We start from the raw sequence: 241926 nt of genomic DNA, 5'->3' as shown, positions 1-241926 counted from the left end.
CTGTGAAGGGATGGCAGGGCTTTGAGGGCATGGCGGGGCTGTGAGGGCATGACGGGGGTGTGAGGGGATGGCAGGGCTGTCAGGGCATGGCGGGGGTGTGAGGGCTGTGACGGCATGGCGGGGCTGTGAGGGCACGGCGGGACTGTGAGGGGATGCGGGGCTGTCAGGGCTGTGAGGGTATGGCGGGGCTGTGAGGGTATGGCGGGGCTGTGAGGGCATGGCGGCGCTGTCAGGGCATGGCGGGGCTGTGAGGGCATGGCGGGGCTGTGAGGCCCTGGCCGGGCTGTGCGGGCTGTCAGGGCATGGCGGGGCTGTGAGGGGATGGCGGGGCTGTCAGGGCTGTGCGGGCATGGCGGGGCTGTGAGGCCCTGGCCGGGCTGTGCGGGCATGGCGGGGCTGTCAGGGCATGGTGGGGCTGTCAGGGCTGTGAGGGTCACCCGGGGAAGGGAAGGAGTTGTTCTCCATGCAGGTGGATGTGCAGGTTCCCGGGTCAGTCTGTCCGTACTCTACAGGTCCGTGTGCTGCTGTGACGCCTTCACCCTGCTTCCTGCAGCACCATCCACCTTTAGGACTGGTCAGAGTATCCCAATCCTTATTTTTGGTTATTGTTTAAGAGCAGGAATTCCCATCTGATTCCTGAGGTGTTTTCTGTGGTATCTGTGGGACTTCATCTGTAATGTCAAGAAAATAGAACTAAGCATTTGAGAAAGCAAAAAACTAGCCTCAATACCAAGTTAGGAAGAATTTAAGCTAAGATTTGGTATCAACATTGTTAAGATGAAGGTGAGTAATTATAAACTTCAGTGCAGCCTGCTCTGCCTGATGCACTGCAGGGCAGTGGTCAAGCAAACCCTATGACAGGACCTTTTGATTTTTTGGCCTTTCTTTCTATGGGATGCAGCTTTAGGGAGCTTTGGTTCTCAGAGTTGCAGTTTCTAGAAAGGCAGAACAAGGCAAACATTGGGTTCCATCCGCAGCCAAGTTCCGACAGGGTGACAGTTCCCTGTCCTGATGATTTAGGCATGGCTTTGCTGTAAGTGTGAGGTAATTTGAGAGATAAAAGATATTTTTGTTTGCAAAGCGTCAGTCTGTTCCAAATGTCTTGCAACATGGAACTTTCTGTTAAACATCCAGGAACAACTCATGTCAAGCAACTGTTCCTCCTAGCTTGGCATCCTGTGCTTTCTTGTTGATATGCTAAAACTAGACAATCATAATTTCCCTATCCAAAAGAAAAATATAAACAAGGGAATTCTCAGATGTCTGGTCATTCTCTGTTAATATATGGTAAAAATACTGATTGAAATAAAAATGTTTACTTTCTGCTCTTTCTGAGAAGGAAATAATCAGTCCTAAATGTTAACTCTTAATAGATTTTCAGGACCAAGTTGTATTTATTTAGTGAATTTTAATGATTTAATGTGAACTTGCAGAATGATGAGTTAGTTCCCATTGTAGAATCATGCAATGGTTTGGCATGGAGGGAACCTTAAAGCCCATCCAGTTCCACCCCTCTACCATGGGCAGGGACACCTTCCACTAGACCAGCTTGCTCCAAGCCCCATCTAACTTGGCCTATCAGAGGACAGAAAGAGGTAAATATGAGGCTGTTTTTAAAAATTCATTTAAAACTCCAGGATGAGAAAGCCTAGCTGCTGGATGAACTGTTTTGGTGTAAACTATCCTGAAATTCGCACTTGGCATGTGACATCTCTGCAGAAAAGGCACGAATGGAGCTGTGTTTGTAGGAATGCAGCAAGCACAGGGATCCTGGGTGTTGCTGTCAGTGACTGAACAAATTTACTACAGCCTCTTATAGGAATCAAAGTGTCACAGCTTATGAGCTAATTTAATTAAACAATCAGCAAGAGAGGAAGTTAAGAGAAAAATAAAGAGAGTATCTACAAAATTGCAAAATTTTGGATATTTTTGTCTAAACTGAACTAGTTGAGCTGACTGGAAAAAAAGTGGACTTTGAATTTTTATTCTTGAGAAACTGCTTTGTCATAAAGTGCTGTCAGGGTCACCTAGAGGATTTGGCCATTGCTCTTCCCAAAGTTGTCCAGGAGCTGCTAGCCCTGGAGTTCTGGTGAAGCCTGGCTTTGTGATTTCAATGGGTTTTTACCACGTTGTCAGGTTTAACACACATCACTTTGTGAATGACTGCTTTGCTTTAGTGGCTCCTACGCCGTGGGGTGTCCGTGCATTTCCGAGCACTGCTGACTTGTTCCTGAGGTTGGAGGAGACTGAGTGCTGCCCAGAGATGGGCTGGCACTGCCTCCTGCCCCTGCAGCAGCGCCGTGTGCTCGGGGTGGGGACACAGCCTGCTCCTGGGCCGGTGCAGCACAGGTGGTCCTGCTCCCCCAGAGCTTGTGCAGCCTCAGCCCCTCTTGGTGCCTTTCACTGCCTGGGAAAAGTCTCTCCCCAGCACTCGTTTCACTGGCTCATGTACCCCTTGCAGCACTGTGGACTCAGAGCGCTTTTATTGCTTTCTTTCCATGCTTTTACATAACAACCTCATCCCAGAGACAGGAACATTCCCAAACTTTCCCAGATAAAGGAGTTTCCACTCTGGCTGCACTTCAGCAATGGGCTCAGCCCACCTCCACTTCTGTTCTCCAGCTCTGCACATCCTCAGGGCAGGACTCAGGTCCATCAGGTATGAAAAGAATTTCTGTACTTGCTTGTTAAAAAGAGAGTTAAAAGTGGTATTTTTGCATATATTTCTGCAGTGTTCTGTCATGTGTATATCTCAAGTGAGAATTGGACAGAAAGTGGAAAGTCTAAGCAGAAGAGAAATCTTTGAAGCCAAAAGGTTCTCTGTTTGGTGTTCCTGTCCTTCCTCCAGATTTTGATCATTCCCTGGTGATTTCCAGACAGTCCTTGCTGAGGATTAAGGGCAAGGAGAAAAACATTTGTCCACAACTAGTCACTGTTAGGCTAACATTGATATTTTTTTAATTAAGCAAAATTAGGACAATAAAGAACTGATGACATGTTGAACAGTTCTTGGTCTCATGTTTTCCCAGGTTATGTTTTTAAAGGCAAAGATTAGTCAAAAATATTATGTAGAACAGTTCATTCTGCTAATATTTCTTTTTCTTGTCTAACTTTTTTATGTTGTATTTTTTATGCACTGAAGCGCAGAAAGTACAAAAATAATGACTTCTTGCTTTCATCCAAAATGGTTCTGCTAAAATTTTCAGTCTCACTGAAATATTTTTATTCTTCAGAAGAGAAGCTGAAACAAGTTACTAAAAAAAATTCTGTGAGGGTGGGCAGGCCCTGGCACAGGGTGCCCAGAGCAGCTGTGGCTGCCCCTGGATCCCTGGCAGTGCCCAAGGCCAGGCTGGGCAGGGCTGGGAGCAGCCTGGGACAGTGGGAGGTGTCCCTGCCATGGCAGGGGTGGCACTGGGTGGGCTTTAAGGTCCCTTCCAACCCAAACCATTCTTTAATTCTGTGATTTCGTGTATCCCTTAATCTCTCAGCTCTCCTTCCTTCTCTGCAGTGTTACATACAGAATGCTGAAAGCTTATTAATTCTTGTGTTCACATAAAAACATATTCCCTTCATCTTAAGGGCACAGCACCAAAATTAGCTTATTTGCAAAGTGATACTTCAAATATGTATTTCCTAAGTGAGGGGATTAAAGGATATATTTTCAATCTTATTCTCGACTCTTTTCATATCACCGTTGAAGTCTCAGTAAATTAATTCAAAGTAGAACTTTGTGAAAAGGTTTCTTTTTATGTGTGTTCAAACTCCTTTGTTGACTTCAGCAACAAGAAGATTTCTCTGGGTTTTTCACTGTGAGAGCAGTAAAGGAAAAGATGCCCACCTGGGTCTTTTAGAACATAATTATTTGAAGTTTAGTTCTGTTTGCTTTCTACTATTGGCAAAACCTTTGCTAGAGGTAGGGCTGGATCAGAGAAATGCAGTGAGGCTTTATTATCAGAGAATAACGAAAAATCAGTCAAGGGGCTATGTGAGAAATTGGAGTTATTGGTTCCCCCTGACCTTGCAAGTCCAGTCATGCCTTCAAATGCATCAGTGGCCAAGGGCTCTTTTGCCCATGATCACCTTTGTGGTGAGTGCTAACCTCAGAGCAGTCGTGGTGCTCTGATTGATACACCCCTGCTAAGATAAATAATTGTCTTTGTATGCAGGGCTTAAAATTCACATGGCCAAAAGGGGATTCTTAAAATAAGAAGCAGCTGAAAACATCTGCTTTAACACAGCGTGAAGAGCACCACATTTTCCCTTGAGAAAAGCAGAATAGCTGCATTAGTAATGCACTTGCAAAACTCGTTGTAGGATTCATCTTACCTAAGATTCATCTGAATGTGTAATAGTCAGTTGGATGTGCCTGGGCTTGCACAGAGATTGCACAGAGAGTCAATGGAGAGAAACAGGCACCTCCCAGAGCTTGAATCACTCCAACTTTCTTAGATGGATGCCTTTGGAAGACAGTTAATTTCTTTCTGATGAGCCTATTAATTCATCAAGTGTGCAGGGAGCTGACAGCTACCAGACCGCTGGGGCTGTGGCAGGAAGGCATTAATCCCACCTGGCTGTCGAGGTGCAGACAACACTGTCTCTCCCATTTTCTCTCCTTGAAGAGACTTTCTTCATTTCAGTGAAGAGATCATTTTCATTTTCATCAGTCCTTTGGTTGGTACAGAACCAGAACTTGCAGATTTTGTATCCAGACCCATTCCGAGTGTTCATTGATCAGGCAGGAACAGGCACAGCTGCATTCCCTAATTTCCTGCACAGCTTTGAGTTCTGTTAATCCCAGATGAGTAACTACCTCCCCTTAAGCATAACTTTTGGGCCTGACTTTATAAGTTCCCAGTGAAAGGATGGTCTTAAATTGCTTCCTCAGTATTTCCCATGTAGTGTGTGCTCGAGTGGGATGGGGGATGCTGGAGAGAGTCAGTCTTGTGTCCTTTGGCCCAGCTGAGCTGGTGATAATCCCTTTTTATGCCTGTTCCCACCCACAATGCCTGGAAATGATCTGGACATTCCTTCAATTTCCAGCAGATCTTTGGAGAAATGAGGTAGCACGTGCTATTTCGAGCTTGGAACACATCTGATGCTGGTCATGTTGGATTTGCATTTATAATTTAAAACCATAAAAACATGGAATGGGTTGATTTGGGAAGGACCTTAAAGCTCATCCCATTCCACCCCTGTCATGAGCAGGGACACCTTCCACTAGCCCAGAGTGCTGCAAGCCCTGTCCAGCCTGGCCTTGGACACCTCCAGGGATAGGGCAGCCACAGCTTCTCTGAGCAGCCTGTGCCAGGGCCTGCCCACTCTCACAGCCAAGAGTTTCTTCCCAAAATCTCATCTATCCCTGCCCTCTGGCAGTGGGAAGCCATTATCCCCTCTTCTGTGACTCCAGGCCCTTGTAAATAGTCTTTCTCCATCTTTTTTGTTTGCTCCTTCAGGCACTGGAAGGTCACAATGAGGTCACCCCAAAGCCTTCTCTTCTCCAGGCTGAACAATCCCAACTCTCCCAGCCTTTCCTCCCAGCAGAGCTGCTCCATCCCTCTGATCATCTTGGTGCCTCATCTGGACTTGCTCAAACAGGTCCATGTCCTTGCTGTGCTGGGACCCCAAGGCTGGATTTCTGGGCTTTCAGGTTTCCTAAGCTTGCAGGTAGCCCTGGGACCTGTGAAAAGCCCTCAGTAGGATGTGGGCCCCTCCTGAGTGCAGACCCCCCTAGGAGAAGTGCCTGGGGGTCCTGCTCAGCCTCATCACTGCACCATTGGACTGGTGAGAGCTCTCCCCTACAGTGCTGGGCTTAGTGTAGTGCTTGGCACGGGGCCATTCCCATCAGGCTGTTTGGATGTGGCAGCTCTGAAATGGAAGAGGGAGAGATTTTCCCAGTATTAACAGCCTCTGTGCCAGAGAGGGGAACTGGATACAGTCACTGGTAAAGCTGCAGCCTTTGTGTCTTCAGCTGAAGTGATGATTGATTTGTTCTTTACTGGAACACTGAGAGGCACAAAATAATATTGTCTCAAGAGGAAGGTGTCTGTAAGAATGTGGTGTTAGTGTTATCGCCCTCCAGCTAGATTTCACATCCTTATTTCTATCCAATTAATCCAGCTTTTTCCAGTTTTGAGAAAGCAGAATTTAGTGAATGTCTGAATAATTCTCCATTGAACAGATCTCTGCTTTGAAGATAAGAACACTGGCGTTGGTCAGACCAAACTCCCATCCTAAAGCTCACTGTGTCTTTGGACAGCAATGCCCCAGGAGGAGGCAGGAGCACAGCAAGCAGGAACTGATGCATTCCCACAATGCCTCCAGCAGAGTGTATTTCCTCACTGGCAGGGGGCTCAGGCACTGGAAGAGGCTGCTCAGGGAGGTCTGGAGTTCCCGTTCCTGGAGGTGCCCAAGGAAGGCCTGGACATGACATTCAGCACTCTGGGCTGGGGAGAAGGTGGGGATTGGGTGCAGTTTTGACTCCATGGTCTGGGAGGGCTTTCCCAATCCAAATGATTCTGTGATTCCATGTGGGCTGAGGGAATTAATAAACCATAAGGTGTCTGTAATAGCCCTTGGTGTATTTAATTTCCAGGAGTTTGTTTGCCCCAATTGATGCAGACAGTGGCACATGCATGGCTGTGCCAAGGGCTTCACCATGGGGCTGTTGTGCCCAGAGCCACCTTCCCCTGTCCCTTGAGCCTCCTGCATTCAGTTGCCACTTGGCTTTGGTGTGACTGGGTCTCCATCCATGTCTGTCTCATGGCCCATGGTTTTAGACACTTCTGCCTCAGTTCCCTCAGTTGCATTTTCTCTGGAATGGAGATCCTGCCCTACTTTGCTGTTCTTCAGGACAGTGGTCTGTCCATCCATGTGCCTTCCCTGGTATGTTCTTGCTAAGATGCAGGGTCCATCCAGAGCTTCTGTGGGCCCAAGTACATCTCCTTTCTGGCCCAAACCAAATTTGTTTGAAGGATGATCTGTTTTGTCTGGAAGAAGGAAGGAGCTGTGGTTTTTTTGTAACTTATCAGTAAATATTGATTTATTCCCTAAAATGCCATTCATCCCTGTTACCATAGTACTCAAAGGAGATCATTGTTCCCAGTCAGGTATTTCATGACAGCTGGTGAGAGAATGGGCTGTAGCTGGTAATTTCTCCTGGGTAGGTCTGGATCAACCACAAGCTCTTAGACAAAAGAGCTTAGAAGCTTCTCTCGAATTAAGAGGGCAGGATGAGAACATGAGAGTGAAGTCTCCTGGCTCTCTTTGTTGACTCTTGCTTCAATCTTGAAGTCTTAGAAATGAATTGCCACCTTCCCCTTTGATATCTCTGCCCTCAGCAAACACTTCCTTCAGTGGTTTTGACTTTTTACTTATAGCTTTTAAGAGCATATGATCTGGATTTGATGTCTAACACTTATCTCCTATTCCACAAGCACCTTTTCCCTTCAGATATTTCCTTTTCTTTTCTTAGAAGACTGGGTTTTTCTGTAGTATTTGTTTGTTTTCCCTTGGAATCATTCCAACAAGCTACAAGAAATTTCTCTCGCTATTGCTCACTCACTTTGACCTCACTGGAGCCCTTCAAAGGTTTCTTTTGTTGGTTTCTCAGGTTTGCTGGTACAAACACACTTTGGAGCTTGCAGTGAGAGATTCACAGATATCGTTTAGGGGTTTTGGCAGTATCCAGAATTGTGTTCTGTTCACAGGTCACAGAATGTTCTCAAAGATGCCCAGATTTCATCATAAAGCTGCTCAGAATTAGCTTTTGGGTAATGTGAGTCATTCCCACATCTGCTGCTTTGGAATGATGGCCACCAACTCTTTCTGTGTTGTTCAGCTCCCTGGTTTGTTGCTCCAAACAGCACAAAATTACAGCAACATTCTGTTAAAAAGGGCAATAGGCAGAGATATTAAAAACCTTCTTGGTAATCATAACAACGATCTCGTGTAAAATCACATGGAAGTGTCAGGCATTGCAAGTTAATTATCTGAGCTGTTTGCCATCTTAAGTTATACCTGTTACATTTACTGATTATTAACATTGGACTAAATTTGATTTCATCAAGGATTTCTCTCTTGCTCAGAACAATTGCAGAGTATAAAGACTGTCTGCCCTGCAAATAATGCCTTTGCCTTTAAATTATCTCTGTGTATCTCCAAGTATACCTGCAGAAAAGTGCCTCATCTACAAAGTTGATTTTTAGAATAAAATCAGTGTTTCATTTCACTGTGAATTCCCATTCCTATGTGAATCCACTTTCTGTGGCTTGCTGTGATGATAAAATCAAGCAGCTAAATCAAAGAGCTGATAGTAAAACACTAAAGACTGTGGACTGTGGTTATGGAGTTTCTATATGTGTGTAGATCAATTTTCCAATTTCATTTTTATTAGAATAGATATAAAATAAATATTACATATATATATACATACAATAAATAGAATATATAACATATATTAGAATAAATGTTTTTGAAGACAAAGAAATCAGTCTTCAAATCACTTGGGTAAGAACACATTTCTGGAATTTATTTTACTGTGTGACTTTTGAAATGTTAAATCAAAGTCAGCCATAGCACTCTGCAAACTGAGCACAGGTTTTAGGAGTCTGGTGGCTGTATTCAGATCCCTGAGCCCCCCCATGGGGTTGTTCAGCCCCAGCCCTGTCAGTGACCGTGCTGGTTCTGCAGCTCCCCTGCCATGGCAGCAGCACCTTCAGGGAGCCCAGGGAGCAGGGGAGACAGGGGAGGCTGCAGGAGAGACCTGGAGGCTTCTGCACTTCCAGAATAGATATAAATTTGAAAATGGATCTGCTTGAGAAAAGGGAAAGCATTGTGGGTCACAAATATCTATTTCAAAGAAGCCCTGAACATGAAACAGCAGTTCTGTAATTCAAGTGAGGTTCCAGGGCAGCAGCATAGTGGGTGTCCTCATCAGTGCAGTGGTTTATTCTTCAAAAGTTTTTTGCTTGACTTCACCAGAATTTATCTTAGTTAACGAGTCTATGTTTATCTTTGAAGAATGTCCTTGCCTGGACAAAAAGAGATTCTTTATTATTATGAAAAGACTGGGAAATAGCTCCACTTTTTTTCCCAGACAGCTTTTTGCAGCCCTGAGTTTCACTTGATGAATGGGAAAAATTATGGTGACTTTTGGAATCGGCCCCACCTCCAAGGTGCCTTATTAAAGAGAACAACAGGACTTACTCTAAATGCTTTATATCATTCCAAGTAAGGAAAGTGCTCCTTACTTGGAGGGCCTGGCTTATCAGATATCAAAAGATCTGAAGTGAAAATGCAAGGGCTTCCTTTTCTACTACAGCATAAAGCTTATCCTTTCTTTTCCCCTCACAAAGGACAAGCAAAGCAAGTTATGCTTATGTGTTTGAAAAAGGCTTGACCTACCCAAGCTTGATCATCCAGTTTCCTGCCTTGCAAATATCAACCTTTGTCTTTTATTCATGATTACTTTTTAAAATATAAGCTTATCCAAGTTTATCCAACCATATCCAACTTGGCCAGGGTATGGCTAGGATAATGTGTTGGTGTAAGGATGGGAATACCCAGCAGCCAGTCAAGCCATTGATATTCCAATATTTATTTTTCACCCAGTCCACCTTTGTCCTCTCACTTTCATCATGAGCTTCTTTTTCATCCAGAACTTCAGGATCAGAATGGTGGGAGTCACAATCACAGATCACAAACCTCAGAATGGATGTTTGAGATAGAAAATTATTCCAAAGCTTTTGGTTTAGTCATGGCAGTCCCCGAAAAGGTCTGGTTGTCAATGAAACTCCCATCTTCCCTTTCACCACTTTGGCTAAATTTGACCATTTTTACTCTTGAGCTCAAGTGAATAGCAAACCATCAGTCTTTTGAGTCCTGACTTCTGAGTCCTGACTTCTCCATCTTTTGTCACTTTTCATTGTTTTACTGCTGCCCCTGTCTCTTCTTGTCTGTCCTAGCTAGAGAAACTGAAAGAATTTAAATTGCACTTGGAGCACTTTTCAGTTTGAGATGCATGTGAGATCCTGTATTGCATCCCAGAAGATGACCTGTCCTACTGCAAGTGTGAGCTGAATGCCCTGAGAAGAGGCAGAAGAAGTCACAGTATGATGGGTTTGGTTTTGGCAGGGTGAGCTCATCCATCCCTGGACAGCTGAATTGGGAGCCAGGATCTTACCTAAAATTCTGCTGCTTCAGACAATAATCAGCCAATGAAGCAAAAGAGAAACCTTGTTTGTGGTTTAAAAAATACAGCTGAAAAAAATTAAATGAAAGGAACTACATTTAAACCCAGACCTCAAAAATATAAAAGTGGTTTGCCTTTAATGGAAGGACTTTGCTTAACTTCACCTCTAAACTTCTCCAATTCCAGCTTATCTCTTCCCCTCCCTTTCCCCCCTCCACAGGTGATGGCTGTCTGCAGGCTTGCTCATCTGCATGGGTCACAGCAGGACTTGACTTCCCTCATAGGTGATCCTGTGGCCTCCTGTTTTCATTAATTCATCTATGGAATTAGCTTTTTATTAACCATTAACTCAGCCAGAAAGTCTGAGGATAATCAGGCACTAAGGACTAATCCTTCATCCCTAAATCTCTTCCAAAATAAACCTGTATCTTAAGTATACCTGAGTTTCTCTTTATCATATTTATATGACTCATCTTTGTCAAAAGGAATTACCTTTCCAGTGTCCTTTAACTCTGATTTATCTCCAGAAGAAGGAGCAGGACAGAGACTGGTTTTAAAAATGGGGTTCATTGTTTCCCTTGGGTAGGACTTGCTGGTTTTGAAACTTCTCCTTGTCTTCTTTCTGCTTTGAAGGTTGCTCTATCTATATGAATTCTGCTAAAGAAAAAGGCCATTGGAGGTGACTGTGCCCTGTTAGCTTGTGATCACAGGAGAACATTTCAGCAGCTTTCAGACCTACTCTGTAATGACAAAAGCATCCTTGGGAGTCATCCCCCTGTAAACATGGACAAACCCTCAAAGAGGAAGAAAATGTTTTTGGCAGGTAACTGAGTGCAGGTGAATTCATGGTGATGAAGTGGAAGCTTTTAGAAGTTGTATTAATATTATATAGAAGAGTATTTTGAGATTTGCCACTGAAGGCAAAAATTTTCATTGAAAATTTACATAAATGGTGAGATTATTTCTGCGAAACAGATATTAAGTTTCTGTTTTCTGTGGAAATGATAATTTAATAACATTTGATTGTTACAAAGCATCCTCACAGGCTTATATTTAGTGGTGCCTGACAAGTTGCAATTGCATTTTGTGTACCTGTGCCTGCTGTTCCTGTACACCAGGTTTGCAGTGCCCTGTGCAGTGAGGCAGTGCTGGGTGTCCCTGGCATGGCACCAAACGCAGGCTCCAGGAGAGTGCTGGTCCTGTGCTGGTGCTGGAGCTGCTGGCATCTCCCTCAGCCTCATTCCCTGAGTGCAGTGCTGGCCAGCCCCAAACTGCCAGCTCAGATAGCCCCTGAGCTGCAGCTACAGAACTACATCACAGCATCATGGAATGGCTGAGCTGGAGGGGGCCCTAAAGTTCATCTCATCCCACCCCTGCCATGGCAGGAACACCTTTCACTGTCCCAGGCTGCTCCAAGCCCTGTTCAACCTGGCCTTGGGCACTGCAAGGGATCCAGGGGCAGCCCCAGCTGCTCTGGGCACCCTGTGCCAGGGCCTGCCCACCTTCACAGCCAAGGATTTGTTCCTAATATCCCATCTATTCCTGCCCTCTGGCAGTGGGAAGCCATTCCCTTGTCCTGTCCCTCCATCCCTCAGCAATACCCTTGCTCCATCTTTCCTATTGGCTCCTTCAGATACTGGGCATTTTCTCTGTTGCTGGAACGTGTTTGGAGTTTGGGGCCCAAATTTCCTTGCTAGGAACTGAAGGATCAGGTATGTGAGCCCCCTGTTTTGGGGAGAGATGGTTTGGTTTTGAGGGCCTATGTCTTGGGTAACTACTGAGAAGGCTGATAGTGGTCCTAGACATGAGCTGGCTCAATGACTGGAGTTTATTCTGTGTTGGGGGGCAATTCCGGGACTCTCTGCCCTTTTGTTTGACAGATTCTCTCTTTTTTCAGAAAAACCCTTTCTCTAACTCTTCTCCTCTTCCCAAACTGGAGTATTCAGTTATTATATTTGTACAGGTCTTCAGGAATATTTTTATATAACACTGTAAAATAATGCAAATGTAATTCTATTATTATGATACACATATTATCAATATATATATATTTAACACCGAGCAGACTCACAGAATGACAGAATTAGTAAAGTTGGAAGGAACTTGGGACATTGGTTTCATCTGGTGGGACTTATGAGTGGGACACATCTGGTGGCACCTCCGTGCTGAGGCAGGGCCATCCCCGAGCACAGGGCACAGCATTGTGTGCACAGGGCTCTGCAGGATCCCCAGTGCTGAGGGAGACTCCAGCCCCTCCCTGGGCAGCCTGCTCAGGGCTGGGCACTGCCCAGGGCACAAGTTGTGCCTCCTGGGCAGGGGCAGTGCTGGGCTCAGGCCCTGCCCGTGGCTCTGGTGCCGCTGCTGGGCCTGGAGCAGAGCCTGGGCCCTGCTCTGCCCCTCCCTGCACACAGGGACAGGGGATCCTGCAGAGCCCTGTGCACACAATGCTGTGCCCTGTGCTCTGGGATGGCCCTGCCTCAGCAGGGAGGTGCCACCAGGGACCCTCTGTTGTCCCTTTCAGCCTGTGCCATTCTGGGATTCTGGTTTATTTCTTCTGGCCAGTTTGAGGGCTGAGGCCACAGTTCAGACTGTGAGGACATGTACTCTAACTTTGTGGATTCTACTTTTCTGAGTTTGTGTTGTGCTTAATTTTGTAAGAGCTTGAGTTTCAATCTGGCACCCTCAGTCCTGAGTTACTAATGTATTACTACTAATTATTAATGTGTTATGTAACATGTTCAGGTAGTACTCACCTCAGCTTAGATGCCCTTTTGGGGTGGAGAAGAATAGTTATTATTTTATGCTGAAGTGATTACAGGGAAATATTGAGTGATGTTTGGCCTTCCTTCCTTCCTTCCTTCCTTCCTTCCTTCCTTCCTTCCTTCCTTCCTTCCTTCCTTCCTTCCTTCCTTCCTTCCTTCCTTCCTTCCTTCCTTCCTTCCTTCCTTCCTTCCTTCCTTCCTTCCTTCCTTCCTTCCTTCCTTCCTTCCTTCCTTCCTTCCTTCCTTCCTTCCTTCCTTCCTTCCTTCCTTCCTTCCTTCCTTCCTTCCTTCCTTCCTTCCTTCCTTCCTTCCTTCCTTCCTTCCTTCCTTCCTTCCTTCCTTCCTTCCTTCCTTCCTTCCTTCCTTCCTTCCTTCCTTCCTTCCTTCCTTCCTTCCTTCCTTCCTTCCTTCCTTCCTTCCTTCCTTCCTTCCTTCCTTCCTTCCTTCCTTCCTTCCTTCCTTCCTTCCTTCCTTCCTTCCTTCCTTCCTTCCTTCCTTCCTTCCTTCCTTCCTTCCTTCCTTCCTTCCTTCCTTCCTTCCTTCCTTCCTTCCTTCCTTCCTTCCTTCCTTCCTTCCTTCCTTCCTTCCTTCCTTCCTTCCTTCCTTCCTTCCTTCCTTCCTTCCTTCCTTCCTTCCTTCCTTCCTTCCTTCCTTCCTTCCTTCCTTCCTTCCTTCCTTCCTTCCTTCCTTCCTTCCTTCCTTCCTTCCTTCCTTCCTTCCTTCCTTCCTTCCTTCCTTCCTTCCTTCCTTCCTTCCTTCCTTTTTTTTTTTTTTTAAAGGACAACATCAGTGTGATCTGGGAATATTCAGACACTCAGCATCTGACTGAATCTCTAGAAGGGACAGATTCAGCAGGAAAACCTAGTGGAAACAATTTCCTCTCCCTTGGTAAAAAAGAAATTTTACTTTTTCAAGAGATTGCCACGAAAAATAATTTGAGACTATTAAAGAAAGGGGAGATAGGAATAGTTTAGTTATTGATGGCAGTGTGAATCCTAAAATATTACAGTTAAGATATTACATTTGTATACAGCCTCTTAGTGTTCTTACCAACACACTTCTCCAGAGATGCTAACATTAATTCCTCTTCCATGGAAAAGGTATTAATTAAATTAGTACTTAAAACCTGAAGTTCTGGGAGTTGTCAGAAACCTGGATGTCACAATTTGGAGCCAATGTCCACAGATGTGTTTGCTGAAGGCAGCAGTGCTCTAAGGGAAACACTGAGTAATGAGATGACTCTGGAAATAACTGGGAAAAAACCCACCAAACTGATGAAGTTGATGTAGAAGTCCCTGATGAAGTTGATGTAGAAGTCCAAATATTAATCTCAAATCACAAAATAAATGTTGCTGATATCTATGCTGAAGTACATGAGAAAAACCAGCAGCAGAATATCTGAGGGCAAACAATCCTCTAATCTAGTAATGAAAAGAGAAACCTAAATGTCCACAGATTAGTGAGACATAAGAGGACGCCAGGAGCCCTCTGGATACATTTTAGAGCCAAAGCCCCCTTCGGCCTTGTAGGAAGCTGTTTCCTTCCCAGCTGTGCATCCAGGAGCTGGTGGTGGAGTTGGAAGAGCTGTTGCTCACTTCAAAGGGGAGTTTGTAGATTCCAGATAATGGTGCTAGTTAATAATTCAGCTCATAACGCCCATCAGTTTGAAACATTTAAGGAAGAATGAAGTGTCTTTGTCAGTACAGAGAAAGAACAAGGGCTGCAGTTCTTTGCCTCAGATGTGAATGTCTCTGCTGAGAGATTAAAGCTCTCCTGGGTGCCATTCCCAGGGCTGCTGTGGGGACTTAAGGGTGTGTGCTCACTTTCTTGACCAGACATTGGAAATATCCCTATATTGCCCTGAATTAGGATAATTTACAAAAAAAAGGAGCCTCTTGTTTGTGCTGTCTGTCACACCCCAAGCTTTCTGTAGGATCTTAGCACCAGCCTGGGCAATGCTGAGGCAGTGAAGGCCTTCATGGATTGGGGAAGATGTGTCCCACATGGGACATTCCTGCAGGTCCTGCCAGCCTTTAGATTAATTAACAGTGGGCAGCTGGTACCCATGGAAGGGAAGGCAAAGATCTTGGAGAACGGAAGAACTTTGCTGATAAATTTTTTTGTTGCTGTTGTTTTACATTTAAAGCTTGAAGAACTAGAAGGATTCCTGTGCTTTGAACTGCAGGCCTCAAATTCCCAAGTTGGAGCTGTATTTTTTAGTCCCTGATAGGAGCACACCCGCCATGTGTGTGCCAGGGGACATACACAAGGCCCCAGATTTACTCAGCATTCCTGCTTCTTCCTAGTGGGGGTGCTTTGGAAAAGAAGGAACAAGAAAGAGCATGTGAAAATGTGCAGCAGCTGCCAGCTGGGCTCCCTATGTATATAGTTATATTTATATGTGTGCACAGCTATATTTATATATGTGTATGTAGCTATAGTTGTATATATGTCTATAGTTATAGGATATATTTTTATACATAGTTACATTGATATATGTGTATAATTATATTGTGTATATAGTTAGATTTACATATATGGTTATATGTATATAGTTGTAGGTATATTGACATTTCATAGGTGTATTGATATTTAGATAAGTATATAGATATTTAAAGAGATAACATGACATTTTATACTGAATCTGCAGTAAGTTTTTTAATAGAAATGGTGTTGAATTGCATTTTCTCTGTGTTTTAAATTGCAGATGATGGAGTGTTGTAGTTGAAAACATGCATCGTGTTTCAGTACTTGTGGCTGTCACGACAAACAACCCTCAGCACAGCGACAAGTTTACAAAAGAGGGGACCGACGTCTCGTTGGCATACTTGACTAATTTCCGTGAGTGACTCCAGGGGTGCCACAACCCCGCTTGCTGACCAGTTGCTTTCCTGGGGCCCCTTTTCCAGGAGCAGCGGGCGCGGGTCCCGGCCCGCCGCGGGTCCTGGCCGCGGTGCTGCCCGTGGGTTCCCGGTGCCCTCCCGATCCCCGCTCCGGCCCGAGCCCGCGGCTCCGGCCCGCAGCATCCTGCACCTCCCCGCGGAGCCCGAGCGGCGGAATTCCAGACCTCTGACATCAGCCCGACCTGGAACCTCCCCGAGCCCGAGCCGGAGCGCGGGGGCGATGGGCAGAGCCCCGCGGGGCAGCGCGGCCGGCCCGGAGCCGCGGCGGGCCGAGCCCGGCCGGGTGTCCCCCGCCCCCGCGGGCCCGGGCGCTGCAGGCGGGCGGCGGGGCGGGAGGGGGAGCCCGCGGCCCGGCCGGGGGCGGTGGCTCGGCTGCTCCACCCGCCCGTGTCCGCAGGTACGAGCGCCCGGCCGGCCGGGGCTCCCCGCGCGCCCGCCGGGACCTTCCGCCGCTGCCGCCGGAGCCGCGCTCCGAACCCGCCCCGCCGCCCGCGCCCCCGGCAGCGGCTCCGCCGCCGGGTCGCTGCCCATGTCCCAGCTCTGCTCGCCGTCCGCGTTCGCTGCCGGCACGGCCGGTGCCCGCCTCCGCTGCGGGGACGCCGCGCTTTGGAAACCTTCCCGGAGCGCGCGGGGGTGCTGGCGCAGGTCGGGCGATTACATGCGGACACTTCACTTTCAGCCATGCCTGCCTCGGGAGCTCTCTGTCTGCTATAATTTTCTCTCTTTGATCTCCCTGGATCCTTTTTCGGGCTGTGGAGCTCCGGTTGCACCTACCTGCCTGCTGCGTGTGTGTAAGGGAGAGTTTTCCTCTTTTTAAAAATATTTTTTTAGTTAGAAATTCCAATTCTATTTTTTTTTAAGACCGAACCCAAACATCATCAGAGAGAGCCACACGGTTTTGTTAAGCTACTGGAAATAACTTTTGCCTGGGATTTACAGCCGGATTCCCTCCCGGCCCGGCCCCTGCGGACTCCAGCAGGCTCACTGCCTAACAGGTTTGCAAAGTTGTTTTTTTTTCTTGTATATCCCCTTTTCTCTCCAGAGCCGTGCGATCACTGTAACTTCAGTTTAATCAAAAACACTTTCTGTCTTAATTCTCCCAGTTATGAAGACTCGTCGATGCGTTTCATGTGACCTTTGGGCAGACCGTGGAGCTTTCTATTTTATTTTGTGGGGCCTTGAGTCAGGATCTTCTTAACGTGTGCTTGGAAGTGGTCATACCGGAACTGGGGCGCGCACAGAAATAGTGCGAGAGAAACCAGATACGCCGTAACTTTCTGCCTGATACCTGTTGGGCTTCGTGTCTAAACTTTGGCAGTGTTTGGGGGCCTTTTTATTTCCTGGGAACTTCCAGCCATGAAGAGGAGCTCTGTGCTTTATTAATTATCTTTGAGAAGTCTACTCGGAGTCAGACTGTGAGCATGGATTTCTGAGGGAGAAGTAAAGCTGATCTCCAAACTTGAATGAAACACTTCTGGCATGAGGAAGATGGAAGGGATCATCTTCGTTTGGAAGGGAACAGTAGTGGAGCAAGCCTTCTTGACACCATAAATTCAAGGAATACCACCTGCCTAATTTCTGGGAAGGATACCAATCGGTGCAGATAACATTCAAGGTTGTGCTTATGCTGTGGGAAATGCTAGCAAGAAGGTGAGGTGTCTCTGGAGGGTTTTTGGGATGGATGTTTTGAACTTGTGGGTCTTCACAACTCTTGGCCAGGAGACAGGAGGCCTCCGCATCCGCGGGGAGACCTCCCCGTGCCTCATCTCGGTGGGACCGAGGAGTTCCTAATGCTCCCTGTGCACCCAAACTGACTTCTTGCCTCCAACCTGTTTCGCTGATCCTTCTGGATTTATCTGCCGGAGGACAGACTCACAATTTAGGATTTTGAATTGGTTTTTTTTGGTTGTTTTTTTTTTTTTTTTTTTTTTTTTTTTTTTTTTTAGTTTGTTTGTTTAAAATATGCCTCTGAGCTCCCGGCGGCCTCTGAGCACGTGGCACGGGGCAAGAGGAGCGGCGATGGCGAGAGCCGGCGTCGCCGGGGAGCCGCGCTGGCGGTGACCGAGCCCCGCTCTGCGGCCCTGCCTCTGTCCGCAGCCGGCTCGGAGCCCGGAGCGGTGCCGCCGGCCGGGCCCGCCGCGGTGAGGACGCGTTCCCGAGCGGTATGAGCGGCCGGAGCCCGCTGCTGGTAGCATGAGTGCTGGCCCCCAGGTGCAGCTGGCTGTCCTCTGGCCTTGGCTGCTCATGGCGACCCTGCAGGCAGGACTGGGCCACACCGGGCTGGCGCTGGCGGCGGCCGTGGAGTCGGAGCGGGCGGCGGCGCAGAAAGCCGTCATCAGGGTCATCCCGCTCAAAGTGGAGCCCATCATCCTGGAAGGGGAGTTCGCCAACGTCGCCGAGGTGACTCCGGCCGAAGGGAAACTGCTCCAGGTAAAAGCAGCGGTGCTTGGTCGCGTTCCAGCGGCCTCGCCGCCCGCCCCAGCCTGTCCCCTTTCCCTGCTGGCTGCCTTGGGTTCCGTGTCCCGGCGCTGTCCCCGCGGGTTCGGTCCCAGGGGCCCAGGGGACGGCATCGTGCTAAGGGCTGAGCCTTCCTTCGGGGCCGAGCTGTGGCTGCGCCTGATTACTGCTGAATTGTGGATGTGGTCGGCTGATTCCATAGAGATTATTTCGTATCTTAATTGATGTTATAAAGCTGAGTGTGTCAAGTCACATGTCGGCAAGTGAAACATCTGACAGAAGACAGGATTAGCATTATTTCTCTGAAATTCATGAGGTTTTTACACACATTCTGCCGAGGTCGGGGTTCTGTTTCAGCCCCGAATCCCATGCTGGCTGTGCCTACCAGAATCCCTGGCCCTGCTTGTTGTTGCTTGTACCTAAAGGGTGAATTTATCTACACAGGAGCTCCAGTGGTGTCACCACCAGGTACTTTTATAGATGAATTAATGCTGTTCTCTGACCTTTATTAAGGGTAATCTATTAAGGCCACAGGTATCTCCACACCTGGGCAGGAAGTGCATGTGCTGCACAGCCAGAGCTGAGCCATTCACTGAACAGATCCATCTCCTGCACACACTGCCTTTGGAGCTCAGTTTCCTGAGACCTGGTGTGCATTCTCTCCATTCTGTGGCTCATCTGCTCGGCAGTTGTGTGCTTTATTCTGGAGAACAAAAAAAAAAAAAATTACAAAATAGCCTGCATTAATATTAAGTCTTAATTTTCTCCTGGACTTTTCCAAGCCTTTCCAAATGGGGTATGTTGAAATCTTAATTACATTTGAAGTCTGGAAAATTAAATGAAAGTAATAAATTTTGTGTAGTTTAAGAAGAGAAGGATAGTTGAGCCAGCTTTAGAACATGGTCACCTGTCTGAAAGTGAGCATGGACAATTTGTGACATGAATAAAGCCTGCTTTTCCATGCCTTTTGAACTCCTCAGGATGAAATCTCTGCTATAAAATTATATTACCTGGCTGAAAAAAAATCTGAGACAAATGCACTCAAGGTCCTCTTCTGTTGTGAGGCAATGTCCAGGAAAGTCAATATTTATTCCTTACTAAAGCTACAGTGGTGTTGCAACTGAGCACAAAGTATAGAGTAGGACCTTTTGGAAATGGGAGGATGATAACCTCTCCTGAGGGATGTGTGGAGGTTTCTAACCAAATGCAGCAATACCAAGTGGGAATTTTGTGCCATCACAGCAGCACCAACCAGGTGTTTGGAATAAAAAGCTGTGAATAGTGTCCAGTTTCATCCTTTAAAAGTCATCCTCCAAATGGAGAGGGCTGGGGAAGCTCATCCAGCCTGTTGAGTTCGGGCACAGCAGACACTGAGCTGCCCTGGGTGTGTTTCAGGCCTTGGCTCTGCTGCTCTGTGTGCTCAGGTGAGCTCCTGCTCCACATCCCGCTGGATCCAGTGTGGCAGTGCTGGTTTTAGCTGGCAGCCCTGAGAGGGGGTCAGGCTGTGCCTCCTGCAGCAGGATGTTTGCCTGGTGCCAGGCACTGTGCTCTAGGAGGACTTAGCCAGGTGTACGTGTGACCTCTCCTTCAGATCTCATGCTGTGGTTTCAAATTCTGCTGCTAGGTATTGAAACTTGGCCTATGAAATGGCAACTTTAGAGTTGTTTGGGTCCTGATCCTGCAGTGGGTTCTTACCTCTGGAAAGAAAAATGGGAAATGGGGATGTAATTCTCCAGGTACAAAAGAAGTAAGAAATTAGTGGGATGTATACTTTTCAGTTTGCTTTTAAATAGTGGGATATTAAACAGACCAGAATCAGGCTTTATTGGGATATCTCATTTTGCCCATGGTTGTCAACATCCCAATCTTGCAAAAACTTTAGTCATGTGCTTAACTTTGATGTCACTGGAACTCCTACTTAATAAATAAACTTACGGCTATGCATGCCTACCTGCACAATTGCTTCTTCAAATGTAGTTTAGGGACATAACATGGTACATTTAGAGTTATTGAGTCAGGAAGTGGGATTTTTACAGCATTTTTGCATAGGTCTTGGTTATGTCAGACTCTGTAAGGTGCTGCAGTCAGCCTGTCCAGGAGAACACAAACTGTAGAACTTAGCTTGGAAGAGAGGCATGGATGGCCCAGTCCCATTTCCAAAGCAATGCTCTCTTCTTTCAGAGGCAGAATAGGATCGCCCAGGGATCAGTGGTACAGAGTTGGCCCTGTAGGCAAGTCAGGTTTTCTTCATTATGACTTATAATTATCTTCATAGTGCTCTGGTCAATATATTTTTAGAAATGCATTCTTAATTTAATACAGAAAATCCTGCACGCAAGTGATGGAACATCACCAATGGTACTTGTACCAGAATGTTTTCCTGGTTTCGTTTCTCCTTGCCCTATTTTCCAGGATCATCTACAGAAATGGACTTTGATTGTGGTGTGTTACATCTTAGAAGCCAACTTTAGCAATATTCTCTTTACCTACAATAAAAGAGCCCCAGTGTTGAATTCCCCCTCCCAGCCTTTGCCCTTGTGAGTGGTTTTGTGGGAAATCTCTGTGTTTCTGTTGATGCCCAGTGGGCAAGCAGGAAGATGCCAGGGAGCTGCCAGCCCTGCCAGTGTAACCCCAGCAGTGTTCCTCTGGCACTCCAGTGCTGCTGCTGCTGTGTGATGCAAAGGGAGAGGAATTTCTCAAGCAGGCAGAGCCACTTAAGCCTTTATAGGTCAAAAAACCAACACCTCAGACTTCTTGCAGAAATCATCTCCAGGCTTGTGCAGTGCTCCAGCTTGTTCAGGGAGCTCTGAGCATTAACTCTTGCTGGACATGAGAAGAACCTGGGGAACTCACTGGCAGTTTCCAAACTGGAAATTTGGGTTTGGAAGTTTAAATTGGGAAGGAATCCTTCCATGTGAGGGTGGGCAGGCCCTGGCACAGGGTGCCCAGAGCAGCTGGGGCTGCCCCTGGATCCCTGGCAGTGCCCAAGGCCAGGCTGGGCAGGGCTGGGAGCAGCCTGGGACAGTGGGAGGTGTCCCTGCCATGGCAGGGGGTGGAACTGGATGAGTTTTAAGAACCCTTCCAACCCAAAACAGTCTAGGATTCTGTGGTCTCTGCTGGGCCACTGTAGGAGCCTGAACTGCTGTTAAAAGTTCCATGGAAATCAAAACCCGGCCCTTTATTACAGATGGAGGAACCACAGCTTTTAGACAGGTAGGTTGGAAGGAACATATTTGGAACTTACCAACAATGGACAATCCATGAGCAGCTCAGGATTTGACATGCCCTTGGAATTGCAATTCCTGTGCCTGCCAATTAACTCCCTTTCACAGGATTGTTACAGAGATTTTTCAACTTTTTTTTTATACTTCTGCTGCTCTATTGACTGATTTTTGCAGAATAAGTCTCATTTCCTTCTTGCCCTTGACTCAGTCTCCACTTGATACTGGAGCCAGTTGATGTTGGTTTGAAGGTATATAGGACAATAAGGAATGTCTTGTAAAGAAAAGGAGACAGTCACTGGAGGGAGTTGCAAGAAGATTTTTCTAATTTGAATTGCAACATGTGCAAATCTAATTGTGGAAGAAAAAACCCTTTTTTATTTGAGATATAGTTCATCACTTACAGTCTTGTTTAGGACAGTTCAAGGATGATCAGGATTCAAGGATGCATTATTAAAACTGAGCATTAATATCTCTTTGAGTGTGTATAACCCCCATCTTCTACACAGGGGAAAAGATGATTCCTTTAGTCTGTGCAGAGTGGCAGGGGTTGGTACAGTCTCTAGTTCTAGGGTATTTGAGAAAAAGTGTTAAAAGTTTGGGAAAAGTCCCTATAAACGATATTTAAAAAGAGATGGATAACCTCCCATTACTACAGGGAGGGCAAAGTGATCAGCAGTCCCAATCCCTTCACAAGCTGACACACAGAAAATTCCAGTGCATGTGTGGGACAGTGGCATAGTCTCACTGAGCAGGCAGTGTGTAGAACTAGTTTTCCCAACATCCATTATTTCATTGCAAATCTCACGGTACTTTATTCCATTTCTGTACAAACTCAGCAGTTTCATAATGAGGGGATTGTAGGAGAAAGTCAGCTTTCACTTACCCATGGAGTGCATTGTTTTAACTTATCACTGCAGGAAAACAGCTGAAGAAAATAAAAATAAAATTGAAGAAACCCACAGAAAAAGCTCTCTAAAGGCTCTGAACCCCCAAACCAAGGATCATCCTCCTTCCTCGTCTTCTCCCTGAAAAGTAAATTATTTAAAAAACATTCAGATTGATCTGTTTAGGATGTATTGAGTGAGAATTGGAGGAGGAGCCTGAATCGCCTGGTTTTTTAGGCGGCATGTACCATTCAGAAGGAGAAAATCAATCACAGATCCAGTTAGAGGAGTGTGCTGTTCAGAACAGCAGTGATAATTATCCCATGGAATTGCTGCAATGAACCTTAAAGGATCACCCTGGACAATGGAGAGTGTTCCCAGTGTTGCAAGTCACATGCATTTGGAATTGAAATCTCCTCACAGAGGTTTACACTCCCAACCCATCCCAAAGTAAATACCTTAGTATCTTCTATACTCCCAGCTCCTGCATCAACAAAAGCATGTTGAGTGCATAATGTTGACAGAGAAGTGGGAAAGTTGAACCAAATGATTATGGGGACTTAAATTACGTGTGAATAAACTGGTCAGATAGCACAATGTGAGGCAGTTCAAAGGAGCAGTTTCTGCCCTTGGAACAGCTCGTACTCGTGTACACAGGCTTGACTTAGCGTTAAGTAATGTGCAAGAACTGCCTCAGAAGCAGAGTAATGGAGCCACTTGGCCTCACTGCTGCACAATAAAAATGGGTGCCTAAGTACCAAAAAGTGTTACTCTGACACAAACCATTAACAGGAAATTGCACTGAAACACTGAGATTAATGGCTCCTACAGAGGGAAAAAACCACACTTTTTTATTTTACACTGCTCAGGAAAGGCTAAGACATTTGGAATTGTTTAGCCTGGAAAAAAGAAGTTCCAGGGTTACCAGATCATGGCCTTCCAGTACCTGAAGGAGCTGGAGAGAGACTATTTACAAGGGCTGGAGAGACGGGACAAGGGGGAATGGATTCAATCCAAAAGACAGTAGATTAGATATTAGAAGAAAGTTCTTCCCTGGCAGGGCGGGCAGGTCCTGGCACAGGGTGCCCAGAGCAGCTGGGGCTGCCCCTGGATCCCTGGCAGTGCCCAAGGCCAGGCTGGACAGGGCTGGGAGCAGCCTGGGACAGTGGGAGGTGTCTCTGCCATGGCAGGGGTGGAACGAGCTGAGTGTCAAGGTCCCTCCCAGCCCAAACTGTCCTGAGATTCCATGGAAGTAAAAGCTGTCTTGGCGAGCACACAAAGCAGTGACTCAAAAAGCCACCCAACACAGGGACATTGGTAGTGTTGAAGGAAACCAATTGGCCCAAACAAATCTCTTAGAAATTGGCTGTAGAGTATGCGTGCCATGTTGGTAGTGGCCAGTGTAACCCGCAGTGTGGATTGGCTCAGTGGTGGTGCAGGATTTAGGTGTAACTGGAAGGTGAGCCGATAAAATCCAGATGCAGAGTAGGAGTCTCAGAGTTGGCTGCTGGAAGAGGTTGATGTTAGGGGCTGTTTCTGAACCTCCACCACTCTCTTGAACATAAACAGAGGCTGAACTGGAGCTTTCCATGGTGTGTCTTCTCCTTTCCTCACGCAGAAAACATGTGACAGGAAACTGTTCCCTGCTTAAGGACTTTAAACCTAAATCTCCCAGCTTCCAGTGCACCATCTGGTGCTGGTTGCAGTTTCAGTTGAATTATTTATGATGGTGGGCGCAGATCCATCTTGAACTGAAGATTTTCACTACTAAAAAGGTGACAGTTCTGGAGACTCAGGACTGGAGCAGACATCTGTGGTCAGGAGACTGAACCCACAGGGCTGGAATGAGTGACAGTCAATAGAGGACATCTGGCCATGCACAGGCCCTGGAATACATCCAGGGAACAAGTGGACATTTCCCAAAGATAAGCTGGCAGAAGGGTGAGATTACAGGAGAAGGGAAACAGGCCCCTGTGATGCTTGCAGGCTGCAGCCAGGCTGAATTTGTGCTAGAATGATCTTGAACCATCAGAGGAATTTTTTCCTGTGCCTTCATCAAGTGAAAGCTTTGGTGGGCATTTCCTGTTGAGGAAGGCTGTTCTGAACTGCATGTGAATTTATTATTTTTAAACTAAAACCTTCAGAATTGTCAAAGTAATACAGCACCAACTCAGTATGATCAAAGAGGGCTCTGTTGAATCAAACTGGATTTTGGACAAAAATTAACATGCATTTTTATTTAATATATCTCAGTGGCTTTCCATGCAGTGAAACATACCTAAAACATGCCTAAAATGTTCACAACCTTGCCTAAAAGCTTTCTGTGGACTTTGCCCAAAAGTCATAGTATGAAAACAAGCAAGTTTTAACCTAAACTGAGAAAAGTAATAAATATAATGGGAAATGTGCAGTGTAGTTTGATCTTCAAGTCTATCATTTTCAGTATAATCAACAGTCTATGTTGCAGGGATTGCCTAGGGTCAAATAAGTGAAATTTTCGATTATAAACAAAGCAGAAATATAAAATAAATCTCAGTACAAGGGAATATATCACATTTCAGTAATGCACATTCATATTTTATTACCCTTTTGGTCTTTCCTCCATTCAAGGTCTCGCTCTTGGCTAGAGCAGCACAGGTGTAATGTAGACAGAAGTGGTGTGGATGGTCATGGTGGTCTGTTTTGTCTTTGAGTTCTGTGATTTATGACTTAGTTTTAATATCTGTTTATTTTCCCCCTTATTTCCCTGCTGTAAAGAGCAGGAAGCGCTGCACAGCCTTTCATTTGCCCACACCACTTCAGGCTGCATTAAGGAATTGTAATCACATCTCATGCTTCGGAGCTTTGGGCCTGCTGCCAGCGCGGCTCAGGCGGGACTTGGCCAAGAGTTGTCTTGGGACCTTTTCATCTTGTTTTTAGGAGCATCAGGGATTGGCCTTACTTCAGAACAAGGCACTTAAACATGTAGGTCAGTGTTCAAAGGTAGTCGAGAGAAGATTGGTTTGAATGTGCTTAGGTTGTATGGGTTACTCCTGCGCTGCCAGATTTCTGTGGAAGACTCTCTTCCCCCCTGCAGCCACCCCATTCAAATTATCTACAATTTTGGGTGTGTATTCTCTTTCTGTGCATGTTGAGATCTGAATCATCTGCCTAAATCAACGGATGTATTCTCACCTCGTCACTTCCCCATCCCTGAAGGGTCTGGTTAAGGGCATTAGTGGCCCTTTGATCTCTCTTTTGTTCTCCATCTCAGTAATTTGATCTCCAGTGATCAAATGGGTTAATCTAATGCTTATTACTGTGCTTAGCATCAGGGTAGTGGCAGAGATGTACTGGATTGTCAAACACAGCAGTTCTGACTGGGGAGTTGAATAAATTCCTCTGGCCATAAACTCTGTGAAACAAATCAAAAGCTTTTGACTGAGTTGGGTTATGACATGTTACTTCTGAATGTAAGTAAAGCAGTTTGAGGATTATATTTGCTTTGTTTTGGTAAAAGGTATGTGAATTCTAGTTCAAAGTTACATGAAAGGATAGATTTCAACTTCCTACTTGCAGAGCCCCTCAGCAGCTGTATTTCCATGGGGTGTGCAGTGGACAGCACTGTTGGTGCCAGACTGTAGGAAGGACATGTCCATTGCAGAAACTCAGAGAGAATGACCCTGGGATTGAGTTGATCCAGATGTAAAAAATGAACAGCACTCCAGTCCTGTTAGAGATATGAAACAGTTCTCCTTACAAAGGCCAAAAAGACAAAAAACAGAGCAGGGCAGGCACAGTGTCTAGAAAGGGTATGGAGTGATGGCCACATGGCAGAGCAGAAGAGATGAGTTCTAGGGAGTGAGTGGAGAACACTGGCTCTTTCATTAGTTGAATTTTGTGCAGGATCCTGCACCAAAATGTTACTTTCAGATTGTTTAAATATAGGGAACATCTCTAAGGATATGAAAGTCAAATAAGAGAGTGAATTGTGATAATTCCTGTAGCTTCCTGTGTGTCAGTTTGAATCAGACGTTAAATCTTGGCAAGTTGGTCTCTTTACACAACTATCCAGTGTAGAGATACATACAGCTCCAGAAACCCATCTATGACTACTTGTTATAGAGTAGTAAGAGAGATAGTGTTTGTGTTTGTGTTACTGCTCCAGTCCTGAGTCCTGTTCCTTGCAAATTGATCTGAATAACTTTTTATTTACTAAGACAATTCTATTCTAAAATAAGTGGAACCTCCCCAAGACCATGAAGAGATAAGAGTTCCCCTTCTGCTTGTGATGCTGTATCTCTGCTGCTAAGTGTCCTGTTGGATGGTACTCCTGCAGCCATGCTATGGGTGCACATTGTCCCTGAATGTCAGTGCTGGACACTTCTCTCCAAACATTTCCCTGGGGCCACCAAAATGCCACTATCCTCCCCATTGCCCTCTGTTTCACCTGGCCTCATTCACATAACATGCCTCAGGCCATATAGTCCCATTCAGTTTTTTTTTTTCCTCATCTGCTCTCTCAAATGTCTTTTTTTAATCTTCTGTAATTTTCATCTTGCTTAGAATAATAGTTACTCTGGTTGCTTTTCTGTGTGTGTTGTTCTTGTTCAGTTCACAGAAGGGTTTAGGCTGCTGCCTGTCAGCATTTCCCTCCAACACTTTGCTCTCCTCAGAGGGATAATCTGGTCTTTCCATTGCCTCCTTAAGAGGACCTCTGACCTCTCTTTTGTCACTCCAGGGGACCCAAAGCTGCTGTTTGTAAACTCTGCCCAACTTCTCCATGAGCAAAGCCCGTCAGATTTAAGTGATGGACAAACCCTGCGTGCTTGTACAACATGCAGCCCTTATGTTAAAAAAGATCATTAAACAACTTGTGTTGGTTTTTGGTTGAGAAACCACCATTTCATCATTTCTGGCACTTGCACCTGGTTGTGGCCTGAGTTGGTGGCAGCTTTTTTCTTTGTGCTCCTTCTCTGGCTGCCTCTGTCGTGGTTGCTTTCTCCCACAGAACAAATTGGGGAATGCCATGCTGGCATTGGCCTTTTCCACACCCTCATTCAAAATCCTGAAAATTCTAAAAAGCCACTCTGGGACAATGACAGTCATTTACTTTACTCCTGCTGAGATGTTAAGAGGCCAAAAATCATCCACAGTTGTGTTTTAATTTGGAAAAGGGTGACATGAAATCAAATAAGATCATTCAGAAGAATTTGAGAGGGCAGCCAGGAGTTACATCCTTTGCATCAAAGTGTTTGAGGACACTACAGTAAGAATGAAGATAAAATGTACCTCTCAAGAAATACTTGAAAAATGAAAAAAGCCTATCAGGATACCTAAACATAAGAAAGTATATAAAAGCATCCTGGAAAAGCAAGAAATTTGGTAAAATTAGAAAAAAGAGGAACAGCCTAAAAATACATGAAGACAGTGACGAGAGAAGAAATAACTTGAAAATGGTAATGCTAGATTCTCTTCAGTCACAAGCAGAACACTCACCTGACAATTGGTAGGATCTATAAAAAATTAAAGTCTAAAAGCTGTGCTTAGGGCAGCTAAACTCCTAGCAGAAAAAATGAATGTAGTTCTCCTTGTTCTTTCATCTGTCTCAGGCTGAAATGTCTGGAGATGAGATGGTGATGGAGATAGACATAATTACCACTATCAGTCACTGGGATCAGGTGGGATTCACCCAAGGACTGGGGAGGATGAAATCATTGAACTATTAACTTCTCTATGAACTCTTGTTTAAAATCCCTGGAAGGTGGCTGATGGGGTTCCAGCTTTTCTCTGAGCTCCAATCCACAAAAGCTCAGAGCAGTGTGTTGTAGAATGATAAGTTGATAGAAATTATAACACAGAGTGCTACGAGTGGATGTGAAGGAGTCAACAGTGGCATCAGTTGGGCAGGTCTGGCTGAATTTCCCAAATGCAGAGACTTCCAGGGAAACTGAGATGTGGGTTAAGAAGAAGGCTTCTGGATGAATAATTATTGGAAGGTAGGAAGCAGGGGGAAGGAGTAACTAGCAGACTTTGCCTTTGGAAGGAGCTGGTGGCTACAGCTGTGTGTGCTGGAGCAGTGCTATCCCAAGTGTTGATGGGCACATGGAAACAGGAATGCATGGGAATATTCTAGAGCTTTCCAATACGTGATTTAATTAGAAGTAATGAAGACAAGGTTCATCTGTGAATCATTACATGACCTTATGACACCAAATACTTCAGGGAAACATGGAGAATCAGTCATTTTTTTACATTCTGGTGATGGGCTCTAATTTGCCCATTGCCACAAGTGTGTCTTGTGATTTTAACAGACTGGTCTGTGCAAGTGTCAGCTTGGTATGTGGTGGTTGTCATGAAGACAGAGGGAACATTAGCAATGAAAATGAGAGAATAAACCAGAGAATCTCTTTTGATCTCCTGTGGAAATCCCAGGTACATCTAGATGTTGAATCCTGTGTGAAGTTTTGTTCCCTACAGCTCTAAAAAAGCAGCAGCTGTATTGGAAGATGTTTGGAGAAAAAGATAAGGATAAAAGAAAGCATAAGGTGTGTTTTATCCAAAGAAAAACAAACTGGACTAACTCTCTGCTGGCTGGAAAAGAGGCAGCTGAAGGGTGACACAGGGAAGATCCATAGAGTTGTGAATAGGGATTGACTGTTAGTTTCTCTTCATGTGAAAATAATGGGGCATCACATGAGGCTACAAAGAGTCATGTTCAAAGGGAAGTGCTCTTCACTCACTGTACAATTAATGTGTACAATCCCTTGCTGCAGGAACTGCTTTGGATGCTGAAAGTTTACAGAGGTTCAAAAACCACTGGAACTAATGAATGGGAGAAGGCTCCATCAATGGCTGTGAAATAACAGGTCCCAGCTTTGCCTCTGGGAGTCTATAAAATAATGGAGGCTTGGAGAATGCCTGGGACAGAAGCCCTACAAGCTTGTCCTGTTCTTACTTCTCCTTCAGAAATCCACTGCTGGCAACTATAAGGCAAAGATGTTGGGCTGCACATCTTTGGTCCAAATCCACCCCTGCATTCTTCTTTCCTGCAGAAACCTTCCAGCCCAAGCCCCACTGCCCTCAGCACCAGCCCTTCCAGCCCCCTTCTGCTCTTTTGGGCAAATCTGGGGAAAACTGCCTGAGTACCTCCTTCATTCTCCATCACTGAGATGAAGGTCAGCGCTTTGTTAACATAGAAAGCACTGGAAGGTTCCTTAGGTCCCAATATTGAAAATCTGACAACATGGCTTTCAGTTTCAATCGGTGTTTGTATCCATGGACACTTTGGCCTTCATATCATGGAATCTTGGAAAAACCTGGGTCAGAAGAACTTTAAATATCATCTTGTTCCAAATCGCTGCCATGGACAGAGACAGCTTCCTCTAGACCAGGTTGCTCCCAGTCCTATCCAGTTTACTGAACATAGCATTTTTATTCTTTGTCACCCTCATCATTCATGATTCCCTCACTATGTTCCACTGATGGGATAATAACTCTGTGTGTGTATCTCAAGCAACAAAACCTAGATCTTTGGTACCTTCCAGAGAGTTTGAGTACAGCACATGCTCTCAGCAGTTATCTTGTGAGAGCTGTATCTCAATAACAGTCAGATATTCCTGCATTTGAAATAAGAGTTTCTCTACTTATTTGAGAATATATATTTTTTGAAGATCTGTTGGCATATTCCCCTTTCCTTGCCTAGGGAATGAATCAAGGTGACCTGCAACATCAGATACTTCATCACCAAGAAAATCAGTTGATGTGGAATCATAGAATCTTTTAAGTTGGAAAAGATCTTTACAATCATCAATTGCGACCATAAACATTTATCTTGAAACAAATAGGACTGAGACATCATACTATGGGGAAAAAAACCTAGCCATAGTCCTATGGCCATCAGCTGAATTACTCTACACTGCTAGTTGAAGGAAGCCCCTAAATTTGCCCTGAATGGCCATAAATACTTTGTGCATTTTAGAAAGATATGTTTTATTTAGAGGTATCAGATAAATAAATCAGATAACTACTTCTGGGACATAAATTCTTACCCCAGCTGGGAGGTCAAAAATAAGCTTCAAGCCCTTGCCGACCATGCCATTTTAGAGTGGATTTTGGGGCAAATGTGTTCATTGAAGCATTGGTCAGGCCTGGCAGGGGCTGCTCAGGGCAGTGACGGTGTCCCCACCCCTGGAGGGGTTTAACAGCCCTGCAGATGTGGCACTTGGGGACATGGGGCAGTGCTGGCCTTGGCAGTGCTGGAAGAATGGTGGCACTCGATGGCTTTCCCAACCTAAGCACTTCTATGTTTCTATGATTTGTGTTTTTAGGTCTGCTTGTTCAGCTAATGTCAAAGAAGGTATTTCGAGGTGCTGTAGTTTCTGTCTCAGGTCATGGAGCAGGGAATTCAGCGTGCTTGGTGGTGCCCAGCACTGGAAGTTTTGGCTGCTCCAGGGGCAGAAAGATGCTTTAACTGGCAGGCCAGAAGTGGGAAATGTGGGATAATGTACCAAAGGGCAGTTTGCAGAAACAAGGGGCTTTGCAAAGTCCATTTCTCCAGGTGCCAACAAGTCCTGTCCCCGTTGTCTACAGGCCAGCCTGTTCCTTGGAATCCTGGTAGCACATTCTTGATTTTGCAGCCTGAAGGATTAATTGGCATCTGTCTAATCTTTCTTCCCCAAAAGCTGAGTTCAAGACAAGCAAGTTGGTGATTCTGCAGGCTTTGGTCTGGCTAGGACAGGCTAAGGGAAAGTTAAAGCCAGAGGGACTGGAGCCTGTTCTCCCAGCCTGACTAGAACAGAACACAAGACATTTGCTCCAGTCCCTCTTCTGAGCTCTCCCCTCCAGATTCTGGTGGTTATTAGAAGCAGCTTCTCTTTCCTTAACCTCTCATCCCTGTGTTTCAGTGGTCCTGGATAGTTCACTGGGCCTGGTGAGCTGTGATGTACAGATCACACCAGTGCAGACACCTGGGCAACTATTTCTGTCCATATGAGGGATTTTCAATTTTAACTCCATGGTCCTAAAATTGTGTAGAAAGCTTTGGTGAAAGAGTGGTGACTTCTACCCCAGCATGAGATCTCAAGCAGAATCTCAGCATCCAGACACCACAGGGCTGTGGCAGCTTGTTTGTTACTGTAACTCTGTTCCTAAATGTGACTTCCCTGGCAGCACGAGGTTCTGCCGGAGGGTAAGAAGGACCCTCTGCTAAATATTTGACATCAAGCATCTTTGTTTCCCCTTCCCAGATAAGGATTCTTACATCTTTTCCTGAGGTCATACCTGAGTTTTGCTGGAGCCAGAAAATAGCCCTTCTTTTCCCCCCAGTGACCCCCAGACCTTCATGGACAGAGAACTTTGTTCCCTCAGACACTGATGTCAGGCAGAACATCCCCTTCTGTGTTGCCCAGGACCATCCCCTGAAGGAGGCCCCTGTCCATTTGTATCATGAGCTGGGAGATAAAGACATGCAGTGATATTGATAATTGCATAGCATACTGTATCAGGAGATGTTGTGGTACTGCCCAAGTGTTGTGCCTCCAGCCATCAGTAAATTCCATCAAAGGTCAAGTTGTTCAATGGCCTCTCCAGAGGATGGCTTCATTCCTGGTGGCTGCATGGCTGTGGAGTTCCATGAAACTCTACACCATTGCTGATGCTTTCAGGAATGCTGCTCAGTTAGGCAGCCTGTGGCTTGCAGACTACTCTAAAAGTGCTTGAGATGCCCCCTCTGTGGGGAGAGAATTGGTGCATGGAGTTGCCTCCTGAATGTGTATGTGGACTGTCATTTAAAGGAGAGCAGGAGATAAAGGGATAGTAATTGGGTTGTTTGAAGATGTACAAATCCACAAGAACTACTGTCCCTGCTTCCACTGCAGTCTTGTTCTTGGGGTGAATTGTCAGCCCACAACGGGGAGTCTGTCCCTGCTTCCCATTCTGAGCACATACTCGTGGAAGTCTGCATCCCAAAGAACACTGCTTAATGCTGGGAACATTTCCCTTCTTCCATGGCAGGACTGGGACCCTTGTGCCATGACTTCTGAAGTCAGGGGGAAAGAAGGTGGGATGAAACTGGTGATGTTTTTGGGTGGCCATAGTGCTTTAAGCAAACAAGATGAATGCAGGGAGTAAGGCTGATGTTTCCATGAAGACAAATTTCCTTGTGTTTGTTTAATTCTGTTGATGTGTTGAGAACTTCAAGAGATTTTTAAACCTTCTAAACTCCAGCTAAGCATCTGTGTGAGCGTGGGCTTAAGCAGGTAGGCTGGAGAACTCTGTCTGTTTTGGGAGTATTCCTTTGCTTCCCTGAAAAATCCTGTGGGACCCAGGTGAAAGCTGCTGAATTTTAGAACCTTTGAGGATTTTTTTTTTGATGTGTGTATGTTAGCACAGATTTGAAGGACGATTTTGTATTGAATTGTAGCTTGTCTGTGTCCTGGTGGAGAGGTCACATTGCCTGGAGAGGTCAGTGATGGTTTGGCTGCCTCATGGACATGCAAACCAGTCCAGAGTTTGGGTGTTTGTTACGGATTTCCTTTAATCCAGTCTGGCAATTCCTGTGATCTTCGATCTCCTCCATCTGAATTGTACCCAGAGGTTTGCATCTGATCTTTTGACCATGATATCAGTCTGGCAGCCTATGTTAATTTGTTATTTCATCATGATATTGTCCTTTCATTGACCTTTGGTTGTTTTCAGAGTCAGTGCTTTCACGAGTGCAAGTCTCTCATCCTCTGTATTTTGAGCTATTTGTTCTTGGATTGTATTGGTGTCTGAGACTGTGTCTGGTCACACTAAAATGTGCATTTCTCATGTAGAAGATATCAGAGCTGGTGGCAAGCCTTATTTTTGACATTATTTATGATGGTCCAGGACTTAGTGTTTGTTATCTGCAGTGAGAGTGCCACAAAGAACTAATCTAAGTTCCTCCATTTGATTGACTTTTCCAGTTAAATAGGTAGTTATTAAATGATTAAACTTAATTGATTAAAGAGGACAGAACAATGTATGAGCATCTCAAGTGCATTTCTGATTTATTCTTCACCTGTGGAAATTTCAGTGTGTAGAGTCTTGCCCACAGAAATGTTTGAAACCTGACACTTGAAGCTGAATTATTCATTTAGCAAATCTCTACCAAACTCCCTTCTCTCTCTCCAGCTGAGAAAAGAAACATCTTGGGGTAGAAAATGAACTGAAACATCCTGTCTATCAAATGTTTCTGTAGAATTTTTTCTCTTACGCCAAGCCCAGTTCAGTGATCACCCAATGAGCACTGGTGGAGGGGGAGAGCTCTGAGTTTCAAAGTAATTTCTTTTTTATCTTTAAATTTGGATATTTGGTTTTTTGTTGGAATTCAGAGGAACTTCAGAAATTGAACTGTCTTTCAGATATGTTTGCAGGGAAAATGTATCTGCCATTTCCACTCAGACTGTACCTGTAAGCTGATATCTTTGGGGTTTCTTTGAGCTTCACTGGTTTGTTTTGCTTTGTTTCCAACCATGTTTTAGCAAGATAAGCATCTCAGTATTTTCCCTTCATTTCAGTAATTGCCTTCTCTAGTGACCCATTTCCTGTGCTCTTCTATTCAGGTATCAAGACCTCTGTGCACAGCCCACGTACCCCAGTGCACAGAGCCTTCACTTAATCATATTATCATCTCAGGTAATTCATTACAAGCTCCTCAGAGCAGCAAATGGAACAAAAAAACCCACTTATTTCTCTCAACTCCCTCCCCAAAGACACAACCCTTGTAAACAGAGCTGCTGACCAGATGCCTGGAAATTTGACATCATCAGCCACCGAGGTGGGAACTGAGCTTCTTTCAGGTTTTCAGAGTTCTTTCACTGAAATAATTTAGCCCCCCAAACTTCAATGCAGTTGTTATCAACTCAGTGTTTGCCACTGTTCTGATGTGCTGCAAAGCAATAAAGAAAAAGTCATGAGTTTGAGTTTATGTGAGATTTAAACCATAAAGTGATTTGTAATAAAAACACAATAATTGAGGTTCTACATCAAAGAAATAAGGAAACGACTTTGTCTCTTGAAGCCAGATGTGATGTGTTCTCTTAAAAGGAGCTGACCAAGTGTCCAGGTCTATTCTGCATCCTCAGAGCTCACATTTGTGATGTTGCTCGATAAAAATCCTGGATAACTGATGCAATCTCCTCAGGAAACAGGGGATGGCTGCCTTGCAGGAACATGGCAATGCAATGTACTTTTACCTGCCATTGACTGGAAGTTCAGGCTCAAATGAGAAATCAAGGTTGTAAATTCAGGTAACTGAACAAAAGTCAAGCTGATAATGCTTTTTCTCCTTCTTGCCTGGCAATACTGTTTTGATCTTACTGGGACAGTGCTGGGTCAGTGTTTGTAACTGTGTGATCCTGCCTGGAGCCGAGCAGACACACATTGTTGTGTTCCTCCTCACACCCTGAGGTGCGCAGGGGCCTCAGGGCCGTGCTGCAGGGGGAGGTGAGCAGGGCTGAGCTGGGCCAGTCCAAGGGCAGCAGGAGAGCGACTCTCGGGGAGCCTCCCCAGAGATACCCACAATAAACCCAGCCTTGCCAAACTGCCTGATCAGTTCAGCTACTTGACATCAAGCCTGGAGCCAGGTTTAAAGGAAGTATGGAACCTTGAGCCAAGAGTTTAATTCTGTGTCAACTCTGCTGCTTTTTTTCCCCCCAGCAATAACAAACCAACAGTAATCAGTTGGGATATTTCAGCCATGAGAAAAGAAGGCTTCGGTGTGACCTAACTGTGGCCTTCCAGCACGTGAAGGTAGCTGCCAAGAAAGATGGGAGAGACTATTTACAAAGGCCTGGAGTGACAGGACACAGGGAATGGCTGCCCAGTGCCAGAGGGCAGGGCTGGATGGGGGTATGGGGAAGGAATTGTTCCCTGATGGTCGTGAGGCCCTGGCACAGGTGCCCAGAGAAGCTGTGGCTGCCCCTGGATCCCTGCAAGTGTCCAAGGCCAGGTTGGAAGGGGCTTGGAGCACCCTGGGACAATGTCCCTGCCCATGGCATGGGGTTGGAACTGGAAACTAGATGAGCTTTAAGATCCTTTCCAATCCCAACCATTGTGGGGTTCTGAGAGTCCATGATATTAGATAGTGTTGAACCTCTCCCAGCAGTGCTCTGAGGTCACTGCTTCCATAAGTTGTTCTATCCTCATCTCTTTACAGTCAGGATTTTTGTATAGACGAGACTTGCTTTGCTGGTTTTAAAATGATAGTTTTCTTGCTTTTACTGGAGAACGTGAAGCCAAAGGTGCCTTTACTTAGAAGTAAGAAAAAGTTTTACCTAGAAGTGAAAAATAAGATTTGCGATGGTGCTTCTTTCTTCAGGAAATCCAGTCCCTGCTGTTAGACTGAACCCCTCCAGAAGGTTGTTTTCTGTGCAGAGGAGTTTTAGCTCTTTGGTGGAAAGTCATTGGAAAGGACTGGGACTTCTTGAGTGTGGGTGTGTGTCACAGGGCAGATGAACCATGCAGGGGCCCAGGGGCTCTGGGGCTGTCTCTGAAGGGAGATGGGACAAAGCAGCTCAGCAGGTGTGGGCTGCACATGGGCACAGTGAACAGGGCAGGGACTTGGAGTCAGGAGACAAAGGACAAGGTGGGTCCATCCTCCCAAAATCCCAGCCTCAGGAGCTTTGGGGTCATCCAGGCTGGAAATGACAGACAGGATACTTGAATTGTTATCTGGAATGGATCTTGTCCCATGGTTTATCTGGATCTTTTATATCTTCACACCATCCCTCAGCAGGGAGTGTCACTCAGAGCCTATGAGAAGAATTCTTGTTTATTTTACACCTTTTCCTTGGTTTGAAGTGACACCTTCCTCTGTGCATTATGAAGAATAGTGAATAATTAATCTGTATTTGCTTCATTTCCAATGTTCACAACTTTACAAGGTACCATCCTCTTCTGGGTGGAGCATCCTGGGCTCCCCTTAGCCACAGATTTCCCACCTTTTTGCTACTTGTCTATTTTTTCTACCTGTGCCCTTTTTCAGATTTTTCCATGTTGACATAGATTCAGCATTACCAAATGGCCTGTTGAGCTGTAAGTGTCCATGGACAGCATTTCCCAGTCGTTTTTCCCCATAAATTCCTAACTTTATCTGTTTTATTGGCTAGGGCAGGAATATATTTATTTATTTGTTTGTTTGTTTGTTTAAAATAGATAAAGTGCCCATCAACAATGTGATGCTTTCAGAAAGTGTTCTAGAATAATTCCAGGATCTCTCCTGAGTTTAATGAGCTATTTTAAAGTCTATGTCCTTGTCTTTACAGCTCCAGTGATTGTTCCAGGCACATCCCTTTGTCCTCACTGGTACTAAATTTCCCCTCTCCCAGCACAGAGCCATTTCAGCAGTTACACACAGGGCTGATCCCAGCTCCTTGCTGGAGAGGACTTGCTCTTCTTTTTCCCTCACTACTGCTTTCCCCTCTCCTACTTTCTGTGCCACAATTCATCCCTCACTTGCTGTGACCCCAGGCCTTGTGAGACCCTTTCCCAAACCTGTCCAATTCATTACAACTGCAGCAAATGCTCAATTTTACTTGCTGGGTTCATTTTCTGATGTTTTCATGAGCTAAATGAGCTCATGGAGGAGCCAGGGATGGGGTGAGCAGTGGGGAATGTGTGGCCAGGAGCATGGGAGGAGGTGGGAGCTGTTGGTATCATGTTGCTCAATAAACCATCCAATGGGTAGCCTGAGATCCTTCATGCAAGTCTTCCCAATCAGTCTGAGATTGGATAATTTGGATTTTGAGATGTGGATAACTCAAAATAAAAAAAAATTTCATCTGCAAATTTTGTCACCTCATTAATTTACCCTTTCCCAAGTAATTTATGACCAGGCTGAAATGCTCTGCATGGGAACTTCCTGACTTCCTCTGTGGTGCCCTATGATGCAAACAATTAATGTAGGTTTTTTTGTAAATATTTTTTGAGTGCATCTTTCATTCCCTGAGTTATTTGTTGGCCACAGAGACTCACTAATAGACATCCTGCTTCTAATGTGTTGAAAAAGACTTTATTGTTTGTATGGGAGCCCCTGGCATGTTTTTCTCTTTTGACCAGTCTCCTTAACTTGCCAGAATTACAGTCTTTGCTGTTCTCATCCTTTGGAGTTAAGTTCCTCTTTTCAAAGGTTTCCTTTTCTTTCTAGTCTTCTCCTTTCCTGTATTATTCACTGTTGGAGTTTTGGGCTCAATGGTGTAAATTTACTCCAAGCCTCCAGCAGGAAATCTTTCAATATTTTCTGTATAACCCAAAAACATTTTGCCTTTTAATTTTGCGTTCTAAAATGTTTTCCCAACTACTTTTCTTATTCTTAGACTTCTAGTGCTTGAGAATGTTTTAGTTATTTATTTTTCTTTCCTACGAATAGTAGGAAAGAAAAATAAATAAATATTTCTCACTATTAGAGAAATAACCTATCTTCAACCAACCTCCCTGTGCACTATCCAGAATTGCATCTACTTTGGAGGTTGCTCCAAACTTTTCTGTAACGAAGTTGATAAAGATACCAAAATCTGTCTTATGATCAGATTTCAACACATTTGCCCTGCTGGTATGGAGATAACTGAAGTCACCCATTAATGATGAGCTGGAGCCCATTAATGATGAGCTGGAGCCCATTAATGATGAGCTGGACGTGGCACTCAGTGCTCTGGGCTGAGGACAGGGTGGAGACTGGGCACAGCTTGGACTCAGTGGTCTTGCAGATCTTTTCCAACCCCAGTGATTCTGGGATTCTGTGGTTGATACCGTGCTTTTCTACTTTTGTCACCTCCTTCACTTGCTTTTGCCTTTCCTGCTTTCTGGGATCACCACAGAGAGATCATCAGTTGGTAGCTTTGGTATTTTTTTTCCATACTGGCATGGAATTTCAACCTATAGATTTTTGAAACTGTTTCATGCAATTAAATATATTTTAATGCAGCCCACTGTATTATTCCTGTATCTCTGTTATCACAACAACATCTGAATTAACTTCTTTACTTTGAATTTCCCAGGTGCTAATGAAATTAATTTTGTAATTTGAAAGTAATCAATTTGGCTTACCCATCTTAACTTCAGGCTTGGGTTTTATGTTTGCAGTACAAGCAAATACTTCTATATATTTATACATAGAGATGTATATCTGTATATATGTACACATATAGATATATATACAGACGCATAGGTACATATGTGTTTATACATACATTATATGTATTTATTAATCAAACCAGAAAGGTTTGGTTTAGGAGGGACCTTAAAGATCATCCAGTTCCAACCCCTGCCATGGGCAGGCACATCTTCCACTACCCAGGTTGCTCCAAGCCCCATCCAGCCTGGCCTGGAACACTTGCAGGGATTGTTAATACCCAGAGCATTCTTGCATGTGGTGTTAGTGCAATATTCAATTTTTTATGTGCAGGAATTAAGAGACAAGTTTTATCCCCAGATACCAGCTATGAATACATAAAACCTGACTTGCAGAATGACTTTAGGCACCCGAGGGATCAGTGGGGCACTGTGGGAGCTCCAGTGCCTCGGGAAGTGCAGTGGATTGGGAAAGGCTTCCTGGAGGGCCTGGTCTGGAGCTGAAACCAGGCACAGAGGGAGGCAGCGATGAAACATCTGCACTGCTTGATCTCTGCAAATGTTCATCAAAGTCTGAGCAAGCAACAAGTTTCCTCTTGTTGTGTCCTGGTTGGATCTCGCTCGCAGACAGCACGCCACGATCCTCATCTTCCCTCGCCATCCCTCACTCCAGCAGCAGCTTTCCCGAGCCTCAGGCAGCACAAGCTCTGACTCATTTACTTAATATTCCTCTAATGAAACTGCCCAGAGCTCTGGACCTATTCTCCGCCAAAACAATTCTTCTCCTCCCTATTTTTCCACACCCTTCACTTTCTTCTCAGCTCCCGTCACAGTCCTAATCAGACTTTAGCTGTGCTCCCCTGAGCAGACTTTCCCTTCCATTCCCTGCTGGATCCCTCATGTCCTGACAGCCCAAGGAGGGTGTGAGTGGCAGTGGAGGAGCCAGGTGACCTTTAAAGCAAAGCCAAGAGGGCAAGAATCAGCCGCGGTGCCATGGGCAGAGGGGGACAGACATCCCAGTGTCCTCCCCACCCTGGGTTTGGAGCAGGATCCCAGCTGGAAGCTGCACTGGTTCCAGGGCATCTGTGGCAGGAGAGCTGGGACAAGCACAGGTGCTTCTTCCAGAAAGGATGGGAATGGCAGAAAAGGCTGAGGATGAAAAGTCTCCGTCAGAGCTGTGTGTATTGGTCAGGCAGGCTGGAGGGCACTGGGATGAGCAGAGCTCCAAGCCAGGGACTGCCACCCCAATCAGCCAGATAGCAGCTGTGGAAATTCTTGCCCAGTCTTGTTGAAGACCATGTTACCACCATAATTCAAAGATGACAAGGTGGTAGCATTCCTGGAGTTCTGATCTCTTGATTGCAGGACCTGAAATCCCAGGTAGCAACCCCAGACTGCTCAAGGGAAGCTGGCCGAGATGATTTTTCTCTTTTTGTGGAATCTGCATCTTCCAGGATCTACCTGAGACACCTCCCAGGCATCTCCTGGAGCCTTTTCATATCTCCTCCAGGCAGCTGATATCCCAGGTACCATCTCCCAGAGTCTTTTCATCTCTGATTTCGGCACTGGCTATCCTCAGTAGCAGTCCCAGACTCCTCCAAGGAAGTAATCTGAAATTATTTTTCTCCTTTCATGGAAACCTCATCTTCCAGGATGCACCAGGCATCTCCAGGAGTCTCTTTACATCTCCTCCTGGGAGCTGAGATCCCAGGTAGCAGCCTCATACTCCTACAAGGAGGTGCCCAAGGGGCTCTTTCTCTTTTGAAGGAAAATGTATGTTCTGGGATCCACCTGAGCTGAGCCCGTTCCCAAGCATTTCATGAAGCCTTGATCTCTGATTTCAGGGACTGAGATCCCAGGTAGCAGCTCCACACCACTCCAGGGAAGCTTCCCAAAAACTTTTTGCTCTTTTGGTAGAAGTTCTCTGTTCTAGGCTCCAGTTGAAACTCCTTGGATCTCGGCAGGGAGGGGCAGAGCAGGGCCCAGGCTCTGCTCCAGGCCCAGCAGTGGCACCAGAGCCACGGGCAGGGCCTGAGCCCAGCACTGCCCCTGCCCAGGAGGCACCACTTGTGCCCTGGGCAGTGCCCAGCCCTGAGCAGGCTGCCCAGGGAGGGGCTGGAGTCTCCCTCAGCACTGGGGATCCTGCAGAGCCCTGTGCGCACAATGCTGTGCCCTGTGCTCGGGGATGGCCCTGCCTGAGCACGGAGGTGCCACCAGGGACCCTCTGGGCCCATTCCAGCCTGGCCCATTCAGGGATTCTGTGGGATAAAGGGAACTGCAGCCATTGACAATGCTGAGGTCCAGAAATAGGGAGTCTCACCTCCTTCCTTACCCAGGTCCACTGAATTTGCCTTCTCCCTGCTCAGATGATGGCATTAAGCACTGGGAGCAGCCCTTTGTATATTTTATATAAATATCAGTGGTGGAAGTACTGCATGAGAAGTTGTGCAGTGGGAGCAGAGGGAAAAAGGAAATAGGGGTAACCAGCACACCCACAGGCTTTCCTGGGTGCGGGACACAAATGGGACTGGAATGGATCCGCCCCGGTTGGACTGCTCAGGATGGCACAGCTGAGTCTGGAGATGGTGGTGGGCCTGTGGTATTACCTGTACTAGGATGCAGAGACTGTCAGGAGGATTTCAAACCATTCTGCATTGTTTGGGGGGGGGTTGTTTGCTTTATTTTTCTTTTTTTAATGTATTTGTTATTTTACTGAATCTAAAGGACTTTGAAGGACCTTGGTCTTCTTGGGAAACAGATGGGGCTGATCCAGAGGAGGACTAGGTGCCCAAGGAAGGATGTTTCTTCCTAGGTCTGGAAAATCTGTGCACATGGCTTCTCAAACTCAGTGTTGATAAGCAGATTCCTTGCTCCTAAGGAACATGTTGTGTCCCTCCTCAGGATGTCTTTTTTAAATTGTTGCTACAGCATCTGCAGAATGGCTGCATCCAGGGCAGAGGATTTGTTGGGATATTGATAAATATAAAATAATAGGTGGGTGGACGTTCCTGCCAAGATCTGGCATTGTTGCATGGAGGATTTCTTCCTCCTGAGCAGCTTTGAAGGATGCCCAGGGTGGTTCTGAGCAGCAGGAGGGAAGGATTTGGGTTTGGGTGGATGATGGGGCTGCTGAAGAGCACATGGGGCAGGTGGGTGATGGGGAAGAGGTTTGTCTCTGGAGGAGGGGATTAGTGGGGTGAGGAGGACAAGGTCTGTCCAAGGGTGCTAATTGGAGGAGCAGAGCCATTTCCCGTGCAAGGCAAGGCAGGGGCTGGTGAGCGTTGTTGGAGCTGCACACACAGAGCTCTCCTGCTCCCCAGCCTGTACAGACAGGCCCGTGCTCCTCAAAGGAGGGATCAGATTCTTGCCCTCCGGGGCTTTCCAGCCAGCTCGCAGTTCAGAGGAGTCCTTTCTTTCTCCTGCTGTTCACGCCCCACAAAGAATTTTCTATCAACAAAAGAAATTGTTTTGTAATCAACTTGATGTTCATCCCCAGTTCTGGGCTATGAAAGGGGTTTTGAAGGACCAGGGAAATGGAGCCTGGAGATTGTGGAAGAGGACAGCAGACAGTGCCACAGCCCAGCTGGGATGGGGTAGTGGCATTCTGGGGACACTCCAGAGCCACTGAAACTCTTGGGTGCATCTCTGAGAGTGGGAGCAATTGGACAAAATGCAAAGCACAGGAAAGGAATGATCCCTGAAAAGAAAGCATTGGGGGATCCCTTGTGTGTGCCATGGTAAGCTGAGAAGGCTTCTGCAACTTTTCTGGCTGGATTTAAGGTCTGTTGGGTGCTCCGTGGCATGAAGGTCCTTGAAATGTTGGTTGTGGCTCAGGCTGTGCCTCAGCCAGTGTGACCATGTCAAACTCAGAAGGATTTTCTTTGAGCATGGTTTGTTATCATTCCAGGGAAAAGCCAGTCCTGTTAAACCTTACTTGATGTCAGTCCTGTTGTGAACCTTCTCAGGTCAGGCTAGGCAGAAGAACTGTTTTGAATTATCTGACCTCAGGCTTTTGGAATTGAATTATCTGACCTCAGGCTTTTGGAAAGCAGCTGTTGTGTTCCTTTGCAGTACAACTGTCCTTGCCTGGGTCTGCAATTGTGGAGTCAATATTTTTTAGAGAAAGATGGAAACATGGGCTGCCTCAGGAGCTGGACTCCATTACCTAACTAGTTTTCTTGGCTTCCATGAATGTGTCCAGAAGCCAGTGAGTTTGGAAAGAAATTTTTTTGTGCTTACAAAAGGCAATTTTTAAATGTCGAAGTTGAAAGTACTTTTTCTTAGTTAAAAAAGAAAAAACATCATCACTGAACCATCCCAAACTGGCTGGGCACAAAACTGCCTGAGCAGCTGAGCTGAATCTGTGGCACCTTCTGGAAGATTTTTTAGGGCTTTGAAAGGAGCCCCATGTTTGTGTTGTATCTCCCAGGCAGGAGCTCACACTGACCAACACACCGCAGCCTTTAAGCTGTTCGTGTCCAGATTGTTTGGTTAGTTAATTCTAAACTGACCGAATCCCCGTATTCAGAGGAATTGCCACATCATGGCACTCTGGAAGTGTCCTGTGGCACTTGATTTATAGCAACTAAACAGCAGTGGGGTCGGTGGTCAGCTGGCCACTGAGCAGGAAGCTGGATGACAACAAGAATGAATAGTTTTCCATGGAAGCTGGAGTGCCTGATGGCACTGGGAGGTGTGAGGATGGATCAGCCTCCAGGTTATTAACCATGGAGATGCTCTCAGCATTTGCTGCCAGTGCTGATAGCCCAGGGAGCAGATGGAACATGGGTTCATCTGCCCCATTGCCCACCAAGCCGATCAGTTTGGCTGGGGATGAGGGAATTTGATACAGTTGTACAGAAGCAGCATCTCTGCACGTTTCCAAAGCATGAGAAACAGCCATCCCTAGACAGATCTCTGGGAGAAGCAGCAGTGTTTGGGAATTCCCCACTCCCAGTAGCAGAAGAGATTGGTGGGAGCAGGGAGATGCTGGGGTTTGTGCACAGCAGTGGTGTTTGGGCTGTCGGGCTGCCCACGCTGCAGCACTGTCAGAGCGGTGGGGATTGATCACAGAGCTGGGAGAGAGCTCAGGCTCAGAGGAGTGGGGAGGAGGGGCTGTGCCGCTCCTTAGCTGGATTAGATCCAGCAAGGAAGGTCACTTTCAGCCTATTTTTTGGTATTAGAGAAGGATTTGAATGCTCCTGCAGGAAAAGTGCCACCCCCACTACCACACAGCAGTTTGTCCAAGTTGACCTCGGTGGTTTCCTGCCAAAAATACCTGTGAACAATAATGACTTGTTAATGATTTATCCCTGTGTTCTCAAGTGCTGCACTGATTCCGAATACCACAGAAACCATTGGGACTCTTAAGGTTTTGGGCACAATGGCTTTTTGTCCTTCCCCTGTGACAGAGATGCCAGTTGCGTGAGGGAACCAAGGGCTCCGTGTACTGGGCAGTGTAAATGCACATTGTTCAGCGTGACTTTAGGGAATATTGGTGGGAAAAGCAACTGCATTGGGCCAGGGCAGAAATCAGCTGGGCTGTAACGCATGATTGTCCCTTGCAGGGTTTGCAGAGTCGTGAGCAGTCACCAGCAAGTTCCCCGTGGTGCCAGCACGGCACAGCTGGACAGAGAGTGTGCTCTCTGCAAAGAGCTGCAAATCCACGTTGTGTGGACCTGGTGTGGCTCTGGACATGGGATCCAGCACAATAAACTCTCTCCTTCCCTGGGAGATGGGCACCTGCCATTTTCCCAGGCCATCAGGGCAAGAGCGTGGAGGTTTTATGGCATAGAGGGGTGAGGTACAACACCAAAAAAGATCTTCCCTGTGCTTCCAGCATGGCTGTGCAGTAAACCTGCCTCTGCCATCCTGCCTTGGGAGCGGGAGCACCACAAGATGAAAAGCAGCAGATAGAGAGGGAGAATCTGTGATTGCAACAACCACCTCCACCCTGCAAAACCAGGAGAAAAGGCAGTGGAGCCAAGGAACCAGAGTCTGCATGAGTGAACTCAAGGTGTTCATGGCTCATTTTACACAACAAAGTAGAGTTTCAGTGCTGAGCAGCCAAAGCAGAAGCTTCAGGCAATGCTTGACTCTCCCAGTGGTCTTTGTATGGCAGGGGCCAGTGTCATTGGTGAGAAAAAAGCAGAAAAAAGCAGAATTGGCAGGAGCCAATGGAGACTCCATCCATCATGTCTCCTCTGCAGGAACCAGGGATGCGAGCAGGAGACCTCCCTCCAGTAACCAGGAGGACTTTCTCCTTTCTAAAATTTTTTAGTCTGATGTACTGTGGCTCCAGATGTCCTCATTATGCCAGCACTCATCCTGCTCTCCAGGATGGCAAGGACTGGATGCTCCAGTGGAGGCTGTGTCACAGCTCACCTCCTTTCACTGCCCCAAACAAATGGGCTGTGAGTGGCTCCCTTCCCATTCCTTGCAGTAAAACAGCTGGTATAGCTCAGTGATTTCAAAGGAATATTTGATGAAATTATTGGGATCCTTGAATGAAGACAGTGGGTAGGGCATCCACTGGATCTCACTCTGTTGAGCAGGGAAATTATTTTACTTCTTGCCCCGTTTGTCCTTCCTCCTGTGTTCACTGCTCTGTGCTGCTCTGGACACAGCAGCAGAGATGCCTGAAAATGGAAATTTCTCCACATTTTTGGTCTCAGTCTCTTGAGTCCTGGGGCAAGACTTCCGTCATCCCTGCCCCTAAGAACCTCCACATGGAGATTTGGCCTTTGGTGATGAATGCTGGAGTTTCCAGAGGCTCCCAACAGGCTGAAACTAAAGGAGGAGTTTCATGCTTACCTGCTTCAAGCTCCTTCCAGTATGCCAGCTCAGCTCTTTGAATGTCTGTGACACCTGGTCTAGTGGAAGGTGTCCCTGCCCTTGGCAAGGGGTGGAATGAGATGGTCTCCAAGGTCCCTTCCAACCCAAACCATTCTGGGATTCTGTGATCTTCATTGGCTGGAGTCCCCCAGGATGCAGCAAGGATGGTAACAGAGTTCCCTCTTGGAAGTCTCCTTCACCCTCTTCAGTCCAAGAAAGAGTATTTTATTGACTTCTCTGAAATCCTTTATTGAGATCAATTGCAGGGAATGTTGTGGAACAAGTATAAACGGGCTAAAAGGAAATAAGGTGTGTTTTTGAAATCCTTCAGGCTGTTCACCAGCTGGCTCTGGGTACACTTCCAGATCAGTAAGTCTGGTAATGCTGGGAAGGTATCCCAAGTGGAACACCAAGTGGAAAACCGCTCTTTGAGAGGTCTCTGTTGGCCTGTGATGGGTCACAGATTCCCAGAATCCCAGAATGGTGAGGCTGGAAGGGGCCACCATGGGTCAACTGGTCCCAACCCCTGCTCAGCAGGATCATCCCAGAGCACAGGGCACAGGATTGTGTCCAGGTGGGTCTGAAATATCTCCACCCCATCCCTTGCAGCCTATTCAGGACTCAGGCACTGCCCAGGGAAGAAGTTCTGTATCATATTCAGGTGGAACTTCTTGGGCATCAGCTCCTGCCCAGGTCACAGACTTCTGTCAATTCTGGGTCTGATCCCTTGGGCCTATACTGAAATTCTTGTTTCTGCCCAGCATCTGAAGACATCAACGAAAGAAATTTTCAAGCAATTTCACTTCTGCTGTTTAAAGTGATGCAGCCCAGTTTGTTGTGTGGCCTCAGGAAGAGCAGTGAGTGTAGGTTGGAAGTGAGGCAGGAGTGCAGCCCAGGCACACCACCTTTGGTGCCTCCTGCAGCAGCAGATGAGCTCAGCATCCCCAGGAGCCCGGAGCTGCATTCTTGGCATTCCTGCAGCTCCTTAGATGTCAGTGATGTCATCTATAGCAGCCAGGGAATTGCAGATCCCAGAGGGCCTGAACTCATGTCTTAGCAGGCAAGCGTAGGAGGAACCAATTTCTGTCGTGTACTGCACTGTACCAGCAAGTTTCATTGAATCAAATCACAGCAAATGTATTTGCATCTACATTTCTGTCTTCTGGGAATACAGCAATGTCCAACAAGAGACGCTCGTGTCCTCCACCAGCCACTTGCTCATCCATGCTACAGAAAACTACATCTGAGCAATAAAACAGCGGGAAGCCAGTGCAGAGTGAGATTGAAAAGCAGATAACTTATTCCTTTAGCTGTTCAATCTTTGTTCTTGTGCCCAGGACCTGCTGATATAAAACATATTTCAAGACAGAACTGGTATGGAGTGAAGGCATCAGCCCTTCTCTGGAAAGCATCCCTTGATAACTCCATCTCTTGTCAGCCTGTGAAAGAGATGAGTTTGCATTTTTTTGTGCAGGACAAAATAGCTTGTTTTAGGAACACAGAAGCAAAATTTTAATTGAAGTTTTGTAATTTTATCACCTGGCATTTTGTACCACGAGCTTTGGGATGATGGCAGACCAGTAGTGTGCAGGCTCTTGGTAGGCACAAGATGCATCAGTTCCTGCTGCTGGTGTAGCTGGGAGTTTGGAACTCTGGGATGGACTAAAACAGCACTTTTTTAAACAATGGTTTGATGGTACCTCAAAGCAACAGTGGCACAGTCTGCACATGATCAGCATTAAATAGCATTTCACAGGCTGAAATTTGGTGGTGAGGGAGACTGATGGGCCATGACACACGTTTCTATCTGAAATGGAAATCTTAATTTTTTTTCTAGTTGTATTTGGGAAGTTACCTCTGGCAGGACCTTCCAGGGCAGAGCATGGTGCAGAGATTCACTTCTACACCCACTGAGCCTCCCCAGGTGTATGTGGGTGCAGGACCATGGGTAGGACAGACCCTCCTCTGCAGCTGCGGAATTTCCTGCTCAGAAGCAGAGTTTGCTCTGCAGCCTTGGTGCTGCTTGAATGTGGCTCTGTGTTACTCAGCTGTAATTAGAGCAGCTTGCCAGTTCTTTATTTCATCCCTTCATTTCAGTGGGATTTCTAGATCTGGTGCAATTTGCGCCAGAGAGCTGGGGTTTGTTTTCAGGCCCAAATCTTGCCAGACCTTATACCTACGCCTGCATTTCTCCATCTACAAATAACAATGGAAGTGATTTTATCTAATCTCCCACCACCTGGTTTGCTCTTGTGCTCACTCTTAGGCATGAGGGCATTAAAAATGTTTTTGGCAGGAGGCACTTTAAGCTGTGTAACCACCTGCATTAACCCAACTACCCAGGCTATGTGTAAAGAACCAGGTATGGATGGCAGTGACCTCATGCAGGGAGGGAAACCTGGACAGCCAGAGCTCGTGGATTGTGTGGTGTCCTCTGTGAGGGAAACCTGGACAGCCGGAGCTCGAGGATTGTGTGGTGTCCTCTGTGAAGGGCTGGAAGGAGAGCAGCAAAGCCATGGCTGGAGTCGGGCAGGGAGCGGCCCACCCGCCTGCAGCCCTGGGCACGGGGGGCTCCAGGAGCCCTCGGGCCTTCCTGTGTCTCTGCGTGACTTGTCCAGACCCCAGGACACCTCTCCCGAGCAGATCTGTGACTTTCTAGCTTTGGTTTCATGACGGAGCACCCAAGGCCCCTCCTCTACGCCGGCATTTCGGCGCTGCGCTTTGGAAGGACTCCAGACCAGCAGTGAAGGGCTCTTTGATAATATCTGACGGGTGGGTAAGAATTTTGGGCAGCAGCCAAGGTACACATTGCCTGTAATCGTTAACTCGGTCTGTAAACAGTTCAAACGGCACTGAAGAGGCCGTCAGTTATTACATTAGAGAGAAGCCTTTCATGTGCCCGCGCAGGAGCCGGAGCCCACAGCGCCGGCCCCTGCGGAGCAGCTCTGGCTGCAGGGCTGCAGCGCGGCCTGGCCGTACCGCGGCTGCTGCACGCCTGACCTTCAAACCCTCGGCGCTGCAGCAATAACTGAATCATTGCTTTCCTTTTGTTCTGCACCTGGCTCAGCGCTGGAGCCCAGCGAGATGGAGGGGGAAGGGATCAGGCAATGTTCCCCCCGGCGCCGGCCGAGAAGGTTCAGCAGGGCTGGCTCCTCCACCCCAAGGCCATCTCCTGGCTGCGGCTTTTCCCTGGGGCGATTCCTCCATTCCAAGCCCATGTCCTGCCGGCAGCTTTTCCCTGGGGTGACTCCTCCACCCCAAAGATTCCTCCATTCCAAGCCCATCTCCTGTCTGCGGCTTTTCTCTGGTGAGAACAGCTCCATATGCAATCCTAACAAACGTTTCACTTGTGAACTGTCAAAGCTTCCCTGGACCATTCCTGATTTCTCCCAACATGGCCGCAGTGCTGGTTCCGGGCCATGTCAGGGTCCTGACATTTCCAGGCAATGATGCTTCATCTTCAGAAGAGTTTTAGAGAATTTCCCAGTCCACATCAACCTGTGGAGAGCTCTTTGGTCTCTTTCCAGGAGCAGTTCAGCCCTCCTGGAGATGTGTGATGCTTCAGAAGAAGTTATTGCTTAATTTGCCCCAAATTTCTTGTCAATCTTTGCTCTTCTAGATCCACCTTCTCCTTTCTAGAGGATCAAGAATAGCATCAGTTGCCAAGGTTTTAACTTTGAAACCCATTGTAAAAAGCTGGTGGTTGAGGAAAAGTACCCAGTGGCTGCAGTAAAGTGATCTGGGCTCAGGTGAATCTCTCTATGTGGCCAATCACTGCAGGGCTGCTTGCAGGATTAGAGCTGTCTCAGGTGTTTCAGTTGTGGGAGTCCTCATGTGTTTGTGCCACCTCCGAGCTGTTCCCAAGGGACCTCTGTGCTTGGAGAGGTGAGAGAGCTGCCAGCACAGCTTGGGCTTTGCCAGTGCTTCAAGGGCTGCAGAGGGACAAGACTTGTGTGAGTTCTGTGGGACGGCTTTAACCTCCCTGCCGCTGCCAGCACAGTACAGAGGGGCATGTCAAAGAGGGCCTTCAAGGATGGAGATGGCTCCAGAGTGGGACCAGGCTAGGCCCTCCAAGGTACTTGAGGTGAGCAGGTCACTGTGGGTTGGATGCTCTCCATGGGGTTTGGGATCCAGACTGCCTGCAGAGTGCTTGAGGCAGAGAAGCATGAGCTGTTCTCCCGTGACTTGGGCCAGCTTGCCTTTACTTCCATTTAGTGCTGTGAGTCAGGGCTGACCAGACTCCCTTTGCCTTTGATACTCCAGCATGGATGTGTGGAGCAGAGACAGTTTAACCAGACATTGTTATGAAACTTTGCCAGAGGTTTCCTTGCCAGTCCATATAATCCTCATGGTGCCTGGGCCAACGGAAGTGTTACTTGCTTCCCTCATGTGGGATTTCTCTGTCCACAGGAGAACAAAATTCAGCAGAGCAGTCAGTGAGGGGCGTTTGAGAGTTTCCTCCAGCCCCATGGGAATCATTTAGGTTGGAAAAGCCCTCCAGCACCATCAGACCTAGCCTGTGCCTGATCCCCACCTCGTCACCAGCCCAGAGCACTCAGTGCCACGTCCAGGCCTTCCTTGAGCACCTCCAGGGGTGAGGGCTCCATCATCTCCCTGGGCAGCCCCTTCTGAGGCCTGACCACCCTTTCTGGGAAGAAAGTCCTCCTGATGTCCAACCTGACCTTCCCCTGGCACAGTTTAAGGTCATTTTGTCTTGTCCTGTCCCTTGTTCCCCAGGAGCAGGGCCTGACCCTGACTTAGCTTTGAAGTCCTTTCAGGGAGTTGTAGAGAGCGACAGAAAAGATCCAGACCACCTAAACTGTCTCATCCTGCATGTGTGATTATCAAATAAACATCCCTCTTGGGTTCCGCACTGCTCTTCATTGCTCACCAGCTTGGGAATGAAAAGGAGAGGGAAAACCAGTAATTTCTTGATTAGGGCCTGATTTGTTGTATCAAACCCTCAGGCCTTGCTGACCCTTGACTCGGGCCAAAGGTAGTGAAGTTCATGAGCATGAGTAAGGGCACGAGCACAGGAGTATTGCACAGGCACCTTGTAGGTCCTTTGTCTCCTCTCCCACCTCTGGCCATTCCTTCAGGGGACTTGGATGGTTGTCTGAGCTGTTCACACATTGAGGTAGGACCTGAGTCTCTCTAAGAATAATGTATCTGTTATCAGTGAATGTGTTTGTCTGTGACTCACATGTGGGTAAGGTGTGTTTGCTATTATAACAGCTCTTGAAACTTTATGCAGGTAAATTAAAACAGCCCCATATCCTGATGGCTGAGCTTCATGCCCAGGAGTCATGGAAATGGCACTTTTCCCTTGGGCCTCTTGAAACCCTCTGCTGTTCTTTTCCAGCCAGCCATTTCCATCTTCTTCCTGGCTAAAATCCACTTCATCTCCCTGCCCTGTCCCTCCTCATCCTCCCATGTCCTAGCAGTGTCCCACAGCACTTTCCAGCTCTGCTGTCAGTGTGTTTCAGCCTCCTGGCAGCATCTCCTGTGCCTGTGGTAATGTCCTGTCATTCCTGCTGCTGTCTCTGTGAGTAGAGTGGAATGATCTTGGGGTAAGAGTGGCTTCTGTTCAGCTGGTAAAGCTGGAGAGTTCAGGTAAACTGGGAAGAGCCTTTCTTACAGCAATAAAGACATTCACACATTTCTCACAGCAATAAAGACATTCACACATTTCTTACAGCAATAAAGACATGCACACAGTATTTTTCACGGAGTCACAGAATCACTGAGGTTGAAAAAGACCTCGAAGAGCATCAAGTCCAACCTGTGACCAATCCCCACCTTGTCACCCATCCCTGAGTCCTGAGTGCCGTTCCTTGGACACCTCCAGGGATAGGAACTCCACCGCTTCCCTGGGCAGCCCCTTCCAATACCTGACATGAAGAAATTCTTACTAATGTCCAACCTGAACTCCCCTGGACACAACCTGTAGGTGTTTCCTCTTGTCCTGTCACTTGTTTGGGAGAAGAGTCCGATCCCCACCTGGGTCCACTCTTACCAGGTTGAGCTTTGGGGCAGGCTGGGAGAGGCAGATCTGGTGTCTGGGCTGTCCCAACAGGGCAGTGTTGCTGTCAGGAGCATTCTGCAGTGACTGAGAAGTGCACATGGTCTGTTCCATCCCAGCTGTGCACAGTCCCTGGAGATGTCCCTCGTGCCAGCAGCTGGGACACTGCCTATGCTCTGACACCTCTGGGAGATGCACTGTGCAGGTGCAGATCTGGCTTTTAGAGCTGAGACATCTGCTGTGCTCCTTCCCACAGGAATCCTGTCTCAGGTGCCCTGTTTCCATTTCCTCATAGATCCAGCGGGGGATCTTGCCCAGTAATTCTTACATCCAGGCTAGTGTTGGCAGCAAAGATGGAGAGGGTGGTAGGAGAGCACTTCCACTTGCCTTTTGAAGCCTACAAAAGAATACAAACCTTAATTACCTCAGAGGCTCACTGCCAGAATTCCAGCAGGGAAGAGGTGTCTTGAGCCATACACATCCACAAATCCAGTAATATCCAGATCCTGCCTCAGAAGCTCATGCTGGGTGACAGTGACATGAGAGCTGGGTGAGGCCAGAAGTGGGTGTCTGCTGTGGATGCATGGACATGGCACTGGGATGTCCAAGATGCTCTGTGTCACCAGCGGTGCTGTTGTGGTGCCCTAGGCTCCTTCATCCCCTCACTGCTGCTTTGGCTGTAGCTCATCTTTGGAGGAGACTTTCCACAAGACATTTCATCCACTCGAGGCTGTGGTGCCAATGGCATGTGGAGAATGGTCCTGGCATGAGATGGAGTGGTCCTGGCATGAGCTGTGGTAGGGGAGGCCCTGCTGTCCTGAACAAAGTCCTTGCACCTTCTCCTGGCCCTGCATGTGTGAGCATTCCCTCAAGGTCTTGCATGGGATTCTGCCTGCTGGAACACTGGCAAGAGGAGGGGAAGGAGAGCTGGTGCTGGGACACAGCCAGAAGTCACAGTACTGTCCCACAGATAAGGCAGCAGCTGGCTCTGCTGGTGTTCTGGGCACAGATGCTGCCCTGGCTCTCTGGCACCAATGACCACAAATCCCAGCAGTATTCTGGAGTTTGGTGCCTCGATGAAATATTCATGGCAAAAGTCTTCTAGTGGGGAGGTGAGTGTGCAGCCCATGGTGCTGCCTGGTGAGTGCAGAACCTTATAAGTGCCCCAAAATGGGCAGAGCACAGGCAAATCCCAATGAATAATCCTCTGCAGCCCCCTGACTGCAGCAGGCTGTGCCCACAACCAGGCTGGTGTCCCCACCTTTGCATTTAACAGCTCTTCCTGGTGTTTTGATCCAGGAATTCTTCATATTTTTAATGAGTTTCTGTATCTTTAACATATCCCACCTGTAGTAAGCTGAAGAATTCTTGTTCACTTAATCACTTGTACAGAAATCTCTGTTTGAGATGGAGTGAGCAGAACTCCTTGTAACAGTCAAAATTTTGACACACTGCAGCTTTATCTAGTGGATTTTCATTTTTCATTTGTTTTTTACAGTAATGCCTGTTTGCTTTTTGACTGCTTTGGGTGATTCAACAACAGTTTCCATAAAACTCCACTGTGACTTCAAGCTCTTTCCTGTTCATTAACTGCTCACCTAGAGCTCATCTCTGTGTAAAATACCTGGATATATTTTTTCATATTTGCATTTCTTAATATCCTGTATCACTCCATCACTCATTAGCATGAGATCCTTTGCTAGACAGTTTTAATATTTACCAGCTTGGATTTTTATGTGTTACTGAAGAGTTCGGTCATTTCACCATCCCTCTCATTTTCCATGTGGTTTGTGAATATTTGAACAACACTGTTTGCCTTGGGACTGTGCTGGTGAGTTCATTGTAAGGGCTGCCCTGCTTTCTTCTCTTTTTAGTCCTGAAGATCATAGAACCATGGAATGGTTTGGATTGGAAAGGATCTTAAAGCCCATCTCGTCCCACTCCCTGCCATGGGCAGGGACATCTCAGGCTGCTCCCAGCCCTGTCCAGCCTGGCCTTGGGCACTGCCAGGGATCCAGGGGCAGCCACAGCTGCTCTGGGCACCCTGTGCCAGGGCCTGCCCACCCTCACAGGGAACAATTCCTCATTCCCAATATCCCATCCAGCCCTGCCCTCTGGCACTGGGAGCCATTCCCCCTTGTTCTGTTGCTTCAGGCCCATGTCCAAAGTCCTTTCCCTGGGCAGTACTGCACAATATTCCATCATCTTTCATACCCTTGACCTTGCAGAAGAACAGAAGAGACACTAGAGTCTGGCATTCATGGAACTACCTTTAGTCCCACACTCACTGACTGCTTTGAGGAGCCCTGTGGCTCTGTGAACCATCCTTTTCCAAAGCTCTGTTAGTTCTTCCCTTCTCTTCATTAACCTGTTTTTGTAACCTGGCTTTTCTTTTGGCAGGGAAGTCAGCATTATCAATCTGCCATTCCCTGCATTGCTCTTGACTCCTTCAAATGCATTTTGGTATTTGCTGCCTGCAGTTCTTCAGGGATTGTAGTCAATGTAGTGAAGAATTCAGTCCAGGATTTTTCTCAAGCCCTTTGGTGAACACTCTCCTGTCCTGTTCTCTTCCTGTCTTTTCCATGTCAATCCTATCTGTTGGTTATACCATTTCTCCTGCCACTGCAGATCAGATCAAATTTTGATTCCTCCCCCATGAAGAAAGCGTGGGAAGTGCTCTGAGTTCCCCTTACAGGGAAAATGAGGATTTTCTCCAAGCCCTTTTTCAGCCCTTGTCCCTCAGGACTCCTTGGTGAACAGAAATGTTTAAAGTCTCCCTGGGGAGGAAAAAAAAAAAATAGCACAAATAATTTCTTTTCTATGGGCATGGTTGATTCAGTGAGAACTAATAGGCTCAGGCTGGAGCAAAACCAGTGAGGTACTGCAGTACACTTTGTGATGTGGAGGAGAAGGCAGTTCTGCAGTGAGTGAGGAGTCTTCCTTTTTGGAGGTCTTGAAAACAGGTTGAGCAAGTGTCTCAGAGGAATGCTTTAGGTCTGGCTGATCCTGCCTTCAGGCAGCAAAGTGGGCTAGATGACCTCTCAGGGTCACCTCTTTTCCTCCTGTTTTGTACATGAAGTTCCCAAGTGGGAATTGTGCACCTCTCCATGCCTGATTCCCCAAGACCTTTCCCCATGTTTCTGCTGCTCAGTGCAACCTGTGATGCATGCTGGTGTGAACTTCAGTATCTTAGGAATAGTACTCTGGACAGAAAAGGTAAAAAATAAAGAGAAGCCATAAGGTAAAGAAAGAAGAAACCAAAAAGGTGATATCAAGAAGATGGGGATGAGGAGGAGCTCTGTGTCTTCTCAGAAGATGTGACAGGTGGGATGTGGTGACAGAGACAGATGGAGTGACAAAGCCAGGGGTCACAGGTTGGCCGTGTCTTACCAGGGCCAGGGTGAGGACAGAGCTGCCGGGCTGAATTATCTAAAAGTGTGTCCAAACCCTGCCAGCTGATCCCAGCCCATCACTAGGATCCCGGGAGCACAGAGGCAGGCAGGGATTGTCCTGGGAGAAGGATCTGCCAGAACAGCAATGTATCTTCCACCAGGGAGCCCTAGCTGGAACAGCATCATAATCCCAGAGGTCCCTCTGCTGCCTGGGAGCCCCTGGGCAGTGCTGGAACAGGAGTGTGGTGGGATTTAGGCAGCATGTATGAAACCTCTCTGATTTTGGGTATGAACATACCCCCTCTGTCCAGCAATGGGATTTGTTGTCTCCTAGATCAGATAAGGGTTTGTAAGGAGCTGTTGCCCCGTGGCTGTGACAGTCGGTGCTGCAGAAGTGCCCGGCCTGGCAGAGAGGGGGATGCCATGCCTGGGAGCCCACCTGCAGCCACAGACCCAGGAGGGAGCAGGGGATCCTGACTCTGCAGCTGCAGCCACACATGGGGCATGAGTCCTCTGCGCTGAGAAATCTCATAATATTTGGTTTTCCACATCATCCTTAGGCTGTTTTTCGAGTCTGCTCTTGTCCTGCGAGCGCAGTGTTCAGCCAGGATCCCTCACTCATAATACCAGGGACAGGGCAGTGGGAATGCCAAGAAATGCTGTTGAAGGATGTAGAAAGTAAGAGTCATGTCTTGCTGCTGTGCTGCTGGTGGGGTTGAATGTACAGTAACAAACAGAAGGAGCTGAGGGGAGGAGAGGAAAGAGGTGGAACAGAGATGAGTGGAGTGTGTGGCTGTGGCAGATAGTGCCTGTGTCCCCAAGCTGGCCCTGGGCGTTGCAGGGTGCTGAGAAGGCTCCTGGGCCCAGCCTCCAGCCTGATTGTGTCTGTGAGGGACCCAGCACAGAATAATGAGGGCCCACTACTCTGCCTCAGCTCCATGGACAGCTGCCCTTGTGGGAAGGGTCTCAGGTGCAGGTACCAGCAGGTCTTCTCCAGATTTATCATCTGGGTCTTGCTCCAGAGCAGCTGCCAGCATTTTCCATATGTTCCCCATGCACATTTGGAGGTGCAGCAGCTTGGCCCGTTGCTCATATTCCTGGTGTTCATCATTAATCATGGAATGGCCTGGGTTGGAACAGACCTTAAAGCTCATCTTGTTCCACCCCCTGCCATGGGCAGGGACACCTTTCACTATCTCAGGTTGTTCCAAGCCCCATCCAGCCTGGCCTTGGACTCTTCTGGGATCCAGGGGCAGCCACAGCTGCTCTGGGCACCCTGTGCTAGGCCCCCTCACCCTAATGCTGGCATGAGGCCCAGCAGTCCTGGTCACAGAGAGGCTGCTCTGAGCTCAGCACACAGGGCTGTCACTGCCCTGTGAGTGTCACAGCCAGGGTCAGACGCAGCTCCAAGGTCCTTCTCAGCTCCCCCAGCTCCGGGAGCGGCCCGGGGAAGGCTCCAGTGGGGTCCCTCCAAGCTGTTGGAGCTATCCTGAGACACACTCTGCATTTCCTGCTGGGTGTTTTGCTGTGGCAAGCACATATGAACCCAAAGCCATGATCACATCCTAAGCCCACCTCCCAGGCAGGCAAGCAGGGCACAAAGCGAAAGCACAAAGTTCTGGGTGAATCCAGCGGGATCAGGGCACTTGGATGCCATGTCGGTGTCGGTCAAGGCAGCCACCTGTTGGTGCTCCAAGGGAGCAGGGGCTTTTTGGGAGCTTCCCTGACTGCTCCAAGCCATAACAGATCTGATTGCTTCCCTAAAAACCTGGATTTATAGAGTTTGTGGTGCTTGGCTTGGTACAATCGCACTCTATCTGATGTCCTGTGGTGAAGTCTAAGTTGTAGCATCCCAGAATGGTTTGGGTTGGAAGGGACCTTAAAGATCATCCAGTTGTCCCCACTGCTATGGGCAGGGACATCTTCTACTAGACCTGTGTTTTGACAAAAGGATACAAACTTTTAAATATTTCAAATTTCAGTGAAACCCTTTGCTTTTACTTTGGATTTTTTTAATCCAGAAATGATTAGGAGTTGGATTCAAACTCACAGCCACAGACATTTGCACTAGGCATTAGCATAAGTTGGTCTCGATGCTATCACCCTAGGATTTGATAATTTTAACTTACTTTCATAGTTTTGTTAGACCTGTTCTTGTTTTGATGCCCAAGACTTGGTGCTACCAAAAGCAACTCTGTGGCTTTGTGGTGCCTCCCAGCCCTGCAGTGCTGGGTGGTTGTGGATGTGGGATTGGTGCTGAGTTATGTCACTGCACAGGCAGCAGAAAGCATCCCCGTGGCTGGCAGCAACATTCCTGTCACTTTTCTAGTGGGTATAACCCTGGTATGGAGGGGGTTGTGTGCCAGCCACCTTCCTGGGAATCCCAGTGCTGGGGTTCAGGGGAGCACAGCAGGAGCCCATCGAATGTGTCTCCAGCTCCAGAGTCCAGCCAGGCTCTGGGGGGTGGTTGGAGTGGCTGGGGTGACACCCAGCTTGGGCAATGAGTGTTCTTTTGTGTCTTTCAAGGCCTCACTGGCTCGGGCAGGGCCATGGCATGTAGCAGTGTTATGGTGACACCCTGCAGGTGGGGGTCCTGCACCTCTGGGCAGGTCTAGAGGGTTTTGCAGGGTGGGCTTGAGCCCCCTTTGCCGTGCTGGGCCCTGGGATCTGAGTTTCTCCTTGCTTTTGTCCTGCAGTCCCACCCACTATCCCTGTGCAACACCAGCGAGGATGAACACACGGAGTCGGGATTCATCACCATCGTCAAGCTGGAGCAGCCGGACCGGGATCCCAACCCCTGCCTGTCCCTGGCCAACAAGGTAGGTTCAAAATGCCTGAAATGGCATCAGCCTGGGAAGTGAAACCTGTGGTGCAGCAAACAAAATGGGAGGAGGAGGCAGCAAGGAAAGAGCTGTTGGGAAGTAGAGAAAAGGACAAGGACAGATCAGGGTCCTTGGCAGAGGCAGTCCTGGTAGAAGGGGTCCTTTGGGAGAGATGCTGTGCCAGCCGTCCCAAACACCCATCCCTTGACCTTTTGGACTGCCTGACTTTGTAAAAGGTGTGGAGTTCCCCCTAGCCTGGCAGCTCTGGGATGGTCAGACCTTACCCAGCATCCCACACTCTTGGCTGCCCAGTAGCCTTGTGCCTCTCCTGTTTTACAGCCTTACGTTGCTTTCTGGTCTGTGTGATTTGTGTTTCTCTGTGTTCTCTGGCCTGTGGGAAAACATGGACACAGAGAACATCTTCCATGGCTCTGTTTCAAAAAATAATGCTGCAGTACTTCACTGGATGAGGCATGGGAAGAGTCAGTGCTGAGCAGTGAGATAAATGCAGACCAGCTGAACTAGAGGTGGGTCACAACTTGTTAACAGTTCATGCCCTGGGAGATCTCAGAGGTCTTTGGATCAGGCACCTCAGTGAAACAGCACTTCCTGTGCCAAAAGCTGAGGTCAGTGGTCCAATTCTCTGGTAATAAGGAAGTCAGGTAGGAACAAGGGTCATTTTAAGGCTTAAAATCTTTGTGATTCTGATCAAGTTGCATGGATAAGGATGACATTGGTTTTTTCTTTTGATTGTCTCTCTGCCAAATGTTGACTATTTTCATGCTTGTGCAGGTGTTGTACAAGCATGAAAATCCCCTTGTTCTGCTCTTCTTGGCTTTACTTGGATTGCCTTCAGGTCATTTCACCCTGTTGCCTTCCTGCTGGTGGTGACGTGGTGGGGATGGGGACAGGGTCCTTTTCCATGTTCCCTACAACTGAGCTGAAGAAGGCAGGCAAAACTTGTACCCAGTGTTTGCTCCTGCACAACAGGGTTTTTTCATGGAGGCTGTGGCATCAAAAGTAAGGAAAGGGACATGATGCCATGGTGGATTTGCCATCCCAGGGCTGGTTCCCCCTGGCTGCACAGGCAGACAGGCAGCAGTACCTGTCCTTTCCTGGGTTGCCCCAGGATGTTTGGGCAGTGCAGCTGCTGTGGAGGATCATGAACAAGAGGACGAAGCAGCTGCAAAGGTCCATCTTCCATTTCACAACGTTCAAAGGTTTCAAAACTTAGGCCATGTTGGATGGCGCTTGGAGCAATCTGGTCTAGTGGAAGATGTTCCTGGCTGTAATGGGGTGGAATGAGATGAGCTTTAAGGTCCCTTGCAGCCCAGACCATTCTGGGATTCTGTTTTGCTAGTTTTGTCCTTCATCTGTGAGACTCTGGTCGCAGCACTGGAAGTACCAGTGTGTTACTGAGTCCAAGGATCAGCTGAGGAAGGTTGGCACGGGGTGGGACAAGACATGGGGCATTGCTGCACTCTGCTCTTCCACCTGGATCCCTTCTCCAGGACTCATAACCCCCCAAAGCAAACAAACCCTCAGTTCACCTGTACACTGTGTTCACTGGCCATCAGTCATCACTACTCTGTTACCAGAGCCAGATCCAGCACGGGATTTTGATACCCAGCAGTTGCAGTCGTGCAGGTGTTCGTGCTCTAAAATCTCGCCAAGGGAGGCTCACAGTTCTTCTCCCATGAACAGGAGTACTTTAGCCATGAAATTGAGCAGATGCTCCTTAAGCTGGCAGCATCCCTGGGCCCTGCCTTGTATCATGGATCCTCCATCCCCTGCAATTCCTCCCTGTCTGCTTCTCCAAACTGCTGAAGCCTCTGCCAAACTCCCTCCCTCTAACATCGTACAGACCAGAGAATCACAAACTGGTAGGGACTGGAAGGGACCTTAAAAGATCATTGCATGCTGAGCTGCTGCCATGGGCAGGGATGCTGAGGTCTCTTCCTCAAAATCCCAGGACCACACTCCTCCTCTGGATTAGGGGTGTAGCTGTGGGGTTTGGCTGGTGCTGAGTGGAGCTGGAACCTTGTTTTCCTGGCAAGTGTGTCTTGGGGCAGAGCTTTGCATGTGGCATTGCAGGGCTGTATCAACGATGATAAAAATAGCCATGTGCAGAGTGTTATCACAACCTCTGCTTCAGCTGTCACCCAGCCAAGCCCTGCACACGGACAGCCCTGGCCAGCCCAGCACAAGGAGAACTCCACCAGTCACCTGAGGCACTTCCCTGCTTCCTAAATTCTGTCACTGCTTCAGCTTCCAAAGCTAAAACCAACAGGGAAAGCATTAGAGGAGAGGAAGGCATGGGAAGGACCTCTGGAATCAATCAAAAGTGATTTATTGTTATTTCTGATCATAATTTGTAAATTTTTTTGGGGGGGGGGCTTTATTTTTATTTCTGAATGAACCTGTGATCGCAAGCCTGGTTGTCAGACTGCTGAGACCTCCAAAATCATCTATAAATACCTGTTTGCACCAGAGGGAGCTCAGCTGTGCCACATGGCTGAAGAGATACAGTGCAAACACAGCTAACACTGGGAAAATTACTGTATCAAGCAAATTGTGAAAGGGTTGAACAGAATTACAGAGTATCTTGAGTTGGAAAGGAGCCCCAAGGATCACCCAGTCCAGCCCCTGGCCCTGCACAGACACCCCAGCAATGCCTGGGCATTCCTGGGTGCTCCTGGAGCTCTGGCAGCCTCAGGGCTGTGCCCATTCCCTGGGCAGCCTGGGCAGTGCCAGCACCCTCTGGGGGAAGAACCTTTCCTGAAATCCACCCTAAACTTCCCTGGCACAGCCCCAGCTGTTCCCTGGGCCCTGTCCCTGGTCACCAGAAGTTGTATCCATTGCAACAGGAGTCAGAAAGATGTTGGGAAAAGTCACTTGTCCAGTCTCAGTTGTTCATTGCCCCATAGTCAGTGTCTCTAGCAGGATAAAATCAATGTAGAGCTGTTTGTTGTTCATCAAGGCCTGACTATGGGATGGAATTCACTCCCTGAAAGTCCTCTTCCCCTGAAAGTGCTGGCAAATACTGAGGTTCCGTCGATCCTAGGCAGGACCCAGTTCTGATCCCTGTCTCGAGCCTTGATCCCACTTTTCCAGCTTCCCTATGAGTGTTAAATCCTGTCAGCAGCTCAGAGCCTCCACCTCTGCCTGTTGCTGACCACCTGCAGCTCCATTCCCATCCCTGTACCCAGACCCAGGCCCGCAGTGCTCCTGGCCGAGGTGACCCGGGAGCAGGGATGGATCTGCTGCCCCCGGGCCGTTTCGGGAATGCATCCCCGGGATGGAGCTGCTGCCCCCGGGCCGTTTCGGGAATGCATCCCCGGGATGGAGCTGCTGCCCCCGGGCCGTTTCGGGAATGCCGCATCCTCGGCCCAGCCGGCTCCCGGGGCGGGCAGTGCCCCACGGCCCCGCCGCCTTTGGCAATGCTGCTCCTATTTGCCTGGGATCAAAGGGCTTCGCCTGAGCTACCGGCCCAGCCCAGCCCTGCTCACCTTCCACCTCCTGGGGCTGCCTCTGCCTGCCTGGAGGGCTCCAGGGGCTGCCTGGAAGGAGATGGGTGACCCTTACCTCATCAGGGTGGCATGTGTGCTCGCCTGGGTGGGTCTCTGAGCTGTCCCTTCCCGAACTGCTAATCCTAGAGCAGACCCGGCTCCACCTGAGCTTCTCCCTAACGAGCAGGGGGAACCAGGGAGAGCAGCATGAGTGGGAGTCAGGCCCTCTGACAGCCCTGGTGGTGACAGGGGACCTGTGGGAGTTTCTGCTGTCCGTGGAGGTCAGGAGGGTTAACGGGGCTGCACATCGCTCCCCAGCAAATCCAGCTCTGAAACAAGGGAGCAGCTGGCATGTGGACAGCTGAGGAATTGTTGGGTTTCTGTTTTGCTGTGGCTGCAACATCACCAAGTAGTTCACTTCAACAGCTTTAGGAAGAAACCACCCATGAGCTGCAGGGCTCTGGCAAGTGTAGGTACTGCAGCCCACCACAAGTCAAAAACTGAGGTAGGAATGGTTTCCTCAGTCCAAACAGGTGCTTCTTTCTCCTGGGAAGAGCCCAGGAGGCAGACATGGATCCAGTGGCAGGTGTGGACACAGGGTACAGTACAGAATTTCCACTGAAGCTTCTGTTGTTTTGGACAGGCAAAGCTGGCAGGGGAGCGTGGAGCCCGTGCAATCCTTTTTGACATCACCGATGATGAAAGTGCTGCTGATCAGGTACAGACCCCAGTGATACCCTCAGCTAAAACACAGTGCTCCTGTCTCATCCCAAAATGTGCTCAGGGCAGGACCCCCTAGCCACCAGTGGGAGGTCCCAGGATGCTGCTGGTGTTGGGTGTTGGCTCTTACCCTACACAGACACTTTCCATGGCACATCCATGCTCTTTAAAGACATTGTCTGGACAATCAAACTTTTCTGTGAGGAGCTGGATGTTTCCTCTTGGGAAATCATAAATTTCCCCATCTCACATAGTCCAGACAGCCCAGTGTACCTCAAGAAAGGTGATTTCTCAAGTTTCCAAGCCAACCTGCTTTTCTGTTGGTGCAGGTTTAACCTTGGTTAGGACACCTCCAAAGGTCCTTTTCCCGAGCACTGTTGTCATCTCTGGAAGGGAATCAATTCCCCATCCAGATAATCCAGGGATGTCCAGCTTTAGGTCGGGAACAGACAGGGGAGCTGGTGCCTGACCTCATGCAAGCTCTGGGCTGACTCCTTGCTAGATCCATCCCTTGTGGCTCTTTCATGCACTTAGATCCTAATTTCTGGTGCCAGAGAAACACGGCAGCAAATGCAGGTCCCTGAGGTGATGCTGAGGTTGCTCAGATCCCAGTCTCTGATCCCTACCTCAAGCCTTGGCTTCCACTTTTCCAGGTTTCCCATTTGGTACACAATAGCCAAGAGCATCAAATCCTATCAACAACTCAGAGCCTTTGGCCTTGCCTTCATGGTCTTCTTGACCATCTGCACCTCCATTCACATCTTCATCCCTGTCCATCGACCTTTGGATTCCCCCAGGATATGGGAAGGGGTTACTGGGTCTGATGGCCACCCTGATCCAGGTCAGGTGGAGGAGAGCAGACTCAGACACTTGCTGAGCCAGCCTGGACCACAGTGTGACAAGCAGAACAAGCAGAATGTCCTTACGTAGGAGGGGAATGGGATGTGTCCAGAGCAGAGGAAGCATTTCTCTGGTGAAGGCAGCACTTGGCAGTGCTGTTGGCACTTTCACAGAGAAGAGGAGGGACCAAGAGCTTTTGTACAGGGGCTTGAAAGGAGCTCAAGAGACACCAAGAAATGGGTGGTTGTGCATGAGGAGTCACCAGCAAGGAAAATACAGAAATCCATGCTGGAAAATTGATAAAAGAGAGATTTCCATCTGATTAATCATAGAGGGATAGTGTAAACTTGGGGGAGCACTCAGTCTCTGAAGTGTTGCACAAAACATCATGAGGAATGGACTTGCCTGGGAGGCCGGGATCATCCTTGTTTCAGGCTGTGCTGGATCAGCCCTTACTGTGTTTGTTTCTTTGCAGCTGAGGAAGCCCAGAGGCCTGAGCCAGCCTGTGGTCCTGATCAGGGGCCATGATGCTGAGCTCCTCATGGGCGTTGTGAACAAGAACAGAGAGGCCCACGTGAAGATAGAGGTCAAGGAGCCACCAGCTTGGGTGAGAGACACATGATTCCCACTGCCTCCTGTATCCTCCCTCCCAGCCTGCTAGGCTTTCCCAGAGAGGCTGAGCTTTCTTCCCTAAGGATGGAGATCATGGCCTGTTGCAGGAGTCTTTAGCATTCAGACCTGCTGCAAGTAAAGGCTCAAAAGCACTTTCAGCTTACTTAGTTTCTTTTGCTTTAATGTCATGAATGAGGCAAGGGGATTCTCTGTCTCTTCAAGTAAAACCAAACCTTGATTTTCTCATTTTGTGCTGCCTTAGACTATGGTCTCAAGGCAGCTGAGATGCTTCAAGACTGAGATATTCTGTTCTTGTGTGGATGTGCAGAAAAGACTGAACTGTTTAATTTTACCTGTAAAGAACAAAGAGGAGGAGCTTGGCCAAGGATGATATTTCCCAAGACTGATGGTCCAGAAAAGATGGAGATTCCCCTAGCTTTTAACTCCCACCAAGAGTAATTTCCACACAAGAGTAATTTCTCTCCTATTTTATCCAACAGCCAGACTACGATGTGTGGATCCTTCTCACAGTGGTCAGCACTGTGGTCGTCATCATTTTGATTTTTGTTGTCCGCACAAAGTGCCAGCTGAACAGGACGCAGGTAGGGATCTCATGGAGCAGACGTGTCTGAGCAAACAGGAAGAGAAGGAAAGCAGGAACAGACACCTTTTGGGAGGGGAAATGGGCAGATAGTGATTGGACAGGGAGAACAGTTTTAAACTAAGAGGAAAGATTTAGATTAGATGTGGGAAGAAATTCTTTCCTGTGAGGGTGGGGAGGCCGTGGCACAGGGTGCTGTGGCTGCCCCTGGATCCCTAGAAGTGTCCAGGGCCAGGTTGGATGGGGCTTGGAGCAACCTGGGATAGTGGAAGATGTCCCTGCCCATGACAGGAGAGTGGAATAAGATGAGCTTTAAGGTCCCTTCTAATCAAAGCCATTCCTTGATTCTATCATTGTATGATTTAGTATTCTTAATAGAAATTAACAAATGAAATAATAATCTTCTCAGAGTCAGATGTATTTCCATATTTGAGACTATCCCATTTGTCCCATAGAGAGACAATCATTTGGGGATCAAAAATTCAGCACTGCTGAGTTACTTGAATATCTAGGGCCAGATGTCTCCCACTGGTGACAAAGCCTGCTTTGGCTGAGTCAGCTTAGACAGAAAGTCACCTCTGAAGATAGGTATCATCCCCAAATTTCTGATAATCCCATTGTGAATATGGGAGGGCAGAGTAAGGCTGATCCTCTCCTCAAGCCCCGTGTGTCTCTGCAGGACTCGGTGCAGCAGCAGACCCTGCAGGCCATCGGGCAGCTGGCCACGCGCCGCTACCAGCCCCGGGCGCGGCCGGCCCCGCGCTGGGACTCGGCCAGCAGCTGCAGCTCCGCCCCGGTCTGTGCCATCTGCCTCGAGGAGTTCAGCGAGGGCCAGGTAGGGATCTGAGGGATTTGGGCAGGATGCTGCACTCACGGCCCTGGCTTCCCTGGTGGGGGGGGCAGCAGTGGGAGCTGACAATGGCAGGAGTCGGAGGCCTGTGAGATGCTTCCTTCTGAACTCCTGAGTGCTGGAAAGGGATTGCATCCCTGGAGGTGTGCCTGCCCCTGGGCTATAAAGCCTCTGCTGAAGTCATGTCTCCAGGCAGGTCTCCAGCCGTGGCTGTGGGGTAAAATGCCTCTGTTGAAATAGGGTAAAATTGGGTTTGCTGCTCCATAGCACCCAGCCTGAAATCTTCCTATTCCCAAGGCCTTGAACCACTCTGGATGTTCACAGGGCAGGACTGGAGGTGCTCCACAGGCTCCTCCATGCGCAGTTGGGCTGCAGATCCCTCACTGTTAGACGTCTGTCTGTCCTTCAAGGCTCACTTCCATCAGGAAGGACCCATCCAGGTCTTGGAACATGGTTCGCCTTGCTCATGCTCCTCCTCTCCACTTCTTTCTAGGAACTGCGGATCATCTCATGCTCCCACGAGTTCCATCGGGAGTGTGTTGACCCTTGGCTGCAGCAACACCACACGTGTCCACTTTGCATGTTCAATATTCTTGGTAGGGCTCACACACGGCATTTCCTGGCTGAAGACAGGGTTAGGTGCAGGATTGTGCCCAGTAGCTCCAGTTACTCTTGGGAGATGGTCCTTGTGTCCCTGTGCACAGAGTGGACAGGGGACTGTGTGCATGGAGAGGAGTCCCTTGCCTGTCAGCCCACCAGGGTACAGCAAGGTGCTGGGCTTCAGCTGGGACCTGCACCAAGAAGAGGGATTCCAATCCTGAAATCTGTGGGGAAGGGAAGGTGGGATCTGGGGGTTGCAGGGGCCACGGGGAGAGTGTGCAGGACCATCAGGGTGGTTTGGTGGTGGCAGCAAGGAGTTGCAGAGTATGGGTGGGACGTGGGGCCATGCATGGTGGGAGGGCAGTGGAGCATCAGTGCTGGGGTTGCTGCAGCTGGCCTGTGGGACATGTGCTGTATACTCCCTTCTGGGCTGTGGAGTTTGTGCTGTATACTCCCTTCTGAGCTGTGGGATATGTGCTGCATACTTCCTTCTTTCTCCACAGCCAGAGGCTCAGGGGACCAGGCCATGGCTGCCAGCTCCAGGCTGGTCCCTCAGGACATGGAGCCGGGGCGGCGACTCCACCTTTTCCGCCAGCATCCAGGACATGCCCTTTACCACCTCCCACAAGCATATCCTCAGAGGAACCTCAGGAGCTTTCCCCCAGAATCAGCCCATGGCAACTCCTTCTTCCACTCTCCAGAGCTCTCCCAGTTGGATTTTGGCACCATCCACTACATGCCCTACAGACCAGCCACCTCCCTGCTGGCCTGTGGCCACGTGGCCCCGCTGGCCCCAGGCTTGCTGGGGCAGCAGCACCCCAACCCCTCTGCATGCGGGCAGGTGCTGGCACCCCACAGGACATGTCCCCTTCAGCCTCAGCCCCCCTGTGTGGCACCCAAGGCAGCCGTGGCACAGAAGCAGCACCGTGTGCCCACCCTGCGCCGAGGGCTTGGCCACGGGCACCAGCACAACAGCAGTGGCTCTGGGGAGAGCTATCTCACGGAGCACAGCGGGTACCTGGCCGACGGGCCGGGCAGCGACTCCAGCTCGGGGCCCTGCCACGGCTCCTCCAGTGACTCCATGTTGAACTGCACAGACGTCAGCCTGCAGGGCATCCATGGCAGCTGCTCCACGTTCCGCAGCTCCCTCAGCAGCGACTATGACCCCTTCGTGTACTGCAGCTCCGAGGGCCCCACCACGGACCACGGGCAGGAGCAGCTGCGGCTGCCCAGGGACAGGCGGCCCCGGTCCTTGGACCTGATGGTGCCCCAGGGGGCTGCTCTGGCCAAGCCCCAGGTGCTCAGCCACGTCCACTACCACCACCACCAGCACCTCCACTACAGGCAGGACTCAGAGTGTCCCCCTGGGCGAGCCGGGCAGGGGCCCGGGCCACGCAAATCCCGGTATTCCGGGGCCAAGGTTGCCCTCCACAGTGCTCGGACACAAAAGAGAACTGAGAAAAGCCATCATTCTCAGCAGCCTCTGGAAAGCAGTGCCGTGCTGCACGAGGCAGCTCCAGCAGGCCAGCCAGCCTGTCCCCAGGAAGGCCAGGAGCCCCGTCACACCCCCTCGTTTTCTCCAAACAGGCTGGACTACAGTGTAGATGCCAACAGACAACTGGGAGCTGTCCCGCTGTCCCCCAGACACAGCTTACAGAGCAGGCATCACCGAAGGAAAAGAAAGTGTCCCCTGGAGCTGGACCCCGCTCTCCTGCCCAAGGACTCGGCCGAGCCCGGAGCCTGCGGCGCTCCCCTTCCTCCTGGCCATCCCACTGGCTCCTGCTGCTCTCCCGAAGCCCAGCCCCTGATCCCAAGCGCTGCCCTGCCCAGCAGCTCCCAGCCCCTCTGGAAGTGTTTAGTGCCACAGCCCAGCTCCGAGCTGAGGAAGCAGGAGGAGAGGTTGTCAGGACGGGAGAGAAACCGCTCGGTTCCTGCGGATGTCTCAGGGATGTGCACCCCCAGGCACAGTCTGAGTGTCCGCCTTCACTGCCCATCTCAGCAGGGTGGTCAGGGTAAGTCTGCTCTTCGCCTCTACTGGCAGCAAGCAAGTGAAGGAGGAGGGGGTTTGCTGAAGGAAATCCAACTGCCAGGACACCTGGTACCTTCCTGATGGGTTTTCCTACAGGAGCACTGACTGCAGGAGCATTCCAGAGCTCACCTGTGAGGGTGATGGCCTGAATGATGAGCAAGTGTGTTAAAGAGTGCACCAAACCCTGAAATACTACAACTGAGAAATAAGGTGGCTAATTTTAATTAAACATCGCTAGCAGCTGGAATATCTCCCAAAGGAAGGGGTGGGACCACATTTTTCAGTGTCCTTGCACCAGTCTTGGGTGTCTTACTGGCACAGTCGTTATCATTAGGGCTTTTTGGGCTCCAGTTGTTTTAGCCAAGCCTAGCTAACTGGAATCAGTGAGAAAGGAAGTGTGTGTGGCCCGGGGTAGTAGAACAGACTAATTGAGTTGCTCGATTTGCACATCCCTCATTTCTCACCTGCCTCTGTTGCGTGGGAGTTGCTTTTTAGTGTCTTTTGGAAATCAGATGTAATTAAAGTTTGGCCTTCTGCCTAACTGCTGCGCTCTCTCACAAAGAGAGGGAAAATGCCTTTGAGACGAGTGTCTTTGAAAGAACCTGAGTTTAGCTCCCAGGTCTTGCTCTCTCAGGTCCTCTGAAGGCAGCAACCTGCAAGTCAGCAGGGACAGGTGCTGGCTGGGAGCAGAGCCTGGCTCCCTTCCTCGCCCTGCCACTGACTCATTGCAGGTCCTCGGGCAAATCCTTTTGATTTAGGTACCAAACACAGATCTGGCTGTCTAATTTCTGTTATAACACTGGCCTTAAACTTGTGACTCACTGTGCCCATTGTGCCACAGAGATAATAACTTCCTCCCAGTGCTTGTCTATCCAGCCCCACCCCACGCCCAGGCTCCTGGTTCTGCGGAGGCAGTGGGGCAGGGGAGGCTGGATGGGCATGGTCCTGGCTCCCTGCAGCTTTCTGGCCTCCCAGACTCCCAGGAACAGATATTTTTCCCAGGTGCAGAAGTGCCTGACACTGCAGATAGATGATAGGGAGGTTCTCCCAAGGCCTGGAGGGATGCTGGTGTTTGGAGAGATAAGGAGGCATCAGGGCAGAGATGTCTCTGGTTGCAGGGAGCTCTGAGTGCCGATGCCCTCCCAGGGTACCCCACTTGGAGAGAGCCCTCCTGGCTCAGGGCAGGTTGCTCAGGGCTTGCTTTGAGCTCCCAATGGACCTGGGAGGCTTCAAGAGCAGGAGTCTGTACACCTCACACAGGGTGCTGGGCATTCCAAGGTCCGTGCCGGGATGTTCTGTGTCCTTGGAAATGTCCCAGTGGCCCCAGTTTGTGCCATCACCTCCTGATGACCCTCTGAACCCCACCCAGAGCCAGTGCCAGCTGCTTTGCCAGGCACACCAAGCCTTCATTCCCTCTTCACTCCCCATTCCAGCAGGCAGAAGGACCAATGTATCTGCAAGTGTTGTGTATCTATGTCTGTTTACTGCAGTAGCTTCTATGGATGCTTTCAGGATCCCCCAGAGAGTCAGAATTCCCTTGCAAGATTGAGAGACTACACAGATTCAGGATTTAACTTTATTAAAAGCAGAGGACAGAGCACAGAGCTTGTGCAGGGCTTATGCAGAAAAGCCACCAAGCTGAAAACATTGGCTGACATAACACAACCTCTGAATTATAATCACATTGGTTCTTTATCTTGAGAAAAGTATAAATCAATAGAGAAGTAAAAAAGAGCAAAGAACAATCTCAGTAGACAGGTTCATGCAAGCAGGACACAAAACACAGACAAGGAGACCAAGGGAAAATGCATCTCTGCCTCCAGATAAATGGCATAAGGCTAAAAATATAAGTGGATGAATTAGAAAGCCCAGCTTTAAATTAAAGTTTTGACATAAACTTCTCAGAAACCCAGTTTAAAAGAAAAGCAAACAGTGGGACCCTGTAATTCCTAGATGAAATTACAGAGAGGGAAGCGTGTGTCTCTTATGGTGGCATGGCAGAGACACTGCACTGAGAGTGTCAAGTCCAGTGACGAGTGACACAAAAATCCTCAGCTGCCCCTGAGCAGAAGGAGGGTGGCATTAGGGTTTATAACACTGTATCATAGGCTGCAAAGAGGAGCCTACATAGACAGGAGAGTCTTATGATAATATTGCTAAAATCAGCAGTCAAATGATGCTTTTGGGCACAGGGATCATGCACAGCCCCAGAAAAGGGCTGGTCAAGCAGCAGGGCAGAGAGGGCACTTGGAAACTGCTGTTCCAAAGCAAAGGTGTGGCTGGAGAAGGAAATCAGAACAGAGCTGGATGCCAAGTGAAGTACAGAGCCATGGAGAGACAGTCCAGGGAATATTGCTGTGAACAGCTTGTGTGAAGCAGACTATTAATGCAAACGTTTTCTGCTGCATTGGGAGGGAGAAGGCTGCCTAAGGTTCTTCAGATCTAGGGAGTGCCACAAGTCTGAGGGATGTTCAGGGGCTGTAAGTGCAAAGCACTAGAGCAAACTGCCTTTATTGCATTAGTGATCATCAGGGGAGTGCTCAGGGAGGTTCTCACCTGGCACAGCTCTATTCAGGGCAGGGGGGGCAGAATCCCTCATGAATCAAATCACCAGTCTGAGCACTTCTGAAATACAGTGGAGAGTAACAAATTGCCAGGGGTACAGATTACCCCCTGGGCATCCTGCAGGGCTCCAGCACTCAGCTGATAAATCCTGAATGTGGACTGCAATCTCTTATCCATGCCCAGACCGAGGAGGAAGAGCTGAGGGCAATATCAGCTGGAAATAGCTGAAGCTACAGAATGATGAGCCTGACTTTCCAGCCAAGCAAATTGTTAAAAATTCAAATACAGGGTCTGACTTGTAGGCACCTGGCTGAATGTGAAAACCAGGGGAGGAGGCAACCCAGTTTTTGTAGGGAGAGATAACACCTGACAGATCTTTTAGGGGAAGGAAGCTCTGAAAGGATAAAAGGGAAGGTGCTCAGGTAAATAACTGACTGAAAAAGGAGACAAGAGTGCAGATCAGACTTAATGGAGGGGAATTACTCAGAGAGGAGAGAAGTGGAGTTCTGCAACTGTATGATCCTTCCAGCAAGCTCATAAATATCCTGGACAAGGAGAGGAGATAGCCAAGTGTATAACATATAAAATCCATCAGGATGTCAAGCATTAAAACTGGATACAGAGTGTTACAGGAGGATCTCCTGCTGCTGAGCTGTTGAGTGAGGGAGTGGTGGATTAAATCCCCTGTGAGTAGCACAAAATGCCACACATGAGCAGACCCACTTTTAAGTAAAAATCACAACATTATTGTTATCATTATTGTTGTTATCATCATCATTAGCTGGTTGGGAACTATGTGGAACAAGCAGAAAGTGCCTTTATGCAGCTGTGTAAGCCTGTGGTGATCTCACAGCTCCTGATCACCAAAAAGGGTGGAAAAAGAAAGGGAAATAATTTCTGCCCCCTTGGAAGCAGGGCAGAAATGTATCTGGTACAATCCCAGTGATGTTTTTTCCTGAGAAAATAGAAAGAATAGTGAGACTTTCATGTGGGTAAAAAGGTGATCAGCAGAGGATAGGGAAGAGAAGATATGAAATAAGGAGAGCAGAGGAGAAGGCAGACAAGAGAGTACTTCGAACAAAGTAATTGATGACATCAAATGGAAACCAGAAGCTTTAAAACACCCAAAAGGCAACACAAGGTGTGTAATGAAACCTGGTGCTGGTTGCCCCCGGGATGTAGATGCCAGAAGTAAAATGGTTTTGAGAGCCCAGATCAAGAGGTAGCAAATGCAGAGATGCAAATCTGCCCTCTGGCTCAGGAAGTTCCTAAACCAGGGCTTCCAGAAGCTGCTGGTGGTGCTCCTGTGGGATGCAGCACCCTCCAGGTGTATGCTAACCTCACCCAGCTGCCAGGTGAGGCTGAATTTTGGTCCACAGCCCCTGGAGAAATTCCACTTGTGCAAGCAGTGCCATGCACTGGCATCCCAGGGAATAACGCTGTGGATGACCCCAAAGAGCCTTGCATGATCTTGGAGTTGATGCCTCTTCCTTGAGCACCTCCACCAGCCCTTCTTGGTGGGCTTTGCATAAAGGTGGATCCCTTACTCTTGTGTTGCCTGGAGACACCACACCTGGGAGTCTTGTCCCTGGAGAATCAATCCTGGAGCAATGCTGATGGATCCTCCTAAGGGAAGACAGACAGCTGGCAGTGAATTCCAGCTGGATGGCTTCCTAAACTGCACTGACACACCCGGGAAGCGTCCCAGAACAGCCACACTGCTCCAGCACAGGCTAATGAAATCTCTTCATTTCTCTCCCTGTGAAAGCTCACCTCCTGCAGTCCTCTCAATATCCTCCCCATCTCCTCCCTCCTGCTCATCCTGAGTCCCTTTTCCTGCCACATCTTTTAACCTTACTAGGGAGGGGGAAAGGGATGAGAGGGCAAGAAAAGACCACCCTTAAAACCCAACACCCAAAGAACATGATTTCTGTGGTGTAGGATGGTGTGCTCCAGGTCGTTGCCCTGCCATGGCCAGTCCACCAGCCAGGGTTCTCTGACCTGTCCCAGTTCATGATCTTTTCTCAGCCCAAGCAGGAGACACTTATGCAGGCACAGCTTTCAGAAAATATTTTAGTAATGCTATTTGAGACTGAAGGCATGTGAAGGTAGAGGGCTTGAAGCTGGACAGTCTCTTTTTGGTTTGCACGAAGCTGGTCACAAGGAAAGTATGTGGAAATGGCTTACTCCACATACTTGTGACTCAAGGCACAAATGCAAGAGATGCTTAAACTCTGTCTTCAGGTACTGTGGCCATGCTTGCACATGTGTGTATGTGTATAACATCATGTGCATTCATTTTCCCACATTGATTAGCTACACTTTTCCAAGCAGAATCTCATTTGTTTGTTTTCTTCCCACATATTTAATTTTCAAGGCTCTGCTCCTACAGCTGGAGCAGATACATAGGTGATATATAACCAACAAGAATTTGTTGTGACTGTTCTGAAAAGCTGTTTTGAATTGCCCTCGATGAATCTCTAAGAGGGCATTTCTTTCCTTTGATCTCAGAAACATTCAGGAAAAGGGAGATAGGAAAAATAATGCCTGTGTGCCTTTGCTGGGCTATGCTGACCTTGTCTAAGAGTTCTGGGCAGGCTTGAGAGACATCTGGGAAGGGACTGTGGTGTGTGTGACAACAGGCAGTGAGTCAGAGAGAAAGGGGCTGTCTGGAGCAGTGACTTGGGTGCACCTTTTTAGGCAGCCCTTTTGTTGGATGTTTCCAAGTAAACTGCTCAGCACCTGCCTGTCAATTCTCCAGGCAGAAGGGGCTGGCAAGAGCCTGGGCCTGAGCTGGGCTCAGAAGCAATTTGTGCAACCTCTGGCACACTGTGGAACATGTGTCATTCCTGTCTTGCATCACTGCTCTCTGCTCTTACTGCCTGGAGTTTCTGTTGTCCCCTGGCTCTATGAGATATGAATTGGTGTAATTTTCTGTTCCTAATAATTTTTGAATCAGCAGTACAGATTTTCACAAAGAGCAAACATAAAAAAGCCTCAAAACAAACACCTAGCAGTGATGTGAATCCTAGGATGCCCTTAGCCTGCCTCCTCTGAAATATACAAGGAGCAGCTTGATGTCTTGAGATTTTATTGTACTTCACCTTAGAGGAATAAACTGGCCAGAAAATTCCCTCTGAAAAACTGAGAGAAACTTCCTAGAATCATGCAATATTCTGAATTGGAAGAGACCCACAAGGATCATCCAGTCCAGTCCCTGGCCCTGCCCAGGACACTACAACAATCCCAGCCTGTGCATCCCTGGGAGCATTGTTCAAACACTCCTGCTGTGGCAGCCTCGGGGCTGGGACCATTCCCTGGGGAGCCTGTTTCAGGGCTTAGTGGCTTTTTTAGTAGCTTCCACTTAGTGGTTTTTCCTGCAGCATCTGTTCTCTGGATTGCAGGGTCAAGGCCCCAGCCGCTGCAGAGCCTGGGAATGTTCAGCCAGGTGTAGCTGACACTTTTCTTTCTCCTTTTCTTTGAATGCAGAATCTGAAGAGGAGGTCCAGGATGTCCATGAACACTCAGTTTAATAAAACACTGGCCTGTTTGCTCGCTGGGAGTTGGAGTGGACACAGATGTTGATGGAGCTGCTCACATGTGGCTCTGCCCAGCCCTGCCCTGCTGAGACAAAGACTGGCGAGAGCAACGGGCCACTCATGGTGTCCTGCCATGTCCCCACGGCCCCACGGTGACACAGACAGAGCTGCTCCCTGGGCTGTCTGCTCTGGAGGCACAGCAGCCCCTCCTCATCCCATGGCACCGCTCCGAGCTGGGCAGGGCTCCCGGGGAGAGCTCACCGAGTGAGTGCAAGCTGCTATTTTGGCGTCTTCATGCCACAGAAGGTTTTGCTAAACACTGCAAAAATAAACAAGTCTTCAGGACCAAAAGCTGCAGAAATTACTTTCTGTGGCCTGGTAGCTCCTGACTTCATTTCCTCACTTAGGTCAAAAGCCAGATTTCTTCAATTAACTTTTCCATGCTTATTTCAGACACAGGAACAAGCTATTCTCCATCTCACCGCTCACAGGGCTGCCCTGCAAAGTGCTGCTTCTGACTTCAGTGGAAACCAAGAGCTCTCATCATTTTTCGTCACCTCAATGTCCCTCAGCTGACACCATCTCAGCCACTGACTGTTTGCCAGCAGCAGGAGAGGGGAAGACACAGGGATGTCAGCATTTCTGGGAAGGAGCTGGGTCAGACTCTTTTCATTGCAAAGAATCTACCCTCTCATCTGGGAATGTGAACAAAGTCTCTCATTCACCCCCTAACTCCTCCACCTACCCTCAAATAGCTGTCATGGCCTGTTAAGAGCATATTTCAAACATATCTTAGATGTCTCCATCACAGGAGTCATACAAAATCCTGGAGTTCATGTGGTTCCTGCTTCTCTCCTTCCTCTCCTTCCAAGACACAGCAAAAATTCCCAGCAAAAGCCTCTGTAACAGATGCAGAGCAGAGCCCTATCCATCACCCAGCCTTAACTTCATATTCTGAGACTCCTGAAATCCTTCAAAAGGATTTTTCTATCTTTTCCAACATTTGATGATGCAGGGATAAAACTTGAGAAGTCATCAGGCTCTAGTTTATTACATTCCCCCTCCCCCCCATTTATGAATATTTTGGGTTTTTCTGAATATCACTAGTTCTTATTTCCTACATCTCATAATTTGCAGACATTCAAGCAAAATGAAACCTGCCAAATTCAAAACTTACAGAACCCATGCAGCTTTCAAACAGCAGAGAATTCCTGTCAGGTTCATTGCACTAAATGATCAGTCAGGCCAGATCCCCATGTGAAGTGCACGTGTCTGTGGCACCAAGTGCTTCCAAGCACAAGGAAGCATTGGTGAGGGTACAACACTGGAGCTAAAGACAACTCTTAACAATTTGAAACTTGATGTAGGGACAGACTTTCCCATCTGCTCAGTAAAGCTTCCCATGTCTTCCTTTGAAGCAGCAGCTTCTCAAGAGAGTGCTCTGGTGATGCAGTCCCAGTTCAGGATAATCCTCTGCCTCCCTTTGTTGGTGGGAAAGGTTTTTACAGGGTTTGCTGCCCTTAATCCTCAAAAAAGGCATCTTTGTCCCAGCTGCTAATCAGTCCCTGACAGTCAAGTGATCAGCCAATAGCACTGTTTTAAACCCAACATTATTCCCTTGTAGAGCTCATTCCTTGTCTCCTTGTGACCAGGCCCCTGTGGAACCTTTCAGTCTAGGGAAGAGCTGAATTTCCTTCACCAAAGAACCCAGCAGAATTACATTCAGACCTTTCCAGGCTCTTGTTTGTCCTACAGCACAAGCAGAAGACACAAGCTCAGAATTCTCCTGTGCAGAGAAGTCAGTCTTAAACTGGAGGAAAAATCCAGGAGTGGGTCTGGATTCACCTCATTTGGCTTCTTGTGCTCCTGGTCTGTGGCTTGTCTGAACCAGCTCCCTGTAGCCTTGACCATTCTGGAGGGCTCAGAGGCTTAACAGAGGGGGAAGGTCTTGAAGTCAGGGTGCTCCCACTGCTTTTTTTAGGAGTCAGGAAGGCAGAGAGCCTCCAGGGATGCATTTCTCTGCTCAAAAGAACAAGTGCAGCTCTAAAGTCCTCTTTTTCCCTCCTTATCCCTAACAGAAGAGGAGATTCCTGAATTTGTGAGCCACAAGCTTCTTTGGGAAAGCTGCACCCCCTCCACTCCCCACTGCAGTATTACCAGGCTGCCAGGGCAGCGCCTGCTCCCAGGGTCTCCCTTGCCCGACCTTCTGCTGCTGCTCCTGTTCCCATAGGAACTGCTGGAGTGCAGGTCTGTCTCCGTGGGGCTCAGGGGAGGAGAGAGAGGAACTGTCTGGGAACTTGGGTTTGAAAGATCCTCTTCAGCAGATGTGTGACTGTCCTTGGCTGCCTGGAGGGGAAGAAGCAGTATCTGAGAAAACAGGGAGTGGTTCCTCACAGTTCTTTACCTCTTGCTTCTGGGTGATGCTTTTGAGGGCTGTGGGCTCCACTGTGGAGTTTCTCCAGCATTCCTGCAGTGATGCGGAGCTTATTTTCCTTCTTTGCATCCCAAGTCACAGCCAAAAACTGATGGAAGCCAGAGCATCCCAAACTCCCTCTATGGAAACTGAAGGCCCACTCCTTCTGCTGGGACCCCCTTCCCAAGAGGTCCCACCCCTGAACTGGGCATGGTCGGGCTGGCTGGATATCTCCCCTCCTGCACAAATCCTTCAGATCCTTTGGAAATGTGAATATCGGTTCATTTTGTTGTTGCTTTTTGTTTCATTTGGGTTTTTTTTTTTTTTTTTTTGCTGAGTCTATCTTGGCTCTCGGGGTTTGGGAATAAATTATGACCCAGAAAAAAAAAAAAAAAAAAGACCAAACACGGGGGAAAAAAATACATTTTATATATATGCAAAACTGTGTATTTATGTCCGATAAACACAAAGATGTGTGAATATGCTGATGTGCTCAGAAATATATTTATTTACTAATATATTTATCCATGTACTGGTCTGCTGCCTGCGTTTGTTCTTTGTGCGTGGGGCTGCGCTCGGGCCCGGCCCGGCCGTGACAGAAACCCCGTCCGGGCCCGGGGCGGACCCAGCGCTGGGGCGAGCTCGGAGCCGCTCCCGTTCCCGTCCCCCGTTCCCGTCCCCCGTTCCCCGTTCCCGTCCCCGTGCCCGTTCCTGTCCCCGTCCCCAGTCCCCGTGCCCGTTCCTGTCCCCGTGCCCGTTCCTGTCCCCGTCCCCGTTCCCGTCCCCGTGCCCGTTCCTGTCCCCGTCCCCGTTCCCGTCCCCGTGCCCGTTCCTGTCCCCGTCCCCAGTCCCCGTGCCCGTTCCTGTCCCCGTTCCCCGTCCCCAGTCCCCGTGCCCGTTCCTGTCCCCGTCCCCGTTCCCGTCCCCGTCCCCGTTCCCGTTCCGGGGCGGCGCCGGGGCCGCTGCGCAGCCGCAGAAGGGGAGCGGGCAGCGATGGCCGCGATCTCGCTGGAGACCGTCCCCAAGGACCTGCGGCACCTGCGGGCCTGCCTGCTCTGCTCCCTCGTCAAGGTGGGACCGGGGAGGGGACAGGGACAGGGGCCGGCACAGGGATTGCTCCCCGCCGGCTCCGGACCTTCCTCTGCCCGGCTTAAGCCTTGCAGCCCCTACCGGGCCCCTTTTCCCGGCCCCGGCACTCCCGGTCCCAGCCCCGCCACGTCGGCTCCGGCCCCGACCCTTCCCTGCGCCAGCTCTGTTTCCTCTCGGTCCCGGCCCGAATCTTTCTGCCCTTCTCGGCCCTTTCCATGCCTGTTCTGGCCCTCCTTGTCCCGGCCCAGGCCCCCCTCCCCGGCCTGGTGCTTCCCTCGCCTGGTCTGTCCTTCCTGCCCCGGCCCGGCCTCCCCGCTCCTGCCCCGGCCCTGCCCCGCCCGGGCCTCTCCGCAGCCCCGGGGCAATTTCCGTCCGCCCCGGCCGTGGCCCTGAGCCCTCCTTCCCGGCCTTCCCTCCCTTTCCCCGGCCCCGTCGCTACCCGGCTCCCGGCTGGTCCCGGTCTCCCACACCCGTGTTCCCTTAGACCATCGACCAGTTCGAGTATGACGGCTGTGACAACTGCGAGACGTATCTGCAGATGAAGGGCAACCGCGAGATGGTCTATGACTGCACCAGCTCCTCCTTCGATGGGTGAGTGGGGCTGGGCCCGGCCGCGGTCCCCCGGGAGCCTGGGGACACCCAGGTGGCACTGTGGGGTCACCCAGCCAGGAGACATCCCCTTACTGCCATCCCTCCTGCAGGATCATCACCATGATGAGCCCTGAGGACAGCTGGGTCTCCAAGTGGCAGCGGATCAGTGAGTAATTTGGGAGCTGGAGATCCCTTCTCTACAAACCCTTCTCAGGGGCAGTGGGAACTGCTGCTTGGGGTGGAACTTGGGTTTGGGCACTTGGAACTGCTGGAAGGAGTTCTGCCCTCCCTGTAAAGGGACATCTGCACAGGTTGAGGATTCCCATGTGGCTGCTCCATGTGGGGTAACTTGGGGTTTTATTTCCTGCAGGTACCTTCAAGCCAGGTGTCTATGCAGTGTCTGTGACCGGCCGCCTGCCCCAAGGTACCTGTGTGGTGGAGTCAGGCTTTGGGGCTCTGAACACTGCATTAGGGAACATGCCATGTGGGTGATGGGATCAGCAAGGGTGTGACAGGATCAGCAAAGGTGACTGCGAGGAGGTGCTGGACTAGAGAGGGAGTTTTAGAGTTCAGCACTGTACCTGCCAAAAGGTTATATTGTAAGCTGCTGACTGAAGCCTGGCTATCAGAGGCATCAAGTGGGTTTAATTAGTGATTCTGGAAAGTGGGCATGTCTCAAACCATTCAGCTCCAGGATAACATGGAGTTTTGTTTATAAAAAAGGGTTTTGCAGAATGGGGTGCTGTTGTGGCAATCCCAACAGACCCCTCCTCCTGCACTAAGGGCTTATGCCATGGTGGACTTGTTTACAAATGGAGTAGAGGGTGCAGAGGATTTGCTTCATCTCTGGAATGCAGAAAGGGCATCATCCATCCAGCTGAGTTTCTGCCCAATATGTAGTCCCAGAGTAGACTCCTAACCCAGGGGTGAATCCCAAACCCCTGGGGTGGAAGCTATGCCTGTGTCTGACTGGGGTCTGCATTGGGAAGGAGCTGGAAACATCATGAGGCCGGGAGCTGAGGCCTTCTGACACAGCCCAGGCACATCTGAAATACCTAGGGTTTAAATGGGATATCAGGGAAAGGTTCTTTCCCCAGAGGTGGTGGGGCACTGCACAGGCTCCCCAGGGATGGTCCCAGCCCTAAGGCTGCCAGAGCTCCAGAAGCGTTTGCACACTGCTCCCAGGCATGAACAGGGTGGGATTGTTGGGGTGTCTGTGCAGGGCCAGGGACTGGACTCCCGTGATCCTTATCCCTCTTCCAACTCAGGATATTCCATGATTCTGTGAAATGAAGGTTATTGTCCAGTTCTACATGACAGAACCACCAGATGTTCCCAGGGCTCCTCATTCCAGAAGACTGAGATGTGTTTGTCTCCTTGCTGCAGGGATCGTCCGAGAGCTGAAGAGCCGTGGCGTGGCCTACAAGTCTCGGGACACAGCCATAAAAACCTGAAGGGCCCTTGTGCTGCCCGGAGATCCCAGTGCTGCATGGAAGAAGCAGTGGGCACTGCTCCAAAACCTCTGAGCTTTATCCTGTAGGGAAGTGGGGCTGGACTTGGGGTGTCCAGCTTGGCTTGGAGCTGGCTCAGCTCCCCTCGCTCAGTCCCTCCAGACTCCTCCACACCACAGACCACAGACATTTATCTGAGCCTTGACAGGGGGGAGGGTGTGAGTAGAGCTGGGAAAAGATGTTTAATCATTATGCCCAAGCTTTTTTACAGTTGGTGTGGGAAAGACGGGATTTGGGAAATAGCTGTGTAAATAGTTCAATAAAACCCACTGGCTGGTCAGGGCTGGGTCCAGCTGTCACTGTGTCACTGGTTTCACCCTGTGATTGTCACTGCTTGTGCCATGGGCCACCCTCCTGCCTTGAGAGCAAGATCCTGCCCTGGCTACACGAGGTGTCCTTCCACGTGGGAAACCTGCAGCTGCCAGCTGGATGGAGCACAGACGGTGATGGCCAAGCTTCCTGTGGAGCTGCTTACATGGAGGTCATGGAGCCCTGGGCCTGCAGGTCCTGTACAAGGGACAGGTGGCAGGATGGAGCTCCCAGGACATCACTGGCTGTTGCTGGGCTCCAGGGCAGGCAGAGCAGGACGAGCCCGTGTGGTGTGGGAGGCAGCACCAGGCCGTGCACGCAGGCGGGGTGGACAAGCAAGGGTGGAAACACCCAGCCAGCCTTTTCTGCAGATCTGACTGTTACAAGTGTCAGCTTAGTGTCTGTAACACTTGCACTCCTGAGGGATTTGGCCTTCTTGAATTACTTTGTTTCACTTCTGCAGCATCCATTGATCACGAAGAGCCGAGTCCTCAATCAGTAGCCCTGTGAAATAAGATTTATTTTTTTTTCCATGAGATAATCCTGGAGCTGGAAAGCTCAAGTTTTGTTTTCTGGAGACAAGTAACGGAAAACCAGTAGAGTCTGAGAATTACACTTGGTCTGGGATGAGAGCAGCTGCAGCACAGGGAATGCAGGACTGGCTGAGAGTCACACTGCCAGGTGTGCAGAGGTGATGCCCTCCCTGCACCGCTCTAGTATGTAGAGTTGGCCATGAGAAATGAGTCCTAGGTGCCCCAGGTCAGACAGAGCATGGCCTCCTGTAGAGATCTGGAGCAGAAATGTGGTGAGAGAAGCCTGGAGAGCAGGGAAGCTGGAGGGGAAGGTGTCTTAGGCCACCTTTTGCATGGGCCCTTGCAGATGTGGTGCTGAAGTAATGAGTATTTGCTCAGTGCAGACCAGGGTCAAGTCAAGTCCTTGCTGGGCTCTCAGCTCCAGCAAACATCTCCAGGTGCAGGTCACTTTGTGGAAAGAGGTGAGAGCACATCAGCCCCTGGTGTGGGGGTTGGACTCTCCTCTTGGGTACAGGGAGCAGCAGGTTCAGTTCTGCAGTCAGAAGGGGAGTTGATCATGATTTTTGCACATCTCTGGTGAAATCAAATCCCTCGAGCTGACTGGTGAATCATCCTTCAGGCTTGCTGGGTTGCACTCTGGGCAGAAGATGGACCTTGGGAATTCCCAGCAGACCAGTAGGACAAGAGGTGTGACTGTCCCAGCTGCCCAGGGCCTGCCTCTGCAGGATGCTCTGGTTCAGGCATTCTGGGCACGCACCTCTGAGCTCTGGAGGGCAATTTTGACCCAGCTGTGCCATGAGTGGCACAGGGAAACCTGGGATCCCCCCAGATGCATTCATCCCCTGTGGAATGGTCTGGAAAAGCTGCAGCCCTGGGCTGGCTGGGCTGTCTGGACTGTCTGACACGTTCAGGATGGAAGGGGGCAAGGAGGATGAGGTGGGTGGCTCTTTGTCAGCTGGCTGGAAACGGGTTTGGGGAGCAAGGGTTTGGCTCCAGCCAGGCTGGGAGGATGCTGGATGACAGATCCACCCCCCTGCCATGCCCAGCCCGGGGAGCCTCACGCTGGCAGTGCCACGGGGTGGCAGCACGACCTTGTGCTGGGGCTGGGGAGCTGCTGGAGGCCGACTGTTGCACAAGCTCCATTTTCTGCTGTTTCACAGCACCTTTCAATCCAACTGCTTTCCCCTGGCTGCAGGGAATGGCCATGCTGGAGCCACATCAGGACCCAAGACCCTTGTCCCCTGGCCCATGATGCAAAGGAGGTGACGAGAGGGCTCTGCACAGGACCCTGAGCAGGATGGGCTTGTTTGGCCGGGGTTGCTGTGGGGCTGAGGCTCTGTGGCTCTCATCTCCCTTCCTGGGAAGTTGCAGTCACTGCTCAGGGCTGGGAACTTTGCTGAAGGAAATTGTCCCCAGGGCGCAGTGTGCACTGTCACTGTGCCTCTCGGGGAGACTGAGGGGGTTTGGGAACCCTGCAGAGACCTCACCCCTTGCTAGAAGTCCAAGTGCTCCAGGATATGTGGAGGTTAAGATTGGCCGGAGCTGCAGTGCAAATGCAAAAGAGCCACCCCAGTGAGGAAAATGAAGGTGGTGGTCCTTGAAAGCTGCACCTCCTGTGCCTGGTGAATGCGGTGCCTCTCACCAGGCTGGCCCCGAGCCCATTCCCTGCGAGCTCCCTCTGCTCCCGCAAGGCTCCCAACAGAGCCCTTCAGTGAGAGCCCAGCCCCGGAGCTGCCTGAGATATGTACGAGCAAAAAAGCAAACGATGCGGAGCTTTATTGGCTGCAAAAAGTAGGGCAGGGAGCTCTCACGTTGAAGAAACTGGAGAGAAAATGTGCGGCAGCAGCCGGAGTGGGAATCGGGAGCGAGAAGCGTCAGCGGGCCGGGAGCTGAGATGAGTCAGGAGCGCTCCTCCCCCTGCACCAAATGACGCTCGAATGTTTCAGCCAGGCCCGAAAACGCTGCAGGTTTGGCACCCGAGCAGCCTGGCAGCGCTGGGCGGCACGGCCAGGGCAGGAAACACGAGCCAGTGGAACTTCGTGCGGGTTTTGAGAAGCGATACCCCGGCTCTCCCTGCGGACGAGAAAAGCGACTTTCCAAACCGCAGCGCCCTCGGTGCCTGTGCAGAGGCAGCTGCCGGGAAATGCCGTCCCCACCTGCGGGGCCCCTCCGGCTCTCCGGGGACAGCGAGCGGCCCAGCCCGGGCCAAGGCGGCCCCGGCCCCTCTCCGTGTACGGGAGCACATTGCACCCTGCCCAGGGGCCGAGGCTGGGCCGCCCCCCTTCTGCCCCTGTGCCTGCTACGCTGAGGTGTTGCCGGGGCTGGCAACAGCATCATGGAATCATGGAATGCTTTGGGCTGGAAGGAACTTTAAAGACCGTCTTGTTCCCTACCTTGCCATGGCAGGGACACCTCCCACTGTCCCAGGCTGCTCCCAGCCCTGTCCAGCCTGGCCTTGGGCACTGCCAGGGATCCAGGGGCAGCCCCAGCTGCTCTGGGCACCCTGTGCCAGGGCCTGCCCACCCTCACAGGGAACAATTCCATTCCAATACCCCACCTAACCCGGGCCTTTGTAAATTGTTTCTCTTCATCTTTTCTGTAATTTCTCTTCAGGTACTGGAAAGCCATAGTTAGGTCACCCTGGAGCTTATTTTTCCATGCTGAACAATTCCAGTTCTCTTGCCTTTCCTGACAGGACAGGCGCTCCTGCTCTCTGAGAATCAGTCCTGCTTCACCCTAAATGCCCTTTCACCTTCTCCACTGGCTCCCAGTGTGGACTTGGACTTTCCCAGGTGCCTTCTGGCCACCCTGTGTGCCTGGGGGGACCAGATACCTCAGGGATGTGGAAACCCCTGGAGACAGGTGGTAGGAGTAGGAGAAAAGCCCCAGACAGACCCTGTTTAAGACTGTTTTCCTTGGAAACTGGCTGAGGAGACCTTGGCAGGTGGAGGTGATAGGGAAGATGACCTGAGTTGTCCAGGCAGCTGGAGTGAAATGGTGCTGTAGTGAGGATGGCAAAGCCTGGGCATGCCAGGAATGGGTGCCCCTGTCACCTCCGTGTCGGGGCACATGGGCAGAAGCCACCGAGGCCCCTGTGTCTGCTGTGGGGAGAGGAGGCGCCCAGGCCAGACCCGAGCAGCAGCAGGAGGGGGGCAGTTCTTTAGGGGGCGAGGTGGGGAGGGGGCAAGCTGCAAGAGCTCTCAAAGCATGGCAGGAACAGGGCCCAGCTGCCACGTGCCTGTGCCAAGGGGACCCTGGTGCACTGGGATGGAGGCAGGTGGGCAAGGAATGGGGATGTGCTCCCTGCTGAGGGGATCTGTGAGCAAACAGGGAGCTCCCATGCATGATGGGTCCTCTGGGTGCTTTCCCCTCAGGAACTGTGAAGGAAGGAGGAGGCGCTGCCTTGTGAAGGGGAGAGACTGATGGGTTCCTGACAGAGGCCTGCAAAGGGCACCTGGAAGTGGAACATCCACCCCTTGTGAGCTCAGGGCTGTCAGCAAAGAGACCTAAACTGCTTCATGGTGGATACACCTCCAAACCCACAGGTCTGCCCACAGAGTTGGGGTTCTGGAGTCTGGTGGGTGGTCCCAACCCATCTCTAGCCCGAGATCTTTCACCTCCCTGGCCTACTCCATCATGGGAAGGGAGATGCAGAGGCTTGGGAGGGGCAGAGTGGAGTCTCAGCTTAGGAGTGGAGGTGGCTGGGGATGCTGAGGACCCATTTCCTGAGGCCACATGGCAAAGTGAGACCACAGCTGAAGTCCAAGGATGGTATCTCTGCATCACCAGCTCTCCCAGACCTCCTGCTGCATCCCAGGTGGCACTTATCCTTCCCTCCTCCTGGCCAGCTGCACATCACCCAGGCTGGTGCTGCTGCTGGGTGGAAGGGGCCTATTCCCTCCAAGGAAACTGGAAGGGGCTTTTCCCCTCCAACAGGCAGTTGCAGAAGAACCACTGAGTGCCCAAACAGAGCCGTGGGACTTGGTTTGGGAAAGGACATTGCAGCTCTGGTGCCCAAACAGCCCAGGTGTGTGGTACAGGGCAGCAGTGGCTGCAGGATCCATCCCCTTGGCCAGGCGGGGGCTTTGGAACAGCACAGCTGGCCTGGAGAGGCGCTGGGAAGGTGCCACCAATGCCAGCTTCGGGGAGAGGCTTCCTGGCAGCCCCGACTGCCTGTCCCCCCTCCTCAGCTATTCCTGCCCCTTGTCTTGGAGGCTCAGGGGACAGCAGGGTTTGTCAGCACAGAGCTCAGCCCTGCATCTCTGAGCCCATCCTGCCCTGGGAAAGCCACAGCCCAGCCTCGTGGTTCTCGTGGCTCCTTGCCGGTGTCCCTGCCGGGCTCTGTCCCACAGAGGGGACACAGGAGCTGCCCACGTGCAGCAGCGGATGCTGCGGGCCCGCAGCGCCCCCGGCCCATGGGGTCCCTCCCCCCAGCAGGTGCCCCGGAAAGCGCCGGAGCAGCCCCGGCCCGGCCCGGCCCGGCCCAACCGCCCCGCGCCGCCATTGGCGCAGCCGGGCCGCGATTTTCTCCATATTTGGGCAAACCCAGCGCCGCGTCCCCCGCCCGCCGCGTCACTTCGCCTTTTTGAGGTTTCCCTTGTGTTCTCATTTGCCTCCCGCCCGCCTCCTCCCCGGGCCGGCAGTTTCTGGTTGAGTCACGTTTAACGGCCCCGCTCCCGCCCGGCCTCCGGGACACCGGCGAGCCTGGGAGCAACGGGGAGCGCCCCGCACATCCCGCCCAGGGCCTCTTCCCGGGCCCGGGGGCGAAATGGGCCCGCGCCGGGACCACAGCTCCTCTCTGGGGTGCAGGGGTGGCCTCTCAGCCGTGCCACAGGGACTGTTGCTCTTCCTTGAAGGGTTGCCATGATGGTGGCAGACAATGCTCCATGATGGTGGCAGACAATGCTCTTCCCATCCAAAAAGCTCTTGGGGGCAGTGCTTGGCACTCCTGGCTTTTTGGTGCTGCAGATGTCCCTAGCATCTGTTCTCCTGAAGAGAGAGGGCTCAGAGCCCTCTGTCCCAGGGGTTTTAGGAGGTCACTCTTTGCACTGTCAAGTGGAGAGAGCCATCCCCCTCCCGCCTCTGTCCTGTGTTCTCAGAGGGATGTGGTGTCATTAGGCTTCAGTGTGAATGGTGGCCTGACTGAGACACTGTGGCTCCTTTAGGGCCTGGCCAGGAGATGCTACAGCTTGGCTGTGCGTCCAATGGCTCACCTGGCCACTTTCCTGCTGGCCCCAGGGCAGTGGAGATGGCTCAGGGAGGGTTTGGGTAAGACCCTCCTGTTCCTTCTCCTCCTCATGTTCCTCCTTCTCCTCTTCCTCTTCCTTCTCAAGGCACCAGTTGGATGGAAGCCATGGGGTGCTGGATGGATGGATGGATGGATGGATGGATGGATGGATGATGGATGGATGGATGGATGGATGGATGGATGGATGGATGGATGGATGGATGCAGTCATGGGGTGCTGGATGAAGGGATGCAGCCATGGGGTGCTGGAGGGATAGATGGATGGATGGATGGATGGATGGATGGATGGATGGATGGATGCAGCCATGGGGTGCTGGATGGATGGATGGATGGGTGGATGGATGGATGGATGGATGGATGGATGGATGAATAGATGCAGCCATGGGGTGCTGGAGGGATGGGAATCACACGAGTGTGGCGGGGCAGCTGCCTGTCCCCACCACAGAGCAGGTTCACAGGCCGGGCTGAGGCGCCGGCAGGAGCTCAGCTCGTCTCCCTGCCCCGGGCTGAGGGCTGCACTTCCCCTGCCGGCAGCGAGCGCCGCGACCGCAGGCGAGGAGGGGAAGTTGCTGCGAGGCCGATAAGAACTATCAGCGCTTTCGCAGCGCCCGGGCTGCGCAGCCCGACAAGGGCCCTTCCCCCTGCCCGGCACCGCTGCCCCGGCCCCGCGCTCCTGCTCCCCTGCCCTCCCCGATACTGGGGGAGTTACTGGAAAAGGAACAGCCCTGGGGAGCTCGGCGCTGCTGGGTGGCAGCGAGGTACCCGCGGGGCTCCATGCACAGGAAATTTCGGGGTGCATGGCAATGTCTGAGCTGCCTCCGGGTGCCACAGACGAGGGCAGGGGAAGGCAGAGTGGGGGAGTGGTGCCTGGGGGGTCAGGATTTGTCTCAGGGAGCCCCTGGGAGACACTGAGCAGGTGGGCAGAGTGTGGAGAGGGGCCTTGGGAAAGCTGGGGACCAGATCTTGTCATGAGGTTCCCAGGGAAGGAAATGCAGCTGTTTCAGCCTCCCCCAACCCCAAAAAGCTCCTGGAGCTCCTTCAGACAGACATGAGTGGAGCAGGACCAAATGGTGCAGAGCCAAGGGCTGGAGTAGGAATTCCCACAGCCTTGTTTGCCAGCCAGTAAAATTAACCAATGACTGGGGAATGTGGTAAGTTCATCATCAGCTGGAGACTTTCAGAGACCTCGTCAGAGCCCAAGGAACCAGATCTGCTGATTTCTTCCTTTCTGACACTCAAGCAGGAGAAGGAAACCAGCCCAGGACCCAAAATGTCATATCCCCCATCTGTGCTGGGCTGGGGAAAGAGGAAGCGTCGCCTCCCCCCACTTCTCTGCTGGGAAAGTGCCTGTGGCCCCTCTCTGTGGCCCCTCAGCAGCACAGGCAGGTGCTGGGCAGGGCTCTGCTTGTAGGGACCCCATTTTGGGAAGGCACAGCTTCCTCCCTGCTGTCATCCTGCACATCCCCAGCTCTGGCCACGTGCTTCACTCTCCCCTGACATTTTGTCCTTGGGTACATTCTCCTCCAGCCGCCTCTGTTCAGAAATATCTTCATCTCACTTTGCCCCATGGTCAGCTCAAACTCAGGTTTCTTCACTGGCCCAAACTTCTCAGCCTGTGCTCTGCTCCCAGCCTGCAGTATTTACCAGGGACCAGTTTGTCACCAGCCAGAAGCATGGCCTTGACCCTGGGTCACAGGGGGAAAGTCCCTCAGCAGCACCAGGGGCCAAATCTCTCTGGTTGCCCCCCAAAAGGCTCCTTTCTCTGCTCTGAGAGTGTGGTTGCCTGTACCCTGTGCAGTTTTCACCCCTTGTGATGGCACCCACCACTTCTGGGGAGTGTCCCATGGCACTGAGGTGGCTGATGGCACTGGGGGATGTCTCCAGGATGGTCTCTGGGTTGGCCACAATCTGCTCTCAGGCACAGGGTGGGATTGTTTTGGTGTCCTGTGCAGGGCTGGATGATCTTTGTGGATCCCTTCCAAATGAGGATATTTTGTGGTTCAAACCAAAAATTATATTTACATGCTTCAGGTCCCCATGAGGGCCATTCTGGGAGGCATCTGAAGTCACCTGGCATCAGGAGGCTGCCCATGGACCCAGCCTGTACGTGATGGCCTCTGCCATGGATGAATGCTTGCCCAGCACAGGCCCTGGAGAGGCAGCACAATGCTCCTGGGCTCAGAGCTGCCAGAAGGGCCCTGGGAGACATCACCAACAGCACTTACATTCCTTGCTGCATTTCTCTGCAGCACAGGGAACACAGTGTCCCCAGCCCCATGACCATAAGGGATGGAGATGGGCACAGGGCCAGGGGAGGGTGGGAGACAGGGCAGCTGTTGGTAGCCCAAGGCACGAGGTTCTGATTGGTTTTTTTCCACTGAAACTCCCACCAGCCTTGGTTTGGAAAGGGCTTCCCAACCAATTCCCTCTCTCCTAAAGCCTCCTTTACCTGCTGCCATCAGCACACATGCAGCTCAAGTCAAAACACTTCTGCCTGTGCTGCTGCCTGGTTCTTTTTGGCTTTGCTCTTTCCCTGCCTCTTGCAAACCTGACCAGCACAGTTTTAAAATACATTTCTGTCCAGATTATCAATGTTGAGAGTGAATTGCATTGGCCTAAAAAGAAGCCTTTGGCAGAGGCACATGAAAACCAGTGCAGGGACAGACATAGCCCCATTTATGGTCACTTTTGGGGATTTAGCCTGTAGGTTTCAATCTAGTTTAGTGGTGGGCTTACCCTGGTGCTGAGATGGGGTGGTGCTAGCTGTGCAAAATCCACCTGCTCTGTGTCCCAGCACCATCCCAGTGCCGTCACCGGGGCCATTGGGACCTGGATGTGCCAACCTCCAAACCCAGCTTTCAGTTTTCTTCCCGGGCCTCACATCCCTGTTGGTCGCTGCAGCTGCCCGGGCCGGGGGAAGTTTGGTGCTGCCGAGCCCCGGGGGTGGGAGGCTGCAGGAAGCCGCTTGCGCCACGCGTTTCCTAAAGCAAGGCTTGGGGATGTGACTCGCTGGCCTCTGTGTCCCCACTGCTTCACCCCACTGACCAGGCAGCCCCTGAATCCTGCAGCCCCTGCACGGGGACCCTCCATGGGCAGGAACTGCCCCCGTGCAGGTCCCACCACTGGGATGGGGCGAGGGGCCACAGCGCAGCCGAGCAGCCGTGGGAGGTGGATTCAGTTACTGTCACCCTGTGCAAACACCTCTTTTTTTTCCCCCCTTTCTTTCTTTTTTTTCTTTTTTTTTTTTTTTTTTTTTTTTTTTTTTTTTTTTTTTGTACAAACATGTTTGTCGCTGTCAGCAGCAAAGCCCACGAGAGCGTAACCGGCTGGTGCTTCCTGGCCCGGTGCTGGGCCGGCTGCGGTTGGGCTGCGGGGCGGCGCTGGGTGGGAGCGGCACCGTTATCTGCTCTGCAGCCGCGGCTCTTCCTGTGCGGGGCCACGTGGGCAGGATGGGGTTAAAAGCAGCCCCGCGCCCCACGGGGGCCCATTGCTCCCCAGGCAGCGCCCCATGAGCACCCCGCGACCCCGGCAGCGGCACCCGGCACGGGCCACCAGCGTCTGCCCTGGGCCACCAACACCTGCCCTGGGCCACCAGCGCCTGGCGCTCACCTCCGCGCCCGGTGCGGGCCACCGGCACCCGCGGGGGTCACCCACGCCCGGCGAGAGCCGCCCGCACCCAGCCGGTAACGGAGCCGGGCCCGGGGGCGGCACGGGGTGCCCGGAGGCCCTGGTGCCACCGCCAGCGGGGCACGGGGGGCCGGGGCCCATGACAGGTAAGGGGGCACAGTGGGTGGCAGGGGAGGAGGTGCCATGCTGGGCAGAGGCGGGCAGAGCGGGAAGTGTCCAAAGCAGAAGTGGCAGCCACGGGGATTTTGGTGGCAGCCAGGACAGGACTGGGTGGACGCGGAGGCTGGTATGGCAGGTGAGGCTCTTGGGGCTGGGTGGTCTCAATGGTGGGGACATGGGGGTGACCCCAGAGGGCAGCGGGGACATCCGAAGGATCTCCGTGTGTCCGGCAGATGGGGTGAGGGGGGCCCAGGCAGAGCAGCAGGACAGTGAGCTCCTGTGACCTCTGGGCAGGGATGGGACAAAGGGGACTTCAGTAAAGGATGGGAGAGCAAGGAGGGTCCCCATGACGACATTTCAAGAGGGACCCATTGCCATGGATCTCTGCCATAGGGACGAGGCACTGCAGGCAGTCTCTGTCACGCAGATGGCGTTTGCCGTGGGCTCACCACCACGGGGACAAGGTCAGGGAGCCCTCTGTGGCCAGGATGCCATTTAGGTGGGGTCCCCTCATGGGGACATGGCACGGTTGGGCCCTCTGTGATGCAGGTGGGATTTGAGGGACAAGGATGGAGTTTGAGATGGGATCTCACCCTTGGTGTCCCCACATGGGGGGTCCTCTGAGACTGGGGTGGGGTCTGAAGGGCAGCAATGGAGCTCAAGGTGGAATCTCCCCTATGGGACAAGGCAAGGGGTCCTCTGGGAATGCGATGGGAGCTGGAGGTGTCCCCCTGGGATCAAAGCAAACGCACCCTCTGTGCCTAGGATGAGGTTTGAGAGGGGGTGATGGTGTTTGCAATGTGGACCAGGCATTAAAAGCAGGGACAGGGCATTTGGGTTCTCTGTGACCAAGATGGGGTCTGATGTGGGGTCCTTCCTTTGAGAATGAGTAAAAACTGTCCCCTTCGACCAGGATGAGATATTAACTGACCTCCCTGCCTTGGGGAAAAACTTAGGGTGTCCCCTGTGCCCAGGACAGGGCTCGAGGTGGGGCTGTGGAGTATGAGGTAGGGTCTCACCCATGTGTAAAAGGTGAGGCTCTTCCCTGTGCTTGGGCGGGGGGGTTTGGGGGGACAAGGGAGGCCAAGGCAGGATCTCCCCCCAGGATAAGGATGTCCCCCATGCTCGGCATGGCTCCCAGAAGGTGACACTGCCATAGGGTCTCTGTCCCGGGGCCGGAGCAGAGCTGCCATTCGTGTCTGTGGCCGAGGTGCCCATGGCCACGTGGGGTGTGGCACGGCCACGTGTGGGGAAGGAGCTGCACGCCGGAGGAGAGCGGCCGCCGACAGCGACTGAGAGACAGTGCAGTCACCCATAAAGTAGAAAGCACTACTAAACAGCACTGCAGGGTGTAGTGTTTCCTACTTTATGGATGAGTGTACTGTGGGCTACGGAGAAGAGAGCGCAGAGCAGCACGGAGCCACAAGCCCATCGAGCGCCGCCGGGCCCTGCCTGGCCCACAGCACCCACCCAGAGCTCCAGCACCCGCCGGGGCTGCTCTGCTTGTCCCCACTTGTCCCCCTGACACTGGCATGGCCACGTGGGCGGGAGAGGCCAACGCAGTGTCCCGTGGGTGGCACTGGAAGGAGCCATCCCATTGGCATGAGCCTCGCACTGAGAGGCCAGGTAGGCAGCAAAGCCTCCCGAGCACGTTTTTCCCCCCACCTTCATTTTCCAGGAGGTGAAGCCCTGGGGAGAGCTGGGCAGTGGCTGGAGCATGGGAGGCAGAGTGGGGTTCCTGGTGATTGCTGGGTTCAGCAGGGTGAGGGGCTGCTAAATAAAACTCTTTTGGTATTGACTTGTGGATTTTTTAATGCAATTCCTGAGAACTGGGGAGAAGCTCTTTGCTGTGCCCAGGGCCACGTGCGGTGGGGTCATTCCGGATTTGGAGCTTTGGGGAGCCTGGGAGACACCGTGGCTGGGGGTGGTGGCTGGCCAATCTCAGCCCATTGGCACAAGATGGTCTCCTTCAGTCCCCTGAGGGTCACCAGCACAGCTGCTGTGTCCCATGGCAGCCCCAGCCGTGGTCACAAGGCCATGTGGAGCCAAAACCTCCAAAACTCCTACAATCCCAGTCTCCTTCCATCCACATGTCCCTGCCCCTGTTTCCTGGGGGTCTAAAACCAACCCACCTTCCACAGAGGAGGTTTGGGCCTTCTTCCCAAATGTCAGCTCCCAATGTTCCTTCAAGCATTGTCCCTTTGTCTTTGACTCCCCGTGTCCTGCCTGTGGAAGACGGCATTTAAAAATAGTAGGAAAAAATATTAAAAATACTTTTTTTTTTTTTTTAAATGCAAATGCCACTGGAAAGTTTTTACATTTTGTAAAACTTGCTATGCTGGTCTCGGGATCATTTGGTGGGGTTTACTGAGTTTGTGGTATTTTTCTTTCACTGAGCTGTCCAGAAATGACTGGGGTGTTTTACTTCTTGCTGTCCCAGCTTTCCCAGGTTCCCTGGCTTTGTGGCTGTTCAAAGGGGATGTGGAAGAAAAAAAAAAATCAAATCAAAACTGTCGTCATGGTCACAAGGAGACAACTTTTTAAACAGTAAAAACGAAAAAGGGCTAAAAAAAACCCCAAGCAGCCACTGCGGACTGCCCTGAACAGCTTTCAGTTTGTGAGCACTGGGAGGGAAAAGCAAATTCACATTTTTAACATGCAAAAGCTTTGAAAATTTTCCTCCTAATAATGTGCATTCAAGTATTAGGAAGGATAAATATCCAATCTTCATGCCCAAGGTCTGTTGGGGTTGCAGATACTACTCAGTGGTCACTGCTAGGAGAGACAATTGGAAAGGTGGTTCGTGCTGAGAGCAGCAAAACAGAAACTGCTACTTTTTTCCTGCTTTTTTAAATAAAACCCTCAATTTTTTCAAGGCCTCCCTCCATCCTGAAGGCATTTTAGCAGGTTTCTGCAAGGAAACGGGTCCTGTCCCTGTTGGGGTGAGCTCCCAGTCCTCACACGACCTCGCTGCCCCAGGAATGCCCCAAGCAGGGCAGGGTTTGGGGCTGAGACCCCTCTGGGGGCAGGGGGGTGTGGGTGTCCATCCCAGAGCTCTCAGGATGGCTCTGGAAGGGCTGTGGGGACCAACAGAGCCCAGCCAGGCTCTTGCCAGGCTCCCTGTGCCAGCCTGAGCTGGTGTTGCCACACCACAGCACGCTGCAGCTGCCAGGGCTGGGGCTCACTGTGGACCCTGGCAGGGCCAGCCCAGCACATTCCTTTTCTAGGTTATTTTTAACAAGGGTTCCATCCCAGTGCTGCTCCAGTTCCCTGCCAGTGTCCGTGTGCTGCTGGGCATGGCAGGATCGGGGGAATGGGGCCATGTGCATCCTCCTTGGAGCTGCTCCAGGACGCATCAGACCTCAGGCTCAGGAAGTGTTGTGGGAGCTGGAGGGCTCTGCTGGCACAGCAGGTGCCCACTTGTGTCCCTGCATGTCCCTGCAGCCACCAGCATGGCTCATGAACAGAGACAGGATGATCATGTGCTGCAGCCATTCCCAGGGCACTGCCAGAAGGAGGGTGGGAATGGGTTGGCACCTGCCAATCCCCTCAGCTCCCTGAGAGCTGACACACGTCACTGTCCCCACACCCTGGGGACCTCCCTCAGGGCTGCCTTGGCCTCTCATGCTCATTCTTGTGCTTCTTTCCCAGCCAAAACCACAGCAGAGCTCACACTGTCCACTCCAGTCCCTGCTAGAATGCCCAAAACCAGGGCAGGACCCATCAGGCACTCACTGGACAGAACTGCCTGTAGGGCCTGCAGGTGCTGGGCCAGGAGCCTCAGTGAGGCTCAGCCCTGGCTCTTCAGGCCTTGGCTGGGCTTTTGTAAGTAAAGCTCTGTTGGCTCTGATCTCCTCAGCAGGCTCTGGATCATCACTGTAAGAATCCTGTCTCCAGTCACATGTGCTGGCTGGAGCCCAAACCAACCAGTTTGTGTCTGGCCCTGCACCTGGCTGGACGCACCTTTGCTGGAGCCTTATTTCCAGCTCTAGCTCTGTCTCCTCCTGATCCTGGCTGGGGTCCCTGTCCTGGCTCATCTGATCTTGTCTGGGGCTGTCCAGGGACCCCATTAGCACTGTCCTGCTCAGTTCTGGGATGGCCCCTGGGGTTTGAGGATGCTGAGTGTTCTGGATCACACCCGGGTTCCCCTTTGCTGCTCACTGTGGAGCAGCCCTGTCCTTGCTGCTGTCTGCTGGAGAGCACAGGGACACCATGCACTGGATCCCTGTCCCTGCAGGGCCAGGCACAGACCCGGCTCCCTGGAGGCCTTTGGAGAGCAGTGGGAACTGCTGGAGGGCTCTCCTGGGACCCTTTGTCATCTCCCCACATTTGAGCTGTTGATCTTGAGCTCTCCAGTGTCACTGTTGCTCTTAATTTCCTCTATATTATCACCTCCTTTCCCTGAGCCTGTGGTTTCCCCTGTCCTGGAGAGTTTCAAGGATCTTTCTGGGTCTCCTCTGCAGGGAGCACAGCCCCACAGCAGGTACCTGGGCAACCTGGAGGACCAAGGGGACCTGGAGCACCCCATCCCTGTAGCCCTCATGAGAACTTTGTGACTCGGAGCTCAGGGACCTCATAACCCACCGAGTTTTCAATAGCCCAGATAAATTTTTCCTCTAACCTTTTAAAGTAGACTTAATAAGGACTTACCCAGCTGTAGGCTGGCCAAGATGTGAAAGATCATCTCCAGCTTCCCAAGCTCAGGGCCTCAGGAGATATCCTCTCCCCAGGAATGGTGTGGGGTTGGGGTTAGAGTTAGTTTGGGTTAGGACACCCTGTCCTTCATGTCACCTAACTGGGGCTTTCCCTGAAGGCTGTGGTGGGTCCAGACTTGTGCCTGGGGGTCCCTGGTCCCTCTTTCTCCAGAGCAGCCCCAGCAGTGCCGTGGAGCCAGGTGGGTCTGGCACACATCTGTGGGACAGGGGAAAGGTGCTCAGGGTCAGTGGGGGCAGCATGCTCCAGCTGAGCCAGGCAGAGCCTGAGCAGCACAGGGCAGTGGAAGCACAAAGCAAGTGGGGGTTCTGAGAAGGCTGACAGTCACAGGAAATCTTATCAGGGTGCATTTCTCCTCCCACTGCTGCTGCCTCCGCCTAATGAAACCTGCTCGTTCTGTCTCACTGGGGAGCTGAGCTGTGCCTGGCTGTTCTTCCACACTGGTTCAGCACCTGCAGAGCCTGCCTGGTACCTTGCCAAGGGGAACATCTATGGGCAGGAACTGAGGGGATCTGAGTGGTGGGAGATGGTGAGATCTACCCTGACCTGTTCCTGCAGCACAAGGAGCCACATGAGCTGGTGGTTTCAGGGTACATGATTACCAGAAGACAGAGGAAGGTGGGATCAGTTTTCTGGAATCTTCCCTTTAGTCTGTTAGCTGCATTTTCTCCTCATTACAAGCTTGGGGCTTCCCTCCACCATACACAAACACCCCTTACGAACGGGCTTGGAGATAGAGGATTCAGGTGGGATGGCAGAGTCCTGCACGCTGTGAGAGGTGCCTTGTAGCCACACCCAGATGTGAGAGAGACCCTGCCAGACCCAGTGATAACTCCCTACACACAGGACCCATCCAAGTGGGTCCTACACCCGTGGCAGTCTGCAGTGAATTTACTGTCTCGATGTGCCTGGGCTCAGGCAGATGTGACACACAGCTGGTGGCGTTGGGCTCAAGAGGTGACTCGTGCTCATCTGGATGGGCTGGAGAGGCTGCTCAAAGGAGGTGCCTACAGAGTGGTGTCTGACAGGGGCACAGAAGGCCCCCCCCCCCCGGTACCTCTTCTGGAGAAGGTGGCCCCAGGCAGGTTCCTCTGATGGCTCCACTGCCACAAAGGGAGCAGCACGTGTGAGATGCCAAACACCACCCACGCTGCAGCAGGGAGCCACCAGCAGTGGCACTGAGAGCTGTTACCACATACAAGGACATGGGGAGGCAGGACCTCTCCCAGCTGCTCAGGGGTTTGGGGATCACCAATCCCTCTTGGGTTTTGGGATCAGCAAACCTCGCTCTGCAGTGGGTCAGGCATTGAGTGGGGCTGGGGACAGGGCCAAACAGATGTCCCCCAGGGTGGCCCAGTGGTTTTCCCCTGAGCATCACTGGCACTGTGCAGCCTGATGTATGATGTGATCTCCATCAAAGACACAGCACGGCAGGGAGGAGGCAGGGAGAGACAGAGCAGACGCCTGCCTGCTCCGTGTGTGGGGGGATGGCGGTGCCCGCTTGGCTGTGGCGTTATGCTGTGAACTCCTGTCACCAGGGATCACATCACCCACCCTCTCCCTGCCTGCTCACACACTGCTCTGCCACTTGTCCCAGCTCTTTTCAGAAGAGGGTTGTTTCCAGAACGGTGTGTCCGGGAGGTTCTGAGGTTTAGCTCACCCTGTAGAAAGGTGTGCAAGCCAAGCCTGGGAAAGAACCAGGCATCCTGGGCAGAGCTGAGGGCATCCCCAGGGCAAAGTTGGGCATCAGCCGGGGGCAGAGGTGGGCATCCTTGCAGGAAATCAGGCACCCTGGGGCAGAGCTGAGCATTCTCGAGGCAGAGATGGGCATCCCTGGGGAAGGACAGGGCATCCTGGGGTAGAGCTGAGCATTCCCGGGTCAGAGCTGAGCATCTCTGGGGCACAGCTAGGTATCCTGGCCAGAGCCGGGTGTCCAGGGCCAGAGCTGAGCAGCCCTGGGGCAGAGCCGAGCAGGGGCTCGGGCCGTTGCTGTCCCCAAGCCCCCATGGCGGCGGCTCCCCGGCCCCGGTGCAGGGGATGCGGTGCAGGGGATGCGGTGCAGGGGATGCGGTGCAGGGGATGCGGTGCGGGGGATGCGGGGCAGGGGATGCGGTGCAGGGGATGCGGTGCGGGGGATGCGGGGCAGGGGATGCGGTGCAGGGGATGCGGTGTGGGGGGAGATGCGGTGCAGGGGATGCGGTGCGGGGATGCGGTGCAGGGGGAGATGCGGTGCGGGGGATGCGGTGCAGGGGATGCGGTGCAGGGGATGCGGTGCAGGGGATGCGGTGCGGGGGGATGCGGTGCGGGGGATGCGGTGCAGGGGATGCGGTGCAGGGGATGCGGTGCGGGGGATGCGGTGCGGGGGATGCGGGGCAGGGGGATGCGGGGCAGGGGGGATGCGGTGCGGGGGGATGCGGGGCAGGGGATGCGGTGCGGGGGATGCGGTGCGGGGGGATGCGGGGCAGGGGGAGATGCGGTGCGGGAGATGCGGGGCAGGGGGAGATGCGGTGCAGGGGATGCGGGGCAGGGGATGCGGTGCAGGGGATGCGGTGCGGGGATGCGGTGCGGGGATGCGGTGCGGGGGGATGCGGTGCAGGGGATGCGGTGCAGGGGATGCGGTGCGGGGATGCGGTGCGGGGGGATGCGGTGCAGGGGATGCGGTGCGGGGATGCGGTGCGGGGATGCGGTGCGGGGGGATGCGGGGCAGGGGATGCGGTGCAGGGGATGCGGTGCGGGGATGCGGTGCGGGGGGATGCGGTGCAGGGGATGCGGTGCGGGGGATGCGGTGCGGGGGATGCGGTGCGGGGGGATGCGGGGCAGGGGGAGATGCGGTGCGGGGGATGCGGGGCAGGGGGATGCGGGGCAGGGGGAGATGCGGTGCAGGGGATGCGGGGCAGGGGATGCGGTGCAGGGGATGCGGTGCGGGGATGCGGTGCGGGGGGATGCGGCTCAGCACCGCTGCCCCCCCGCCGCCGCCTCATCAATAGGCACCAGACCCCGCTCCGCAGCGTTGCCGTGGAAACGGGCGGAGCCGCCGCCATTGGCGGCCCGGGGCGCGGCGCGGCCCTCCCGGTGCCCGGCCCGGCTCCGTATTGATGACTCGGCAGCGGCTGCGCCGGGGGCTGCCCGGGGCCGCGGCGAGGGGCTGGCAGCACCCCCGGCCCCTCCGCTACGTCATGGGGCCGCGGGCGGCGGGGGCCTGAGGGCGGCGGGAGCAGCCTCCGCACGGGGAGCCGCGGATCCGGGCGGGGACGGAGCCATTCCCGGTGCGGGACGGAGCCAGCCCCGGTGCGGGGATGTTGCTGCCGCGGCCGCCCCCGACCCCGGTCTCGCCGCGGAGGAGCGCGGCCCGGGCTGCTCCCGCCGCCGCTCTGATGCCTTCGGCTTTCCCTCGGCTTATCCCATGCCGTGTCCCGACGTGCCGGGCAGCGGAGTGAGCCCAGCGCTGCCCCAGCCATGCAGGAGCCGGAGCGCGGCGTGCCCAGCGCGGCCCCGGGGCACAGCGGGGTCCCCGCCGCCTCCGCCCGCCCGGACCTGGACACGCGTGAAGGCGCGGGGGGTGACACGGCCGGCTGCCGGCTGTCCCTGGGCTCGGAGCAGGACGGAGCACCCCAGCCCCAGGAGGAGTCCTCGGGAACCCCCCGCGTCCCTCCGCCGGACGCCCAGCGGGTTCACTCCGCACCGGAGCTCGTCAGGCCGCTGCGAGCGATGGAGCGGACAGACAGAGCCCCCAAGGTAAGGCGGGGGTCGGGCTGTGTTTGCTCATCCTGGGGGAGACGCGGAAGGATGTCACCTCGGTACGAGACGGGGAACTGGGAGAGCGGGGCTGCGGCTGAGCCATCCCCAAACCCATCCCCGTGGGGCCGGCACCTGCCACAGCCGCTGCCACACACCCGCGGGAGAGAAAGGAGCCTTTGCTGTCCTTCAGCAGGGATTTCCAGCTGCGTCTGCCCTGGAGGACGCTGGAGCTGGTGCGGGGTCTTGCCGGAGCCCACCTGGAACAGGCACAGCCCTGTACCAGCCGAGGCTGAGCCATCCTTGCAGCATGTACCCGTTCCGGCAGCATCAATGGCTCTGCAGACAGTGTCAGGGACATGATTCAGTGCCGCCCTCTTCCAGAGCATCCCCTCTCCTCTCTGGGGAGCCCTGGAGGACTTGGGGCACCTCCACTGCAGAAGGAACCAGCCCCTGCAGGAGCACTCAGGCACCTCGGGCAGTGCAATGCCCGGCCCTGCAGCATCTCCCTAAAAACAGCCCAAAAGGCCTCCTCAGGATCTCACCGCCTTGATCTGGGTCACAGAAGTTCATCAGCTCACCCTGTTTAGGACAGTTTGCCACCCTTTCCCATGGGGAACATCAGCCATCTTCTTGGGGTCTCCTGGAATCTGGGGGAGCTCTGTGGTGCTTTTAAAATAGGGGAGAAAATGGCTCTTGACTTTTTCTTATTGAGCGCAGGGGAGAAGAGCTGCCCAGTGCTGCTCGGGGTTTAGCAGGGGTGTTTTGAGCAAGGCTGGGCTGTGCTGCTGAGCCCAGCTGGAGAGCAGCCTGGAGCAGCCTTGGGAGGAACGGCACCCCTGGAAACCCTCCGGGGGAGAACATGATTTCACTGCAGCCCAGTTTGTAAAGGGTCTCTTCTGAAAGGCTGTTTATTGTGATAATAGGGAAAAACCACATTGAACCTTGGTCGGACTCTGACCCCAGCCCTGCTGTGCCAAAAGCGCCACAGTCAAAATATGGGGCAGCAGAATGGGATGGATTTCTGTTCCCACCCCTCTTTTGTATCCCAGGAGTCCAGTCAGTTGTGCCAGACTTACTGTCTTCGGAGAATCCTGGAATGGTTTGGGTTGGAAGGGACCTTACAGGCCATCTCGTTCCAGCCCACCTTCCACTAGACCAGCTTGGCACAAGCCCTGCCCAGTGTGTCCTGGAACACTTTCCTTTGGGAGAGCCGGCTGGCAAGGGAGGGAGTGGGTGCTCTGTCCTGGTGGGAGCCCGAGTGGAAGGCTGGGGTTGGAAGGAGGGCAGGTGGCTGGTGCAGAGGGGTGTTTGTGGGTGCTCCAGCAGCTGAACTGCACCTGTGTGGTGGGAGCAGTGCACTGGTTCTTGCTGATCCCTGCAGTGGGTCCCCCCTATTGGTCTCTATGGAGGTGACTGCTGAGCACCTGCCATCCAGTTTGCCTTTGTCCTTGGGCTGCATCGAGTGTTTTCCTGCCATCCTGGAGGCTCCCGGCTGAGTGGGAGCCTTGCCATGGCATTCTGGCAGCACCACAGTAGTACCATCAGGTAACCATGTACTGTGGTGGGATTGGTGGTGCTGGTGGTGGTGGGATGTGCTCTGGTGCCAGACTGATGGTGCTGTGGGACCGGTGTTACTCTGCTGCATCATGGCAGTGCCACAGTGGCACTGTGATGTCATTGGGGTGGTGCTGGTGGTGCCATGGCAGTACCATCTTTAATATTGATGTTGATATCCAGAAAGGTTACCTCGTGTTTTCCTTGGAAAAAAAAATCCAGCAGTTTCTCCTGGAGTCAGGTGGCTTTAGGGATGTGAAAGGCTTCCAGTTCAGCCCCAGGAGGGAGCTCAGTGCTGCTGTCCCCAGTGCTGGTGCTGCTGGGCTGTGGAGCAGCAACCCTCCAACTGCAGGACAAGGTGCTCTGTTAGAGCTCGGGCCAACTCAGGCTTGCACAGTTCCCTTCCAAAGCTTGGCTGCTCCTGGCCGGGCTGGGACACACCCTGTGTGTTGCGCTGCCAGAGCTGAGCTTCCTCTAGGACGTGTGTCCTTGGGATGTCAGAGCTGCACTGTGTCAACAGGACAGCTGCCTCCAGGGAGTCCTCTCCTGGTGTGGGGAAGAGCCTCCTGAGGGCTCATCGCTGACAGAGTTGATTAAAGATGTTGATTTTATGATGAAGCTCTTGCTGTGTGTCCCAGCTTCTGGCACCACTGCTCAGCCATTCCCTGGGGGCCAGGCTGTGGAAAGGCATTCAGAGAGGCATTAAGACTGTCTGTAGGTCAAGCTAATCTTGGTGTCCTTGCCTGCATCTCTCCTGAGTGCAGAGTGTGGAGAGCTGTTGCCCTTCTCCCGTCTGGGAGATGGCAGAGGAACTCTGGAGTTTGGGAGGTGGGATGAGGGGACACACCTGGAGCCTCCCATCCAGCCCCTAGAAGGCTCCAGAGATGGAAGAGGCTGATCATGCCCTGACCAGGCAAGTGTTGAATATCTCCAGGGGCTGGGATCCCACAGAGAAATATTCTTCACAGCCTGGGGGGAATTTTCCTTGTTGAGGTTTGTGCTCACATCTCTCCATCCATTTGTCACATGTCCCTACATCCTGCAAGGCACTGCAGGCTCCTCAGCAGAGCAGTGTGTCCCACCACAGCCCCACTGGATAATGCTGTCTGGGGGGTTGTCACAAGTGTATCCTTCCTCCTGGGCCTTTGGAATTGCTCTGGTCCTGCTTCCCAAAATTTCTGTGTGGACATGAGACATAAGAAATTACTTTGCTGCTGAGAATCTCCAGGCACTGCAGGGGTGGGATCCCAATCCAAATAATGAATATCAGAGGAGAAAAACATTGTCTGTGTAGGAAGAATGGGGTTAAAGTGGCACAGATACAGTCTGTCTGGAAATTGGAAAGCTCCCAGAATGCTGTCAGATGGATTTTAGAGCACTTCCCACAAGAGCTCAGTTGCCTGCATCTCCCAGGGGTTGCTGCTCCAGCAGGATCTGCTTTGGCCCTGGAAAATTCAGAGTTTGGAATTTGGGAGTGGGTTGCTGAAGGGAAGGCCCTCTCCTGGTGCCCTACACTGGACAAGGGAAGAGGATCAAACTGTTCACTTTCTGCATATTCCCTGCATCCTTCCCTTCCAGATTACTCATCTCCCCAAGCTCCCCAGATCACTCATGGAAGGGATGAGCTCAGCAGCTGACCATTCCCTGTTCCCATCCCAGAGCCACACAGGCAAGGGGCACAGTTAGGGTGCTCTGAGCTGGTTCCTGTGATTTCTTCTCAATCACAAGAGGTTGCTTTGGATTTGAATTTCTTAAAATCCTAGCCTCAGCTTCCCTTGAGGTCATGTGGAGCTGAGAATATTCAATAAATCTGTAAGCCCAACTGAAAATGCTTAACTCAAGGAGCCTTCCAGTGAGTAAGAATTTAAATAGCTAAAAACAAAAACAAAAACAAAAACAAAAACAAAAACAAAAACAGAAAAAAAAACAACACCAAAACGTGTTGGTCCCAGTGGGGCCTAATAAAACAATGCAGAGACACAGGAAGAATTGTAAAATGCTGGTAAATATCCTCCACATCAAGTGCTCAGGCCAAGCTGCATTTAATGATAAGCTCAGTGCCTTTTGCAGGAATTTGTGGTCTTTCAAGAACTTCAAATTTTCCATTGGCAAAGCTGGAAAGCTGTTCATTTAGTGTCTGAGGGTGTGTAGAGCTGCACCCTTGACTGGGAAGGGGAGGTCAGCAGGATGAAAGATGGCAGTAGGACAGGGAGAACTTGGGCCATGGAGCCGGTTCTTGCCACCTCTTGCAATCCCAATTAAAAGGCTGTACTCCATCATGCTCAAAATCTGAGTAAATTAATTTTCCTTGGCTTGGCAGTGCACAGCCTCATGCAAATGCCTTAGTGCTGTTTGCTGCAGCACTATGGATGCATGGCCATCTCAGGCAGCTGCCTGCCAGGAAGAGCCAGTGCCTCTCTATTTGTAGGAATGAATGGAAAACAAGGCAAAGTGACACTATGCTCATTTTAGCTCTTTTTTTTTGATTAAACTCATGCCTTCTGTCAGACATGTCCAAGTGGTTTGGCCAGGTCACTTGTGTGGGATGTGGAGGGTGAGTGACACCAAGCAGTGCCTCCTTGCTGTGTCCTTGGCTCCTCTGGGCTGGTGGAGATCAACTGGATTTGGGACAGGGCTGTGACACTGTCTTGCTGTTGGCCATTGCCAGACCATGACCAAGGTGAGCAAGAACACTGATCCCAACCTCGAATCACAAAATCCCAAAGTGGTTGGGTTGACCCTTAAAGCTTATCCAGTCCCACCCCACTGTCCCAGGCTGCTCCCAATGTCCAGCCTGGCCTTGGGCACTGCCAGGGATCCAGGGGCAGCCCCAGCTGCTCTGGGCACCCTGTGCCGGGGCCTGCCCACCCTCACAGGGAACAATTCCTTCCTATCTAATCATGCCATAGCGTGGGCAACTGCAGCAGGATTTTAGCCAATGTGACCCAAAATAAAATGTGTTCTTGGCCCCTGGGAAGCTTCCAGTGATTTGGAAAATGGGAAGAAGTGGGTGAGAAACTGCAGTGCAGATTTCTGGGCAAAAACTGACTTGTACATACAAAATCTGCCCCTCGGCTCCCTGATGTACTCTGTGAGGTGGAAGAGCAAATACACCTCTTCAGAGCTGCATATGTTGAGGAATCAAGTATTTCCACTTAACCAAAGCACACCTGTGATCAGGATGTTGCTGCCGAGGCTCTGTGGTGAGGAGAGTTGGTGTTGACTTTGCAAGCCATGATCGTCTTAGAGGTCTGTGGCTCTTCTGTATGGGCAGGGGATTGACTGAGCTGCAGCTCAGTGGCTTCCCAGGGTGAAGGCAGAAGTCTCCTCATGCCTTTCTTGGGAGTGTTTCTCTGGATTAGAGTTTCTGTTACAGGAAAGATGAGATATCAGAGAACAATCTTCCCTACTCCAGCCATCAAACACCAAACCTGGAAAGAATAAAATTTTATCATTCTTCACCAGGGGCTTTAGGGTATTTTGCATGTTCACAAAATAGAATTATCTGACCCATGTCATCCAGAAAGAGTCCAGATGCTCAGCAAAGACCTCAGGGTGGTCTGGGCCTGAGCCTGCAGTGCTGGGAGCTGCAGACTGACCTCTGCTTAGAGCTAAGCAACAAAAATGTCTTATAGTAAGCCGGTACCCATGTTTTAGCTCAAATAATTTGCAATGTGCATGAGTACACAGCAGCGGAGGTTGTGAAGTCTTTCTGTGTTTTCACTGAAGTTTTTCACACATTGCTTCCCACATCTTCTACATTTTGAGTTTTTTTTAATATAATGGAAATAGTGTTGCATGAGCTACTTCTCTGCAGATTCAATGATTTGTTCAGCAGCACCCAGAAAATTCTGCAGTGGGGGAAAAAGACAGCTTGGCTGTCTTGGCTTCAGAATGTTGTAGCCTGACCAGGTTTTATGGTGCACAGCCTGTCTTCCACACGTTCCCCAGACAGGCAGTGAAACACCAACGTCCCCTGAGTGCAGTGGGGATGAGCACAGTCCTGCTTTACCAAGAGTGGAGCTTGGCCAAATCTTTCTGGAAGCTGGTAAGAGAAAAGGGAGACACTTGTACACCAGTGTTTAAAGGGTAGTTGGGAGAACAGGCTTTGTACCTCTTTTTCACCTTACAAAATGCAGATATCTTTCTTACAAGGTGTGTAAGGGGCAAAGACCCTGCAGGGGACCACAGGGATGGCCAGGGGTTGCACAGTGGCCCAAGAGCAGGAGGGTGATGTTCCTGTACTTGAGAAGTGTTGCACAACCCGGTGCTGCTGCAGGTTATCTGATGGATCAGCTGCAGTTTGTGGCTGCACACAGCCTGGGGTTGCAAAACACTGTGCTTAACACAGAGAGAGCTGGGTCACAGCTGGGGAAAGCCTGTCCAGGGCCACACAGACCTCGTCATGCCTCTGCTTCAGGTGGGTCGTGGCCATCTGGAAGCAGGGACACGTCTCCATAGCCACTGGAGAGCAGGACCAGGAGTAACTGGCCACACAAAAGAACTGGCAACACCAGCAGTGTCCAGCCAGATGAGAACCTGCACCCTGAGCAGCACCTGTCCCTTGCCAGTGCTGCCCATGGCTTCTCCAAACCCTCATTCCTCACAATTCCCTGCCCTTTTTTCTGTCTGATGGTGAAGGATGAAGAATGACATGTGCAGCACCTCAGGAGCATTTCAGAATCACCTTCCCAGCAGCCATGAGGTATTTCAGTGTCATTTTCTCTCATCTCCTTGCAAATCCTCATGCCTTTTGAATTTGCTGTCAAACGTGAGGAATTGTCGCATTGCACTCTGAACCCAGCTGCAGCCTTGGATTTTGGAGAGCTGATCCTCTGCCTTGGGAGTTTATTTTCCATTCACACTCTTCCCTGTCTCAGTTTTGCAGGAACATTAATTTCTCCATGGTTGGGAGGCTGGAGAAGCTGAGCTCATCAAAGGATGGTGAGCCAGGTCCATCAGGCCTATTGAGCTGATTATTCTCCTGGAATAGCTCAATTTGTGTTCCTGGGATTCATATTGGTGCTTCCAGAGAGGGTTTTAAGATAGAGAAAATCTGTTTTTTCAAGACTCCAATTTCAGCTGCATCTCATTTTAAACATCCAGTCAGGAGCATATGAAGAGCTGGCAGTGGTCAGAGGGTGTGCAGGAGAGGACGCCTGGGGAAATGCAGAGAAACAGCAAATGTATAGTGACTGCTCCCCTGAATATTCCCTCAATATCTTCCAATTCATGGGTCCAGCACTCCTCATGCTGGAGGCAGGATTTTGGACGTTAATAGCCTTGGATGGATTTTTTCTTCCATGAATTTGTTACATGGGGTGATAAAAATCAGATAAATGAGGAAATCACATAAATAAGGGCAAGTAGTAGTCTGGAAGAGGGATGGGCAGCAGGAGAAAATGCTGACTGATGGAAAGGGAGTTGGCAGCACACAGGGCTGTGGGGAAGTGCCCTAAAGGCAAAGGCACAACAGAGATGTTTGTGTCTGAACCCAGGAACGGTGCAAAATGCAGGAAGGAAGCAGGACAAGCACAGTGGGACACACTGCCTGCCAGAGTGGCAGGATGATCAAGCTTCATCCCAGGCATGTCTCTTACTTCTCCCATAGCTTTGCAGCACTGTCCCTGTTCCCTGGGTGGGGATGTGCTGGCTGCTCGCTGTGCTGCAGCTCTGGGGCTGGCTCTGCTCGCTGACCCAACAGGAGGTGAGGCTATTTTTGTCTTGCTTTTAACATGCAGTGAGGGCACTGCAAAAGAGCAGCCTATGGAAAATAATTTTATCCTGTGCGGTGGCTGATTCCCTTGAAACTGTCTGGAAGAGAAGAAAATGGATTGGCAATGACAGGCTTCATTTCCAAGTGAAGAGGATTGAGAATTAAAGGGAACTAATTACTAAAGTCAGGTGGAATGAACAGCTAAAGGGCTTTGGCATGGTGGAGGCTTGGGGACAATGATTTCAAATGAAGGAGAGGTGGTTGATTTAATATATCCGAGATAGCAGGAGAGCTGGGATAGCTTCACCTGGGTCACTCTGCAAGGTGTCTGCAGAGGGGGGTTGTATTCAGAGATGGCTCCTGCAAAGCAAACCTAGGAACTGGACCCTGGATCAGCTGCAGATGGAGAAATCAGGACATCTTGAAATTGTCAGTGGTTTGTACACCTTTAAATTGTGCGTGGTTTCTACACCCTCAAATTAGGTATGTTTTCAAATCAGCTGTGTGCCTGACTGTTTCCTAAGGCCACCTGAGACCTCCTGTTCATGGGGCTACCTGGTAAATTCCTCCTCCCTGTCTGGCTTTCAGCAGGGATTTCAGAGCCTGGCTGGGTTTAGACTCTGGCTGTTCCCCGGGGCTGGCTGGGCAGCCCTGGGCAGGTGGGTGCCAGGCCGTGCTGCGGTGCCAGCGCTGCCCCAGCCGCATTGCAGAGCGTGGCTGCAGGCAGTGCATGCCTGATTTACTGTCCCCCAATGGCCTCCTGCAAGTTTTCTGCAGGACTTTAAGGGCTGTGCTGAATGCTAGGTGCTCCAGAGGGATTTTGCCTGCATGACCCATTTAACAGCCTGCTGGGCACCTCTCCCTGCAAAAGCTGCTGCAGCTCTCCAATCCATTTGAAGCTTTCAGGTGAAAAAGCAGCAGTTTTCTGGCAGCTGCCATGCTGAGGCTTTTCTTTCTTTGCTGTTTTCAATGTATCTTGTAGAAACTTTGGGCTCTACCTGCCAAAAGAGATGACAGATGAAACGCAGGCTTCAAAGCCACGTGCCTGCTGCTCTCCTCCCTCAGCATCCCTGCTGTTCTGCTCCTGCCTTCCTCTCATTTCAGAAACTTTCCCTGTGGCAAAAGACCGTGTCACTTGTGTTAATTTTTAGGTTAATTTTTTAGTGGCCAAGGATGCTTCTGATCTGGGGAATGTGGCTGCCCAGAGACCCTCTCTGCTGCCCCATGGTGTCAGCTCTGCCTTGGCTCACAAAAAACCTCCTTGACCAAGGAATGCATTTGGACTCCAGCTCCTGCTGACACTTCTGTATGTCTTCATCTGGATGAGTCACTTTAAGGGGAGCCTCTGTGTCTCTCCTACCTAATGATTTCTTCCAGCCCCCCATGAGAGGCACCATGGGAGCCCTGAGTGCAGGCAGCAGCAAGGCTGCACCATGCAGCGCGGGATCCTTAAGGAACTGCAGAGCGGTTGATAAATTAAAAGCCATTTCATTATAGGAAATGAATGTTTAATGAGCGTGGGATGACAGCCCTTCGGTTCCAGACTCTCCGTGGTCTTGGAGGAGGGCTCAGCTGACACAGCCAGCACTGGCTCAGAGCCAGCAGGAAGGTTTGGCACAGCTTTTGTGGAAGTGAGGTCCCCGCGCGGGACAGACGTCCTGGCACAGCAAGGATCTCCTGCCTCCACATCTTCTTGCTGCTGCTGTCCCTTGTGCCTCTCTGGGCAAAGCCCCAAGGAGCTGCGGCCGCAGAGGGACGTGCTGGCACAGGGGACACTTGGCCCCGTGCCTGGCCCCAGCCTGGAGCACACAACCACACTGCTCCGTGGCACTTTGCCTGGGGAGGCTGCCACATCCACAGAATGGGAAGGTACATGACAGCCTTTGCCATGTCATGGGCTCTGGAGTCGTGACATGAAACCTGGGCTGAGCTGGGGACAGCCTGGCATGGTGGGGGTGAGGGGTTATGTGCCTTTGTATCTTGCCCTAATGAAATGGTTTATGGTTTATGGCTGCAGAAATGGGATTTCAAATGCTGGAGGTGCTGATTGTCTCCTACTGAAAGCCCATGCTGCTGATGTCAGAAGTCCTGGCCAGCTGCTGGGGGAGGCAGCAGCACATCAGCTGCTCCTCAAAAGCTCTCCTGCTCCCATCCCAGCACACAGGCTGCTGGCTCATGGTGCTCGCCCTGTCTCAGGGCAACCACAGACAAGAATTTTGAGGTCTCTTGGCTGTGGCAAAGAGATGGAAATCATGCACTTTGACTTCATTGCAGGGCTGCCTGCTTGGCTCTGGGGGTGGCAGCAGGGGACATGCCTGAGGTGCTGCCATGCACAGGACAGGAGATCCTGCAGGGATCTCTCTCTCCATGAACCTGCCCTGTTTTGTCCCCTTTGTCATCTGCAGTGCCCCCTGTGTGGATTCCCAGGCTGAGGAAGTGCTTTGTTGTTCATGGAGCTGGTGATGGAGGAAATGGTCTCTGGGACACCTCACTGTACCTGTAAAGCTACAGGGATAGGACTGATGTTGCAGGAGCTGGTACTGGGCACAGTGCTGTTGCACATGGCTCCCAGGGGAAGTTTCTGGCATCCCTGTGATGCTGGGTTCAGGGATTTCCTTTGTTCCTGGGTCTCATCATCTCTGGAAGTGGCCCAAAGTTGTTGGAGAGCAGGAGAGGGCACCCAAGTGCTGCAGTGTGGTGTCTCCAGGAACAGATACAGGAAGATGTATTCTTCCTTTGCAACCTGTGGGTAGCAGTACAGTCTCCTTCTATGGGGCATTTCACTCCAGTTTTCACAAACCTGGGATATCTGTGGGGAGGGTGGGCATCTACAAACCACTCTGTCAAAAGTCTGTCAGCCTGTGGCACGTCATATCCTGGTGTCTCAAGTGGTTGATGGGACTGGGGACACCATGTGAGGCTGATGGGAAGGGCTGGGTGTTGTCTTCTGATTTTTTTTTTTTTTTTTTTTTTTTTTTTTTTTTTTTTTTTGTAGTTGTTGTTTTCAGCCTCTTTCAGCTGTGTTTTCCCTCCCTGCTTTGTCAAGGCATTTCCATACAGGTGTGAGAGGTTGGGAGAGCCATGAACATGGCACCACGCTGGGGAATTCAGTGGGAAGGACTTTGTGGCACTGGTCTCCTGCCCTATCTCTACAATGGACACAATGGAGAAACCAGAATTGTTCCAAAGTGTAATGTGTTTTAGCCAGTCTCAGACCTCCTAGAGCTGAACTCCTGTCTGAGCTCTTGCTACCAAGAAAGCTTGGGCAGCATTCCTTTGGGAGTGAGAGATGTTTCCCCAGTAGCTTTGGCTGGAAAACTGCAGGGCAGAGCTATGTGCACTGAGAAGGTCACGGCCATTCAGCAGAGACTTGTTGGGCTCTTGGAGTGGGTCCTGCAAGACCTGCCTGGCTGCTGGGAAAACCTGCTGGACCTTCCTAAGGCACTGCCATGTGGCAGCTGTGAAGCAGCAGCTCAGCTTTGAGCTTTGCTAAGGCCCAGAAATCTTTGCTGGGAGCTGACTCTGGTAGAGAGCGTGTGGCGAGCTGCTCTGGGCAGGAAGCAGCAACCACAAAATTCTATATACGGGTCCTGGCAGAGCTGCTGCTGCTGCTGCTTTTGAGGTGGCAAAATGAAAGTGATGTTTGCAAAGAATCTTGCATGTCACCTTCTTTTGGAGCCAAGGCTGACACAGAGAGGATGATCTGGGCTCTGGTTCCTGGGCCAAACACAAGTGCTGGTGTGGAGAAGAGGGTGAGGAAGCCTGGTTGCCTCCAAAGCCATGTGGTGCTGGAGGCCACTGCATCCTTTAGCCATGGGGAGAAGCACACATTCCTGGGGTGCCAGGGGTTGCATTCTGCCTGCCTGGGTCTTGCTGGCTCTGCTCGTGTTTCACCTGAGCCAGTTTGGATGGTGCCATGGCTCAGGACAACAGAAGGGTCTGGGCTTTTTTCCAGGGTGGAAGTTGAAAGAATTCTTAAAGCTATGGAGATGGCAGCTGTCACCCTCCAGGTGGCCTCAAAGGCCAGTTGTCCCCCCAGTGGACATGCAGCTCCTTGCCTCCTCTTAAAATCAGCCCCCACATCCCACCCTTTGGCACCAGCACCCTGACCCTGCCAGCCACTGGCACAGCCAGGCCAGGCTCACCACAGGGCTGGGGCTGGTGTGAGGCTGCAGCCCCTCTGCCACTGCCCCTGGTGAAGCCCTGTGGCCCTGCAGGAGCTGCCCCAGGCAGTGAAGCCCTGTGGCCTTGCAGGATGTGCCCCAGGCAGTGAAGCCCTGCCTTGCCTTTCCATACTGTTTTGCAGAGTGGGGCTGACTACAGCTTCCTTGTGAGCCAGAACACAAAGCTCCTGAGTGCGCTGGAGGACCTGCGGCACCGCTGCTCCAGCCTGGCCGAGGAGAACAGCTTGCTGGTGAGCAGGAGATGCTGGCATGGGATGCTCTGTGGGGAGGGAGTCCTGCTGGACACAGAGAGCTGCTGTCTGCTGCCAACTCTAAGAGATCACAGAATCACAGAACATGCTGAATGGGAAGGCACCCACAAGAATCATCGAGTCCAGCTCCTGGCCCTGCACAGAGCCATCCCCAAGAGTCACACCATGTGCAGGACTATTGTCCAAATGCTTCTTGAGCTCATGGGATAATCTGGCCAGGGCCAGAGGACAAAGAAGGTCTGGTGCTATGAGTCCCCTGGATGCCTTCATGCTGCAGCCATTAGCTGCAGCTGGAGCTTTCCCTGCAGTGCTAAGCAGGGCTGGGCTGAGGAGGGGAAGTCACTCTTGTTTCCTCTTTAACTGGAAAAGCAGAAATACTGATTCACTCAGCCTTGTCTGTGGGTGACAGTGCAGCACTGCCTCCTGCTCCCATGAGAGCCCAGCACCAAGGTCCTCCCCAGCTGCACCCCAAAGCCAAGCCAGGCTGCCACAGCCTGGGCCGTCTGCCTTCTGCCCCCTCCCTCATCCCTGACTCCCCAGGTGGGCTAGCCAGGACTCTCAGGAAAGAGGGGATATTCCTCTCCTGCATCCTCCCTGGAGAGCATCACCCCTTACCCAGCCCTGCAGTGTGGGGGTGCCGCCCAGCCATGCTGGGTAAATTTGATTGCTCAGCATTTCAGATTCATATCACCCCATTCAAAATGCTTATTTGAGATAATTTTCTTACACTAAAAGCATAAATTCAGCATGACCTGCACCCCGAGGAGTTACCCCTTATCAATCATCTGTATTTTAGTGAAGCACAAGCCTGTGTGTCAAATTTTGACTCTCAAAAATCAGCCTCAGCCTTCCAGCCCAGGCACCCATGGTGCACTCTCACAGGGGCAGGGAGGGAAATAATCATGAGGATCAGTCAACCTGACGTTTCTGCTGATGTGAAAAGACAGCATAACACATGTGGGTTTGACCTTGGGAGAAGGAGCCATTGGCAAGAGGCAGCTTATTGGAACAGACAGATAACAAATAAAAGGGGATTAAGAGTGAACAGAATCAATAGGAAGAAAAGGGAAATTTGCTTTGCAAATATCATAAAGTCCTTTGTTGCCTTCTCCTGCTCGTGCTTTGGTGTCAAGACAGAAAGGACACAGATAAGCTTGTTGTGGTGGTGCAGTACAAATCCTCAGGAATGTGTTGAGTCCAATAATCCTGAGGAAATAAACTGAGAAGACTCTGGAAGAGAAAGCCCAAAGGGTGGGTGGCCAGGATACCCTGATGCTGGAGACATGTTGAGTCCTAGCAGGGCCTGCAACAGAGATGTGGATGGAGAGGGACCAAGTGGGATGGTCTGGGGTGGGGTGAAGCGCATCTTATGGAGACTGAGAGGTTACATTAACAAAAATACCAGGAAAACACAGTTTTCAGGGACTGGAGAGGCAACAGAGATTGGTGTTCAATGGTTGGGATAGTTCCAGGAGAACAGGCCAAGCCCTGGCCAGGAAAAGGTCTCTGTGCTCTCCACAGGTCAGGTAGAGGCCAAGATGTTGGCTCCTGAGCAAAGGCTTCACCTCCAACCTGTCCTTCTGCTCTCCAGCGTAGGAGCTGCTTCCCCCAGACAGAGGAGAAGGTGAAGCACCTGAAGAGGAAGAACGCGGAGCTGGCAGTGATCGCCAAGCGCCTGGAGGAGAGGGCCCGGAAGCTCCAGGAGGCAAACCTCAAAGTGGTGGGTGCTGGGACCTGGGCTGGGAGAGCACCTCACCACCAGGACCTTTGGCTTTCTGCTTCCATTGAGCTAGAAAGGCCTTTCCTTTCCCTTTTTCTTAAACCTACAGCAAACATGCTTTGCATGTCATAGCAGAGCAAGAATCACCAACCCCAGCTATCGCCAGCTTCTCTACTCCTCTTGGGGGCTGGTTTGAGGAATTTCTTCCTGCTTTGTTTCTTACTGTAAGGTCATAGTTTAAGGTAATTAACTCAGCTTTCTTTGGGCAAGTCATGAAAAATATTTCATCTGACTTCATCAAAAAGAAACAGGAAGGATTTGAATTAGAAAAGGAGTGCGGTGAAGCAAAACAGGAAGGGGTGAGAGGCAGCTCTGTCCCATCCACACCTCGATGGAAATGCTGTGCAAGCCACAGGGCTTCTGCCTTTTCCAACCCAACAGCAGCTTGTTGTGATCCCTGGAGTGTGACATGGTGCAGCAGCAGTGGGAGGTGGCTGTGGGAGGGTATGGGATCTTGGCCACACCTTCCTGAAGGAAAGCAGGGATTGTGATAGGGAATTCAAGCCATTTGGGGTAGAAAGGAGGAAGTGAAAGCTGTGCTGGAGAAAAGGTAGGGGGATTTCCTGGCACTGCTGCCCTCTCTGTCCCCAGGCACTGTGTGGCTCGTCTGTCACAGGGTTTTGGTACTTGCAGGGCAACAGATGGAGTTGTCAGATACTATGTTGAGAGAAACCATTTGACATACTATGCAGATCCTCCAGCACCTATACAAATACTGTTTTATTTGTTTCCCCAGTGAAACTTTGGGGTGGGGGCAGTTTAGGGCCTGTGCAAGTCCTGGAGAGCTGACTACTGGGCTCCTGTGCTGGCCCACGTGTTCTGACGGCAGCAAGTGCTGGGGTGGCTGTGCCTTTTGGAGAGGGGGCTGGAGGTACAGCCAGAGAAGGGGCCTGAGGAGCTGGGGTTAATTTGGCACCAGATCCCTCCTGTGCTTGGTACCCAGGTCCTGTGGAGCCATGGTCACACAGCTTCTGCACATGCATGAGATGCTTGGGAAGACCTGGGGAAGAAAGCTTTGCACAGAGGATTCTGTATGGCTGATCTGGCAGCAGAGGATCCCCTTCCCAGACTGTCAGGCTTTGTGCAGATGAAAATAGCTGGGCAGAGAAAGGCAGGGTTGGATAAACTCAGGAACTGGATGTATCCTCACTGCCCATAGGGCTAGGATGAACAGAGGACTTGAGCTGCCCCTTCCTCCAAGTCTGTGGTGCTGGTACCCAGTGGGAAAGCCAACTCCAGGGATGCGACATACCAGGGAGTCTGCCTGGGCAGAGCCTATACTCAGCCATCTGCCTGTCCCTGCCTGCCCCACTCTCCCTAAACACACTGCCATCCCCATCTTATGCTTTTCTCCCTCCCAGGGAACATGTGAACCTGAACTACTTTTTCTCCAGTCCTGCTTTTCTCCCAGTCCTCCCTGGCTGCACTGGCCCTGGCTGGGCTCTCCTTAGCCTCTGCCTCTCCCTCTATCTTCTGCCCACCCATGCAGAAGCTCTTTCCTACTAGAAACCCATGGAATCTCTGTTTCTCTTCCTGGTTTGGCCACCTCTGCCCTTGATCCCATGCTATATTTGATCCCATGCTCATCTTTCTTACCATTCTCCCCACCTCTCTGCTGTCTTCTCTTGTCTTTTTTACCTCATCCTGGTTTTCTCTCCTTCCCCTACCCACTTCTGCCCTGCCTGCAGCCCCCCTGCTGGCTGTACCTATTGAGTACCTTGTCCTTCCCACCTATTCATTGAGCCACTTCTCCATCCAGCCTTTCCTTTTCTACTTTTCCATAGGTCTGTCCTGCTGCTCTCTTTGTCTGTCCTATGGGGCCAGGCTGCATTTTTTGACAGTGCTCCCTGTGCTGGGTGATGGGGTGGTGGTTAAGGAACACCAAAGGGTGATGGGATGGTGGTTGTTGAATACCAAGGGGTGCTGAGGTGGTGGTTATCACACACAAACACACCTCACTGCTCTCTGGTGCAGGTGACTGCTCCGATGCCTCTGAAGGGCTCCAGCCTGGAACTGTGCAAAAAGGCATTTGCCCGCCAGCGTGCCAAGGACCTGACAGAGCAAGCCAGTGCTCTCCTGGCAAAAGACAAGCAGATTGAAGCTCTGCAGCAGGAATGCTGGGAACTGCAGGCGAAACTCCTGGCAGGGAAGGTGAGACACTTGGTGGGACATCACTCCACTGGGGACAAGCGCAACAGCAGTGATAGAAACCAAGCTCTGGGAAGTGGTGGGGGGGAATTAGTCTCAAGTGGAGGCTGAAAACAGGGGAGTGTAAGCTGAGTGGGGACACTTGAGGGAGTGTGTGGCAAAGACTGTCCATATCTCTCCAGAAGAGTGCGTTGGGGGACACCCTGCTTGTCTCTCCATCAGTTCATGGGTCTGAGCTGCCATTTCCAGCAGTGACTAAAACTCCTTCCCTGGAAACCCCCAAGAAGCCACAGACACAGGGTGACTTTTCAAAGGGCTGAGCTGCAAGCAAGCTGTAGAAGCAGGGCCTCCTTTCAAAGCGGTTCTTTGAGAAGCACATTCCCAAAAACCAGTCTAGATCTCAAGCTTCGAGCTGCATCTTTCTGAGGAGTCACAGCCACCATGGGACTGGGGATAATTCAGAGCGTCCTGACATGTTTATTGTGATGGCTACAAATCACCAGGCAGGGCTGGGTGTTCATGAAACCATCTGCAGTGCTAGTGTCTGCTCCTGAGCTGGTGATCTGCATTCCCCTCAGTACCAGCACAGGCCATGCCAATATAAATGGTGGGATAAAGTGGTAATTTAGTGGCATAAATGGTGGGATAAAGTGGCAATTCAGCTCGTCCCAAGATTAGGACTGGTCAGAGCTCTTCTCTGTGACAGTTCTGAAAGGAGCCTCTGCAGAGAGCTGGAGCTGGGTGAGGTGGTTCCCACTCAAGGTGACTAAAGCAACCTGTTCTAAGTTGCATCTGAGTTGCATCTTTGAATTCCAAAATGCATGCTTGCAGTTTAGGTCAGTTCAATTCTCCAAAGGATCTCAGTAACGTTTGGGCCTGTGCTGGTTTCCCCCTGTTTTGCTAATGCAAATGTGGTCAAGTGACACCCTATTTCTCTGCCCCCAGCTGAGCTGAACCCTTGCACTTCTACCTGTCCTACTTAAGTGGTATTTAGGTGACAAATACTTCCTCACTGAAAATAGCTTTATTTTTGTCCCTGACCTCCCCATATGTTCAGTTTAACTACAGATGTGAAGGTGGATTCTCAGTCTTTCCCTAATGTAGATCTAGTCAGGATTAGAGCAATGGGGTGTATTTGGTGTTTGTACAGAGCTGCCCTATTGATCTTTCCTGGCATTAAACCAAAGGACAAACCTGTCCAGGTCTTTCTGTGCTCTACAGTGTCAGCAAGAAGTTTCCTTCCTATTCCTTTGATTTCTCAGCTCAGGCCCCCACAGAAAGGGGAACAGACCCTTTCCAAAGCACTCTGATTTTCCTAGCAGAGTGTGCTGGGCAACCTGAACCTGCTAGGGACAGGTGTGACAGATTGCAAAGGAATGTGACAGAAGTGGGTGAGCAAGATTCATTCCTGGCCAAGGCAAAGCACATGGATGCAACTCCCAGGGCTGACAAATTCAGTCATTGCCTTCCTAGGCTGACCTGGGTGAACACCCTGTCCCTGCTGACCCTGTCTGTGGCACCAGCAACCAGGACATTGATGCCTGAGCAGGGAATCCACAGGAAAGAGAGCAATATAGATCATTCTGTCTGATCTTGTTTTTCTCATTTCTCTTCCAGGCAAACCGCTCATTAAATTTTAATTTCCAGCTACTTAAAATTCCAAATTCCCCTAATCTGTCTGCAGCATGCAAAATGCATTATGCCAATGAAGGGTGTTTTATGCAGAGATATGATGTGCACACTCAAGAGTTTGTAACCAAATCAATTTTAATCTTGGGTATTTAAATCAGTAGAAAATTTTCAGTAGCAATGAAATGGATGCACTCAGTTCCCTGGCAGCAGCAGAACTCACAACCTGCACCCTGGGCTGCAAATGCATTGGCCTTGTTTTGCAAAGCCAGGGATCTTAGGATGGAATAAAATAATTTCCTGAGATCATACTCCGTGATCTGCTTCCAACCAAACCCAGCTCCAGCTAAATCCAGGCTGCAATTTCTTGCAGCATGGGTTCTTGGAAGTGCAGGACTGGGGGGAACAGCTGCAGGGGATTGGTACAATAGAAACTGAGGGGAGGACTCATCTTTTTTCTACTCCCTTATTCCCCCAGGCTTCAGAGGCCGTCTGTTGGGAATAGCTGCCTTTTTGTGGTGGGGAAGGGAGATTTTATACATAGCCCCAGCCAATTTTGTTTAAAGAACTACTACCCTGATAGCCTGAACATGGAGCTGGCAGAGAGGGGGCCCAGCTGCTCACTTCTTGAATCTATAATCGGTTCCCATTAATGCTGCCTCAGTTTCCCCATTGCAGCGTGAGAGTAACCATGGTTCTCTCCACAAATTGAATTTATAAAGCACACACTATTTTTAGAGCAAAGAAGAATCAAACAGGGAAGCAGATTAAATTTGTTCTGGATACCAGTTATGTCTGGAACTCTCTGGTTTAGGAGCTTACCAGGGGAATGAACAATGTCTCCTCAGCAGCAGATTTTTAAAGACAGGTTTTTCATAACCTGATTTTGTACGTATGGACATGCAGGGACACGTTTCTTCAGCTTCCTGAAATCAGGAAACCTTTGAAGAATCAAACAAGCTGGTGACATATTCTCTCCAGTTTTATGAGAGTCAGATTGTGCTGGTTCCTTTCAAAAGCTGCTGTGTTTGGGTTGTGTGTGGATGGGACTGACCCTTTGTGCTATAGACAGGTGTCCATCACACGTACTATCTTGAGAAAAGAGAGATCAAGAATGTTAGGAAACCAAATATTATCCTGAGAAAGAACTGACCAAATCCCAGATGTTCTTCATTCCTGCAACCTCTCAAAGCCAAGTGCTTGCCAGCACCCACACCAAGGAGTAAAGAAAACAGCAAGAGCTCTGGTTTGGCTGGGCTGTGAAATTACATTGTCCTGCCACGCTCCCTGCTGGCATGTGATGAGATGGCCCATGCTTGGAAAAGCCCTGCACATCATGCTGGGAGAGCTACAGGAGCATTACAGGCCGGGTTTCATCTTGACAAGGAATAATGCTTTTGCATAAAGGATGTAAAGCAAGTTTTGAGGCTTTGGAGACCCAGGAATCAGCCATGCATGTGTGCCACACTACCTGGGTGGGTTGAGGCTGGGTTTTCCCAGTCTCTCATCTTTTGGAGTTTGCATGTTAAATGTGAGATGTCCCACCTTTTGGAGCTTGTCAGTGCCATGGTGCCATGGTTGGTTTCCTACAGGATGACCCTCGCTGCCTGAACATCATCGAGTTCGACCGCCTGCTGCGGGAATCCCAGCGAGAGGTGCTGCGGCTCCAGAGGCAGATCGCGCTCAAGAATTTCAAGGAGTGTCTGCGTTCCTCCAAAATGAGCTCAGGCAGTGCCCTGACCAGTGCTGCTGCACATCCAGGACCAACCAATTCCTGCCTCAAAGATGCACTTCAACCAAAGGAGGCCTTGGGAGACTCCGTGCTGGGAGGGAGAGCTCACAGGGAGGTGAGACGAGTGGGTCAGCGATCGGAAAGTCTGGCTATTTAATGACTCAGTTAATTGCTGTTCTTAGGGAACTTCACTTGGAGAAGGTGAGGGCTGTGGTTCATATCCACGGCAAATAGGTGCAGTGCTGGTTTCCAAAGGGACACATTCCAGCACCAGGTCTCAGGGTGAGGAGGAATGTGGATGTTGCTGGTAGCCCACACCAGCACCGGGACGCTGAGCCATGCCAGGAGCACAGTCCTGCTCGTTTTCCCTAGCACAGGGCTCCCATGCTGTGTTTTTCAGCCTAGGAAAGCAGGTAATGTTTCTTCTTTAGATAATCATAGAATGGTTTGGATTGGAGGGATCTTAAAAGTGCATCTCATTCCACCCCCTGCCATGGGCAGCGACACCTTCCACTATCCCAGGTTGCTCCAAGCCCTGTCCAACCTGGCCTTGGACGCCTTCTGGGAAGGGGCAGCCACAGCTTCACTGGGCAACCTGTGCCAGGGCCTCCCAACCCTCCCAGGCAGGAATTCCTTTCCAACATCCCATCCATCCCTGCCCTCTGGCAGTGGGAGCCATTCCCTGTGTCCTGTCCTTCCATCCCTTGTCTCCCTGGAGCCTTCTCCAGGTGAGCACCCCCAGCTTTCCCAGCCTGGCTCCAGAGCAGAGGGGCTCCAGCCCTTGGAGCAGCTCCGGGGCCTCCTCTGGGCTCGGTCGAGCATCGCGCCCCCCGCCGGAGGCAGCTCCGGAGGGTGTCACCACCGCACAGGGCCTGGCCCGGCGTCGCGGCCCCTCCGCCCGCAGTGGTTCAGCCCGGCAGATCCGGGGCCGCCTCAGGGCGCCGCCCCCGCCGCGGCCGCGCAGCCGCCAGGTAAGGCCGGGCCGGGCCCCCGCGGGGCTGCGCTGGGCCGGGGGTGCCGCGGGGCCTCGGACGGGGCTGCGCCGCCGCCAGGTAAGGCCGGGCTGCGCCGGGCGGCTCCGGGGCACCGCCGGGGGGCGGCTTCGCCGAGCGCGGCCGGTCGGGCCGGGCCCTCCGCGGGGCCGGGCCGCGGGTGCTGTTGTGCCCCGCAGTCCCCGGGGCGGCGCGTCAGGGGTGTCCGAGCCCGGGCTCCGGAGGATGTGGCTCCCAGGGGCTCTGCCGGTTTCCTGCCGTGTTTTCAGTGTGATACAATCCCATATCCCCCGGTGGGAGATCGGGCTGCGCATCTTCCTCCCACCTTCCCGCCAGCCGCTCTCGTTTATTGCCCCCCGGCTCTTACAGCAGATGCACTGAATATTAATTCCTTGTCCGTCTTTTCCAAGTCACTCCTGGATTTATAAATCCCTCTTCTTCAGCTGTTGTTGTGTTGGGGTTTTTTCTTTTGTTTTGTTTTTTATTTTTTGGGGTTTTTTGTTTGTTTTTTGTTTGTTTGTTTCTTTCCAGCCTCTTCCATTATTCAGTGTTCATCATCTTTGTCTCCCTCCTTTGTGTGTTTTCTCTGTCAGTTTTGTGTTGGGGAAGCAGCGTGCAGCAGCATCCCGGACTGTGGCATTGATTTATATGACAGCATAATGAAGTTTTCTTTCCCTTTCCCAGAAGATCTCTTTACCTTTTTGTCTAAGCACTCTTTATTAAACCGTCATTAGTCTCTGTAATCACTCAGTGTCATGAGGCCCTCATCACTGTCTCTGCTGCATCAGTGCTTGCAGAGCAGTTCCTGCTCTCTCTTATTCCTCCCTCTTATTTTTACTGAATATTTAGCCAAGAGTAAACCCCCCCTCGCCCTGCGCTGGCTCAGTGTCTGCAGACACCTGCTAAAGGACTGCAGCTGAATGTCTTCTGAGCGCCCAAGCACGTTCCTACTGGGTCTCCCTCACCCACTTACTTGCTCACATCTTAAAAAAAACCTCTTTATACATCTATGAATATGTTTCCCCCTGCCGCAGTGACATTTGTTTGGATTGTTTAAAGTATTTGCGTTTTTTAGCAGTTTCTATCAGTTTGCCCAGAAATGGTGTCAAATGTAATGGCCTGTCTTTGTACAGATGTCTACTGGAATATGCTTAAGACTCTGGAATACTCTTGAAGCATGGCATTTGCCATCTTCCAGGTATTTTGTCTTGAGGCAATGTTGGAGAAGTGACTTGCTGCATGGACTGATTCAGTTCCTGCTGAACTCAGGGATTCAGTTCATGCCAAAGGGGGTTTTAAACCCTGGGGTCAATGCTACATAATCTTGGTGGTTTGTTACTTTTTATTTTCTTAGCTTCCATAGTTCTTATAGACAGTTCAGTTTCAGAGAGGTTCTCAGCCTTGTTCTTCATAGTTTGAGATTTCAGCCCACATTTCCCCCCAGATTTGGCTGTGATGAGGAGGGATGCACAGGTATTTGCTTTCCTTCTGCCCTGCCCTTACCTTCCTTGAATGACCCTTCTGTACCTTGATTTTCACCTGATCCTGCAGGTTTTGTCAGACAAGATGGCTTTTGTCGTGCATGTGTTTTGTTTCTCTGACTCAGAAGAGCCTGTCCTCACTGCCAGAAGATTTTCTGGCTGAAAAATAAGTCAGCAAGGCTAAATCTGACAGCACTGGTGAAGAGAGGAGGCTATTGGCAGTCCCTTGGCTGAACCCTATAATATGGAGCACCCCAGGCTGGAGCCCCAGGAGCAGCTGAGGGAGCTGGGCAGGGGCTCAGCCTGGAGCAAAGGAGGCTCAGGGGGCCCTTGTGGCTCTGCACAGCTCCTGACAGGAGGGCACAGCCGGGGGGTCGGGCTGTGCTCCAGGGAACAGGGACAGGAGCAGAGGGAACGGCCTCAGGCTGGGCCAGGGCAGCCTCAGGGGGGACAGCAGCAGGAATTTCCCCATGGAAAGGGGGCTCAGGCCTTGGCAGGCCTGCCTGGGAAGGTTTGGAGTCCCCATCCTCAGAGAAGTCCAAGGAAGGGCTGGAGGTGGCACTCAGTGCTCTGGGCTGGGGACAAGGTGGGGATTGGGCACAGCTTGGACTGGATGGGCTTGGAGGTCCTTTCCAAACTCAGTGATTCTGGGATTCTCTGAAATACAAGTTTGGTACTTAGTATGAGAAAGGTGATTGAAAAGCAAAAAAAACTCAGAAATATTTCCACAGGGCTATTGCACAGTTAAATATGGGTTTCACAGCAGACCTGAAAGCTTCCAAGCACTGGGGCCCTTGAGGTGCCGTGGGTTGGGTGGAAGATCCCAGGATTTCCACGTGCTGGTTGATGCACAGACTGTTGGGCTCTGCAGTGAACCTTATTTCATGGATAGGGAACAAGGTTCACATGGAAGGTGATTTCAGATTTGGGTTTTTTTCAGCAAAAAATGAGGAATCCTTGGTAGCCTGGGCTTGAGTGTCATGAGCTCTTGGGGCTCTCAGTTTTTCAGCATAAGAGCCATGAAATATAGATGGAGATAAAACCTGTGTTTTTCAAGTAAAAAACAGGTTAAAAACCACATCCTAGGTATAGTGCTTAGACACTGCCCTAATGGCTGGCTGTACAGGGAGCTCAGACCTCATCCCATGGATCCCTCAGCACTGAAGGTGTTCAGAGTGAAATGAGGAATCCCATGTCTGAGGAGAGGTCAGCTAAAGCTAAGACTGAGATGGATTCATAAAGTCCTCCTGCTTCCTCACAGTACAGGTTTGCTTTGATGATCTTAAAGATCTGTCCCTAAAATCTGTTTATCAAAAATAACTTCACAGTTAATGTTTAAAACCTTATCAAGACCCTTTTTCATGTGTGTGTCTCAGTCCTTGCCCTCAGTCAGGGCTTATTCTAGGCAGACAATGGCAACTCAAGTATCAGCCAAGAGGAAGAATTCAGAGGATTAATGTGTGTTTGCCTGTGACCCAAATGAAAAGGCATTTTGTTAGAAACTGGTGTACAAATGTGTATTGAAAGTGTCTCCTTTCATCTGGTTTGGTGGTGCACAAAAGCCATGGCACTGCTGCCATTTTAGCCCTTCCCAGCTACAGCAGAGGTGGGATGCTGCATTTGTTGATAGTGTTTGTCTGCTCTTCCCTGCCCTTAGATTCTGACATCTCCACTTATTTCTGCCCTTTATGGGCTGTGTCCTCCCTTCTCCCCTCTGTGTTGCTTTGGGGAGGGCCATGAAAGGTGTTGCTGCTGCCTCTCATTGGGTCGTTAGGTGAGGCACAAATGGGAGCTTGGATCTGAGAGCTTCCAGGAGCCCACTGTTCCTCAGAGATGCTCCAGTCAAACTGGGCTGGTTGGCACTGGGCTCTAGGAAATTGCCAGCACAGAGATCCCTGGTGGGCTGTCCAGCTTTCTCCATGTCAAGTGGTGCAGCTCAGAGATCAGGAGTTCCCTGTGGAGTGCTGTTCTCCTGGGTGGTACTGCCAGGAAAGTCCCTCTTCCCTTAGCATGCTCTATAGTCTCAGGATGTCCCTGAGCTCTCTGGCATCTCTTCGGCTTTCAGGTGGAACCAGGTGTGCAACCACTGGGACCTGCATCTGAAGGACATGAAAATTTTCCTCCCAAAAATGCAGTAACAAACCAGGAGAGCAGCAAACAGATACAGCAGCTGGTGAGTTGTGAACCTGGTTTGGGGAAAGGAGTGTGCTGCTTCCTTATTTTTGTTGGGGGTTTCATATGTGCAGTCCAGGCAGAGATTTTGGGGACTGAAGTCCTTTTAGGTGCAGCTGCCCTGCAAAAGTTGGAAGCTTGGGGAACTGGAAGAAGAACACAGGCCATGTGCATGCAGAGTGTTGCTGGGTGCCAGGTCCAGGTGCTTGGCTGGCAGGGGAGTATGTCACACTCAGATGAGAGGGAAACATGCCTGTAGGTTCTGTGCTGTGTTTGGTTTAGACTTATCTGAACTGGGGACAGATGTGGATGAGGAATGTGCCCCTTGTGAATTATTCCAGCAATTAAGACAGTGCACAGGGAGGTTTAGCAGCTCCTGTCCATCTGTAGTGAGTAGCTACAGATCAAGAGGATGTCTGTGCTCTGTTAGGTGTCAGTGGAATTAGAATAGGAACTAAAATAGCACAGCTGGTGTTTAAAGATGAAAATTTTATACAGCAAACCTGTTGTTTTGTCCCCCACACCTTGTCCTCTCTACTGTTGTGTATAAATAGGAACAGTCCATGCATGTGGGAGCAGAATTATTTCCAGATGGAAGGTTTGGGGAACAATGGAATAGTGGGGTTTTCTTTTTGATTTTCCTGACTTTCAGAAAAATCTCCCTTGGGTTCTACATTGTTTAACTTTGTCACAAAGAGATTTTCATAAGAAAATAAAGATAACTAATGCAGCACTGGGTCTGAGAGGCTGGGCTTGTATTTCATATGCATTGTAAGAGTGTGGGCTTCCTGATCTACTTCTGCTTGTTTTGTGCAGGAAGCTGAACTCAAGAAAAAGCGCAAAAAATGTGAAAACCTTGAGCATGAAGTGAGGAAAAAGCATAAAAGATGCAAAGAACTAGTAAGTGTTCTTATTGCCTAGTTTATGAGCATAATGAGAGAAGAGGAGCTAAGTTGTTGTGTTCCTCTCTTGGATTCTCTTCATTTATTCTTAATAAGGAATCACCAATGTTTCTGTTCATTTGAACAGTGTCACAAATTTGGGGCTCCAGCCCTTAAGACTGGGATTGTTTATTTAGTCTTTCAGCTAAATAAAATACTTTGTGTAGCTGAATACAGCTGCACAAATCACTGGATGAAATTTCATGGCCTTTGCTAATTTGGGGAAATACTTAACTGTTTTCACAGGCACTCCAGATAGGTATTGAAATGGTAACAACACCATCCCACTGTCTTTTTCTTGTGCTTTTTGTTGGCTGAAATCCTGTTTAATTCCAGGAAAGTTTTGCAGCTCATAGCAGAACATGTGGATTTCTCCCTTGTGTTTCTGCTTTGCTTTGCTCAAGAGATCAAAGACTGGTTTGAGTTGAAAGAGACCTTAAAGGTCATCCAGATCCAACCCTAGCATCCAGCCCTGGGTTCTGTTTGTGCAGTGCTGCTCACTGTTGCTTCCCAGACCTTGAGCAGCATCCCACCAGCATCCTGCACCATCAGAAAACAGGAGCAATGGAGCTGCTCTGCAGGAGAATCTGGGGGAATAAGTCAGAGGTCCTTGGTGTAATTCCTGCTCTTTCTGGACAGGAGATCCAGCTGCAGGAGGTACAGAGTGAAAATGCACGACTGGCTGAAGAGAACTTGCAGCTGAATGAGAAGGCTGGGTGGGCAGGACAGGTAAAAGCAGTATTTTTGTCAGGTTGGCAGCATTGGCTTCTGCAAAACTGCTGAGAAGAACATGCTTGTTCTTAAGTTTCCAGCTCAGTAATGGTTGTGTGCTGATCTGGCTTCTGTTCTCAGCTTCTTCTCTGAACAAATCTAATGCACAGGAGTTAGAAAGTCATTTGTCAGTCCCATGTGTCAATTTGCCAGCATGAATAAGGATTCCTACATATTTAATAACACCTGTAAGTGGAAATGTTTGTTTTTGCTTGCATTGCTGGTAGTTGTCAAGCCCTAGTACACCCTGGAACCAAAAGTTCCTTGTGGTAAGTGAAGGAGGCAAAGATGATTTCAGCAGGCTACTGAGTTTTCTGTCCTGTTGTCTGTGTCTAATCCTACAGTGTGGGATTAAAAATGCTTATAGACCTTGTGCTTGTTTTTTTATCTCTTCATTATGATGTCTGTTCCTATCCCAGTCGCTTCCTCCTTGCAAAAGGAGGGTGAATCTAGGGAGAGAAGCAGTGTGCAAATAAATTGTTACACATTGAGGCCTGGTACAAATGCTCATATATTTAAGTGAAAACCTGAGGCAGAGGAGGTTCCTGATTTTGGTATCATTGCCAGCAGAAAGCACAGAAATAAACTGGTCTCTGTTATTTTTACAAGGAGCACCTATGGCTGCTTGTGCTCACTGAAAATCCTTTCTCTTCAGGTTGAATCTGAGAATGCTGACCTGAAACTTCAGGTTGTTTTAGTGACTAAGGAACGGGATTCAGTAATTCAGACGAATCAAGGACTCCAAACCAAGCTGGAGAATCTAGAGCAGGTGCTGAAGGTCAGTAGCATACACATGGCTGGAAGGACTGTCCAAATACCTGCTGCTTCCTTTGAATGGCACAGGTTGTCTGTTTGCCTTTTCTGACCATTCTTTTGTCTCTCTGCTTTCACTGGGAATTCTGCTTCCACAGGATCCTGAAACATGGCTTTCCAAAGTGGACAGAGGTGCTTTGGAAAGGCAGCTTCAGGGATTTGGGTGGGAGATAAGGTGGACATCACTGATTTGAGGGTTTTCTCTGACAGTGTTGCTCTGCCTTGTGATGGGAATTTCTTTCTTTGTGCGGTGATGACATGAAATACAGGCTCTGTATTTCACTGGTTTGGCTCTGTGCCATTGGTAGAACACAGGGCAGGGTTTCAGTAGTGTCACCCCTCAGGTGTGTATGTCTTCTCCTGCAGCACATGAGAAATGTGGCAGAGCGGAGGCAGCAGCTGGAGGTGGAGCACAAGGAAGCTCTGCTAGTCCTGCAGGAGAAGCAGGAGGAGGTCCGGCGGTTGCAGCAGGTGTGTGCTGTGGGATGGGGACAATTTTCTCTCTGAATGGACTCCTGCACCTTGTTTCCTTTGGAGGTGTGCATGGGGGAGGTAGATGTGAGTTTACAGGGTAAGAGTGTCTGAGTCCAGGTGAACTCTGGTACCTGAGCAAAATGGAGGGCTGTTGCAGTGTGTTGCAATTTCCTGTTTTAAACTTCCCAGGTGTGGCAATACCTCTCTTCCCCTTCCCCCTCTCGCCCCCTGCTGGGCTGTCAATCAGTCTTAAACATTCCAGCAAGGCCATCGTGTGGTTGGTCAAGTTCAAAGGATGCAATTCAGGCCTCGGGTCGTTGGCCTGTCTATGTGTCCCTCGTCCCCTGAGACCCTCCTCCTCCTACCTGGTTGGTGCTCACCTGTCCCTTCCTCTCCCCCTGTCCCTGGGCTTAAATTGAGCCAGGACCGTGGGGTCAGTATTCTGTTGGAGCTGTTACCAAGATTCAGATGTCTGTGACCATGGAATAAACTCTGGATTAAACCCTCCGGCAGAATCCGTCTCCTTTTCCTCTTCACCCTAGCCTGAAGCCTTTCCACCAGAGGTAAACTGAGTTTCTACAAGTTTGGACTTGTTCAGTGCCCAGCTGCAACCTCCAGCCAGCCAAAAGTGTCTCTGAGGTGAAACACCACAGCTGCCCCCTTTGGCCCAGCAGCAAGGGTCAGACGAGCCCAGGCACAATCTGCCTGGTAATATTGGGATCTTATTCCAATAGAGGGCTTTGCTTATGAATGTCAGTTCTGACCTCTCACTGCTGTATGTCCAGAGCCCTGATTTTATGATTTAAATCACTGTACAGTCTGGAAACATCTCTGGGCAAAGCCCTCCAGGACTGAGTCCATCTCTTCCCCCAGCACTGAAAGGCAGCTACTGACTCCTGTTCCCAAGAGCCACATCTACACAGCTGTTAAAACTGCCCCAGGGATAGTGACTTCACCAGTGTGCTGGTTGGTCTGTGCCAGGGACTGTGAAGAAATTTTCTCAGTATTCAACCTGACCCTGCCCTGGCACAACTTGATGCCATTTCCTCTTGTGCTGTCCCTTGCTCTCTGGGAGCAGAGCCCAGCTGCCACCCCCCAGCTGTCCCCTCCTGTCAGGGAGTTTTGCCAAGCCAGAAGGTCCCCCCTGAGCCTCCTTTTCTCCAGGCTGAGCCCCTTCCCAGCTCCCTCAGCTGCTCCTGGGGCACGAGACCTGTGCTCCAGTCTACAATGGACTGCCAAGATAGGATGACAGTAGAAGTGAACTCAAGTTGGCTGCTCTCTGATTTACTGCTTTCCTTATTTTTCCTTAGGCGCAGGCAGAGGCAAGAAGGGAACATGAGGGAGCAGTACAGCTTCTAGAGGTAAGACAAAAGAAACAGGAGGGATTAGTGGTTGATTATTTATGGATACCCTGGGTTTTGTTCTGCAAAATACTGTAGTGCTTTGATTGGATGCAACATGTTGCTGCAGTGAAAGTAATATTTTGGTTAAAGTTCAGGGAATTATATCCTAGCCTGCTCAGTCATTAGATTGGTTACTTCATTCAGATTGTGCCTAAAAACTCTAGGGGTACATTTAGTAATCAAACTCAGATCTGCCTGTTCCATTTTCCAGCATCATGTGAAAGGAGAGTACTTGTGTCCGTGAGATTCAAAATTTCTCTTGTGTATGTGTGCTCTATTTGTTTTATTAAGGAAAAATAAGAAAAGTTTATTAGGTAAAAGCAGGAAAACCTGAGCATTAAGAGTGGTGAAGCCTTGTTCCATTTGCTCTGATTGCACACTGAGAATGTGCTTTGCCTGGTGGCTGACAGTGTACTGGTGCAGCCTGGAGATGTGCTGAGCACTGCTTTGGGGTTGATGGGCATGAGTTCATTGTCTGTCAGGGTGACTTTGGAGAAAACATTGGATTCCTGGAGCTGCAAAGGCACAGTGCCAAACCCTGGAGCTTGATGTGACAATTTAGTGACTGTTGGAGGGTTGGGTTGAGTGTATGGCCAGGGGAGCATCTTCTGCTCTCTCAGAGGTTTTCTGAGCACTGAAACATCTGAGGTGAGCAGGTTGTCTTGCTGTACCCCCAGGCAGTAGGATCTCTTGGGGCGGTGCTCCTGTCTCCAGTGGTGACAAACAGTCAGGGCTGTCAGAGTGAGCTCCCTGTGCCCGCTGCTGTGCAGCTCTGTGGCTTTTGGAAGCCCAGGACTGTTGATGCAGGTGGGAATAATCCTTGATGGACATTGCTCCATGACTGCAAATAGCACCAGCTTTGGATGGGGCCTGGCCAGTAGATCCCAGGAGTGCTGGGCTTCTGCTGAGCAGGATTGAAATGTTATAGGTTGGGTGAGTATTGGGGGATGTGACATTATATCTTGTGCCCTTGCCACACCCCTTTGGGGACCTCTGCATTTGGCTGCAAGGATAGGATCAGCTGATACAGGTGCTGCTCTGCATGACCTGGTGTTTAGCTGGGTTCTGAGCAGCTTTTTAGGGAGAGGGAGGGTTGCTGTGGTTCTGTTTCAAAGGCTGTTGGAACAACCTGGTATAGTGAAAAGTGTCCCTGCCCATGTAACAAGATGAGCTTTAAGGTCCCTTCCAGTCCAAGCCGTTCTGGGATTTGATGATTCTATGATGTTTGCCAAATGTTTTCTAAACTAACTCAATGAAGGGTTGGAGAAGCTTCTTAGGTTTAAACCAGACATCTTCTTTTGCAAAGGAAGAAAGAGACAGTCCTCTTGTTCTGGGTTTGAAGGTAATGTTCATCTGCAAAGGCCTTACCAGTTAAATATTCTTGCTTTCATGTTACTAGTACAGAGATCACATAATTATCAAATGGTTTGGGTTGGAAGGGACCTTGAAGTTCATCCAGTTCTACCTCCTGCCATAGGCAGGGACACTTTCAACTAGATCAGGTTTCTCAGAGCCCGATTCAACCTGATCTTGAATTTTATAAAGTAGAACAAAGAAAGAGGAACTGTCATTAAAAGCCAGTTTAATGCAGAGCAACAGTCATTTAAATTACATAACTATAATCATAGTTATTCCAGAACATCAGTGTATGGCATAATTAGGGGGTTTGAGACGTCTTTGGTGTGTATTGTCATTTTCACATGTGCTTGAATTGCTTTTTGATGTGATATAAATGAAGAATGAGTGTAGTCCATTTTCCTGTTTGAAGAGTTCTGTCCCATGATTGTCATTAGTGGAGTCTCTGCCCCTGGAGATGTTCAGAACTGGACAGAGCTCTCAGCAGCCAACCCTGCTCTGAGCTGAGGGCTTGTATCAGGTGATGCCAGTGCTCCAGGTGATCTCCTTCAGCCTTAGGTGTTCCGTAGTTCTGGGATAAAGCAGTGACAGGGGTAAGGAGAATGCAATGGGGTGAGTGGAGAAATGCCGTGGAGAGAAGCACCCTCTCAGCTTAGGAAGAAAAGCTTGAGGGTTAAGGTCATAGGAATGAGGGAGTTCAGTGGTTCCAAAGTACATGAGACAAGATTTCAACTGCCTTTGGCACTGCATAGGTACAAAAGGAGACAGCCTCCTTCCAGGAATCCAGTTTTGGTGCTAAATGAGGGGACCAGAGCTCAACTTTGCTTGCTTTCCCTGACCTAGGAGCAGGATGCAGGATTGAGCAGGCAGTCAGCTGCTTAAGAGCCTGTCACAGCCAGGCTCTGAGCTGTGCTTTGACTCCCAGAACTCCATGATCTCAGACCTGGGGAAAGATCTGAGCACAAAATGTCCATTCCATTCATTTTTGAGTGGGTGCAATGTGCTGGGAAAAGGGGGCTTGAGATTTAGCAGCCACTCTAAGTACATTGTCATTTATCTCAAAGCACACTGGGAGGAGGCCCTCAAAAAGTACCTGGTTATCTTATTCATGCATTTAGTGTGTAGGATTTAGCTTCTGGGAATGAGCTGGGAATCTCAGTATGGAACAAGGCAGACACTGTAATTTGGTGAGAAAACAATTTCATTCATACTGAGGGTTGGATTATCTTCGGCAGAGTGTTGTAGTGTAACTGCTGATGTGGTTTGATATCTCTTTTTGCTTTTCTTCTTGCTCCCAGAGTACTTTGGATTGCATGCAGGTACTGCTCTAATGCTGTCAAACAGGACGTTTCTCCATCTGTTCTGACTTTGACAGTTGCTTGGTGTTCTTGTTCTAACTATACTCTAGAAAAGATTGCAAGAGTGTTACTGCCAAGAAATAAGTGTAATTAAAGGAGCTCCCCCTATGAGTTTGATGGGGCAGCTGTGTTTCTCTTTAAGTACCTTGCTTTCTTGACCAATTAGAAAATTAGAATTAGGAGCTTACTTTTTTTGGCACTTTCAGATTTTTAGAATTGCCCAACTGTGCTCCTTCTCCACATTTAAGTGTCTTTGCAGTCCAAGAGTGAAGTGTTTCCTTCAAATTCCAAAAGCAGTGGTGACAACATTGCAAATGAGCGTCGTGAAGATGGGTCCTGCTGGCTTTGTAACTGAGTGGAAGATGGGAAGTAGAGATTGTGGATGACAGTTTTCCCAGAAGAGGTGGTACTAATGAAATTCCAGCTTGGGAGCTGTGCTAGCTGGCCTGTTCACAGGTGGTTTCGAAAGAAGGCTGGTACAGAAGTGCTATGGTTTGTAGCTGATAGAAAACTTCTTTAAAACCTTCCAATCTGGCAGAAATCTCAGGAGGAATGGGGAGATAAAATGTAGGTGTGCAAAGGCACATGGAGGAGAGAGTAGAGACTAAACATGCCCGGTGGTGGGCTCATAATTCCCTGCTGGCACAGGAGGTGCGGGGTTAGAGGTAGGGGATTTTAAAAAACAATGCCAGCCACAAGTTGATCAAAAAAGCAGCAAAGTGGTGGGAATTTTCAGGAAAGGACTTCATTGGGTTATGGTAACAAGCCTGTAGAAGTTTCACCCACACTGATGTGGAGTTGTGGATGTTCCTTTAATTCCTTTGGCATCAGCCCTGCTTTTAGCAAGAGCTTGGACTGCACAACTGCAGAATTCCCTTCTAGCAAAATGGGAATTCTCTGATCTGAAAAGTAGTAGCAGAAGATATGGAGAAGGGGAGCAAGGCACATCTGAAAGGAGAGCATGAGCTGGAGAAGTGGAACAGATCTGCCATTAATGAGAGTGTCTTAGAGGATGGGGCTGAAGTGGTGGTGGTTGGGTGTGGAGAATCAGTTCCTGAGTTGGTGGTTAAACTGACCCCACCAAGCTCTGCTCCTTCTCTTGCAGCCTCTTCTGGAAGTCCAGTCCCTTTTGTGGGAGACTCCTCTTTCTCCCCATTTTGGGTTGGGCACAGACACAGAAGTCTTCTCTGTGTCTAGAGCTTGATTCCTGCTGGTTCCCTGAACCTCCTGGCCATGTCCTTGGGCCTCATCTTCCTGTCTCCCAGCACTGTCCTGGAAACCTGCTGCTTCCCAGCTGCCTGCGGTTCCCTACAAAGTAGCTACTAGAAGTTCACCTTGTGTATGATGTGGCAGTAGTACTTAAGGCATGTCTGTGTGTTGTTCGGAATAACAGATTGAAAAGACACTTGACTAATTAGGTGTCTTAGAATTAAACTGAATGATCCAGGTTATTGGCTTGGCCACCAGTATAAATGGATTTAGACTGTGGTTTATGAATTTACAGGACAAGGTACTATTATGATGCTATTAAACACAATATCCAGATGCATCTGCTGGCAGAGAAGACAGGAAATCCCCCTCTGGTCCTGCAGTCATTCTGAACCTGTCTGTTGTTGTAGGCTCTGTCCCAAGGTGGGATCAGGGATGGATGTTGGACTTGAAGAAGCCCTCCTTTGATCCAGTGCAACTGTTCTTACTGTTGAGGGTTTCTTTTCTCTATTGAGATGCAATGTTGTAGGGGAGAAGTCTTTATGAGAAAAATCCAAACTGTAAGTAAATTCAAACACTCATATTGGCAGAGGAATCCTGTGCACCATGACTTAGTTAACAGGGAGTTGACTCTGAGCAAGTGGATAACACAGACACTTCTGGAAGTTGGTCCTGGCATCTGAATTCAGTTCAGAGATAGCTCTTGCCAAACTTGAGAGACTTCACCAGGCTTTCCTTAGAGCATGAGAGCACCTTTAGACTTGTGGAGGGAACAAGTAATAAACTGAAATGCCTAAAACAGATATGCCACAGTCAAATAAAAATGCATGACCCTCCTAAATCCTTAGGGAGTGGCTACAAAGGTTTTGTGTTACTCTGAGACCACAGAGAGAGCTTTATCCAGGTCAGAAATGTTATTTTTAGAGCTGCTTAAAATCTTGGGCTTTCTGACTCACATAATATTTCAAGGCATCATTTATTTTTTGAGTTGAAAGGAGAAAAAACACTTCAAATACATTTGGTAGAATGGAAAATTTTGAAGAGTGCAGTGCAGTCATCTGTTTTGGTGCTTCTTACCTACGAGAAACAGTGAGAGGAGGGAAAGGAGCAGTTGGAATCACCTGGGAATTAGTCTGCCTACAACCTGGGGGAATGTGGGGATGTGTAGACAGCCAGGAATCAGCAGTGTTTAGCAAGGGGAAGTTCTAGGGATGGTAAAAAGACAGTATGGGAAAATACAAATGGTTCTCTAGCAGGAATGTGTCCCTCCCTCTCCATAGTGTTTCCCAAGGCTCCTTGGCACCTCATCTTGCTGAGTTGTAGCTTTCTTGCCCTCAGCATGCATTTCCCTGGAGTAAATCAGCTCTGTAGGACCAGGGAGAAAAGTGCTTCCCACATCAAGGGAGAGTTCTGCAACATGGGCCCATGTGCTCTCTGCCCTTCCTAGTGCCAAGGTCCAGAGGGACAGTTGGCAGTCCTGCCTGGAATGGTGGGGAAATCAGATTAAGGTTTTGGGAGCTTGCTGGGGCCTCTGGAGTGATGGACAAAATTGGGAGAGCAATTCCTTTTGGAGATGTGATTTTAATGCTCCAAAAACCATGCAAAGCCTTTTGAATCTTTTTAAGGCTTATTTGTCTCTCACATATCTCATCTGGTCTTGTGCAGGGCTGAGAGAGGATATTGAAGTTCAAATGCAGAATTTTAGGGATAAGTCCTAATGGAGTTTGTAGTCAGCATCCTCAGAGATGATGAGCCTCAGCTTTTCTAAAATAAGTAGAGGTGTGAGGCTGCCAGTTTCCAATGACTGTTCCTAGGCAGGGCATTTAAAAGCATCCTTTAGCTCCTTGGAATCTGGGAAAAGGTGCAGCAAAGGCAAATCCTGTTTGGAACCTCAGTGTTTTGTCAGGGGTTTGTTCCTAACCTCGTTCTCTCCTGGCAGGCCCGGGTGAAGGATCTGGAGGACCAGTGTCGCAGCCAAACAGAGCAATTCAGCCTCCTGTCACAGGAACTCCAACAATTCCGACTTCAAACAGGAAAAATCGACCTTCTCACCTCCACCCTGGTGACTTCAGAGCTGCCCCTTGCTCTGTGCAGCTCCACCCCGCAGCCCCGCTGGGAGAAGGGTAATGTTGGACGTGCCTGAGAGGCATTTGACAAATGGGTTGATATTTATATAAATGAAAAGGGCTAAAGGAGTTAATGCAAATATTTAGTGTAATTTTGGCATCTCTGTCCCTACTGTAAATACTTTTGGTTCATTTTGTAAAGAGAAGTTGGCATGTCTGTGGCCAGAGAGCTGAGGTGTCCAGTCTGTTGAATGAGGCACATTTGGAGAGACTTGGGCTGCTCCCTGGGGTGCTCATTGCTGATCCTGTATCCTGCCTGTGGCTGTAACTAATGGAGAGCTGATTTTGTTGCAGAGTCAGCTGTTCCTGGGTTGCTCCCCCATCAGACCACAAAGAAGGTTCACAATGAAGGGAGTGATGAGCTGGAGCTGTCGCAGCGAGGGCCAAACACCACCATGGGCTCCCCAGCTGCTCCCAGCAGTGCTCAGAAACAATCCAAGAAAGGGGAGTCTCAGTCCAGCTCTTCAAAATCTGAATCCATGCAGAACAGCCCAAAATCCTGCCCAACTCCAGAGGTCAGTATGGGAGTCCCCTCTGCTGCCTGTGCTTTCCAGCCAGAAGGGAATACATGCATTGCTGAGAGCACCAGTAAAGTTGCATTCATTCCCTTCTGGCTGCTTGAAGAAAATGGAATAAACAAGAGGAAAACCATAGAAAAATATTGAAATTACTTCAGATGTCATGTCTTTAATGCTCATTTGAATATTTTTCTGTGTTCCATGAAGGAAACAGCTGGATAGACAGTGCCTGGGAGCTTAGAGGAATGGGATGGGATGTGTGAAGTAGCTCTTCCTAAGCTTCCTTGTGGCATCTCAGCTGCCACTAAGACATACAAAGGCTACAAACTAGAATTTTTAGCATGAGGAGAAACTGTGTCCAGACTATTTTTCACCTTGAGCTGTGAATGAGGAACTCAAACTTCTTGTGTGGTGTTTTTAGTTACTAAGATATTGGTGAAAGAAACCATGAGAGGGTGCCAAGTTTGTGCTAAGAGGGATGGAGCTAACAGGCTTTTCATGTTTGTGTCACCAAGATCTCCTTGATGGTTGTTGCTTCTTCTCCCCAGGAGCCCTTTTGTGGTGGTGTGGGGTTCCCTTGAGCAGGGGTTGATGCTCTCTCCTGTGCATCACTGGAGGGGACAGACTTTAGGGCAGAGAAGTGCTGTGAGCAGGGCCAGGTGTGGTGGCCTGAGAGGCACCTTTTGCTCTTTTTTTTCCTGAGTACTAAAGCTGCTGAAGTGCTGAGGTGCCCAGCTCAGGACAGCCACAACAAAGGGCTGCTTCAGTGCCAGGCAGAGCCTCCCACTGTGTAAGAGGTCAAGGAAGTGCCATGCTCAGAGACAAAGTGAAGGTCACACCTAGGGAGGAACAGGTATGGGACTGTTAGCAATTCTATAGCAGGAAAAAAGCCTACTTTTTAATTCAAGAAAAAGCTTGGAAGCCAGCCTGCCTCCCTGGAGAGATAGATGGCTGCAGAGATCAGTGTGGGACCCTTGGAAAAGAGCCAGTGCCTGGAGAGTTTGGCTTCCACAGCACATAACTGTGGGAACATTCCAGGCTAAGCCCCTTCGTTTGGGTGTTACAGATGTTTGTTCTCCAAGGACATGGGGTAGGATTGCATTACAAGGAGTACAGTACCTTGAAAAGATGCTCTGAACTCCTCCTGAGATTGGCTCTTCATGTGTTAAAAAAAAAATACTTTGTGTTCTGTGACTGTGTTCACAGGGGTTTTTGGATGAGAGGAGAGATGAGAATGTTGACTTCATGTTCAGAAGGCTTGATTTATTATTTTATTTTATATATATATATATATTGCATTATAACTATACTAAAAAGAAAAGGAAAGGAAAAGGTTTCCTCAGAACTTAGCTAAGCTAAGAGTAGAAAAGAAAGAATGACAACAAAGGCAGCTGGCTCGGACAGAGAGCGAGAGCCAGCTCTGCCGTGACTGGTCAGTAAATCTAAACATCTACAGGAGACCCATCACGGATTTACTTGATACATTCTACAGCAGCAGACAACCATTGTTTACATTTGTCTCTGAGACCACAGCTTCTCAGAAGGGAGAAAAATCCTAAGAAAAGATTTTTCACAAAAGGTGTCAGCGACAGTGTTCTGGTGCCTGCAGGGGTCTTGATCAAAAATACGTTTGCCTTGAGGTCTGCTTTAAAAAGGCAGCTTGAATTGGTTCATTGGCACAAGTTCAGACAAACCCCAGGGAGTGCACTGCCTCAAGAAGAAAGGTTGCATTACATAACCCCTTGCCACTGGATGTGAAATCCCAACATTTCACCGGGATCAAAACAACTGAGAGAAATTTCCTAAAGGTGCTTTGCCAGTAGGCACCAAATGCCCTGAAGGTGCAGCCTTCAGCTTAGGAAGTGCAGAAGGAGCTGCTGGCTAGAAAGGGAGAGGTTGTAACAGGAATGGGGGCTTCCTGCCCTGACTTTCATTCAGCATGTGCTGTTAGCAGAGTCAGCTAAAACCAAAAGTTTCAATCAAAGCTCTGTCTAAAGTACATAGACATCCTACAGAAAATTTACAGGTATTGGAGAGGACAGAAGCAGTTAAAGACCCCAACATCCAACAGAGCTTCTTTGTTCAGGTTGACATTTCTGTTGCATACAGGCACAGCTACCATTTAGAGGTAGCAAGAAACCAATATGCTGAATTATGGATGTCTGGGGTGGAGGAGATTTCCAGAGCCTGTAGTCAAATCTCCTGCTCCAGTGGGATTGTCACCAGCTTTAGATCAGTGTGGCCATGGCTCTGCTGAGCTCAGGCTACAGGTTCTTCAAGAACAGAGATCCCCCCCAGCTCTGGGAACTGTTCCCAAGGCTGTATCACCCACCTGGGCAAGGAGTTTTTGCTGATGTCTGACTGGAAGCTCTGAAGCTCCAACTTGGGGCTGTTGCCTCTTATTACTACTTCCTCACCTAAAAAGTCATTCTTAGAGATGGTCCTTAGCCCAGGAGCCATGAGATTAGAGGATGTGTTCACTATGTACAAACACTCTGAGTATTCTTTTACTCCTTTAACATTTTTAGGTGGACACTGCGAGTGAAATGGAAGAACTGGATGTTGACAGCATCTCCCTCATGCCAGAGCCGGGCAGCCAAGGCCCTGCAAAGCTCCAGGTGTTCTTAGCTCGATACAGGTACTGAGTGCTCATTGCCTGTGCTCTGTGAAGTTACACAGTTATCCACAGTTCCCTACTTCACAATCTTCTCTAGGATTCACACTGTTAGGAGTGGATAATCATAGGTTAGACCTTTTATCTTATTTCTCCATGGGATTTTCACACTGGAAGAGCTGAGAGTGTCTAGCCTGAAGAAGAGAAGGCTCTGGGGAGACCTCAGAGCTCTTTCCAGTGCCTAAAGGGGCTCCAGGGGAGCTGGAGAGGGACTGGGGACAAATACCTGGAGTGACAGGACAAGGGAATGCCTTCCCACTGCCAAAGGGCAGGGATGGATGGGATATTGGAATGGAATTGTTCCCTGGAGGGTGGGCAGGCCCTGGCACAGGTGCCCAGAGCAGCTGTGGCTGCCCCTGGATCCCTGGCAGTGCCCAAGGCCAGGTTGGAAAGGACTGGGAGCAGCCTGGGACAGTGGGAGGTGTCCTTGCCATGGCAGGGAGTGGAATGAGATGAGCTTTTGGGTGCCTTCCAACTCAAACCATTCCATGATTGAATGATTTGAGACCTGTAACTTCCTGCACAATCCAGGCTTAGCTCAACAAAAGCACATTAAGCTCAGTAGCTTTCAGTGAACAGCACTGTGTGAAACTTTAAATATTGGTCTCTGTTGAAAATTAGTTCAACTGACATATTCCTTGAATTGTCTGTTTTTTTCAGAATAGTGCAAGAATTCTTCTCTAAGAAATCTTGTTTCAACAATTAAGAAAATTTCAACTTAGAATTTTTGAAATTTTGGCCAAAATGCTTCTGGCTGTAATTTTTAAAGAGAAAAAAAAAGCCAGATGTTTTGTTTGTTGCCATTCACTGAGCCATCATGGTCAAGCCCATGTTGCTACAGTTCAGTGTATTACCTATCCTTCAGCTTTTCCATTGGGAGGAAGAGAACAGGGATGATTCTGTGCTTGTGAGGAGCACATCAGATGTGGTCTGTGTCTTCATGCAAGTCTTGGGCCCATAAGGTCTCAGTCAGATCACAGAGAGATAAACATTGCTTTGGCATGATGAAAACCCTTTTAAGGGGTAAAGAACAGGAATTGGCAGTAGGTGTTTGTAAAGATAAAGGTTTTTCATGAGGCATTTTCCTGTGAAATGAGACCCTCTGATTAGTCTGAGGATCCCTGGGTAGGCAGGTTAGAACTGCCTAGAGTCCAAGCTATATCACCAATTTATGTCTAATTTTCTTGCTGGTGAAGTTTTTGGAGTGCTGTTTAAAATGTGGGGTTAGAGCAGGAGGAGACACCACAGCCTCTTTGTGTAGCCTTTTTCAGTGTTTGCTCAACCTCAAAGAAGTTTTTCCTCAGGTTCTGGTGAAATTTCCTGTTTGTTTGTGCCCACTACCCCTTGTCCTGTTGCTGGACACCAGTGGAAAGCATCTGGCCCCCTCCTCTTGACACCCACCCCAAATATACCTGTGCATTGACAAAATCCCCTTTCTGTTGACTTTTCTCCAGGCTGAATAGGCCCAGCTCCCTCAGCCTGTCCTCAGAGATGCTCCAGTCCCCTCCAGCATCCTTATATCCCTGTTCCTTTGGATGTAACAAGTCATCTCTTCTGCTCCTCAGAAATTATCTGTTATTAAATATTTTCATATGTAAACTACAGTTTACATGTAAACCTGTGTCTGTGGATTTTGCTGCTTGCCAAAGTGGAGTCATTCCCAATGAATTGAAAGCTTATCAGCATCACAGCTGTAAGGTGTTGCTGGGATGGTTCCTATGCAAATTAAGTCTTCCAATTGTAAATATTTCAGCTACAATCCTTTTGATGGACCTAATGAAAATCCAGAGGCAGAACTTCCACTGACTGCTGGAGAATATATTTACATCTATGGAGACATGGATGAAGATGGCTTCTTTGAAGGTGTGTTTTAGTAAAATGAAATGTGACCGAACTGCTATGGAGTGTTGGTTTCTCTCCAGAAAATGAGAGAGAAATTTAGTAAATCTTGAGACCACAAGGTAAAGGGTTTCTACCCAAAGTTAGTTTGTTGGATGAGCAGATCTTGTTGGAAACTGCTTTATTTATTATATGAATAAATTAAGTCTAAGCTATGAAATCTTTGTCTATTGATTTCAGTGGAAATTTTGCCACTACTTTCAGCAAGTTCCAGGTTTCATCCCCAATGGTTTCAGCTCCCATATGGTTCCTCCCTCACCATGGAGAGGAACATGGTCAGCCTCTTTTGCAGATGGGCTGTTTCCCTCTTTCCAGTGCCTGTAGTGAGCCAGGGACTGCAGCAGGTAATGGGCTCCATTGCCTCCTGCTCTTTTGACAAAGAGGGGATACATTAATCAACCCAGACTACAATTGTGACCTTTGCTAGTGTTACACAGTGTTGCTGTTCTGGTCCCTTTGCAAACATGATCCTGGTTGACTAAAAGGTGGATGGAATTGAAACCAAGATCTGTGGGCTGTAAATTTGTGTTGAAGTTTTTTTGTGGAGCCACTTGCTTAAGGGGTGATAAATTCCTGATTTCCTGAGGTGCTTTGCAAGAGCTGAGACAAATGCATGTGTGTTGCACTGCTTGCTCTGTGACTGCTCTGCCTCATTTTTCTTTCTTTCTATTCCCAAGCTTATCATTTATTTGTTTGTTTATTGTTTAAAAAGATTATTCTTTACTAACCTTTTCTGCTTTCCCTGCTTTCACTTGATTTGCTGTAGGTAGAGTTTGGAAGGGAGAAGGCAGTGCAGTCCCTGTGTGCTGCTCATCTGTGGTTTGATGGGTTTGCACAGACCAAGTGCTGTTTATCTGTTGTCCCCACAAGTCTTTTTGGGACATCTTTAGTGGAGGAGTTAACTTAAGAAAGAAGGGAGCTAAAAGGAAGGCCAGAGCTGAATACAGAGCTGGGAAGATGGACTTTCTGGAGGAAATACTGCAAACCCCAAATCTGTATGGCTGGGAGAAGACGTAAAATCATCCAACTGGGTAGTTTGGGAAGGCTAAAAAAGTTAGTGAAAGAGCTGTGATGAGGAGGAATGGGATAATGACGAGGGAGAAAGCCTTTAGCTAGTTACACAACCCAACTTTTTACTTAGTCGGTTTTGAGATGTGTGAAGCAGTGAATTTCCTCACTGTGTCCTTTGGGACCTAACAAGGGAAGCCCTAGGAAGTCAGGAAGCATTGCCAGGAATAACCTCCCCGAGATCTTTTCCACTCTTGACTGCTGAGCTGTTGTACCCTGGCAAAGATGTTGTGCCATAGTCCTGGCAGCTGAGTTGGAAGGTCAATGGCAGGAGCAGTGGTAACAGGTGTCCTGTTTTTTGTTTAGGGGAGCTGATGGATGGCCGGCGAGGGCTGGTCCCCTCCAATTTTGTTGAGCGAGTTTCAGATGATGACCTCATGATGTTTCTGCCTCCGGAGCTGAATGATCTCACCCATAGCTCATACCAGGAGAAAAGTTTGGTCAGTACAAGCACCAGCAGTGGAGATAAGAGTGAGTTTTCCATTGAAGAGAGTAGCGCCAGTCCGTTGGCCAGCAGAGCAGAAGGAGACCAGGAGGAGCCCGTTAGTCACACAGCAGTGCCTTACCCAAGAAAACTGACTCTTATCAAGCAGCTTGCCAGAAGCATAGTTGTAGGCTGGGAACCACCTCTTTTGCCAGCTGGCTGCCCAGACATACAAAGCTACAACATCTATGTGGATGAAGAGCTACGTCAGAACGTGAAGAGTGGCCTTCAGACCAAAGCGGTGATAGAGAAGCTGGACTTACACAGCAGGGCTTACCGCGTGTCCGTGCAGACAGTGACGGAGCACGGCAGCTCGGATAAACTGCGCTGCACTTTCTTTGTGGGGCAGGATTTTGGCGTGGCACCAATGATGCTGAAAGTCAGAAGCGTCACAGCCACGTCAGCAGAGGTCACGTGGCTTCCCTGCAACAGCAACTACAGCCACGGGGTGTATCTCAATGGGCAGGAGTGTGATGTGACCAAGCCGGGCGTGTACTGGTACACCTTCCGCAACCTGCAGCCCAGCACCCAGTACGTGGCCAAGCTGGAGGCCCGGCCCATGAAAAGTCCTTGGGAAGAGGTGCCTAAGGGGCAGGAGCAGGACTCAGCCGTGATACACTTCACTACCCCTCTAGCAGGTACTGCAGGCCTCTGCACATGGAGAGGCTGTGCTTAGCTGGCCCTTTGCTGGGAAGCCATAGGACAGAGGGAAGCAGGGTTGATTAGATCCCCAAAGCCTGAGGTGCTGCACTGTTTTGTCTTACTGTTTTTCTTACTTTATTTTAAAATTTGATTAGCCCTTTTGCTTTCATTTGCTCTGGGAAGACATCCTCTGTGCTGGTTGGGCAGGAAAGAGATGGTTTACCATGACTTTGCTCCAATGATTGCTGCATCTTGGCCTCAGCTACTTTTGCAAAGTTCTGTTTTCTGTGCATTAAAGCTTTCACAGAACAAGAGCACCTTATTTTCTCTGGTTCTGTCTGACATTTCCCAATACTGGCCTGGCTGTTGTAGTTCAGTTCTGCAGGGGCAAGTGTGGTTGGGAGTTTGCTCTTTGGTTCTAACCAGGGTTGAGCTTTATGCTGTAGCCAGATAAGCAAGAGGAAATTGTGTTTGGTCTCTCACAGGCACACCTGATGCTCCTTTGGATGTCCAGGTGGAAGCTGGTCCCTCTCCAGGTATCCTGGTTATCAGCTGGTTACCTGTCACCATTGACGCTGAAGGATCTTCCAATGGGGTGCGGGTCACTGGCTATGCCGTGTACGCGGATGGACAGAAGGTACTGGCTGTGCAGGGGGCTGGGCTGTTGCAGGGGGAGCATGAGGTATCGGACCTTAAGACATGGAAAGCTTGATCCAGGAAGGGTCTTGAAGAGGCAGTGGCAGTCCTTGGCCCAGAAAGGAGTGACGTCAGAGAAGGGACATTGCTTGGGCTGTGTGATGCACACTGCAAAAGACATCTGTCCGGGTTTTGGAGGTGCTCCTGGAGCAGGACCCTCCAGCAGCAAAACAGCCTCCTTTGCTCAGCCCAGGCACTGGCCTGATCCTTTGGCAAACAGTCCCCAGGGTGTGGGCAGAGCACAAGGACAAGTACACAGCCACCACTGGGGCTTTCTTGCAAATGTGACGACTGAGGTGTAGTGCTCCAGCATAAAGTTGACATCCTCACAGCATGGGCAGAAGAGTGTGGGGGGGGGAATCTGCCCCTCTGCCATGCTTAGGTGAGACCCCACCTGCAGAGCTGCCTCCAGCTCTGGGGCCCCCAACATCAAAGGGATGCAGAGATGCTGGAGCGAGTCAGACAAGGCCAGGGAGATGCTTCAAGGGTTGGAGCCCCTCTGCCTTGGAGCCAGGCTGGGAGAGCTGAGGGTGTTCACCTGGAGAAGAGAAGGCTCCAGGGGGATCTCAGAGCTTGTTCCAGGGCCTAAAGGGGCTTCAGGAGAGCTGGAGAGGGACTGAGGGCAAGGGATGGAGGGACAGGACACAGGAAATGGCTTCCCAAGCCAGAAGTCAGGGTTAGGTGGGATACTGGGAAGAAATTGTTCCCTGTGAGAGTAATGATGCCCAGGCACAAATTGTCCAGAGAAGCTTTGACTGCCCCAGCCCTGGTGGTGTCCAAGGCCAGGTTGGAGGGGGCTTGGAGCAACCTGGGGTGCTCCAAGTGGAAGATATCCCTGCCCATGGCGGGGGCTAGAATGAGATGGTTTTTAAGGTTCCTTCCAAACCAAACCATTCTGTCATTTTAACATACAAACACCCCAGGGTTCTGTTTGTTCAGTACTGTTACTGATACAGAACATCCAAGGACATTCTGTATTGAAAATGTCCTGCGGTCTTATGCACACATGATGTTGTTTGAGGAGCACAGTGCAAAACAGAATGATGCTGTGTTGGATAATTGCTCTTTTGTCGTGGAAATGCTTTTTTCTCTTCACAGATGAAAAAAAGGAAGAGTCTGGGAAGGTAGTTGAAAAAGCGACCTAAAAAAGGGAAAAGCTCCTTAAGGTTTAGGAAACAAGGAGGGTTAAAATCTGGAGTAGGAGAGGATATATTCATATTTTGTAGACCGTTCAGTTTCTCAAATTTTTCTTTAACATTCATTCTTCCCAGATAGTGTGCAGAAGGGTGGGAATTGTGCACAGCTGCTCTCCAGAACTGTGGATTCTATCAACTTTGGGTTGGGAATTGAAGGGCTGAGCTGTGCACAATAAATAATTCCTTCCTGTTCTTTTGCTTACAGGTGATAGAAGTTACTTCTCCAACTGCCGGGAGTGTCCTGGTGGACTTGTCCCAGCTTCAGATGTTCCAGGTGTGCCGTGAGGTTTCTGTGAGGACGATGTCTCAGTACGGGGAGTCCGTGGATTCGGTTCCAGCCCAGATTTCTTCGGTCCTGCTGCAATCCTCCCACTGCCCTTCCTCTGTGTGCACCACTGTCCCCCCCAGACTGCCCCGCTGGGCCCCCAGGGCCTTGCTGCCTCCCCGCAGCCCACAGCACACGCTCCAACAGAAAATTCCTGCTGAGAGCTCAGATGCCAAATTGACTGATCCCTCCTCCAGCCCTGTTGGCTCAGTGCAGCCTCTGACAGAAGAAGCCTCTTCCCCACCACACCTCCCCTCCCCTGGTGCTTCCTCAGTGCAGGCTCCAGGCACTTCCCCGCAGGGCTTGGACATTGAAGGAGACAAGAAATGCCTGAGTGTGCCTCCCCAACAGGCTGGCACAGTGCTCCCAGGGCCTGGCACGGAGCCTGGGCCTTCCCAGAAACAGGGAATGCAACAGCTGGGTGGAAGGATGGAGGTGCAGGTAAGTGCTTATATCTCCTGCCCAGTGCCAGGTGTGCAGGAAAGGGCAGTGGATCCTTTTTGGGGAGTAGGACAAAATGCCACTGAGCACATTTCTGTGACACAGCGTCACCTCTGCACCATCATCCAGTGGTGGCAAACTGTCAGAGTTTTGGCTGCTGTTGTATACCTGGAAGATGCAGCTCACCTCTTGATTATGTTTGCTAGCATATGAGGAACAGAGTGAGAAAAGGAAGAATTTGCAGAGTTAAAAGGTTAAAAGGATGTTCCCATGTTAGTCTGGCATTGCTGTGCTCTCTGACTTGAAGGGACCTTCTCCAGTCTGGTGGGTTTGTACGAGACAGTGGTAGAGCACCTTAGTGGATGGCAGAGCAAGGCAGCCATGGCTGCAGAACTGGCAAACTGTTCTGACACTGGCTATTTAGGGTTCCCAGTGGGTGAGTGAAATTCCCAGTGGTACTCCCAGTGGGGTGGGTAAGTGCTTTCAGAGTTCTTTTAGGACAGTGGTGAGGATGTCTGAGAGCTGTATAATGATGGTGAATGATTGTTCTGTGACGATGGGGAAGTGGGCCCTCCTGTTGTGGGATGTATTACATCAGGGAAAAGGATCTATTTCCCATTCTGACTTTCAACATCAGAACTCATAGGAGTGCTTCAAACTGTTAAATTTAGCACAACTTTATTAATCATGGCAGTGTGACCTTGTGAAGGGTCAGAGTTAGGCTGAGACTTCTGAAAATTGCTAAAGCAAGAGCAGCATGGTGGGCCCAAGCCCAAAGGCCAGCTCAATACCCGGAAGAACTGAGATGTTGAGTCCAAAATTTCAGAGGTCAGTGCCTGATCATTTGCAGCTCACAGTACCTTGGGTCAACTGCTGGATTCATTTACCCACATTTCATAGAATCATGGAATGGTTGGGGTTTCAAGGCACATTATAGATCATTTGGTGCCTGACAGGGACACCTTCCACTAGGCCAGGCTGCTCCAAGCCTCATCCAACCTGGCCTTGAACACTTCCAGGGATGAGGAGTGTCATGGTGGATTTGTCCCAGATTCAGATGTTTGTGGTGTGCCAGGAGATTTCTGTGCGAGTGATATCTCAGTGGATTCAGTACCAGCCCAGATTTCCTTGTTTTTTTGTGAGACTCTTACTGCACTTCACGTGTTCCCAGCAATGTTGCCTCTGGACATTCAGGTGTCTGGTGTAGATGGCTGCACTTGTGGTGGTTGCTTTGCCTCTTTTGTGGAGAGGAGTGAAATGAGTGCTCCCAGGATGCAAATCATCCTTCTCACTTGAGGTGTGTCTCTTCACTTGGCTGTCAGCAAAGGGAATCAGGGCAGGAAATCTGAGCTGTGAAATTAGACATGAGATCAGGACCTGCCTGGCTTTTGTCCAGGGGACATTGAGAAGCTTGCAATGTCTCAATGTCCCTGGGGTCTGATCCTTCAGTGTTTTCAAAGTGCCTGGTACATAAGGACAAGATTCTGTTCCATTGCAAAATGCAGGGAGGTTCCCTTGGTTAGAGTAAGAGAAAGAGGTGGTTGATAAGGCCCACCTGCCTTACCCTTCTTGTTTCTGGAGTTCCATTCCTCCATCTCCCAGAGGTTTTCTTGGACTGGTTGGAATACAGATGAAGATTTTCTTTAATTCTCATTAGGTGATCTAATCAGAAACTTATTGCACTCTCTGTGCTTATTGTTCTTCATTAATTCTCCTTTTCTTCACGCCCCAGGAAATCCTGGAGTAGTGTCTTCATCTGCAGCTCAACCCAATGTGCTGATGTCTAGGCCATTCCTCTGGCAGATGACAGTGGGAATAACCTTGTTGTATAGCTTGGGCTCTTCTTGCAGCCCTGGAACTTGTTACTCTCCATGCCCTTGTGGGCCTTGCTGAGCTGCAGCACTTGGGGCACCATGTGTCACCTGGCACCTGAGGACAGGGCGGGCTTTGTTCCAGGCCTGGCCAAGATTCCCAAGCTGCAAGTTGCCTGCCAAAATACTCATATGCCTAGAGCAAAGAACATGTCAAAGGATCAAAGAGTTTGGGGTGATAAGACTCCATTTTGGTGCATAAGTAGTCTGAGACACCTCCCCTTTCACTGTTGGTTTGTTTCCCAGATGGAGCAACCAAGAACCAAAGCAGCGGAGCAGGGAAGCCCGACGGACAGTGGGGTGAAGCTCCAAACAGAAACCTGCCACGTGTGCTCTGTGCAGGAGGCACCCAAAGGTCCCAATGCTGACATGGAGAGAGAGGCAGAGAAGCATCTGAGCCCAGAGCCTCTGTCTTCCACCAGCCAGGCTGGGGAAATGCAGGGCACCTTCCAAGATGGGAGCAGCTGCCAGGACTTTCTGAGGTTGTCTCCTGGCAAGGAGGTGAAGAAAGAAATGTCCAGAGTGAATAGAGAGGTTTGTTTAACCTTGGCTTGTGTCCATGGAGGGATGTGAACTGTACTTGGCCTCCTGAGTTTTCCAGCCTTAGACAGTACTGTTCTGCAGGCTTTGAAATGAGGCTGATGGTTGTGTGTGTCCAAATGTGCCAGTCACTCCCTTGGGTGCTGCCTCCTTTCTTTCCTACCACACCTGAGCTGTGTGTGTGCTCAGAGAAAGGAAAAATGCTCCTTTGTTGCTGAAATAGAGTCTGGGAGAACTGAGAAAATGTGTTTTGCTTTTCAACAGCAAGAAGAAAAACTGTCAGAAATGGGCCGCCGACAGTTGACCCTTTTCAGTGAGCACAACCGGAGTTCTGACCTTTCAGATATTTTGGAAGAGGAGGAGGAAGATGAACTGTCTTCAGAAGCTCTGGAAGAGAAGAAATGGGACCAGAGAGAGCCATGTTCCCAGGAGAATGGGGAAAAGGTAACATGTTCTGAGTGCTGCTTGTGGGGAGCACCGGTGCAGCCATCCCATGCCATCAGCTCACAGGAGGAGGGGCTGGGCTGAGCCTTTCCCAAGGTCTTGCTGCTCTGCTTTTACTCCCAGTGTTGGCTCAAGGTAGTAAAAACACAGGTTCTTTGGGAGAGGGAAGGCTGTTTGTTTGTAATAAACGGAGCCAGGGTTTAATTAGTTGGAAAAACACACAGTGTGATGTGGTGTTTAAAATCAGTGGGGGGTGATTTGGGTTCTTAACACAGACAGTAAACAGGGAGCAGTCAATGCTCTCAGGCACAGGGTGTGGTTTTTGGGGTGTCATATGCAGGGCCAGGAGTTGGCCTCAATCCTTGTGCATCCCTTCCAGCTCAGGATATTCCTTGATTCTATGATTACTTGGCTTAGGTCTTGATGCTTTCTGTTGCCAGGGATGGCATGTAGGAGGAGAGTTGTGGCTTTGTAGTTCAAATGCTGCAAGGGATGAAATCCTGCCTAAGCTTAGCTGTAAGTGTCCAGCTTAATTCATGCTCAAAGAATTGAATCTGGTCTGAATGCACCTGTGGGAATGTGATTCCAACTGCATGGCCTGGAGCTGGTGTGTAACCATACAGATTACAGCAGTTGGCATGAATATCCATGAGGGAAAGCACTGAGGGTGAGAGACTGGAAAATTAAAAAGTTTTGCAGGAAATGTGATATGCCCAGATGGCAAGAAAGCACTTTCTCTTTGATTTTTCGTGTGACCAGAGAGCATCTGTAGTTGATGGTGCCCTGTGTGGCTGCTGGTCTGTAGGGCTGGGGCTGGTGAGCAGTAAATGGTAGCAGGCATGTAGTGACTCTGGATTAAATTTCCTTTTCTCCTTCTCAAGGGTCTTCTGCTTCCCAGGTGAGGGATTGAACCTGCAGTGAAGCACATCAGGAGCCCCAGGAGAGCCTGGTGGCTGGAGGGGCTGGGGCTGCCTCTCAGGGTTTTGGAAGGGCTTCCAGTTGTTGGGATTGGACTGGAAAAAAAAAGGAAGGAAAACAAGTTTCCTGGAAAGAGAAAGAAGGAAATAAGAGCAATCAAGAATGCTATTCTTTGTCTTTTTTTTTTTTTCCCTTGGGTGTTTTATTGACTGGATAAAGTGATTGTTTTCTGTGCTGGCAATAACAGAGTGAGGGTGACAAGATGCCGAATTGGGAGAGGATGTGAGGGGCAGGAAGCTTTGGGGCACAGACCTCCCATTACTGCCTTATGGATTGAAGGGGATTGGACTGGAATAGCGCTGTTTTCTAGGATTCTGCATTTTAACTACATTTTCTGTTACCTCAAGACTGCTCAGCCAACTCTTCCAGGATCCAGAGGATGAAAACACAGAGGGGTGGTGCTTTAAAAATGTTTATCCTCAAACAAGTTGTTTAATCACTGAAACCATTTATTATATTAAAACTCAAAAGCAGAAGCCTCAACCGTGCAAATAGCTAAAAGAAGTCTTACTGAACTTTTTTTTGGTGTATTTATGAATTCTCCATATTCCTAATTGGTGCTAACAAGGCAGGAGCCTTGAGCAATGTTCTGTAAGGAGAGTTTGAGAAAATTTGAGGGGTTTTTGGTCTAGAGGAGTTGAGTGGGAGATTTTGTACCCGCCTATTTGCATAATGGTTAAAAGGATGAGAGCCAAAGTAGTCTTGTTTCTGGGAGATGATGCATTAAAAGAGGCAGAAATCATGAGCTGCTGTTTGGGATGTTCATGTTGGAGATGTGTTCAAGCCTCTTACCCTAGAGGACAGCGCAGCCTTGGGATCAGTCCCCAGAAGGTTCAGGATCTCCATTCTTTGGTGTTTTCAAACCTCATCTAAGCAAAGACATGGATTTATTGTTGGCAACAGTCCTGCTGTAATTAGAAGACTGAACTGGAGATCTCAAGGCCCCTTCAACCAATTCTAAATATAATTCAAGACCAAGTTTTGCTTGGAAAAAGCTATAGAGATTGGAACTATCAGTAGACAGCTTGCAACTACCTTTGTTTTTTGCTCACTCTGGTTCAGTTTTTAATTATCTCTGAACAGACCTGCATATGGCTGTAGTTTAAAGTAGCTACACATGCTTTGTAATCTATTTGTAAATGCCTTTGGAACACATTAATAATATAACTTGTCAGGGAGGGTGAACAAGAGACCTCCAGAGGTATCTTCATACCAAAATGACATAATGCACCTGGGGATTTTACCTTTTATGTTACTGTTAATGTGATAAGAAATAAACCTGTAAATTCTACAGTTGATCCACAACAAATTTTAAAATTCAGCAGTGTTGTCCCCAAATTTTTCTGTAACCTGGTAGGCTCTGACTCATCTGCAAGTGAAACTCATATCTGTGTGGCCCTTTGAGGTAAAGGGTTTTCCTTTGTGTTTGTGGGAACTCTGCTCCTGGATTTGCAGTCAGGAACCTGCAGTAGGGCTGCATTTTGCTAGGAGATGAGAAGGGCCCAGGCAGCAACATCTCCAAGGGGTGTCCTACAGCACAGGGCCATTCCCTGTGCTCCAGGGAGAGGACAGCTAAGGGGGACCCATGGCTCTGTGGGCGAGCCCTGTGGACAGAAGAACCCACTCAGCTTTGCTGTGGAGGGATGGTGCCTCTCCTGCCCCCATCCCTCCCAGAGGTGCCAAGCTGAGAGGAGTCATTGCTGTGGTGGGATGAGAGGTGCTGCAGGTAGAGCTGTGTGTGTACAGGAGAGGCTGGGAGGGAGCTCTTCCATGCATTTGCCTTCCTCGCTTCCTGCCGCATTGCTGGTTCATCTGATTGCTTTTGCCAGAAGATCCATCACTCCCTCTGCTCCCTCCCCTTGCTTTGCTGCAGCCACAGCTCCATCCTGCTCTGCTGGGAGGGAATCAGGGTCACTTTGCCTCTTGTTTTAATGTTTATTTCCTCTCTTTTTTCCTTTGCTTGTCCTGGCTGTGGCTTTTCTCGGGGTCTGGGTACAGATGGATCTTTGTGATACTGACAGCGATGAGGAGATTCTCGAGAGGATCCTGGAGCTCCCGCTTCAGAAGAACCACAGGAAGAAGTTGTTCAGCATCCCTGAAGTGACTGAGGATGAGGATGAAGATGAGGATGAGAAGGGTGTTACAGAAGAAAAGACAGACCCTCAAGACTCCTTGGAAACACAAACCTACCATTCAGGAAGAACAGAGAAACCACCCAACAGCAAGGAGCCATTTCTAAAGGAAGATGGGAGTAACACCTCCATGAAGGTCTCTGCTCAGACTCCTCAGGGGGTGCACAGTGCTAAGGAGAGCAGAGCAGAGGCTGACCATGCAAATCCTGCCTTTGGCCCGCTGTCTTGCAGTCAGAAGAAGGCACACTGGAACTGGGGCTATCAGGAGAATGATCCAAAGTCTGGGATTGGGACAAGTCCCTCTTGGAACAAGAAGAAGGGAAATAATTATCGGGAGAAGATCCGGAGTCGGCCTGAGATAAGTAGGAAGAGACAGAGTGATCTAACAGAGCACTGCAGTCGTCTGCTGGGCAGCTGCAGCCAGATGGGGAGCGGGTTATACAGAGCTCCCAGTCTCAGGGAGGAGCTGAATGTTGTCAGCAGTGCTGGTGGAAAGGAGGGATTGGATTTGTACAGCCGGGCCAGACAAGGCACCTTACGGAAAAAAGCCCCAAGAGCAGTGGGATCAGGGGGGGCAGAACCAGCTGTGATAGCAACGCACTGCCCCAGCCCCAGGAGCCTGGAAATAGACATCGAGTATGACTCCGAAGATGAGCAGGATTCAACGTGTGCATCCTCCCTGGAGAGCAGGCTGTGGCCAGAGAGGTCCCAGAGCTGCCAGGGGGACTGGAGTGATTGCTCCAGTCAGTCTGAGGTTGCCCACCTGGGTGGCAGAAGGGACCTGACCAGGCTGGAGATGATGGAAGAGCAGGGTATGGAGTGGGCCGGGTCTCCGAGCCGGCACCTACGATTCTTCTGCCGGGAGAAGGAAGCTCCAAGGTGTGAGAGCAGTTCTGAGGAGCAGGGCTGGGAGCTGGACTGTAAGTCACCTGGCTGGAGAAGGAGGCTCGAACATTCTTCGAAGGGGATACGTAGCACCTCCTTGCACAAAAGGGTTGGGTGACTTTTCCTATTCTGGCTTTGAAGCAGTTTGCAGTGGTGCTGGCTTCCCTCTGCTTCCCTGGCCTGCCTGTATCTTGCTTTGTTCAGTGTTGTCCAGAGAAAGAACCCTCCTCTAGGATTGCCTGGAAGAATATCTGAGAGATTCTGTAGTTCTGTGCTGCTCCATGGCTTTTCTTGTAGTAGCTGCTTCTGCTTTTCCTGCTCCCTGACCAAGTGGCACCGATGCAGTATTCCTTTTCATGCTGGGTCATCCTCCCCACGGCAGGAGGCTGTGGGACCCAAGCAAAAATCCCTGGTGCAATAAGCTGATTGGTGAAAGCTTTGTGTAGATGCTGACTGTAATGTCATTGCCTCCCCTTGAAATGCCCTTTCCTGCATCTTCACCAAGGGGATCATCACTGGTGCCTGGCAGAGTGCCTGCCTGTCCTCAGTTCTGTTTTCCAACTCCCTTGGTTTTTCCAGCTCTAGAGTGTCCCTGAAGAGGAATGTTGCATTTGGATGCACTGCTCTTTGTGGAGTGCCTTTGGGCTGAGCACTGTTCAGGGAGTTGGAAGGCAGAGGCTGCTACTAATTCTCTGCTGGTTCCAATTGCAGGCACCCAGTCATAAAGATTCCAGGGGCCCGGAGCCGCCCGGCACAGGCGCCTGGCAGGCTCCTAGCCAGAGACGGAGCAGGAGTGAGAGAAGAAGCCGAATGCAGAAACCTTTGCTCTCTAGTCCAGGTGAGCAGGAACGGGGAGAGAGGAGGGCAGCAGGAGAGATGGAAGGTCCTGGAAATGGCTGGGGAGAGGCTGGCAGGCAGTGCCTGGCCCATGCACTGCTGGGGCAGGGCTGATGTTCTCTCTGCTGTGTTCCCCTGTGCACAGGCCTTCCAAGGAGCATTGCTCCTGAGAGCTCTGGCAAAGATGATGGCATTCGGATCTTTGTGGCTCTCTTTGACTACGATCCTGTCTCCATGTCACCTAACCCTGATGCGGCAGAAGAGGAGCTCCCATTTAAGGAGGGGCAGATCCTGAAAGTAAGAACTTAGTGAACTTCTCCTACTCTATGGATCTGTCTGGTGTTCCAGGGGAGGAGACAGAGTGGGAGGTCTGCAGTTTCCTCATGGAGGAAGTAGAGGGGCAGATGCTCATATTTTTTCTCTGGTGACCTTATGGAATGACTGGAGCTGTGTCAAGGGAGGGTTAGGTTGGATCTCAGGGAAAGGTTCTTCCCCCAGAGGGTGCTGGCACTGCCCAGGCTCCCTAGGGAATGGGCAGGGCCCCGAGGCTGCCAGAGCTCCAGGAGCATTTGGACACTGCTCCCAGGGATGCACAGGGTGGGATTGTTGGGATGTCTGTGCAGGGACAGGGGCTGGACTGGATGGATGATCCTTGTGGGTCCCTTCCAACTCAGGATATTCTATGATTCTTTCTCTGTTTAGCTCAGTCCCTGCAGCATAAACAGTCTATTTCCCTTTGCAGGTTTGTGGAGACAAGGATGCTGATGGTTTTTACTGGGGGGAATGTGCTGGAAGGGAGGGATACATTCCATGCAACATGGTGTCAGAAGTCCCTGTGGAGAGTAGTGAGCTCAAGCAGCAGCTGCTAAAGCAGGGATTCCTGCCTGCGGACACGGAGAGCCCAGGTATTATGTGTGTGTATGTGTGTGCCATGCTCCTGTGGCTCTTTGCTGGAATGTTGGAAGCTCAGTCCTGCTATTGTGTGTGGCCAGTGCAGCCACCAAACCCATCTGGAGGGCTGTCCCTGGATCTGCAGCCTGATTTAGTGGCTGCTCCTTAGCAGGGGCATCTGGCTGGATGTGGGTGTTCTGAGCTCTCAGTTCATCCCTGGCTCCACTGCCAGCATTTGCAGCTGCTCCTGGGCTTGAGGTATGTGAATTCAGCACAAAGTGAGGCTGAACCTTGCTAGGGACAGGGAAACAGAAGCATTTGAAGAGCAGCTGAAGTATGTGAACAAGAGTTTTCACTCTGTTCCCTTCTTTGTTTTGTTTGTGAATGGAACTCTTGGGATGACCCTGCACTTGGGTGAGAGAATCTGTGACTTGGGAGTGGAGATGTGAAAGGGGGAGGAAAGGTGTGAGACAGCAAGGTAGGCAGACAGGAGTGTACAAGGAGCAGTGTACAAGGGTTCCTCCTTACTCACTCCCTGAAGTGTGTGGTCAGTGCCTTGTGCACTGCAGAGGCTTTCCTGATCCTTCTCTCTCATGGACTCAGAGAGGAGAGGGAGCAGTCCTGGGATGTGCAGCCAGTGCAGCTCAGGCTGAGCCAGGCTCAGGGCTGTGAGCTGCCCCTGCTGTGAATCCCAGTGTCCCTGTGCCTCTCCCTCATGCCTGCCACCTCTCATCATGCACTCCTCTGTGCACCCTACTGCCAGTACCAATTGTTGGATCTGCTCCACTTGATAAAACACCAGGATATTCCTGCTTTGGCTGGTCCCTGTTTCCCTGCCAGTTCAGCAGTGAAAAATAGCACAAGTGTTGGTCATGGCAAAGGTAAGCCCTGACATTGCCTGAGCTGGGAAAAAAGCCCAAATCAACTTAAAAATAAGAAAACTCAAGGGAAAAAAAAAAAAAAAAAAAAAAAAAGGAGAAATCCAACTTGTTCCTATTTCTGTGGAGGGAGACTCTAACAGACCCTTAAGGTCCTTTCTCACCCAGACCATTCTGTGATTCTGAGGGACTGACAGTGCTCAGCTCCTAAATGTTAGTCCCTGGAAAGTTGATCCTGAGCAGCACAGGGACTGAAGGAGCCTGATGCTTTCACTGTGTGATTTCTTGAATATGTTTTTAAAGGACAAACATATTCGGTCTCTCCCATGTCTGAGGAGAGGAGATTTGAGTAAGATGTTTTTCACATCCATACTCTTTCTCTTGTGTGCATGCCAGAGATGGCTGGATGCCTGTGGTGGCCTGTGTCTCTCAGTGGATACACAAGGGATACTCTGCCCTGCCCCACTGCATAGTCTTGGAAGAGTAAAGGGTTTTAATAGTTCTGAGACTTCATTAAACATGACGGGTTTGAAAGTTTTGAGGAAGGTGGTGGTGGTAGTCAGTAAGTTGTGTGTGGAGGGAGGGACTGTAGGTTTGGCACTGGTGGGGACACTACTCAAATCCAAGGGGCAGTTCTGGGCCCCTCTTGGTAAGGACACTGAGGGGCTGGAGCATGTCCAGGAAAGGGAACAGAGAGCCCCAGGAGCAGCTGAGGGAGCTGGGAAAAAGGCTCAGGCAGGAGAAAAGGAGGCTCAGAGGGGATCTTCTGGCTCTGCACAACTCCCTGACAGGAGGGATCAGTGGGTGTAGGTTGGGCCTGATGATCTTTTTCTAACTGTAGTGGTTCTTTGATTCCTGGGCAGTTGGGCTGGCTGTACCTCTGCTGGTTCCCTGCTGCCATAACAAGGCTGTCACAGCCTTGTAACTAAGGAAATGCCTTGGAGGGGTTGGTCTGGCTAGGTGTTAATAGTACAAGGTTTTATTTTGTCCTTATGGTGCTGCTTCTGAAAGCTAAGGAGCATAAAAGTCTGTGTGCTCTAAGCTGTGGAGTGCCTAAAAGGTGTAAGTACAGTGTGGATTTCTCTGTGTATTTGGGATGTGGATCACAGCTCATCTGAGTCCACATATGAGGCCCAGAGGGCTTTGCCCACAGAAATCCTGTTGTCAGCCTCCCAGGGGAGGCATGTCATCTCTGTCCCCTGTTCACTATTCAAGATGCTTCTCACTTTCCATTCACCGTCTGTTTCTCTTGTCTATTTATTTGCTTTTTTGGTGTTTTTATTAAGGAAATGGCACATTTTCTCCACCTCCACGCCGCCAAACTGTCCCTCCTCCAAAGCCCAGACGCTCCAAGAAAGGTCTGTGTCACCCACTGCTTCCTCTTTGGTTTTTACTGTAGGATTACAGACTGCATTGAATTTTTACTACTTGCTTTCAGGACCCTCAGATGTTTATATGACTGCTAGGAAGTGGAAAGAGAGCCCATCCCTGTTCTGGTGTTAAGTTTTTAACAACAGTGATGTCTTTCATAGTTTGGAGCTTGACCTGTGCTTCTTGTTACGTTCCTGAGTCCTGGTTACTGGTGTAGACTTTGAGTTGCATGAACAGTTTGCTTCTGTTGTTTGCTGTCTTGGTGCTCTTTTTTGCTGTTTATCAGTTGTGTCATGTGGCCACTGTTGGAGATGAGCTCTTACTGATGAGGCATTTTCTTCCTCCAGCAGGGCTGGACAAACAGGAATGCAAGTCTCAGCCAGGTGAGAAGTGCTTTTACTGGGGAGTAGGTAATGCATAATAGAATTACAGGTGTGCTTTGTGGTCAAGGGCCAGTGTGACACCCTGTAGTGCTGCTTCTGAGCACTGTAACAAAAAGGTTTTAGTTCTTTTTGTTTAGTGGCGGGTGCAGAACGGTTTGGGTGAGCAGGGAGTGCCTGCAGGGGGACAGCACCAGTTGTTTTGCCGTGGGAGGAGCAGGGCAGTCTCTCACTCATCACATGCTGTGGTCCCTGTGATCCAAGAGACACTGACAGGGTGCTCCCTCTTCTGAGGTGCATCATCTGCTTATATCCAGAGAGGCCAAGTGTGCAAACCCTTTGCCAGCCAATCCAGTGCTGACCCAAAGGAGAGTTTAAATCCATGATCGTGTGTTTTCTGTAGCACCAGACTTGGCTTTGGTAGGCTCAGGGCAGGTCTGTAGGTACTGCAGTGACTTGATGAGGGTTCCTCGGGGTGAGAGAGATGGACGAGAATCTTGGTTCGTGATCAGAAGGCTGGATTTATTGATATATGATATATAATACATTATGACTATACTAAAAGGAATAGAGAGGCAAGTTGCAGAAGCTGCTAAGCTAAGAATAGAATAGAAAAGAATGAATAACAAAGTCCTGTGTCTAGCAGAAAGCAAGGACAAACTCTCCCGTGAGTGGTCAGCAGCAAAGCCAAACACTCACAGAAGACCAATCACAGATGCACCTGTTACATTCCACAGCAGCAGATAATTATTGTTTACATTTTTCTTCTGGGGCCCCAGCTTCCCAGAAAGGACAAATCCTAAAAGAAAGGATTTTATGAAAAAATGTCTGTGACAGTAGGTAATGGGTTTGAGCAGGCAGGAGATTTGGGATGGCAAGGCCTGGACTTCCCTGTGTGCTGGTTCCTGGCTCTTGGAGGATAAATTTTATAGCTTAATAGCAGAACATTGTGTAGTGGGAGGAGAAATGTTATTTCAAGACACTGTAAAGAGACAGCTGTCCTCTGTGTGTGTGTATGAATAAATAGAAAGTGTAAAATAAAAAATTCCTGTACATATAAACAGAGCACCAGGATGAGGGGATGGATGGATGTCCTCACTTTTGTGCTTATGAGGCAATGAAGAAGATCAGAAAACTGTTTTACCAAATGGCTCTAAAGTCTCTCTCCACTCAGTTCCCCCTCTGTATTCTTTTTGCACAGACCACTATAAGAATGGTGAAGGAGTTGCTGTGATTTGAGATTTTGTCCTAGTATTTCCATCTAAGAATATTTTATTGTTCTCCTGCAGGGCAGAAACATAAAGACATTGAAGCGGAGCTGCTGACTCCTCGCAGGATGGTGGCTGCCTTTGACTACAACCCAAAGGAGAGCTCTCCTAACACAGATGTGGAGGTAACCACCAGCTGTTCCCCCCTTTTCAGAGGTTTCTTCTTCCTATCTCTTTTTTCCTTCTCTCTCAAGACATTCAGCACTTTGGTCCAACCAGAGTCTCAGTGAAACTGTGTGAGTATTCATTGCATCCTTTAGTGATCAGACAGGACTGAGCAGATCTGGGGCAGGAGGAAGCAGCTCCTACTGGTAGCAACTGATCCAGGAAATACTCTAGGAAAAGGAAAAACCTGCTTAAGTGTTTGAAAGCACTTTTGACACTTAATTTGAGCATGACTTCAGTGTTAACAATCTGTGTAGTTCTTTGTTCAAGTAAAAAGATTTAGCTCCAGTTTAATATACTAGTTTGCAAAGTTCTTCTTTTCAAACAATTCCTACATATAGAATCACAGAATCATGGAATGGGATGGGTTGGAGGAGATCTTAAAGCCCATCTCATCCCACCCCCTATCATGAGCAGGGACACCTTCTACTAGACCAGGCTGCTCCTTCTGGCCTGGCCTTGGACACTTCCAGGGATGGGAAGGGGTATAATCTAAACAGGGAAGGATACAATCCAAACAGTAATTTTGTGGATAAATCAGTTCCAGGTAGAAAGGTGGCAATGCAGAATCCTTTCTGCAAAAAGAGATGAGCACATGATCTGTTCTCTGTTCCTCCAAGCTGTGTTTGCTCTCTGAGCAAACATAAACACGGGGTTTGGATTCCCATCCTTTCCCTTCATCCACAAAGGAGTGTCTGGCCAACAGAGGGCACAGCTCAGGGAGTGCTTGCCTCCCAAGCTGTGTCTCGAGCCCAGAGAGACACAGCTGAGGACAGAGAGTTTTAGGATTGTGGAGTATCTTGGGAGAGACACAATGTGAGCATGTATCCTGCCACCGAACACTTTTGAACCCTTGTCACTGAGGAGGTGACTGTGCTTTTTGCAGTGATTTGCTCTTGTAGAACTCTTTTGGACAAGAGCTTAAATTACTGAAACAAGCTGGTAGAGTTCTGTGGAGATGCTCCACAGGAGCAACCTGCAGCCTCAAGAGATTAAATTGAGGACTAGGGATATATTATTGTAAATGTATTGGAAGTAGATCCCTTCCAGCTGACACTTGTGAAGTGCTAGAGTGTCTTAAGTGGGACTCAGCCTGTTTGGAGCCTCCACTGGGCAGCTTTTTCCATTAAAAGAGACTGGTGACACCTTTTTCTTTAGCCTTATGCCCCATGGAGCATGTGCTGGGGTGTCTGACAGAACAGAGGGCGTGACAGCAAAGGGTAACTGTGTGCTGTGACCCTGTTCTGTGTCCAGGCTAAACCACCCTGTTTGTATGCATTCCTGCTAGTGACTAGTCCCTAAGTGCTGCATACAAAACAGGCTCATCCAAGGGAGGAGGATTTGTAATTATATTTAAAGAAATTGACAGTATTTCTGGTGCTTGCTGAGCCTGTCCTCAGTGCACCTTTCCAGAGCAGGTGGTAGGTACTATTTTGAAACCTTATTACAATTGGTTTTAAAATGGGCTTTGCTCTTGTCTGAATTTATGAAATGCTTCCCTAGCAATGAATTCCAGAGTTATCCACTTCAGTTTCCCTCCTGCATCTGGTCCTGCAAGACCAAACACAGTGGGCTCCCTCCCCTGGAGTGAGATTGGGCAGGAAGCCAAGGGGAGCCTGTGTTCCTGGTGGGTAATTCCAGGCACTGCTTCTCCTGTCACCTCTCTTCTCTGGCTCTTTGCAGGCTGAGCTGACCTTCAGTGCTGGGGACATTATCACTGTCTTTGGGTCCATGGATGATGATGGATTCTACTATGTAAGTGCAGGGCTTGGGAAGGTCCTGTGGTTACACTGGAAATTGTTGGAGTTCATGGAGTGGCAGGGAAGCAAAAATAAGGGCACAACATATCCTGCTTTTAAGAAAAAACCCTCTCTACTTAATGCAGGGAAGCCTGTTTCTGGAGCTCATTTCTCCTGCTGTAAATCCAGTATTACAGAGTCTTGGAATGGTTTGGGGAAGGGACCTTAAAGCTCATCCTCTTCCACCCCCTGCCATGGGCAGGGACACCTTCTACTGTCCCAGGTTGCTCCAAGCCCTGTCCAGCCTGGCCTTGGATGCTTTCATGGATCCAGGGGCAGCCACAGCTGCTCTGGGCACCCTGTACCTGGGCCTCAGCACACTCACAGCCAGGAATTCCTTCCCAATATCCCATCTATTCCTGCCCTCTGGCAGTGGGAAGCCATTGTCCCTTGTCCTGTCTCTGTCCCTTGTCCCCAATCCGTCTCCAGCTCTCCTGGAGCTCCTTTAGGCCCTGGAAGGGGCTCTGAGGTCTCCCTTGGAACCTTTTCTCCTCCAGGGGAGTTCCAGGGTATCCCAGCCTGGCTCCAGAGCAGAGGGGCTCCAGCCCTGAGAGCATTGCTGTGGTCTTTAAACATCCCAGTGGTTCTGAGTTTATTTTTTAGTATCAATTGCCTGCAGGTTTCCCAAAGCCTTGCCTGCATTTTTCCATGCACACACCAGCGGAACCAGCACCAGCTCTGAGCTAACATTTCACCAGGCACTTGGACACTTGGGTCAGAGGCTGGAATGGTGATCCAAGTTAGCAGACACATTCCTGGGGCTGTGCCTGCCCTCCAGCTGTGTGCCAAACTTGAGCCTTGGCCCTTGGATCATCCACCTTTTCCTGCATGGGAAACACTGTGCCTTCACACATCTGACTTAAGGTTGAGCTCCAGGTTAAGTCTGAGGGCATCACTGAGAATGTTTTGTTTGATCCTTTTATAGTGTTGGACAAGCAGCAATGCTGGGGTGGGTTTTGTCTCACCCAACCACCTCCTGTTGAACTGGATAAATATTTGTAGGATACAATACTGCAGCTCTGGGCCTCTGTGATCATGGATGCAATGCCTACAGGACACTGTAGTACTGCCTCATTCTTTAAAGACATGAGTAAATACCAGGGCAAATCAAAGGCCTCTAGGGCACCTGTGGCACAGTCACATTGAGTTTTGGAGTGGAGACTTTGAGTTTGTAGAAATCACCTTTGTCACAACTTGCTGTCGTCTCTTCTTCCTTTACTCTCTTCTGTGTTTCTGTGCTCTGAATTGTTCCACAACTAAGCAAGGATGTGAGTTCTGGAATTTTCTGAGGATCCTCCCTATGTGGGTGTGTTCTGGACTTGTCTCAGCCTACAGCCCAGCCTTCTCTGCAGGGCACTGCACCTCAAGTTGTTATTTATGTCTCCAGGAAAGCTGATGTGAGAATTGAATGTTGATCTTGCAGGGAGAGCTGAACCAACAGAGAGGGCTTGTCCCATCCAACTTCCTGGAAGCTGTTCCTTTGGATGGTGGCACGGCCAAGGAATTCCATTCCAAAGAGAAAGAAGCCTCTCCACTGAGTGCTGAGAGCCAGGTGAGATGTGTGACAGCATGGCACTGCCAGCCAGGTGGCTGTGGCTGCAGCCTGGGCATTGCATGGCACGCAGCACCCATGGGATCACTGAACTCACTGCATGCAGCCTGTTCATCCCAAGGGAGTGCCAGGAGCTCTTCTCAAGGACTTACTTGTAGTGCAGAAAGTGACACAAAACAACCCCTGCTGGGGCCTCAGTGTGCTCAGGTAGGCAAGGAGTATTCAAATCCTACCAGCAAATTGTGTAGATCCACTGAAAGGTCAGTGGGAAAATCCTGCTGGAAGGAAAGGTTCACACAGTTCCCCAGGCACATGAAATTCCTTAAATATTACTATATCCTTGCCAAGGAGTTCTGAATTAGCAACCCCCAAACACCAATGCTTTTCCATCCACCCCAAGTTAGATATATCTTAATCCAGGCTGAGGTGCTTCTGGATAAATTCAGAACACGCTGAGGAGTTTCCCAAGCAGATCTAGGGGATGGATCCTGTGGTTTCAAAAGCATTCCCCAGAGTCAAGGGGTTCAAAGGTTAAATTAACCCCTTGCATTGTATTGCTGAGACTCTTGGAATAAAGGCTTAAGTAGGAAACTGGGGTCATGTCAGGGGCTGAGGCTGAAAGTGCAGCAGCTCCTTTGTCATTCCTGGATCCCCAGTGCTGTCTCACTGTGGAGAGGGAGGCAGGAGGGGCCCAGCTTGGTCCCACCTCACATGGGCTCAACCTTCAATCCTTCTTGGGAGGTTGTTGGCACTGTCATGTGGTGTCAGAGCAGGTTGGCTTTGAGCCATCCTTAGGGAAGCAGGTGGCCCTAAGTCCCTGAATCCTTTGTTGAACTCCCCACTGGTGCCATCCCAGCTTTCTGCTCTCTGCAGAATTTCTTGGGCTTTTTTTCATGCTCAGCTCTTCCTGTTCTCTGTATCTATATTTCTATCTTCAAATGCTACCTGGTCTTCCTTCACCTCAGCCCTATTCCTTGCTTCCTGGCATTCCAGGCTTTGTGGGTACAGGATTTGCACTCCAGCCTTGACGTCTTCTCAGGCAGAGCAGCCTGGCTCAGACAGTGAGGTTTGTGGGCAGTTTGTTGGATCATCTGCTGACCTCAGTGGCTCTCTGGGGTCCTTGTACTCCCCTGCTGGGGACACTGGTCCTTGCTGGGGGATCACAGGTTAATCAGCTGTTACTGCCAGGGTTTAAGAGCCCAGAGGTCACCCAGGTCTAACCTCCCTGGGGGTTAACAAGGATGCAGAGTGGGGTTCTTTATTCAGTTTCCCTCTCAAAATTATTTACTCTCACCAAATGACTCATCTGTTGAAATAGAGGGTGCCAAAGGAGACCTCAACCAGTAAAATAATGGTGGAATTCTAAGTGTAATTTAGTGCAGATCTTCCCTCTGGCATCAACTAGCAGCCACAGGGCCTGTTTCAGATTCCAGGGGTTGTTATTCTAGCCCCAGCCCACATCCTCCCAGGGACCAGGGAGAGTTCAGGTAACTTTGTCTGGCACTGGCAGGTGTGAAGTGTTTGCAAAGCCAAACCCACTTTCCTCTCTGTTCTCTTCTGCTGAGTTCAGTGGGTGACTGATGCCCTGCACAGCACTTTGGCCCACATATCCTTGCATGCTGAAGGGTATGTGGGCCAAACATTTACCTTTTCTTATGTTTCATGACATTTTTTTAAACACAAGCACCTTTCAGGTGTGTTAAAGACAACCCATATAAAATAGACAGGTTTCAGGTTTGCCTGCCCTTCAAACCTTTCCATTTGTCTCTAGTCCTTTGTGCCTGAGATCCAAAGGAGCCTCCCCTTACACTGGCTCTGACTTTTGGGTGCACAGAGCAGGAACCTGTTGGGTTTGGTAATTTTGCTACTCTCCTGATCCATGAACTGCTGTTCTCTGTAGTTGGAGGACTGGAAAATTCAGATAATTTTGATTAAACCAATTTTATTTTAGTGGGAATCAACTTGAGCTCCCTAGGCATGAGTGTGGCTGCTTCTGCATTGTGCCAGCCTGGCTCCTGTCCTGCTGCCTCCCTGCTTCTCCTGGACACCTGTCCCAGGGGATTCTGGCTCAGCACCCTCAGCACTCCTCCCATTTGTGCTTTGCAATTCAGACCTGTCTAAAAAGCTTCCAAACAAGAAGGGCACATTTGCCCCCTGTTAAAAGTGGTATATTTACCCTCCTCAGAGACAAAGTGGAATTAATTAACTGCATTTAAGTGTGTTTAATGATTCCTGAAGAGACAGAACCTGACCCCACAGTGGTTTTGGCTGTCACACCAATCACAGCATCCCAACCTGTGGGCAGAAAACCTCATGGGAAAGGCAGAAGAAATAAATACCTCCTGTAAAACAGGCATATTCCATATCCATCCCTGAGCTGGAATAAACTCTCCCAGTGATACAGTCATGCCTGAGGCTTTCCAAATTCCTGTAGCACTTTCACCCCATGGAGTTAAGGAAAACTTGCTTGTTCAACTTGCTGTTAGCAGAGCAGGCTCCCTGCAAATTCCCAGTCCCAGCTTGAGCCCTGGCACCTCAGGGGGGATGTGTGTGTACCATGGCAGAGCTTTGGACTTGGTTACAGCTTGTTCCAGTTGCAACAGAAGCTTCTCCATGAGTGATTTTTAAATCATTTGTAATTTCTTGGATGTGATGTTCTTACCTTACCTGTTCTTCACACTTCCCTTCTCCCTGCTGCCCTACCAAAGGCCTGAGAATAAGGACAATTTATTTCCAAATTGAACTGGGGAAGGTGGATCATTTTTAATTATTTCTGAATAAATCTTAAAATGCTGGCAACTGAAAAGGTGAAGCAATTGAACTTACAAACTGACAACATTTGGGGATTAGAATAAACAAACAAAAACAGCATAAAGGGGAGGATCCAAGAAGTTCTGGTCACAGCCAGGGCCCAAAACACTCATGCTTACCGGCTCAGAGCAGCTGCTTTAACACTGTTCTACTGATGGAATATTTTTCCATTGCTAACATGTGGTTTCTGTCAAAGACTGATTGTAAAGCACCTTCAGAAAGTGTTTGATTCTAACTGATTTCATGTATTTATTTCTGCCTGTGTTATGCACCCGGGACGGTTCTTTTCTTCAGAGAATGAGGAAGAGAAGAGTCCAGTGATAGATATGAATGATACATAGAGAGAGCAACCATGTAAGTGTGTGAGACCTTCAACCTCCACCCAGCCCAGCACCTCAAAGGCTCCTGCACCTGCAGTTGGCTTCTATTCTTGTTTGTATTTTGACAGGCTGGTTTGGGGCTGTGGTGGCAAATCCACCTTCAGGTCTGATGTCAGACCTTTCACTGCCACCTGGGTTCTGTGGTAAAGACAAACCATTCAGCACATCAAGTGCAGTTGGCTGGAACAATTATCTGGTGGTTTTGGGGACCAGGATGGGACTGTGCTGGATATTCAGGTTTGGGAAGGAGCTGCTTTGTAACTCAGCTTGGCCCTTCTGTTCACATCAACAACCAAAGCATCGTTTGGCCTTTGCAAGGTCCTCCTCAGTCTGAGCTCACTTCATGTTCAGCCTGGGGTTTTTTCCCTCTGGATTTTATTCCTTCCTGAGAATAGTCCTGAAAAACCCCTGCCCACCATCCATTTAAGAAAATAGTAACATTGAGGCCCTAAAACCAACCTTGTGTGGATAATTGTTCTGGGGCTGGGTGGGTGAGACCCCTCGTTTTGGGGACCAGTGGGAGCAGTCTTTGTTTTCCTTAGTTTCAAATGTTTGTTTTTCAGAAATTGTGTTAATAGTCACACCTGAGAGAGTACTAAAACCACCCCTGTAAACTGACATCACTCTTGTGTTTATCACTCTGATAACTTGTATGAGGATTTTGACAGAGCAGTTTTTCCTTTGTGTCTCTTAGAGAACCCCCACCCCCAATTTTCGTATGATTTTTCTCTTACCACATGAATCTGTGAGCTGGTTCTGTTGCTTTCATGCCACATAGAGACCTCTGAGAAAAGGAGAAATTGTTTGTGGGGCCACTTCAGGTCTGTCCTGAAACTGTTCCATCTTTACCAAAGAAGTGTTTTCCAATGGTGCATGGACAGAGCCTCCACTGCCCTGGCTGCACAGGGGCCTTTACATCCCTCCTGCATCACTCCCTGAGTTTTGGTGAGCCCCTTCTGATGCTATCCCAGTGCTTTTGGACATTTTATCCAAGGATTCTTTGTTGCACAAATCATAGTTTCTGGAGTAGAACTTGGGGATTCTTTCTTTTGCTCCCAGCTGAGAGAGTGGGCTGCAATTTAGCCCACTTGGTTTTCTTTTTTCTCTTTGCCTCCATAAATCTTGCATTTCTGGCTGCATATGGTTCATCTGGATTTATGTGGGTTTGCTCCTGGACTCCTCAGACTGGACTAACCCTGGGCTTATCAGCACCAAGTGCTGTTCTTTGCACAGTGGAGCTGCCAGGACAGACAGAGGTTGCAGCTGTTGCTTCATCATTGATTGGAGTGGTCCTTTCAGGCAGAGTGCAGCTTTCCCAAAGGCCAGCCTGGGCCATCCATCAGCATGTGTGACATCCTGCAGCATGTCCTGGACAGCAGCTGGCCTTAGGACACAGTGCTGCACACCTGGAGTGTTGCAGGAGTGCCTTGGAAAGCAACATCTTCAGGTGAACAGAGTGTGAGCTCAGGAAAAGTCAGCTGTGGGATTGGTTACTATCATGGGGAGAGGCAGAGAGGAGTTTCAGCTCTGTCCTGTAATTCAGGCAAGGGAGAGTCTGATGGCACTGGCACAGCTGAGTGATTGCTGTGAGGCAGAAGTTGACTCTCAGCTTTGTGGTGTTGGGAGGGGTCACAAATTCACTCCAAGATGGAGCTCCCAGTGCTCTGCCCACTCAGGACTGACTCCATGGGTGTTGTAGGTGCTGAGTCTCACCCAGAGCAGAGGTTTGTGCTTGTCCTGGGCCAGAGGTGCTTCCTGCCTGCAGCAGCCCCGACCAGCACAGCTCCCACCTGTGAGGGAGGAGAGGGCACAGCCCCTGGCTGCTCGTGGTCCCAAAGGAGGTTGGTGCTGAACCAACACTAGGGTGCCAGAGCAGAGCTGCTTTGACTTTCCACCTTGGGAAGCTTTAAATAAAGTCCCCACAGGGCATGAGCATGGCTGTGCTGGAGTGGGGCAGCAGTGCTCTGGGCTCTGCTGCCTTATTCAGCTGCTTGCCCTGCACAGCGAGTGGGACCAGGACCAGGCACATCCAGTCCTGCCCAGGGGCTGCTGCTGAGATCTGCACACAGTTCCTGGCTGGAGTCTGATCTTCAGGAGTGCTTCCACTCAGGCAGAGAGTCCTGCTGGCACTGTCACCATCTCACATTCCCTCTGGGGGCTTTGGCTCCTGCAGACCTGTGAGGGACTCAGTGAGAGGCCCAGGTAGAGGGATGCTGAGGGTGTGATGTTCCAATGTCAAAGGACTCTTCCCTGGCACAGGTCCAGCCACTCTCACCTTGTGTTTTGGGGAATGCCAAGACAGGATGTACAGCTGGAGCTGGGAAGCTGCTGGTGTGTGAAAGCTGTGTGGAAGAGAAGGCAGTGAGGCTAAGGCTCTCCTAGCCTCAGAAACCCAGAGCCTCTTCCCTGTGGAGCTTCACAGCCTGTTGGGAAAGGTTGACCTGCCAGATTGGTAATTGTCACTGTCTGGACAGCCAAGCCTAGCAAGAGGAGGTTGTGGAAGGAAGGCTGCTGACAGGAACTGATCTCTCGGTGCTTTGTGAAGAGGAAATGGAGCCCAGGACTAGGGCACATTCTGATTTCCAAAGGAAACAGCACTGTTTCAGACTGGTGGGTCCCAATTAACCATCTCAAACACTCAGGAACATTCCTGTGTGCCACTTGCTCCAAGGCTTCTCCTTGTGCTGCTCCGTTGGTGTCACTGCAGAGCACCACACTTGGCTTTCTGCCCCTCCTGCCTCTGGATCTGCTGGATGCTGAGCAGCCTTGCAGGACCCTCAATTCCTTTTACTACCATGGCTGCTATTGAGAAGCCTCAGGGCTTAGCCAGTCTCCTTGATCTTGTGGAGGTCTTGCAGAGCACTTGCTCTTATGAAATTTGGCTTTGTTAATGTCCTGGCTTCTGTCCCAGAGTATGCTGGGAGCCCAGCAGGCTCCATGGCTGAGGACTCATGGACTCATCAGTACCTGTCCCCATCCATGCTCTCAGGAGCTGCTTCACTTACTTAGCTGTGGAGCAGCATCTTTCACCATGTGCTTAGTGGGTCTTTTGTGCTGTCCTGTTCTTAGCCCAAAGTTCAGGAATTTCAGGAATTCTTAGCTAAGGAAGGGTTTGAGTTGTAAGTAAAAATTTAAATCCACTGGAAACTTCCTAAGTGGACCTGCATAGAGGGGAGAAGGCCAGGTTCTCTGGCTGAGGTTTATGTTGGTGTGATCTTCAGCAGCTCTAACTTGTGCTTTTGTCTTTTGTGTTCTCTCTTTCCCACCTAGCTAAATGCAGATGGGTCTGTTGATCAGAGTGACTCCTCTCCATCTCCTCCTCTGCCAGCACCTTCCTGCCTTGTCCCGGGCGAGCAGAGGCCAGAGCAGGCATCGCTGGCTCTCCTCGTCTGCAGTGATGCACCTGGGCAGAGGAAAAAGAAGAGAGGCTTCTTCTTCAAAGGGAAAAATCTCTTCAAAAGACTTGGGTCCAATAAAAAAAACTGACAAGGGGTTTGTTTATTCCATCCAGGCTGCCAACACAGCCCCAGAGACTGAGAGCTCAGGAGAAGTCCTCTGCAATAAGCTGATTATTTTCATAGGGAAGAAGTATGTGTTGAATAGAGAAAACTGGAGAGCGTGGGAGCTGAGAGCCCCTGGGGGAAAAGCGTGAGGTGTGAGGGCTCAGCTCTGGGATCCAGCATGTCCTGCTCCATGCAGCCCTTGGTGCACTGGTTCCCTGTAAATATTTTAATTTAATGATTATATTCTGGCTGTAAGTTAGCTAACTGGCTTTTCCCAGCAAAGCCCCAGCCCCTTAGGAGAGATCCCTTGTACTCCATACCTTGGTATTTCTCTGCTCCAAAGGAGGTCGTGTCAACTCCTTCACTTCCTGCAAAGAAAATTTGCACTTTTCTGTTCCTGTGACTTCCCTTCGCTGTCTCTGGGCTGATGAGTGAGTTCTTATTTGTACTGTAACCCTGTAAATATGCAGCTGTGCCTCGGAGCATCCCACACTGCCTCAGTCAGCTTCCAGCACGAGGATCGCCGGGAGGAAGGAGCGATGCCCTGGTGGGGCTGGGCTGCTGTCAGCTGCTCTTGCCTGGTTCACCTTGACCATGCACTGGCTGGGGACTCCGCCTTATGATTTATTTATCAGTTTATTTATCAATTGATTTATTTATCTACCTATTTATTTATTTATTTATTTGTCCGTCTGCCTCTCCACGGTTCTGTTGAGCTGTGTCTGGGAGCTGCTCCCAAGCCAGTGCTGGGAGAGCAGTGCTGGGGCTGGGCAGCTTGCACTGTTCTTGTAGGAGAGGATGTGTTCCTGCAGTTGAGATGCTGCCCTGTCCAAGCACGGAGGGTTTTGTATGCCATGGTTTCTGTCCCTCCCCATGTTTCTTTCTCTGCATGTTCCAGTGGGTCCTTGTTCTGAGCAGGGCAGTTCCGTGAGCTCCGTGAGTGGTGCCAGCACAGCGGCCGTGAGTGGTGGTGGTGGTATGGTATGTTTTTATTTAATATCAAATTTTATTATAATAAATTCTATTTTCACAAAAATACATTTTTCTTTAAAAAAGCCAAAGATTCAGTGATGCTTCTTTGGGGGGGTGGGTGAGGAAATTATACCAACCCCATGCACTTTGAGGGTGTTGTGCACCTTCTGTGTCACCTTCTCAGAGGGACAGATGTGGCTGTGGATGCTGCAGGTGTGAGGTGAGGGCAGGGGCTGAGGTGGCAGCCCAGGGAGGGCTGTGGGCATGAGGCTGCCCAGAGTGCCTGGGCTGGATCCCTGCACTCCCAGCTCTGTCAGGGGTGTGGGCCTGCACCTGCAGCCTCTGAGAATCCAGCCAAGGTGCCAGAAGTCACTGCGGGAATTTGGGGGGATTCTGCAGGGTTCCTTTGACAGGAGGGACTTGTTTGGGAAGCTGCTGCTCCCTAGAGAGAAATACTCCATGAGGATCCTGATAGCACAGTAAGGCACAGTGTCCTGTGGTGGATGGGAGTCAGGGCAAGGACACAGCAGAGCTTTGAAAGGATGAGGTGCTGCAGCTCTGCTGGAGTTTCCGTGGCTTCTGGAGCAGCCTCAGTGATGAAACTCATCAGCAACCCAGAGCTTTATCTGCAGCCTGTCCCCCCATGGAGGAAGTCATTGCTGTTCTAACTGAATTTACCAACCAGAGTTTCTTAAGTGAGCTGTTGAAGGTCTTTTGAAAGAAACTGTCATTGCTTTTATCAGTTCCTCTGGGGATTAATTGAAGAGCAAAACTTTTAGGCTGAAAAGCAGCCGCTGGAACATTCTGGGGTGTGCCCAGAGCCAGAGGCCCTCTGGAGCCAGTGCCTCCTGGTGCTTCCATCCTCCCCACCCAGCTGAGTCTCTGGGACCACGACGTGTGTGTTGTGTCTCTACCTCCTGTAAATTTTGCTGGGATAGGCCCAGAGCCATCATTCAGCAGTCTCCCTAGTTCAGCTGGTTCCCCAACACCAGACAGGCTGTACAGCAAAGCTCAGACAAGTCTCCATGAAAAGGATTTTAAGATTAAGAGCTTTAAGCTGTTATAGATAAACATGAAAAACTACAATAAACAAAACAAAACAAAAGGGGCAAAATAAAGATGTAATCCAGATGTTCTGCTTTGCATCCTCTGCTTCTCATCCTGTGCCATGGCCCAGGTGGGTATGGCACCTCTCTGCCCGGGGGAACTGCTGGTGGCATCAATACATTCCTGTTTCCATTCTCCAGATAAGCAGTATGTATTGTCTGAGTGCAGGGGTTTGGTGCTGGTGCTCGCTGGAGGGCTCAGCCAGGCCCGTGGCCTTTCCCATTCACCCTGATCTGGGAGCAGGGTCACAGTCCCCAAGGAAAGTAAACATTCAAGAGGCAAAGCATCCTGCAACCCCCCACTTCCATGGTTTCTGAAGCAGTTGGAGAACAATTCTTTTTTTGAGAGCAGTTTGGTGTGGTGTCTCTCAGGGGTTGATGTAGGAGTGTGTGTGTTTAACATCTTCCCCAGTGATAAAGATGCTCATGGGCACCTGGGCAGTGTCGTGGTGACACCAAGCTGTGTTGGTGGGAGGTGCCCTCCTCACAAACTGGAGGGCAGGGACTTGGCATCCATGAAAACAATCTGGACTGCCTGGAGAGGTGGAGCTGTGCAAAACTCATGACACTTAACCAGGCCAAGTAAAAGGTCCTACATGGAGTTGGAGCAATCTTAAGTCCAAGCACAGGCTGGGAAGATGGATGGATGGATGGATGGATGGATGGATGGATGGATGGATGGATGGATGGATGGATGGATGGATGGATGGATGGATGATGGATGAATGGAAGGAAGGAAGGAAGGAAGGAAGGAAGGAAGGAAGGAAGGAAGGAAGGAAGGAAGGAAGGAAGGAAGGAAGGAAGGAAGGAAGGAAAGCTGCCTTGAGAAGGACTTGGACGTACTGGTGGATGAGAAGCTCAACACAGAATCATGGAATGGCCAGCGCTAGGAGGGACATTAAGGTCATCTGGTTCCAAACCCCTGCCATGGATGTGCCCCAGCCATGTGTGTCAGAAACCCCCCATGCCCTGGGCTATCCCACTCTGGGCAGAAGGGGAAGGGGAGATTCTACCCCTCTGCCATGCTCAGGTGAGACCCCACCTGCAGAGCTGCCCCAGCCCTGTGGCAAACTGCAGAAGGACCTGGAGCTGCTGGAACGAGTCCATAGAAGGCCATGGAGCTGCTCCTGGCCTGGAGCCCCTCTGCTCTGGAGCCAGGCTGGGAGAGCTGGGGGTGCTCACCTGGAGAGGAGAAGGCTCCAGAGAGAGCTCAGAGCCCCTGCCAGGGCCTGAAGGGGCTCCAGGGGAGCTGGAGAGGGACTGGGGACAAGGGATGGAGGGACAGGACAAGGGGGAATGACTTCCCACTGCCAGAGGGCAGGGATGGATGGGATATTGGGGAGGAATTGTTCCCTGTGAGGAAGAAGTGGCTTCCCTGGCACAGCATACCCAGAGCAGCTGTGGCTGCCTGATCCCTGGCAGTGCCCAAGGCCAGGCTGGACAGGGCTTGGAGCAGCCAGGGATGGTGCAAGATTTCCCTACCAAAGGCAGGGAGTAGAACAAGATGGCCTGTAAGGTCTGTCCCAAGCCCAACCCTTCTGTGATTCTCTGAATTAAGTTCCTCATTGTGAAACACATTTCCCAGCACTGTCATGCACTAACTGTCCATAGCCTTTGAAACATCCTCATCCTCCTCCTCTATCTGATGCAGCAGGGGAGGGACTCAGAGCTTTGCAAATCCACCAGCTCTGCCCCTTTGCACAAGAGCTGTGCTGTGGTCTCTGTTGTGCAAACTGCTGTTCTGGAGCTACTGCTGGATCTGTTTCTGGTACTGGAGCTGGTTCTGGTGCTGGAGCTGGTGCTGAAGCTGGGACCTCAGGCAGATGTTCTGCTTCTGTGTCACACTCTGAAAGGGGTGGGCTGGAGACCTCCTGAGTCTCTTGGGTTAGGGTTCCCTGAAGGCTCGGGGTCTCATTTAAGGAAGCATTATCCCCAGGGATGCAGGCCCCCCCTCTGCTCTGGGTCCTGTCCTAGCACTCACCACTATCCTGGGTGGTTTTGTACATCTGTTGGGAATTTTCTTGGCAGTACCAGGTGTCATTGCCTCTTGTCCCATCCCTGGGCACTCCAAACAGCTCTGTCTGCTCTGCAGCCCTTCCATGAGACAGTCCAAGTCAAGAGTAAGGCTTCCAGAGCCTTCTTCCCTCCAGGTTGGCCAAACCCAGCTTTCTCCTGGGCTCAGGTGGGTTCCCTCCAGGTTGTCAAAACCAGTCTGCAAACAGGACCAGCCTCACTGGGCCTCACTGCAAGATTTGTAATTTGTTTTCCTGATTTTCTTTAAAGTATTAAAGGACCAGGACCATCATCAGTTCATGGCTCCACTTACAAGGAGGCAGCTTTGGGGATGGTGGATCCCAGCTTTGGGGATGGACACACCCAGATGCCAGGGGCACTGCACCACCTGGACCATTCTGCAGCCACTGGGGGTCCTGGGGTGTCCATGCAGGACAGTAAGGTGAAGACCTTCATCCAACCGGCCTGGCAGCCTGGGGAGTCCTGGCAGGAACTTGGTTGCTCCCAGTCTGTGCTGCTGATCCAAGGAATTCTGATCCGTGAGCGCAAACACAACTGCAATGTGCAGTGAGGGGGAGCTGAGGAGCAGTTCCTCTGCCTCCCCGTGCACTTCCATGCTCAAACACATCCCTCACTGATCCAGCAGCATGCCCTGTCAGCATTTGTCCATCAGATGCTCTTGCTCTGGGACAGGGAGAGGGGCTTTGCCCGTGCAGGGGAGATGCTTTGCCAGCTGAGCTCCTGGTGCAGTGGCACTTGGGGCAGACCAGATGCTCCAGACCAGAGCTGGAGGGTGATGCCTGTTCAAACCATCATCCCAGTGCCTTCTCCTGGGCAGGAGGAAGGAGCAGTTCTCTTGGACCCCCGGGGATGTGGGGCAGAGCCCGTCAAGAGGTGGGATGGGGAGTGCTGGGCACTGCAGGTGTCTCTGGGGGTGGATGTGAAAGCCTTGCTGTGACCTTTAAAAGCGGCAGAGGATGAAGAGCACCACGGCGGAAGGAACTTTGTCCCTGGAAGGCGCCCCCAGAAGGGCTCAGGGCTCTCGAACCACCATGAAGTGGTCACATCACCTTCAAAAGTCCCGGGAAAGCTCCGGTGGAGCATCAGGCTGTGTATCCAGCTGCGAGCAAAGGAGCCTCCCGGCGGGCAGAGGGTGGCAAGTGAGGTGGGCGCTGGCCTGGCCGGGCCCCCACGCCAGGGGAGTGCCCGGGGCAGCCGCTGCTGATAAGGCCGGGTCGATAAAAGCGGGCGCGGAGGGGCCGCGGGCCGGGCAGAGGCGGCGGATCGCAGGTGGGAGCGTGGCCCGGACACCGGCGCTTGGCTCTTGCGGAGGGTTTGTTCCTCTGCCGGGGGCGGCACCGGGGAGCTGGGGCTGAGCCTGGGGCTGAGCGCGGCGGCTCCCGCTGCTCCCACCCTCGGCCGGCGCCGGGAACGGCGGGAGCGCAGCGGGGAAGCGCCGGGAGCGGGGGCGGCGGCTGCGGCTGCCAGGGCGGCTCCTCAGGGACGGGGCCGAGCCGGGCAGGCTGGGGGCCTCTGAGCCGGGCATTTTGGGTGCATTTGAACCGGGCATTTGGGTGCCTTTGCCTTTGAGCTGGGCATTTGGGTGCCTTTGAGCCGGGCATTTGGGTGCCTTTGCCTTCAGCCGGGCATTTGGGTGCCTTTGAGCTGGGCATTTTGGGTGCCTTTGAGCCAGGCATTTTGGGTGCCTTTGCCTTTGAGCCTTTGGGCATCCTGGGCTGTCTTTGAGCCGGGCATTTGGATACCTCTGAGCCGGGCATTTGGGTGCTTTTGCCTTTGAGCCGGGCAGTCCGGGTGCCTCTGGGGCAGCTTCACGGTGCGTGCTCAGCCCACAGCTCCGGGCTCATTCTGGGAGCTGATTGCTTGGAGCAGCCTTGGGAGGTGAGTGGGTCAGCTTTGGGAAAAACTTCCCAAACATCTATTAAATGGCTATTAAATACTTCCCACTCCTTTTGCAGCCCATGTTAGAGGAACAGATAGGCAATAACTGAATAGATTCCCATTAAAACACAAATATAAATGCTGCATTTTATAATTATGGGGATAGAGTGATAGCCAGTTCATGGTTGGCTTCACTCTGGCTCTATTGAGGAATACAAACAGTTCACTCATAGTGATTTTTGTAGCAACATTCTAAATATTGAAGTATTATTTCCTCCAAATTTTTGGTGTAACTTTTAACATGAATATCCTCAATCCCAGGCCAAACAGGAATAAAGAGAATACAGTCCTTATCTGTTTTTATGTGACATTGTATGTGGCATGACTACTTGCAAAGAGGACTCTTGGAATCTAAAGGCAGAGAAGCAGAGGTGTAGAGGACCTGCCGTGCTATCCTGGCTCTTTCCTGTTCCCCAGCAGCTCTCCCTTGCACGCTCTGGGTGCTGTGCTGGCAGCAGGTTCTGGCCCCTTTGTGGTGCCCCCGAGGTCCCAAGCAGCACATTCCCAGTTCCCAGCAGTGCTGGTATCCCTGGGACAGGAGGCTGCTCCTTTTCCACATTGCACTGACAGGAGCTCTGGGGCAATGCACTCCCTCCTGGAAGCGTTGCACTGGGAGGGGATGCTCCATGAGCTCCTGTGCCATCCTCCACCTTGGCACGGACCTTCTGATGCATCCATGTGTTCTTGGTTGTCTTCTCCTACATTTCTTTGCAGGGATGAAGGCAGAAACCTTCCTGGGGCTGCTGGTGATCCTCAGCCTGTTCCAGGCATCTGTATCCTCTTCCTACGGTATTGTCCTTCCCTCAGGGTTTGCAGATCAGGGGATTTTCTGAGGGGGAAAGATCAAGCTGTGTCTGGAATAGACTGTCATTCAGCAGCACAGCCCTGAAAAGGTGCCAGAAGGGGCACAGTTTGTACCTCCTGTGGCTTGTTCAGGATTTTACCAGTCCAGATTCTGCCTGATTCCTTGAAATCAGGTAAAGGAGATCAGTTCCCAGCATTCGTCCATGCCCATGGAACCAGGGTCTCCCTCCCTGTGCCAGCACCTGAGAGAGCTGCCAGGGCCTGTGGAGTGTAGGGATGGGGCAGTTACTCTCCCTCTTCCAGCCCTGAATCACTGCTCCAAAATATATGGAGACCTCCATCTGTTAATTTACAATGTCAAATCCTTATGAAAAGCACATGTCTGGCTTTTCATTTGCCTCAAATGGTGGTCCAGGCAGTAATTTTTGTCATCAGGATTGTCCAAGAGGTGAGCTCTGGGCTGATCTGGGAAGGTATTTAAAAGAAACTGGAGAGATTTGGGAGATGTTTATCCCTTTGTGCTATTTTCTGAAGTTTTCCTCTTTTCCAGAAGCTGTAGGAAAGTGCTGTCACTCAGAGAAGCCCTTGGGGCCTGTCCCCTTCCTTTCTGTGACCCACAGCCAGCAGATGAGGGAGATGAAATTCATTTTGGGAGCTCCTCCCAGGGCAGGAAGGAGAGTAGTGAAAAGGGGAGGAGGTTGCAGGAAGGACTGGGGAAAGACGTCGGGAAATCAGGCTGCTCATAGAATCAGAGAATCCCAGAATGGTTTGGATTGGAAGGGAATTGCTCAGAGTTCATCCCATTCCCCCACTGCCCATGGGCAGGGACACTTTTCACTATTCCAGGCTGCTCCAAGCCCCATCCAGGCTGGCCTTGGGCACTGCCAGGGGTGGGACAGCCACAGCTGCTCTGGGCACCCTATTCAATGCTCTGCTGGGAAAGGGCAGCACAGACGGTGCCTGCGCCTCTCACTGTTTGGGGCTGTTTGAAGCTTCCACGGATGGAGGGATTCTCTTCATGCCCAGAAGAGACTCTCAAAGTCCCCTGAGGGATACATTTACATGCAGATCTCTTGAGAGGGAGCAGCACTTGCCTCCAGCGCTGCTGTGTGTAATTCCCAGGTGCAGGAGGCGCAGGGGTGCTCCTGCCGGCACCCTCACCTCTGCTCCTCCCTGTCCCTGCCCAGATGTGCCGCTGCAGCTGTCGGACACGGTCCTGCTCAGCAGCGTGGCTGAGGCCCGGCACCTGGTGGATGCTGCCTACAGGCGTACACGGGAGCGGTGAGAGCCGGGCTGGGGAGGCGTGTCTCCGTCCTGCCCCTGTCCCCTGCCCCTGTCCCCTGTCCTTATCCCTTGTCCCTGTCCCCTGTCCTGTCCCTGTCCCCTGTCCCCTGTCCCCTCTCCCCGTCCCCTGTCCCTGTCCCCTGTCCTTATCCCCTGTCCCCTCTCCCTGTCCCCTGTCCCTGTCCCCTGTCCTTATCCCCTGTCCCCTGTCCCTGTCCCCCGTCCCCTGTCCCTTGTCCCCTGTCCTTATCCCCTGTCCCCTCTCCCTGTCCCTTGTCCCCTGTCCCTGTCCCCTGTCCTTATCCCCTGTCCCTGTCCCCTGTCCTGTCCCTGTCCCCTGTCCCCTGTCCCCTCTCCCCGTCCCCTGTCCCTGTCCCCTGTCCTTATCCCCTGTCCCTGTGCCTGTCCCCTGTCCCTTGTCCCCGTCCCTGTCCCCTGTCCCTGTCCCCTATCCCCTGTGCCTGTCCCTGTCCCCTGTCCCCTGTCCCCTGTCCCTGTCCCCTGTCCCATCCTCTCTCCCTGTCCCCTGTCCCCTATCCCCTGTCCCTATCCCCTGTCCCTGTCCCATCCCTGTCCTCTCCTGCAGCTTCCCCTGCCTCTCCTGCTCCCCGCAGCCCAGGGACAGTGGGGTGGGGAGCCCTGGGAGCACAGTGGGCTCTCATGCAGCTTTTGGCTGCTCACCCTGATTTTACAGCAGTCTGTCAGGTCACTGGGAATGTGACCCCCTCTGTCTCGGTTTTCAAAGAATTGCAGAATCCTGGATGGTTTGGGTTGGAAGAGATCTTAAAGCTCATCTCTTTCCAGCCCCAGCCATGGGCAGGGACACCTTCCACTATCTCAGGGTGCTCCAAGCCCCATCCAGCCTGGCCTTGGACGCTTCCAGCTCCTCTTGGCACCCTATGCCAGGGCCTCCCCATCTTCACAGCAGCACCTGATGGTATTTCTGGGCTCTGTTGCACCCCTCAGGGTTCTGAGCAGGAGCCCTGAGTTGAGACCATAACAGGCTCCTGCATATTTCCAGTGATTCCCTCCAAGGGATGCAGCAAACAGCTGGATGCTGCGGTGAGGACATTTTGTGGGGCTCCCAGCCATGCTTTGGGAGTGTCCAGCTTCCTACCAGCCCATACCTGTTCTCTGCCAGCAGCCACACTCTGAATCCCCTCCAGCTGAGAGGAGGCTCCAGCATCTTTAGGACAGGTGGCCTGGAGACCTTTGAGGCCTCCAGACAGTGAGAGGTATTGATGATGTGGATAACAGTTGAGCAAGGTTTGGTGCCTCATGGATGTCATTTGCCTTCTGGCAGGTGGAGCTGGGCAGTTTCAGGAGCTCCCTTCCTGCAGGTCTCTCTGCTGCTCTGTGGAGGGTGCCAGGAGAAGCCCTGGCCTCTCACAGTGACTCTGCCCAACAGTTCAGACTTAAGACATGCTGTGCCTGATGCTCAGGTGTGCAACTGCAGCATCCCTGCCCCTGCTCCGTTTCAGATTTTGGTTTCCTGTCCCTTGCAGCATAAAGAAGAGCCTGCAGAACAATGCCTTGACCCCAGCAGAGCTCCTGAGATATTTCAAGCAGCCAGTGGGGGGGACACGAGAGGCTGTCCGGGCAGCGGATTACCTGCAGACCACCCTGAGCCTGCTCAAAGAGAGAATGCAAGGGGCTGTGAGGGGGGACTTCAACGTCACAGGTAGGATCCCCCTCTGCTGGGAGGAAGGCAGAGGAGGAAGACACAGGGCTTGGTCCCTGGGGCTTGGGAGGAGTGAAGGAAAGGGGGTTGTGGTGGGCTATGACAAATCTTTCCCATGTGGCTGCGGTGAAGAAAAGCTGAGTTATTTTTCTGTGCTCTTTTTTCATTTTAAATATTATTGGGAGGTTTTTCAGTTAGTGAAAGTGTTTTGTGCACTTCCCTGGTTCCTTCTGCTGTGTGGAGGTTCAAGTTCCAATTGGTCAAAGCCTGGAAGGCTTTGGTGGATATTCTGCTGCTTGAGCAGGGAATGAGCAAACCCAGAGATGGCTCCCAGCAGCTTGGCCCCAAGGAGGGCAATTCTTCAGCCAGACCTCAGACAGCACTGCAGTCACATCACAGACACAACACTGTCCAAATAGAGAATGGGGAGATGTGAGAGGACATTTCAGCATGTGTCTGGAGGAACAACATCCTCTGTGAGATGGAGTCAGGCAAGGCCAGGCTGCTGACAGGACACAGATCAGGGTCAGTGAAAGGAGCAGGTCAGGGACACATAGGGAGGACTCCTGCCATATACATATGGGGATCATGGAATGGTTTGGGTGGGAAGGGACCTTGAGGCCCATCCAGTGCCACCCCTGCCATGGGCAGGGACACCTTCCACTGTTCCAGGCTGCTCCAAGCCTCATTTAGCCTGGCCTCAAACACTTTACCAACATTACAGTAAAGCACTGGCAGGATAAGGCACATCATGGAGTGCCCCGGCTTTGCTCTGGGACAGGATGGGTTGGAAGGTGATGGCAGAACTGGCTGTGCAAAGCTCCAGCTTCTCCATCCAGGACTGATGCTCCAGTGCCACTACAGAGCCCTGCCAGGGCCCCCTGGCTGCCACCTCTCACCCACCTGCCCAGTGGCTTTTAAACCATGTGTGACCCAGACTGTTGGTGGCAGCAGTGACCAGGAAACCTCAAAGCGCTGGGACGTGGAGTGAGCAGCAAAAGCCAAGAAGGAGCATCTTCCCTGGGAAAGCTGGGGGTCAGCCTGGAGAAGAGAAAGCTCTGGGGAGATATCAGAGCCCCTTCCTAAAAGGGCTTATAAAAAAGAGGGAGGGACTTTTTACACGGGTAGATAGTGACAGGAAAAGAGGGAATGGTTTTAAAATAAGAGAGGAGAGATTTGGATTATGTCAGGAAGAAATTGCTGGCTGAGAGTGTGCTGAGGCCTTGGCACAGGCTGTCCAGAGAAGCTGTAGCTGCCCCTTGGAAGTGTCCAAGGCCAGGCTGCAGCAACTTGGGAAGGTGTCCCTATCCTTCTCAAGGGAAGGGAGTTGGAGCAAGATGGTCTTTAAGGTCTCTCCAACCAAACCATTCCATGATTCTGTGATTCTGTAAGATCTTTCTTGTTAAACTCTGCCACTTAACTTCCCTACAAAGGGAAATGTGCACAGCAAAACACAATGCCCTCGGTGAGCCCAGCCACAGGATGGTTCTTTTCCAGGCAGCTCCGAGTAGGTGACACACACTGGGAGCTGCTTCCAAGGGGAAAAACTTGTAACAGCCCCTAGGATAGCTGTGACTGCATTTTATGGGGGATAAAAAGGGAGAGGAGAGGAGAGGAGAGGAGAGGAGAGGAGAGGAGAGGAGAGGAGAGGAGAGGAGAGGAGAGGAGAGGAGAGGAGAGGAGAGGAGAGGAGAGGAGAGGAGAGGAGAGGAGAGGAGAGGAGAGGAGAGGAGAGGAGAGGAGAGGCAATACTAGAAAACCATTCTGCTGCTGCATGATCCTAACATGTGATTATAAATAAGATCTGACGATAGCTTTGCTGGGTTTGATGCATTCCAAACCAGTAAAAGCATCTGCTGCTCAAAGAACATCCTTGGCATGTCTTTGAGCAGGAAGAGTTAAATGGCAGCACACTGTGGTTGTGCAGATGGGGGTAGGTACAGGTACTAGGTACAGGAAAACCTTTGCAGAGCCAGTGTGTTCCTGCATGGATTTTTTCTCCCTTATTCCTTGCCAGACTTGCTGACTCCAGCTCAGGTGGAGGTGATTTTCAAGGCCACTGGATGTGACCAGCAGGATAAGAAAATAAATTGTGCATCTTCTGGCTACAGAACCATTACTGGAGAGTGCAACAACAGGTGAGGGGCTGTGTCAGCAGGAGGATGGATGGATGGATGGATGGATGGATGGATGGATGGATGGATGGATGGATGGATGGGACAGGAGGAGAAGAAATGGACTCAAGTTGCACCAGGGGAGGCTCAGGTTGGACATCAAGAGGAATTTCTTCCTGGAAAGAGTGGTCAGGTATTGGAATTGCCCAGGGGGCTGGTGGAGTCCCCATTCCTGGAGGTGTCCAAGGAAGGACTGCATGGGGCACTCAGTGATCTGGGCTGGTGGTTAACCTAAATTTTTCTATAGATGGATGTCAGGCATCCTCCATAAGTAGAAGTAGACCCTCTTCTCCACGGAAGATTCGTGTTGTTTTGGAGTCTCACACTCTAGTATTTCCTAGTAATGTGTGGAGCTGTTAATTCCAGTCCTGTGTGGAGCTGTTAATTCCAGTCCTGTTGGGAAGGTTCCTGGTGTTGTACCTGAACCAGCTCTTTGCCAAAACAGGAGGAGCTCCGTGTTGGGGACAGACTCTTTGTCTGGCCCTGCCCCTAGGCAGGGTCTCCGAGGGTTTCCTGACCTAAATCCACACTGGGCATGATCCAGCCATCTCTTTGCCCCACTCTGTGTGGGAGGAAATCTGGGCATATAGGCTGGGAGAACACCTCCTTGCACCTCCCATGGCTGGAATGGGAATGTGGGAGACACGGGAAATTGCTGAGCATTGGGTGTTTGACAGGGACAGTTCAGAAACATTCCCTGTAAAAACAGAGCTGGGAAGCTCCTGGAAGCAGCTGAGGCAGAGGAAGGAGCTCAGCCAGCTCTGCCTGCTCCAGGGTGCTTTAGCCTTGAGGGGATTGTATAAGAACAAAGGAGAGACCTTCCTGCCTCCTTCCACTTCAAGGGGGGGATAAGGATGGGTCCATTACACCTGATCCAGACCTGAGGCCCTGGGGAAGGTGGGATCAGCTGTGCTCTGTTTCTCCACTGCCTGGGGCAGTGCTACCTGTGGGTGAGAGGCCACCACAGAACACACTTTGGACATGCACTCCAAAGAAAGTACGTTACTACTCTGATTAAGGATTTAATGGTGTATTTGTCCTGGTTTAGAGAAAATTTGGGAGAGAACCTCCAAAGGGGTTCCTCTAGAAAGCAGATTCAAGCTGCCCCTCCCCTTCATTTAACAGGCAAAGCATTCACTAGCACAAGAAAAAAAAAAAAAAAAAGAACAATATTAAACAATAGAACCCCTTGCTGCTCCAAAAGAGATGACAAACTGAGAAGGTCCCTCCCCAGGTTGCAGCTCAACTCACTCAGTCTCTGGTCAGTCCCTCAGTGCTGGAAATGTCGCAGGCCCGGCCCGGCCTAGTGGGCCTCAGGTGGAGCTGCTGGTGCTCCCCTGGATGTTCAGGCCAGAGCAGGTTTGAACAGCTCCAAAGAAAAAGAAAAACTACAGACCAGAGAACTTCTCTGCCTCAGCTAGCTAAAAACTGACTAAAAAGCAAAGGAGAGCTCTGTGCCACTGTCTCTCTGTGCTGCAGACAACACAGTCCAGGAGCAGGAATGTGGAGGAGCGAGTGCAGTGTCTGAAAACAAACTGCTGCTGCTTCTCTCCCCCACCACTTCGCTCTCAGAACCAATCTTAAAGGTGCAAAACTTATTTCTGGGCTAAACAGGTTAATGGGGATACGAGCATCATAAAGTCACTTTAGGACATCTAATCAAACTACAATCATAGAGTCACAGAATTGTTTGCACTGGAAGTGATTTTGAAAAGGTTTAAAGGTTATCTAGTCCAACCCCCTGCAATGGGCAGGGACTCTTCATTAATGAACTTCAGAAAATCACCCAGCACAATAACCTCACAGTCCAAATCCCCCAATTTATGTTCAAGACCATAGGTAATTCCATTCAAAGGCTCCTCCACTTTTCCATGGTGTTCAGCTTCCAACTTTGTTTTCCAGCCACAGCCTGAGGGCCTTTTTTCAGGCTGGATGACATCAGGGGCACCTGAGTTCTTGCCTGGGAGAAGATGAAAGTTGGGGCAGATTATTAAAGGTCTTTCCCAACCTAAACAATTCTATGATTGCTGTTGTTGTTATTATTAATCCTAAGGTTTACTGATAGCACCAAACCTACAGAGCTGCAGCAGTTCCCCAGCCATGGCGTGCTCCCATTCCAAGTCCATGTTTCTTCATATCCACAAGCTCTTGGCTCCAACTGTTTGCTGTTTTCCCATTGCCTCTGACAGGAGGAACCCATCCCTAGGAGCTTCCAACAGAGCCCTGGCCAGGTGGCTGCCGGCGGAATATGAGGATGGCGTGTCCGTGCCTCGCGGGTGGACGGAAGGAAAACGTTTCTCTGGGTTCCCCCTTCCACTGGTAAAGTTTGTAACAGTCTCAGAACACAGTGTCAGGCCTAGGGATTGTCACTTCTAGCACAGAGTGCAGGCATCAAAGTGCTCATCCACTACCTGGAACTGTGGATCAGGTGAGAGGGGCTTAGATTCACCAGCTGCAGGGTGATGGTCTGAGAATATCCAGGGGGATCTACTAGGAATGCTTTCTAAGTCCCGTGTCTTCAGGAAAAGCAAAGGAAAATTAATCTGATTGCTGCAGAATCACAGGAGGGATACAGAATTACACAATATGTTCTTTTAAATTGAGTGCATTTAAGCCAAATTATTTTACTTACCTTTTTTTATTTGGTCTGTGGCAGTTGTTTCTGAAAAGCAATTATTCCAGAGGATAAAGTAAGCCAGGGAATCCCCAGACCAAAAATTGTATGACCAGAAATGCTATGTGGGGGTCCCTGTTTGGGTGAAGTGCAGGGGTTGTGGCTCTCATGGCACCTGGATGTGAGCAGGGACACTGTAAGGTGGCTTTTGGTCACTTGAGCTTGGTGCAACAGCTCTGATGAGGAGGAGCTGGGGTTGTGTTCATGGATTTCTTGTACTTCCTAACCTCCTTCCACAGCACTGTGTCCACTTTTTCTGCAGTAATACATGGAGGTGGGAGAACTGTGATTGCTGAGTAAGGGATGAGTAGGGAGGAGGACTTCAAGATAATTTTCAGAAATTCCCTGGGGCTGTTTTTTCTACACTTCTATTAAAAATATATATATATATATTAAAATTTGTTTTGTCTCCCTTTCCCAGGCTTGCTTAGCTATTTCCCCAGGTCCATCAAGGGACAGTCTTGGCCTGGAGGTTCAGAGTCCTGCCTAGAGCCAGAGCAGCACTGTGCTCAGCGAAGGGCACTTGGTGATCATGACACCTTCCTGCACAGACACATTTAGGGTTTTTTGTCTGCAAAACACAAGAAGTGCCCCGGGAATTTTTGCTAATGACCCCGCAGCTGGGTGGACCCATTCACACACGTCATTTCCCGCCAGTGTGTTCTGCCTCCACCCCTGCAGGTTCGACAAGTGTCCAACGAGATTGTCCGCTTCCCCCCGGAGCTGCTGCAGATGGACCAGCAGAGATCCCTCATGTTCATGCAGTGGGGCCAGTTTATTGACCACGACCTGGATTTCAGCCCAGAAACCCCAGCCAGAGTCCCCTTCAGTGGTGGGACAGACTGTGACACCAGCTGTGCAAAGGAGCCTCCCTGCTTTCCCATCCAGGTACAGGCAGCCTCCTTCTTCCAGGGGAGGAAGGGAGAGGGCATCTGCTCTCCAACCAGGAATATCCTCCCAGAACAGGCCAAGGAGGTCACAGCACTCTGTGTGGTGGCAGTGCTGTGTTCCAGGGGCAGGCCCTGGATTCAGGCACAGACTCTGCCAGGTTTCCAGGCATTTGGCCATCTCCCTCAGCAAGGTGGTTTTTCTTTGGAGCTGTTGTGCAAAGGTAGCACAGTTGATGCCAGGAAAACAGGAAATGTCACAGACAGACACTGGGGAGTGTCAATACTCCAGAAAATCTGTGGGACTTCAGTGTTCTTTGCACAGGACAAGGGAGTGCTGAGATCTCCCAGCAGTGCCTGTGGCATTATCAGAAATCACATCCTGATCCCTGCTCCAGCAGATCACAGAATCACAGAAGCATTGGGGTTAGAAAAGCCCTCTAGGATCATCCAGTCCAAGCTGTGCCCCATCCCCACCTTGTACCCAGCCCACAGCACCGAGTGCCACGTCTAGGACTTCCTTGGACTCCTCCAGGCATGGGCACTCCAAACCTCCCTGGGCAGCCCCTGGCAGTGCTGAGCTCCCTTTCCATGGGGAAATTCCTGCTGCTGTCCCCCCTGAGCTGCCCTGGCCCAGCCTGAGGCCGTTCCCTCTGCTCCTGTCCCTGTTCCCTGGAGCACAGCCCGACCCCCCGGCTGTGCCCTCCTGTCAGGAGCTGTGCAGAGCCACAAAGGCCCCCTGAGCTTTCTTTTCACCAAATCATGTCCATGTCCCTCCTGCAGCGCTTCTCTCCCACCTTTGAAGTTCTGCTACAGCTCTGGTTTCTACATGTCCTCCTAATTCTTCTCGAGGAAAACTGTGATGGGATGGAACATCACTGAGTGTTTCCCTGACATACATTTGAGAGTGCTGGAAGGAAGGGTCACACATACTGGATGAAAATTCTCTGTGGTGTAGATATAGAGATAAGAAAACTGAGCATTAAAGATGTAATCCAATATATTTATTTTCAAGGGAAAGACTTTAGGAATCCATAGGACTTTAGGCTCCAGGCTGTTTGGGACTTGGGCTCCTAAAGCAGCATCTCTGTTGTCAATCTGACCCTTATGCCCTGTGAGAGGGCTCCTGCCTGGCTCCACCTTCATGAATTTTCCTTTTCTCCATCTGCAGATCCCACCCAACGACCCCCGGATCACCAACAGGAGGGATTGCCTCCCTTTCTTCCGCTCGGCGGCGGCCTGCCCGTGGGCCCGGGCGGTGCGAGAGCAGATCAACGCCCTCACCTCCTTCCTGGATGGCAGCGTCGTGTACGGCAGCGAGGCCGCCCTGGCTGAGCGGCTGCGGGACCGCGGCAGCCAGAGCGGCCTCCTGGCTGTGAACCGCAACTTCACCGACAGGGGCAGGGCCTACATGCCCTTCGGCCCCATGAGGAAGGAGCCCTGCCTCAAGGCCAGCGGGCCGGCTCGAATCCCTTGTTTTCTTGCAGGTGAGTTGGGTGCTTGCACCCCAAACCTGGAATCTGGAGCAGGCAATTCCACCATCTCCAGCTCACTTCTTCAGTTGTTTGTTTTTATTATTTAAATAGAAAATGGAATGGAGCAAATCATGAAAGACTGGGACAGGCTGTGCTAGGTAGGAAGAAGGTCTTCACCCTCTCCAAGTCTTGTTTGTGAGGATAAACCTGGAGTGAAGGTGTCTCATCCACGCTCAGCAGCTCTGGTGTAGGGCCCAGAGTGCCCAAGCAGGCACAGCAATGGCAGCCTGGCCTGGAGGCAATGGCTGGTCTGTACTTGTCCTTCCATGGCTGTCTCCGTCCCAGCAGGATGGGAACAGATGTGCAACTACTGTGCTGGGCCACAGCAGGAAACATTTGCATGTCCCTGCTGCACTTTGAGAGGAGCTCGGATCCCAGCTGGAATGAGGATGAGGCCAATACCTGACCAAGATGGCCTTTTAAGGTGTGTTCCCACCACTGTGAAGGCTGAGGGAGTACTGGGAGTACTTTCCACAAGCCTGTGGGACCCCAGAGATGGATGCTTCTGATATACCTCATGAATTAGTGTCTCCATGGCCTATTTCTTTTGGAGAGCAGGATTTCTCAACTGACTCTTGCTGGCTCTGGCCACACCAGGATGCTTGTGGCAGTGCTGGAGAAAGCTTCAGGGCACAACAGGTCTCATCACCTGTGGAGCTGCTTTCCATTCCCTTGGCGCCTTTTATATCTGGCCAAAGTTCCTCTGAACATCCCCATGGTCCTTGGAATCCATCAGCTCTCTCCTTTAAAGCTCATGGTGTTTCCCTCTCCCTCCAGGCTCCCACAGCATTCCACCTGTCCCATACGTTGTTCCATGTGTTCACCTGGTCCCCCAGTTCTGTGCAGGTCTCTCCTTGGTGAGGGCCACGCAGGACCTGTGGCCAAAGGCAGGTGCTCAGTGAGAAGCAGAGTGGGCAGGAGCATCAGATAATTCCCAGGAGGGGCTTCTGGCCCCTGCAGACTCTCAGCAAGGAGCAGTTCCTGTTCCGTGGCTGGAACAGACCCATCAGTTCTTTGATGGGAAAATTTATCAGTTCAGGCTGCATCGGAAGCGCCTTTGAAAATTCAGTGTCTGATTTGTGACTTTTCCGGTCCCTGAGAACTGGGGGAGTTTTACATGTGCAGTTGCCTCCCAGGGCTCAACGTTTCCTCCCAGAGCTCTGTTGGGAGCTCTGTCTGGATGCATTCTGCTCAGGGAAACCTGACAGTGCTGCATTTGTTCCTCCTTCCGCAGTCCCTCACAGGCAGCCTTTGAGAGTGGATGAAAGGGGCTCTGTGCCAAGTGCAGGAGCAAATGCCTCCATTTGCTGTAGGACAAGGGGACTAAATACAACATGTTTACTTTTCTCTGAGTGCTTGCCTATGCTCTCATCACCTGCTTGCTCTTGCGTTTCCTGCCCCAGATGTTTGAAGAAAGATTTGATATTTTATTGTGATGCTGTTTGTTTATTCCTCCAAGTTGACTCATTTTGCTTTTCCTTTTACTCCCCAGAGAGCCTGTTTGTGACTGTCACCTTGCTTTGGCCACAGTTTCAGCTGGTTTGAAGGAGACCTGCTGAGTTTCAGAGCTTCCTTGGCCATCTTGACTTCCCTTTGCCCATTTGCATTTCTCTCTCGAGCCGTGAGACCAAACATCTCTGATATGGGAGCCTGGAGAACACCTACTTGTATTTAACTTTTTAAGTTAATGCTCCCAGCCCTTCACTGAAACTTTCCCCACCTCTCTGTTATTCTCAGCACAGCCAGGACAACACCTGGCTTTTGTTGCCTCAGCAGAAATTCAGCTTTTGCCTGGTGCTGTCTGATCCTCGGTTTCCCTCTCCTCCTCTGTGTTTCTTACCCACTTTCTTCACAACACAAATATTGAGACATCTAAAAATTCCTCTGTGTGTGCTTCCCAATGTGACTTTCCCACTCCAGTGTCATGTGTGCCCCTCCCAGGTGACACTCGTGCCAGTGAGATGCTGGAGCTGGCCTGCATGCACACGCTCTTTGTGCGGGAGCACAACCGCCTGGCTGGAAAGCTGAGAAGCCTCAATCCCCACTGGAATGATGAGAGGCTCTACCAGGAGGCACGAAAGATCCTGGGAGCCATGATCCAGGTACCAGCCATCATCCCACCTGTCCTGGCTCTGCCTGCAGTCTCACAGGGTTCACGTGTTAGATTTTGCTAGTGCAGGGTGGCCAAAGGGTGCAGGATTCAGGGGTGAGAGGACGAAATTCTTTCCTCCAGCCCCTTTTGACCAAAGCAAAATCACACAGAGATACCTGGAATGACAAGCACAGAGGGGGCCCCTGAATGTTTTATATACCTCTACTGTTAAATTTACAAAGTGCTTGATGAGGTTTTTATTGGCACATTTTTGTTTGAGGAACAGACAGAAAAGTCAGAGGAAAAGCTTTTCTAACCACTGTTTTGTACCTGAAAAAAACGGTCCTGGAAATTTGGATTAAAATTCCTCAGGTTGTGAATCCCTTCCTCTTGATGATTCCCTGCCTATGGGAATGATCTTAAAGGTCCTTTCCAACCCAAACCATTCTGGGATTCTATGAAGAAGCCCCGTGTGCTGGTGGAGCCCATCATGGTGTCTCCTTGGGACAGGGCTGCACCCTTTGACCACCCCACACAATCTTGACTAGCTTGACACACTACTCCAGACTTGACCCTGAATGGGGTCCTGGGGTCACACAAGCACCTCTGTGCTTGGGAGAGCCTTCCCAAAGTCTCTTGTCCAGCCTCCAGTTTCAAGCAGGAATGGCCTCAAAGCCAGATGAGGTTTTTTACAGTTGGCAGGAAAGCCTGGATCCTATGAGAGAAAGGGACATGGGGTTTCAAAGGCACTGCACTTCCTTTGAAGCCTGTCTTCTGAGCTGGTTTAACAAAAATAAAAAACAGGAATATCAAAATGTTTATGTTTAAATGCTGCCCATTTAAATATTATTGTATCGTTGAAAAAACATGTTGGGCAAGGCAAACATTCAAAGGATTGTCCAAAAAGCATCATCTCCATCATTGTGTTTACATCAATGGTTCCATCTTCATGCAGTATTCAAACAATTAGTCCATTTTCTCCTACTGACACAGAATTTGATTTTTCTTTTTTAAATTATATTGTGCTGCCTCCTCAATATCCCAGAGAGACAAGAGAGCAGGACTGGAAATCTCTGCTGTGGGAGGACTCAGGGAGCTGCCCGTGGGTGGTGCTACCCCTGTTATCTGCTGATGTTATCTTTGCTATCTGAGGCACGAAGGGTGCAGTTCTGCCTGCCTGATGGGAGTGGTGTGGTTACAAGGAGCCAATATTGGGGAGGATTTGGCAGGCTTTTATCTTCACAAAATCACAGAACCAATTAGATTAGAAAAGACTTCTGAGATCATTGAGTCCAACCTATTATTATGTTGCTCTGACCTGCCAGAGTGCTGTGGCACAGAGAACAAGAAAATCATCTTTGCTCCCACAGAAACTGATGGCCAAGACATTAACAGTTCACCCTTTCCTTGTTTCCCCCTAGATCATAACTTACAGGGACTACCTGCCTCTCCTGTTGGGATGCAAGTTCCACAGGCTCATTCCTCGCTACCGGGGCTACAACGAGTCTGTGGATCCTCGGATATCCAATGTCTTCACCTTGGCTTTTCGCTTTGCTCATGCCTCAATCCCTCCAACTGTTGGCCGCCTAGATGAATATTACAGACCCATAACTCCTGAAATTCAGCTCAGAACCTCCTTCTTTGCTGTCTGGAGAATCATTCAAGAAGGTAAATCCTTTTCTGCAGTGTGGGTTTATTTCATTTGTCTTTTTTGCCTTCTCTGGATGAACTTCTGGTTCAGCCAAATTTAAAAGTGTTTTGTGTTCAATGTATTAAATGGCCTTTACTACCAGCCAGAATTGTCCCAACAGAACTGTCCCCTGTAGATGAGGGCAGCCCATCATGTTCCAAAGTGGTCTGATCACTTCATTGCTGTGGCCTTGAAGAACATTATTCAAAGTATTTTCTTCTTAATCCTTTAAAGTGCAGGGAAATTGATTCTCATGTAGTAGCTTATAACTAAATATGAGCTGTGCTCCCCTCTCTGGGGCCTCTTAGCCACACACTGTCCTCCCTGCACTGCTCACATGTCCCTGCTTCAGGTGGAATTGATCCCAGTTTCCCTGTGCCACCTGTGCAGGTGGGATTGATCCCTATCTCCGGAGCCTCATGGCCAACCAGGCCAAGCTGATGACGCAGCAGCAGATGGTGGTGGGCGAGCTCCGGGACCGGCTCTTTGAGCAGGTTGAGAGGATTGGGTTTGATTTAGCTGCACTCAACATGCAGCGCAGCCGAGATCATGGCCTTCCAGGTAAGTGAGCTGTGGGAGCAGAGCTTACAAAGAAAAACAAGTGGAAATCAGGCATTTTTGTGATTAAACATTGAGAAGCTTCTCCAACCCATGCTTGGCTGAAATTACTCAGGAGTTGGATTCAGTAATTCTTATGTATCTCTCCCAGTGCAGGATATTCAGTGATTCTGTGATGCTCTTTCCCAAACTTTTTCCTTGTTTCTGAACCACCACAGGTAAGTGGGTGGAGGTTGAGCACTGAAGGCAAAGCCTGGCTGAACCTGCATGAGAGACGTGGAGGCAATACATAGCTCATTGCACAGACCAGAGCTTGGTGTTCAGTGATTGACTTGTTTCTATTGTCCAAGTGAAAAAAATGGTAAAATAGTTCAGCAACAAGTTTGCAGGAGTGGAATTAGGGCTGAAAGTCCTCTGTGGCTTCTCTGCAACCATCTGTAGGGTCCAGCCCAGCCACGCATGACTGGAAGAGCAGTTTCCAATATGTAAAGAAAATCTCTTCATAATTTCTTTACTAAATCTGTGTCCCAGAGAAAAAAAAAACAACCAAGCATGTCAGAACCACTCTCAGGGCTCTTCAAGGTGCAAAACCAGTGTAATGGCATTGCAAGATGGTCTTGAGAAATAGATTGTTGATAGCACTTCAGAGCTGGCTCCTGAGTGGGTCCTTACACAACAGTGTCATTATGCTGAGGTAAGAGCCCAGAGCTGCTGTGTAAGCAACATCCTGAGAGATGCAATAGGGCTCCTGTTTGAAACTGAGATGAAAACTGAGCTGCATACATGGGTTTTAAGCCCAGTCAGAGGCTTTGCAGTACATCCAGAGGCATCATCAGCTCACAGGATTGCTCTGCCTTGGCCACAACATAAGGTTGTGATTTTTCCATGCTTTATTGAGAAACACCATCATGCAGACCTGATCAGAACTACAAATCCTGGGTTTCCAGACCTGACATGGTGGGAGTAACATGTGTTCCTAGTGAATTTGGGCTTAGCTTTAGGTCTCAACCCACCTATGAGTGCTGTACCCCTTTATATTAGACATCCACGAAGGTGGTGATGGCATAGCAAGGTCAAAATCCCTCCCTAATTAATTTTCCGATTGAGCAAATTCTCAGTGTCCTGGAAATGTTTGATAGTAGTGTCATCTAGGCACCATATGCTGTGTCTTTTGCTCCCAATGCTCCATGTTTTTTAGACATAAGACAGTAGGTTTGGAATGGATATCAGGAAAAATTTTTCCTGTCAGGTTGGTGAGGCCCTGGTACAGGTTGCCCAGAGAAGCTGTGGCTGCTCCAATCCTGCAAGTGCTCAAGGCCAGGCTGAACAGGGCTTGGAGCAACCTGGGATAGCAGAAGGTGTCCCTGCTCATGGCAGTGGGTGGAATGAGATGAACTTTATTATCCCTTCCAATCCAAATTGTTCCGTGATTCCATGACATCCTGCTAACAGCAGAGGTGTTTGCTGCAGCATCATCTCATCTCCTCCACCAAGATGCAGAATTATGCACCACTTGTGGCACAGTGGATTTTTGGCTGTTTACAGTCCAGAAAAATTAGTCCAGCTGGCAAAGTCTGGTGGCTGAAGTAACTTGGGCTGTGTGGAGTGGGTGGCTTGTCCCCATGGCTGGACAGGGACCAGCTGTGGAGAAGGACTTGGTCATTCTCCTGTTGTACAGAGAGAGGGGCCATCAACATTTTGTCCACGTTCTCTTTCAGTGAAGTCAGCATCTGTTGCATCCCTGCTGAGTGGAGGTGGATGGTGGTGGTACAGCTCCCACCTGCAAATACATGGCACTCCAAAAACAGACAGGGGGAGCTGGCTCTGGAGGAGTGGGAAGGCAGTAGCTTTAACAGAAATATAGAAAAATGTTTTAAACATTTTGGTGCCTTACTAGTGTCCCAGTTTTGAGAAGGAGAGGGAAAAATCTTTTCGGGGAGGTAGTACATCACTGCTCTATCTGCTCTGACATTCAACTGCTTGCAGGTTACAACTCCTGGAGAAAATTCTGCAGGCTCTCACAGCCCTCTGGAGTGGAGTCACTCGGGCACGTGTTGAGGAATCAGAACCTGGCAAGGAAATTCCTGAAGCTCTATGGGACACCAAAGAATATTGACATCTGGATTGGGGCCCTTGCAGAGCCCTTTGTGAAAGGAGGCCGGGTGGGGCCTCTCATGGCCTGTCTCATTGGCACCCAGTTCAGGAACATTCGTGATGGGGACAGGTGAGAGGAGAACTGGGTGTCCCAACCTCAGAGCACATGTGGCAGTGTTTGATTTTTGCTTGTGATGGATGTGGTGGGTTGGGGTTTTCTTGTCAGCCAAAATCACTTCAGCATTGCTGAGGTTTCAACACACCTGAGCTCCTCCTCCTCCTCCTTGAGGTTGCTCAGGGGCTTCAGGTGCAGCAGTGAGTTACATTCCCCATTTTATGCTGGAATTCTGAAGCAAGATCCCTGTACCTGCCAGCAATATTGCCTGAATATGGGATCACAACCCATGTTTCTGGGAAACACTTCTGCTGAGAAAGACTTAGTACAAGCTGAAACTCCAGGATGAGGAACTTAGGGTCAAACAGTCTGTTGCACATCTAGAAATCCTGTTCTTATGGCTGGAAACAAACCTTTTTCTAAAAAATTGAATAATTACAGGGCTTGTTCCAACATGGCACTCATTTGGCTGTGGCCATAGCCTGTGTACAGTCTGTGCAAACTTTCCTATTTGAAAGAGGGTACCTGTGCCTCATCTGAGGACAATTAATTAAATTGCATCTTTGTTACCTGTCCATGGCCAAAAGAAAAGCAAGGTATAATTGTGGGACTCTTTAAAATCAGAGGGTTTTGGGAAAGCTGCAAAAGGCAGGCCTCAGAGACAGCAGAACTGTGATTGGAGCTAAGCAGTAGTCATAAGGTTTTTCAGCAGAAAAATTATATGAGAAGTAGAAAAGTAAGGACAAATAGAACAATGGTCTGTGTATTAATGCTTGTCTAGAATAACTCCCTAAGCTACAGCAAAGTACATCTAGCCAGATGTTAGGAAATTCTAACCTTAATAATGGAGCTCTGTGCATTGTCTCTCAAGGCTTACAAGCAGGTCTTTTATTCGAAAGAAGCGAGCATTGTTTTAACCACAGGTACATGTGTTTATAGTGATTGGATAGAACTGCTGTCAGTCTGCTTTTGCACTGTGTGATTGGTCAAAAAACTTTTAAAGTAAGTTGTAACCTTAAGTTCTTTGTCTGCTGCTGGCATCTTCCCATTGTCATCACCATGTAATGAGACTGATGCTGGAAAATACAACAGCTTGAGACGGCGTCCTCAGCAGTCCCATCCTGTTTGTGATTTGTGCACAGACCCTGGCCGACGATAAATGGAGCATCAAACTCATGACCTTCAGATTGTGAGACTGACAATTATCCAATTGTCGAGTCAGGGCTCTTGATTTAAATAATATAAATTCAAATTTGTTCTTGGCAGAAGAAATTAGTGTTAATGGGAATTAATATTGTGGGAGTCATCAGTGTGAAGAAGGCAGAAGGCAAAAATCTGTTGTGTCTTCTTTCTCCTTCAGGTTTTGGTGGCAGAACCCTGGGGTTTTCACTCCTTGCCAGCGCCGTTCACTGGCCAAAATCTCCTTGTCACGAATAATATGTGACAATACCCACATCACTAAAGTATCAAGGAATATCTTCCAGGCTAACAGATATCCCCATGGCTTTGTGAGCTGCAGTCAGATCCCAAAGCTGGACCTCAGACCCTGGAAGTCAAAGAGCACCGAGGAGCAAGGTATGATCTGCAAACCGCAGCAGGTCATGCCTGCAGACACCTGTGAAAGCCAGACCCTGGGGTTTAAAACTGAGTTCCCTAACATGGAGCTGGACCTGTGTGCCAGGTACAGCTTTAGATGCTCCAGTTCACTAGGTGTACTTAGAGTGGCTTCTACAAAATGCAGATTTTCTGGCAGAGCAAGCCAAGTGCCCTATTCTGAGATTTTTTTTCTAACAAGGAAAAGCTGAGGGAGCCGGGGCTGCTCAGGCTGGAGAGGAGCCCCAGCTGAGAGGGGCCCTCAGGCCTGGCTGTCCCTGTGTGCAGGGAGGGGCAGAGCAGGGCCCAGGCTCTGCTCCAGGCCCAGCAGCGGCACCAGAGCCACGGGCAGGGCCTGAGCCCAGCACTGCCCCTGCCCAGGAGGCACAACTTGTGCCCTGGGCAGTGCCCAGCCCTGAGCAGGCTGCCCAGGGAGGGGCTGGAGTCTCCCTCAGCACTGGGGATCCTGCAGAGCCCTGTGCACACAATGCTGTGCCCTGTGCTCGGGGATGGCCCTGCCCGAGCTGATGGGTGGCACCAGGGACCCTCTGGGCCCCTGCCCAGCCTGAACCGTTCTGGAATTCTGGGACTTTTTTCTGATTAATAGACTTTCCATTTAGTTCTTCACTAGTGATGCCAGGGTTTACTCCACGGGAAACAATGCCCAGACTGGGAAGGCTCTCTCTGTCTGTCTGTCAAGATGCTGTTTGTTAGCACATCCTTGTAAGGCCAAAAGCAACTCAGCATTTGAAAATGAATTCCCAGTCTATAGAAGGGCTTCTGGTTTTGATCTCTGCTTGTACAGTTGTCACCTATTTTTACACTATTTCTCTTACCTGCCTTTAAGATTTGTAAAATTCTTAAGATCTAACTCCTTCCAAAATGCTCCCTGAAATCCCTGGGAAGTAGATGTAGGGAAGAGTGGCTCTCCCTGGAGAAGTGCAAGCTGTTCCTGTGTATTTTCCAAGCAAAACATCCTTGCTTTCCCCTGACAGTCAGGTCCTGCCACACTTTCATAATACCAAATTTTGATCCCTCCTTTCCAGCCTAAACTGTGGAAACAAATCCCACAAGGTATCAGGGAGATATTTCAGGTTCTTATCTATTAACACAATGCTTTTTATCTCCTCTAGAAAAAGATTCTGGTGACTTTAAATGCTGAATGCTGAGGATTTCCCAGATGTCCAGAGTTGGGAAGCTGCTGAGGTGGATTATTAATTTTTACTGTGTTTATGCTTTCACTGCCTGCAACGTTTGGGCACAGTTCTGTCATTTGCTCAGCTTGATTTGCATGAAGCCTGAAGTGGGATGCAGCCCAGGAATAAAAGAACTTAGTGAAGAGATATCCCAGATCTGTGAAATCACTCAGTATCACAAAGCCAAGTGAAATGAGTTGTCCAGAGGCTGATCCCAAGTCACACCAGCTGCTGGCTTAGGCCATGGAACCACACAATGCTTCACCAAGATTTACCATCAAACATGTTTTTGACCTTTCTTTTAAAATTTTCAACCCCCAAAGACAGATCAAGGCATTGGAATAACAGTAGATTTTTTGTTCTCCAATTTTTTTGTTTGAAAGAAATAAATTCATCAGTTTTCAGAGAAAATGTATTAATGGTAGGATGCCTCTGACAGAAGAAGAAATAGCTGTCCTGCACCCCAAACACACTGTCCTAAAATCCCCTGTGTCAGGTTTTGCTCCAATATGGAAGGAAGAAATTTGCCATATGGGTGAGAGTTTTCTCACTATTATTTCTCATAGTCCAGAATGCCCAAAACATCCTCTGATGTGACAGAAACCTGTGACAAATGATTCCTGAGGCCTGGCATGAGCCAAAGTTACTCAGCACTGGCCTGTAGAGCTGGTGGGATGTGGCCTGGCAAAGATAAAAACAATCTGAACATACAAGAAAGTAGTAACTATTCTGATTTCAATCCAGCTTTTTGCCTTTTCCTGGAAGGGATCAAACCCACTTTCTCCTTCCTCTGTAATCTGCTATATTCCTAGTATTGCTTAATAAATTGCAATTTTGGGCTGAGGCCAAAATGTTCTTTACATTTCATAAAAGGTGCAGCAACCATACATGAGTGGAGGATGGTGGCAGGTTTTCTGTGGGAATATTGGGAAAGGGCAGTTCCAGAAGCTGTGTGTTGTTCATGAAAGAAGGTATTTCTTGCTGAAGCCTCTGACCCCAACTCCTGTGTGAAAGTCAGCACTGATGGGTAGGAGGTATTGGCTGGGGTGTCCCAGTGTCTCCAGCTCTGGTTTGCCATCCTGGTTGTCTAATTGTGGCATAGCTGTGTGTCTGCTCAGCCCACCTGGGGCAGAGTATCATTCAATACCTGTCAAATTCAGCAGTTCCCCTCTGGGGGAGGATGTGACTGGCTCAAAAGCACCTGCAGCCCCTCTGTGTGCACTGAGCACAGACAGATGATTTTTTCTTTCTAGCCAAGCTGAAATTTGGACAATTTGACTTATTTATCAACTTGATCAAAGATATGCAGTGCTGGTACAGCAACATGGGGACTATCCACAGGGTGCCTGGCATGTACCTGCCTTGGTCAGTGGAGCTCCTGAGGTGGGGCTGCCTCCTGCAGGAGCTGGGATGGGATGGTTTGCCTTGATCAACCTCTGCTGCTGGTTTCAGGAGGGCATCTCTCCCTCCCAGCTCTGCTGAGGCCTCATTCACTTTCTTTCTCACCAGCAGCCTCCTCCAGCTGCATGTCCGTCCCTAGTTCATCCTGTCAGGTCCTTCTCCCAGTGCCAAGTACATTTTTCCTCAGTGGATGCCCACCAAGGTGGTCAGTGGGGTGCAGAGACAGGCTGAGAAAGCTGGATCTGCTCAGTCTGAAGAATGAGAGTGGGAGTGATTTATGTCTCTCTAAGGAGGAGCTGTGAAGGTGGACACTTCCCAGGGGCTCAGAGGGGAAGGACAAGAGGTAACAGATGCAGGTTACAAGAAAGGAAGTAACCTTCAGACAAAGACAAACATTATTCCCTGTGATAGTGATGTGATGCAGACACAGGGATGAGAGAAATCTTGGGATCTCAAATCTTGGGTACTCTTCCAAACTATCTAGGCCTTGAGCAAGCTCCCTGGATTTTCAATTAACCCTGCTGTGAGTAGCTGGTTGACCTGCAAACCTCCTGATGTCCTTCTACAGCAGGAGCCTCACAACAGCACCCTGGTTTGGAAACCACTGCCATTAGTGCAAGACAGCCATTCCACTCCTTTCACTGGCATTACATTTTAGAAACCTCTTTCTGGCAGGTCAAGATGAACCAGTTGTGCATCAAATCAACCTCCTCCTAGTTGCAAAAGGCCACAATTTTGTGCAGATGAGTTACAGGAAAGGTTGACAGACATAGAAAGGGAACTATTTGCTGGATCAAACCTTGGAGAAGCTGGAAGAAGCCGTGGTTTTTCTCTAACCTCTGGCTCCCCCAGGGACCTGGTCTCTGCAAGCACCAGTTCAGAGGGTCCCAGTGTGCACACATGGGGCTCTTGTAGTGTCCATGTGCTGGTGCAGGGACAGTTCAGAGGCTGTGGAGAAGCTCTTTGCTTTGGCTGCCTCTCCTGTGGTTGCAGGGAAGCCTTGGGAGAGCTGAGCGGAGAGGCTGCAGTCACCTCTCTTCAGTTTTCCAATGAAAATCAGGAGAAGAATGGTCCGTGGCTAAGACAGAGGAGCAGGGAGCACAGGCAATGTCTTTCTATATTATTATGTCTTTCTTCAGATATTTCTTCAGGAAATATCACTGAGTCTTGCCCATTTTACTGATGTGAAGGATTTGACTTTGTTCTTTCGGTTTTGGGTGATGGTCATTGTGGTTTTATGGGTCCTTGGGCTATTCCCTTTTGAGAATCTGCAGCTCTCAGACCTGGCTGGAATTGAGAATTATTGCTCCTTTGAAGGGCCAGCTCCTAGAGCAAAGCCTGGTGTGTAGATGATAAATCATGAAACATTTGTTTTTCAGCCCAGTCATTCTGGCTATTGCAAAGTTCCTTTTCATGCAGTTGTTTTAGGAGATGAAATGCAGTTGGAGCTGTCCCAGGTTATACCTGCATTTTCCTGATTTGCTCCTTGCTTATGCAGATGTTGTCTGAACATGCATCTGCTTCTTGGCAGGAAAACATTGGGAATCACTGCTCTTGCTTTTTTTTTTCTCTAGACTTGTGGCACTTTTCCCACCTTTCCCACTGTGCATGTGGAATGTCCAGCTGCTCAGTTTGGTCCCTCCAGTGCCTGGATGCATAGCGTAGGGTCTGACTGCTCAGATGACTGTTTTTCTCCCCTGAAAATACTGATTTCTGATTTCTCTGCAGCCATCTTGCTTGGTGAAGACCAATGTTTGCACAAAGTGAGACAGCCTGGGGTCATAGAATCATGGAATCATGGAACAGTTTGGGCTGGAATGGACTTAAAAATCATCTAGTTCCAGCCCTGCCATGGGCAGGGACACCTTCCACTATCTCAGGTTGCTCCATGCCCCAACCTGGTCTTTGACATTTCCAGAGATGAGGCGGCCACAGTTTATCTTGGCAGGGTTTGTGCTGTCCAATACATCCTGCTCTTCCCCACTAAAGTTTCTTACAATTCCTCAGGGTTTCTATTCCCAGAGCCCCCTGAAGGGGCTCTCCAAGCGCTGCCAGCCCCACAGCCCTGCACACAGACAGCTTTGCTGGTGTGTTTGCCCTGTTGCCGTCCAGCCCTCCCGGAGCTCTTGCAGTGCAGTTGCTAAACCAGCTTCCCACGGTGAGTGCAGAGAGCACAGCCTGGCTGTGCCTCGCTCTCAAACCTCATTCCAGCTTTGCACCACCCACACACAGCTGATGGAGGGAGTCTCACCTCTGCTCTACATCACCAGCTGCTTGTGACTCATTCACTGCTCTGCTCAACATGCTCTGGGCTGGAAGGATGGAGCTTTTCTTCCTTCACTACCCCTTTACCTGTCTACTCATTGCCTTTCTAGTCCTCTACCAGGTGAAACCTGCATTCAGATTCTTCTGCAAGATGACCTTCTACAAGTTGTGGCTCTTCACCATAAGCATTGGAGTTGCCATCCTCAGTATTCCTCGTGGACGTAACGTGGAAAACATGATGTAAGTTGTCTGTGGCTCCTTTCTTCCCTGAGCATGGATAGAGTCCACTCTGTCCAGTGCTTTGATTTGGAGGGTCCTGGGGGTGTGCTGTGGAGGGGAGGGATCAGTTTTATAATGATCTGGGGAGATGAGAGACTCTGTAATTCAGAGAAGGGGTGTGGGTTTTAATAGTGGTTTGGGGTTGATAAAAATAATAACAAATTAGGGAAAGAAAGGATGTAAAAGGTGACATAGATTTGCCAAAGCAGGTAATGCCACCAACCTGGATGGAATACATATTGCTGTTTTTACTAGAGCTCTCTCATCTGGTCTTTGGTCTTTCCCTCTTCCCCATGGCTAAGCACTTTATTACTAACTTGTGTTGCAAAAGCCACTCCAGGGTCTCTTCCCATTTTCTACTCTGGGCCAGTGCACACCTGAGACATCACCATGGTGCAGTGCTGGCCCCTGCATGGGCGCTGGTGTTCCCATCAGCTCAGTGACAGCCTGGTGTCCCAGGTCTGGTGATCCCCCAGCCCATCCCATAGCTGCCCATCCTATCTCTCCAGATTCTATTCAGACTCTCTAAGATGTGCTCTCACCTGGAGGCTGCATGAGCAGGAGTGATCAGTGGTGGCAATCAGGAACCTGGGCTGAGTGAGGATAAAAAGATGACTCTGCTACATGGTACCACAGTGCTTGAACCCTCCTGAAGTGCTGCAGAAGCAGGACTTACTATTCCATTTATGCTTCAGAGGGAATTCATATCTCCAAACTGAGCATCAGCCTTTTGCTTTGAGAAATTTTGTTCACCTCTTAACTTTGGTGCCTGATTTTTTTTTTTTATATATTATTTTAGCAATATCTCTTCAAATAAGACTCCCAGTGTTGCAGCCTAATGTCACCTAAAGGCAAATCCCTCTCTTTCCACAGTCAGCAAGGTTAGGCACATGTTTACTGCAGCCCTATTCCCAAACCAGCAAGGTGGGGAGGAAAGCAGAGTACAAAGGTGTGCTGTGAATCTGGGTATTATCTAATATTTGGTTGATCTGTGCAACTTCTGAAGCTGTAGTTGCTGGGTCATTTGTGGGTCATGTGGCTTGAGGGAAACCTGCAAGGTGTATTTGTCTTCGGTAATTAAATAATTAGCTGCAGAGGGACACTAATTGTTCTCCAAGTCATGGTCAAAGCCACGTCAGTGGGAAACCAGCAGAAGCAGAGTGTGAGGTGGGCTGGCTTGGATGTGAAGTTTGGTCCCAAATTTCAACATCTCTTTGGCTAATTTCCACTCCTCTTTTCCAGGTTTTTGCGCACATTGACCATGCCACTCAAATACATCTTTGGCATTCAGATAGTGGTGAAGGGCAAGGAGAACCTCAGGACAAAGAAACCTTTTGTCCTGGTGCTGAATCACCAGACCTCCCTTGACATCCTGGGTATGTGGTGATCCTGTCTCCTGCTCCAGGCAGGCAGAAGGGCAGGAGTGGCTGCTACAGAGCCCTTCACCAGCCAGCCCCAAGCCAGGGCTGGTCTCCAGGGTATCAGAGGCATTTTCAAGCTACATCAGCATCACCCTCTCCAAGGGAATGGGGACAAGGCTCTCAGCTGACCACAGCCCTCTCATAGCTGCTCTCCTTCAGTGCCAGTCCTGAGTGGATGGTCGGGAGCACCCCAAAATTCCCCAGGGATTCTATGAAGCTTCAGGCATGGCACCCCCTAGAGCAGAGGGCTGTTGCCCAGAATCTAGAGGAGTCCTGAGTGCAGGTGATGATTTGTTCTGCTCTGGCTGTCCCCTTGCAGTGATGATGGAGATATTGCCCAGGCGCTGTGTGCCCATTGCAAAGAAGGAGATCCTGTACATGGGTACGTTCGGCCTGGCGTGCTGGCTCTCAGGGGTCATCTTCATTGACCGCAAGAGGAGGGAAGAGTCCATTGGCACCCTGACAGAGGTGGCACACTCCCTACACAAGGACAATGTGAGTGGGGAGGAGTCCAATGAGGAGCCGCTGGAAAACAGGAATCTGAATGTGGGTGGAAAGAGATCTTTGTCTCTGGGCTGGGCACCGAGCAGAACAGAGTGAGAGTATCAGTGTGTTCTGTGCCCAGGAATGGAGGGCAGGGGTACAGAGATGAGCCCCAGGGCACTGGCCCTCTGCAGTGGCCTAGAATTGTACCTGGAGGTCCTTCTGCCCTAATGTCTTCTCCTTCCTGCAGTTGCGTGTCTTGATCTTCCCTGAAGGAACTCGCAACCATGGTGGCTCCATGTTGCCCTTCAAACGTGGGGCCTTCCAGCTGGCTGTGAAAGCCCAGGTGAGACCCACCTTCCTTCTGCCCCTGGAGTGTGATTTGCCTCCTGTGGTCCACCAGCAAACCAGAGTACTGGTCCCTGGCTTCCCTATGGATTGTGTACATATCCAGGAGCCTTCGGGATTTGCAGGTGGCACAGGAGGGGTCTGTTTCAGAAACAGAGAGGCAAGTGAAAAACCTTTGTTATAGCTTGTGATAAAAGTGGGGGGACCTTGACAAGAGCCCTGGACCTCCACAGGGAAGTTTCTGCTGAGCTGGCCTCTGTAGATAGAAATTTGACAATCCACTGTTGTTGGCCTAAATACAGAGATGAAAATACAAAATCCAAGGATATGGGGTGATACAGTTAAATTATCTAAATATTCAAATAATCCTCTGAGTGTCTGCTGTGACACTGATGGTGATAATTATCAACAAGGTGCAGAATTGCCCTGAAAACATTAGTTGAATTTTGGAGAAAGGACAAGGAGATGTGCATATTCATTGTAGACTGCCTCCCCTCCAGGTCCCCATTATTCCTGTAGTGTTGTCATCCTACAACAACTTCTACAACCAGAAGGAGAAGAAATTTACACCAGGTGAGGATGACCTGGGGCAAAGAATAGAGTGGTGATGTAAGCTCAGTCCTTGGAGCCATGACTGGGGTGGGCAGAGGACCACATTTAATATGGAGATGGCACCCAGAAAACAGCAGTTTCTGTCATCTTGGGGTGAAATGGGACATTTCAGGCATCACTTTTTTCTCTCCCCATGGATTTCTCACTGCTTGTCCAATACCTGTCCAAGAGAACTTGGAGAAGCAGCAGAGTCCTGCCCCTGACCCCCACCCCGACTGCCCTTGGGTCTGCAGGTGCATGGAGAGCTAGGAAACATTTATGGTAACAAAAATTTCAATTGGCCACTGATAAAATTTTAGGGGAAAAAATAACACAGGTCTTGGACTTCAGAAGGAAAATGCAGAAAAATATGGTACAAATACCAACAGAGAAAAGTAACCCATCGTGTTCCTTCTCTCCCTTAGCTACCACCCACCTTAAAATGGACTTCTGCCACTTGCCACTCTTTCCCAGGCCATCCCTGGTGTTCCTTAAGGGGAGGATCTACATCTGAAATTCTCATTCCTCCCATTGTTGTGCCTGGGTGTAGTCATTCCCTTGCAAGCAGACACCTGGAAATGATAAATATGGAATTGCGTTTCCGGTCATCTTTCGCCTGCTGGATTTATCCTCTCCCTGTTCACACACAAAAGTCTTTTGGATCTGGAAGTGTTCCCCCACTTGAGAGTCAATAGGACCATGACCAGGGATTCTGCCAGACTGTTCCTTTTCCTTCTCATCCATGCTCTGGGAAATCAGAGCATAACCTTGTGGGGAGGGACCTTGGAAAAAGCTGAACATTTTGCTTTAAGCAAGGCCAGGTCTAAAGACAGATGAGTTAGCTTTGTGACCAGTCCAGAAAATGTATTTACTCCAAGGATGGAGATTCCAAGAATTTCCTGAGGTATTTAAGAAAGACTTTCTGCAGTCACATATATATTTGCCTCTATACAACTTCAGTCACCCTGGGAATTCATGGTTAGCTAATTCCACTATCAGCAGATCTCTGAGCCATTTTTCAAATGGCTGTTTAACAGTCAGGACCTGAACTGCTGAAGAAAGAATCCTTGTACTTTTCCACTTCCCCCATCTGGAAGTTTTGCCAGAGCTGATTCTGAAGATGGTGGTCAAGATTCCTGCACGCCGAGCAGCTCCGTGGGTCAGGACAGCTCCCTGTGTCCGCAGTGCTCTGGCTGCACTGAAAGCCTGGCTCTGTGCCTGTGTTGGACACTGTCATTCATGGAACATGTCTGGTGCTTGCTGGCAGTCTGTTCCCAAGAGACCTGAATTTTCAGCACAGCCTTGTCATCACTCTGATCTTTTAGTAGGAGCAAGTGAAGTGAAGTACCAGCCTGACTTTGGGTGTAAGGTGTGTAGGCAGGTAACACAGAATCATGGAATCACAAAAAGATTTAGGTTGGAAGGGACTTGAAGCTCATTTCATTCCACACCTTACCATCTTCCACTAGACCAGATTGCTCCAAGCCCCATCCAACATGACAAACTCTTTTCTTTTGTGAAGTTCTTCTCTACGCTTGTTTTGCCTCCTTCCCACAGTTCTGCTGACAGGACTGCTGGATCTCTTTCCAGGCACACATGTTAAGCCATGCAAGAACATTATAACACATCACAGGCTCTCCCCAGATCCCCAGGTTCCTGTCTGTGCAGGCACTGTCTTGTCTCCGCTGGCCCAAAATGGGAACTCTTGGTGCCAGAACAGGAGAGCATGATGGCAGCTCCCCAGTATGTTCCAGTTTACAACAGTCCATTGCTTAGATGCTTCCCCAGAGAAATCTAACATACCATGGAATCCTGGCCACAATTTCTCTCATCCCAAAGTGTGTTTCTAGAAGGAGGGACCATGCTAAATTTGGTATACATAGACAGAGAACAGCCAGTTTGGATGTGTTGTATTAAACATCTCTTTGCCCATGATCTAGACAGACTCTGTGACCTTACCACTGTGAAAACCTATCCTATATGAAACCCATCCTATATTGCATTGTGTTGGAGGAGAGATTCACCTCTTTCCATATTTATGATTCGTATGTTCTCAGTGGATGGGCAAAGTCCAGGTTGGGTTTTTGCTGTGTACATTTGGGATGTGACTGGGCTCCCACACCACTGGGGTGGGAATGAGAGCATTTCCTTGGTTGGCACTAACCCTCCTGCTGTACTGCCTCTGGCTCTTCCATACCACTCATGGGGTTTTTTTTCTCCATCTCATGTTCTTCCAGGCAAGATGATCATCCAGATCCTGCCCGAGGTGGAGACGCTGGGCCTGGGCCCAGACGATGTTCCCAAGCTGACGGAGCAGGTCCGTGACTCCATGCTCTCTGCCTACCAGGGCATATCAGGAATGACCAATGGAGCTTCCCATTAGCAATCCCATCTTCCAGCTCCAGCTGTGTGTGCCACAGTGAAGGGGAGGCCATGACAACCACAGGAAGGTCTGGCAGCAGAGACAATTGTGGATTGCAACACTGACAAACCAGAGACAGGTAAAACATCCACCAAGAAGAGAAGCTTCCAACGGGAATGTTCTTTGTTCCTCCTAGAGATCACCACTCTCGCTGCCACCCAGTGAGACAGACACACAATGGACAGCTGGACATTTCTGTGTAATCATATTGCTGAGAATGTCCCACCAGCTGGACCCCAGGCAGAGCTGGGCCCTTCCTGTCATCATTGCTGCCTGCTTATAACCACCTTTCCCTGTTCAGATCCAACAAGGTGGAGGCACTGATCCCAAGCCTGTGACCACGCTGCCTGGGAAGTGGCTGTTCTGGGGTTTGAGGGTTGCCCACATTGCCCTGGAATACACTCAGGAGATGGTGCTGTTTTCTTCCTCTTCCATGGGGACAATTTGAGAGGTACCTCTGCCATGAGAGACAGAAACCAAGGCAGCTTTGGGAGAGGGGAATTAAAGACCTTACATGTGTCTACAGGGCTTGGCATATTTCTTTGGCATATTTAGCTTTCCTTTTAAGCTGTGGAAGATTTTACTTTCAGGGCTGAGCACATCTTCAAAGTGCAAGAGGGACATGTCTGGGGGTTCAGAAACCAGAGGCAAATTGCAGGAGTATGCTCCCTAATATCCTTGCTATACCCAGATGGAACTATTCAAAAAACTGTTCCCTGGAACTGTTCAAAAGATGTGTGTATCTGGTGCTTAGGGACATGGTTTAGCTGTTGACCTGGCTGTGCTGGGTTAATGGACTCGATGATCTTGGAGTTCTTTTCCAGCCTTACTGATTCTGCAATTCTGTGATGATTCTATGATAACCTCATGATTTTTAGCACAACTTTTATATCTTTAAAACACACACTGGGAGCTGCAGCTCCTGATTTCTGAGTCCAGCCTTCTGTTTTCTCTGTCAGAGGATGCCCACCAGCCACGATGTGATTTGCTTTTTTGTGCTGCTATGAACCATTGCCAAAGACTGTTTTGGTCACAGGTGTGACGTACACAGAATCCCACACATATTCACAGAATCATTAAGGTTGGAAAAGCCCTCTAGGATCAATGGCGTCAAACCTGTGACTGATCCTCACCTTCTCAACCAGCCCAGAGCACCGAGTGCCACCTCCAGCCCTTTCTTGGGCACCTCCAGGGATGGGCATTCCAAACCTCCCTGGGCAGCCCCTGGCAGTGCTGAGCCCCCTTTCCATGGGGAAATTCCTGCTGCTGTCCCCCCTGAGCTGCCCTGGCCCAGCCTGAGGCCGTTCCCTCTGCTCCTGTCCCTGTTCCCTGGAGCACAGCCCGACCCCCCGGCTGTGCCCTCCTGTCAGGAGCTGTGCAGAGCCACAAGGGCCCCCTGAGCCTCCTTTGCTCCAGGCTGAGCCCCTGCCCAGCTCCCTCAGCTGCTCCTGGGCTCCAGACCCTCCCCAGCTCCATCACCTTCTCTGGACATGCTCCAGCCTTTCAATGTCTTTTTTGCAGTGAGAGGCCCAAAACTGAACGCAGAATTTGAGGTGAGGTCTCAGCAGTGCCAGCAGATGGGGACAGGCACTGCCCTGGTCATGCTGGTCACAGTGTGTCTGGCACAGCCCAGGTGCCATTGGGCTCTTGCCCACCTGGACACACTTGGGATCTTGTTCAGCCACTGTCAACCAGCTCCCCCAGGACCTTTTCTGATAGAAGGATTTCCAACCCCTCTGTCCCCAGCCTGTCATTGATGCCAACTGTAGGTGAGTGCACAAGGATGTGTTTTATTACTGCCCAGAATACCCAAACCACACAGATTCACTGTAGGATTTTAATAAAACTTGTTTCAAAGCTTCAAGATGCACCTGCCATGCTTCAGTGACTTCAAAGGCTGAAATCTCACTGCTGATTAGGAGCAGCCTAAACAGCTCCTTCTCTTGTGCAAAACCAGGAGATTGGGAAAGTTTTGGTGAAGATTACATGAATGTGCTAATTTCTGAGCAGGTAAAAGGATAAGGAGTTTGATTTTGCAATGCAAGCATGCCAGCATGCAGGTTTGACAGCCATTCAGGATGAGAAGTAAAAAATCTTGTCATAATTACATTTTTAGAGAGTCAGAAAGCCTCTGATCAATTCTTTAGGGCAACAGAAAATAAAATATCATTGCCCTTTCATCTGAAGACTTACATTACTGAAAGTTTTTTTCAAATAAATGATATTTTTTAAAAAATCACATTACAGTAAATAAAACAGAATGCATAGTCTTGAGCTTCCCTCTGGGAAACCATGTGCAGATGTTCAGTCAGCAGCAGCCACTGGAGCCTGATGTCCAGGCAGGAGTTTCCCAGGAGCAGCTCAGTGCCACCATTAGGGGTTTCCAACGCTGGTCTGATGAGTAGGATTAGAAACTACAAGAAAAATAAAGCAAGAAAATAAAAAGCAAGAAAAATAAAGCAAGAAAAAGCTGCTGAGAGGCACAAAGTCTTTCCTGGATACACTGGTTCTTTCCACCTTTTTCTCATCCTGTATCCTTGCACCTCTGAGACATTGTGGTCCTTCCAGCCTTAGAATGAGTGGTTTGGGGAAAATTTCTTGACATTTCAAAAGGTTAAACTTCTAACAACTGCTTTTAGCCCTGGAATTTAACTGTCTCTGGGTTACACAAACACTTTGACTTCCCCCAAGCCTGATGAGAAAAGAGCCACTGGAAGCAGCTCAGCACATTTTAGTGACCATAAAAATATGGTAAAAAAAGAAATGAAAAAACCTCTGTTGTATAGAGAGAAGGTAAGCTGGACTCAGGTCCTAAAGAATGAGGTGAAGCCACCATAATTTAGCCTTTAAGTGCAAATATCTGTCTTAAACAACAGTGTTTCCCTCAAATAGTTACTCAAACTCAATACAGGAACTGCATGGAGATGCTTTGTTGTCTGTGCCTTGCAGAAGGACAGTGTAGGTGATCCCTAGGTATTGTGATCATCTGTAAATGGGTTGTCAGAAGGAAAAATAATCCAATCTAGTCCAGTCCATTCTTCAAGCCTCTGTTCTCCCACATCATTTCAGTTGGGAGACCCATAGTCAAGAGTGTTTTAGTAGGACCCTGAGTGTCCACATCTCTGACCAAGACATTGTTTTACTGTGGCACACCTTTGATCAGGTTTGTTCAGCTATTGGTGTGTGAGGCCATACAGTATCAAAACTACTCCAGATATACCTTAAACTGATTTAAAGGTTTGGGGAAGATGAGGAGAGAGCAGGAGCTTGGAGCAGCACAGTAAGACTTTGGAGCAGGTTGGCTAATTCTAGTTGCTTTTTCATCAACGCCTTTCCTGTCAGAAAAGACTATGAAATAAGGTCTTTAGAGGACACATTCCCAAGGTCCAGAACAGTCAGGATTTTGAGGGATTTCCCATCTGCTTGAAAGGAAGATGCAGGGAATAAGGTATGATGAAAGTGATGGATTGCCTGGAAACACAGTTAACAGCACCTCTGCCTCCAGTGCTGTCTGAGTGTAGCTAAATGGACAGTCATCGTCTTTTGGGGGTAGAATCACTGTGGAAACCTTAATTCTTTCAATTTTTTAGGTGTGGAAAAGACCTAATAGTACATTTATTATTTTTGACAGATCTTAGACCACTGGTACCTTTTGTGGCACTCTCAGGCTCGTCTTTCCAGGATGAGAGGTCGAGCACATCAATCTCTTGGCAATCAGTGAAGTCCTCAGGATAAGTGTTGATCTTGAACACATCCCTGGGTATCTTTTTGATATGAGTATTGTCACAGATCACCCTTGACACTGAGATTTTTCTCAATGCTTGCAACTGTTGTGGAGTGAAAACTCCTGGGTTTTCCCACCAGAATCTGCAATGAAATTTTCAGAAGCAGTTTATAATCTCTGGTTACTTGCTGAGAACCTAACCAAGGTAAGTCTGAATGGTCCTTAATCCACCTTCCCTAGGAACACCCCTTTAGAAAGAGGTGTCTCCAGTGTGGCCAGATCTGGGTTCTGCCAGTACAGAGAGCCTGCCTCTTCCACACAGCATCAGCAGACTGCTGGGATGCAGGGATTTATGCCCTGAGAGCAAAAGACACCTCAGGCAGAGGCCACAGCAGATCCCCCATGACCTGAAGCTGGTACTCCCCAGCCACATGAATCGAGAGAAACAGGCTGACAAAAACATCCTTTGGCAACTGGGCTGAAATTAAAGGATGAGCCTGGCTGGGAGCACTCCCTGGAGTGCTGTGAATGGGTTGGATTATTGTGTCACAGGAAATGTCAGCATTTACCCCCTAAAAAAAGCCACAGGAATGTATCTCTCACCTGTCCCCATCTCGCAGGTTCCTGAACTGGGTGCCAATAATGCAGGACAGGAGGGGCCCAACTCTGCCCTGGGGAACCACGGGCTCTGCAACTGCCCCAATCCACAGGTCAATATTGTACGGTGTCCCATACACATTCATGAACTTCTTGGCTAGTTTGGGATTGCCCAGTACCTCAGATAGTTCTTCTACAGTTTGGGGTTGGGAGAGCCCACAAAAGCCCCTCCAGGCATTGTAACCTAAAAAAGCAGGAGCAGTAGATGACCAGGACTCACCACCACATCTCCAAAGCACCTTTCCTGGCCCATGAGAACTGCCTGCTTCTTATTGTATTAAAGGATCTGGAAGGCACTATTGTCTGGGCAGTCCCAACAAATGTCACATTTTCAAATATTTTCTCATATGTACACTAAACAAACAGTTTGGGTCATCTTTGTGACTACACCTCATCCTGTTGGTTAAATCTTTCTACTGCTGTGGGTGAATGCATCAGTCCTTGCAGCTTTGGGAGGCAAAATTTCTAAGATCAAATTCTTAGAAAAGAAGAAATTTGGTTGTGTTTAATCCAAAAGCACCTGTTCTTCTCTAGCACCTGGGGCAGTGCCACCTGTGGGTGCAAGTCGCTTCTGCTCAGGACTCTGGCTTGTCTGGGACACAAGACAAGGTTGTGGGCAAAGAACAAATCACAGGGCAGGTGTCCAAGCCCATGTGAAAGCCTAATTTGGTCACTTGTGTCTCTACTTTCAGTCTCTCACCCACTTTCTTACATTATCCCCAATATCATCTTTGATTTCTAAGCCTTTTGTCCTTGTCGTATGTCTTACAAAAAGATTTTTATCATACAGAAACCTCTTATTCCCTGAGCTTGACTGTCTGTCCATCCTTCACCCTCAAATCAATGGGTTCTTCCCATTAGTATAGAAAAAACTTAATCTATTCATGGAAGAAGCAGAAGAAGGAAAAAAGGTCTCATTCACAGGAGGTGTGGACTTGTGTCTCCTTACCTGGAAGGCCATGGTCTCTTCCCCGTTGCATGTTCATTGCTCCTAGATCCAGACCCATCACCTCTGTCTGTTCAAAGAGGTGGTTCTGGAGCTCTTCAATGAGCAGCTGGTTCTGTTCCATCAGTTTTGCATGGTCCACAACCATTCCTCGGATCAGGGGGTCGATGCCTCCTGCAGCCATTTCAAAGCAAGGAAAGATTTTTTGTGCCAAGGTGCAGCTTTGAGGATCCCTTTCATGCAGCTGAAACAGTCTACTATGGGCTGGGTGGGGTTTTCATCTTCATATTTTCATTTCACCGTGTGTATATGGAATCAGAGAATCATGGAATCACAGAATCATAGAATCACAGAGTGGTTTGGTTTGGAAAGGACCTTAAAGCCCCTCTCATTCCACCTGTGCCATGGGCAGGGACACCTCCCACTGTCCCAGCTTGGTTGCTCCAAGCCCTGTCCAGCCTGGCCCTGGACACTTCCAGCGCTGGGGCAGCCACAGCTGCTCTGGGCACCCTCACAGGGCTACCTGTATGAACCTGTGCATGTCTGCAGGTGCCAGTAAATAAAGCCCCACATAGTAACTAAATTCCTTATCCCTCCCCATCCCTTAGCTTTTCCTTCCACACTCCTAAATCCACTTGCCATCCACCAGTCCCTTTCTAAGTCTGCTTCTCAGCCTGCCAGGCTCCATTATGTCCTGGTGCTTCGGGGTCTCTCCAAGGTTTTAGGTTTTGCAATGAATTTTGCTTGTAATTCACTATTAGTTGACAGACATTTATTAGAACATTAAATGTAGTGATAGCATAATGTCTGACAGTCCACATCTTTTTCATAACAATTAAGGAGACAGTATGAGCAAAACCAGGAAAATTGGCTGCACTACTGTAATTATATTTCTCATGACTAGTTAACCCATTTTGGAAGAGATCTCAGTCTTCTTCAGAAAGACTTATCTGGAGATCTCAGCTGTGTAATAGCAGGACCCCACAACTCCAGTTAGAGCGAGGAAGAGGGATGGGCACCTCTAGGAAGAAATGATGCTGCTTTAGTTCAGTTAAACTGGATGCATCACCCTCTGTCCATGTCTCCTGGTTATAGGGGGATATAAGAGCTTTGATTGGCATCCACTTTGGTGGATGGACATTTGGCACAGGGAGTCTCCTGCCTCCTGGAGCACGGGAGCAGCTGCACTGTCCGAGTGGATTTCGAACACTCTACTGTCATGTCTTGCTGAGCTGGGAGGGAGGGGTCCAAGGAATGACTGAACATGCTGCTCAGGGCTCTGGGCTGGGTGACAAGGCAGGGGTCACAGACTTGATGGTCTTGTAAATCTTTTCCAACCTAAATGATTCTGGGATTCCATAATTCTGTGTGCCTGACCAGCTGATCTCCACCCCAGGACCAGACCAGGACCACTGCTCCATGTTCTTACCTTCCATTACAATTCTCCATGGAGCACAGAAGGTCAAATGCAGAGGGACGTGGGAGGAGGAGCACAAAGGCTGAAAGCTCTCATTCAAACGGGACACAAAAGGCTGCACCGATGTGTGGCCGAATCGGAAAGCCAGGGAGAAAACATTTGAGGCCCTCGGATCCACCTTTTCATTGTAACCACTGTACAAAGGGATCCACCTGCTGGTCTCCTCAGCCAGCAGGAGTGGGAGGTAATCTCTGTATGTTACGATCTGAAAAACCACAAGAGCACAGCAAGTTACCAGCAGCTGCAGCAGAAATGGGATCAGAAGTCAAGTGCAGACAATGAACATGGACTCTCTGCAGCAGAATTCATTAAAATCTTCAGAAAAAAGAGCTGTAGTGATGGAATAAGTTTGGCATAATGGATAGAAATTATTTTAAAATGTGAAATTATTTTATCTAATAATTAATTTATGCATTAATATAATAAATAATTGATAGATTAGTAGCATGGCTCATAAAAAAGCTCTGGATATCCATGCTGTCTCAGATGGACTATCCTCATTCACAATTTCCAACTTCCAAAAATAACTCCACTGATTTGGCAAAACATTTTCCTCCTTTAGCCTGACAGAAAAACCATTTCTAAGTTTGTGGATGATAAACAGTTAAGAATAGGATGATAAACAGTTAAGAGTAATCAGTACCTGGTTTATGGCAATCACAATCTTTCGACTCTCCTGGTAAAGCTTTTCCCCATCCCAGTGAGGATTTAATTTCCTCAGCTCCCTAGCCAGGCGATTGTGCTCTCGGACAAAGAGAGTGTGCATTGCAGAGAGTCCCAGGTTTTCTGTCACCCGTTTGTCACCTACAATGAAAATATTTTATGAATTTTGTACAGTTCTTTCAATTTCAGAAGCAAGTTTTGGTGTTAGGACAGTCAAGTAACAAGTGATGATGTTTCTGGCAATAATGCTGTGTCTGCCCCATCCCTGGAAGTGCACAAGGCCAGGCTGGATGGGGCTTGGAGCAACCTGGGACAGTGAAAGGTGTCCCTGCCCATGCCAGGAGGTGGAACAGGATGGTCTTTAAGTTCTCTTCCATGCCAAACCCTTCTGTGATTTTATGAGAACTGGAGGGCACTCACTGAAGACCCTCTGTGAGATGATGGAAGAAGCACTGAGCATCTCCTCACTCAGCAAGGAGCCCTTCTCACAGGCAGAGAATGAGGAAATGAGAACACTCTGTACACTTATGATTGATTTTGCAAGCTTCACATTTATAATGTTTTTTTAAATGTTATTCCTGTGATGGATCACTTCAAATTTGAATAAGTTCTGTGTTTGTCTTTAGTATTTTTTTAATTTCATACTAGTCTAGACTTTTCTTCTGATGTAGAGTGGGTTAGTTAATTAATTAATTAACTAGATTTCTTAAGAGTGTTTAACTGTTAGTCTTGATTGGGTGAAAACTGAATCATAAAATCACAGAATGGAAGGGACTTTAAAGCCCATCCCATTTCAACCTTCCACTACCCCAGGTTGCTCCAAGCCCCATTCAGCCTCACCCTGGACACTTCCAGGGATGGGGCAGCCACAGCTGCTCTGGGCAACCTTTGCCAAGGCTTCACCACCCTCACAGGGAAGAATTTCTTCTGCATATCTAATTTAATCTATTCTCTTTCAATGTGAAGCCATACCCCTTTGTCCTCCCACTACAGTTACTAATGCAGTCTCTCTCCAGGATCCCTGTAGTCCCTCCAGATCCAGGAGGGTGCTGTGAGGTCTCCACACAACCCACTCTTCTCCAGGCTGAACAGCCCCAGCTTTCTCAGTCAGCACTGACAACCTGACAATTGGCATTCAAGTGAATGGTGAATTCTAGGTAGATGAAAAAAAGCTTCAGAGAAGTTTTAAACACTGGTGGCTATTCTATTGAAAATTTCTCATGTTTTTGAAAAGACTTTATAAAGCAAGAACAAATTGCTATAATTTTGGGGAAGTTAAAATAATGTTTATGTTTATTAATCGATTGTTGCTTGATTATTTTTCTTTTCTAACTGGGGGGAAGATTCCCTTACGTAGTCATGTCTTGAAGTGCCTCATTCAAATATCACAGAATCACAGAATATCCTCTGTTGGAAGGGACCTGCAAGGATCCCATACAGAGATACTTGTCCCTTTTTGACTTCATTGTTATAGGTAAAAGTTAAGCTAAGTTAAAATAGGATATAGTTCAATTATATTGTATTAATTATGTTCTATTATTTGTAATATGTTAAAAGGAGGGGCTTATTAGAATGTGCTAGAAGGGTCCAGGGTTTGGTGAAACAGGGTTCTGATGGGGCAAGGCAAGGTCGAAGAGAGATTGGATGAAAGATCTGACCAATCATTTGACGCCCTGCAGAAACGATTGGTCCAGAATGAATAGCGGTAAAGACCAATGAGAAGCCTGCAAATGGACCAATCGTCATGCAGATCCAAAATGCACCAATGCCGGATTTGAAGGGGACTATAAATGTGGGGCGTTCAGTTGGGTCAGGGTTCTTCTTCTTTTTGGATACTTTTTGTTTGGGAGAACCCAGTGCACTTGGGGTCAGCGCACTGTTTCATTTTTGGCTCACTGTGTGGGTGCCTGGGCTTATCCTGGGCATTTCATTCCTTGTAGCTATTTTAATAAACAAGAACCTCTTTCTCTGGAGAAACTTTGGCCTTGTTCATATTCATAACATCATGACCCACTGAAACCCCCCAGCTGCACCTTACCTGCTTTAAAGCAGGGGATGTTGGCGCTCCTGTTGGTGAGCACACAAACGCTGTGCGTCGTGTTCTCGAAGGGCAGCAGCTCCAGCCCCGCGTCCCAGTAGAGCTGGTTCACAGCCATGAGGCCCAGCTGGCTGCTGAGGTTCCTCAGGCTCCTGGCCAGGGCGTCGTCGCTGCCGTAGACGGTGCTGGCGTCGATGAAGGACGTGGCGGCGTTGAGCTGCTCCCGCCGGAACGCGCCGGGACTGCACGCGGAGGCCGACTGCACAAACGGCATGCAGGTGTTGGGGCTCAGCGCCCGCGGGTCATCAGGGGGGAACTAAAGCAAACAAGCCAAGTGATGCCTCAGAAAGCCCTGTGGTTTCATTTTTGCTGCTGTAAGAGATGGTGAGACAGGTGAGAGTCAGGGTACCTTAATGGGGAAGCAGGGGGGCTTGAAGGCACAGCTGGTATGGCACTGGAGCTCCAGGCTGGCTCCTTCCCCACTGGCAGGGGCCAAGTCTATGTCGTGGTTGACCCACTGGCCCCATTGCATGAAGACCAGCGAGAGCTGCCGGTCTGCAGTGACGTTCTCGTTGGCCGTGTGAGCAATTTCATTGGAGACTTTTCGAACCTGCAGGAAACCAAAATGAAAATGTGACTGTGTCTGCCACGGTGGAGGGGTTGCCTCTCACTCGAACTCCCACTGAGACATCTTGGAATCACAGAATCATGAAGGTCAGAAAAGACCTCTGAGATCATCAACCTTTGACCGATTATCCTCACTCCCTCTAAACCATATGGAGAATTACCACGTCTACCCGTTTTTGAACACCTTCAGGGATTGACTCCTCCACTGCCCTGGAAATCCTGCTCCAATGCTTAACCACTATGTCATTGGACACATTTTTCCTAATATCCTAAACCTCCTCTAGTACAATTTGAAGCTATTTTCTCTTGTCCCGTCACTTGTTCCCTTGGAGAAGAGGCCAACCCACAACTGGTTCTTTCAGGTAGTGGTAGATTATGCACAAGATTATTTTAGATAAATTACTAAGAGTTATGGCATTACACAGCTCCATGTCGTTCCTCAGCTCCATCCAATCAGGTGTAAAAGTAGTACACTGTACACAGTCCTTCAACCAAACCTGGCTTCATGGAAAGTCCATTCCAGCTGAAACTTGTTTGTGAACATCAGAAAGTCAAGGACATGGCTCAGGAACTCCCAAGCCTTGTATTTTATACAAACCTGGTGTCCTTGAGCACTGGCTGCAGCAATCCTTGGGATGTACACTTTGGAGACTGCTTAGGAAAGCATCCATAACCTTTTTCTCATGTCTGTCTCCAACAAAAAATATTAACCTGAGCAATAACTCAGTTGTGGAAAAGCTGCCTAAGATCAAGCAATTTACACTTTAGATATTGCCACTGTTTCCTTCCTGATGGGTGCACTGAGGGCAGTGTCCTTCCTCATGGCTGGCTTAGGATAACAACTCTCACCAGCGGGAGAGGGAATCCATTGTAGCGCTTTCCTTCACTTGCTCCTCTGGGAACAGACACTCCATCTTCGTACACGGCTGGGAGCCAGCGCGCGAAGGCGCGGTTGGAGGACCCCAGCTGGGAGTGATTTCTGCAGCATCACCAGAAAAACAACTTCTGTTATTTTTTCAAACGTCAGCAGCCTTGCACAGACCAACATTTCACAGCCCTTTATTCCATGTCTGAACACGCTGGTAACAGGGATGAGACTGGCAAAACACCAAGATGCAAATTATACCAAGGTTATGACTGTGGAGAAAAATCAACTTTTTAGAAAAGGTGCCTTGTGTCACTCTATTTATTGTGTCTGTCAGTTAAACCTGCATTAATTTTATCTGGCATTTAAATCTCTCTACCACCTCTGTCTTCACTGCCCTCTCAAAATCAGACTCACAGCAGGGCTATCAGCATGGTGAGGGTGGCCACGTCTTGTCCAGCTGGGGGCTGGAAGCTTGCAAAGATGAAGATTCTCCAGTTCTGTGGGGATCTGTACCAAGGTTGCCCCTTGGGGAAGTTTTTGCACAGACCCTTTCAGCCTGCAGGGTGGCCATTGTGTTGTTGCCTTGCACTGCTCTGAAAAGTTTGAATTACTAAAGTCAGCATTTTGTGTTCAGAAGAAAAATAATTCTGATTGAGCCAATGATCTATGGCCCTGTGGGCACAAAACTCAGGCAATGTCTATATGATGTGGCACTCAGGGTTCTGGTCTGGTTGATAAGGTGGGAATGAGTCAAAGGTTGGACTTGATGGTCCTGGACGCCTTTTCCAACTTAAATGATTCTATGATTCTGCACTGGAAAAGGAGAGGAGTAGCCAGTGCTCACAGCAATGTGCTGTGAAATAAAAGCATGTTCTAGGAAAATGACTGTGCCAGAGCTGAAGCAATTCCATCAAATATTAAGGACTCAGAACCACCAGGGTCTTGTTCTGATTGTTATTACTGTCCTTGAAAGCAAATTATTTTCATGGTGTGCACCTCAAGATGAGCAAGATCCTTGGGAAAATATTAACACCCCAGGGATTCCTCAAGCCTCCCTCCATCTCTCTGACAGCCCAACAAGGTCAAGGACAAGCCTACCCTGGGCCTCAAATCAGCATGGACACAAAACCCCACAATGGGTCAGCTGGAACAGACCACACTGGAGTCTCCTGGTCCCATGTCCCTGCTCAGGCAGGGTCAGCTCAGACCACATGGCACAGGGCTGTGTCCAGATAGTTCTGGAATGTCCCCAGTGGAAGAGACTCCATACCCTTCCTGGGCAGGCAGACAATGCTGTCCCTGTAGGGGTGGAGGCCCCGGAGTCCAGGGGAGCAGACTGGAACACCCCAGTGAGTGTGAGCTCCCCGCACACCGCTGCAGAGCTGTGCTGTGTCATCACATCAGGCACATCTTTTTCATGCCAGGTGCACATTGGATGCAAGTCCAACTCAGATTTGGGGTCTGGCACTGACACAGCAGGACAAGGAGCTTTGACTGTTATTGTCAGAGAAGAAATTTGGTCATTTTCTGGTTAAAATAAAATTAATTAAAAATCACAACAGGAAATAAATGTTTGATCCCAGCTGGAAGGACCAAGAATTAAAGTCTTATTTAATTTCCACCCTTACTCATCACAGAGATACATCAACAGCTGAATATTATAATCTAAATCAGCTGGGGAAATTAGTATCTTCCCTACGGAAGAGTGGAGGGATGATTTCCTCTAGCCTCCAGCAAAATGAGAGGCTGAGTCATAGCCTCAAAATTTTCTCAACTTCTTACCTGCCCCCCACCCCAAGATCCTTTCCTTCATCTAAAGCAGCATCTAAAGAGCAGTGGGCGCAAATCTTTTTTTAAAGAAGATTTTAAAGAAGTTTTAAAGATATTTTAAAGATATTTTAAAGAAGTTACATATTTTTCCTGACAGGCACAGGTAGAAATGAATCCTCTTTTATAGGCTCATTAAACTGAGCACTTCACTCTTCTTGCCCTTTCAAAAGGCACTTTCTAAAAAAATCACCTACCCTGGGTCAGAATAAAGAGACTCACCTTGTCCATACAGAAATCTTACCTGTTGTTGCACTCCCCAGTGATGGTCCGGTAAAAATCCCTCTCTGGGCATTTAATGGAACGAGTCTGATAGTCACAGCCAGTGCCCTTGGAAATCATCTCCTTCTGTCTCCTGCTCAGCAGGTCTGCAAGACAAACCCTGTAGAGTGACATCTGATCCTACTTTTCTTGTGTTGTTTCAGCTTCTCAGTGTTCTAGGTCAGCATTTGAGCCCATGGAATTGGAGCTGTGGATATAAAACATCTGGATTGGAATTATTAATTTGGTGCCTAAATCCTTTTGTGGATCAGCCTTCCCCTCTGGACTAGGGAAACTGGGTGGGCATAAAACAATTTTTCAGGGAAGTGTGGACAGCATCATCACCAGGAAGGTTTTACCCCAGCTGGGAACAAAACAATAAGTTTGCAGAGTGGTATGACCTAGGTGTGCAGAGCAGAAGTGGAAGATGGAGGGTTTTCAGTGATTACAGTCTCCAGTGGGCTTTGTCCCACGTTTGTTCCAGGTATTGTTATGCTGGTTTTACAAGGATAGGAGAGATGCACTCTCCAAGATGATGAATAAAGCACCCGGGTGTCTGCTCTGTCTCTGAGAAACCTTCAAATCTATTCTCCTGTTGGGGAAGGGTTTCATCGTTGGTTATTTGGGCCATGGCAGAGCTGCTCCCTGCTACCTGCTGTGGCACATTTCCTACTCTTTGCTCTTTGTAAGACATTTTGGTCTAAATCACATTACCTGTGACATTGAAACCCTGTTCCCCAGAGAGATGCAGGTTCCTTTTGAGGAGTTTCAAAGTAGTTTCCAAATAATCAGCGGCACGGACTGCAGATCTGGTTCTCCCTATGGGGTCCTTTAGGTGCTTCAGGAAATCCATCGGATTAACAATCTTCTCCTCCAGTTTTCTCTTTAAGCTGAACATAGAAGAGTTCTATGAAAGAGTTCTTCTCTGAAATCAGAGCTGCTCTGTCATGCTGGACTGGGTGTAATTATCTGTGACACCACTGCAGGGTCACATGCAGGCCCTGCCCAGTAGGACCGGCTGTCTGCACGTTAGCATGTCAGCTCAGATGGTTTTGGCAAAGAAAGCACTGTAATCCCCTACTTCAAGTTTGCAGTCATACTTCCTTGTCACAATAAACTTTGTTCTATCATGTGGAAATTCAGATCAATGAACTGTGTCTGGATAAAATTATACATGTATTATGTTGCAAGGTGTATTCTGTGAACAGAGGGACAACCTCGCTCCTGTTCCATCTCTTTCTGGTCTCAAGGTTCTGTCTTGCTACTTTTGTAGGCTGAGTAGAGAGAGATGCCTTCCGAAATCATCCCACTGCCAGATTAGCCTTTTGGGACAATCACAGAGAATACATGGGGTTTGACTTCCACTGACATCTGTCTGGGGCAGGGTGTCCATCTGCACAACTCCAGTCCTTCTGAAGATGGGCAGAACTCCTGCTGCCAGGAGAGGACTCACACGTGTCCAGTATGTCTGAATCATTATGGACCAGTGAGAGATGGTTATGGCACTGTAGGTGAGGAAACAATGCTTGGAGGTCATGGTTGGTGGTTCTGGGACCAGAATCCAGCCAAACTGGGCAAAAGGATCGGAGGGATCCTTTTGCCATGACAAAGACAGCTATGGTGCTAAGGCTTCTTCATAATAAATATGCATTGGAAAACAGAAAAAAACACACATGTCTTTAATCTTGTTACCTTAAAATATTTGGGCTGTCATGCAGGAAGAACTCACCTTTTTCGGGCCTGTAAATATGTAGCATCTACCAACTGCCTGGCCTCAGTAATGATGCTCTGGAGAGATGAATCTGAAAGCACCTCTGAGACCTCTGCTCCACAAAAAAGAAGAAGCAGAAATGTAGCATACTCAATTATACACCAAAGGCTTTGTTCTCAACCAAACCGTGTCCCCAAGCTGCCACATACCAAGGTTTTTTTAACATTTTCAGGGATGGTGACACCATCACTGCCGTGCAAAGCCTCTTTCAATGTTTCCCAATCCTTTCTGTGAAGAAATTTTGCCCAATATCCAATCTAAATCTCTGGCACAATTTGATGCCATGTCCTCTCCTCCTGTCCCTGTTCCCTGGAGCAGAGCCCCCGGCTGTCCCCTCCTGGCAGGAGCTGTGCAGAGCCACAAGGGCCCCCCGAGCCTCCTTTGCTCCAGGCTGAGAAAAGGAGCTTTCTCAGCTCCCTCAGCTGCTCCTGGGGCTCCAGACCTTTCCCCAGGGAAAGTGCACAGAAGAAATCAAAGATACAGTCTGTGCCCCAAATTTTCTGTCATAAAATTATTATTTGCTCAGATGGGCTGTTGGTTAAATAGGGAGTTTCCTTAGGCGAATTTCTCGGGTATCAACTTCATTTTTAGTGGATCAATCTATAGGATATTTCAGTTTTTTATTGGAGCTGTGTCTAATTGGGAACTCCAGCTGAGTTTTGATTCACACCCTTTCCAGTATAGCAGCAGCCAAAGGACAAACAGGAACCTACTATTGCCCGAGGAGACCATTGCTCCAACTGCACAGAGAGTGATGAGGGATCCCAGGAGACTCATCCTTGGATTTGTGCCTAGGGAGAAATGCAACATAAATCCTCAATGGGCAGGGCTTCATTGAGGACTCAGAACAGACTGAGATGTTTGGTTTCAATATCTCTTTCAGGATCCAGGAATAAAATCGAGCCGCCTCTGTCCAGACCTGCCAGTGGGACTCGGGCTGGGGCTGTGGCTCTTGGGGTTGGCAGGGCACAGGGACACCTCTGAGAGGTGGAACCCTCTGCAAAGTGGGCTGAGAGGCTGCAAAGGAATAGGAGTCAGGTGCAGTCCAGCCTCAGTGGTGCAGGATATTGGGAAGGCGAGTTGGGAGACGGTGGTGTCCTGGGATCCTGTCTTTGGCAACGTCCACAAGCAGCTGGTGGGAAGGAGCCTGACCCCACACTTCCCTCTCTGCCCCCTCCATCTTCATGCTGAACACGTCTATCATCACTGTCAACCACCCCTGCCAGTCCTCCTGCTGCTCCCTGAAATTTGTCTCTATTCCTGTCTCACATTAAAGCAGAAATGTGTATGATCTGTTCCACCAATATCTCTCACTGTGGCACAGTACCTTCCCTGAATGGAGATTTTTAGCCCAAAGGTTGTAAATAGATTTAAGTAATTTAGTCAACTTTCAAATTGTTTAGAACAGGACAAAGACAAAATTTGGAAGAACTAACAGATTTCTCACAGTGGGAGAAGTTATCTTACATTTACAATCCATGAAAATTCTTGGACCATGTTCCTGGGGATTGAAAGCTGCTCATTCCTTGCAAACGTGTATTGCAGGAATTTTCTGCATGAGAAATAAATCAGGCTGTCTTTGCTCACTTCTCACAATAAATTAAATACACATCAGGGCAGAAGGAGGAATGAAGCACCAGCCGGTCCCAACACTCTGCTCTGCCTCCCATCTCCTTGGGTTCACCTGTGGAATGCACCAATATCCACAACAGAAATATCAAATGCAGATATAGAATGAAAATGCACTGATCTTACCTGCCATCTCTGCAGCACTGGCGGGGCTGGGAGAGAAGTCAGTTCTTTGTACACCTGCACCAGGGCAGAAATTTGCTGGGTCTAAGATGGGTGTGGCCAAAAAAATGGGACCAGATTGAGCCAAGAGGAAATATCTGCTGGTTTGCTTTCCTGGAAGGATCTAGAAAGTATACACTTCTCCATTCCTTCTGACTTCCTTCTTGAAAAATCAGTTTAAAAAGGAATGAAGACACATATTTCTTTCCTGCAAGTGAAAGAGGTCAGCTTAACTTTATGACGGTTAAAGATCAAGGTGGAATTTGGCTTCTTTTTCCTTGTTGGTTGAATTTGTGAAGGTTTGGGAAGACAGAAATGGATCATCTTGCCAATGCATTTGGGGGCATCCCGAGGTCCACATACAGCATGTGTGAATGGTGGGCCTGCCACTATTTGTGTCCAGGCAAAACAAAGTTGTGTCCCATCAGGGATTTGGAAATTCCTATAAAATAATTGCTGATTATTAGGGATGACACAAAGTGGACAAGGAATGAGGCAGTAGTACAGAGCAGGGTCAAGCTGTCTCCAGTAAAATCACATGGACAGAAGTATGGACAATCCCAAAGTTATAGATGTGCCAATGCTCAGAAAGCAGCAAAGTCTTGGGGCAAGTGATGTCATTCATTTCAATGTGAATTATGACAGAGCGTTAGGAGGAAATTCCTCCCTGTGAGGGTGGGCAGGCCCTGGCACAGGGTGCCCAGAGCAGCTGGGGCTGCCCCTGGATCCCTGGCAGTGCCCAAGGCCAGGCTGGACAGTGGGAGGTGTCCCTGCCATGGCAGGGGGCAGAATGGGAGGAACATTAGGGTCCCTTCCAACAGAAACCATTCCATGATTCCATGATATGCAGGAGGGAAAAGGACTGTACTTCAGTGGACCAAGGTTGTAGAGATAATTTAATCCTTTGAACATTGGTGACGCTGATAACAAAAGACAATGCTGAATTTTCTTGCCATCAATCAGCCTTTTAAACCTCCTAGGATTAGGGAGCCAATCCTTCCTACTGTTCAAATATTTTCACAGCTCCTATTAACCAAAATAAATAAAAGAAAAGCATATATGATAAAGGAAACTGCTACCAAAAATATGTTGTTGTAAATCTGTCAGGGGGAAAAAAGAAAAAAAAGGAATACGATGGCCAGATTTTCAGAAACTGGAAATGCAAAGTCAATATTTCTCCCCTAAAGAGAAGTCTGAATCCAAAGCAGGTGGCCCCCAGTACCAGAGGGACTGTGGTCACTCTACTAGGTGCTCCACCTTATCTATCCAGCTTTCCTTGCAAAACGTGCATAGGCAGAAGTCGAGGTACCTGCTGGGTGGCTTTGCTACTTTTTTTGTGTTTGTGACAAGTATCTTTTCCATAGTGACTCCTAAGGAACCTTCCCTGTCTGCCTACCCAGGCAGTCCCAGTGGCACCACCAGAGCTGGGACCCGTGCAGAGCCAGGTGAGAGACACAGGGACACGCCTGGAGCTGATGGCTGCAGACCTTCCTTGCTTGGACTGGGGGAGTTTAAAGGCCTGGGCTTCCTTTGTTTGGATCCCTGCTCAGAGGCACCTACTCAAGCTGTTATTCTGTTGTTACACCACGATTAAATCATCTTGAGCATCCAGGCATTAGTGACTCTGCTGTGGGGAACTGGAGCTGAGCTGGTGAGGGGTGTGGGGAGCCTGCCAGGGTCACTGGTGCCACTGCTGGGAAGGGCCCTCAGTCCCAGCTCAGGGGGTGCCAGTGAGACTGCCAGGCTGAAGGCAAGGAATGGCCAGGCCAGACAAGGAATCTTCCTTTACATCACACTGCCCTTGGCCAGGAGCACTGTCCGCCCTGGAGGACACAGGCCCTGGAGGGCAGGCAGCCCACGCTGCTCCCCTGGCCCCAGCGCCCTGCGAGGCAAAGGCCGCACTCACATCTCGTCCATTGCTGGGCCCAAGGGCAGCTCCCAAGGTGAGCACTCCCCTGTCACCTCCAGCTGGGGTTTGGGGTGCTCCAGTGCAATCTTTGGAGCCTCCAGAAAAGCCAGGGTGTCCTGCTCACCAAGACCAATGTACATTCAGCAGTTTACAAGACATCAGGTAACCAGGGTAATAATTACCCATTACTTATTTGACCAACAAGCAGATCTCCTCTATCTTGAGAAGATGCAGGTTTCTTTTCTCTCAGGCTCTTGGTATTGCTAGCATTATTTCTTGGTCCTGTTCAGGATGCAGATCTTCACCCCAGAGCTATGTAAACCATTGGTGGTGTTTGCTAAAAAAGTAGCTGTAGGAACAAATGTTCCTTAAACTCCAGCAACACAAACAAAAGAAAGAGCTTATTACTGCATTCCTAACTCCCATCCCAAGAGCAAAAGGCAACGTCCTACCCTTCCTCATTTGACACCTCTGATATTCTTGCAAGCTCCTTCAGCTTTCTTTTCATAGAAATCATAGAATCACAGAATCCCAAACTGGTTTGAGATGGAAGGAACCTTAAAGGTCATCTCATTCCACCCCATCCCATGCACAGGTACACTTCCTACTAGACCAGATTGCTCCAAGCCCCATTTGACCTGGCCTTAGGTGACAGAGACACATTTAAATCCCAGGTGGGAACCATGAGGCCTCAAGTTTAATAATGATTAAGGACTTAAATTGGGTACAACTTCAGACGCACAAAGTTTCCTCTTCACCCACCAATGGTGTATTTTTCCTTTATTTCAAACCATGGATTTATTTACAAACTGAGAGCCAATAGCCTGTACAAGCCAATCTGTCCTTGTCCAGGGCACAGGTTTACATAACTGTATCCAGTGCATCTTCTGCTTCAATAGATGAAGGGCAGTGCTTATAAAGGGATGTAGTGAGCAGGATAACACAGATAAAAGTGAGAAGTAATAGGTTACAGCGCAGAAATTGTAGGGCAACTAGAGGAGAAAAACTTCCCAGCAGCATAGTGGTGATGTTTAATAAAACCAGATTGTCCAGCTTTAAAAATAGAAAGGCTGCAACTCCAAGAGGGAACTTTAACTTTTTATGGATAAGTGACAGCAGCAACCAGGGATGTTCAAGAGGTGGCACCACAGAGGTGTTCAGGGGTGTCTCCAGCTGTGGGACGCCCAGGGGTGACATTATCACCTCTTCTGGAAGCTCTCCTTTAAAGACTCAACACCCAAGGCTATGAAGCCTCCTTGGTGCATCTCCCCACCTGCCATGGAGATACTTCATGGCCCTGGGAGGTGCTCCAGGTGAGCCCAAGAGTCTGGGGAGACACCAGTGAGGACAGGGAGGGACTCCTTCCAGACCTCCCTCGAGCAGGAGGCGCAGTGCCCAGGGCTGGAAAGCCTTGGAGAGGCATCTGTGACTTTGCAGAGCAGTGGTAGGACCCACCACACAGACACCAAAACAAGCTACAGCACATCCATGCACAGAAAATGCTCATCTTGCAAGGCCTAAAGGGGATCCCAGTCCTGAGCAGCAGCTAGAACACTTCTTCCATAAGAACAACAATCCTTCCCCAGGGGCTGAAGCTTTGTTTCCCTTCCCGTGGACCAAACTCCCCGAATAAAACCTTCAGCTCCCCCTCAGGAACCAAACTTCTTCCTGCCCCATCCTTTAGCAAACCTTTCTTCTGTCCCTTCCCCTTCTCTTCCAGACTGTGATGCCATGCTCAGGCAGGAAGGTGGGAGATGGCTCCTCTGGAGATGGGGCTGGCAGGAGTAAAGACAGAATGCAAGAGAATGGTTTCTCCATTTTCCATGGATCTTCCTGCTCTGGAATCAGTTCCTACCTTATCTGGAAATATGGGAACAGCAGAAGCAGCTGTCAGGCCCCTGGAAAGCCTGGAGAACACCCTAGGAGAACACATGGCTTCAAACACTCCAGAGGTTTAGCAAGAGAGTGGAAGAGCCTTTAGGTCCCGCTGCAGTTTTCATTGTGCCCCACAGCTGGGAAATATGGGAGTCATCCACAGCCATGGATGATTTTTCCCGGACTGCAGCTTAAATTCTTAAGAGGCTGAATATGTGAATAGAAGCAAAAAAGGATCACAGATTTTGTGGCTTGATTCAACGTTTAACCCTGTGAGGGAATGTCTGTATGGAGAGAGCTTGCAGGGGTTCCTTGGCATTCCAAGGCTCCTCTGGATCATCCTATACCCACACATTGCAACCAGTGACACACCAGTTCATGGTGAGAGCAGTGTCTTTAACATTGCATCAAGGGATGGGAGGGAACAGTGAATCAAGGAATCACAAAATCATTTAGATTGGAAAAGCCCTTTGAGACAATCGAATCCAACCATTCCTCCAGCACTGGCAAGGCCACCACTAACCCATTCCCCAAGAAACTTTTTGAGCAATTCCAGGGATGGTGATTCCACCACTGCACTGGGCAACTGGTTCTAGTGCCCGACCATCCTTTCAGTGAAGGAATGTTTGTTAATATCAACCTAAACCTGCCCTGGCATAGCTTGAGGCCATTGCCTGTCCTCAGGAATGGTGAGAGCTGTGTGCTGTGTCCAGCAAAGTTGATACTCAGGCAGGGCTGTCACTGTTTTCTGAAACTTGGAAGATTAAAGGGTGAAAATGAGAGTCTGAACGTTTCCTTGATTTAGAAGCTCTGCCTCATGACACACCCTGTGGTTTTCTCTATTGCATAATACAGCAAAGTGCCATTTGTTACAAGAGAAGAGCTGTCAGCTCTCTGTTGAACTCAGACTTTTCTGTAAACACATCCTGTTCTTTTAACCAGGCAAGATTGTTTTGTCTGTAAATATGACAAGAATTGTAGTTGAAAATAGCTGTTCACTGCCAACGACACAAGATTAGATAAAGAAAAAAGTCAATAAGATGAAAGACTCAGAGGAATATTGGGGCAATTCCGACCAGTGCAACCAAAGTGTGAGTCCAGCCAGGCTGCAAAAACAGTTGGGCACCATGGTGTCCTCCAGTCTCTTCCAGATGCTTCTGTTGGAGCTCTTCAGACCACACCTTTCAGCCTCCTTAACCCCCTCAGACCTCTTTTCTTCAGGTCCAATCTCCTTCAACCTCCTCTGACAGGGTGCCACTCCTCTCCAGGACCCTGTGCTCCCACTTTGGTCATCTCCAGGTCCTTCCACTGTGGTCTGGACCCTCCCATCCTTTTGATATCATGGTGGACCACTCCAGACCCAATTTTGGGATCTGGTAATGTGCAAGTCCCTGCTGATAAATCCCCATGTGAGGGGCACGGAGAGCCAGTGACACAGGGAAGCTCTTGTACAGCTCTTAGACATAACTCCAGGAACCCAGGGAGGGCTTTGGATGTCTCAGGATGAGTCCCCAAAGGCAGCTCCCACCCAAACCAAGGACAGTGCTTCTAGGACTGCCCTCCAAATTGGATTTATGCTCCAAAGGAGAGGCCAAGTTGCTACCAAACCTTGCTCAGCAAGCATTTCCTCTTGACAGCCCACTTTTCCTCCTTTCTCCAAATCCCCTGTTCCAAAAGCCCAAATGCAGGCAGAAACCTGGTGAGAACCACACAAGCCTGGAACATCTCCTCCCAGCTGCAGGACAGAACCTGCCAGGTCCATGGCTCAGGCTGCCTCCAAGAGCCACGTCTGCACATGTTGTCACAGAGGCAAAAAAGGGACATTGAGGGAAGAGGGGATGGAGATGGCTGGGATATTTCCAGGCTAGAAAAGGAGATTGGGAACAGTTGTCCTGGGACAAGTTTCCTGTTGGATACAAGGAGATAAGACAGGACACAGACCTCCCACCATGTCCATCCCCCATGCCATCTCCCCTGAGGCTGTGTCCAGTGCCCAGCTCCCGTTCCCAGCACTGCTGGGGTGCTCTGTGCAGGGCAGGTGGCAGCATGATCAGCAGTCCCTGGGCTGGATGTGAAGCAGGGATAGCAGCATCCATGTCCAGGATGGGAGCAGGTCCTGCTGTGCCCCTGGGCAGGGTTACAGCCAGGGCCTCTGCAGACACAGCCTGGGCAAGCTGCTGTGATGGCCAAGTGGTGAAGGCTTAAAATGGGCTTGAAATCCTCTGGGGTTTCCCCACATGGGTTCAAGTCCTGCTCACAGAAGGAGTTTTACTGTCAGTCCCTGTCCCCCTGGCCCCGGGAGGGACAGACAGACACAGGGCAGTCACACTCCCTCGAGAGGACCCTGTGTTCCCATCCTGCCTCTGGCCCTGATATCCAGGGACTCTTTACCTTTAGGAGGTGGTCAGGAGGGTGTTCAGAGGAGCAGCCCTGCAGCTCTTCTTATCACAGGAAGAAATCCTGCAATAGCATGTCCCAGACAGCCTTGTCACCCTGCTCCCAACAGCTGTGTGATACTGTTTCCTGTGGATGTGTCACCCTGCTTTGTACCTGCTGTCACCCTGCTCCCTACAGAGGTGTCACCTTGCTTTCTGTGTCCCCTGCCTTCTGCCACCCTTTGCCCAGCTCCCTGCAGCTGTGTCCCCCTGCTCCCAAAAGCCCATCACCCTGCTCCCTACAGCCATCCCTCTGCAGTGACAGACCGAACTTTGTTAGAGCCCTGGGATTTATTGTGGCACTGATAGCCAGAGACTAATGCCTCAAATGTTTTAAAGAGATAAGGGCAAAGGCTGATAAGAAGCAGATCCTGGAGGAGCAGGGTAATGTTGTTTATCATGCCAATTCTCTCCCTTCCAACGATTCCTGACTGGCACAACAAAGCATTTGGGAGATTTGGGAGATTTGTGGCCGAGCCGTGGCCATGGCATTAGAAGGGGACATAAACCACCCCAGTGCCCAGTATTGCATCAGACAGTGTAAAACCCCTCCCCGGGTCGGCATGGGGGCATTGGCTGTGAGCCCCCACATCCCTGTCACACCCTGCTCCCTACACCCCACCACAGGGGCATTGCCCCACTGGCAGCTGCTGCCTGATGGTGCTGCGAGGACAGGAGGCTGCTGCCACCCCCCAAAATCCATGCCACCCTGACCCAGCCCCACACACTGGGAGCTTTTGAACCCTGAACTGAGCTCCAGGAGCTGTTCCAGGACAGCACAGCCACCCAGGAAAAGACTGGCACCTGTGGTGGCTGCAGGAATCCCTTCCCTGGCTGGGAATTGAACCCAGGCAGCAGCAGCGAGAGTGCCAAACCCTGACCACGGGACCACCAGGGTCACTCCTTGGTGACCACCAGGGACGAGTGTCCAGCACTAGGATGACCTGCTGCTGGCATCAACCAAGCCGTGAAGGGACAGGGACACTTGCTCCCCGCAGTTAAGGGAGAGGACCAGAGAGGATGGATGTCACAGCCTTTCTGGGGGAATTGGCAGGGATGCCTGTGGCTTTGGGAAGCCCCTCTGTGCAGGGGTTCCCCACCTCTGTAGGCCAGGGAAGCAGGAGATAGTAGTGCCATGACTGACCACCACTGAAGGCAGGTTTGGGGAAGGCAGTGACAGCAAATGGTTCAGAAAAAAGTGTAGCATACTTTGGAGGTTCACCAGGGAGGTTTTCCTGCTGCTACTGAATCATTGCCCCCTGTGCACTGCCAGGCTCGTGTGACACACACCACTCTGGGCACAGTGTCATGGACACAACAATACTGACCCCCAGTGCACAGCCCGAGCTTCCCAGAGTCACCTGGGAGAGCAGCAGTGCAGGGACAGGCTGAGTGTCAGCACGGCCTTTCCTGGGCAAGGGAAACTGATCTGAGCCCTGGTGCTGGGCAGGGAGTGTGTCTGGAGCCACATTCCTGCCAGTTTTACAGTAACCTCGTCATCCTGTTTGTCTTGAGAAAACAGCTGGTTGGGGCCAGCTTTTGGAACCTAATCTGGAGCTGTGAAGAGCAGGTAACCAGTAAGTGATTCTCTTTTACAGAGAGTCCTTAGAGGGAGTACAGACTTCTGTCTTCCTTTGTCCCACGGAAGGGGAACAAAAAGTGGCTTCCTGATGAACAGGGAGATGGAGAGGGGCTGGAAATGGTCCCCCCACTCCCCAAGGATTTACTACCAGCAAAGACAGGGCATTGCAGAGCTGCAGACCCCTGCCCAGGACAAAAAGCACAAGGGAGAGCCCAGGGCTCCAGGAGAAAGTACAAGTGCCACCTGTGCCTGCAGCTGCCAGCACAGCGGGGCTCTGATTCAAGGAGAAGGAGCACTGACACAGGGGATGGAGCTCCTGGGCTGTGTGCAGGGAGGAGACCCCACGAGGGGAGCATGGGGGCGTCTCCAGGGCTCCTCGGCTGAGGGATGACCCGTGGCTGAGGCGGAGGGGAGTGGAAGGGCTCCAGGAACGCTTCCCGTGGAGGACAGCAGAGGGCCCAGCGCTCCTTGGATGCTCGCCTGTGTTTGGGATGGGAATGGACAGAGAGAAAACCTCCCTGGTTTCCAGGCATCGAGGCACACAGATTGCAGAAACCTCCCCGTGCCTTGTGCCATGCAGCTCCAAAAAATGGTCAGTGCAGCTCCCGTGTCCATCTGAGGCCAGACCCCACCGTGGTGCCCCCCCACAGCCCTTCCATAGCCTGGTCAGAAGGTCCCGGTGCGGCTCTGGGCATCCCCCAGCCCCGGTCCCTGTGGTGCCACCATCTCCCCCCAGGTTCCTCTGCAGAGCCAGGTGGATCCCAGGTGCCACCTTGGCCAACACCTTTCCTTGGGGAGCTGCCTTTCAAGGAGAAGGAGAAGGCAAAGGAAGGCAGCTTTGGGGAATGTAGCCTGGAGAAAGGATGGGGCTACAACAAATGACTTGGCATCTTTCCAAACCTCTGACATCTCTGCTCTGAGGGCCAGGGCTGCAGAATGCACCTTCAGAAACCCTGCACAGGGCAAAGCCCCCAAGCGAGAGGCAAGTGGGCTGTGTGATGATCCTATAGGACTGTGCCAGTCCTTGGGCATGTCTGGGACAGGGAAGGGGGAGGCTGTGCAGGGCTGAGAAGTCACACCTCGCTGTGAGAGCAATAATCAGATGTCATGGTTTCGGTTGCCTTTACCAGCCATGACAGAGTGTGAGCTCTGGCTGCCTTGCGGTTGGGAGATCAGAATCTTTCTGTGGTTTCTGAGATCTTGATCTGGCCCTGTCACATATCATGTCACAGGCAGTAACAGTTCCTTCACCTGCCAGCAGATCTGGGAACACCAAACAGTTCATTTGCTCGCCCCAAGGCAGGACAGTCTCCATCTCTGCCACCTGCCACAGGGGACAGGGAGGTGACACAGCATGGCAGCTGCTTTTCGGAGCCCTTTGTAGGGCCACGTGGCAAGGCAGGTGGGGGAAATAAAACCAGACTTTTTCTACAGGCACTGCTCCTTGGAAAGAGAAATCCCAGCCCCAGGATCAGCCTTGGGGCAGTGGGGATGAGGCTCAGCACAAAATGCAGTTGTTGTTGTTGTGCTGAGAAGATGAGGGTGAGTCCCACTGCCTTACTTTACACCCTACATCTGGGGCATAAGAAATGCTCACATCAATTAGCCAGACCAATTCTGGAATACAATATGGCAGTAGCAATAAATAATCCATCTCCCCATCTCTGACAGGAAGAGTCCCTTGGCAAATTCCAGCTGAGGTTGTGTCTTTTGCAAAGCCTGAATACCTGCAGCACATTGCTGTGCTGCCCCAAAATGCCAGCACTATGTGTCTGTGACAACCCCATGATGTCAGGCTCTTGGTTCAGCTCCAGCTCCTGCTCATGAAGAGTCCTCAGGGTCCTTAGGACATGCCCTGGATGCCTCCTGGGAGAAACCATGGGCTCCTGCCCACCCCAGCAGGGTCCCTGGCACAGCCCTGGAGACCCTCCTGCAGCCCTGGTCCCCACCATGGGGGCATTGTGGTGGAGGGGACACTGGGAAGGTTCTGAGTGCCCCCACAGACCCATGAGGCCAGTGGGGGAGAAGGAGAATGGCAGCAGAGCAGCCCTTCTCTGCAGCCCTGGGGATGAGGGTCAGTGAGGAAATCTGGGAAACACAAGCTCGTGGCACCTTGTGAGCAGCAGCTGGGCTGGGAAACACCCAGAGGAACCACAGGCTGTGAGCTGGCAAAATGGGGGCCAGTCACAAAGTAGAGAGATGGAAAAAGGGAAATGCTCCCTGGAACATCCTGGAGAACCTTACATGTCACAGCAAGGGCAGTGCCAGGGGCCTCTGTGCAGTCCCTGCCGTGACCTCCATGACTGCAGGTGGGCACCAAGGGCTGGGGTTTCTTGGTCCCTCTCAGCTCCCTGGGCTGGGGAAGCTCCTGCTCTGCCCCCTGCATCCCACCTTGAACAAACCCACTGGCGCTTGGAGAAGACGCTCTTTGCAGAGTTAGCCCATCCAGGCAGGACTCCCAGTCCAGCCCAGCCCCTGCTGGGATTGTTGGGAGGGGTTTGGAGGGCACAGCCCCACCCTGGAAGCACAGCACTGAGAATTCTGTGCTTGATGGTGCCAAGGCTGCCAACCTGGACCTACAGCCAGTTTCCAGACTGAGTGTTCCTGCTGTCCACGCTGCCCTCACTGACCCCTGTATCCACCCTGGACACTTCCCAGACCCAGCACTGGAGAAGGGACCCCTTGGTGGAGCCTGCACCTTCCATTTGAGGTTCTGAGCACCTCTAACCCCCAGACCTGGTTCCTTGAAGATGAGACTGAGTTGGGTCCTCCTGGTGCTTTTGTGGGGATGCTGAGGTGACTCTGATAAGCAGAGTTGTTTTGGATGATGCATGTGAACCTGCTGCTCAAGGGTGGTTTCATATCCTGTCTTGGTCACTAGAGGCTGATTTGCTCACGCTTACCTCCCTTCACACAAAGGCTATTCTGCTACTTCCTCAGCCAGCTGTTTCTTTTTTCTTTTTTTTTTTTTTTCTTCAGTATTTTTGAGGCAAAGATGCCGTGACATCAGCTCTATTATGTTTTGGAAATTCCATGTTTGCTTTCAATTCTGACTGACTGGCCACTGTCCCTATAAAGAGCAAGGACTAAGCCAGCACCTCACAAAAGGCACAGGAGGAACCTGCTCTGATCCTGCCTCTGCTTATCCCTGTCCAGGATGAACATCTCCACACTCTGCCTCTCCATCATCCTGGTTGCTCACCTCTTTTCTCAGGCCCTTCCTGCTCCATGTGAGTACAGCATCCCTCTGCTCTCCTGGGGTGGACTTTAGCTCTGACTGCCTGCAATTTGGAGCAGAACTCACAAAAGTCAGCTGCAAATGTTGGAAACCTGTTTGAATAACTTCTCCTGATTTATTTCAGCTGGTCTTCCTTTCTAATATTCTTTTATTTTAGGGATGAATTTTACTGGTATAAAAGGTTTCAGGTTTCCTCTCCCCTCATTTTCTTGCTGGCCCTTAGGAGTGGACACAGGGTGACAATAGGGATTTTTACCCTGGATGTTATTGTAAAACATTTAACAAACAATCCTAGCAATATTTTTTTATCAAGTTTCTCTGTTCACAGCAATTTTTTGCTGATTTTTAGGGAAAACAGGAGGAGAAGGGACAGTTCAGCTGATTACGGAGGTGGTTGTCTGTGCTCTCAGCCAGGAAAGTACAATTTATTGAGTAATGGTCTCAGGCTGGATTTCCTGATCTCTTGCAGTGGGGTCTGACATGGGTTTGTGCTGCTTCAGCTATGTCTCACGAAAGCTGCCTCAGAGCCATGTGCAGGAGTATTTCTACACCAGCAGCAAGTGCTCCCAGCCAGCAGTTGTGTAAGTACCAGCCCAGGCCGTGAGGGGAGGCTCTGCCAGCCTCCGGGCTCCTGGCTTCACATCCAACAGGGCCAGGATGCTGTAAGGCACCACACCTGGGGAAGGGAGCAGCCAGCCAGGTCCCATGTGCACTGTGTAAGCCCTCACCCTCCTCAGCTGAGAAATGAGTGATCCCTTGGTCTGCTTGGACTGTCCTGATGCTGGGAGTAAGGCATGGGAAGGAGGTCAGGGGGCAGCAAGACCTTCCAGAGCTTGATGAACTCAATGCACACAACATTCCACACTGCACCCGGGCTCACCCTGTGCACAGGACAAGGGGACAGATATCTGAGCATGGCAGGGTCTCCCAAGGGACCCTGATCTCCCCCTGGGTTTTAGCACACTCTGCAGCTCAAGGATGCTTGAGAGTTTGTGAGAGATGACCCAATAACATGACCCCAGTCCCTGATGCCCCTTTTCCCCCTGGACTCATGACTTGCCAGGTTTGTGACCAGGAAGAAGCGGGAGATCTGTGCTAACCCTGATGCCAGGTGGGTGAAGGAATACGTGAACAGCCTGGAGCTGCAGTGAGCACTGGAAGCTGAGAAGTCCTGCCAGACCACCCAGGAGAGTTTGGCACAGACCTTGCAATGCTACTGCCAAGCACCAGGACCTGCTGAGCCACCTTAGGACCCTGGAAGTTTGTTTTGCCTTGCAAAGGTGTCATTTGTCCACAATAATTCAGCTACACTTCGGGCAGACATGATGCTGAAGACCTCTTGGCCTTGCAGACCCATCTTGGGGTGCCCTGCTGTGTGATGTGGCTAAACTGAGCCCCACCTTGTGCCTCCACTGCTAGAATGGGAGGGGCATTTCATCCCAGAGCTATCTGTGGGTTGGAATTATCTCTGAGTGCTGTTTTATGAGCCCAGGATTAATTTTCCTACTGAATTTTGTAATGGTGCAATAGATGCTGAGAGTAAGATCTGTCCCTAGAGAAGGAAGTGGTACCCTGGTTACTTACAGGATGCTTGTTGTGGAACCACAGTGTTCAGCCTTATTCTCAAATTGCTGTTTTGTGCTGGTGCCAATGAATAAAGCTGTTTTCTCTCTGTGTCATCACTGGTTGTTCCCCTTCTGTTTGGAAAATGGGGACCCCACTAAAACTATTTTTGGGGATGTAGGGAAAAAAACCTAACTTCTCAGCTGGAAGTGCCCCAGCCTTCTTAGTCCTAAAAGCCTTCCCTTCTGCTTGGCCTCCCTGATCCCAGCACCACAGCAGCATCAGCCCCAGCACCTCCCAGCCCTTCCCAGTCCCTGCACTTCTTCCCAGCCCTTTCCCCCATCACATCATAGCCAAGGCTGAGAGCTAGTGGGGCTGTGCCACTGCAGATTTGGCAAATAAATGCCTGGAAATCTCAGGGTGGGGATTCAGGGGTGTCCCTGTGGTGAGAGGAAAGGGGGATGGCCAGGACTACATCCCTGGCACAGGCTCCTTTGGAATGTAGCCTGAGCCAGGCTAAACTCTTGGGATGCTCTGTTAATGTTTATTGCAAGACAAGCACCAATTCACTGTTGTTCTGCAGCTTCCTTGGGCAGGAAACAAGATTTTGTTTTAAAAAGCACAAAGTAAAACCAACAAAAGCACTTTATCAGCCTGCGGTTGACACTTAAAACTGGCTGGTAACTTTGTGGGTAGAAAATGAGACTGCTGGTCCCATATCCCTGCTGGGGCTCTGCAGAGGATGGGAACAATTTGGGCTGTGTCCCTCAGAACTGGTTATGAGGGACAGAAAACCAGTGTGAGTAAACTGTCTGTAAAGCAGGCCCAAGCCCTGCTGGTGCCACAGTGCTCTGCAGATCCTCAGGTTGTCTCCTGACCTCTCCTTGCTCACCATCACCTCTGCCCAGGGCAGGGGCAGAGTCTCCATCCCAGGAATTTAACAGATGTGTGGATGTGGCACTTAGGGACGTGGGTGGTCTTGGCAGTGCTGGGGAATGGCTGGAGCCACCATCCTGGAGGTCTTTTCCAGCCTTAGTGATCCTGTGGGTCTGGGTGGGTGGACTCACCTGGAGTAGAGCAGGATTGGGAAAGAAAAGCAGAAACAAGGAGAGAAACAAGGCTCAAGCAGAGAGACCTTCGAGTTCCCACCTGGACTTGGGCAGATACACAGACCATGTTTGTACTTAGCCTGATCCATCCAGCCCCCACTTTCCACAGGGCAGCACCAAGGATGGGATGTATAAATGGGTTGGTTTAGGAGAAAGGATTCTTGGACAAAGTGGCCAGTGCAAGTTGAAAAGACAGAAATTGAAGAGGCTGAGGTGTGAGGCCAAGATCCAACTATCCGCTCTCCAGGAGTGGCTGAGAGAGGCCATTCCAGGATGTTCATTATGGGTTTGGGAGCAGTGACCAGCCGGGAGAAAAGGTGGGCACTGGGACTGAGGGTGTCCCTGGCACCTTTCTCCTCCCAGGGCTTCTTCAAGTGAAGCTGGGAGAGAGGGAACAGCCACAGGGTTCATGCCCTCAAAAAGGCCAGAGAAAACAAGGCTATCCCGTGTTTTGCCCATGGGACCATGAAGGTCTTCTGATCTCCTGATGCCTTCTGCCACTGCAGGCAGGGAAGGAAACGTTCCCTAAGTCCAGCAACTGGAAACTGAAACCAGAAAGGCTTGAGAGGGAAATTCCCACAAGTGCCTGGGCACACAGCCAGGGACTGTCCTGAGGGGAGGCAGCTGCAGCACTGGATGATCCAGCCTCTCCAGCCTGTCCCTGCATCCTGGGCATGGGATAAACCCCAGTACTCCCCTCAACTTCCCTTTCTCCAAAACATCCATCCTCCATCCCCTCTCAGCTCAGAGTCCCAGAACAGGGACAATCTGGGGCTCCTGTATTGCTCTGCAGTGCCAAACATGGGGTTGGGATGTCCGCAGGGGTAGGGGAGACATCCAGCACCCCATTCCTGGGATCTTCACCTGCTCCTGTCCATCCACCAACCACTCTGCCCCACAGTTTCACAGCACAGTGAGGCAGCCACACTCAGGATACACCCCCTGCAGATTTGCACCTCTCCATGTATGGCCCCAGCACCAAATCCTGGGGCACAGAATGCTCCTGGGCTGGGCTGCCCTTGCCTGGGATGCTGCTCCTTGGGTGTTCATCACCCTCTTGACTACAGCCGGCTTTCCTGCCCAGAAAACACAAGACTAGAGAGAAATCACAAGACAATACAGAGGTGCTTTCCCAGCCTCAGAGTTGCCAAATCTGACCTATAACTGCAGGGGAAAAAAAATAAACACTAAGAGAAAGCTTGTTTTTTTGCTTTAGGAAGAACAAGATGTGGGCAAGGCTAGGCCAGCTCTGGACTATGCTGTGGGGGCAGTGGAAGAGGGTCTGTAAGAAGGATGGGAACAAAACTTTTAGCAGGGTCTGCTGCTGTAGGTCAAAGAGGAGTGGTATTACACTGAAGGAGGTCTGTTTAGAATGGGCATTGGGAAGAAATTCTTCCCTGTGAGGGTGGTGAGGCCCAGGCACCCAGAGCAGCTGTGGCTGCCCCAGCCCTGGAAGTGTCCAAGGCCAGGTTGGACAGGGCTTGGACCATGAGGGTCCAGTAGAAGGAGTCCCTGCCCACATCAGGGGTGGAATGAGATGAGCTTTAAGTTCCTTTATACCCAAATCCTTTTGGGATTTCTTCACGGAGTGCAGATGTCAAGGAACTCTGAGCATGATCTCCATGGACAAGGTGTGCCCAGCACTGTGCCTTTGGGCACCTGCTCCTTCCCATTCATGTTCCCATGGAAAGCTGCATCCTGAGAACAACTGCAGAACAACTGAACAATCTGCTGGTTGTTTTACCCCTACAGCAAGAGCTGGACCTTTCCCCTTGTTCTACAGGTGGGAAAGTGAGGAACAACCTTCGTTGGGGTGGTCAGAATGAAAGATGGGGTCCCTGTCCCTCTCCAGCGCTGCTGGTCTCAATGCTGCACACCCAAGTGTCAGTTTGATGTGGGGTGTGTGGGGCTGGGAGCAGCAAATGTGTGCGACGTGCCTGGGAGTGTAGAGAGCAGATTCATGAATGCAAAAGTCCCCCATGTGGGTATAAACACTTCTAATTCTGTAGAGGATGTGGGGACTGGGGGTGTGTGCTGGGGGAGAATGAGGTTTTGGAGGCTGTTCCTGAGACTGCAGTATGGAAACTTTATGGGTTTGCCTCAAACCATTTCCCATCTTTACGTGTCCTATAGAGGCTCAGATGGCTCAGAGGTTTGTTCTGTGTGTGCTGGTGAACACCACACAGAGGCACGTAAAAGGGAAAAAGCAAAGGTTTTCTCCAAATTCTTTATTCTCTGGAATCACGAATTGACATGTATAAACCAGGGTTTCCCATCATCCAACATTGGGTCACCCTCCTAGAAATACCTTCCCTGTCACCCTCCTATAAATAATATAATCATCCACAGAAAAAAAAAGGACTGATGGCCCCATATGATGATTTCTTAAATAACTTCAAATAATACAACAGCCAAGGTGCAGTCCCACGGGCCTGGGGTTGGGCAGAGGGATGAGGCTGAAGCCTGGTCTGTGCAAGCAAGGACGAGCAGCAGCCCCCAGCACAAGGTGCCCTTCCAGCAGTCTCTTGGGGACACCTGCAGATGCTCCTGTGGCTCCTCTTGTCCCAGGCTCCTGCTCCATGGCTGGAGCTCAGGATAACATAACTTGACAGTAGCTACTCTTGTCACACTGCTTCGCTCAGTTCTGCCCCAAAATTCTCAGGTAGCTTCGGACCCAGTTGTTTTCAGGATTGGCACAGACCTGGCGGCCTTCCTTTGTGACAAACCTGTGGAACAGGGATGGGACATGTTAGAGCTCTGCTCACACCTGCTTCCCAGGAGAACCTGGATCCCAGCTCTGAGCATTGCAAGAAGATTTTCCCTGTGCTGATGCTGAGGGCAGCAGCTGGCAGTGATGCTCCCCACTCCATCCCTTCCTCCACTCCTGCAGGAGCATCCCTGGGAATCCCCCCATGAGCATCCCCAGCAATCCCTGTGAGAGCCCCTTCTCCTCGGTGTTCCCCTCTCCCTGCTCTGCTCCTACAGCCCCTTGCAGTGCAGAGCTGGTCACTCCCCAGCCCCAGTGCTGTCCCTGTCCCAAGCTGGCACTCACACGATGCCTGGCTGGGGGCAGTTGCTGCTGGTGCTGTAATGGTGCTGGATGAGCCTCCGTGGCAGCTTGTGCTGGCTGTATGTGAAACAGCAGGTTGGGATCTCCAGTCCAGCTACAAGAGGCAAAGGAAGACAATGTGAGCTCTGGGACCTGTGCTGGCAGGGAAGGTGGTGAGAAATTAGAGAATAATTAAGGTTGAAATGGACATTGGGGATCATCTGGTCCAATGCCCCAAGCAGTATCAAGGTGCTGTGAGATTCTCACTCTGCCATTGCTCAGAGCTTCACTTCCACAGCTCCTCCAGCCCCAGGGCAGAGGCTGAAATCTCTCAATTCTAACCAGGAATAAGTACTTTGAGCCCAGGTTGGATGGATGGATGGATGGATGGATGGATGGATGGATGGATGGATGGATGGATGGATGATTTTCTGATTCCAGGGTTCCTACATGCAGTTGATCTCTGGGCAGAGTGAAGAATGGCAAAAATGCTGAAAATTTCCCACTTATCTGTCATGAGAGCTCAATGGAGAAATAATAGGGAAGGTTCATATCTGTTCTCCCTTCACAAATGAAAAAGCAGGACTCACCTGGTCCAGAGAAAGTCTGGGAGAAGGAGGCTGAAATGAGGAGAAGAGCCAATCCAGCTGCAGAGACCTTCATCTTTCCGTCGGGTGAGGGCTGTCAGGGCAGGAGCAGAAGCTCTGAAAGATGCAGCTCAGTGTGCAACAGCTGGATTCAGCCCTCTTTTAAAAGGGAGTCCTGGAGGCAGCTGGGAGCAGCCGAAATGGAAATTCCAGGATGATGATAAAGGATGACATGAAAGTGAAACAGCTGAAGGGAATTAGAGGGAACAGAAAAAAGCAAGGTAGAATGGAATATGGTCCCTCACAATGCCAAGTGACTCAGCATTCATTTTTGCTTTATTCAAATGAAAGGAAACTAAAATGTGCCAAGTGACCTGGCCACAAAAAGGATAATGGTCCCACTGGACTCCAGAGGGGGTTTTCCCTATGAGGCTATGTAGGGAAAGACAATGTTTGCCTAGGATTACGCAGCTCTGGAAAAAACCCCAGCAGGCAGCACAGAAGTGCTCTCGTGCAGTTGTGAGCTGGATGCTTGCCAGAGACTGCTGAGCTGCTGTCCCAGAGCTCAGGGGTAGCTGCACTGAAGGCTCTGTGCCACCCGCAGCACTCAGTCTGCCTCCCCACACCTGCAGGGCTGGAATTCATCTGGCCCAGTCCCTGGAGATGCTGCCCAGGACCGTGTCCCGTGGGCTGCGAGACTCCACAGCCTCTCTGGACAGCCTGCTTCAGAGTGCAATAAAGCTTTATCTGGTGTTTAATTAGAATTTCTTGTTGCCTCTTGTCCTGTTAGTGGCCACCACTGAGAGTTGAGCTGCATCTACTTTGCTCCACATACATTGGTAAGAATCCTCTGAGCCCTCTCCATCCTGAACCGTACCAGCATCTCCTCCCTGGAGAAGTGCTACTATCTCTTTTTCATCTCCATGGCCCTTTGCTGGACTGTCTCAGTATGTCCATACATCTCTAATCCTGGGGAGTCCAGAACTGGACTCAGGTCTTGAAGAACAGACTCACCAATGCTTACTAGAGGGGAAGGGTCCCCTCCTTCAACCTGCTGTCAATGTTCCTCCTCATGCAGCCCAGGAGCCTGATGGAATTTTGGTGGCAAGGGAATATTGCTGCTCATGTCCAGCCTGGTGCCCACCAGGAGCCCCAGGTCCTTTTGTGCCAAACTGCTTTCCAGCTGGTCAGCACTGCCATGTACTGATGCCTGGGGATGTTCCTTCACAGGGTCAGGACTTGGCACTTCTTTTTGAGCTTCATGAGGTTCTCCATCCTGATGAGGTCTCCATGGATTTCACACAGGCCAAAAGTGATAAGACAAGAGGGAACAGCTTTAAACTAAAAAAAAAAAAAAAAAAAAAAAAAAGAGAGATTAAATATTAGCAAGAAATTCTTCTCTGTGAGGGTAGTGAGACCCTGGAGCAGCTTGCTCCCAGGGAGAAGCAGTGGCTGCCCCCTCCCTGGAAGTGCCCATGGCCAGGCTGGACAGGCCTTGGAGCAGCCTGGGACAGTGGAAAGTGTCCCTGCCCATGGCAGGGGGGACAGACCTGCGTGGGTTTTAAGGTCTCTTTCATCCCAAAATATTCCATGATTCTATGATGGCAGCATGTCCCTCTCACATGACAAGCCACCCTCCCAACTTTGTGTCACCTGCCAGCTCGCTGAGGGTGACCTTTGTCCCATCGGCCCGGACATAAACATATTAAGGACTAGCCAGTGTCGATCCCTGGGTTTCCCTGCTGCTGACTGGCTCTAGCTTTGTGCAATAGATCACAACCCTCCAAGGACAGTGTCAAGCCCATTCTCAGCCACTCTCACTGCTGTTTCACTAATCCACCCTTTATCACTTTGCCCTTGGCAGTCACAGGCAACCCAAAGGGCAGGATTTCACCTGAGAGCAGGGAGTTCCCTAGCAGAAGGGGTTTGTCACTCCTGAGACATTTTGCCAGCCTCAGCCACTCCGTCCAAGAGATGCATTGGGTAGAAGATGGATTTCCTGGCTAAAGAGGTGAGATGAAAGTGGGGGACAACCAGCCTGACGTGGGAGAGACCAAGTCTCAGCAGGCCAACAGCTCAGAGCAGATGCTTGGGGAGCAGGAAGAGGGCTGACCTGGGCTTCTGATGTCCTGCCACATTCTGTCGCCCCCCATTGCAGAGAGGCTACTCAGGCATCTCTGGTTGTGTTCCTGAGCCTGGATTTTCTCTCCCAGAACTCTAAACCCCCTGCTTGGCTACCCTGGAGCTGCACATGAGAGCAATGGATGCACTGTCCTTTACCAGCTGCCTTGTCTCCCTGGCAGGGACTGAAAGGAGAAGCTTGGAGGTTCCTTAGACTGGTCTGCTCCTTCCCATGCTTATTCCATGGGGAGAGTTGGTTTTGCATCCCTCCTTTCCCTCATGGTCTGGTCCTGCATTACATCCCTGGTGCTGCTGGTTGTGGCACATCCTCATCCTGGCAGAGACCTTACCAGAGAGGCCTTTAGAGGGAGCAAAGTCTCTGTAAGTCCTGACAAGGATATCAGGGAAGGTGGTGGATTTTGCTGGAAGCAAGTCTGGCAGGATCAGCTCTTTGCTCCCTTGGTAAGTCTGATCAGCTCAGCACAGAACAAGAAGTGGCTCCAGCTTGCGGCTGAATTGCTGCTGAAAAAAACCCCAAATTATGGCTTATTGCCACGGAAATAATTCATTCAGAAACCGACAGTGGGAGTTTTATGTTCCTCTGTTCCTGCAAGTCACATTTGGGTGTGACAAACGCCAGCGCCGAACAGAGCAGTGACAAAGGCTGTGGCTGCAGAAAGGCGCCCTGTGGCTGGCACCACCCCGTCACCAGCAGGTGACAGCTTTGCTCATGGCAACTTCACACCTTCTGCTCACCAGCTGCTGCCTGCAAGGCACCAACCTTGAGGCTGATGATGTGCATGGGGCACAGGGGGATGGGGAGGTGTGGTGGCTGCCATGGGACCTGCAGCTCTGTCTCTCACCTGGAAGCTCTGAGAGGAAAGAAAGCACAACGGAATGTGAGGAGGAGGAGGAGGAGGAGGAGGAGGAGGAGGAGGAGGTTATGTCACCAGCGGGTGCCCTCAGAGCTACTCTGTCAGCTGGAATGGCACTGCCCCAGAATGCCGGGAAGGCTCCGGGACAGGGGGGCAGCTCCTGCCCTCACCGTGCCCCCGCCCGCAGGGCTCTGCTGTGGGTCACCGGCTGCCACCCTGGAGCTCGGCACGGCCATCCCAAACCAGCCGCCCTTGCTGACCTCTGGGCCCGGCTTCTGGTTTCTGGTTTTGGTTTTCTGCTCTGTCCACTGGTTTTCGCTTCTCTGGCAAATCCCAGAGCTCTCTGCTATTGCAGTTCCTGCAGTTTAAGTGTTTATTAGCTGACCCCTCCCAAGCTTCCTTTATTATTCCTGGAAAAAAGCCATTCTTTACCACTTTTGCCTCACTCGACTGGGGTATGAGGTTTGTTTTGGTGCAGGCAGGGTAGAAATTATTCAAAGGAGAAATGGGTAGGGAAAGGCTGTCATGGAGCTGCTGAGTCTTCACCCTGGGGTATAAACAGTGACAAGGATTAGCCCAGAAACTTTCAAACTCCTTCAAGCTGCCCTGAAATCCTGCCCTTGCCTACAGACACAGGTCACAAAGCCAAGAAGCCAGGGCAGGGGAATGGGGGTACTTTACCCATGGGTGATGGTGAGGGCTCTCCCCAGGCTGATGGACTTTGTCAGCCTCCCCCTGGGGCACAGCTCACCTGTGGGGGCTGCACTATCCCAGCCCTGGCACTGAAGGACCTTGGAGCACAGGAAGGATTATTATTCCACTCTTGTTACTTCCTGTAACCTTTTCTCTCTTTCTGTAGGTCCACAAGGGGATGCAAGCTCTGGGGAGTGGGATGATCCCTTTGAGGCTTCAGCTGGGGCAGAGGTGAGGTGTCAAAGGGGGTCAAAGGACTGTCCCTCAGGTGATCCCTGACTGAGCCCAGGTCCCTCTACTCCCACTCACAGACTAACCCACCAAGCCCCAAGGAGTGGCTGCACATTCCTGTGTGGTGCCCATGGGATGCAGGAACCCTGGGGCAATGGAGGGATGGGGATGCTGTGGCTGTGGAGGTGCTGGGGGGATGCAGGAGAGGCCGTGGGTGTTGTGGAAGGATACAGGGGCCCACAGGGGGAGGCTGCAGGGCCATGAAGGGATGCAGGAGAGGCTGTGGAGCTGCAGCACAATCAGGAAGCAGTGCCAAAGCTCCCCAAGCCCTCCCCTCTCTCCCAGGGATGCGGGTGCCAGGCACATCCCATGCCAGCTGGGCCAGCTGGACAATATCCCCTTTGAAGGGCACAAACCCAGCTGGGGTGGAAAAACCCTCCATATTAGGGAGGACAGGACCTGCACTTCAGAGAAACACTGCTGAGCACCCCTACCATCAAACAGCCCACACGTGGGAAGTGGTTTGACAGCTCTGAATGAATCGTGATGCCAGTAAAGAGCAGTGCCTGAGCACGGCTGCTCACTGGCAGCTGCAGAGCTCACACCTCGCTGTGGGACTGGGGCTCACAGCTCCCCACAGTGACACAGCCCTGCCAGGACCCTGCAGAGAGTGGCCAGCACCGGGCAAGGGAGGCCAGGGGCCATCAGTCCCCAGCCCTGGGGGGGTTTAACACATGAGTGGATGTGGCATTGGGGACCTGCATTACTGGTGGCTCTGGTAATGCTTGGAGGATGGTTGGACTCAATGACCTCAGAGGGCTTTTGCAGCCTAAATGATTCCATGATTCCATGATTAGAGATGTCCTCCAGCTGTGGCAATAGCCCTGACACAAGTTTGAAGGTTATCCCTGCTCTCAGAGGAGGTTGTGGTTATAACCTGTGGGGATCAGCCAGACATCCCTGAGGCCACCTTCACCCATCCCACCCAAAAATGCCTAGAATGCTGCACAGCAGGAGCACCAATGAAAATTAAAACTATTTGTGTCTTGTTTATTTTTATTTTTCCTTGAATATAACAAGCAGGCAAGGCCCACTGGGTTCATCAAAAGTGGGTTTGGTATTCATAGAATCATAGAATCAAAGAGTGGTTTGAGTTGGAATGGACCTTTAAGAGCACCTTGTTCCACCCCAGGGACACCTCCCACTGTCCCAGGTGCTCCCAATGTCCAGCCTGGCCTGGGACACTGCCAGGGATCCAGGGGCAGCCCCAGCTGCTCTGGGCACCTGTGCCAGGGCCTGCCCACCCTCACAAAGAAGAATTCCTTCCTCATATCTATTCTAACTCTACCATCTTCTAGCTTCCATCCCAGCAGAGCTCTGAATTTTCAGCCAGGCCCTCCCTGCTTTTTTCCGGGGGACTCAACAATGATCTGAGCAAGGTGGGCAGAGGATGCAGCCCCAGCAGAGACACTTTTTCTGTTCCTCCCAGACATTTGGGGTCTGAGGAATGCTGAAGGGGGTGGGTTGGGTATGCCCCAGCCCCTGGAGCCAGCAGTCAGGGTGAACCAGGGACACAGCCCCACAGTCACCTCCTTAAGGCTCAAAAATTGAAAAACCTCAGGTTTTGCCTGTTTATTTCTTTTCTTTTCATGCCAAGAATGGAGAGGGTTGTGGAGCAAAGACCTTTTTTTATTTCACCTTAATTTTCTTTGAAATACTGTACAGTTCATCTTCTTTGGTTTGCTCTGCTTCAAAAGAAAGGCCAGGAAAAATCAGAGGCATCAGCCATTAGAAAGAAGAGTATTCCCTAGAATATTTTATTTTGTAAAATGCCTTTGTTGGAGTAAGAATGGGACCTTTACAAGATACACATTTCTTATCAGCTATGACCAGCTTCCTGTCCTGACATGACTTAGGGGAAACCAAGTGTTTTCTGTGCACCAGCCAGAGGTGACCAGCCGAGGCGGCTCCCCTGGAGCCCCCACACTGGAGACAGATGCTCCCCAGGCACTCCCACAGGCACAGCCTCTTACTGCAGTCAGTTCCAGGATGTGACATCATCTAAAAAATTCCAATATTTCTCCAGCAGTGTCAAGGATGGCGGGGGTGAAATTTCTGGACCCTGGTGGAATGCCATCAGTGCTGGAGCTGGAGCAGGGCAGGATGGAGCTGCTGCAGGGGTTGGTGGACCTTGGCTTAGGGGCAATTTCTGAACTCAGGACATCTTTAATGACTTCCTTTTCTGAGTGAATCCCAATTCCTCAGCATTAAACCCTGCTATAAATAGCAACTTACATCACCCAGTCTCACCAGTTTTTTTCCAGGTTCTCCTTTCATTCAAGACAGAGAATTTCCCTATTTCTGACAGAACTTATTTTGGGCATTTGCTTTACTTAGCACTTTCTCCTGGGGTTTTTTGGGGGACTTGTAGAAAAAACCTCAGTCATATCCCTCTGTAAAACAGGGCAACATCAACCAGATTCCTTTAGATGGCAGATCCCACTGACTCCAAGCCCTGCCTGCTGGGTCAGGAATTCTGGAACCACTTCACGGGAAAATTCCTCATTACACCACCACTTTGCTGTGTAATTAAATTAATCCCCCCAGAGATGCTCCAGCCCATTTTTCCCACTCTTCCATGGCCATCTTCATGTCTCAAGGCAACTCCCAGGGAAGATGGTTCCTCATCTGAGACACACTGAACCTCCCTTCCTAAAAGGGGTAAGAGCTGGAAGAGATGACTTTCTCTTTTCATCATCATTGGAATGTGGGAAATGGGTAAGAAAACATTTTTTTAGGAGGATGTTGCATCCCAGACATCACTGGCATGACTGTAACCTCCCACCTCCATCCAGCTGGCCATGAGCTGGCAGAGCAGGATCTTTTATCAGATTTCTAAGGAAGAATTAGATTCCTAGAAACCAAGCAACTTGGCTTTGGGGTTATTTTTGGCTCTCAGCTGTAGAAAAGTTTCAGCCCTTACCGGTCCCCTATAAGACACATTACCTAAACTAAGCTGATCCTAAACTGACTTAGGAATTTTTTGCTTTTATTAATTTCAAAATAGCCCCTGAGAGTCTAAAATAATTTTTATGTGCTTGCTGACAAAGGGATTAAGGCGCAGAGGTGTCCAGCTGCCTGAAAGGAAAAATCTCTCATTGAAAACATTTGAATAATCAAATCAGATCCCAAACTAATTCTTCTGTTTTCATGAAACTCATCTTTTAGCAGAACATACTCCACATTTTGGCACTGTGCATCTCAGGAGCAGGACGGGAGCACTTGGCTGGAGGCTCCAGATCTCCAGGAGCAACCCACAGATGCTTGAAGGCACAGTCAGAAGGGACAGCTCAAAGGCAAACCATGCTCCTACATCCATGTACCAGTTCTGTTCCCTGAGCAGCCAGACAGGATCCAGGGGAGCTGATGCTCCCTCCCTCCTGGCCCAGCTGGGTCCCTTGGAACACCAGGGTCCCACCTCCTGCCTGGCTGGGCACCCTGCATGTGGAGGCAGACTCTCCTCATCCTCCCAGGATGTCTGGAGACAAGCAAGATGACAAACAGAGTGAGGCAATGGGGTATAGACTGATGAGTGAGCCTGCAAGGTGCCTCTCTGCAAAGGGAAATATGGAAATGGGCCAGATCAGCTATGGAAGGGGATGCTCAGCTTGGCAAGAGCCATATCTGCTTCATGGGGTAGATCTGCCCTCCCCAGCCTGACTGAGAGACACAGCTCCCAGCAGGAGCCTCCCTGAGGCTGGGGACAAGTCTGGGGCATCTCCTGTGCCTGGTCCTCTGGAGCCCTCCCTGCCCACCTGGAGCATGGAGCTAACTCAGCACAGCTGGTGGACACCTGAAGGATATTGAGAAAACACCAGGTTATTTACAGAAGGTTCTGGGGCAGTAACTGGAAACCTTTAATAGAAAGAGGATGAGTCAGTACCCAGCACTGCTGGGGGGAGTGCAGAGGTGCCAGGGTGAGGTTGGGTTGCTCCATTTACATTATAAACCTTCCACTGTTATTTAGGAAGTGTCTATCAAGACAGCACCACTCCAAATAACAAAATGGAGACATTCCCCAGGAATGTCTGCTTTCCTCTAGAGAGCAGGAAATCCTTCTGAGAACATCTCACTACAGCTGGACAGCCCTCAGCTCTTCCCAGAGCACTCATCGCCTCCCTGCCCAGCCTTCCCTCTCCTCCTCAGGAGTCTGTCAGAGCTCCATGGCTCTCTGTGTGGAGGGTGCTGGCTTCTTCCCAGTGACCCATCCCTGTCTCAGCCCTTGCCCAGCCTTCA

General features: G+C 50.1%; 8 protein-coding genes across 14 annotated transcripts; 6 read left to right on the top strand and 2 right to left on the bottom strand.

The window, feature by feature from the left end:
* The first annotated feature begins 18047 nt into the window (after positions 1 to 18047).
* RNF43 (ring finger protein 43) lies at positions 18048 to 76239 on the top strand. The gene is made up of 9 exons (XM_059487007.1): positions 18048 to 18284; positions 57438 to 57560; positions 61716 to 61790; positions 63108 to 63239; positions 63745 to 63846; positions 64525 to 64680; positions 65189 to 65291; positions 65799 to 67307; positions 73379 to 76239. Exons 1-9 carry the CDS (start codon positions 18048 to 18050, stop codon positions 73420 to 73422), a joined length of 2481 nt encoding a protein of 826 aa, XP_059342990.1. The 3' UTR covers positions 73423 to 76239.
* Positions 76240 to 76803: 564 nt separating this feature from the next.
* SUPT4H1 (SPT4 homolog, DSIF elongation factor subunit) lies at positions 76804 to 79312 on the top strand. Its single transcript, XM_059486922.1, has 5 exons — positions 76804 to 76912; positions 77415 to 77521; positions 77632 to 77687; positions 77892 to 77945; positions 78908 to 79312. The coding sequence occupies exons 1-5, from the start codon at positions 76835 to 76837 to the stop codon at positions 78973 to 78975; spliced, it is 363 nt and encodes a 120-aa protein (XP_059342905.1). The 5' UTR covers positions 76804 to 76834; the 3' UTR covers positions 78976 to 79312.
* A 17764-nt stretch (positions 79313 to 97076) lies between these two features.
* On the top strand, positions 97077 to 165131 carry TSPOAP1 (TSPO associated protein 1). Of its 7 annotated transcripts, XM_059486812.1 has the most exons (31): positions 97077 to 97355; positions 108935 to 109042; positions 110655 to 110783; positions 112818 to 112994; positions 116213 to 116467; positions 120891 to 120998; positions 121814 to 121897; positions 122578 to 122667; positions 123365 to 123487; positions 123889 to 123993; positions 125307 to 125357; positions 131262 to 131445; positions 131743 to 131963; positions 134495 to 134604; positions 136394 to 136503; positions 137914 to 138729; positions 139219 to 139370; positions 140831 to 141391; positions 143509 to 143796; positions 144067 to 144246; positions 147223 to 148350; positions 148953 to 149079; positions 149224 to 149375; positions 149821 to 149983; positions 152134 to 152205; positions 152566 to 152601; positions 153888 to 153991; positions 155715 to 155786; positions 157254 to 157382; positions 160488 to 160547; positions 163844 to 164074. In XM_059486812.1, exons 1-30 carry the CDS (start codon positions 97077 to 97079, stop codon positions 160512 to 160514), a joined length of 6141 nt encoding a protein of 2046 aa, XP_059342795.1. In that variant the 3' UTR covers positions 160515 to 160547; positions 163844 to 164074. The 7 variants fall into 7 exon arrangements, with proteins under 7 accessions (XP_059342795.1, XP_059342792.1, XP_059342791.1 ...); XM_059486809.1 differs by lacking the exon at positions 160488 to 160547 and having other exon boundaries at positions 152569 to 152601; positions 163844 to 165131; XM_059486808.1 differs by lacking the exon at positions 160488 to 160547 and having other exon boundaries at positions 163844 to 165131.
* A 5670-nt stretch (positions 165132 to 170801) lies between these two features.
* Positions 170802 to 191354, top strand: LOC132082517 (eosinophil peroxidase-like). Its single transcript, XM_059486822.1, has 13 exons — positions 170802 to 170915; positions 172118 to 172211; positions 173720 to 173895; positions 175913 to 176033; positions 178259 to 178388; positions 179425 to 179631; positions 180802 to 181117; positions 183107 to 183267; positions 184679 to 184925; positions 185338 to 185508; positions 187492 to 187729; positions 189075 to 189289; positions 190441 to 191354. The coding sequence occupies exons 1-13, from the start codon at positions 170843 to 170845 to the stop codon at positions 190467 to 190469; spliced, it is 2178 nt and encodes a 725-aa protein (XP_059342805.1). The 5' UTR covers positions 170802 to 170842; the 3' UTR covers positions 190470 to 191354.
* Positions 191355 to 194211: 2857 nt separating this feature from the next.
* LOC132082693 (1-acyl-sn-glycerol-3-phosphate acyltransferase alpha-like) lies at positions 194212 to 200214 on the top strand. Its single transcript, XM_059487076.1, has 6 exons — positions 194212 to 194409; positions 195691 to 195824; positions 196189 to 196364; positions 196603 to 196698; positions 197201 to 197273; positions 199529 to 200214. Exons 1-6 carry the CDS (start codon positions 194225 to 194227, stop codon positions 199672 to 199674), a joined length of 810 nt encoding a protein of 269 aa, XP_059343059.1. The 5' UTR covers positions 194212 to 194224; the 3' UTR covers positions 199675 to 200214.
* A 1269-nt stretch (positions 200215 to 201483) lies between these two features.
* LOC132082540 (myeloperoxidase-like) lies at positions 201484 to 216357 on the bottom strand. Its single transcript, XM_059486851.1, has 14 exons — positions 216328 to 216357; positions 215286 to 215363; positions 214531 to 214624; positions 213516 to 213691; positions 212785 to 212908; positions 210695 to 210824; positions 209628 to 209828; positions 209219 to 209534; positions 207161 to 207321; positions 206470 to 206722; positions 205044 to 205214; positions 204041 to 204278; positions 203363 to 203580; positions 201484 to 202127 (listed from the first exon to the last, which is right to left on the bottom strand). Exons 1-14 carry the CDS (start codon positions 216332 to 216334, stop codon positions 202087 to 202089), a joined length of 2208 nt encoding a protein of 735 aa, XP_059342834.1. The 5' UTR covers positions 216335 to 216357; the 3' UTR covers positions 201484 to 202086.
* Positions 216358 to 227243: 10886 nt separating this feature from the next.
* Positions 227244 to 228712, top strand: LOC132082580 (C-C motif chemokine 5-like). The gene is made up of 3 exons (XM_059486915.1): positions 227244 to 227394; positions 227872 to 227983; positions 228466 to 228712. The coding sequence occupies exons 1-3, from the start codon at positions 227322 to 227324 to the stop codon at positions 228551 to 228553; spliced, it is 273 nt and encodes a 90-aa protein (XP_059342898.1). The 5' UTR covers positions 227244 to 227321; the 3' UTR covers positions 228554 to 228712.
* A 3575-nt stretch (positions 228713 to 232287) lies between these two features.
* LOC132082727 (C-C motif chemokine 4 homolog) lies at positions 232288 to 233833 on the bottom strand. Its single transcript, XM_059487127.1, has 3 exons — positions 233714 to 233833; positions 233127 to 233238; positions 232288 to 232800 (listed from the first exon to the last, which is right to left on the bottom strand). The coding sequence occupies exons 1-3, from the start codon at positions 233784 to 233786 to the stop codon at positions 232713 to 232715; spliced, it is 273 nt and encodes a 90-aa protein (XP_059343110.1). The 5' UTR covers positions 233787 to 233833; the 3' UTR covers positions 232288 to 232712.
* Positions 233834 to 241926: the final 8093 nt, after the last annotated feature.

Source organism: Ammospiza nelsoni, chromosome 21 (assembly GCF_027579445.1).
Source record: "Ammospiza nelsoni isolate bAmmNel1 chromosome 21, bAmmNel1.pri, whole genome shotgun sequence".
NCBI lineage: Eukaryota > Metazoa > Chordata > Aves > Passeriformes > Passerellidae > Ammospiza > Ammospiza nelsoni.
The sequence above is the reverse complement of the archived record's forward strand: the minus strand, read 5'-3'. Positions and strand labels throughout refer to the sequence as shown.

Bases quoted from the DNA above. Each gene is read 5' to 3' on its own strand.
- LOC132082517 (XM_059486822.1), top strand. From the start codon at position 170,843: ATGAAGGCAGAAACCTTCCTGGGGCTGCTGGTGATCCTCAGCCTGTTC. The intron at 172,212-173,719 runs GTGAGAGCCGGG...TGTCCCTTGCAG, and splicing joins TACAGGCGTACACGGGAGCG to CATAAAGAAGAGCCTGCAGA. The intron at 176,034-178,258 runs GTGAGGGGCTGT...TGCCTCTGACAG, and splicing joins ACTGGAGAGTGCAACAACAG to GAGGAACCCATCCCTAGGAG.
- RNF43 (XM_059487007.1), top strand. From the start codon at position 18,048: ATGAGTGCTGGCCCCCAGGTGCAGCTGGCTGTCCTCTGGCCTTGGCTG. The intron at 63,847-64,524 runs GTAGGGATCTCA...GTGTCTCTGCAG, and splicing joins GCCAGCTGAACAGGACGCAG to GACTCGGTGCAGCAGCAGAC. The intron at 65,292-65,798 runs GTAGGGCTCACA...CTTTCTCCACAG, and splicing joins TTGCATGTTCAATATTCTTG to CCAGAGGCTCAGGGGACCAG.
- LOC132082727 (XM_059487127.1), bottom strand. From the start codon at position 233,786: ATGAAGGTCTCTGCAGCTGGATTGGCTCTTCTCCTCATTTCAGCCTCC. The intron at 233,239-233,713 runs GTGAGTCCTGCT...TGCCTCTTGTAG, and splicing joins CCAGACTTTCTCTGGACCAG to CTGGACTGGAGATCCCAACC. The intron at 232,801-233,126 runs GTGAGTGCCAGC...CCTGTTCCACAG, and splicing joins TGCCCCCAGCCAGGCATCGT to GTTTGTCACAAAGGAAGGCC.
- LOC132082580 (XM_059486915.1), top strand. From the start codon at position 227,322: ATGAACATCTCCACACTCTGCCTCTCCATCATCCTGGTTGCTCACCTC. The intron at 227,395-227,871 runs GTGAGTACAGCA...GATCTCTTGCAG, and splicing joins TCAGGCCCTTCCTGCTCCAT to TGGGGTCTGACATGGGTTTG. The intron at 227,984-228,465 runs GTAAGTACCAGC...ATGACTTGCCAG, and splicing joins TGCTCCCAGCCAGCAGTTGT to GTTTGTGACCAGGAAGAAGC.
- SUPT4H1 (XM_059486922.1), top strand. From the start codon at position 76,835: ATGGCCGCGATCTCGCTGGAGACCGTCCCCAAGGACCTGCGGCACCTG. The intron at 77,522-77,631 runs GTGAGTGGGGCT...TCCCTCCTGCAG, and splicing joins ACCAGCTCCTCCTTCGATGG to GATCATCACCATGATGAGCC. The intron at 77,946-78,907 runs GTACCTGTGTGG...TCCTTGCTGCAG, and splicing joins GACCGGCCGCCTGCCCCAAG to GGATCGTCCGAGAGCTGAAG.
- LOC132082540 (XM_059486851.1), bottom strand. The intron at 212,909-213,515 runs GTAATGTGATTT...TTTGTCTTGCAG, and splicing joins ACAGGGTTTCAATGTCACAG to ACCTGCTGAGCAGGAGACAG. The intron at 203,581-204,040 runs GTGAGAGATACA...ATTTCATTGCAG, and splicing joins AACCTGCGAGATGGGGACAG to ATTCTGGTGGGAAAACCCAG.
- TSPOAP1 (XM_059486808.1), top strand. From the start codon at position 97,077: ATGCAGGAGCCGGAGCGCGGCGTGCCCAGCGCGGCCCCGGGGCACAGC. The intron at 144,247-147,222 runs GTAACATGTTCT...GTCTGGGTACAG, and splicing joins CCCAGGAGAATGGGGAAAAG to ATGGATCTTTGTGATACTGA. The intron at 157,383-163,843 runs GTGAGATGTGTG...TTTCCCACCTAG, and splicing joins CACTGAGTGCTGAGAGCCAG to CTAAATGCAGATGGGTCTGT.
- LOC132082693 (XM_059487076.1), top strand. From the start codon at position 194,225: ATGGAGCTTTTCTTCCTTCACTACCCCTTTACCTGTCTACTCATTGCC. The intron at 194,410-195,690 runs GTAAGTTGTCTG...CCTCTTTTCCAG, and splicing joins CGTAACGTGGAAAACATGAT to GTTTTTGCGCACATTGACCA. The intron at 196,699-197,200 runs GTGAGACCCACC...CCTCCCCTCCAG, and splicing joins AGCTGGCTGTGAAAGCCCAG to GTCCCCATTATTCCTGTAGT.